Source organism: Petromyzon marinus, chromosome 57, assembly GCF_048934315.1.
Source record: "Petromyzon marinus isolate PM22_M1 ecotype Great Lakes invasive population chromosome 57, UKy_Petmar_22M1.pri1.0, whole genome shotgun sequence".
Lineage (NCBI taxonomy): Eukaryota > Metazoa > Chordata > Hyperoartia > Petromyzontiformes > Petromyzontidae > Petromyzon > Petromyzon marinus.
Genome location: NC_133723.1, coordinates 7,354,887 through 7,643,244, shown reverse-complemented (window position 1 = coordinate 7,643,244; position 288,358 = coordinate 7,354,887). Strand labels below are relative to the sequence as shown.

Genomic DNA, 288,358 nt, shown 5'->3' with positions numbered 1-288,358 from the left:
TGAGTTCTCTACCCCCCCCCCGTTATGAATGAGTTCTCTACCCCCCCCCCCGTTATGAATGAGTTCTCTACCCCCCCCCCGTTATGAATGAGTTCTCTACCCCCCCCCCGTTATGAATGAGTTCTCTACCCCCCCCCGTTATGAATGAGTTCTCTACCCCCCCCCCGTTATGAATGAGTTCTCTACCCCCCCCCCCCGTTATGAATGAGTTCTCTACCCCCCCCCCGTTATGAATGAGTTCTCTACCCCCCCCCCCCCGTTATGAATGAGTTCTCTACCCCCCCGTTATGAATGAGTTCTCTACCCCCCCCCGTTATGAATGAGTTCTCTACCCCCCCCCCCCCGTTATGAATGAGTTCTCTACCCCCCCCCCCGTTATGAATGAGTTCTCTACCCCCCCCCCCCGTTATGAATGAGTTCTCTACCCCCCCCCGTTATGAATGAGTTCTCTACCCCCCCCCCCGTTATGAATGAGTTCTCTACCCCCCCCCCGTTATGAATGAGTTCTCTACCCCCCGTTATGAATGAGTTCTCTACCCCCCCCCGTTATGAATGAGTTCTCTACCCCCCCCCCCGTTATGAATGAGTTCTCTACCCCCCCCCCGTTATGAATGAGTTCTCTACCCCCCCCCCCGTTATGAATGAGTTCTCTACCCCCCCCCGGTATGAATGAGTTCTCTACCCCCCCCGTTATGAATGAGTTCTCTACCCCCCCCCCCGTTATGAATGAGTTCTCTACCCCCCCCCCCGTTATGAATGAGTTCTCTACCCCCCCCCGTTATGAATGAGTTCTCTACCCCCCCCCCCGTTATGAATGAGTTCTCTACCCCCCCCCCCGTTATGAATGAGTTCTCTACCCCCCCCCCGTTATGAATGAGTTCTCTACCCCCCCCCCGTTATGAATGAGTTCTCTACCCCCCCCCGTTATGAATGAGTTCTCTACCCCCCCCCCCGTTATGAATGAGTTCTCTACCCCCCCCCCGTTATGAATGAGTTCTCTACCCCCCCCCCCGTTATGAATGAGTTCTCTACCCCCCCCCCGTTATGAATGAGTTCTCTACCCCCCCCCCCGTTATGAATGAGTTCTCTACCCCCCCCCCCCGTTATGAATGAGTTCTCTACCCCCCCCCCCCGTTATGAATGAGTTCTCTACCCCCCCCCGTTATGAATGAGTTCTCTACCCCCCCCCCGTTATGAATGAGTTCTCTACCCCCCCCCCGTTATGAATGAGTTCTCTACCCCCCCCCCCCCCGTTATGAATGAGTTCTCTACCCCCCCCCGTTATGAATGAGTTCTCTACCCCCCCCCCGTTATGAATGAGTTCTCTACCCCCCCCCCCCGTTATGAATGAGTTCTCTACCCCCCCCCGTTATGAATGAGTTCTCTACCCCCCCCCCGTTATGAATGAGTTCTCTACCCCCCCCCCGTTATGAATGAGTTCTCTACCCCCCCCCCCCGTTATGAATGAGTTCTCTACCCCCCCCCCGTTATGAATGAGTTCTCTACCCCCCCCCCGTTATGAATGAGTTCTCTACCCCCCCCCCCCGTTATGAATGAGTTCTCTACCCCCCCCCCGTTATGAATGAGTTCTCTACCCCCCCCCCCCCCGTTATGAATGAGTTCTCTACCCCCCCCGTTATGAATGAGTTCTCTACCCCCCCCGTTATGAATGAGTTCTCTACCCCCCCCCCCGTTATGAATGAGTTCTCTACCCCCCCCCCGTTATGAATGAGTTCTCTACCCCCCCCCCCGTTATGAATGAGTTCTCTACCCCCCCCCCGTTATGAATGAGTTCTCTACCCCCCCCCCCCGTTATGAATGAGTTCTCTACCCCCCCCCGTTATGAATGAGTTCTCTACCCCCCCCCCCCGTTATGAATGAGTTCTCTACCCCCCCCGTTATGAATGAGTTCTCTACCCCCCCCCGTTATGAATGAGTTCTCTACCCCCCCCCGTTATGAATGAGTTCTCTACCCCCCCCCCCGTTATGAATGAGTTCTCTACCCCCCCCGTTATGAATGAGTTCTCTACCCCCCCCGTTATGAATGAGTTCTCTACCCCCCCCCCCCGTTATGAATGAGTTCTCTACCCCCCCCGTTATGAATGAGTTCTCTACCCCCCCCCCCCCCGTTATGAATGAGTTCTCTACCCCCCCGTTATGAATGAGTTCTCTACCCCCCCCCCCGTTATGAATGAGTTCTCTACCCCCCCCGTTATGAATGAGTTCTCTACCCCCCCCCCCCGTTATGAATGAGTTCTCTACCCCCCCGTTATGAATGAGTTCTCTACCCCCCCCCCCGTTATGAATGAGTTCTCTACCCCCCCCCCCCGTTATGAATGAGTTCTCTACCCCCCCCCCCGTTATGAATGAGTTCTCTACCCCCCCCCCGTTATGAATGAGTTCTCTACCCCCCCCCGTTATGAATGAGTTCTCTACCCCCCCCCGTTATGAATGAGTTCTCTACCCCCCCCCCCCCCGTTATGAATGAGTTCTCTACCCCCCCCGTTATGAATGAGTTCTCTACCCCCCCCCCCGTTATGAATGAGTTCTCTACCCCCCCCGTTATGAATGAGTTCTCTACCCCCCCCCCGTTATGAATGAGTTCTCTACCCCCCCCGTTATGAATGAGTTCTCTACCCCCCCCCGTTATGAATGAGTTCTCTACCCCCCCCCGTTATGAATGAGTTCTCTACCCCCCCCGTTATGAATGAGTTCTCTACCCCCCCCCCCCCCGTTATGAATGAGTTCTCTACCCCCCCCCGTTATGAATGAGTTCTCTACCCCCCCCCCCCGTTATGAATGAGTTCTCTACCCCCCCGTTATGAATGAGTTCTCTACCCCCCCCCCGTTATGAATGAGTTCTCTACCCCCCCGTTATGAATGAGTTCTCTACCCCCCCCCCGTTATGAATGAGTTCTCTACCCCCCCCCCGTTATGAATGAGTTCTCTACCCCCCCCCGTTATGAATGAGTTCTCTACCCCCCCCCGTTATGAATGAGTTCTCTACCCCCCCCCGTTATGAATGAGTTCTCTACCCCCCCCCCCCGTTATGAATGAGTTCTCTACCCCCCCGTTATGAATGAGTTCTCTACCCCCCCCCCCGTTATGAATGAGTTCTCTACCCCCCCCCGTTATGAATGAGTTCTCTACCCCCCCCCCGTTATGAATGAGTTCTCTACCCCCCCCGTTATGAATGAGTTCTCTACCCCCCCCCCGTTATGAATGAGTTCTCTACCCCCCCCCGTTATGAATGAGTTCTCTACCCCCCCCCGTTATGAATGAGTTCTCTACCGTATGAATGAGTCCCCCCCCGTTATGAATGAGTTCTCTACCCCCCCCGTTATGAATGAGTTCTCTACCCCCCCCCCGTTATGAATGAGTTCTCTACCCCCCCCCGTTATGAATGAGTTCTCTACCCCCCCCCCCCCCCGTTATGAATGAGTTCTCTTACACCCCCCCCCCGCTTATGAATGAGTTCTCTACCCCCCCCGTTATGAATGAGTTCTCTACCCCCCCCCGTTATGAATGAGTTCTCTACCCCCCCCGTTATGAATGAGTTCTCTACCCCCCCCCGTTATGAATGAGTTCTCTACCCCCCCCCCCGTTATGAATGAGTTCTCTACCCCCCCCGTTATGAATGAGTTCTCTACCCCCCCCCCCGTTATGAATGAGTTCTCTACCCCCCCCGTTATGAATGAGTTCTCTACCCCCCCCCCCCCCCGTTATGAATGAGTTCTCTACCCCCCCCCGTTATGAATGAGTTCTCTACCCCCCCCGTTATGAATGAGTTCTCTACCCCCCCCGTTATGAATGAGTTCTCTACCCCCCCCCCCCCCGTTATGAATGAGTTCTCTACCCCCCCCCGTTATGAATGAGTTCTCTACCCCCCCCCCGTTATGAATGAGTTCTCTACCCCCCCCGTTATGAATGAGTTCTCTACCCCCCCCGTTATGAATGAGTTCTCTACCCCCCCGTTATGAATGAGTTCTCTACCCCCCCCCCCGTTATGAATGAGTTCTCTACCCCCCCCCGTTATGAATGAGTTCTCTACCCCCCCCCCGTTATGAATGAGTTCTCTACCCCCCCCCAATCCCCCGTTATGAATGAGTTCTCTACCCCCCCCCCCCGTTATGAATGAGTTCTCTACCCCCCCCGTTATGAATGAGTTCTCTACCCCCCCCCCGTTATGAATGAGTTCTCTACCCCCCCCGTTATGAATGAGTTCTCTACCCCCCCCCGTTATGAATGAGTTCTCTACCCCCCCCCCCCCCGTTATGAATGAGTTCTCTACCCCCCCCCGTTATGAATGAGTTCTCTACCCCCCCCCCGTTATGAATGAGTTCTCTACCCCCCCCGTTATGAATGAGTTCTCTACCCCCCCCCCCCGTTATGAATGAGTTCTCTACCCCCCCCCCGTTATGAATGAGTTCTCTACCCCCCCCGTTATGAATGAGTTCTCTACCCCCCCCCCCGTTATGAATGAGTTCTCTACCCCCCCCCGTTATGAATGAGTTCTCTACCCCCCCCCCCGTTATGAATGAGTTCTCTACCCCCCCCCCCGTTATGAATGAGTTCTCTACCCCCCCCCGTTATGAATGAGTTCTCTACCCCCCCCCCCGTTATGAATGAGTTCTCTACCCCCCCCCCCCGTTATGAATGAGTTCTCTACCCCCCCCCGTTATGAATGAGTTCTCTACCCCCCCCCCGTTATGAATGAGTTCTCTACCCCCCCCGTTATGAATGAGTTCTCTACCCCCCCCCCCCGTTATGAATGAGTTCTCTACCCCCCCCCCGTTATGAATGAGTTCTCTACCCCCCCCCCCGTTATGAATGAGTTCTCTACCCCCCCCCCCGTTATGAATGAGTTCTCTACCCCCCCCCCGTTATGAATGAGTTCTCTACCCCCCTGTTCCCCCCGTTATGAATGAGTTCTCTACCCCCCCCCCGTTATGAATGAGTTCTCTACCCCCCCCCCCGTTATGAATGAGTTCTCTACCCCCCCCCCCGTTATGAATGAGTTCTCTACCCCCCCCCCCGTTATGAATGAGTTCTCTACCCCCCCCCGTTATGAATGAGTTCTCTACCCCCCCCCCCCCGTTATGAATGAGTTCTCTACCCCCCCCCCGTTATGAATGAGTTCTCTACCCCCCCCCCCCGTTATGAATGAGTTCTCTACCCCCCCCCCCGTTATGAATGAGTTCTCTACCCCCCCCCCCGTTATGAATGAGTTCTCTACCCCCCCCCCGTTATGAATGAGTTCTCTACCCCCCCCCCCCCGTTATGAATGAGTTCTCTACCACCCCCCCCCCGTTATGAATGAGTTCTCTACCCCCCCCCCGTTATGAATGAGTTCTCTACCCCCCCCCCGTTATGAATGAGTTCTCTACCCCCCCCCCCCGTTATGAATGAGTTCTCTACCCCCCCCCCCGTTATGAATGAGTTCTCTACCCCCCCCCGTTATGAATGAGTTCTCTACCCCCCCCCCCCGTTATGAATGAGTTCTCTACCCCCCCCCCCCGTTATGAATGAGTTCTCTACCCCCCCCCCGTTATGAATGAGTTCTCTACCCCCCCCCCCCCGTTATGAATGAGTTCTCTACCCCCCCCCGTTATGAATGAGTTCTCTACCCCCCCCCCCCGTTATGAATGAGTTCTCTACCCCCCCCGTTATGAATGAGTTCTCTACCCCCCCCCCGTTATGAATGAGTTCTCTACCCCCCCCCCCCCGTTATGAATGAGTTCTCTACCCCCCCCCCCGTTATGAATGAGTTCTCTACCCCCCCCCGTTATGAATGAGTTCTCTACCCCCCCCCGTTATGAATGAGTTCTCTACCCCCCCCCCGTTATGAATGAGTTCTCTACCCCCCCCCCCGTTATGAATGAGTTCTCTACCCCCCCGTTATGAATGAGTTCTCTACCCCCCCCCCGTTATGAATGAGTTCTCTACCCCCCCCCCGGTATGAATGAGTTCTCTACCCCCCCCCCCGTTATGAATGAGTTCTCTACCCCCCCCCGTTATGAATGAGTTCTCTACCCCCCCCCCCGTTATGAATGAGTTCTCTACCCCCCCCCGTTATGAATGAGTTCTCTACCCCCCCCCCCGTTATGAATGAGTTCTCTACCCCCGTAGAATGACCCCCGTTATGAATGAGTTCTCTACCCCCCCCCCGTTATGAATGAGTTCTCTACCCCCCCCCCCGTTATGAATGAGTTCTCTACCCCCCCCCCCGTTATGAATGAGTTCTCTACCCCCCCCCCCCGTTATGAATGAGTTCTCTACCCCCCCCCCGTTATGAATGAGTTCTCTACCCCCCCCCGTTATGAATGAGTTCTCTACCCCCCCCCCGTTATGAATGAGTTCTCTACCCCCCCCCCGTTATGAATGAGTTCTCTACCCCCCCCCGTTATGAATGAGTTCTCTACCCCCCCCCCCCGTTATGAATGAGTTCTCTACCCCCCCCCCCGTTATGAATGAGTTCTCTACCCCCCCCCCCCCGTTATGAATGAGTTCTCTACCCCCCCCCGTTATGAATGAGTTCTCTACCCCCCCCGTTATGAATGAGTTCTCTACCCCCCCCCCCGTTATGAATGAGTTCTCTACCCCCCCCCCCGTTATGAATGAGTTCTCTACCCCCCCCCCCGTTATGAATGAGTTCTCTACCCCCCCCCCGTTATGAATGAGTTCTCTACCCCCCCCCCCGTTATGAATGAGTTCTCTACCCCCCCCCCCGTTATGAATGAGTTCTCTACCCCCCCGTTATGAATGAGTTCTCTACCCCCCCCCGTTATGAATGAGTTCTCTACCCCCCCCCGTTATGAATGAGTTCTCTACCCCCCCCCCCCGTTATGAATGAGTTCTCTACCCCCCCCCCGTTATGAATGAGTTCTCTACCCCCCCCCCGTTATGAATGAGTTCTCTACCCCCCCCCCCGTTATGAATGAGTTCTCTACCCCCCCCCGTTATGAATGAGTTCTCTACCCCCCCCCCCCGTTATGAATGAGTTCTCTACCCCCCCCCCGTTATGATGAGTTCTCTACCCCCCCCCCGTTATGAATGAGTTCTCTACCCCCCCCCTCCGTTATGAATGAGTTCTCTACCCCCCCCCGTTATGAATGAGTTCTCTACCCCCCCCCCCGTTATGAATGAGTTCTCTACCCCCCCCCCGTTATGAATGAGTTCTCTACCCCCCCCCGTTATGAATGAGTTCTCTACCCCCCCCGTTATGAATGAGTTCTCTACCCCCCCCCGTTATGAATGAGTTCTCTACCCCCCCCCGTTATGAATGAGTTCTCTACCCCCCCCCCCGTTATGAATGAGTTCTCTACCCCCCCCGTTATGAATGAGTTCTCTACCCCCCCCCGTTATGAATGAGTTCTCTACCCCCCCGTTATGAATGAGTTCTCTACCCCCCCCCGTTATGAATGAGTTCTCTACCCCCCCCCGTTATGAATGAGTTCTCTACCCCCCCCCGTTATGAATGAGTTCTCTACCCCCCCCGTTATGAATGAGTTCTCTACCCCCCCGTTATGAATGAGTTCTCTACCCCCCCCGTTATGAATGAGTTCTCTACCCCCCGTTATGAATGAGTTCTCTACCCCCCCCGTTATGAATGAGTTCTCTACCCCCCCGTTATGAATGAGTTCTCTACCCCCCCGTTATGAATGAGTTCTCTACCCCCCCCCCGTTATGAATGAGTTCTCTACTCCCCCCCGTTATGAATGAGTTCTCTACCCCCCCGTTATGAATGAGTTCTCTACCCCCCCGTTATGAATGAGTTCTCTACCCCCCCCGTTATGAATGAGTTCTCTACCCCCCCCCCGTTATGAATGAGTTCTCTACCCCCCCCGTTATGAATGAGTTCTCTACCCCCCCGTTATGAATGAGTTCTCTACCCCCCCCCGTTATGAATGAGTTCTCTACCCCCCCCGTTATGAATGAGTTCTCTACCCCCCCGTTATGAATGAGTTCTCTACCCCCCCGTTATGAATGAGTTCTCTACCCCCCCCCCGTTATGAATGAGTTCTCTACCCCCCCGTTATGAATGAGTTCTCTACCCCCCCGTTATGAATGAGTTCTCTACCCCCCCCGTTATGAATGAGTTCTCTACCCCCCCCGTTATGAATGAGTTCTCTACCCCCCCCCCGTTATGAATGAGTTCTCTACCCCCCCCCCCGTTATGAATGAGTTCTCTACCCCCCTAATGGCCCCCGTTATGAATGAGTTCTCTACCCCCCCCCGTTATGAATGAGTTCTCTACCCCCTCCCCGTTATGAATGAGTTCTCTACCCCCCCGTTATGAATGAGTTCTCTACCCCCCCCCCGTTATGAATGAGTTCTCTACCCCCCCCCCCGGTTATGAATGAGTTCTCTACCCCCCCCCCGTTATGAATGAGTTCTCTACCCCCCCCCCGTTATGAATGAGTTCTCTACCCCCCCCCCGTTATGAATGAGTTCTCTACCCCCCCGTTATGAATGAGTTCTCTACCCCCCCCCCGTTATGAATGAGTTCTCTACCCCCCCCCCCCGTTATGAATGAGTTCTCTACCCCCCCCCGTTATGAATGAGTTCTCTACCCCCCCGTTATGAATGAGTTCTCTACCCCCCCGTTATGAATGAGTTCTCTACCCCCCCCGTTATGAATGAGTTCTCTACCCCCCCCCGTTATGAATGAGTTCTCTACCCCCCCCGTTATGAATGAGTTCTTCTAACCCCCCCCGTTATGAATGAGTTCTCTACCCCCCCCCGTTATGAATGAGTTCTCTACCCCCCCGTTATGAATGAGTTCTCTACCCCCCCCGTTATGAATGAGTTCTCTACCCCCCCCGTTATGAATGAGTTCTCTACCCCCCCGTTATGAATGAGTTCTCTACCCCCCGTTATGAATGAGTTCTCTACCCCCCCGTTATGAATGAGTTCTCTACCCCCCGTTATCCCCCGTTATGAATGAGTTCTCTACCCCCCCCCGTTATGAATGAGTTCTCTACCCCCCCGTATGAATGAGTTCTCTACCCCCCCGTTATGAATGAGTTCTCTACCCCCCCCCCGTTATGAATGAGTTCTCTACCCCCCCCCCCGTTATGAATGAGTTCTCTACCCCCCCCCCGTTATGAATGAGTTCTCTACCCCCCCGTTATGAATGAGTTCTCTACCCCCCCCCGTTATGAATGAGTTCTCTACCCCCCCCGTTATGAATGAGTTCTCTACCCCCCCCCCGTTATGAATGAGTTCTCTACCCCCCCCCCCCGGTATGAATGAGTTCTCTACCCCCCCCGTTATGAATGAGTTCTCTACCCCCCCCCCCGTTATGAATGAGTTCTCTACCCCCCCCCCCCGTTATGAATGAGTTCTCTACCCCCCCCCCGCTATGAATGAGTTCTCTACCCCCCCCCCCCCCGTTATGAATGAGTTCTCTACCCCCCCCCCCGTTATGAATGAGTTCTCTATCCCCCCCCCCCGTTATGAATGAGTTCTCTACCCCCCCCCCGTTATGAATGAGTTCTCTATCCCCCCCCCCCGTTATGAATGAGTTCTCTACCCCCCCCCGTTATGAATGAGTTCTCTACCCCCCCCCCCCCCGTTATGAATGAGTTCTCTACCCCCCCCCGTTATGAATGAGTTCTCTACCCCCCCCCCCGTTATGAATGAGTTCTCTATCCCCCCCCCCCGTTATGAATGAGTTCTCTACCCCCCCCCCCCCGTTATGAATGAGTTCTCTACCCCCCCCCGTTATGAATGAGTTCTCTACCCCCCCCCCCCCCCCGTTATGAATGAGTTCTCTACCCCCCCCCCCCCCGTTATGAATGAGTTCTCTACCCCCCCCCCGTTATGAATGAGTTCTCTACCCCCCCCGTTATGAATGAGTTCTCTACCCCCCCCCCCCCCCGTTATGAATGAGTTCTCTACCCCCCCCCCCCGTTATGAATGAGTTCTCTACCCCCCCCCGTTATGAATGAGTTCTCTACCCCCCCCCCCGTTATGAATGAGTTCTCTACCCCCCCCCCCGTTATGAATGAGTTCTCTACCCCCCCCCGTTATGAATGAGTTCTCTACCCCCCCCCCCGTTATGAATGAGTTCTCTACCCCCCCCCGTTATGAATGAGTTCTCTACCCCCCCCCCCCCCGTTATGAATGAGTTCTCTACCCCCCCCGTTATGAATGAGTTCTCTACCCCCCCCCGTTATGAATGAGTTCTCTACCCCCCCCCCCGTTATGAATGAGTTCTCTACCCCCCCCCCCCGTTATGAATGAGTTCTCTACCCCCCCCCCCGTTATGAATGAGTTCTCTACCCCCCCCGTTATGAATGAGTTCTCTACCCCCCCCCCGTTATGAATGAGTTCTCTACCCCCCCCCCGGTATGAATGAGTTCTCTACCCCCCCGTTATGAATGAGTTCTCTACCCCCCCCCCGTTATGAATGAGTTCTCTACCCCCCCCCCCGGTATGAATGAGTTCTCTACCCCCCCCCCCCGTTATGAATGAGTTCTCTACCCCCCCCCGGTATGAATGAGTTCTCTACCCCCCCCCCGGTATGAATGAGTTCTCTACCCCCCCGTTATGAATGAGTTCTCTACCCCCCCCCCCCGTTATGAATGAGTTCTCTACCCCCCCCCCCCCCCCGTTATGAATGAGTTCTCTACCCCCCCCCGTTATGAATGAGTTCTCTACCCCCCCCCGCTATGAATGAGTTCTCTACCCCCCCCCCCCGTTATGAATGAGTTCTCTACCCCCCCCCGTTATGAATGAGTTCTCTATCCCCCCCCCCAGTTATGAATGAGTTCTCTACCCCCCCCCGTTATGAATGAGTTCTCTATCCCCCCCCCCCGTTATGAATGAGTTCTCTACCCCCCCCCCGTTATGAATGAGTTCTCTACCCCCCCCCGTTATGAATGAGTTCTCTACCCCCCCCCCCGTTATGAATGAGTTCTCTATCCCCCCCCCCCCGTTATGAATGAGTTCTCTACCCCCCCCCCCCGTTATGAATGAGTTCTCTACCCCCCCCCGTTATGAATGAGTTCTCTACCCCCCCCCGTTATGAATGAGTTCTCTACCCCCCCCCCCGTTATGAATGAGTTCTCTACCCCCCCCCCCGTTATGAATGAGTTCTCTACCCCCCCCCCCCCGTTATGAATGAGTTCTCTACCCCCCCCCGTTATGAATGAGTTCTCTACCCCCCCCCCCCGTTATGAATGAGTTCTCTACCCCCCCCCCCCGTTATGAATGAGTTCTCTACCCCCCCCGTTATGAATGAGTTCTCTACCCCCCCCGTTATGAATGAGTTCTCTACCCCCCCCGTTATGAATGAGTTCTCTACCCCCCCCCCCCGTTATGAATGAGTTCTCTACCCCCCCCCCCGTTATGAATGAGTTCTCTACCCCCCCCGTTATGAATGAGTTCTCTACCCCCCCCCCCCGTTATGAATGAGTTCTCTACCCCCCCCGTTATGAATGAGTTCTCTACCCCCCCCCCCCCGTTATGAATGAGTTCTCTACCCCCCCGTTATGAATGAGTTCTCTACCCCCCCCCGTTATGAATGAGTTCTCTACCCCCCCCCCCGTTATGAATGAGTTCTCTACCCCCCCCCCCGTTATGAATGAGTTCTCTACCCCCCCCCCCGTTATGAATGAGTTCTCTACCCCCCCCGTTATGAATGAGTTCTCTACCCCTCCCCGTTATGAATGAGTTCTCTACCCCCCCCGTTATGAATGAGTTCTCTACCCCCCCCCCGTTATGAATGAGTTCTCTACCCCCCCCCGGTATGAATGAGTTCTCTACCCCCCCCCCCCGTTATGAATGAGTTCTCTACCCCCCCCCGGTATGAATGAGTTCTCTACCCCCCCCCCGGTATGAATGAGTTCTCTACCCCCCCGTTATGAATGAGTTCTCTACCCCCCCCCCCGTTATGAATGAGTTCTCTACCCCCCCCCCCGTTATGAATGAGTTCTCTACCCCCCCCCGTTATGAATGAGTTCTCTACCCCCCCCGTTATGAATGAGTTCTCTACCCCCCCGTTATGAATGAGTTCTCTACCCCCCCCGTTATGAATGAGTTCTCTACCCCCCCCGTTATGAATGAGTTCTCTACCCCCCCGTTATGAATGAGTTCTCTACCCCCCCGTTATGAATGAGTTCTCTACCCCCCCGTTATGAATGAGTTCTCTACCCCCCCCGTTATGAATGAGTTCTCTACTCCCCCCGTTATGAATGAGTTCTCTACCCCCCCGTTATGAATGAGTTCTCTACCCCCCCGTTATGAATGAGTTCTCTACCCCCCCGTTATGAATGAGTTCTCTACCCCCCCCCGTTATGAATGAGTTCTCTACCCCCCCGTTATGAATGAGTTCTCTACCCCCCCGTTATGAATGAGTTCTCTACCCCCCCCGTTATGAATGAGTTCTCTACTCCCCCCCGTTATGAATGAGTTCTCTACCCCCCCGTTATGAATGAGTTCTCTACCCCCCCGTTATGAATGAGTTCTCTACCCCCCCGTTATGAATGAGTTCTCTACCCCTCCCCGTTATGAATGAGTTCTCTACCCCCCCGTTATGAATGAGTTCTCTACCCCCCCCCCGTTATGAATGAGTTCTCTACCCCCCCCCGGTATGAATGAGTTCTCTAGCCCCCCGTTATGAATGAGTTCTCTACTCCCCCCGTTATGAATGAGTTCTCTACCCCCCCCCGTTATGAATGAGTTCTCTACCCCCCCCCCCCGTTATGAATGAGTTCTCTACCCCCCCCCCGTTATGAATGAGTTCTCTACCCCCCCGTTATGAATGAGTTCTCTACCCCTCCCCGTTATGAATGAGTTCTCTACCCCCCCGTTATGAATGAGTTCTCTACCCCCCCCCGTTATGAATGAGTTCTCTACCCCCCCCCCCCGGTATGAATGAGTTCTCTACCCCCCCCCCGTTATGAATGAGTTCTCTACCCCCCCCGGTATGAATGAGTTCTCTACCCCCCCCCCGGTATGAATGAGTTCTCTACCCCCCCGTTATGAATGAGTTCTCTACCCCCCCCCGTTATGAATGAGTTCTCTACCCCCCCCCCCCCGTTATGAATGAGTTCTCTACCCCCCCCCGTTATGAATGAGTTCTCTACCCCCCCGTTATGAATGAGTTCTCTACCCCCCCGTTATGAATGAGTTCTCTACCCCCCCCGTTATGAATGAGTTCTCTACCCCCCCCCGTTATGAATGAGTTCTCTACCCCCCCGTTATGAATGAGTTCTCTACCCCCCCGTTATGAATGAGTTCTCTACCCCCCCCCGTTATGAATGAGTTCTCTACTCCCCCCGTTATGAATGAGTTCTCTACCCCCCCGTTATGAATGAGTTCTCTACCCCCCCGTTATGAATGAGTTCTCTACCCCCCCGTTATGAATGAGTTCTCTACCCCTCCCCGTTATGAATGAGTTCTCTACCCCCCCGTTATGAATGAGTTCTCTACCCCCCCCCCGTTATGAATGAGTTCTCTACCCCCCCCCGTTATGAATGAGTTCTCTACCCCCCCGTTATGAATGAGTTCTCTACCCCCCCGTTATGAATGAGTTCTCTACCCCCCCCCCGTTATGAATGAGTTCTCTACCCCCCCCCCCGTTATGAATGAGTTCTCTACCCCCCCCCCCCGTTATGAATGAGTTCTCTACCCCCCCCGTTATGAATGAGTTCTCTACCCCTCCCGTTATGAATGAGTTCTCTACCCCCCGTTATGAATGAGTTCTCTACCCCCCCCCGTTATGAATGAGTTCTCTACCCCCCCCCCCGGTATGAATGAGTTCTCTACCCCCCCGTTATGAATGAGTTCTCTACCCCCCCCCCCCCCGTTATGAATGAGTTCTCTACCCCCCCCCCCCCCCCGTTATGAATGAGTTCTCTACCCCCCCCGTTATGAATGAGTTCTCTACCCCTCCCCGTTATGAATGAGTTCTCTACCCCCCCGTTATGAATGAGTTCTCTACCCCCCCCCGTTATGAATGAGTTCTCTACCCCCCCCCCCCCCCGGTATGAATGAGTTCTCTACCCCCCCCCCCGTTATGAATGAGTTCTCTACCCCCCCCCGGTATGAATGAGTTCTCTACCCCCCCCCCGGTATGAATGAGTTCTCTACCCCCCCGTTATGAATGAGTTCTCTACCCCCCCCCCGTTATGAATGAGTTCTCTACCCCCCCCCCCCGTTATGAATGAGTTCTCTACCCCCCCCCCCGTTATGAATGAGTTCTCTACCCCCCCGTTATGAATGAGTTCTCTACCCCCCCGTTATGAATGAGTTCTCTACCCCCCCCGTTATGAATGAGTTCTCTACCCCCCCCCGTTATGAATGAGTTCTCTACCCCCCCGTTATGAATGAGTTCTCTACCCCCCCGTTATGAATGAGTTCTCTACCCCTCCCCGTTATGAATGAGTTCTCTACCCCCCCGTTATGAATGAGTTCTCTACCCCCCCCCCGTTATGAATGAGTTCTCTACCCCCCCCCCGGTATGAATGAGTTCTCTACCCCCCGTTATGAATGAGTTCTCTACCCCCCCGTTATGAATGAGTTCTCTACCCCCCCCCCGTTATGAATGAGTTCTCTACCCCCCCCCGGTATGAATGAGTTCTCTACCCCCCCCCGCTCCACCCCCCACTGTCGCCCCCCTTCCTCAGCTGTACCGCGCGTCGACGTCGCCGTCACCGTCACCGCCGTCGCCGTCGCCGCACGGAACGCGTCCCCCACGCCGCTCGCCGCCTCGCGAAGCCGCTCCGCCTCCTCGGGGTCATCATCCTCCTCGTCCTCCTCTTCCACCTCGTCCACCTCGTCCTCCACCTCGTCCACCACCTCGTCCCGTACCCTCCCGCAAACTGACGACCATGAAGTCGCCATGTGCGCCCCACTGTAGTGGTAGCGGATGACGTCACCCCCTAGGTAACATGGCCACCACCACTGCTGTGCTAGAGAATGACGTCTCCCCCTAGGTAACATGGCCACCACCACTGCTGTGCTAGAGAATGACGTCTCCCCTAGGTAACATGGCCACCACCACTGCTCTGCTAGAGAATGACGTCTCCCCCTAGGTAACATGGCCACCACCTTTGCTGTGCTAGAGAATGACGTCTCCCCCTAGGTAACATGGCCACCACTACTGCTGTGCTAGAGAATGACGTCACCCCCTAGTTAACATGGCCACCACCACTGCAGTATGATAGAATGACGTCCCCCTAGGTAACATGGCCACCACTACTTCAGTTCTTAGAGTATGACGTCACCCCCTAGTTAACATGGCCGCCACCACCACTGAATGACGTCTCCCCTTAGGTAACATGGCCACCACCAATGCAGTGCCAGAGAATAACGTCATCCCCTTGGTAACATTGTTAGATGATGACGTCACCCACTAGTTAACATGGCCACCACCACTAAATGACGTCCCCCCTAGGTAACATGGCCACCACCAGTCTCGCCCCTTCACCTGATGAAGGCCGCTTGTGTTGTGGCCGAAACGTCGTGAGAATATTATTGTGTTATTTTATTTTATCAATTTATTATTTTATTCTCATTCTACGTGACTTTACCGAAAGAACCAAAGAAGATGGCCACCACCACTTCAGTGCCAGTGAATGACGTCACCAGTATTTGCTGTGCCTTTTTTTACACCTGATGAAGAAAGCTTGTCTTGCCTCCGAAACGTCGTGATTTAATTCAGTTGTCTTCATTTATTTTTATTTTATTTCGTACCTACGTGACTTTACCGAAAAAAACACAAAGAGTATGAATCCTTGCAATCACGAAAGCTTCTAGAACTATTTGTAATTACTGGCGAAACGTCGTATTCAGATTGTAAATGTCGCTTGGCTCTCCAACACAACCGTTGTGGCTGTACTAAGTAACGAATTGGCCACGTTCTGTTTACGTGACAAACCTTTTCTAATTGGCTGTGTCGGGTGGTGGCGGGTTTAACGACACATTTTTATATCTACGTGATCCAACCCCCCCCCGCCCCTAAAAAAAAACCCCTGTATTATAGATATTGGTTGCAAAAGCCTACCAGGTGTTAAATTGGGTCTTACCTTTAGTGAAATAAAACATAAATAGTTTGGTATCAAGCAACGCTCTTCGTTGTGCATTTAGTGGCATGGTTGGATGAAGGCCGCTTGTGTTGTGGCCGAAACGTCGTGGTTTTTGTTGTTTTATTTTTTACCTACGTGACTTTACCGAATAGAACCAAAGAGTTATGGATCCTTGCAGTCACGAAAGCTTTAAATCTAGAATGGTTGGACGTGATCGCCACTACTCATAGCCGGCAGTACTAGCCTGTGGCAATAGGGGGCGGATGCGTGACTGAGCCTCGTCTTCAAGGACCTTCGTCACCCCGATGGCAGCTGTCCACGACCTTTTTGGCACCAGGGACCGGTTTCGTGGAAGACAATTTTTTTCACGGACCAGGGGGGGTTCATCATTGGGTCTTTCCCCCTTTTCAGAGAAGCTCTCCAGCTACGCTTTGTTTGTTACTCATTGTGGCTACTAGGGGTTAGAGCTTGTGGGCTTACTCATTGTGGCTAATAGGGGTTAGAGCTTGTGGGCTTACTCATTGTGGCTACTAGGGGTTAGAGCTTGTGGGCTTACTCCTTGTGGCTACTAGGGGTTAGAGCTTGTGGGCTTACTCATTGTGGCTACTAGGGGTTAGAGCTTGTGGGCTAACTCATGTAGGCTACTAGGGGTTATAGCTTGTGGGCTTTCTCCTTGTGGCTACTAGGGGTTATAGCTTGTGGGCTTTCTCCTTGTGGCTACTAGGGGTTAGAGCTTGTGGGTTTTCTCCTTGTGGCTACTAGGGGTTAGAGCTTGTGGGCTTACTCATTGTGGCTACTAGGAGTTAGAGCTTGTGGGCTTACTCATTGTGGCTACTAGGGGTTAGAGCTTGTGGGCTTACTCATTGTGGCTACTAGGGGTTAGAGCTTGTGGGCTAACTCATGTAGGCTACTAGGGGTTATAGCTTGTGGGCTTTCTCCTTGTGGCTACTAGGGGTTAGAGCTTGTGGGCTTTCTCCTTGTGGCTACTAGGGGTTAGAGCTTGTGGGCTTACTCATTGTGGCTACTAGGAGTTAGAGCTTGTGGGCTTACTCATTGTGGCTACTCGGGGTTAGAGCTTGTGGGCTTACTCCTTGTGGCTACTAGGGGTCAGCTTGTGGGCTTACTCATTGTGGCTACTAGGGTCAGCTTGTGGGCTTACTCATTGTGGCTACTAGGGGGTTAGAGCTTGTGGGCTTACTCATTGTGGCTACTAGGGGTTAGAGCTTGTTGGCTTACTCATTGTGGCTACTAGGGGTTAGAGCTTGTGGGCTTACTCATTGTGGCTACTAGGGGTTAGAGCTTGTGGGCTTACTCATAGTGGCTACTAGGGGTTAGAGCTTGTGGGCTTACTCATTGTGGCTACTAGGGGTTCGAGCTTGTGGGCTTACTCATTGTGGCTACTAGGGGTTAGAGCTTGTGGGCTTACTCATTGTGGCTACTAGGGGGTTAGAGCTTGTGGGCTTACTCATTGTGGCTACTAGGGGTTAGAGCTTGTGGGCTTACTCATTTTGGCTACTAGGGGTTAGAGCTTGTGGGCTTACTCATTGTGGCTACTAGGGGTCAGCTTGTGGGCTTACTCATTGTGGCTACTAGGGGGTTAGAGCTTGTGGGCTTACTCATTGTGGCTACTAGGGGTTAGAGCTTGTGGGCTTACTCATTGTGGCTACTAGGGGGTTAGAGCTTGTGGGCTTACTCCTTGTGGCTACTAGGGGTTAGAGCTTGTGGGCTTACTCATTGTGGCTACTAGGGGGTTAGAGCTTGTGGGCTTACTCATTGTGGCTACTAGGGGTTAGAGCTTGTGGGCTTACTCATTGTGGCTACAAGGGGTTAGAGCTTGTGGGCTTACCAACACTGTGACTGAGACGAGTGTGCAGTGCGGGAAAGAGGCGCGGACGGAAGTGATAAATAATAAAATAATGGAGGGCGGGCCACGTGCGGACTCACCGCTCTCACCTCCTGCTGCTGTGCGGCCCGGTTCCTGACGGGCCACGGGACCGGTACCGGTCCGCGGCCCGGGGGTTGGGGACCCCTGCACTATGGGATAGCGGACCCAGGAACCCAGACCCCAGGAGAGGGCTGGGGGATGACGTCACCCTCCCAGGACCTGGTGGAAGGTTCTGGAAAGAAGGCGTGGCTGGGGCGGAGCGAGACACGGACTCTGTATAAAAGCCGGACCTCAGAACGGTCCGGGCAGTCATCGTCCGGCCGAAGAGCATCCTGGAGCCCTGAAGAGAAGATCCCAATGGGCAGAGCCGACCACCTGGCTAGGGTCGGCTCGAGCTTGTACCAGCGAAAGCTCCAGCTTATAGCCAGTGAAGATTCACGGGAAGGCTCAAGCCCCAGCAGTGTCGGCGTAGTGATAGCTCGTGAGAGACGAGCTGGCCCGGAGGGACTACCTCCAGAGAGTATCGGGTGGAAGGGGCCCCTTTTTATGTTGCAGCTTGTAGATGTTCTAATAAACGTGTTGTCTCAGAGCAAGCTTTCTCCAGTTTATTACCCCACTACAATTGCAAGGCCTTGGGTGTGGCCCCTGGCGTACCCACCCCGTGCTGTAAAACCCCCAATGGTTGGCAAATAACGCGTGGCGGCCCTCGCACGGCTGACGGTAATGTCTCATCGGCAAAAGCGGGGCCTCCCCCACCGCCGCCGCCGCTCTGAAGTTGAGCGAAGAACGCGTGGCCTAAGGGGGGATGGAGAGGGCCATGCACACACACTGGTGGTCTCACACACACACACTGGTGGTCTCACACACACACACTGGTGGTCTCACACACACACACTGGTGGTCTCACACACACACACTGGTGGTCTCACACACACACACTGGTGGTCTCACACACACACACACTGGTGGTCACACACACACACACACACTGGTGGTCTCACACACACACACTGGTGGTCTCACACACACACACACTGGTGGTCACACACACACACACACTGGTGGTCTCACACACACACACACACTGGTGGTCTCACACACACACACACTGGTGGTCTCACACACACACACACTGGTGGTCTCACACACACACACACTGGTGGTCTCACACACACACACTGGTGGTCTCACACACACACACACACTGGTGGTCTCACACACACACACTGGTGGTCTCACACACACACACTGGTGGTCACACACACACACACTGGTGGTCTCACACACACACACTGGTGGTCTCACACACACACACACTGGTGGTCTCACACACACACACACTGGTGGTCACACACACACACACACTGGTGGTCACACACACACACACTGGTGGTCTCACACACACACACACTGGTGGTCTCACACACACACACACACTGGTGGTCTCACACACACACACTGGTGGTCTCACACACACACACTGGTGGTCTCACACACACACACACTGGTGGTCTCACACACACACACACACTGGTGGTCTCACACACACACACACTGGTGGTCTCACACACACACTGGTGGTCTCACACACACACTGGTGGTCACACACACACACACTGGTGGTCTCACACACACACACACACTGGTGGTCTCACACACACACACTGGTGGTCTCACACACACACACTGGTGGTCTCACACACACACACACTGGTGGTCTCACACACACACACACACTGGTGGTCTCACACACACACACACTGGTGGTCTCACACACACACACACACTGGTGGTCTCACACACACTAGTGGTCTCACACACACACTGGTGGTCTCACACACACACACACTGGTGGTCTCACACACACACACACACTGGTGGTCTCACACACACACACACTGGCGGTCACACACACACACTGGTGGTCTCACACACACACACTGGTGGTCTCACACACACACACTGGTGGTCTCACACACACACTGGTGGTCTCACACACACACACTGGTGGTCTCACACACACACACACTGATGGTCTCACACACACACTGGCGGTCACACACACACACTGGTGGTCTCACACACACACACACTGGTGGTCACACACACACACTGGTGGTCTCACACACACACACACTGGTGGTCTCACACACACACTGGCGGTCACACACACACTGGCGGTCACACACACACTGATGGTCTCACACACACACACACTGGTGGTTCCACACACACACTGGTGGTCTCACACACACACTAGTGGTCTCACACACACACACTGGCGGTCACACACACACTGATGGTCTCACACACACACACACACTGGTGGTCTCACACACACACACTGGTGGTCTCACACACACACTAGTGGTCTCACACACACACACTGGTGGTCTCATGCCTGGGGTTGCCTTCTTTCAACACGCCACTCGGAATGATTCAACTGACGCGTTCGTTTACTTGAATGTGTTTGCTCAAACTGGAAGCCGTAAAAGTGAACGGGCCGCGGCCCAGCTCATGGCAGGCGACATCGGCACATGCACTGCGAGAAGCTCCAGAACGGCCAGGTTCATATTGTCCAATAGGTCACAGTAGTGGGCACTGTGATTAGGGCCCACTCACGCACCCACTCACCCAGCCACTCACTCATCCACCCACTCACTCACCCAGCCACCCACTCCCTCACCCAGCCATTTACTCAGCCACCCACTCACCCAGCCACCTACTCATTCACCCATACACCCACTCATTCACCCACCAGGGCCGGATTATCCAATACTGCACAGTAGGGGACACTGTGCCCAGGGCCCACTCACGCACCCACTCACCCAGCCACCTACTCACCCAGCCACCAACTCACCCAGCCACTCAATCACCCAGCCACCCACTCAGCCACCTACTCACCCAGCCACCCACTCACCCAGCAACTCAATCACCCATCCACCCACTCACCCATCTACCAGGACCGGATTATCCAATAGGCCACAGTAGTAGGCACTGTACCCAGGGCCTACGAAAAACATGTTGAGCATGTTGTCTGTATGATTAAAAAAATGTTACTAAGATGTCTTATTCAATAAATATATTTATATACCAAGTATAAGCAAAGTGTTATACACAAAGAGGCAGAGTCATGGCAATGTCAATCTTTTTTTTCATAAGGTGAGAGAAATTGACACCGGAGATGACCTTTTCGAGATTTTTTTTCATTGAAATAATCAGCAAATAACATCTTCAAATTGCGTTTTTTTCCACACAATCTCATTCTCAATTGAGAGTAGCGCAGCACAAGGATAAGACGTGAACCACTGAAGTTGTCACTGCAGGCCTAAGAAACAGAAGTGCCTCGGGCCTAACAAGAACCTTAGTGCGGCCCTGCCAGAAGCAGCGCTACTCAGATACACACCGCTAACCCTCAACCAGAATAGAAAAGAAGTAGGAAGAAGAAAAACGTGCACACGCATGGCTTCTCCGACGCAAGGTCGAACACTTTTAACGCCGGTTTTGCCTCCAAATATGTTTTGATCAAATTTGGCCGGTTTTATATCTCGACATCTGTGAAGAAAGAGCATTTATTTGCTCATCGGATTCCTCCAGCATACATGTTCTGATTGTGATATGGGAGGGCAAAAGACGCTCACAAGCCATGCAACTTTTATTACTTGAAAAGCATCTACATGGAATCGTCACGATGATAGTTATCATTGGGTTTGCTGGACCATACTTCACCACGCTGGTCAGTGCAGGATGGCGATGGGACGTAGGGTGTCCGGGAACGGCCAACAGCAATATCACTCGCCACTCACTGTGGCCGTGACCAAGGGGGCAATCGAAATTGGGTTGCTGGGTTCGTGTCGCGTTTCGCTAATCACCCGCTGCGCGACCGGCTGAACCATCGTGAGCATGCATGACTCTGAACTCATGTTGGGTGTGGCCACGGTGACTGAGATGTTAACTACCTCGCCTGCTGTACAGGAGTTCGTGGGTTCGATCCCGACCTTGACAATGCCTACTCTATATTTGGAGTTTGCGTGTCTCTCTCTCTCTCTCGATCATCATCACGGTGGCTAGGAGATGTTAACTACCTCGCCTGGTATACAGGAGATCGTGGGTTCGAACCCGACCCTAACGCCCGCTGTATATTTGAAGTTTGAGTGTCTCTCTCCCCGTGAGCACGTGGTTATTCCCTCCACATTTTATAAACGTGCGTTTAGACTATTTGGCTGCTATATTATTTTACGTGATAAGCGAGCTACCATTTGAGGCCAGGTCGCTTCTGAATAAATAGCTACGTAGCTCAGTGGGTTTCACCCGGCAAAATAAAAAAATAATTTAGTTCATGATGATGATCAATTTCTACCGATCCAGAATCGGTGTCAAATTTATGACGTTTAATCGCATGAAAATTCAAGAGACCGGCTTTTAATCGCATTTGCAAGCGTGACCTGGGTAAAAGCGAAATGTCATTGTCGATGGACACAAAATGTAACTCGTGAGCATGCTTCGCACTGACAAAATCTCCACTCTGTAAGACGTTTTCCTACTTGCTACGTTGCAGCAAACGATTCGGGGAATCGCGGGGGTTGGGATTCGCGATTCCATTCAAGATTCTACCGCACATCCCTGACGCGTGGTGAATTTATCGGCCACTCGTGCGTGTGCTGCAGGCGTCGTGGCTGACCGTCCGCGTGCGACGTACACAACAAATCAATTCGACAGAGGAAGAACAAAAAGAAATCGCTCGCGGCAGGCTTGGGTTGGACGAAAAGCAGTTGCATAACTTTTAAGTTATATTCGTTTCCGAATAGATGCAGAGCAACGCTTCAGAACAATGAAGGATCCATAATACCCTGGCTTGCCACGAGGGGACGCGGTACAGCAAGTGTGGAGCCATCTCCATCTGTCCCATCTGCGTAAGGGATAGAGCGTAGGTACCACCCTCGCATCCGCGTGAGTTTTCACCAGGTGCGCTGGTTTGCTGCCATACTAATAAACACTCAGAACGGTAATAATAAAGGTTTTTGAGTACGGCGTAATTACATCCAGCACCATCCGGCGATTTGCCAGAATATTTTGCCAAATTGTAAATGTTGTGGATTTACTCTCCAACACACCGGTGGGCTGAAGCAGTAAACTAATTGGCACGCGTTGTTCACGTGACAAACCTTACTGGCTGTGTCGGGCGGTGGAGGGTTGCGACACATTTAGACTTACGCGATCTCACCCAAGAACATTTATTCGGAATGATATTGGTCACGAAAGACTGCTGCGTGTTAAACCGACTCAAAATATTTGGCTCAAAATACCTCAATCTATACGCACCTCCGTGTCTTTGCGGATTGCGCAGCGATCAGTGAGACCGCGGTTTGCAAGAATAACTTGACTATAAAAAAAAACAAAATTCTCATTATCACTATTGCAAATAATATAAACGTTTAAAACACCATGACAAAAGTAATGGAAACTTACATCGTGGTAATCATCACTTGATTGTGCCCTCCGTACCGCCGATTAGCATGGTTGGCTACGTACGGTGTGAAAGAAGTCCCAACGTACGTACACACACATACAATGTGACATCTTATCGCGGCAGCATTGTCGAGAAGGTGACGTTCGACATATTCGGGTGGGCTGTGGGGTGGCTACTACAAAACAACAGTTCCTTTGGCTTAGACCGCGTGAATAGAATTGTCAAGCCCCACCACCACCCGACTCAGCCAATTAGCAAGGCTTTTGTCACGTAAACAAAACGTGCCCACTCCTTGCGTTGTATCCGGGATTGTGCTGCTGGTGTTTGTGTGTTGGGGAGAGAGGAACCCACGACATTTAAAATGTGAGTCTTAGTGACGTTTCGCCAGGGCGACTGCAACCGGCTTCATCAGGTGACTTTGCCAGAATTGTGAAGATGTCCTCCTGTTTCCCGTCTTAAAAATAGAGTGAAGGTAATGTCATCACTCGTGAGCCTATCAGGTGCGAAGATCAGAAAAGGGGGCGGGGTCACGTAGTCACATACATTACAGTGGGTCACGTTACTCCGGTTGGATTCGTCAGAGTTAATCAACATACAAATGGAATATGTTAATCGGAGACTATGCAGTACGGTACATGTTACCAGGTTGGATCAGTCACGGTGAATCAATGTTTGGTTCCCTGCCTAGGCATGCGATTAAAAACGGTGTTTGCATACGATAGCCTGACTTGGCATGCGATTAACGGGGGGGGGTGGCTAGTAGTAAACATCCGAGGAGGAGGACTTGTCATTCTTGAACACGGGGTTGGTGAAGGTTACCGGTTCAATGTCCCCGTACGGATTATTTCCCTTCGCCAGCGATTTCTCCTGCAAGCAAAAAGAACAAAGGAACAAACGAAGCCTTTTTTTTTTCCCGTGAACGCTTTTGCGTTTTAACGGTGATCGTTTACATCGTCGTCGTCGTCGTCACGAAACAAACCGACGATTTTCCCCAGGTGCTCCCAGCGAGACAGGCGAGACAGGGGAGACAGGTGAGTCAAGCGAGACAGGTGAGTCAGGTGAGTCAAGCGAGACAGGTGAGTCAGGCGAGTCAGGCGAGACAGGAGAGACAGGGGAGACAGGTGAGACAGGAGAGACAGGGGAGACAGGAGAGACAGGGGAGACAGGAGAGACAGGGGAGACAGGTGAGTCAGGCGAGCCAGGCGAGACAGGTGAGACAGGGGAGACAGGTGAGTCAGGGGAGACAGGTGAGTCAGGGGAGACAGGTGAGTCAGGCGAGACAGGTGAGACAGGAGAGACAGGGGAGACAGGAGAGACAGGGGAGACAGGTGAGTCAGGGGAGACAGGTGAGTCAGGCGAGACAGGCGAGACAGGTGAGACAGGAGAGACAGGTGAGACAGGTGAGACAGGAGAGACAGGGGAGACAGGAGAGACAGGGGAGACAGGAGAGACAGGGGAGACAGGAGAGACAGGGGAGACAGGTGAGTCAGGCGAGACAGGCGAGACAGGTGAGACAGGAGAGACAGGTGAGACAGGAGAGACAGGGGAGACAGGAGAGACAGGGGAGACAGGAGAGACAGGAGAGACAGGGGAGACAGGTGAGACAGGAGAGACAGGAGAGACAGGGGAGACAGGAGAGACAGGGGAGACAGGAGAGACAGGTGAGACAGGAGAGACAGGGGAGACAGGTGAGACAGGAGAGACAGGAGAGACAGGGGAGACAGGAGAGACAGGGGAGACAGGAGAGACAGGGGAGACAGGAGAGACAGGGGAGACAGGTGAGACAGGCGAGACAGGTGAGGCAGGAGAGACAGGTGAGACAGGAGAGACAGGGGAGACAGGTGAGACAGGAGAGACAGGAGAGACAGGTGAGACAGGTGAGGCAGGAGAGACAGGAGAGACAGGAGAGACAGGGGAGACAGGTGAGACAGGAGAGACAGGGGAGACAGGAGAGACAGGGGAGACAGGTGAGACAGGAGAGACAGGGGAGACAGGAGAGACAGGGGAGACAGGAGAGACAGGGGAGACAGGGGAGACAGGAGAGACAGGGGAGACAGGTGAGACAGGAGAGACAGGAGAGACAGGAGAGACAGGTGAGTCAGGAGAGACAGGGGAGACAGGAGAGACAGGCGAGACAGGTGAGACAGGAGAGACAGGTGAGACAGGAGAGACAGGTGAGTCAGGCGAGTCAGGTGAGTCAGGTGAGTCAGGCGAGTCAGGTGAGTCAAGCGAGACAGGTGAGTCAGGCGAGTCAGGCGAGTCAGGCGAGACAGGAGAGACAGGTGAGTCAGGTGAGTCAGGTGAGTCAGGCGAGTCAGGTGAGTCAGGTGAGTCAGGCGAGTCAGGTGAGTCAAGCGAGACAGGTGAGTCAGGCGAGTCAGGCGAGTCAGGCGAGACAGGAGAGACAGGTGAGTCAGGTGAGTCAGGTGAGTCAAGCGAGACAGGTGAGTCAGGCGAGACAGGTGAGTCAGGTGAGTCAGGTGAGACAGGGGAGACAGGTGAGTCAGGTGAGTCAGGCGAGTCAGGTGAGACAGGTGAGTCAGGAGAGACAGGGGAGACAGGTGAGTCAGGCGAGACAGGCGAGGCAGTCGAGGCAGTCGAGGCGCCGCCACCAACCGCCCAACAGAGACGGTGGTGGCACCGCATTGGGGCCGTGCTTTCGGGGATGCGCTTCTGCGGCCGTCTGGAACGCCGCTCTTACTCCCGATATTAGCAGGCCGCTGGAGCGATGCACTTTTCAATCGTCTAGATTTGACAAACTCATTTCGCTAGGTCTGCTTTCTTAGTTTGTTCTCCTTCCCGCGGCCCCTCCGACAGGCACGGTTGGTTTTGCTACGTACGGTGCGAAAGAAGTCCGTCAGACATACGTACGAAAAGCGTCGCTCGCTGTACGGAACGGCCGCCCGTGTGTGTGGAGCGGTGGTGCAGCGGTTAGTGCTACGCTGCACTCCGAACCTGGCGACCCGGGTTCGATTCCCGCTCACGGTCAACACCGGTGACGATTGTCTGAACCGGTCCTGGGCCTTCCCTTAGGTGGACTCAGCCTCAAATGAGTACCCGGTGTGTCGGGTAAGCACCACCACTAGGGAGACAAAGGTGGTCGGGCGTGGTGCTGGCCACCCACTCGCTTTGTGTGCCGTGCCGGCCTTCATAGCTGCTGCTCGCTAGCAGCACTTGCCCCAAGAGTCTGTTAAGGCTACACGGGAGATCTTTGTCTTTCTGAATGCTCATTTGAGAGATAAACAAGTAACTGACTTCTGATCTCTATTGGCATTAAACGGTATAAAAAAAGAATAATAATAACGATGTTAATTTGATGTCGTCCTTCATGCAAAGTGCATCTTTCACAATCGCCGGGGAACTATCAACGGCTTGCCCGAGCTCTGCCGTCCTCCACACATCCGTCTGTCGAACGTGTTGCTCGCCAACAGCACTTGCCCCGACGGTGCGTTAAGGCCACAACACGTGGGGGGGAGGATCCTTGTCTTTGTTTTGCGTGCACGCGCGCGTGCGTGAGATGCGGCGAGTATCGTGGTGCATCACCGTACGTCGCTGACGTGCGAGCGGAGCGACTTGGAGTGCGCTCGGTACGAGATGCGGAAATTCGAAGAGCTCGTTAAGTCACCCCCTTTCGTGGCATGCTTCCTGAGAGGAAAGAAAAAAATAAACGCAAACAAAAATCCATTTAAAACTCGTGCCTGAGTTTCGGTGTTTTTTTGGAACTGTATTTAAAAAAAACAACAACAACAACAACAAATATTCACACGGGGAGACGCAGTCTCGATTGTCTTTTTCCTTCACCCAAGGTGCTCCACAGCAAGGCGATGTCCACACTTTAAGAGTTGTAAGGAACCCAACGGAGTCAATTTAATCGGTTCGTTTATTTTTTTTTTTAAAAACGGCTGCAGCGGACAAAGAGGCGCGAGTTCGGGAAGCCTCAAAAGAGCCGCGGGCCACGCGGCTCCGGACCCGCAGGCCGCCGACCTCCTGCCGAGAAACGCGCGGCGCCGATTCCTAAACGTGGAGGGGGTCAAAACCTGGAGGACGCGGAGGCAAAAAAAAAACCAATCCACGCGAGCACGGAGAAAGAGAGAGAGAGAGAAACAGACACGCAAACTCGACACATACAGGGGTCAGGACTCAGGGTAGGCATTGAACCCCACGACCTCCGAACAGTGGTGTAGTAACGACATTATAATCTGCTCGGGGTGGGGGGGGGGTACGGCAATCAGTCTGGTGGGGCCTCCAGCATTGTGATTTGTCTCTTCGCACGGTAGCACCTAGAGGCTGTTGTGTGTATCGCAGCGGCCCCGATCGCCCTAATCCACATCGTCGTCGTTACGCTCACGGTCTCGAACATTTAACGCTGTAAGGGGGCGCTCCGTCTTCGGGTAAAAGTCACGTTAGATAGGTTCAAATGAATACAAATTAGAATTAACCAAAAACTACCTCGCCTGGTATTAATATCTCCTAGCCACCGTGATGATGATGATGATGACGAGAGATTTTATTTTTTATTAATTTGAACGTATCTACGTGACTTTACCAAAAGACCCAAAGAATATGAATTCCTGCAGTCACGAAAGCTTTAAGTCAAGTTGTTGTTGTTGTTTGACACTTGTTGTTGAGGGGAGAGGGGAGCCAAGGCACTCTCTGAATGCCTCCCCCACCAACCACGCCCGGTACGCCACCGCCTCCTGCCTGCACCACGGAGAGAGAGAGAGGGTGGGAGGAGGAGGGGGCGCCTCGACTCACCGGACGCTCAGGACGATGACGGCGGTGATGAGCGCGATGAGGGCCGCTCCTCCGATGGTCGACACCACCACCACCACGAGCAGGAAGGCTGCACGCACCGACGGACAGATGCCGTAGTGTCACGTCTCACGGTGCGATACGGCGCGATGGTAGGTACCGATTGTAACGCGGTTCTTGACGGGGGTGGGGAGGGGCGTGATATTTCACGGTCAAGGTGTCGTGTGGTGGGGTAAAGTGTGGGTAACTCCCCACACACTTCCAAGACGTCTGGCTAGTTGTGAAAGAGTAACTTAAATACTCAATGAAACTATATATTTTTTAATTTTACTAGGTAAGGCCCACTGAGCTACGTAGCTCTGTTTTTTCCCAGAAACGACCTGGCAATTACGGATGATAGCTCAACGAAGTGGGCTTATCAGCATCATCATCATCGTGTAGACATTTACAGCAGCCACAAATACTCTAAACGCGTGGTGATGTTGATTCTAAATGCGGAGGGGAAAACCGGAGGACCCGGAGAAAAATCCACGCGACCACGGGGAGAGAGAGAGAGAGAGACACGCAAACTCCAAATATGCAGTAGGCGTCAGGGTTGGGATCGAACCCACGACCTCCTGTATACCAGGCGAGCGAGTCAACATCTCCTAGCCATCGCGGCGAGCATCAAGACTGTTTGGGGGAAGTAAGCGGGAGGTTGGGCAGGATTTGTCACGGCTCGAAGGGATGATGGCCAATGGTCGAGGGAAATGACGGAGTGGCAGCCGAGGAACGGAGCGGCGTTCCGCGGAGATCAGCGAGCGAGGCAGTTGGCTCGACACGCAGGTGCCGGAGAATCCGTGAAAAAAAGAGCTTCATAGCCCGTCGGATTTCTCCAGGATGAATACAATTTTACATTCTGAATTATTACATCCGCAGCGTCGTGAGAAATGGTGGCGGCAGTTTGGGGAGACCTTCATCCAGCAGTCGATTGAGCATGGCCCGATGGTGATTGATCGAGCAGGCGGATGATGGTGATGATGGTGATGATGATGGTGATGATGGTAGTGATGGTGATAATGGTGATGATGATGGTGATAATGGTGATGATGATGGTGATAATGGTGATGATGATGGTGATGATGGTAGTGATGGTGATAATGGTGATGATGATGGTGATGACGGTGATGATGATGATGGTGGTGATGATGCATCTGTTGTTTTCATTGTGTGATCTACTCACGTTCTTGGCATTTCTTCCCACTGTATCCAAAGGAACATCTGTGGCGGATGAAACATTACTGCGTTAGCACTCACGGCGGACAAGGCAAATGGGTGGCGAGGGAATAGTTGTGGGGGAGGGGGGGGGGGTTAAAGGCGCAGCCGTGCAATTCTTCTCCGAAAAGCGAGAGAGTGAGACGAGTGGCCGTGAGACGCGTTGCAACTCCACACGGCCGGTTTACTCTGTCCGGTGTTTAAGACAGCGACGTGGCTACCCCCCACCCAACAAAGGTGCGATGGGACTCACTCTTTGCACACTCCGTTCTCATTTGTGTAGCCGTCTGGGCAGTCCAAGCAGTTGATTCCAGTGGCCTGGCCTTCGCATCTGCACTCCGCAGGTAAGCCACACACACACAGCGACAGGGCTATCATCGGTCGCGACCTGTCCACCGATGGATGGACGCATCCCAATCCCCCCCCCCCACCAAAAAGCCGTGACCGTTTCTCCACCCGCAGCATTAACCAGGGCGGCCGCGAGGGTCTCGAACCACGCACGCCACCCCCACACCACCCTCCCCACCCCCACCACTAGCATGAGCGATCGATGTTCACGCCGAGAGGAGAGAAGGTGACTCTCACACAGACACAAATATTGTGTCCACAGACAGGGGGGTCACCAAGCCCGCGCGTGTCTCAAGAGCCGCGCGTTGTGTGGCTCTTTAAGGGACCGCAGTGGCCCGCCTCTTGGGCGTTCGTTAACAACAACAAAGTGGCTCTTCTTGTTGTTTTGGTTTGCCGACCCCTGACCATGGGAGTCCAGTTTACCATGGGAGTCCAATTCACCATGGGAGTCCAGTTTACCATGGGAGTCCAGTTTACCATGGGAGTCCAGTTCACCATGGGAGTCCAATTCACCATGGGAGTCCAGTTCACTATGGGAGTCCAGTTCACCATGGAAGTCCAATTTACCATGGGAGTCCAGTTCACCATGGGAGTCCAATTCACCATGGGAGTCCAGTTCACTATGGGAGTCCAGTTCACCATGGAAGTCCAATTTACCATGGGAGTCCAGTTCACCATGGGAGTCCAATTCACCATGGGAGTCCAGTTCACCATGGGAGTCCAGTTCACTATGGGAGTTCAGTTCACCATGGAAGTCCAATTTACCATGGGAGTCCAGTTCACCATGGGAGTCCAATTCACCATGGGAGTCCAGTTTACCATGGGAGTCCAGTTCACCATGGGAGTCCAGTTCACCATGGGAGTCCAGTTCACCATGGAAGTCCAGTTCACCATGGGAGTCCAGTTTACCATGGGAGTCCAGTTCACCATGGGAGTCCAGTTTACCATGGAAGTCCAGTTCACCATGGGCAGGGGTCGGCAACCTGCGGCTCCCATGCCACGTGGGGCTCTTTAAAGACCGCCGCTGCGTGACTGCTATTTACAGCGGGTGCGAGATACACCCCCAGGTTAAGAGCCACTGAGTTTGGACGACGTTCAATAGAAATGCGCTCTGGAGCGCCCTGCCCATTGAGCACGCCCCTGGCCCTACGCGTGTCCATGTAGCGGTGTGCGGAATGCAAACTTACTTGACGCATACTCCTTCTTCCGCCCTGAAGCCAATGGAACAAACTTAAAAAGAGAGAGAGAGAAAATAGAACGATCAGTGTTTTTCATTTGACAGACGGTGAAACAGATCTTCGCATCACGACCGTTAATTTGCTGAGTTGTTCGATTGGATTGAACTCACAGGACCAAGAGCGGTCCACGGATGAACCCATTCGCCAAATCACAGCAGAATAAAATAAACTTCCCTTTACCAAATGTCTCACTCCACCCCTGTCCTTTTTTGCACTATCTAAATCTCTTTCATTTCCTTTCATAACCAAACTCCACGTACCAGCGCAATGTTTACCGCACGACAGCCAAACCCGACGTGTTAAATTCCCAGCGTTGGAATTTGGCCACGTTAAGAGAATGGTCCCGCAGAAGTTGATATCATGGAACTGCGTTTTGTGATATCCCTTCCAGTGTACTTTCCCACGTGCGGCGTGGCGGTCGATGCGGTGTTCCGTTTGTTGTCCTTCCCCCGCACCGCCGATAGGCTGGTTTGAGCGCGCACGGCGCGAAAGGAGCTCATTCAACACGCGTACATATTTATACGCATTTTTTGTATGTATATATTTTTTTTAAAAATTCGAATTGAACATTGCGGGTTTTGAGTGCGGGCGTAGGGCGACCAACCCGAGACCGTCAACTTGCTGCACGTCAACAAAAAAAAATACCTCACCTGCGATGAGCGCGGTTGACCACGATGACAAATAAGTTCAACATACAGACCCGGGTTCAATCGCAGGCGGCTGTGACCTCGATTTGAACCCGGGGCTCTCATAGGCGCAGTGACCGATGAAACCGCCCAGCCGCCTCCGTTCATCCCGATGGTAAACTCGGCAACGCAACGTGCCAAAATGCATCCCGACGAGTAACGTTCCTACCCGCCCCTGCGTAGCGTCCTTACCCGCGCCCATTGGACGCCCGTGAAAAAGAGCTTTATAGCTCATCGGATTCCTCCAGCAAAATTTTTTTAAAAAAAATTCTCATTCCGTGTAGTACGCTAACCCCTAACCCTGATTCTTCTGTGTTGTGTTTACGGAACGCACGTAGGAATCCGATGAGCTATAAAGCTCTTTTCAACAGATGTCCAGTAGGGGCACTGGGTAAGAACGTTACAACGACGACAAACAATACAAATACACAATAGGAGTGCAAAGTACACGAAAGTTAAAGAAGTCACCCCAAACACATACAAGTGAAACTAAACCATCCTCATCCTACCAGGCAAAGCCCACTGAGGTATTAACACATTTTTTTATAAAGTGACCTGGCCACAAATACAAACGATAGCTCAACAAAGTGGCCCGTCATTTGGACATTTACAGCAGCCAAAATCATCTAAACAATCTCAATGCATGTGCTCTAATGTGGAGGGAAAACCCGGAGCACCCGGAGGGGAAAAAAAAATCCACGCAACCATTGGGGAGAGAGAGAGAGAGACACACACGCAAACTCCAAATATACAGCAGCAGGCATCGTCAGGGTCGGGATCGAACCCACGACCCTCCTGCATACCAGGCGAGGAAGATGACATCAAACAAAGAGAAACACAAGAGGGGACGATACGCAAAGCACGGTGGGTCGTGCTCGAGTCGCGCTTACCCGTGCAGATGTCCCCGAACTCCGACTTCACGTATCCGGGCAGGCAGGTGCACGTCGCGAAGCCCTGCCCGACTTCCGTGCACGTGGAAAACGTGTCGAGGCACGGGTTGACGTCGCACAGATTGGTGTCTGGAAGGAAATTCCAGAGGAGGCGTGGACAGTCAGTCGCGACAGAGCAGGACTCACTGCGCCACGGTGGCTAGGAGATGTTAACTACATCGCCTGGTACGCAGGACGTCGTGGGTTCGATCCTGACCCCGACGCCTGCTGCTGTATATTTGGAGTTTGCGTGTCTCTGTCTCTCTCACATCATCATCAACATCACGGTGGCTAGGAGATGCTAACTACCTCGCCTGGTACGCAGGAGGATTTGCCTCCTGCTATACATTTTCACGGGAGGATGATGATGATGATAAGCCCACTTCGTTGAGCTATAATTTGTGATGACCAAGGTGGCTTCTGATAAAAGAGCTACACAGCAGCTCCTTGCGAGCCGTCGCGCCAGCCTTCATTAGGCTCCGGTGGTGTCAAAGGTCAGCAGCGCGTCAGGGGTTGCGATCCAGAGGTCGCCGCCGGCCTGGGTCGATCTCCCGGCGCGGGAGTTAAATCCACACGCAGCCGCCCCCCCCCCCCCCCCTGCTCCTCCTCCGCCCCCACTTGGCTCTGTCCACCCAGAAGTGTAAATGAGTTACGGCCCAGCTAGCGAGTTAATCGGCAAGGTCGCGTGTGGTGGGGTGAAATGTGGGTAACTCTCACCCCCCCCCCCCTTCCAAGGCGTCTGGGCAGTTGTGAAAGTGTAAATTTTAAATTAAATGTAATTATTTTTTATTTTACCAGGCAAGGTCCACTGAGCTATGTAGCTCTTTTCCAGAAGCAACCTGGCCATCACAAATGACAGCTAAAGGAAGCGGCTTATCGCGTGGAAATTAATAGCAGCCAAATACTCTAAACGCGCGACGTTGATTCTAAACGTGAAGGGATAACCCCGGAGGACCCGGAGACAAATCCACGCGACCTCGTGGATAGAGAGAGACACGCAAACTTCAAATACACAGCAGCAGGTGTCAGGGTCGGGATCGAACCCACGACCTCCTGTATACCAGGCGAGGTAGTTAACATCTCCTATCCAACGTGGGATCCCTCTTAGCGGAGGCCCCGTCCGCCGGCGGTGGCGTGAGCGGGCACTTGCGTGGGGAGGCACTGCGCCTTTACCTTGAGTGAGAGTCAAACTGGATTCCTCCAGTGTGGTGATGGTGGTGTGTGGGGTTGTGTCACAAAGACAAAGATACCCCGCTGGGTTCAGGTGCAGGACGCTAACCACTACAACTACCGGTCCGCACAAAGATAAATGCAAAAAATTTCCAAACCAAACCGAGCCTTGATCGACTTTTTGGGGCAAGTGCTGTTAGCGAGCAGCACCAAATGAAGACCGGCACGGCACACGAGGGGGTGAGCGGCCAACACCGCGCCCGGCCGCCTTTGTCTCCCCTTGTGGCGATGTTTTCACACACCGCACCGGGTACTCATTCGAGGCTGAGTCGACCTAGGGGTGAGGAGGCCCAGGACCGGTTCAGACAATGGTCACTGGGTGTTGGTGGCCGTGAGCTGGAATCGAGCCCGGGTAGCCAGGTTCGTAGCGCAGCGCGCTCCCCGCTGAGCTATCGAGTCACGGTAGAGGGCACAGGTCCACCCACCCACTGCGCTTGTTTTGTCGCGCGGCACACACCCATGCAACACACGCACACCCACTCGCACGCATGCACCCCACTCAATGCTTTTACGGCGAAAAGTTTTTTTTGGTTTGTCCATGTAATTTTTTGTTGTAGTACGGAGTTAGAATGATGGCTTTAGTCTAAGTTGTCTTGTGGTTGTTGTTGTTGTTGGTTTGACTTGCATCCCAGTGGGATTTTTTTGCACAGAGCGTTGGTGTACACGGTGCTTTTTGTGGAAGATTTTTGCTGTTTTCTTTTTCCTGGATTTTTCTGTTTGCGCATAGTCACTTTAAGATGTTTTTCTTGTTGTTCGTGTTTTTTGTTTGTTGCGGTTGCACCCGATTCAAGAGCCGAATGGCTCACAGGGCTATACCAAATAAATGGAACTAAATAAATGAAATGAAACCGAGTGAAGTGGAAGTTGGCGGCTCAAGGGTCTCACCGCTTCGTGATACTCGGCTACTTACTTTCTGAAGTCCAACCTAGACATCCTCCTGAGAGTTGGTTGCAGCTTTCAAGAGCATTTTCCACTTCATTATCAACTTGTTCTTTCGTAATTGGAGAGGTTGTCTGGTACATGTTCGAAACGTCCGCAATCACGCTTCCCGGTCTAAAAGCGCAAACACATCACACAGCACACATCACACGCATCACACACCACGCATCACACACATCACACGCATCACACACCACGCATCACACACATCCAACGCATCACACATCCAACGCATCACACGCATCACACGCATCACAAACATCACACATCCAACGCATCACACGCATCACACGCATCACAGACATCACACACATCACACGCATCACAGGAAGGTGTTACAGAAATGACATGGCTCAAGTTTCAGTCGCTTTCCCGGCACACCACATCAAGCGAGCCTCCCGCTACGGCTGAATCAGCGCATGTTCCACCTACTCCGGTCCACCAGCGACCCAGAATTATATTCAGTGACAAATCAATCACCAGCGAGCAACTTGGATCAAATATTTGCAGTAACACCAATCAAATGGATAGATATGACCGTGAATAGAATATTTTTTTTCAGCTTTACATAAATTTTTATGTTTGTCAATCGGCTTACGTACCGTCTACACTGAGAATAGATTTTTCCCCTTTTTTTTCTGGCAACAAAACAGCTGCGTTAAGATGTTCGAACACCTAAACTGAAATCTTTTACAAGGAATCATGTCTGCGTTGACCACAATACTTGTGGTCAGAATGCAAACAAAAAAAACACACTCTGAAACTGATTGGTCCCACACCAGAGACAGCTTTCTTTTGAGCCTCGTCTCAAAACGGTGTTAGACCAGAGGACACACCCTCTGGCTGTTAAACACCTGGCAACATCTGTTTAAGGAAACACATTCGGGGGCCTAGATTCGAAAATCTGGAAGGCCTTCATCCGGCAGTGGATTGTACCCAAGTGTGGAATCAACAGTAACGGCTGGAGCCTCACAGCAACAATGCCCCCAGTTCGATTGCCGACTCGGCCGCCTTCCTGTTCTCCGTGGGTTTCCACCGGGTTTACTCCCATCACTAAACATTTACAACATGACCGGTATTGGCCAAACAATCCCGTAAGCCGAAAGAAATTGCCTGCAAGTTACTCGATTTTTTTTAAAATTCAGAATCTTTGGGTGACAGCGTTTGTATTTATCCTGGAGAAATCCGATAAGCTGTGAAGCTCAATTTTTTTTTTTTTACTGATGTCCAGTCGGGGGCGGCTCAAAAAAGTTACAACAGCAATCACAAAAAGAACGATAGGAGCGCAAAATATAGGAGAGGGAAGCAAATAATGACAAATAAATAAACTAAACATTTTTAGTTTACCACGTAAAGCCTACTGAGCTATTAGTTATGTTTCAAAAACGACCTTCCTATCACAAATGAGAGCTCAACGAAGCGGCTTATCATCACGTAGAAATGAAAAGCAGCCAGATGCTCTAAACGCGCGTGGATTCTAACCTTGGAGGGGAATAGCCGGTGAACCCGGAGGAAAATCCACGCTACCACGGGTAAACGCGCAAATACCGAATATACAGCAGGTGTCAGGGTTGGGGATCGAACCCACGACCTCCTGCACACCGGGCGAGGGATTTAACATCTCATAGCCACCGTGGCGCCCATTCATTATAGCAGCCACATACTCTAAAACGCACGTGTCTACAGTACGCAGAGCAACAGTGTCGCCCCCGACTCTGGAAATTTAACATGACCTCATGGGAAAATACTCCGGAATGCGTAATAATAAAGGAATAGTCCGATCAACTAAGAAGACATCAGGACTGGGCAATTTATTGAGAAACCACCTGTCTCACTCACCTCAGCCTAATGACTTCAGAGCCAAGGTAGCCTGAAGTGTTTGTCAACGCATTTGAAATCTGGAAGAGAAAAAATATATATACATAGATTGTGCATAATCGAGGTTTTTTTGGGTTACATCGCGTCAATATAAATGTGTCGTTAAAACCCGCCACCACCCAACACAGCCAGTTAGTAAGGGGTTTGTCACGTAAACAAAACGTAGCCAATTCGTTCCGTTGTATCCCAAATGTGCTGCTGGTGCTACGTGACGAGACAATGTGTCCACTCTCGCACAGCAGTGCATCGGTAGTGGTGAGGATGCTGATAGCAATGGGGAATTTAAATATTTTAACCATTTTTTTATACTCTTTGGTTCTATTCGGTAAAGTCACGTAGGTTAAAAAATAAAACAAAAATCACGAGGTTTCGGCCACAATACAAGCGGCCTTCATCAGGTGAAGGGACCAGACTATCTCAAGGACAGCGCTGGAGTGAAACACAGCCAAGCTCAGACCGCGACCTTTAAGCTGTGTGAGAGTAATCAAGGTGCCTTGACAAAGGAATTAGCATAAAAAAATTGCATTTTAATAGGCGGACTTAGCATGATGAAAGGTAGGGAGGGGGTCGACCTGTGCAGGCTGGCGAGGTGGCACGGCAGCGTGCAGATGCTGGTAGTGTAAAAAGGGGATTTTAAGCTGCGAAAGTTTGGGGTACCACTACTTGAAAAATATACTGAACCATTGAAAAAATAGTTTTTTTTATTTTAACCGCGTAAAAGCCCCCTGATGCTGCTATGTACAGTAGCTATTGTTCTAGAAACGACCTGGCTATCACGAATGATAACTCGAGGAAGTGTGGCAGCTTGTTATCATCATTACGTGGAAATATACAGCAGCAGCAACCAAACACTCTAAACGCGTGACGTTCATTCTAAATGTGGAGGGGGGAAAAAATCGGAGGACCCGTGAGAAAAATCCACGCCACCAACTATACAGCAGCATGCGTCAGGGTCGGGATCGATTCACACGACCTCCTGTATATCAGGCGAGGTAGTTAACATCTCCTAGCCACCGTCGGATTTACAGAACGTAAAAATTGTTCCGTGCCTTCTCTTAATGGGTTTCTTTATTTTTATAAAACGGATTATACATTTTCTATCTTTGCTCCTTACCACATTCAAAATAAGAAGGGAAACCCTTTTAAATTCGCTTGAGCTTTTGTCTTCCATTTGAGAAGTAAAATTTTCCTCCGTTATGTGCAGGAGAGATGGAAAAGTCTTGGCTGTGAAGAAGATCAGGGACAATGCAAACAGAATACACGTCTGAGATTAACATGTTGACAGGTTGCACTTAATTGTATTATGCTATTTTCCGGATTATCAGATGCCTATTTTTTTAACCCAGTAATTAAATCCGAAGTGACGGGGTACATATTGTAATTTGTTATTAACATTTTTTTTATTCGGTGATTTGGTGATGCTACCACTGCTAATGCTCGCAGTGGTGCACAAGCACAGCCAACATCATCAACAATTCAACACGTGTGTCTATAATTCTAGATTTGAAGCTTTCGTGACTGCAAGGATCCATACTCTTTGGTTCTTTCGGTAAAGTCACGTAGGTAAAAAAATAAATCTAAAAATAAATTAAGTAAAACAAAAATGAAAACAACTCAATTAAATCATTTTCATTTTTTGTTTCATTTGATTTATTTATTACCTACTGCCGCAGTAACCCAACCCTCATTGACTCTGGCCTCTCTATTCATGTACTCTGAAGAAGGCCCATTGCCTGAAACGTCACCCATTATACATTTTTTTATTTCATGGCCGCGGTGTTATTGATAAATGTCTTGAGCTTTTTTTTTGTGCGTGTGTCCGTGCGTGGCCAGATTTGGGGAGCGGTGGTGTAGCGGTTAGCGCTAAATTGCGCTACGAACCCGGAGACACGGGTTCGAGTCCCGATCACGGCCAACACCCAGTGACGATTACCTGAACCGGTCCTGGGCCTCCCCTAGGTCGACTCAAATGAGTACCTGGTGCGGTGTGTAGTAAACATCGCCACTGGGGAGACAAAGGCGGCCGAGCGTGGTGCTGGCCACCCACCCCCTCGTGTGCCGTGCCGGCCCTTCATAAGTGCACGTTAACAGCACCTGCCCCAACAATCTGTTAAGGCTACACGGGGGATATTTGTCTTTGGTCAGATTTATCTTATTACTGTATTTGACACTGGGTATACGTTTGGGGCGCGACTTACTTTCCAAAGGATCTTATAACCTGGAGAGTACGGTAATATATAAGCGTTCTTCACATCATCATGTTTAGTTTTTGCTCAATTATAAACGTAAATAGAAACTAACTGAAAGTTTGTGGAGCGGGAGTGATAACATCTGGCAATTCCCGTGTGAACTGTCATCACAGTTGAACAAAGCATTGTGAAGTATTTACAAGATGTATTCTTGTATGTTGAACTTATTTCGTACCGTGCTAATCGGAGGTGCGGGGGAAAGGCAACAAACTAAAACACAAAAAGCAGTTCTAAAGAAATGAGTTTGTCAATCTAGATGATGCTTTAAAGGTGCACAGTTCCAGTGGCTTCCTAATATCGGAAGGGAAGAGCGTTCCAGACGGCCGCAGAAGCGCATCTGAAAGCGCCGCGCGATGCTGTGACCGCCGTCTGTCTTCGACGGCAAGCAGCCAAAAGCCGCCGCTGCTGGTGCAAGGATGACCGGAGTTTCGTGCGATGATGGAACGCGTTTCCGGATAGGACAATGATCCGCCTCGTGAGCTGGAGCGGTGAAATCAGCTCGTGCGCAGGAGCAATAATAATAATACAATCGACCACGTTATCTAGGGACCCGTGAGAAATGACCGATGACCTGGGAAGGCCCTGGGTGGATTGAATTGCCAAGAAGTGGCCAGCGACCACGGCTACCGATGCTGACGACGGCGATGGCGATGATGATGATGATGACGGCGATGGCGTTGCATGCCGGAGCCGATAGACCGAGGTGGGTGGGAATTGCAGTGCAATGAGTGACGACACGGATGGGGGGGCAAAGCTCTTACCCAGATTGCAGCTGCTTCCATCTTCTTTCAAGAAGTAGCCGATTGGACACTCGCAGCGGTACGAGCCCATGCTGTTGATGCACTTTGCCAGCGCTGGACAAGCCGTTGGCAGGGCGCATTCGTCGAAATCTGAACGTGTGGGAAACAAGGAGCAACATCGTGACGCGTCTGCGGATTATTGTGCGTACGTGCGTTGAATTTCTTTTGCATCGTACGTAGCCGTCCGTGCTAATCGGAGGTGCGGGAGAAGGACAACAAACTAAACACAATACATTTTTAAACAACCCTACAAGGGTGCGTTCCGTGGGTGGGTGGGTTAGTGAATTAGTGGGTTAGTGAATGAGTGGGTTAGTGAATGAGTGGATAGGTGGGTGGGTGGGTTAGTGAATGAGCGGGTGAGTGGATAGGTGGGTGGGTTAGTGAATAAGTGGATTGGTGGGTGGGTTAGTGAATGAGTGGATAGGTGGGTGGGTTAGTGAATGAGTGGGTTAGTGAATGAGTGGATAGGTGGGTGGGTTAGTGAATAAGTGAATACGTGGGTTAGTGAATGAGTGGGTGAGTGGATAGATGGGTGAGTTAGTGAATGAGTGGATGAGTGAATAGGTGGGTGAGTTAGTGAATGAGTGGATAGGTGGGTGGGTTCGTGAATGAGTCGGTGAGTGGATAGGTGGGTGGGTTAGTGAATAAGTGGATAAGTGGGTTAGTGAATGAGTGGGTGAGTGGATAGATGGGTGAGTTAGTGAATGAGTGGGTGAGTGAATAGGTGGGTGAGTTAGTGAATGAGTGGGTGAGTGTATAGATGTGTGAGTTAGTGAATGAGTGGGTGAGTGGATAGGTGGGTGGGTTAGTGAATAAGTGGATAAGTGGGTTAGTGAATGAGTGGGTGAGTGGATAGATGGGTGAGTTAGTGAATGAGTGGGTGAGTGGATAGATGGGTGAGTTAGTGAGTGGGTGAGTGGATAGGTGGATGGGTTAGTGAGTGGGTGAGTGAATAGGTGGGTGAGTTAGTGAGTGGGTGAGTGAATAGGTGGGTGGGTGAGTCAGAACAGTCATGGCCACTCCATTGCAGTCTTTTCTGTCGCGCGCACAAACATCATTCAACATCCAGGGTACCCGTGGTCTTTAATGGGACCTAGGTACGTCAAAAAACATCGGCTGGAACTTGGATGCTTTTGGATTTGTTACCATTGTTTTACACAGAAACTAAGTGTCAGCAAAACGAACTTTGGATTTTTTTTGTGCCATTATTTTACACGCAAATCTAGAACTAAAATTATAATTAAATACAATTAAATAGATAACTAAATAGTACATTTGCCGGTCTACTGTGTGATGTAAATAAGAATAAAATTATATTTATTGTTTTATATATATTTTATTATTTTGTTGTTTCTCTTCAACGTGACTTTACTGAAAAAACTAAGATTATGAATTACTGCAGTCACGGAAGCTTTAAATCAAAAAGAATAAAATTGTTTGGATTTTTGAGCATTGCGAATCTATGTTGCGTTTAGTTATGTTTGAGATGTGAATACCGTACATGATAACATGTAATATTATAGGCAATAAAACTTGTCTTTGTTTACAATATGAATGGTAAGTTACGAAGTGTTTGCAGTCTGCAATTGCAAATTACAAGGCTGGGAACGCATCCTCACAGGACTAATGTTATTTGTTACTCACTATACGACGTTTCAATATATGAATCATTTGGCAAAAATCAGTTCAATAATTCTAATTTTTCTTCAGTCCGCCCCACTCGTGACCCCGCCAGCAACGCGCCGCCCGCCCAGACTCGCGCCAACAAGCGTCACCAGCAGGCGACGATCGACACGATGGGCGCCACCCCCACCGGCCAAACGAAAGCCCCGGGGGGCGTCCGCCGCCCTCCGGTCAGCCGTCGATCCTCAGCTCCTTTGCCAGGGCGAGCCCCACCACCGCCCCCCCCCCCCCCCCAGGCGGTGAATTTAACGTGTTTGTGTAATTTTTCAACTTTTTACGAAACTTAGTGCCCCGAGTAGCTCTCGACGAGGCCAATCGATTGACCACCACTAGTTTTGTTGTCGGTAAGGCCTTAACAAGACTCGTGTCGCTACGCGGTTTTTCCCCACCCCGGAGCAGTGATGGTAACCCCGGGGTCCCGCCAATTGCTTCATTTGAACCAAGCTCGAGGAACGCATCTACTGCGCAATAGATCGAGGTATGTTACCGTACAACGCTAACATAAATGCTAATTGTAATGACTCTGTAAGTGTAATTGTTTCACATTTGCCGAGAGAGGCTCGCGGTCTCGCCGCCCGTGTTTGCAACTTTCAAAAAGAAAAAAAACTCGAATTCCGCGGTAGTTTTTTTTATTTTTAAACCGTTGAAAACACGTGAGAACGTGCGACCGCATCTCGTCGCGACGTACAGACACAGAGGTCGCCGGTGGAACAGAGTCTGTAACACGCACGCAACGTCAAATCGATGGCAACGGTACCGCGAAAATCTTGACTTTAAGCTTTCGTGACTGCAGGAATTCATATCCACCGTCCGCAATTCTTTACCGAAAGAACCAAGAATATGAGTACCGCGAAGGACTGCGAGGAGATTAGGCGGTTGTACTGCGTATAGCGGTTGTTTGTGACGTCTTCTTCGCATTGTCTGCGGCCGTGAGAACAAAGTTCGTATCGTCAACACGAACATGACGTGTGGTAAAAATCAAAACGACACTATGGCCCAACTACTTTTATTGCTCGATGTTATTTGCCGTGGGTAATCAATAACGCGTGCGTGTGTGTGTGTAGGGGGCACAGGGGGTGCATCGGCCAGTCATCTCAGTCAGTCAACCCATGGTATCTGCTGGGTCTGTCCCGTGACCTCCTGCCAGCGGGCGTTCGACACTTTCACGTGGCTTTAAAGTGCACTTAGCCTGGCACAAGCGCCGTGGAGACGTCACCGCCACTTAGTGGCGAATGGCGGTTGTTGTTGTTGTTGTGTGTGTTGTTTAGGTGCGAGCTAACAACACTTGCCCCAACAGTCTGTTAGGGCTATACGGGGGATCTTTGTCTTTGTTGTTGACAATGGTGTTTTGTCATTTACACGATCCGCTTTCTTAATGCTAATTAAAAATCGAACGGGATATGCAACAATGTGATTTACGCGCGCTAAGGCGTTGCAATGATGCACCACAAGTTCATTTAAAATTTCACTTTTGACATTTAAGTACAACTGAAGCACCCGTTTCCCGATTGGTCCACGGGCCAGAGAAAGACATTGGTACCGCCTACGTTAGCCAAACTTGAGTAGCACCAGGAGTGTAACGAGCGTGGGGCAGGCAGGGGATACCTTGCCCACAATCCTCCTATCCCCTGGTGGCTAAAGCTACGAGTTGAGCCCCACCCACTCCAACAGCGTTAAATGATCGAGACCGTGAGCGTAACCATCTGCCCAATTATTTACGTGGCCATCAGAAACGATTGACTTCACATCCCCACTGGTTGTAAACGGCCATGACATAATTGACTTTTTTTTAGCACACAGACAAACTGGAACGGCTAATAAGTTATGCCACCCCGTCATGCAGGTGGTAACTTACAAGTGGAACATCTGGCACCGACTGATGCCATCCGGCCTTTTCCACTACTGTTTCCACCGATGGTTGATATCCACCAGTGGCGTGAAGCGTTGTTGTGAATCACAGCCACATGCAGTCGCACTCGGAGCTGCACTGTGATGTCACAAAGACAAAGATCCCCCGTATAGCCTGAACAGACAGCTGGGGCAAGAGCTGTTAGCGGAGCACCTATGAAGGCCGGCTTGGAACACAAAGGGTGTGGGTGGCCAGCACAACACCTGGCCTTTTTGCCTCCCTAGTAGTGACGTTAACACACCACACCAGGTACTCATTTTAGGCTGAGTCGACCTAGGGGAGGCACAGGACCAGTTAAGATAATCGCCACTGGTGTCCGTCGCGAGCGGGAATCGAACGCGGGCCACTGGATCCATAGCGCAGCTACACTACCGTTTCCCATGTGACATCACAGTCAAATAGCAACACGCAGTATGGTTCAATACACTCACCAGTCACAGTTGGAGGGGCTGTACTTGTGGTTGGTTTTGTAGTCGGTGTTGTTCCGTTAGATGGGACAGTAGGCGTTGTTGTTACGTTGGATTGAGCGGGCGGCGTTATTGTTACGTTAGATTGAGCGGGAGGCGTTGTTGTTACGTTGGATTGAGCGGGAGGCGTTATTGTTACGTTAGATTGAGCGGGAGGCGTTATTGTTACGTTAGATTGAGCGGGAGGCGTTATTGTTACGTTGGATTGAGCGGGAGGCGTTATTGTTACGTTAGATTGAGCGGGAGGCGTTATTGTTACGTTAGATTGAGCGGGAGGCGTTATTGTTACGTTGGATTGAGCGGGAGGCGTTGTTGTTACGTTAGATTGAGCGGGAGGCGTTATTGTTACGTTGGATTGAGCGGGAGGCGTTATTGTTACGTTAGATTGAGCGGGAGGCGTTGTTGTTACGTTAGATTGAGCGGGAGGCGTTGTTGTTACGTTGGATTGAGCGGGAGGCGTTATTGTTACGTTAGATTGAGCGGGAGGCGTTGTTGTTACGTTGGATTGAGCTGGAGGCGTTGTTGTTACGTTAGATTGAGCGGGAGGCGTTATTGTTACGTTAGATTGAGCGGGAGGCGTTGTTGTTACGTTGGATTGAGCGGGAGGCGTTGTTGTTACGTTAGATTGAGCGGGAGGCGTTGTTGTTACGTTAGATTGAGCGGGAGGCGTTGTTGTTACGTTAGATTGAGCGGGAGGCGTTATTGTTACGTTAGATTGAGCGGGAGGCGTTATTGTTACGTTAGATTGAGCGGGAGGCGTTGTTGTTACGTTAGATTGAGCGGGAGGCGCTATTGTTACGTTAGATTGAGCGGGAGGCGTTATTGTTACGTTGGATTGAGCGGGAGGCGTTGTTGTTACGTTAGATTGAGCGGGAGGCGTTATTGTTACGTTAGATTGAGCGGGAGGCGCTATTGTTACGTTAGATAAAACGGTAGCAGGCGTTGTTGTATTTGGATTAGATGTGCCATTTCTTGAATTTGAGTATGTAAGAGATTCACCGTTCGTTGCTGTGGAAAGAATTGCAAAGATTACGAAATGTATTACAACAACGATATTATAAATATAAAGTCACACGATCATTCCATCAATCAGAACATTATTTCATTCAAGGCAACTTTTTGATCCAAGGCGCCTATACATAAATTGTTATAACGTTTAAAAAAAACATGCCATTTAGAGTAATAACCAGGTTAACCTAAACTGGTACATTTGGCGACACATGATATGAAGCCGTCAGAAAACATTAGCTACTACATGCCTATAGTAATATCATTGACTAGAAAATGTTGTACCCGTGGCCACACCATGGGAAGGAGAGTAGATGAAGTCGAGGATGTAACAACGCATGGTAATTGAAACAGAAACGGGAGAGAGGGAAGAGAGAAAAAGAGAGAGTGGGGAACGAGCGGGAAAAGGATGGAAAAGGCACGGGCGACCAATAAGATCTGAACTGGTTTGTAATGCGGTAGGCACTCATAAGGGGTTGACAGGTTCAGTGAGGGAAAAAAAGTATTTGATCCCCTGCTGATTTTGTACGTTTGCCCACTGACAAAGAAATGATCAGTTTTTAATTTTAATGGTAGGTTTATTTGAACAGTAAGATACAGATTAACAACAAATATCCAGAAAAACGCATGTCAAAAATGTTATAAATTGATTTACATTTTAATGAGGGAAATAAGTATTTGACCCCACTGCAAAACATGACTTAGTGCTTGGTGGCAAAACCCTTGTTGGAAATCACAGACGTCAGACGTTTCTTGTAGTTGGCCACCAGGTTTGCACACATCTCAGAAGGGATTTTGTCCCACTCCTCTTTGCAGATCTTCTCCAAGTCATTAAGGTTTCGAGGCTGACGTTTGGCAACTCGAACCTTCAGCTCCCTCCACAGATTTTCTATGGGATTAAGGTCTGGAGACTGGCTAGGCCACTCCAGGACCTTAATGTGCTTCTTCTTGAGCCACTCCTTTGTTGCCTTGGCCGTGTGTTTTGGGTCATTGTCATGCTGGAATACCCGACGACCCATTTTCAATGCCCTGGCTGAGGGAAGGAGGTTCTCACCCAAGATTTGACGGTACATGGCCCCGTCCATCGTCCCTTTGATGCAGTGAAGTTGTCCTGTCCCCTTAGCAGAAAAACACCCCCAAAGCATAATGTTTCCACCTCCATGTTTGACGGTGGGGATGGTGTTCTTGGGGTCATAGGCAGCATTCCTCCTCCTCCAAACACGGCGAGTTGAGTTGATGCCAAAGAGCTCCATTTTGGTCTCATCTGACCACAACACTTTCACCCAGTTGTCCTCTGAATCATTCAGATGTTCATTGACAAACTTTAGACAGGCATGTATTGGTGCTTTCTTGAGCATGGGGGCCTTGCGGGTGCTGCAAGATTTCAGTCCTTCACGGCGTAGTGTGTTACCAATTGTTTTCTTGGTGACTATGGTCCCAGCTGCCTTGAGATCATTGACACGATCCTCCCGTGTAGTTCTGGGCTGATTCCTCACCGTTCTCATGATCATTGCAACTCCACGAGATGAGATCTTGTATGGAGCCCCAGGCCGAGGGAGATTGACAGTTCTTTTGTGTTTCTTCCATTTGCGAATAATCGCACGAACTGTTGTCACCTTCTCACCGAGCTGCTTGGCAATGGTCTTGTAGCCCATTCCAGCCTTGTGTAGGTCTACAATCTTGTCCCTGACATCCTTGGAGAGCTCTTTGGTCTTGGCCATGGTGGAGAGTATGGAATCTGATTGATTGCTTCCGTGGACAAGTGTCTTTTATACAGGTAACAAGCTGAGATTAGGAGCACTCCCTTTAAGAGTGTGCTCCTAATCTCAGCTCGTTACCTGTATAAAAGACACCTGGGAGCCAGAAATCTTTCAGATTGAGAGGGGGTCAAATACTTATTTCCCTCATTAAAATGCAAATCAATTTATAACATTTTTGACATTCGTTTTTCTGGATATTTTTGTTGTTATCCTGTCTCTCACTGTTCAAATAAACCTACCATTAAAATTATAGACTGATCATTTCTTTGTCAGTGGGCAAACGTACAAAATCAGCAGGGGATCAAATACTTTTTTCCCTCACTGTATGCGGAAGGGTGTGAACAAGAGAGAATAATACGTGGCTTTTAAGAGCAGAGCGGACAGTAGTGAGAGAGGGTAAGATTATTTGTAGCTCCATTCGCACAAATGATAGCTACAATACAATGCGGTTGGAACGAACGCACACCTGTCAACCCACATGGTTTACGCCGCATTTTTGTACAGAGAAATTTAGTTTTTGGGCCCATACTGCGCACAGCCGTTTCAATACGGGCAACAAATGCGTCTGTGTTGAGATTGATAAGAGGCACGTGGGTGACCAATAAGGTCTGAATTGGTCTGTAATAAGGTAGAGGGCACTGATAAGGGGTTGACAGCTATGTGAACGTTGGTGCAACGGTTCCAACTAGATCCAAACGTTGTCCCCCCGCTCTTGATTGGAAGCTTTCGTGACTGCAGGAATCCATACTCCTTGGTTTTTTCGGTGAAGTCACGCGGGTAGAAGTAAAATCAAGCAAATCACGACGTTTCGATCGCAACACAACGAGCGGTCGTCATCGGGCAAAAGGACGACCGCTTTGTTGTGTAGCGATCGCAACGTCGTGATTTGTTTGATTTGATTTACCGAAAATAACCAAAGAGTACGTTGTCCCCACGTTGAGATGTTTACTTGAGTGAGGGGGGGGAGGGGGGCACCAGACATGATGCGAAGGGTAAACAAAGAAGGTCATTCAAGACCACGTATTTTTTTGCTAACGGTGTGTCTATTGTGCCCTTGGGTCACTATTGAGTCTTGAAACAATCGGTCACGGATTTGAGATTGAGGAGCGCTCACAATAGAACACGTAGTAATCATTTACCACGTAAAAATATATAAAACTAAACTATTACCTTTTTTTTATTTGATCAGGTGACGATCACTTAGCCGTTATAGCTCTTTCTCATAAACGACCTGGCCACGGATGCGAGCTCAAGGAAGTGTATTGTCTTCGTCATCGTCGCGGGGAAATTTACAGCAGCAGTCAAAATTCTCTAAACGCGTGGCGATGTTGGTTCTAGATGTGGAGGAGGATGGGGGTGGGGAAATCGGATAACCCGGAGAAAAACCCACGCGAACCACGGGGAGAGAGACACGCAAACTCCAAATATACAGCAGCAGCAGGCGTCAGGGTCGGGATCGAACCCACGACCTCCTGTACACAAGGCGAGGTAGTTAACATCTCATAGCCACTGTGATGATGAGAGAGAGAGACACACAAACTCCAAATATACAGCAGCAGCAGCAGGCGTCAGGGTCGGGATCGAACCTACGTCCTCCTGTACACCAGGCGAGGTAGTTAACATCGCATAGCTACCATGATGATGAGAGAGACACACAAACTCCAAATATACAGCAGCAGGCGTCAGGGTCGGGATCAAACCTACGACATCCTGTACACCAGGCGAGGTAGTTAACATCTCCTAGCCACTGTGATGATGATGAGAGAGACATGAAAACTCCAAATATACAGCAGGCGTCAGGGTCGGGATCAAACCCACGACCTCCTGTATACCAGGCGAGGTAGTTAACATCTCATAGCCACCGCGGCGCCGAAATATATTTTATATATTTTTTTTTATACAACCAACGGCAACCATTAGGACGATGCCTTTCGGGGAGTGCTTCGTTTTAACTTAAAGCAGCAATTGTGGTTCGGGCAGAAGCGAATCTCTCGGCGTGAGCGGTTTCGAGCACACAGTTTCTCATCAGCAGCAGCCAGGCTTACGTGAATCGATGTGCTGGCATTCCCTTGTATGCATTTCTCGTGAGGGAAACGACCGACCATCGTACGTGTTTATAGTTAGCGAAGATCGACGATTGTACGAATTCCTCGCGAGGAAAGAGCGACTATTGTGCGCATTTCTTCGAGTGGAGAGACAGACGGACGATTCACTGAAGGGAGACGCGGCGTTTGCCTGAAGTATCTCAGGAGACCGGCCGCACGCGCTGAGTAAAAAAGGCGGGAAAAACGAACGTTGACTCAGAGGTGGGCGGGGTGCGGGGGCGATGGGGGATATTAACCCCCCACCCCCCCAGCCCCCACAATCTCTTCACCCCCTTGAGAATCCATAGCTGTAAGGACGTAATTATAAAATATATTGGGGGGGGGGGGGACATATCCCCCCCCCCCCCAATATTCAAATATGCTCAAAATGTCCCCCCCCTCCCCCAATATATTGCTATTAAAAAAAATAATTGCTATGCTATGTAAATAAAAATAAACAATCTGCCAAACCTTGGCCACGATATCTGGATTTCTGATTTATGTTTATACGATTGTGGTTATGGTTGTACTTTATTAATCCCTAATCTCTGCCATTACATACAATGAAACAAGAAATGGTAAGAAAGAAGAAAAAACGGAGCAATGTAATGCAATATACACTATTAGACATTATTGTAAGAAATAAATCAAAAGTCCATCCCACGTGTTAGTGAATTTTTTTTTTATATATTTTAGGCAGGAAATTAGTTTTCAAATTTAGATATTTTTTTCTGGGTTGGGACCCCCAGACACCCTGGAAGATTCGGTCCCTCCCAATGTTGACTGCATGGCAACGGTCTTGCACAGCTGTCAGCCCATCACAAGTTTATTAAATTGAGTTTTCAGGACCATACGGCGTACAGCCGTTTCAATACGGGCACACAAAAAAAATGTGTCTATTTGTTTGTGTGTCTCCCTTGTGACGGTGACTTTGTAGGATGAACTTTGAGATTTATAAGGGGCGCCTTGCGACTAATAAAGTCTGAATTGGTTTGTTATAAGGTAGGGCACTGATAAGAGGCATTGAAACTGGCTGTGCGCCGTATGGACCTGAAAACTCAATGTCCTTGCTCAAGAATACAAAGTAAACCGCATAAGTTAACAGGTATGCTGATGCCTGCTGTATATTTGGAGTTTGCATGTCTCTCTCTCTCTACCCATGGTCGCGTTAATTTTTTTTATTTAACTCCGTGTTTAGAATCAACAAGCGTTTCGAGTATTTGGCTGCAATACTTTTCCACACGATAAAAAAATCCACTTCGTTGGGCCATAATTCGTGATGGCCAGGTCGCTTCTGATGAAGAGCCACATAGCTCAGTGGGCCTTACACCTGGTAACATTCAAAAGAGCATGAGCGTTTAGATTATTATGAACGCGCTATAGCGGAAACGCGTTGTGTGAACACGCGTTACGCGACGACTTTACCCCGTACGGGGCAAATGGAACTCCTAGACTTCCGAGACCGACATTTGTGATTTACAATTGGTCTACTTTGGCCTCCATCATCGTGTCGCGGTATATTATATCAATTAGTTAACTATAGCCCTCCACTCCACCACCCAAAACAGCCAATCAAATCGAGATGTCACGTCGTGGGGTGGTAAATGTGCCGACTGATTTGAACGTTTACAATCCGCTATGCTTTTGGGATGCATAATTCGTTTCTCTTGGGTTAGGTCATCGTGTAGTTATGATGCAAATGTTTTACTAAAACCCTGCACAGGCCCGACAGAGCCAATTCAATCAAGTTGTCAAAGTGGGCAAACGTGCAACTTAATTTTGTTCACCGGCAAAGAACCTGGAGGAGAGCTGAAAAGCGAGCAAAGCTAATGATGCTGGTTGTAAACTCATTTCTTAGATCGAAAACTCATTTCTTACGAACTGCTTGTTGTGTTTAATTTGTTGTCCTTCCCCCGCACCGCCGATTAGCACGGTTGGCTACGTACGGTGCGAAAGAAGTTCAACGCACATCAGTACATGCGTGCGTGCGTGCAGGTCGCCGTGTTGGGAGGTTGCAAGTATTGAGACTCACCGGACACTGCGAGATATGACGAGCAGATCAGCCCGAGCAGAAGGAAGGCCAGCCAGCTGGGACCCATTCTGCCAATCAAAATGTTCAGGACGAAGCGCACACGCACGCACACACTAAGACACGCTCGCTCGCTCTCGTTCAAGACGAATATTATTTTCTTGCACAGCCCGACCAGCGGACTGCAGAAAGTTCTCACCACGGGGGTCTGATTATGTGAATGTGCTCGCTGGTTGGGTCTTATAGCGACTGGTCTGGCCAATCCCCGACGGCTGTGCGGACGTTTCGCAACGTTGGGCAAACGCAATTCATTTTACGGCTTAATGGCCCAGGCGGATGGAGGGGGGGGGGGGGATTTAGGACTAGGTGGTCAAAACCGTTGAGCCACTATCTTCTGAGGTCAAGGGTTTAAATTCCAGGCCGGGCTGATTAAAACCGTGTTCCTCGGGTGTGACTGAGTTAATCACCTCACCGGAAACGGCACACGCCATGAAACCATCGCGCGCATATATCAAATGTATAGATATATGCGGTTCTGCGCTTAATTTGACGCTAAATTCCAGCTCTGATAAATAAAATGTCGGTTCGACCGTCACGTGACGAGCATTCATCTCGTGCGGCAGAGCGGGATTGGGGGGGGGGGGGAGGGGGTAAAGTGATGGCCTCCTGCTTTGTAGGATCAGAGGTCCCTTGTAGGGATCTCAGAACGTGCAGTTCTGTTCTCCTATAACGCGAGTTGGATATAACGCGATGATTGTATTGGGGCACATGAGATGTCCTGAACTATTCCCCCATGCTGTTAAGGGTCTTGATTCAAAGCGGATTCGATTTTGCTGAAAACGGCCGCTTGCGTTGCCAGGGCAAGGTCGATCGTGTAGGAATTGAGGAGCGTCTGTGCGAGTGCTCAACCTTTCGACAATCCACTGTGGAGGATCCAAGGTGAGCTGGCTTTTGTCGCCCCACATAGGGAACACATTTCTTTATAACGCGGATGCTCATTGGATATAACGTGATTTGGTGAGCGGAACTACGTCGCTGCGAGTAGGAATTCGCCGGTGTGTACGGCTGCCTCGGCGTAGCATCGTCGCACAAGGCGGGATGCTGCTGGATGTTTCTAGATGCTACCCCATGCTCCTCAGGTCTTTGTTCAGCCTGCGTACGCATAAATAATATTACGTATAATATTATTATATGTTATTTATTATAACGCGCTTTTTCCATCGCGCAGTGTTCTTTATGAAGGCAACTACCGCCGTGTTATAATCAAACAGACTGTAGCTCTGTCACATCAGCGTCCGCTGATGTTAACTACCTCGCCTGGTATGCAGGAGGTCGTGGGTTCGATCCTCGACCCTGACGATGCATGTTGTATATTTAGAGTCTGCGTCTTTCTCCCTCTATCTCCCCGTGGTCGTGTTTTTTCTCTCCACATTGAGCATCGAGGTCATGCGTTTCAAGTATTTGGCTGATATAAATGTCCACGTCACGATGGTGATAAGCCCTCTTCGTTGAGCTCTCATTTGTTGGCAGATCGCTTCTAAAAACACAGAGCTATACAGCTTCGCGGGCCTTACCTGCTAATAAAAAACAACAACATTTAGTTTAAAAGTTCATCGTTTAGTTATTCAAGAAGTGGAACTCTTTGAGAACTGAATTTCTAAAGAAGCTCCCAGCACGTGGATCGAAATCGTCGGATATTGCGCCGATCCAGCACCGCGGTATGACGCGAAAGCACAACGGAGACATGTAACCAGGCGCAGGTTTATTGGACACTTTATGGCACCTGTATTTGAATTTATCACACTTTATGCAGTTTCCTGGAACACGCATTGTGTCATTTACGATTCCAGCATTCAAAGTATGTGTGTGTGTATGTGTAATACCCCATACGTACGATTAAGACCTTTACAACAGAGCCAGTCCAAAATACAGATCGCGTAAATATAAACGTGTCGTTAAACACGCCACCACCCGACACATGCCAATTAGTAAGGGTTGTCACGTGCACAAAACGTGCCAATTCGTTACTAGTGTAATGGGTTCAACTGAGTCGCACACGTAGACTTTGTAGGCATCGCGTTTATTCACTTCCAACACACAGGGGTTACTTCCGCCTTAACAGAATAACAACCTAAGGTGGTGACCACCCGGCTAACTGCACTCGTCACCACGTGACTGGCGTAGTTAGAGCGCGGCAGCAGCGCCACCGGCGCCACCCAGCGAGGGTGCCAGCTGCCAGCGGACGAGCGTTGTGCCGGCTCGGCTCATCCAGCAGGGGAAAGAGCCCGACCGGCCGCCCGCCCGCGAGCGAGCGAGAGCGTCGGCGCCAGCGAGCGCGCCGTGGGTTCGACCCACGCGCACGCGCGCCGACCGGCGCCGGCTGGGAACCGGGACGAGACACAAGAGGAACTGCAGCCAGCGGTGGACCGAAACTGTGGCCGCCCCCGAGCAAGAGAGAGAACCAAGCCGTTTAGCACGACCCTCCCCCCACGCTCGCACCCTCACGACGCATCGCTCGGCGTCTGCTTAACGCGAATAATTGCACGAGTGTGCAAAGAAGACACACGACACACATATCGGGACGAATGAGATTTTGATTGAAAGCTTTCGTGACTGCAGTAATTCATATTCTTAGCTCTTTCGGTAAAGTCACGTTGAAGGGAAACAATTAAATAATATATATATTGCTTTTATATATTCATTATTATTTTATTGTTTCCCTTTCAACGTGACTTTACCGAAAGAGCTAAGAATACAAATAAGATTGTTCCAAAAAGTTATCTTTGTGTTTCAAGAAGGGTTGCCATTCCAAGGTGGTGCAATTAAATCAACTGATCGTGAAGAACATTGCTGCCCATTGAGTTACGGGGAAACGGTCGTTTAGAAGTATTTTAGTAGTTATGTTTCTTTTTGACTTTGCATAAATATTATCCACGAATTCATCGATGAAAACTAAACGTTTAAAAACCTGAGTTACGAATCCACACACTCACAGGGAGAATATTGTGTTGAAATCCTTCTTTTGATCACAGAATCTGCCCGTGAATTTATTGAAACCTCAGCCAATTGATGAGTATTTACTGAAGCAGGCGTACTGCCACACACCCTTATTCCAAGACATTTCGCAATTACGTAATCTTGCTCGTGAATTAATTACCGTATACTTTTGCCTTTGGAGTATAATAATTGCTTTTATTGCCTTTCGTATGAATATCGTTGCATGAATTTTTAAGGACTTTTGGTTCCTATCGCCGTGTATGCTCGCGTACTCTGAGGAAGTAATCAATTGTTCTGTTACCCAGTTCACAAACGTGATCATTGAGGGTTAGATGTATGGATCAATGAGGGGAACATCTCCTGGAGTACTGTGTTGACAATTTCAAGGATTAGAATTCGCATATTAGTGTGTTAAGGTTTTGTTTAGAATTAAAATTGCTTAACACAGAAGTGTTTGAGTGTTTCTTTCCTAAGTTCATGCTTAATAATATTAATTTTAAGAACTGTATCTTGCGGTGAGATTTGAATTTGGAGACCTGACATAAACACACTAATACATAATCAGTAAATGTTAAAGCGAGAATAATTGTATTATCCCGATCGATAATACGAACCTAGACAATGAAGCCGAGCTTAACCTAGCATACTTACATCACACCTGCATAACTTCATACAATTAATTGTCTTATCCTGATTGATGATACGACCCTGGGCAACGAAGCTAAGCCTAATTATAACAATGGCTCGCATTAGCATAGTCGCATACATTCGCATAATTGAATACGATTATTTCTCGAATTAGCATAATTTACGCGCATAATTGCATCAATTAACATAATTTCGGATAATTACGCATTTGTTCAAACTTCAATTATTTTTTTTTATTATTTACATCAATATTTAAATACCCGGTATATACAACACACTGCACTTACAGCCTGGTGCCATCCAGCGCTATTATCCAGCGCACACCGTGGCCCTCTAGTGCCGGTACTACACCCGCAGCATGGTGACATCCAGCGACGTCGCTACACTAGCACAGCACACCGGTGTGTTGGAGAGTGAACCCACAACATTTGCAATTCGAGTACGACGTTTCGCCAGTAATTACAACCAGCATCATCAGGCGACAGCCAAAGTTGACACAATCCTCTTAGAGGTATTATCATATTCGGAATGATCATACATCATTATTTTATGAATCAATTAAAATCAAACTTATTATTTGGTGATAGTGCTGCTGCTGCTGCTACTACGATGGCAGCAGTGCACAATGAACAATTGCACTCAACATATTCGTTAATAACAACACTGTGACCTTCAGATTTTAAAATATATAACAGGTGACGTTTCGGGCAATGGCCCTTCTTCACAACAATGGCCTCTCTTTGCGCTGGGGACAAAGGGCCACTGCGTGAAACGTCACCTATCATACACTCTGTTTTTTTTTATTCAGCGCCACGGTGTCCTCCGTTAATGTGTTGGGTGTTGGGGTAGAAGTGGCCGGGTGGGCTCCAGAGGTCATTCCGCTGAGCCTGTACGACCTTACAACCTGGGTTAGACTCCGGGTCACAGCCCTGCCCATGATTAAACCGGGTTTCTCAAGTTGTGGTGAGTCGATGGTCTAATCCCGGTCACCCATATCTGCACACACACACACACACGCGAACATTACGTGACATTTGATTTTGCACTTAATGTGAATAACGATATCGAGTTGAGTGCGACACGATGCTCTCAGTGGCAAGGCGACCGGGACAGTACTGCCCCATACTGCGTGAAGGGATCTCAGAGGCAGCTCTGTGATATCCGCTTCTGTGGCTGCGTTTTCTAGCACGAAAGGGCGATGCATCGCTTTGTGGGACATCCGAAATGGATTCCCCGTCTTGTTGAATAAAATAAAAGGGGGGGGAAAAAATCGTTTTTGAATCTACATTGACTCCTCTACTTACGAACGAGTTAAGGTCCAGAGGTCTGTTCGTAAGTCGGTTTGTTCGTAAGTCCAACTTTACTCCTGTCGATTTCAAACGTGTTGCGTGGCATGTACACTACACAGGGGGAATGGCTTCAAAAGGTGTATAATCTCCTGTAGATACAGATGCCACTGGTTCTTCACGTTATGCAGATGTAGATGGCACTACCGCCATCTGTTGAACTTAGGACTCGATTCGAACAGGCATCTGGACATACGGACAGGTTTGTTCGTATCTTTGAAAGTTCCCAAGTAGAATGTTGGTTTGTAGAGGTGTTACACTCTTTGGTATTATTCGGTAAAAGTCACGTAGATAAAATAAAACAAAATAAATTAATATTTTTTTCCTCTACTTACCAACATTCGACTTGGGAACTTTCAGAGATACGAACAAACCTGTCCGTACGTCTTTTATTTTGCTTTATTTTATCCACGTGACTTTACCGAATAACACCAAAAGAGCGTGAATCCTTGCAGTCACGAAAGCTTCAAATCTAGACGTGGTGGAGTCCCCTGTAGGCGCATCGAATCTTGCATGTCCGATTCGGCGTTTTTTGTTGACGTCCTTTGTTATTTGTTTGCGTGCAGAGAGGATCGCGATGCGTCGTGTGCGTAGAGAAGCGTGGGGACCGGTGGGTGCACACGTGGATTTACACTTGAGAGACAGAATGAGATGCACGTGGGTTTGAATAACGCAACTCGGGTGCTCCGTGAAGAAAAGGCGAGCTGGCTGGGGGTGGCGGCGGTGGTGGTGGTGGTGGTCAGGACGCGTCACGGGCATGTGCGTTGTGTTGAAGTCAGTGGCGTGGTGACTCCTTCATCAGCTTGGAAGGGCTGCAGCGGCCAAAGATCCGCGAGGACGGGAAGCCTCAAAAGAGCCGCGGGACACGCGGCTCCGGACCCGCAGGACGCCGACCTCCTGCCGAGAAACGCGCGGCGCCGATTCCTAAACGTGGAGGGGGTCAAAACCTGGAGGTCGGCTCGGAGACAACAACAACAAGAAGAAGAAACATTCCTTGCGAGCACGGGGAAAAAAAGAGAGAGAGAGATATATACGCAAATTTCAGATATACAGGGGTCATGATTAGGCATTGAACCCACGACCTCAATGTCCCTGGCGTAGTCACGACATTATTATCAGCTCGAGGTGGGGGTGGTAAGGCGATCAGTCTGGTGGGGCCTCCAGTACTGTGATTTGTCTCTTCGCACCTCGAGGCTGTTGTGTATCGCGGTGGTTCCACGTCGTCGTTACGCTCACGGTATCGAACATTTAACGCTGTTACGGGGTGGGGAGCGGGGGCGGAGGGGCACGACCGCGACCGGCTACGCAGCGCCTCTTGCCTCTTCGCACCAATGCGGCGTCGCTGCTCTACTGAAATGAGAATTAAACCTGGAACGTAATTTGACAACAATTTCATGAAAAAGTAAAAAAAAAAAATTTAAACCGCAGTTTTAAATACATATTTGTTGCTCTTGTACACAGTGGTGTTCGTAAAATAAATCTCATGGTGGATGTCAAAGGGGTCCCCCCCCCCCCCCTCCAACTCGTAGCTTTGACCACGGGGGACATGGTCATCCAACAGTGGATAGATCACGGTTGGCGGTGATGGTCAGCCGCAGGACCGTGGACTTTCCCACCACATGACAGACGCTTGGTGCTGCGCCCGAAACGTCGTGATTTATTTTATTTTATACCCACGTGACTTAACCGAAAGAACCCAAGAGTGTTTGTTTTGTCACGTTACAGACAGCGTAGTAGTACAATCCGTTCTGTTTTATATCAGCGTTAAATTACACATATATATATTTTTTTAACGATCCCCTGCACAGCGCGCGGTAATACCTCCGTCGGCCCCCCCCCCTCCCCCTGCCTTGCCACCAGCGAGGCTCCGCTATCGCAGCCCGAAATCATCGTCGACGTCAATGCTAAAGTTCGATGACTGCTCTCATTGCTAAACGTTTCTTGTTTGAGCAGGGGGGGGGGGTGGGGTGGGTGGGGAGGGGCAAATGAGCGAGACGCGACCGCGTACGGATTCTCGTCGGCTCCGTCACTCGAGGGCAACTTTTAAAAAAAAAAAAATTGGCAGTATCAAAGAAGGAAAAAGGAGCTTACCCTTTGTGGCGATTTTAAAAAAAGCTGTTAACATCAGTTTCCCACGCAAGGCCTTCGCGACTAATATTATTAATGAAATAAAGGATTTTGTTGGGGCTAGATCGCGTAAGTGGTAAATGTTGTGTCGTAACACCCGCCACCACCCGACACAGCCAGTAAGGTTTGTCACGTAAAGAAAAGGCGCCAATTGTTTGCTGCTTCAGCCCACCGGTGTGTTGGAGAGTAAATACAATTGTAAATGTTGTGTGTTTACTCTGCAACACAGCGGTGGGATGAAGTGATAACTTATTGGCACGTTCTGTTTACGTGGCAAACCTTACGAATTGCCTGTGTGGGCGGTGGCGGGTTTAGCGACACATTTAAATTTACGCAATTTAAACCAAAAGAAACCTTTATTATTAAGGTGTTAATATTTTTATTTAAAGCTTTCGTAACTGCGGGGATTCATATTCTTGGTTCTTTCGGTAAAGTCACCACGTAGAAAGGAAACAATAAAAATAATAAATAATTTCTTGCTGTGGTTTTCACACCTGATGATGATTGCTTGTGTTGCTGTCGAAACGTCGTGAGAATTGTATTGTTTTATGTTTTTATTATGTTATTGTTTCCCTTCTACGTGACTTTACCGAAAGAACCAAGAATATGAATAAGGTGTTAATATGTTCAAACATTAAATAGATACCTTTTGCAAGGAATCAAGTCTGCATTGAGCTCACAGAGGACTTGTGGTGAACATGCTCTGGTAATGTATGGCATTGTCTTTAATAATAACACTGTGTAACCAAAATAATACATTTGTCCCTGGCTAGTAAGTGTTATTTCCTTATTGCTTTTGCCTCAAAAGTACAGAAAATGTTTTTTATTACCCACAAACTTTGCCTTTGTGACCAGAACATTGATATTTTGAAATGTACCTATTGTCAATGAGAAAACGTGGTGTGCATTTGTGTCTCTCCTTCACGTAGAGTCCTGGTCACAAAAGCAAAGTTTGTGGAGAATAATACTAGCCATTGTCTAGACTTTGTAGGCATGAGCAATTAAAAAATAACACTTACTACCCAGGGACAAAAATGGTGTTACATAGTGTAAGGTAATTCATAAAAGCGGTTTTTGTTGGGTGAGATCGCGTAGATATATGAATGTGTCGTTAAACCCGCCACCACCCGACACAGCCAACTCGTAAGGGTTGTCACGTAAACAGAACGTGAACACTTCTGCGGCCGTCTGGAACGATCTTCCCTTCCGATATTTGGAAGCCACTGGAGCGACGCACTTTGAAGTCATCCCGATGGACAAACTCATTTCTTTAGAGCTGCTTTTGGTTGTGTTTAGTTTGCTGTCCTTCACACACCTCCGTGTAGCACGGTTGGCTACGTGTGGTGCGAAATAAGTTCAACATACATACCATCACCACCTCATCATCACCACCTCATCATCGCCATCACCGCCTCATCATGACCACCTCATCATCACCACCTCATCATCACCACCTCATCATCACCATCACGACCTCATCATCACCATCACCACCTCATCATCACCACCTCATCATCACCACCTCATCATCACCACCTCATCATCACCATCTCATCATCACCATCACCACCTCATCATCACCATCTCATCATCACGATCACAAACTCATCATCACCACCTCATCATCAACACCTCATCACTACCACCACCTCATCATGACCATCACACCTCATCATCACCATCACCACCTCATCATCACCACCTCATCATCACCATCACCATATCATCATCATCACCATCACCAACTCATCATCACCATCACCACCTCATCATCACCACCTCATCACCACCACCAGCTCATCATCACTACCACCACCTCATCATCACCATCACAACCTCATCATCACCATCACCACCTCATCATCACTGTCATCATCACCTCATCATCACCATCACCACCTCATCATCACTGTCATCATCACTTCATCACCACCATCACCGCCTCGTCATCACTGTCATCACCACCTCATCATCACCATCACCACCTCATAATCACCACCTCATCATCACCATCACCACCTCATCATCACTGTCATCATCACCACCTCATCATCACCATCAGCATCTCATCATCCCCATCACCACTTCATCATCACCATCGCCACCTCATCATCACCATCAGCACCTCATCACCACTGTCATCATCACCTCATCATCGCCACCACGACCTCATCTTCGCCACCTTATCACCATCACCACCTCCTCATTACCATCACTACCTCCTCCTCATCATCACCACCATCACCACCTCATCATCATCACGACCACCTCATCATCACTGTCGTCATCACCACCTCATCATCGCCATCACCACCTCATAGTCGCTACCTCATCACCATCACCACCTCCTCATTACCTTCACTACCTGCTCATCATCACCACCATCACCACCTCATCATCGTCACCACCACCTCATCATCACTGTCATTATCACCACCTATTCATCACCATCACCACCTCATCATCGTCACCACCTCATCATCACTGTCATCATCACTACCTCTTCATCACCATCACCACCTCATCATCGCCATCACTACCGCATCATCATTTTCATTATCACCATCTTATCATCACCATCACCACCTCATCATCACCAGCTCATCATCGCCATCACCACCTCATCATCACTGTCATCATCACCACCTCTTCATCACTGTCATCACCACCTCTTCATCACCATCACCACCTCATCATCGCCATCACCACCTCATCATCACCACCACCACCTCATCATCACCATCACCACCTCATCATCACCACCTCATCATCACCACCTCATCATCACAATCACCATCTCATCATCAGCACCATCACCATCTCATCATCACCATCAACATCTCATCATCACCATCACCACCTCATCATCGCCATCACCACCGCATCATCACTGTCATTATCATGACTATCACAACCTCATCATCACCATCATCACCTCATCATCACCGTCACCATCTCAGCGTCACCACCACCACTTCATCATCACTATCACCACCTCATCATCACCATCACCACCTCATCATCACCATCACCATCTCATCATCACGATCACCACCTCATCATCTCCATCACCATCTCATCATCACCATCACCATCTCATCATCCCCATCACCACCTCATAATCACCATCACCACCTCATCATCTCCATCACCATCTCTTCATCACCATCACCACCTCATCATCACCATCACCACCGCATCATCACCATCACCACCTCATCATCGCCATCACCACCTCATCATCACCACCTCATCATCACTGTCATCACCACCTCATCATCACCATCACCACCTCATCATCACCTCATCATCGCAACCTCATCATCACCATCACCACCTCATCATTGCCATCACTACCTCATCGTCACCATCACCACCTCATCATCACCATCACCACCTCATCATCACCATCACCACCTCACCATCACCATCTCATCATCACGATCACCACCTCATCATCTCCATCACCATCTCATCATCACCATCACGATCTCATCATCCCCATCACCACCTCATAATCACCATCACCACCTCATCATCTCCATCACCATCTCTTCATCACCATCACCACCTGATCATCACCATCACCACCGAATCATCACCATCACCACCTCATCATCGCCATCACCACCTCATCATCACCATCACCACCTGATCATCACTGTCATCACCACCTCATCATCACCATCACCACCTCATCATCACCTCATCATCGCAACCTCATCATCACCATCACCACCTCATCATTGCCATCACTACCTCATCGTCACCATCACCACCTCATCATCACCATCACCACCTCATCATCACCATCACCACCTCATCATTACCATCACCACCTCATCATCACTGTCATCATCACCTCATCATCACCATAACCACCTCATCATCACTGTCATCATCACCTCATCATCACCATCACCACCTCATCATCACTGTCATCACCACCTCATCATCACCATCACCACAACATCGTCACCATCACCACCTCAACATCACCATCACCAACTCATCATTACCATCACCACCTCATCATCACTGTCATCATCACCTCATCGTTACCATCACCACCTCATCATCACCTCATCAGCGCAACCTCATCACCATCACCACCTCATCATGAACACCGTCACCACCTCATCATCACCATCACAACCTCATTATCACCACCTCATCATCATCATCACCACCTCATCATCACCATCACCTCCTCATCATCACCATCACCATCTCATCATCACCATCACCATCTCATCATCACCATCACCACCTCATCATCACCATGACCACCTCATCATCACCATCATCACCTCATCATCACCATCACCATCTCATCATCACCACCACCACCTCATCATCACTATAACCACCTCATCATCACCATCACGATCTCATCATCACCATCACAATCTCATCATCACCATCTCATCATCCCCATCACCACCTCATCATCACCATCACCACCTGATCATCACCATCACCACCTCTTCATCACCATCACCACCTCATCATCGCCATCACCAACTCATCATCACCATCACCACCTCATCATTAATGTCATCATCACCTCATCATCACCATCACCACCTCATCATCACCTCATCATCGCAACCTCATCTTCACCATCACCACCTCATCATTGCCATCACGACCTCATCATCACCATCTCCACCTCATCATTACCATCACCACCTCATCATCACTGTCATCATCACCTCATCATCACCATCACCACCTCGTCATCACTGTCATCTTCACCTCATCATCACCATCACCACCTCATAATCACCATCACCACCTCATCATCACCACCTCATCATCACCATCACCACCTCATCATCACCATCACCACCTCATCATCACCATCACCACCTCATCATCACTGTCATCATCACCACCTCATCGTCACCATCACCACCTCATCATCACCATCACCACCTCATGATCACCATCACGACCTCATCATCACCATCTCCACCTCATCATTACCATCACCACCTCATCATCACTGTCATCATCACCTCATCATCACCATCACCACCTCATCATCACTGTCATCATCACCTCATCATCACCATCACCACCTCATCATCACTGTCATCATCACCACCTCATCATCACCATCACCACCTCATCATCACCATCACCACCTCATCATCACTGTCATCATCACCACCTCATCATCACCATCTCATCATCACTGTCATCATCACCTCATCATCACCATCTCGTCATCCCCATCACCACCTCATCATTACTGTCATCATCACCACCTCATCATCGCCACCTCATCATCGCCACCACCTCATCTTCGCCACCTTATCACCATCACCACCTCCTCATTACCATCACTACCTCCTCCTCATCATCACCACCATCACCACCTCATCATCGTCACCACCACCTCATCATCACTGTCATCATAACCTCATCATCATCACCACCTCATCATCACCATCACCACCTCATCATCACTTTCATCATCGCCACCTCTTCATCACCATCACCACCTCATCATGGCCATCACTACCTCCTCATCATTTTCATCATCACCATCTCCTCATCAACATCACCACCTCATCACCGCCATCACCACCTCATCATCACCACCTCATCATTGTCATCACCACCTCATCATCACTATCATCATCAACACCTCATCATCACTGTCATCATCACCTCATCATCAACATCACCACCTCATCATCACTGTCATCATCACCTCAGCATAACCATCACCACCTCATCATCACCTCATCATCGCCACCTCATCACCATCACCACCTCATAATCACCATCACCACCTCATCATCACCACCATCACCACCTCATCATCACCATCACCACCTCATTATCACCACCTCATCATCATCACCACCTCATTATCACCACCTCATCATCATCACCACCTCATCATCACCACCACCTCATCATCACCACCATCACCACCTCATCATCACCACGTCATCATCACCATCACCACCTCATCATCACCATCTCATCATCACCATCACCACCTTATCATCATCACCACCTCATCCTCACCGTCACCACCTCATCATCACCATCACCACCTCATCATCACCATCACCACCTCATCATCACTTTCATCATCGCCACCTCTTCATCACCATCACCAACTCATCATGGCCATCACTACCTCCTCTTCATTTTCATCATCACCATCTCCTCATCAACATCACCACCTCATCACCGCCATCACCACCTCATCATCACCACCTCATCATTGTCATCACCACCTCATCATCACTATCATCATCACCACCTCATCATCACTGTCATCATCACCTCATCATTAACATCACCACCTCATCATCACTGTCATCATCACCTCAGCATCACCATCACCACCTCATCATCACCTCATCATCGCCACCTCACCACCATCACCACCTCATCATCACCATCACCACCTCATTATCACCACCTCATCATCATCACTACCTCATTATCACCACCTCATCATCATCACCACCTCATCATCACCACCACCTCATCATCACCACCATCACGACCTCATCATCACCACGCTATCATCACCATCACCACCTCATCATCACCATCTCATCATCACCATCACCACCTTATCATCATCACCACCTCTTCCTCACCGTCACCACCTCATCATCACCATCACCACCTCATCATCACCATCACCACCTCATCATCACCTCATCATCGCCACCTCATCACCATCACCACCTCATCATCACCATCACCCCCTCATCATCACCACCATCACCACCTCATCATCACCATCACCACCTCGTTATCACCACCTCATCATCACCATCACCACCTCATCATCACCATCACCACCTCATCGTCACCATCACCACCTCAACATCACCATCACCACATCATCATTACCATCACCACCTCATCATCACTATCACCACCTCATCATCACCATCACCACCTCATCATCACCACCTCATCATCACCATCACGATCTCATCATCACCATCACAATCTCATCATCACCATCTCATCATCCCCATCACCACCTCATCATCACCATCACCACCTGATCATCACCATCACCACCTCTTCATCACCATCACCACCTCATCATCGCCATCACCAACTCATCATCACCATCACCACCTCATCATTAATGTCATCATCACCTCATCATCACCATCACCACCTCATCATCACCTCATCATCGCAACCTCATCTTCACCATCACCACCTCATCATTGCCATCACGACCTCATCATCACCATCTCCACCTCATCATTACCATCACCACCTCATCATCACTGTCATCATCACCTCATCATCACCATCACCACCTCGTCATCACTGTCATCTTCACCTCATCATCACCATCACCACCTCATAATCACCATCACCACCTCATCATCACTGTCATCATCACCACCTCATCGTCACCATCACCACCTCATCATCACCATCACCACCTCATGATCACCATCACGACCTCATCATCACCATCTCCACCTCATCATTACCATCACCACCTCATCATCACCATCACCACCTCATCATCACTGTCATCATCACCACCTCATCGTCACCATCACCACCTCATCATCACCATCACCACCTCATGATCACCATCACGACCTCATCATCACCATCTCCACCTCATCATTACCATCACCACCTCATCATCACTGTCATCATCACCTCATCATCACCATCACCACCTCATCATCACTGTCATCATCACCTCATCATCACCATCACCACCTCATCATCACTGTCATCATCACCACCTCATCATCACCATCACCACCTCATCATCACCATCACCACCTCATCATCACTGTCATCATCACCACCTCATCATCACCATCACCATCTCATCATCACTGTCATCATCACCTCATCATCACCATCTCGTCATCCCCATCACCACCTCATCATTACTGTCATCATCACCACCTCATCATCGCCACCTCATCATCGCCACCACCTCATCTTCGCCACCTTATCACCATCACCACCTCCTCATTACCATCACTACCTCCTCCTCATCATCACCACCATCACCACCTCATCATCGTCACCACCACCTCATCATCACTGTCATCATAACCTCATCATCATCACCACCTCATCATCACCATCACCACCTCATCATCACTTTCATCATCGCCACCTCTTCATCACCATCACCACCTCATCATGGCCATCACTACCTCCTCATCATTTTCATCATCACCATCTCCTCATCAACATCACCACCTCATCACCGCCATCACCACCTCATCATCACCACCTCATCATTGTCATCACCACCTCATCATCACTATCATCATCAACACCTCATCATCACTGTCATCATCACCTCATCATCAACATCACCACCTCATCATCACTGTCATCATCACCTCAGCATAACCATCACCACCTCATCATCACCTCATCATCGCCACCTCATCACCATCACCACCTCATAATCACCATCACCACCTCATCATCACCACCATCACCACCTCATCATCACCATCACCACCTCATTATCACCACCTCATCATCATCACCACCTCATTATCACCACCTCATCATCATCACCACCTCATCATCACCACCACCTCATCATCACCACCATCACCACCTCATCATCACCACGTCATCATCACCATCACCACCTCATCATCACCATCTCATCATCACCATCACCACCTTATCATCATCATCACCACCTCATCCTCACCGTCACCACCTCATCATCACCATCACCACCTCATCATCACCATCACCACCTCATCATCACTTTCATCATCGCCACCTCTTCATCACCATCACCAACTCATCATGGCCATCACTACCTCCTCATCATTTTCATCATCACCATCTCCTCATCAACATCACCACCTCATCACCGCCATCACCACCTCATCATCACCACCTCATCATTGTCATCACCACCTCATCATCACTATCATCATCACCACCTCATCATCACTGTCATCATCACCTCATCATTAACATCACCACGTCATCATCACTGTCATCATCACCTCAGCATCACCATCACCACCTCATCATCACCTCATCATCGCCACCTCACCACCATCACCACCTCATCATCACCATCACCACCTCATTATCACCACCTCATCATCACTACCTCATTATCACCACCTCATCATCATCACCACCTCATCATCACCACCACCTCATCATCACCACCATCACGACCTCATCATCACCACGCTATCATCACCATCACCACCTCATCATCACCATCTCATCATCACCATCACCACCTTATCATCATCACCACCTCTTCCTCACCGTCACCACCTCATCATCACCATCACCACCTCATCATCACCATCACCACCTCATCATCACCTCATCATCGCCACCTCATCACCATCACCACCTCATCATCACCATCACCCCCTCATCATCACCACCATCACCACCTCATCATCACCATCACCACCTCGTTATCACCACCTCATCATCACCATCACCACCTCATCATCACCATCACCACCTCATCGTCACCATCACCACCTCAACATCACCATCACCACATCATCATTACCATCACCACCTCATCATCACTGTCTTCACCACCTCATCGTTACCATCACCACCTCATCATCACCTCATCATCGCAGCTCATCACCATCAACACCTCATCATCACCATCACCATCTCATCATCAGCACCATCACCACCTCATCATCACCACCAACACCTCATCATCACCGCCTCATTATCACCATCACCACCTCATCATCACCATCACCACCTCATCATCACCATCACCAGCTCACCATCACCACCTCATCATCACCACCTCAGCATCACCATCACCATCTTATCATCACCATCACCACCTCATCATCACCTCATCATCACCACCTCATCATCACCATCACCACCTCATAATCACCATCACCACCTCATCACTGTCATCATCACCACCACCTCATCACCACCATCACCACCTCATCATCACCATCACCACATCGTTATCACCACCTCATCATCACAATCACCACCTCATCGTCACCATCACCACCTCAACATCACCATCACCACCTCATCATTACCATCACCACCTCATCATCACTGTCTTCATCACCTCATCATTACCATCACCACCTCGTCATCACCTCATCATCGCCACCTCATCACCATCACCACTTCATCATCACCATCACCATCTCATCATCAGCACTCTCACCACCTCATCGTCACCATCACCACCTCAACATCACCATCACCACATCATCATTACCATCACCACCTCATCATCACTGTCTTCACCACCTCATCGTTACCATCACCACCTCATCATCACCTCATCATCGCCACCTCATCACCATCACCACCTCATCATCACCATCACCATCTCATCATCAGCACCATCACCACCTCATCATCACCACCACCACCTCATCATCACCGCCTCATTATCACCATCACCACCTCATCTTCACCATCACCACCTCATCATCACCATCACCAGCTCATCATCACCATCACCACCTCATCATCACCACCTCAGCATCACCATCACCATCTTATCATCACCATCACCACCTCATCATCACCTCATCATCACCACCTCACCATCACCACCTCATAATCACCATCACCACCTCATCACTGTCATCATCACCACCACCTCATCACCACCATCACCACCTCATCATCACCATCACACCTCGTTATCACCACCTCATCATCACCACCTCAACATCACCATCACCACCTCAACATCACCATCACCACCTCATCATTACCATCACCACCTCATCATCACTGTCTTCATCACCTCATCATTACCATCACCGCCTCGTCATCTCCTCATCATCGCCACCTCATCACCATCACCACTTCATCATCACCATCACCATCTCATCATCAGCACCATCACCACCTCATCATCACCACCACCACCTCATTATCACCACCTCATCATCACCATCACCACCTCATCATCACCATCACCACCTCATCATCACCGTCACCACCTCATCATCACCATCAACAGATCATCATCACCATCACCACCTCATCATCACCACCTCAGCATCACCATCACCATCTATCATCACCATCACCACCTCATCATCACCTCATCATCACCACCTCATCATCACCACCTCATAATCACCACCTCATCACTGTCATCATCACCACCACCTCATCACCACCATCACCACCTCATCATCACCATCACCACATCGTTATCACCACCTCATCATCACAATCACCACCTCATCGTCACCATCACCACCTCAACATCACCATCACCACCTCATCATTACCATCACCACCTCATCATCACTGTCTTCATCACCTCATCATTACCATCACCACCTCGTCATCACCTCATCATCGCCACCTCATCACCATCACCACTTCATCATCACCATCACCATCTCATCATCAGCACTCTCACCACCTCATCGTCACCATCACCACCTCAACATCACCATCACCACATCATCATTACCATCACCACCTCATCATCACTGTCTTCACCACCTCATCGTTACCATCACCACCTCATCATCACCTCATCATCGCCACCTCATCACCATCACCACCTCATCATCACCATCACCATCTCATCATCAGCACCATCACCACCTCATCATCACCACCACCTCATCATCACCGCCTCATTATCACCATCACCACCTCATCTTCACCATCACCACCTCATCATCACCATCACCAGCTCATCATCACCATCACCACCTCATCATCACCACCTCAGCATCACCATCACCATCTAATCATCACCATCACCACCTCATCATCACCTCATCATCACCACCTCACCATCACCACCTCATAATCACCATCACCACCTCATCACTGTCATCATCACCACCACCTCATCACCACCATCACCACCTCATCATCACCATCACACCTCGTTATCACCACCTCATCATCACCACCTCAACATCACCATCACCACCTCAACATCACCATCACCACCTCATCATTACCATCACCACCTCATCATCACTGTCTTCATCACCTCATCATTACCATCACCACCTCGTCATCTCCTCATCATCGCCACCTCATCACCATCACCACTTCATCATCACCATCACCATCTCATCATCAGCACCATCACCACCTCATCACCACCACCACCTCATTATCACCACCTCATCATCACCATCACCACCTCATCATCACCATCACCACCTCATCATCACCGTCACCACCTCATCATCACCATCACCAGATCATCATCACCATCACCACCTCATCATCACCACCTCAGCATCACCATCACCATCTTATCATCACCATCACCACCTCATCATCACCTCATCATCACCACCTCATCATCATGACCTCATAATAACCATCACCACCTCATCACTGTCATCATCACCACCTCATCATCACCATCACCACCTCATCATCACCATCACCACCTCATCATCATCACCATCACCTCATCATCACCATCACCACCTCATCATCACCATCACCACCTCATCATCATTGTCATCATCACCACCTCATCATCGCCATCACCACCTCATCATCACCATCGCCACTTCATCATCACCATCACCATCTCATCATCACCATCACCACCTCCTCATCACCATCATCACCTCATCATCACCACCTCAGCATGACCATCACCACATTATAATCACCATCACCACCTCATCATCAATGTCATCATCACCACCTCATCATCACCATCACCACCTCATCATCACCATCATCATCACCTCACCATCACCACCTCATCATCACCATCACCACTTCATCATCATCATTATCATCACCTCACCATCACCATCACCACCTCATCATCACCATCACCACCTCATCATCACTGTCATCATCACCTTATCATCATCACCACCACCTCGTCATCACCATCACCACCTCATCATCACTTTCATCATCACCACCTCATCATCACCACCACCACCTCATCATCAACATCACCACCTTATCATCACCATCACCACCTCATCATTACTGTCATCAGGACCACCTCATCATCGCCACCTCATCACTATCACCACCACCACCTCATCATCACTGTCATCATCACCACCTCATCATCGCCATCACCACCTCATCGTCGCCACCTCATCACCACCTCCTAATTACCATCACTACCTCCTCATCATCACCACCATCACCACCTCATCATCGTCACCACCACCTCTTCATCACTGTCATCATCACCACCTCTTCATCACCATCACCACCTCTTCATCACCATCACAACCTCATCATCACTTTCATCATCACCACCTCCTCATCACCATCACCACCTCATCATAATTTTCATCATCACCACCTGATCATCACCATCACCACCTCATCATCACCATCACCACCTCATCATCACCATCCCCACATCATCATAATTGTCATCATCACCACCACCTCTTCATCACCATCACCACCTCATCATCACTATCACCACCTCATCATCACTTTCATCATTACCACCTCTTCATCACCATCACCACCTCATAATCACCATAACGACATCATCATGATTGTAATCGTCACCACCACCTCATCATCACCATCACCACCTCATCATCACCTCATCATCAACACCTCATCATCACCATCAACACCTCATCATCACCATCACCACCTCATCATCACTGTCATCATCATCACCTCACCATCACCATCACCACCTCATCATCACCATCACCACCTCATCATCACTTTCATCATCACCACCTCATCATCACCACCACCTCATCATCATCACCACCTCATCATCAACATCACCACCTCATCATCACCATCACCACCTCATCATTACTGTCATCATGACCACCTCATCATCGCCACCTCATCACTATCACCACCACCTTATCATCACTGACATGATCACCACCTCATCATCGCCATCACCACCTCATCGTCGCCACCTCATCACCATCACCAACTCCTCATTACCATCACTACCTCCTCATCATCACCACCATCACCACGTCATCATCGTCACCACCACCTCATCATCACTGTCATCATCACCACCTCTTCATCACTGTCATCATCACCACCTCTGCATCACCATCACCACCTCTTCATCACCATCACCACCTCATCATCGCCATCACCACCTCATCATCACTATCATCATCATCACCACCTCATCATCACTTTCATCATCACAACCTCATCATCGCCATGACCACCTCTTCATCACTGTCATCATCACCACCTCTTCATCACCATCACCACCTCATCATCACTTGCATCATCACCACCTCCTCATCACCATCACCACCTCATCATAATTTTCATCATCACCACCTGATCATCACCATCACCACCTCATCATCACCATCACCACCTCATCATCACCATCACCACATCATCCTAATTGTCATCATCACCACCTCTTCATCACCATCACCACCTCATCATCACCATCACCACCTCATCATCACTTTCATCATCACCACCTCATCATCACCATCACAACCTCATCATCACTTTCATCATCACCACCTCCTCATCACCATCACAACCTCCTCATCATCACCACCATCACCACCTCATCATCGTCATCACCACCTCATCATCGCCACATCATCACCATCACTACCTCATCATCACCATCACCACCTCATCATCACCATCACCACCTCATCATCACCATCACCACCTCATCATCACCACCTCATCATCATCACCTCATCATCGCCACCTCATCACTATCACCACCACCTCATCATCACTTTCATCACCACCTCTTCATCACTGTCATCATCACCACCTCTTCATCACCATCACCACCTCATCATCGCCATCACCACCTCATCATCACCACCACCACCTCATCATCACCATCACCACCTCATCATCACCACCTCATCATCACCACCTCATCATCACCATCACCATCTCATCATCAGCACCATCACCATCTCATCATCACCATCTCATCATCACCATCACCACCTCATCATCTCCATCACCACCTCATCATCACTGTCATCATCGTGACCATCACAACCTCATCATCACCATCATCACCTCATCATCACCGTCACCATCTCAGCGTCACCACCACCACTTCATCATCACTATCACCACCTCATCATCACCATCTCATCATCACCATAACCACCTCATCATCACCTTCATCATCACCACCTCATCATCGCCATCACCACATCATCATCACTGTCACCATCACCACCTCTGCATCACCATCACCACCTCTTCATCACCACCTCATCATCGCCATCACCACCTCATCATCACTTTCATCATCACCACCTCATCATCGCCATGATCACCTCTTCATCACTGTCATCATCACCACCTCATCATCACTTTCATCATCACCACCTCATCATCACCATCACCACCTCATCATCACCATCACCACATCATCATGATTGTCATCATCACCACCACCTCTTCATCACCATCACCACCTCATCATCACCATCACAACCTCATCATCACTTTCATCATCACCACCTCCTCATCACCATCACTACCTCCTCATCATCGCCACCATCACCACCTCATCATCGTCACCACCACCTCATCGTCGCCACCTCATCACCATCACCACCTCCTCATTACCATCACTACCTCCTCATCATCACCACCATCACCACCTCATCATCGTCACCACCACCTCATCATCATTGTCATCATCACCACCTCTTCATCACTGTCATCATCACCACCTCTGCATCACCATCACCACCTCTTCATCACCATCACCACCTCATCATCGCCATCACCACCTCATCATCACTGTCACCATCACCACCTCTGCATCACCATCACCACCTCTTCATCACCATCACCACCTCATCATCGCCATCACCACCTCATCATCACTATCATCATCACCACCTCATCATCACTTTCATCATCACCACCTCATCATCGGCATGACCACCTCTTCATCACTGTCATCACCACCTCTTCATCACCATCACCACCTCATCATCACTTTCATCATCACCACCTCATCATCACCATCACCACCTCATCATAATTTTCATCATCAGCACCTGATCATCACCTTCACCACCTCATCATCACCATCACCACCTCATCATCACTTTCATCATCACCACCTCTTCATCACCATCACCACCTCATCATCACTTTCATCATCAGCACCTCCTCATCTCCATCACCACCTCTTCATCATCACCACCATCACCACCTCATCATCGTCACCACCACCTCATCATCGTCACCTCATCACTATCACCACCTCATCATCACTTTAATCATAGCCACCGCTTCATCACCATCACTACCTCCTCATCATTTCCATCATCACCATCTCCTCATCACCATCACCACCTCATCACCGCCATCACCACCTCATCATCACCACCTCCTCCTCATCATCACCACCACATCCTCATCATCATCATCACCTCATCGTCACGACCACCACCTCTTCATTGCCATCACCACCTCATCATCACCACCTCCTCATCTCCATCACCACCTCATCACCAAGCCACCGGAGCTATGCACTCCTTCCCCCCGCACGTAGCCAGTCGCAACGACTGGCTACGTACATCCGGCTACGTACATCCGGATATATGGAGGACGGCAGAGCTCGGGCAAGTCGTTGCTAGTCGCCTGCTCTTCAACATGCGTAAAACGCCGTCGTTATTATTATTATTTTATAACGTGTAGTGCTCATAGAGATCGGAAGTCAGTTATTTATTTACGTCTCAAACGAGCATTCACAAAGACAAACATCCCCCCCCCCGTATAGCCTCAACAGACTTTTGGGGCAAGTGCTGTTAGCGAGCAGCACCTACGAAGGCCGACACGGCAACACGAGGGGGTGGGTGGCCAGCACCACGCCCGACCGCCTTTGTCTCCCCAGTGGCGATGTTTACACACCGCAGCAGGTACTCATTTGAGGCTGAGTCGACCTAGAGGAGACCCAGGACCGGTTCAGATAAATCGTCACTCGTGTTTGCCGTGAGCGGGAATCGAACCCGGGTCGCCAGGTTCGTAGCGCTAACCGCTCCACCACCGCTCCAACAACAACAACCGCCATTCGCCACTAAGTGGCGGTGACGTCACCACGACGCTTGTGCCAGGCTAGGTGCACCTTGAGGCTACCACGTGAAGTGTCGAACGCCCGCTGGCAGGAGGTCACGGGGCAGACCCAGCAGGTGCCACGGGTCGGCTGACTGAGACGACTGGCTGATGCACCACCTGTGCCCCCGACTGTGACACCGCTCCCCACAGCTCCACACACACACACGCACACATTCACTCACTCTGCAGTGCAGGGGGAGAACGCGCACACACACTCCACACCCACACACTCCACACCCACAAATGTGCCCGAGTCAGGAGTCGAACCCAGGGGCTACTCGCTACGAGGCACGACTGTTACCACTGCGTGACCCTCCACGAACTCTCCTGTCTCTCCCCTCTCATCTCACTCCACTCCACACACACTCCTGTCTCTCCCTCTCATCTCACTCCACTCCACTCACTCTGCGGCTTCTCCCTCTCATCTCACTCCACTCCCCTCCACTCACTCTCTTACCTCTCCCCTCTCATCTCACTCCACTCCACACACACTCCTGTCTCTCCCCTCTCATCTCACTCCACTCCACACACTCTGCTGCCTCTCCCTCTCATCTCACTCCACTCCCCTCCACTCACTCTCTTACCTCTCCCCTCTCATCTCACTCCACTCCACACACTCTTCTGCCTCTCCCTCTCATCTCACTCCACTCCACTCACTCTCCTGTCTCTCCCTCTCATCTCACTCCACTCCACTCACTCTGCTGCCTCTCATCTCACTCCACTCCACTCACTCTCCTGTCTCTCCCTCTCATCTCACTCCACTCCCCTCCACACACACTCCTGCCTCTCCCCTCTCATCTCACTCCACTCCACGAACTCTCCTACCTCTCTCCCTCTCATCTCACTCCACTCCACTCACTCTCCTACCTCTCCCCTCCGTGACTCGGGTCATAAAATAAAATAAAACCACCCGACCATGGCTTGATTTGCATACACCTTTATGAGCTGACCTTCGGCTATTACAGAGTTGACTCACGGTCCATGAAAGTTATTTTCGTCTTTTTCATGATGCGTACTTTCTTAACGTGGCACGCGCATATGAAGAGCAATCTGTAACCAAAACATCAGCCCTACACTGCGGGCCTCATCTGAACTACCAATACAGGTAATTGTGTCTCACTCCACTCCCCTCCACGCTCTCTCCCACCTCTCCCCTCTCATCTCACTCTACTCCAGCAGCCAAGACTTTCTGTTTAAGGCACCGGTCAACCTCCACTCAGAGGGAGGTCGCTCCTTCTCCTCTGCTGCCCGCGTTGGCTAGATCGCCCTTCCCGCAGCTACCCATGCTGTTATTTACTCCCTGTACATTCTCAACTCCAGGCTCAAAAAACATTGTCTTCCCTCTACGACTGTCTCTCTCTCGCTATGAAATAAATGTGCCCTCCATATTTCAGGATAACATCGTCAACGTCTTCTTTAACGTCCACTCGCGAAGTCAGCGGCGGGGCGATGGGGGGGGGAGGGCGCAAACTCTCGTACGGTTCATACGCCCGCAGTGTTAACCAGGGCTGCTGTTGGGTCTGAACCGCGAACCAGCTACCAACAAACAGCGAAGGCGCTACCCCCATCACCGCGGTAGCTACCACACACCCGGCTACTCCTGCGTGAACAATCACCTCGGTCACGATATCAGCTTTTTTTTTCCAATCCACGTTGAAGAATGGACATCAGGCGTTTAAGAGCACGACGTGGCTGTTGTAAATGTCCGCTCGATGCTGCTATCAGGTCGCTTCTAGAAAACAGCTGTGCAGGCACTCCTCTACTTACGAACGGGTTCGGTTCCAGTGGTATGTCCGTAAGTCGATTTATTCATAAGTCCAACTTTACACCTGTCAATTCCAAACAAGTTGTACGGCGTGTACACTAAACACGGGGGAATGGCTTTAAAAGCCGTGTCATCTCCTGTTAGACAAAACTGGTTTCTCACGTTCTGCAGATGTAGGTTGCCACTGGCTCTTCATGTGTTACAGATGTAGATGCCACCGCCGCCTCCCTATATATTGTGCGGCGGATGAACAAACGACTATCGGTCCGAACAGGCACAGCTGGACATACGGACGGGGCTCGTTCGTATCTCTGAAAGTTCGTTGAGTCGAATGTTCCCAAGAGGAGGAGTCCGTTGGTGCCTTACCCGGTAAAACACACAAATTGTAGTTTTGAGAGGAGGTTTTTTTTTGTATGTGTTTAATCGGCAAAATTGGCTGCGAGTCCGATTGTGTTTTTATTCTACACCGCACCATGGTGTGAAAAGGGGGGATGCGGTTACGCCGATGGGTTTCACCTAACACCGTGATTCTGTTTGTTGTTGTTGGTGTCTTTCATCACCGTCTGCGTTCTTGACTGCATCTGCGTTGCAAGTTGTAGTTGCCGGCGTAGGTAAGCACGGTTGGCTACGTACGGTGCGAAAGAAATTAAACATGGAAACTGGACAGAGACTAACACTACCCCTAGACTCAACACTACCCATAGACTCAACACTACCTATAGACTCAACACTGCACATAGACTCAACACCACCCATAGACTCAACACTACCCATAGACTCAACACGACCCATAGACTCAACACTACCCATAGACTCAACACTGCCCATAGACTCAACACTACTCATAGACTCAACACTACCCATAGACTCAACACTACCCATAGACTCAACACTACCCATAGACTCAACACTACCCATAGACTGAACACTGCCCATAGACTCAACATGACCCATAGACTCAACACTACCCATAGACTCAACACAGCCCATAACTCAACACTACCATAGACTCAACACTGCCCATAGACTCAACACTACCCATAGACTCAACACTACCCATAGACTCAACACTGCCCATAGACTCAACACTGCCCATAGACTCAACACTACCCATAGACTCAACACTGCCCATAGACTCAACACTACCCATAGACTCAACACTACCCAATAGACTCAACACTGCCCATAGACTCAACACTACTCATAGACTCAACACTCCCCATAGACTCAACACTGCACCATAGACTGAACACTGCCCATAGACTCAACATGACCCATAGACTCAACACTACCCATAGACTCAACACAGCCCATAGACTCAACACTACCCATAGACTCAACACTACCCATAGACTCAACACTACCCATAGACTCAACACTGCCCATAGACTCAACACTACCCATAGACTCAACACTACCCATAGACTCAACACTGCCCATAGACTCAACACTGCTCATAGACTCAACACTACCCATAGACTCAACACTACCCATAGACTGAACACTGCCCATAGACTCAACATGACCCATAGACTCAACACTACCCATAGACTCAACACAGCCCATAACTCAACACTACCATAGACTCAACACTGCCCATAGACTCAACACTACCCATAGACTCAACACTACCCATAGACTCAACACTGCCCATAGACTCAACACTGCCCATAGACTCAACACTACCCATAGACTCAACACTGCCCATAGACTCAACACTACCCATAGACTCAACACTACCCAATAGACTCAACACTGCCCATAGACTCAACACTACTCATAGACTCAACACTCCCCATAGACTCAACACTGCACCATAGACTGAACACTGCCCATAGACTCAACATGACCCATAGACTCAACACAGCCCATAGACTCAACACTACCCATAGACTCAACACTACCCATAGACTCAACACTACCCATAGACTCAACACTGCCCATAGACTCAACACTACCCATAGACTCAACACTACCCATAGACTCAACACTGCCCATAGACTCAACACTGCTCATAGACTCAACACTACTCATAGACTCAACACTACCCATAGACTCAACACTGCACCATAGACTAAACACTGCCCATAGACTCAACATGACCCATAGACTCAACACTGCCCATAGACTCAACACTACCATAGACTCAACACTGCCCATAGACTCAACACTACCCATAGACTCAACACTACTCATAGACTCAACACTACCCATAGACTCAACACTGCCCATAGACTCAACACTGCCCATAGACTCAACACTACCATAGACTCAACACTACCCATAGACTCAACACTGCACCTCCGATTAGGACGGTTAGCTACGTACAGTGCGATAGAAGTTCAACACACATACATAGTTGTCATCATTGTTATCATTATGGGGTTATGGCATTTATCTATTCTACACGATCTACACTTGTCACCTGCAGTTTTTACAATGATGTTTTTGTCAATGTACAGCGCTTTGAGATTTCGATATGAAAGGCCCTTTATGAACGCAAGATGATTGTTATTCGTATTACGACTACTACGACTGTGACCAGATTCCATCTTCATGGCAGGGGCAGTTGAATCCACGGAGGCCAAAAGAAGAAGCAATGTGATGGCAAGGAGCACTGCCTGAAACGTCGGCCTATTTCATATGGTGATCAATCTTCAGGCACACCTCTCAAACAAAGAGGGCCACGTTCACACGTGGAGATTTAAAAATATTAGCGTTTTTTTAATTTAAACTAAACTATCAAAAAAACTAAACGATGTTTTATTTCACCAGATAAGGCCCCCACTGAGCTACGTAGCTCTTTGTCAGAAGCGTCCTGACAATCACAAATGATAGCTCCACGAAGTGGGCTTATCATCATCATCATCGCGCGGAAATTTGGAGCAGCCAGATATAACTCTAAACGCGTGGCATTCCTTATAAATGTGGGGGGGGGGGTGGGGGGTGGAAACCGGGGGACCCGGAGAACAATCCACACGACCACGGGGAGAGAGAGAGAGACACGCAGACTCCAAATATACAGCAGCAGGCGTCGGGATCGAACCCACGTCCTCCTGTATACCAGGCGAGGTAGCTAACGTCTCTAAGCCCCCGTGATGATGATGATGAGAGAGAGATTTCAACTCAAAATATACAGCAGGCGTCACGGTCGGGATCGAACCAACGACCTCCTGCATACCAGGCGAGGTAGTTAACATCTCCAAGACCCAGTGATGATGATGATGATGAGAGAGAGAGAGACATTTCAACTCAAAATTTACAGCAGGCGTCAGGGTCGGGATGGAACCCATGACCTCCTGTATACCAGGCGAGGTAGCTAACATCTCCAAGACCCAATTATGATGATGAGAGAAAGAGAGACATTTCAACTCAAAATATACAGCAGGCGTCAGGGTCGGGACGAAACCCACGAACTCCTGCATACCAAGCGAGGTAGCTAACATCTCCTAGCCACCAACGCCTCTCAAACAAGTCATCCCCAACCAATCGCACTAACGTACAGTAACACGGCATGGAACTACTCTTGACATCGCTTCTTCTTCTTCTGTCGGACAAAGGAGCCACTCGCGTTCACAACACTCAAATCTGTCTGGAAGAAAGCGAGAGAGCGACACAGAGAGGCGGGGGGAGGGGTGGGGGGAGTGATTAGACATCGGTAAGGCTGTCGGGAAATGCAATAATTGCCAAGGGGCTTCCTTGGACGGCGGCAGCCACCCCTGTGCACACACAGCGCAATGTGATCGTTAGCATCCCTGGGGAGAATTACACGCAACATAATCGGTAAAAAAAAGAAAAGTCGCTCGGTAAAATGGGTTTTTTATATAGAGAGAGAGAGAGAGTGGGTGTCCGACTAGGAATATACCAAGATGAAAGTTGAATAGCTGTTCTAGATTTAAAGCTTTCGTGACTGCAAGGATCCATACTCTTTGGTTCTATTCGGTAAAGTCACGTAAAAAACAACAAGAAATGAAAATAAAAATAACAGTCTGGTCCCCTTCACTCACTCCACTCACTCCACTCACTCACTCCACTCACTCACTCCACTCACTCGCTCCACTCACTCCACTCACTCACTCCACTCGCTGACTCCATCACTCACTCCACTCACTCACTCCACTCACTCCACTCACTCCACTCACTCCACTCACTGACTCCATCACTCACTCCACTCACTCCACTCACTCACTCCACTCACTCACTCCACTCACTCACTCCACTCACTCCACTCACTCGCTCCACTCACTCCACTCACTCACTCCACTCACTGACTCCATCACTCACTCCACTCACTCCACTCACTCACTCACTCCACTCACTCCACTCACTCCACTCACTCACTCCACTCACTCCACTCACTCGCTCCACTCACTCCACTCACTCACTCCACTCACTGACTCCATCGCTCCACTCACTCACTCCACTCACTCACTCCACTCACTCACTCCACTCACTCACTCACTCCACTCACTCACTCCACTCACTCACTCCACTCACTCCACTCACTCACTCCACTCACTCCACTCACTCACTCCACTCACTCCACTCACTCCACTCACTCACTCCACTCACTCACTCCACTCACTCACTCCACTCACTCCACTCACTCACTCCACTCACTCCACTCACTCCACTCACTCTACTCACTCACTCACTCCCCTCCCCCCCGCTGCTGGTCCGTCATGGTCCCCACCCGCTCCTGGCCCATCATGGCCCATGCACCTCCTACGTACATCATGCTCATTTTATGCTAATTCCGTTGTCAAGCGTTTTGCTTCCTCCCACACAGCTTAAAGGACGCGACCTGGGCTTGGCTGTTTTCACTCCAACGCTGTCCTCATGACAGCACGGTCCCTTCACCTGATGAAGGCCACTTGTGTTGTGGCCGAAACGTCGTGAATTTTTTTTGTTTTTACGTGACTTTACCGAATAGAACCAAAGAGTTTGAATAGCTCTATTGTTATTCGTTGATGCCGACTTCAATTTGATATGAATGTGTGCATTAGAGCAGCGGTTCTTAACCGATGCTGCAGCCTTGCACCCCGTTGGTTCTCAATCGTAAAAAAAAAAACTACAATGTGAATAAATACGTAGGGTTTGATTTACCTTCTAAACAAAATCTACAATGTGAATAATTACATAGGGTTCGATTTACCTTCTAAACAAAATCTGGCCATGTCTCACACACCCCCCAAAAAGGGCATCTCTCACCCCCAGGTTAAGAAGAAGAAGCGCTGATCTAGAAGCATCCAGCAGCATCCCAATACCTTGCGCGATGACGACGCTACAGCGAGGCGGCCGTACAAACCGCTTGTTCCTACTCGCGCGCGACGTAGATCCGTTCGCTCGATCGTGTTACATCCAATTCGTGTTACAACAACACGTGTGTTCCTATAGCTAACTCGTGTTATAACAACACGTGTGTTCCTATAGCTAACTGGCGTTACAACAACACGTGTGTTCCTATAGCTAACTGGCGTTACAACAACACGTGTGTTCCTATAGCTAACTGGCGTTACAACAACACGTGTGTTCCTATAGCTAACTGGCGTTACAACAACACATGTGTTCCTATAGCTAACTGGAGTTACAACAACACGTGTGTTCCTATAGCTAACTCGCGTTATAACAACACGTGTGTTCCTATAGCTAACTGGCGTTACAACAACACATGTGTTCCTATAGCTAACTGGCGTTACAACAACACGTGTTCCTATAGCTAACTCGCGTTATAACAACACGTGTGTTCCTATAGCTAACTGGCGTTATAACGACACGTGTGTTCCTATAGCTAACTGGCGTTATAACGACACGTGTGTTCCTATAGCTAACTGGCGTTACAACAACACGTGTGTTCCTATAGCTAACTGGCGTTATAACAACACGTGTGTTTCTATAGCTAACTCGCGTTATAACAACACGTGTGTTCCTATAGCTAACTGGCGTTATAACAACACGTGTGTTCCTATAGCTAACTGGCGTTATAACAACACGTGTGTTCCTATAGCTAACTGGCGTTACAACAACACATGTGTTCCTATAGCTAACTGGCGTTACAACAACACGTGTGTTTCTATAGCTAACTCGCGTTATAACAACACGTGTGTTCCTATAGCTAACTGGCGTTACAACAACACATGTGTTCCTATAGCTAACTGGCGTTATAACAACACGTGTGTTCCTATAGCTAACTGGCATTACAACAACACGTGTGTTCCTATAGCTAACTGGCGTTATAACAACACGTGTGTTCCTATAGCTAACTCGTGTTATAACAACACGTGTGTTTCTATAGCTAACTGGCGTTACAACAACACGTGTGTTCCTATAGCTATCTCGCGTTATAACAACACGTGTGTTCCTATAGCTAACTGGCGTTATAACAACACGTGTGTTCCTATAGCTAACTGGCGTGATAACACCACGTGTGTTCCTATAGCTAACTGGCGTTATATCGATACGTGTGTTCCTATAGCTAACTGGCGTTATAACAACACGTGTGTTCCTATAGCTAACTGGCGTTATAACAACACGTGTGTTGCTATAGCTAACTCGCGTTATAACAACACGTGTGTTCCTATAGCTAACTCGCGTTATAACAACACGTGTGTTCCTATAGCTAACTGGCGTTATAACAACACGTGTGTTCCTATAGCTAACTGGCGTTACAACAACACGTGTGTTCCTATAGCTAACTCGCATTATAACAACACGTGTGTTCCTATAGCTAACTCGCGTTATAACAACACGTGTGTTCCTATAGCTAACTCGCGTTATAACGACACGTGTGTTCCTATAGCTAACTGGCGTTATAACGACACGTGTGTTCCCCGTTACATTAATCGCTGCACTTTCCGTTGCAGGAGAAACTCGCTCGTTCACCCGACTTAACACCGTTTAATGCTTCTTCTTTTAATCTCTGCGGTTTATTGTTTCTTTAAAAGAGTAAAAGTCTTACGCTTGTAGAAACGTTGTTGTTGTTGATGATGATGATGAGTTTGAACACCGAGATCGATCGACGCCCGTGAATGATGGTCGACATGGGGAAGCGTATTAATCATTCGAGAACAATTAATCGATACCATGAATAAAATGCAGCGACTAAAGCTCAAAAGTATTGACGTCCCATCTACGTCAGTATCTCGAATGACAATATCACCATTCAACGTTATTTTTCACAAACACCATTCATTTTCGGACACACCGTATATATATTAGTGGCGAAACGTCGTACTCAGATTGTAAATGTTGTGGCTTGGCTCTCCAACACACAAGCGGTTAGTGCTGTACTAGTATACTACACTATACACTACTATACACTACACTATACACTACACCATACACTACTATGCACTACACTATACACTACACTATATACTACTATACACTACACTATACACTAGTGCTGTACTAGTGACGAATTGTCCACGTTATCTTCTTTGGTTCTTTCGGTAAAGTCACGTAGAATGATAATAAAATAATAAATTTATAAAATAAAATAACACAATAATATTCTCACGACGTTTCGGCCACAACACAAGCGGCCTTCATTGGCCGAAACGTCGTGAGAATATTATTGTGTTATTTTATTTTATCAATTTATTATTTTATTATCATTCTACGTGACTTTACCGAAAGAACCAAAGAAGATGAATCATTGCAGTCACGAAAGCTTTAAATCGAAATGTCCACGTTATGTTTACGTGACAACCCTTACTAGTTGGCTGTGTCGGGTGGTGGCGGGTTTTAACGACACAACATTTATATATTTACGTGATCTAACCCAACAAAAACCTGCATTATGGACACACACGCACGCGTACCAAGCATTACATATCCACCGTACCCTTGATGGTCGAGGTTCGAGTCCCGTTCATGACGAGGGGAGGTTCAGCACTTCGATGGGGTTTTCTCTGTGGGGTCTGTGCCCTTCCCGAGGTCTGATGCACACACACACAGGAACACAAAGACAAAGATCCCCCGTGTAGCCTTAGCGGACTGTTGGGGCAAGTGCTGTTAGCGAGCAGCACCTGTGAAGGCCGGCACCGTGGCACACGAGAGCGGTGGGTGGCCAACACCACGCCCCCGGCCGCCTTTGTCTCCCCAGTGGCGTATATAAACACATCGCACCGGGTACTCATTTGAGGCTGAGTCGACCTAGGGGAGGCCCAGGCCCGATTCAGATAATCGTCACCGGTGTTGGCCGTGAGCGAGAATCGAACCCCGGTGGCCGGGTTCGGAGTGCAGCGTAGCGCTAACCGCTGCACCACCGCTCCTACACACATACACGCAGTGCCGGATTAAGCAGGTGGGGCCTGTAGCGTGGTGTTATAAAGGGGCGCTAAATAAAATAAACAACAAATATTAAAACACGAATATTTTACTTTAATAATAAAGTAATTGTATTTCTTCATTTGCTATACAGCCAGATAATACGACAAACCGCTAAACTTAAACACCAAATCTTTCGTAAAATCTGAAGGCAGTATATTACTATAGTTAGAGAGCAAGTGCAGAATCACTGAACCGGAATTGACAGCTTGAAAGTGCGGGGCCCGGAGCAGATGCAGCTACGTTTGCGACTACGATCATCCGGCCATGCACACGGGCACACGGATGACACCTAACATCGGCGTCCGTCAGGAAGAGTCTAAGGACTCTAAGCAAAACCAAAAGAAGGAGCCGACGTTTCGTCTCCTTCCCATGGCCTCTCGCTCCGCATGCAGAAAACTCGCGATGACCCGAACGACGATCCGCTGACCGCCCCACCCGACGCGGTCCCAGAAGCAAGGCCGAGAGGCTGACGGAATGTGTAAAGAAAGATAAAAGAAAACCCGTAAGAACGTTTCCGTGTGCAGGGACGGATTACGCGCCTGGTTGCTCGATGATCCAGAAACGGATTCACTCTCCGGCCACCCGCTCACCTGCAGGCAGTCACCGTCTCGTCACTCCGCTCTCGCTACTGTCGTGGTCACCGTCCCCGTTAAGGTCACTCGTTGATTCTCAATTCCGATGTGGAGGACTCCGATCAAGCAGATTGATCGCACGCAACTCACTCGCCCACCCGCTCAGCCGCCCGCCCGCCCGCTCAACCACACACCCATCCACTCGGCCACTCACCCACCCACCCACCCGCCCACCCACTCACTCACTCACCCACCCACCCACCCGCCCACCCACTCACTCACTCACCCACCCACCCACCCGCCCACCCACTCACTCACTCACCCACTCACTCACTCACCCACCCGCCCACCCATCCACTCGCCCACTCAACCACCCACCCACCCATCCACTCGCCCACTCACCCACCCACTCACCCACCTACTCAACCACCCACCCACTCACCCACCCACTCACTCACCCACTCACTCACCTACTCAACCACCCACCCACTCACTCACCCACTCACTCACCCACTCACTCACCCACTCACTCACCCACTCACTCACCCACTCACTCACCCACCTACTCACCCACTCACTCACCCACCCACTCACCCACTCACTCACCCACCTACTCACCCACTCACTCACCCACCCACTCACCCACTCACCCACCCACTCACCCACTCACTCACCCACTCACCCACCCACTCACCCACCCACTCACCCACCCACTCACCCACCCACCCACTCACCCACTCACTCACCCACTCACCCACTCACTCACCCACTCACTCACCCACTCACTCACCCACCCACCCACTCACTCACTCACCCACTCACTCACCCACTCACTCACTCATTCACCCACTCACTCACCCACTCACCCACTCACTCACTCACCCACTCACTCACCCACTCACCCACTCACTCACTCACCCACTCACTCACTCACCCACTCACTCACCCACTCACTCACCCACTCACTCACTCACCCACTCACTCACCCACTCACTCACCCACTCACTCACCCACTCACTCACTCACCCACTCACTCACCCACTCACTCACCCAATCACCCACTCACCCACCCACCCACTCACCCACTCACCCACCCACTCACTCACCCACTCACCCACTCACTCACCCACCCACTCACCCACTCACTCACCCACTCACCCACTCACCCACTCACTCACCCACCCACTCACTCACCCACTCACTCACCCACCCACCCACCCACTCACCCATTCACCCACCCACCCACTCACCCACTCACCCACCCACTCACTCACCCACTCACCCACTCACCCACTCACCCACTCACTCACCCACCCACTCACCCACTCACTCACCCACTCACTCACCCACTCACCCACTCACTCACCCACTCACTCACCCACTCACTCACCCACTCACCCACCCACTCACTCACCCACCCACCCACTCACCCACCCACCCACCCACTCACTCACTCACCCACTCACCCACTCACCCACCCACCCACTCACCCACCCACCCACCCACTCACCCACCCACCCACCCACTCACCCACCCACCCACTCACTCACCCACTCACTCACCCACTCACCCACTCACTCACTCACCCACCCACCCACTCACTCACTCACCCACTCACTCACCCACTCACTCACCCACTCACCCACTCACCCACCCACCCACTCACCCACTCACCCACCCACCCACCCACTCACCCACTCACTCACCCACTCAACCACCCACCCACCCACTCACCCACCCACTCACTCACCCACCCACTCACCCACCCACCCTCTCACCACACTGCAGGTCAACTCACTTCTATTTCTGCTTCTTCACCTCGCACGGCTCCACTTTGGAATCCCCTCCCACCACCACCACCATCACCGTCATCGCCTCATTCCCCCAAAGCTCTTGCAATCACAACGTCGCTCAACGAGAGACTAACCCACTATTGCTATCCTGCAGTCACGAAAGCTTCAAATCAAGACGATTGCTATACTCTGTATAGCAAGATGAAACCAACTATTATCACGGATGACAACTTTTATCGGCGCGTACGTGGCGCGTTTCCGCGACCTTGATCACGACGAATGTTTAACGGTGGCCCTTTGTCTTTCCGGGTCTCTGGCCTTGCGCTCGACAAACAGCGTGATGAATAAAATGCAAAAAATAAAACCAAAAAGCCACCGCCTTACGGCACGCTCTGCACTACCCCCATCGGCAACACCCTGCGCACCGCACGAAGGTGACCGCCGTTGAAGCCGAACACTTCAATGTGTTCGGCGTCCTTCCCCCGCACCTCCGATCATGACGGTGGGCGACGCACGGTGGCTAGGAGATGTTAACTACCTCGCCCGGTGTGCAGGAAGTCGTGGGTTCGATCCCGACCCTGACGCCTGCTGCTGCTGTTATATTTTAAGTTTGCAGTGTCTCTCTCTCTCTCTCATCATCATCACGGTGGCTAGGAGATCTTAACTACCTCCCCATGGTATACAGGAGGTCGTGGGTTCCATCCCGACCCTGATGCCTGCTGCTGTATATTTGGAGTCTGCGTGTCTCTCTCTCTCATCATTATCACGGTGGCTATGAGATGTTAACTACCTCGCCTGGTGTACAGGAGGTCGTGGGTTCCATCACGACGCTGCTGCTGCTGTATATTTGGAGTCTGCGTGTCTCTCTCTCTCGCCGTGGTTGCGTGGACTTGTCTCAGGGTCCTCCGGTTTTCCCCTCCACGTTTATAATCAACAGCACGCGTTGAAGAGTATTTGGCTGCTATAAATATCCACGCGATGATGATGAGCAACACTTAGCTTGGTTATCATTCGTGGTGGCCAGGTCGCTTCTGAAAAAGAGCGACATCGCTCAGTGGACCTTACCTGGTAAAAAAAAAATGTACGCTATGTAAGTTTACGTTTTTGTAAGTAAAATAACGTACATACACAATCTCTAGTAGGCTGCAGCTTAGGACCTTAGATTTCGATAGATATTTACAGCTTTCATAGTTAGTTTAACACGTAGGCTTTCGCGACCGATATTATTCATAATAAAGGTTTTTGGGTTAGATCGCGTTTATTTATAAATGTGTCGTAACCCTCCACCACCCGACACGGCCAATCAGCAAAAAAAAGTGTCACGTTGACAAAAGACAAATAATTCACTACTTTAGCCCACCGGTGTGTTGAAGAGTGAATCCACAACATTTACAGTTTGAGTACGACGTTTCGCTGGTAAATACATCCAGCATCATCGGGCAATTCGCCAGAATGGTAAAGCCCTCGCTTGCTCCCGGTTCTATAAGCTTTCATAGTTGTTGAAAGTAATGAAATTCAACAATGTGGAAGAGTGGTTCTTCACAAATTTTCAGAGGGGGTTCGCTTTCGCCGATGTGACTTCGCCAGTAGCGTGTGACAGGGCCGCCGCCACGCATCATTTGAAACCATTGGTGGTGAGTTTTTCGAGCAGCACGGTGATGATGGTGATGGGGTGGCGTTGTCACCATTTGTGTAACCTCGTGGGCCTTGCAGTTTGAGAACACGTGGCCTTGACGCGCACGCTCACACACACAGAGGAGACGGCCTCCGATGTGTAAACCATTCGGGGGGGGTTGACAGCAGCATGATGATGATGTAATGATGATGGGGGGGAGGAAGTTCCTCGCACTACTTTGGGTGTTGATCGGGGATTGTCCGCGCGTCAGGGGCTGCACTAAAGGCCACCAGGGGCCGAGGGGGGGGGGCAGTGGCCCCCCACGGAAGCCTTGCAATGATGATGAAGAACACCTGGGGTAGGATGATGATGAAGATGATGATGAAGAAGATTTGCTCACTGAAGGCAAAGTCGGGCATGGGCTCGCCACGCGAGACCAAAGTCCGCGTAACTTGGGCGCGTAGACCGGCGGAGGCGAGACAGAGGGAGAGGGGGAGGGAGAGGAGGGAGGGGAGGTATGGATGGAGGGAGGGGAGCGAGGGATGGAGGAGAGCGAGGGAGGGAGAGAAGGGAGGGGGGATGGAGGGAGGGGAGGGGAGGGAAGCGAGGGAGAGAGGGGGGGGAGGGAAGGGAGGGGGAGGGAGGGGAGGGAGCGATCGTTGTCCAACGTTCTGCGGCGACCGAGCTAAGGACGGCGGCGTGGGTCACGTGACGCCTCTCGACAAGAGGGGAGAGAGAGAGAGAGACGCGCTAGAGTGAAGGGGGTTGCTCGCTGCCCGCCATCTCCCAAGCCGCTTTGCGTGAGTCGGAAGCTCACGGAATTTCGCCCGTTCCCACTTTCATTCATTCAGCTGTCACGATTCACGAGTCGTCGCATTCACGACAGAGACGGAGTCGCTCACAAGTAGCCAAGGCGAGCGACGACAGCGCGACCTATGCGCTCTCTACCGGACGACGTCTGTGGAAAAAAAAGAGCTTCATAGCTCATCGGATTCCTCCACTCGGTATAAATAAATATTCAGATTTTTTTACATTCACATTTCGTGAGGTGGCCAGGCAGTGGATGCGTCATGGACGCAGCCACTGCCTGGCCGAGTTCTCAAGTGGAGCGAGTCGATGGGCTCAGCCCGGTCACCAATGACTCACACACAGAAACCCATAGACTCACACAGAAACCCATAGACTCACACAGAGACCCATAGACTCACACAAAGACCCATATATTCACACAGAGACCCATAGACTCACACAGAAACCCATAGACTCACACAGAGACCCATAGACTCACACAGAGACCCATATATTCACACAGAGACCCATAGACTCACACAGAGACCCATATATTCACACAGACACCCATAGACTCACACAGAGACCCATAGACTCACACAAAGACCCATATATTCACACAGAGACCCATATATTCACACAGAGACTCATATATTCACACAGAGACCCATAGACTCACACAGAGACCCATATATTCACACAGAGACCCATAGACTCACACAGAGACCCATAGACTCACACAGAGACCCATAGACTCACACAAAGACCCATATATTCACACAGAGTCCCATAGACTCACACAGAGACCCATAGACTCACACAGAGACCCATAGACTCACACAGAGACCCATAGACTCACACAGAGACCCATATATTCACACAGAGACCCGTAGACTCACACAGAGACCCGTAGACTCACACAGAGACCCATAGACTCACACAGAGACCCATAGACTCACACAGAGACCCATAGACTCACACAGAGACCCATATATTCACACAGAGACCCATCGACTCACACAGAGACCCATATATTCACACAGAGACCCATAGACTCACACAGAGACCCATATATTCACACAGAGATCCATAGACTCACACAGAGACCCATATATTCACACAGAGACCCATCGACTCATACAGATACCCATATATTCACACAGACTGCGCTGTGATTAGACCGGACTCTCAAGTGTTGCGACTTGACGGGCCAAGTCCCCGTGACCTCCGTGTAAATCTGACCCCTGAGCCTCCCCGGTCTCCCCGTGTTCCACGCTTCGACAATGCGCTGGGATTTCCATCGCTCGGCCGACCCACACAGAGATGTTGAAGAACACGAAGAACAAGAAACAATGCGGCTGGGAATGGAGCGAAGGCAGAAGGCGGACAGCGGGAGATGTCCTGCTGCTGCTGCTGTTGTTGTTGTTAAGCAAACCGAGTTACACTCCAAGTCGCGCAACAGTCACAACGACGGCAGCGGAGGCGGCGAGAGACAGAGACCAGCGAGGAATCGTCATGCAGACAGAATGCCCCCCACATCCCCACCTCCCTCCCGGTTGTCAGTGGTGGTGCCGGCCGATTGAGGGGGGCGATCTCTCTGCGTTCATTACTTTTGCAGGGCCCCCCCCCCAAACCCCTTCCACCCCCTCCAAACCACCGCCCGCCCCCCCCCCCCAACCAGCCCCGCTTGTTAAATGCATAAACTCCTCCGAGTGAGCTGCTCGAAGCGGTATCGGACAAAGGAGATGTGGGACGAGTGGTAAGGAGAGAGAGAGAGAGAGACGGATGTGGCGAGATGCAGATGACGGAAAGAGGCGTAGCGGGATGAGAGAGAGAGAGAAAAACCAGGGGGAACATAGACATAGAGTAGAGAGAGAGGGGGTAGAGAGAGGGGGGGGAGAGGGAATGAGCAAATAAAGCAAAGCATTGGAAAACAACAACAAGATGAAATGATGAACGAAGCAAAGTGCCGACTACACCGAGCATCTCCTTGTTTCCTTTGATGAGACACGAGACACACTGAGACTTAGACAGAGAGAGAGAGACTTAGGCACGAGATACACTGAGACTTAGAGAGAGCGAGAGACTTAGACACGAGACACACTGAGACTTAGAGAGAGACTTAGACACGAGACACACTGAGACTTAGAGAGAGAGACTTGGACACGAGACACACTGAGACAGAGAGAGAGACTTAGACACGAGACACACTGAAACTTAGAGAGAGAGACTTAGACACGAGACACACTGAGACTTAGAGAGACTTAGACACGAGACACACTGAAACCTAGAGAGAGAGAGACTTAGACACGAGACACGCTGAGACTTAGAGAGACTTAGACACGAGACACACTGAGACTTAGAGAGAGAGAGACTTAGACACGAGACACACTGAGACTTAGAGAGAGAGACTTAGACACGAGACACACTGAGACTTAGAGAGAGAGAGACTTAGACACGAGACACACTGAGACTTAGAGAGACTTAGACACGAGACACACTGAGACTTAGAGAGAGAGAGACTTAGACACGAGACACACTGAGACTTAGAGAGAGAGACTTGGACACGAGACACACTGAGACTTAGAGAGAGACTTAGACACGAGACACACTGAGACTTAGAGAGAGAGAGACTTAGACACGAGACACACTGAGACTTAGAGAGACTTAGACACGAGACACACTGAGACTTAGAGAGAGAGAGACTTAGACACGAGACACACTGAGGCTTAGAGAGAGAGAGACTTAGACACGAGACACACTGAGACTTAGAGAGAGAGACTTAGACACGAGACACACTGAGACTTAGAGAGAGAGAGAGACTTAGACACGAGACACACTGAGACTTAGAGAGACTTAGACACGAGACACACTGAGACTTAGAGAGAGAGACTTAGACACGAGACACACTGAGACTTAGAGAGAGAGAGAGACTTAGACACGAGACACACTGAGACTTAGAGAGAGAGACTTAGACACGAGACACACTGAGACTTAGAGAGAGAGAGACTTAGACACGAGACACACTGAGACTTAGAGAGAGAGACTTAGACACGAGACACACTGAGACTTAGAGAGAGAGAGACTTGGACAAGAGACACACTGAGACTTAGAGAGAGAGAGACTTAGACACGAGACACACTGAGACTTAGAGAGAGAGACTTAGACACGAGACACACTGAGACTTAGAGAGAGAGAGACTTGGACAAGAGACACACTGAGACTTAGAGAGAGAGAGAGACTTAGACACGAGACACACTGAGACTTAGAGAGAGAGAGACTTAGACACGAGACACACTGAGACTTAGAGAGAGAGACTTAGACACGAGACACACTGAGACTTAGAGAGACTTAGACACGAGACAAACTGAGACTTAGAGAGAGAGAGAGACTTAGACACGAGACACACTGAGACTTAGATAGAGAGAGACTTAGACACGAGACACACTGAGACTTAGAGAGAGAGACTTAGACACGAGACACACTGAGACTTAGAGAGACTTAGACACGAGACACACTGAGACTTAGAGAGAGAGGCTTAGACACGAGACACACTGAGACTTAGAGAGAGAGAGAGACTTCGACACGAGACACACTGAGACTTAGAGAGAGAGAGACTTATACACGAGACGCACTGAGACTTAGAGAGAGAGAGACTTAGACACGAGACACACTGAGACTTAGAAAGAGAGAGACTTGGACACGAGACACACTGAGACTTAGAGAGAGAGACTTAGACACGAGACACACTGAGACTTAGAGAGAGACTTAGACACGAGACACACTGAGACTTAGAGAGAGAGACATGGACACGAGACACACTGAGACAGAGAGAGAGACTTAGACACGAGACACACTGAGACTTAGAGAGAGAGACTTAGACACGAGACACACTGAGACTTAGAGAGACTTAGACACGAGACACACTGAGACTTAGAGAGAGAGAGACTTAGACACGAGACACACTGAGACTTATAGAGACTTAGACACGAGACACACTGAGACTTAGAGAGAGAGAGACTTAGACACGAGACACACTGAGACTTAGAGAGAGAGACTTAGACACGAGACACACTGAGACTTAGAGAGAGAGACTTAGACACGAGACACACTGAGACTTAGAGAGACTTAGACACGAGACACACTGAGACTTAGAGAGAGAGAGACTTAGACACGAGACACACTGAGACTTAGAGAGAGAGACTTGGACACGAGACACACTGAGACTTAGAGAGAGACTTAGACACGAGACACACTGAGACTTAGAGAGAGAGAGACTTAGACACGAGACACACTGAGACTTAGAGAGACTTAGACACGAGACACACTGAGACTTAGAGAGACTTAGACATGAGACACACTGAGACTTAGAGAGAGAGAGAGACTTAGACACGAGACACACTGAGACTTAGAGAGAGAGACTTAGACACGAGACACACTGAGACTTAGAGAGAGAGAGAGACTTAGACACGAGACACACTGAGACTTAGAGAGACTTAGACACGAGACACACTGAGACTTAGAGAGAGAGAGAGAGACTTAGACACGAGACACACTGAGACTTAGAGAGACTTAGACACGAGACACACTGAGACTTAGAGAGAGAGAGACTTAGACACGAGACACACTGAGACTTAGAGAGAGAGAGACTTAGACACGAGACACACTGAGACTTAGAGAGACTTAGACACGAGACACACTGAGACTTAGAGAGACTTAGACACGAGACACACTGAGACTTAGAGAGAGAGAGAGACTTAGACACGAGACACACTGAGACTTAGAGAGAGAGACTTAGACACGAGACACACTGAGACTTAGAGAGAGAGAGAGACTTAGACACGAGACACACTGAGACTTAGAGAGACTTAGACACGAGACACACTGAGACTTAGAGAGAGAGAGAGAGACTTAGACACGAGACACACTGAGACTTAGAGAGACTTAGACACGAGACACACTGAGACTAGGAGAGAGAGAGAGACTTAGACACGAGACACACTGAGACTTAGAGAGAGAGAGACTTAGACACGAGACACACTGAGACTTAGAGAGAGAGAGACTTAGACACGAGACACACTGAGACTTAGAGAGAGAGACTTAGACACGAGACACACTGAGACTTAGAGAGAGAGAGAGACTTGGACAAGAGACACACTGAGACTTAGAGAGAGAGAGACTTAGACACGAGACACACTGAGACTTAGAGAGAGAGACTTAGACACGAGACACACTGAGACTTAGAGAGAGAGACTTGGACAAGAGACACACTGAGACTTAGAGAGAGAGAGAGACTTAGACACGAGACACACTGAGACTTAGAGAGAGAGACTTAGACACGAGACACACTGAGACTTAGAGAGAGAGACTTGGACAAGAGACACACTGAGACTTAGAGAGAGAGAGAGACTTAGACACGAGACACACTGAGACTTATAGAGAGAGAGACTCGGACAAGAGCGGTGCAGTAAGACGATTGCGGATGAGACGAGAGATGGACGGAGACTTCAAGTGTGTGGCTGCGGTAGATTTCCACCGCGATGAATAAGACTACTTCGTGGGCTTAACCTCGTAAACTAAAACATTGTTTAGTTTATAGTTCAGTTGAGCTTTGGCCACCAATATCATCCATAACACAGTTGTTTTCTTGGGGGATTAGATCACGTGAATAAAAATGTGTCGTGAAACGTCGCGGTACTCCGGTTGTAAATGTTGCTCTCCAACACACCGGTTAGCGCTGTACTAGTGTGGTGATCACACTGGAACACGTACACGCCAAATAATACTTACCTGTGCGGCGTCGGTGTCACCCATCAGGACCAAGACCCCGCCTGAGGGGAAGAAGCTGTGTGGTGTGTGTCATTCCGCACAAACGGGATAGACAGGTGCAGACCGGTTGGGTTACTTATCGACAGGACCCCTCTTGAGGGGAGGGGGCTCTGGGGGATCTGTGATCCCACAGAACCCCCCCGCCCCTCGGTGGGGAATCCCATAAAAAGCGGAGATCTCGAGAGGAGGAGGAGGAGGCAGTTTGCCCCAAGCCGAAGTCGGGGAGCCATCTGGAGAGAAGTCCCTGGACCCCCAAGCCCCGACGCGTTTCCGCAGTTCTACGCGCCGACATCTCGCCTGCGTCAAAGCCAGTTCCTAGGTCTGCCAGGGCCCCTGGCCGGGGGGCCGTGGGTTGGCCTCGCTGCCGAGGGTCATGGACACTGCCCACGGTGCGGGGGGAGGCTGTGACGACCGGGGCGTCCGGATGGAGGTCGCAGCGGATGTAGACGGGGGCATGGTTGCGTACCGAGGGCCACGGACGCCGCCTGCGTTTGCCGAGGGAGGCTGGACCGACCGGGTCGGCCAGGCGGCTGTTGCGGGGGACGGGACGGAGACGTGGCGAGTGGCGAGGGCCGAGGACCGAGGGCGCCGCCCGAATTGCCGAGGGAGATCGGAGCGACTGGTTTGGCCTGCCAGAGGCGGGGGAGGAGGAGAGGGGGGATGCGGAGAGGGGTGGACATGGGGGTGGCAGTGGCAGGGTGGGGGGGGTGAGGGCTGCTGGGGTGGGCGAGGGGGACCGAGGAGGAAGAGGTATGGTGCCGGGGGGCGGGGGGGGGCGAGCACCCCCGACCAGAGCGTGGGGGACGAGGCCGGGGAGATGTCGGCGGACCGGGGGCTGGGGGAGGCCCAGTGGGGGGGGGGGGGGGGGGGAGACGGCAGTGGACGCTGGACCGGTGGGGCGAGGGAGCCCCGGGGAACGTGCAGGGAGGTGGCGCAGTGGGGCAGGGTCGGGCCTTAACGCCACCTCGCGCCAGACGGCATGACTGTGTCAGGGTGGAGGTGAGGGATGATGTGGCGAAGGAGGTGACAATCGACCGGGCGACCTTCGAACGGTCGGTGGTGCTTGGGCTGCTACAAGTGGAGCCAACGGACCTGTGCTGCTTGATAGCTCTGCCGGGAGGGCCTTTGATGTTAACTTCAATTCAAGCCTCTCCTGCTGCAGAACTTCTTGACCCGCTTTGAGGAGAAGCCGTTGGCGTCGATGAAGTTGCAGCTGCTGTCGGAGCTGGATACAAAGGTGGTAACCGTCTTCCTATATGATGAGGCTTTACATGGCCATGATGTGGAGGAGGTCTGGTTGAGACACACACTGTTTGCTATTGTCGAGCTGTAAGAAGGTCCAGGACTCGGTGGGGTATGGACGGGGGCTAGGCAATGGAGGGTGCGGCTGAAGGCAGAGGGGGGGGGGGGGGGCTTTGAGACGCATCCCGAGCGCCCTGAATATAGGGGCTAGCCGAGGATACGTGATGTATGCGGGACAACCCAAGCTGTGTAGGAGGTGCGGGGGACGCGGACATCCGGCGGCAGCATGCGCGGCAGGGGTCTGCTTTAGGTGTAAGGCACTGGACCACGTGGTGGAGGAGTGCAGAGTTCCGGCCCAATGTGACCTCTGCGGTAGCAGAGATCATTTGTACAGAAGTTGTCCGGAATCGTATGCCAACAGGGTTAGGGTTTATAGGGGTAGGGGGGGGGGGAAGGGGATGCGGTGGGGGGCGTGACCACACAGGGGTTGGACAGGGAATCTGCAGGGGAGGAGCGAGGGGAGGTGACTGAGTAGGGGTCCCCGGAGATAGGTGTGCGGAAAGGGTGGACCTGTGGGATAACTTGGCGACCCTGCTGGTGACGAGGCGGCAGGTCATCATGGGGGGTGATTTTTAACTGCCCGTTGTGCCTGGCAGACCTGCTATCGGTGACCGGGAGGAGGAAGCTTGACCCATCCTCTAGGAAACTGAAAGAGCTGGTGGAAGACTTTGGAATGACCGATGCCTTTCGGAAGGTACACGCGATGAGACCAGGATATACGTGGTTGGATAAGGGCGGTGGAACGCAATCGCGGGTAGATTTCCTCTTTGTATCTGCCAATGTAAAGGTGGAAAGGGCGGATTTGGAGCCTTTCCCCTTCTCAGACCACAACTTGATTGTGGCAGGGCTCGGGATTCCGGGTGTGTTGAAAAGAGGGAAGGGAACCTAGAAAATGATTATGAGCCTGTTGGCGTATGAAAAGGTGGTGGAGGACTTCGTGGGGAGGTACGAAGACTGGACGACCCTGCAGGAATGCTTCGCCACGAGGGTGGAGTGGTGGAGTATGGTGAAGGGCCGGATAAAGGCTCTCTTCCAGACCTATAGCGGGAGGAGGAGCGTGAAGAGGGGGCTGCGGCTGTGGAATGCCAGGCTTGAGAAGGCATACAGGTTACTCGAGCTGGGATTCCCCGTGGGCGAAGAAATAGAGAGGCTGAAGGGGAGGATATCCTCGGTATTGGAGAGCAGAGCCAGGTAGCTGGTGTACAGAGCGAGGGTCAGGGCAACAGAAGAGGGGGAGAAGTGTACGATATTCTTTTTTAATAAATGCAGCGCAGTGGATAATACAGTTATGGAATTGGTGAGTCAGACTAGGGGCAGACAGGCGACGACGGAGGGTATGATGGAGATACCGGGGGATTACTATTGGGAGTTGTATGGGAGGAAGGGGACGGACAGGGGGACACGCGAGGCGCTGCTGGGGGGGCAGAGGCAAACGATTAGGAACCCAGAGGTACTGGGAGAGAGGATCCAGTTGGGGGAAGTGGAGGAGGCGGTGAGGGGACAAAACAGGGATAGGACGCCGGGACTGGATGGAATCCCAGCGGAATTCTACATTACGTTCTGGGAGTTGTTGAAGGGGGATATGTTGCAGATGTGCAGGGAGACACTGGAGGACGGCCTGGTACCAGAAGTCACGTGTGAGGGGCTCGTCACACTGATATATAAGGCGAAGGGAGACCGGAGAGATCTGGGAAACTGGCGTCCAATTATGCTCCTGAACTCGGATTGCAAGATCCTGACGAAGATAGTCGCGACGCGCTTGGGGAAAGTGATGGAGGGGGTGGTTGAGCCCGACCAGACGTGTGCGGTTCCAGGGAGAAGGATTTTGGACTCCCTGGTTTTATTAAGGGAGGCGATAGAAGGGGAAGGAGAGAGGGGGTGCCCCCTGGGACTCCTTAGCCTGGACCTTGAGAAGGCCTTTGACCGCCTCTCGCATGAGTATACGTATACGAGAGTGAGGGGGCCCCTGGTCGACTGGGTGGGGCGTCTTTACCACGGGCTCAAGACCAGGCTGTTGATGAATGGGGAACTCTCGGAGACAATCTCAGTGGAGTCGGGGGGTGAGGCAGGGGTGCCCGATGTCCCCGGTTCTATTTATCGTGTGTATGGAACCCCTTGCACAGGCAATAAGGAACAGCCAGGGGATTAGGGGAGTGACCATCCCGGGTAATAAGGAACAGGGGAAGGTGACATTGTAAATGGACGTTGCATCAGTGTGGGGGGCCATGGAGGAGACAAACCGCTTCTGCTTGGCCTCCGGCTTGAAGGTGAACGCGAGGAAGGGCGAGCTGATGGTCTTCGGGGACCCAAGGCTGTTTGAGGGCCGGCCGCCGGAGTTGGGGATACAGACGGAGGAGGTCACGGTCTTCGGGGTTGCCTTTTGCCGAGAGAGGTCGGCAGAACGAAACTGGGAAGGGAGGATAAGGCAGGTGAGGAGACGGTTAGGTAGGTGGGTCGGGAGACGGCTTACGATGGAAGGGAGGATTCTGGTGGTGAGTGTGGAGGTTTTACCAACACTTAACCACCTTGCATGCGTGTATTCGCCAGGTAGGAGGGAGGTTAGGATTTTGAAATCGGTGTTGTTCAGGTTCATTTGGGGGGGAGGGATGGAGAGAGTGAGGAGGGAGGTGATGTGTAAACGCGTCAAGAACGGGGGGAGGGGCGCCCCGATTGTTGCGCGTGCGCTGTTCTCAATGTTCGTGTGCAATGCTACGAGGTTATTTTTTTTTCTGAAGAGCCCCGGGGGAAGGCTGCTTGTTATATGAGGTATCGCCTGACGTGGCTCCTGAGGGGTCTTGGGATGACCCAATTGTAGAGGGGCACACCCTTGGCCCCGGCCGCAGGGTTGGCTGAACGCGGTCGTGGGAGACTACATAACGGAGTACGGTTTGAGTCCGAGAGGGGGACCGTGGAACCCCAGAGAGGTGTTGGCCGAAGTGGACGAAGGGGAGGCCTGCGAGGAGGTGCTGGGCGCGAAGAGGGCTGTGCACCATCAAGTGTGGAGGAACACTTCATCGACTGCGATCACAAAGGAGCAGAGGGACCTGTCCTGGTTGGCGGTCCGGGATAGATTGGGGACGAGGTGCTTCATGCTTGCCCGCCAAATGGCGCGTTCCCCCAAACGCCCGAGGGGCTGCAACGCATGATGAGGACGCGGTGCAAGTCATGGTGAAGTGTCCCTTAGCGCAGGAGGTGTGGCGACGGAGTGGACCGCTGTTGTCCCGTTTTTTCCCGGCGCAGGTGTCAATGCGGGAGATCGTGTGGGGGAGTCTTACGGGGGGCGGGGGGGGGGGTGACAGGGATCGGGCGTGGGCCATAATAGGCTCGGCGAAGGAGGCCTTGTGGAAGGCGCGCAGAAAGGAGTTGGCTGGGTCCCCTATGTCGCCTTTGGAGGTGTTTTACATGGCGAGGAGGGTTGTGGAGATGGACCGGGTTAGGCCACGGGTGTGAAGTGGAAGTGGCCGCTACCCTGGGTGTTGGTAGGGCGGGGTCAGGAGCCATGGGGAAGGGGCGGTGAGGGGTGGACATACGGGCTTTCGCCGGCCGGTTGCGTTGTCCGGGCGTGAGTTGTCAGTGTTCGGTCTGGGAAAGGGGAAGAGGTGGAATGGTGCGCGGATTTGACGGTGTTGGTGACGGTGGTTACGGGGGTGTGGGGTGGTGTGTGGTTTTTTTCGGTATCTGGCTTTTATTGCATGCGGGTTGTGTGGCAGGTGGTGCGCGGGTGTATGGGCGGGTTGGGGTGCTCCTTGGGGGGGGGGGGGGGTCTGGGGGTTTAATGTCCGGGTGCGCTCGTGTTGGGGCATGTGCCGCGGTCCTCTGGTGGGAGGGCGCGATTTCGGTGGTTCCTTGCTCGCGGTCCGAAGCACCACGGCTCTTCGCTATGCACAGCCGTGTCCTATTCCTGTACCGGGCCGGGGTGTTCGTGTCCTGCAGATGTGCTGGCGACCGGAAGGGGCCTGTCGTGGCGCTCGGGATGGAGTGTTTTGTTTGCCTTGTGTTTCTTTGTTGTTTTATTCTTTGGTTTTTCTGCTGAGAAATTTATAAATAAATAATAATAAAAAGACCCTGGACCCCAAGCCCCGACGTCCTTCTGAGGGCCGGGGCTCAGTGCGGTTATAGTGGTCGGTAGGCTTGGACCCTGAGGTTCTCTCAGCCCGACGTCCTTCTCAGGACCGGGTCTTGACGGACCAGTGGTCAGGGACCCACCGGTGCCAACGGTGGGTCAGCCTCCCCCAGGTCCAGCTAGCCGGAGGGCTATAGTAGTAATCAGTCCAGTGGCTAGGGTAAGATAGCCCGGAGGCTGTACCTCCACAGGCTGTGGGTAGAAGGGGCCATTACCCCTTCGTGTTAAGGACGTAGTGAGTTGTTGTTAAAGATATAAAATAAACGTCTTGCTTCCTACAACGGAAAAGAAGACCCTGGACCCCAAACCCCGACGTCCTTGTCAGGGCCGAGGCTCAGTGCGGTGCCAGTGGTCGGTAGGCTAGGACCCTGAGGTTCCCTCAACCCGACGTCCTTTCCAGCGCCGTGTCTGGATGGGCCAGTGGGCAGGGACCCACCGGTGCCAGCGGTGGGTCAGCCTCCTTTAGGTCCAGCTAGCCGGAGGGCAATAGGGGTAGTCAGCCTAGCAGTTAAGGGTACGATAGCCCAGAGGCTGTACCTCCACAGGTTGTGGGTAGAAGGGGCCATTACCCCTTCGTGTTAAGGACCAAGTGTGCACTGTTATAAATTCAATAAAGAAACGTGTTGCCTTCTACAACGACTCCGTCTCCATACAAGAATACTACACTAGTAACGAATTGGCACGTTCTGTTTACGTGACAAACCTTACTAATCGGCTGTGTCGGGTAGTGCTGGAGGCTTTAACGACGCATTTATATTCACGTGATCTAACCCAAAAACACCTCTATCATAGAGTTTATAGCTTAGTTTAAATATAAATCCTGCACCACCATGAGCTACTCCCTTTGATTTACGCCACGGCACCACCGCTGACTTTCCACAACCTCGTCACAATCGCAGGGGGAGAAAGAGAGAAAGAGGGAGACCCAGAACACGGTAAACGTCGGACCAGAGTCGGGCCAACGTCGGGCCAACGTCGGACCAACGTCAGACCAACACTGGCCCAACGTCAACCAGACGTCGGGCCAATGTCGGGCCAACGTCGGACCAACGTCGGACCAAGGTCGGACCAACACTGGCCCAACGTCAACAAAACGTCAGGCCAACGTTGTACCAACATCGGACCAACGCTGGCCCAACGTCAACTAAACGTCAACAAAACGTCGGGCCAACGTAGGACCAACGACGGACCAACACTGACGCAACGTCAACCAAACGTGGAGCCAACGTCGCATGCATTTTTTGTTTGTTCCGGGCAGACGCTCCGTGCAACTTCAGGAGGGAAAAAACGCCGCACTAAGGAAAGGCCATGTACACCGGTTCGATCCCGTCACGGGGCTTCCGTGTGTTCGTGTGCGCTCCTCCTCAAGGAGAGTCCACCAAAGTTCACAAGAGTTGACCAGAGTCCACCAGAGAAGTTCACCAGAGTCTGAAACGCGCGAGGAAAAAATAGTCTTGAGAAGTCCTCGCAGCAGCAGCAGCAGCAGCGTCAGCGTCAGCGGTGAGCGGAGAAGAGAAGAGACCCTCCCCCCCCCCCCCCCAACCATGGTTGCACGGTAGAGGCAGTCGCTGGGGAGGAACCCAAAGCGGCGTGCGGGACCGCGGGGCGGTGACGTACCGGGGTGGGTCCGTCCCACGGCCTCCCCGCCGGCGAGTCTTCGACCGTTCTTTGCGGTGGCAGAGCGAACCGAGCCTGGCGCAAGTGCTGCGCGCCGTTCGCGAGCGCCGGGCTCCTTTGGCGCGGCACGTCGCCGTCCGCGATAATCGGAGGCGCGGGGGAGAAGGGCGACGGGCTGGCGACGTCGCCGACACTTTAGCGGCGAATGGCGGCCGTTGTTTTTGGTGTTTGTCACGGGGAGCCTACGCAGCATGTTGGGGCTGGTGCTGTTAGCGAGCAAGCGGGGCATCTTTGTCTTTGTGTTAGCTTTAATTAGGTGTTTTCTTTTTTTGCAAACGCTTCGGATCAATATTACTTTTAAAAGTTTTGCTGGCTGGTGGGAGGTAAGGACGGACGGGCGCTCGCTCACATCCAGCAGAACGTGTGGGCTGATATTTACTACAAAACCTGGATCTGGGTGTCTACGCTCCCCGCCTTCAACAACCCAAGCTTTTTTTTTCTCTCTCGCTTGTCATTTTGAGGACCCAAGTCGGTCCTGAAAATGAGACTCCTCCATCCTGCTCCCTAGAGTTCCCGCCTGGTAGCTGGCCGGCCGGCACCATGCCGGCCGGCCACCCCCCCCCCCCCTTCGTGTGCCGTGCCGACCGTCGTAAGTGCTGCACGCTACGAACAGCACTTGCCCCGACAGTCCGTCACAGGCTACACGGGGAGGAAGGGGGACCTTTGCCTTTGCGTGTTGAACACATTGCAGCAGGCGAGCGCACCGCGCTACGTAGCCCGAGTTCGATTCCCGCTCACGGCCAATCGGTTATCCGAAACCTGGTCACTGGTGCCTAACCCCAAAGGTATCGGAATGAAAGTAAAAACACCAGCAGCAGGAGGAATACAAAGGCGGCCGATTGCGTTTCGTGGACGCTGACCCACGCCTCCGCCGGCTCGCAGGCTCCCCGACCTTCACCAGGGGGCTACGGCTGCCTAACGGCACTCGTCCCAACGGGGCTACCCGGGAGGAGGAAGTGGAGGAGGTGGAAGAGGTGGAGAAGGTGGAGAGGAGGTGGGGATCTTTGCCGTCGTCGCTCTGCGTACTGCGGCTGCGTAGGGCAGGCGAGCGGCGGCTCCAGAGCGAGCGGGCGGGAGAGGCACGGCACGGAGCGTCGCGCGGAGGGTCGCACGGAGCGTCGCGCGGACCCCGGCCGGCCCGCGCCCGGGACGTGTGCGGGCGGCGCGGCTAGCAGGCGCATTTACTCCTCTTGGCGTCGCCGGCGCCGTCCACGAAGCCCCCGCCGGGGCCGCCGCCGCTTCCCCTGTGGGCGCCGGGCAGCGAGGAGCGTCCGAGCGTCGACTCCATCCTCTTCATGATGAGGTCGAGCAGCGCGGTGACGGCCGCGGCGACGTTGGCGCCCGACGCGGCGCTCGACTCGAAGTAAGGCATCCTGCACAACACGCGGCAGCAGCGCCGGGCCGTCGGTCGCACGAGGGGAGGGAGAGGGAGGGAGGGGGGGGTGGATGGCGTCCCGGTGAATGTTCCGCTCCTCGTGCGGTGTCGCGGGATGCGCCCGCCGGTGACGCCGTGCGTGCGTGTCAAATGAAACCTCGCGGATCGCCGGCGGAGTTGATCAATCGGCACCGCCAAATTCCCCGTGGATTCCGGATGGCGGACCGTGGCCCGTATTGTGTATCTGCGTAGGTCGTTGGGTGCCGTGTCGTGTGCATGTGGCAATGCGGATGTCCCGACTGGACGTACTGTGAAAAAGAGCTTCATAGCTCATCGGATTCTGCCAGTATAAATACATAGCCAACCGCGCTAGTCAGAGGTGCAGTGCTGCGCCTATGGGCACAAGATCCAGGTCCGGTTCAATACAGTACACAAAATTCGTGATCTGATCCCATCCGTGAAGGATGTCATTCCTGACTTACAGTACCCCGGGGTTTACAAATTGAGTTGTACCTGCGGTGATTGCTATATCGGGGAGACAAAGCGACATGTCTCTGACTGAATTCGCGAGCACAAATCAGATTTGAAACACGGCAAAACGAATTATTCTGCCGTAGCTGATCACTGTTACAACGCTGTGGGTGATCACGATATAATTTTCTCCGATACCAAGGTTCTTTGCAAACCCACGGGTTTTTATCAGAGATTTGTTCACGAGGCAATTCAGATCTACAAACACAGACACAATTTCAACCGAGAAGATGGTTTCAAATTAAGCAACCATTGGAAAGATGTTCTAAATCGAACTAAACATTAAACTAATTTCAATGGTACAGTATATTTTTAAAGTAGTGGTACCCCAAACTTTCGCAGCTCTTATAAATTCCCTTTTCACACCATCAATAGGTAAACTCCCCCCCCCCCCGCGCCAAACGGCAAGTCCACTGGCACGTAAACCACCTCTTTTCTAAAATCAGCCAATCAAATGCTAATTTTTATGCTAATTCCTTTGTCAGGACACCTTGTTTCCTTGCACACAGCTTAAAGGTCGCGGTCTGAGCTTGGCTTTGTTTCACTCCAGCGCTGTCCTCGAGACAGCCTGATCCCTTCACCTGATGAAGGCCGCTTGTGTTGTGGTCGAAACGTCGTGATTTTTGTTGTTTTATTTTTTACCTACGTGACTTTACCGAATAGAACCAAAGAGTATGGAATCCTTGCAGTCACGAAAGCTTTAAATCTAGAATATATGGTGCAGTGCTGAGTTTATGGTGCAGTGTTGAGTCTGTGGTGCAGTGCTGCGCCTATGGTGCCTGTCCGCGGTGCGCGAGCGCTACCCGTAAGAGTCTGCGAGTTCGCGCGCCTGCTTGGCCGAGACCACGCGCAGGTCCTCCAGGTCCGACTTGTGTCCGCACAGAACCACGTCCGGGCTCTCGCAGTACGCGTGCATCTGCAGTTGCTCTGCGCGCGGAACACACGCGGAAACGGGTGGACGACGTCGTGAACCGCGATCCCCGGCGCGCTTCTGCGCGCGTGTCTGTTCTTGTCGGAAGCGACGCGGCTATCGCAGGCGAGCGCCCGTCGATGGCGGCGGGCAGGCACTCGGGACGCGTGACGTCGAGCGGTAAATGTTGTGGGGTGGGGACCACTACGGAAGGACCCGGAAGGATGAAAATCCACGCGACCACGGGGGAGAGAGACGCGCAAACTCCCAACATACGGCAGGCGTCAGGGGCTCGGGATTGAACCCACAGCTTCCTGCATGCCAGACAAGGTAGTTGACATCTCGCCACCGTGGCGTCCCCGTTACATAGAGACCCATAGCATTGCATACAGACTCATGGAGTTGCATAGAGACCCATAGAGTTACATAGAGACCCATAGAGTTGCATACAGACCCATAGAGTTGCATACAGACCCATGGAGTTACATAGAGACCCATAGAGTTACATAGAGACCCATAGAGTTACATAGAGACCCCTAGAGTTACAGAGAGACCCATAGAGTTACATAGAGACCCATAGAGTTGCATACAGACTCATGGAGTTACATAGAGACCCATAGAGTTACATAGAGACCCATAGAGTTACATAGAGACACATAGTGTTGCATGGGGAACAATAGTGTTACATAGAGACACACAGCGATACATAGAGCTCCATAGAATTGCATACAGACCCATAGAGTTACATAGAGACCCATAGACTCACATAGAGATACATAGCGTTACAGATACCTATAGAGTTACATAAACAATAGAGACCCATAGAGTTGCATAGAGACCCAGAGTTTAAAGGAGACCCATAGTATTGCACAGAGACCCATACATTTACAGAGACTCATATAGTTACACAGGGACCCATAGAGTTACATAGAGACCCATAGAGCTACATGGAGACCCATAGAGTTACGTGGAGACCCATAGAGTTACATGAAGACCCATAGAGTGACATGGAGACCCATAGAATGATATGGAGACACAGTAAATCATAGAGACCCATAGAGCTACATGGAGACCCATAAAGGTATGGGATTGTCATTCTGCGTATAACTCTAAAACCACAAAGATGAGCCATCACCCTTCACTAGTCTCTCCAAAACATCTCAAGTTTGGTTTCTGAGAGGGACTGACCTGAGCTGGAGAGTGGGTCAACCACAAACCCTGTGAGTGAGTGATTGTGATGATGACAATTAGTAATAATTACATTGAAAGAGCAGCTTTTCATCAAGGATCTTAAAGCGCCGTACAGGACACAGCAGCAGCAGACATTCAGCATGAAAGCAAATATATTATAAACACATTTTACAAATCCCTTTACTAATTGAAGTAAAATGTTAATAAGCGGAAGCATATATACATAGGGAAACACCTCAAGACGCCCGTTTATAATACAGGGACTCCTCTACTTAGGAACGAGTTATGTTGCAGGTTCGTAAGTCGATTTGTTCGTAAGTGCAACTTTACCCCTGTTGATTCCTAACATGTTGTACGGTGTGTACACTAAACACGGGGGAATGGCTTTAAGAGTTGTATAATCTCCTACAGATGTAGATGCCACTGGTCCTTCACGTTTTGCAGATGTAGATGCCACTAGTTCTTCATGTTCTGCAGATGTAGATGCCACTGGTTCTTCACGTTCTGTAGATGTAGATGCCACTGGCTCTTCACGTTCTGCAGATGTAGATGCCACTGCCGCCATTTATTGTGCGGCGTTTGAACTTATGAACAGGCAACTGGACATACGGACGGGTTTGTTCGTATCTCTGAAAGTTCGTAAGTCGATTGTTCATGAATAGAGAAGTGCCCGTAATAATATTTCCACTAATATAGCGGCTTTTCGTTAAAAAAAAAATCTCAAAGCGCCGTACAGGACACAGCAGCAGACACTCACCATGAAAGTAATAATATAATAAACACTTTTTAAGAATCCATTTACTCAATTAACTAAAAGCTTCATAAGCGGAAGGGTATATAAATAGGGTTTTAAGACGCTTTTTTTTAATGTCCACAGACTCGGAGATCCCTGATATCTCGCGGAAGAGCGTTCCATAGCCTGGGGACTACGCGACGGGGAAACATCACCGGTCACTCAAAGACCGAAGCCTCGACCTGGGACTAGAGAGAGAAGATCCGCACGCCCAGATCTTAGCGACCTTGAAGGGGACATGTGGGTGCAGCATGTCAATGATGTAGGCTGGTGGCAAGAAGGTTCCACCATTTTGTAAGTTAACGATAGGATCGTAAAACGGTATTCTATGCAAAACTGGAAGCCAGTGCAGGGGGTGGGGGGGGGTCCAACACGGGCGTAATACGGTGTGAAGAAGGTTGTTCCGGTTAACATCACAAGCAGCCGGATTCTGAACGTGCTGCATGATGACGGCGGTGGTGGTGGTGGCGTTCTTATGGTTACTCAACAGCGACGCCTAGCGACGAGCCGCCGAATTACGTCAACAAATCGTCACTCCTGCAAAGGACCCCCACCCCGAACCGTCGACCCTCCCCGATTTACAACCTTCCACGCAGCCAACGGGGTCGACCATCGACCGAGTAAATGGGACCGGGGGGGGGGGGTGGGGGGACCGCGTGGCCGGTGCGGCCACGCCGAAGCACCGCGTGGACACCGTCGAAGAATCCACGGAGCCCGTGCTTGAGCCAGAGAGTACGGAGTCTGCGGGTGAGCCCGAGGGTTTGGGGGGGGGGGAGGTGCACGTGGTGGGGGGAGGGAGTGGGGGTGCTCCCACGGACTCACCCATCCAGTTGCGCACGTTCAGGAAGCTCTGCTCGCTCGTCAGGTCGAACATGAGCAGGAAGCCCATGGCGTCGCGGAAGAACGCCGTGGTGAGGCTGCGGAACCTGCACGGGGGGGCAGGAACGTCGCGGTCGCTAGTCGCTGGCGGCGGCGGCGGCGATGTCGGTAGAGGTGACGGTGGCCACGTCGGTGACGGTGGTGATTGCGATGGTGACAGTGGAGGTGGTTGGTGATGGTGGTGGCGGTGATAACAGTGACAGTGGTGACGGTGGTGGTGACGGTGATGGTGGCGGTGATAACAGTGACAGTGGTGACGGTGGTGGTGACGGTGGAGGGAGTTGGTAGTGGTGATGGTGGTGGAGGCAGTTGGAAGTGGTGATGGTGGTGGTGATGTTGGACGCAGTTGGTAGTGGTGATGGTGGTGGAGGCAGTTGGTAGTAGTGATGGTGGTGGTGACGGAGGCAGTTGGTAGTGGTGATGGTGGTGGTGACAGAGGCAGTTGGTAGTGGTGATGGTGGTGGTGACGGAGGGAGTGGGTAGTGGTGATGGTGGTGGTGACAGAAGCAGTTGGTAGTGGTGATGGTGGTGGAGGCAGTTGGTAGTGGTGATGGTGGTGGTGACGGAAGCAGTTGGTAGTGGTGATGGTGGTGGTGAGGTCACCTCTCCTGGCCGGCAGTGTCCCACAGCTGGAGATGAATCTTCTGCTTGCGTCCACCCAGAAGGCCCTCCTCGCCCGAGGCCTGGTAAACCTGGTGGAAGCCATTGGGGTTGACTGTTCGAGACTCAACTTGGTGGAAACCATCGGGGTTGACGGTTCGAGACTCAACTTGGTGGAAACCATTGGGGTTGACTGTTCGAGACTCAACTTGGTGGAAACCATTGGGGTTGACGGTTCGAGACTCAACTTGGTGGAAACCATTGGGGTTGACTGTTCGAGACTCAACTTGGTGGAAACCATTGGGGTTGACTGTTCGAGACTCAACTTGGTGGAAACCATTGGGGTTGACTGTTCGAGACTCAACTTGGTGGAAACCATCGGGGTTCACGGCTAGACGGCAAATCCCCGTCTTTAAAATCGCAAAGGGCGACCGCATTCTCCGCTTTATTTCCCGGACCTCGGATTTAGCGTGGGTTGGCTACGTACGGTGCGCAAAAAAAAATTGTTCTTTGTACACACAGACATATCCATTAAGACACGTGTACATACATGTATGTTGACCCTCTTTCGCGCACGGTACGTAGCCAACCGTGCTAATTGGAGGTGCGTTGGAAGGACAACAAGTTAAACATAAAAGGCAGTAAAAAAATGAGTTATCAACCTAGATGATTTAAAAGTAGCATAGCTCCAGTGGCGTACACACGTACGATGGGTAATTGCGTTATTTAAAATGTGCATCATCCTAACAGTTTTGTGTACCGGCTCCCGGGGGCCAGGCTGGAGTGCAACGTTGCGAGCCAAAAGCACAAAAACGCGAGACGATAACAACAGCAACAACAAATGTGAATCGCAATTACAAAGTCGTGGAATACTGACATCGCGATGACTGCAGAACAACCGGCCGCATCTACATCTGCGGAACGTGAAGAACCAGTGGCATCTACATCTGCGGAACGTGAAGAACCAGTGGCATCTACATTTGCAGAACGTGAAGAACGAGTGGCATCTACATCTGCAGAACGGGAAGAACCAGTGGCATCTACGTCTACAGAACGTGAAGAACCAGTGGCATCTACATCTGCAGAACGGGAAGAACCAGTGGCATCTAGGTCTACAGAACGTGAAGAACCAGTGGCATCTACATCTGTAGAACGTGAAGAACCAGTGGCATCTACATCTGCAAAGCGTGAAGAACCAGTGGCATCTACATCTGCAGAAAGTGAAGAACCAGTGGCATCTACATCTGCAGAACGTGAAGAACCAGTGAGCATCTACGTCTGCAGAACGTGAAGAACCAGTGGCATCTACAGAACATGACGAACCAGTGCCATCTACATCTACAACTGTTAAAGACATTCCCCCGTGTTTAGTCTGCACGCCGTACAACCCGTTTGGAATCGACAGGGGCAAAGTCGGACTCACGGACAAATCGACTAACGACAACGGACCTCTGGAACCTAGCTCGTTCGTGAGTAGAGGAGAGTCCCCGTACGCGCAACGACCTCGACGCTCGGTCGAGCGAGGAAGTCGATTTGACCTTTTGAGAGGAAGCCGGGGGGCCCTGCGCTCAACCCACCACTCGCTTCTCCTTGAAGTCGATGCCGACCGTGGCGATGAACTTGGCGCGGAAGATCCCGTCGGTGTACTGGTGCAGGAAGCTCGTCTTGCCGACGCCCGAGTCGCCCAGCGCCAGCAGCTTGATGAGGTAGTCATAGTCCCCATCCGACATGGCCAGCTCGTGACCTGCCAACACGCGGCGCACACCGCCGCTACAGGACACAGCCCCTGCCACCACCACTACAACACACAGCGCCTGCCACCACCACGACAACACACAGCGCCTGCCATCACCACTACCAACACACAGCGCCTGCCATCACCACTACCAACACACAGCGCCTGCCATCATCACTACCAACACACAGCGCCTGCCACCACCACTACCAACACACAGCGCCTGCCATCACCACTACAACACACAGCGCCTGCCATCACCACTACCAACACACAGCGCCTGCCATCACCACTACCAACACAAAGCGCCTGCCATCATCACTACCAACACAGCGCCTGCCACCACCACTACAACACAAAGCGCCTGCCATCATCACTACCAACACAGCGCCTGCCACCACCACGACAACACACAACCCCTGCCACCACCACTACAACACAAAGCGCCTGCCATCATCACTACCAACACAGCGCCTGCCACCACCACGACAACACACAACCCCTGCCACCACCACTACAACACACAACGTCTGCCACCACCACTACCAACACACAGCGCCTGCCACCACCACGACAACACACAACCCCTGCCACCACCACTACAACACACAGCGTCTGCCACCACCACTACCAACACAGCACCTGCCACCACCACTACAGCACACAACCCCTGCCACCACCACCACTACAGCACATAGCATCTGCCACCACCACCACCACTACAACACACAGCGCCTGCCACCACCACTACCAACACACAGCACGCATCACCACCACCACTACCAACACACAACGCCTGCCACCACCACTACAACACAGCGCCTGCCACCACCACTACAACACAGCGCCTGCCACCACCACTACAACACACAGCACCTGCCACCACCACCACTACAGCACACAGCACGCAACACCACCACCACGACCAACACACAGCACGCACCGCTACCACAAATATCGACGTTCATTCTTCATACAGTTATTTCTCAGAACGATGTTGGGGTCAGGCGAGGTGGTGGTGGTGGTGGTGGGGTAGCTCGGGTTGACGCGGACATTCAAATGTTTACAACCGCTGTGCCTGGCGCGGTACGCTTCGCGAGCCGACAAATCCTCGTTGCTTGTTGCAATTGCGGGCAACTTGAGAGTAACCGATACCGCCTATCACAATTATCCGCCCCGTCCAAATCGCCCGGTCGAATCGCCTTTATTCAATTTGCGAGAGAGAGAGAGAGAGCGAGCGAGGGAGAAACCCACGACCACCCCAAATAAAACCCCAAATCTGTCCCATCGCTTCCCTCATCACCATTCCCAATTACCGCGTCCCAAACGTCTCAGACTCCACGCCGACCCCACCGCCGCCTCCTCCTCCTGCTCCTCCTGCTGCTCATCCCGAACGAAGCCGTTCCCTGTCGACCCTCCCGCGGTTTTGTCGCAGAATAAATAAACGGGGTTGAGTGTACATTGGTGTCGAGCGCCGGTGTCGTTCGTCCGAGGACAGAGAGAGAGGCGGGGAGAGAGACAGACAGAGAGACAGAGAGGCAGAGAGACGGGGAGAGAGACGGGGAGAGAGACAGAGTGGCGGGCAGAGAGACAGGTAGACAGAATGGCGGAGATACAGAGAGGCGGAGGGAGAGGCGGGGAGAGACAGAGAGGCGGAGAGACACAGTGGTGGAGAGAGAGAGAGACAGACAGAGACAGACAGAGAGAGAGACATACAGAGAGAGACAGACAGAGAGACAGACAGAGAAGCGGAGACAGAGAGACAGAGAGAGAGACAGACAGATAGACACAGAGAGAGAGGCAGAGAGACAGAGAGAGAGACAGACAGATAGACACAGAGAAAGAGGCAGAGAGACACAGACAGAGAAGCGGAGAGAGAGACAGAGAGACAGACAGAGAGAAACAGACAGATAGACAGAGAGAGAGAGAGGCAGAGAGAGAGACAGAGAAGCGGAGAGAGAGAGACAGACAGAGACAGACAGACAGAGAGAGACAGACAGAGAGAGACAGACATAGAGAGACAGACAGATAGACAGAGAGACAGACAGAGAGAGAAAGACAGAGAGACACAGACAGATAGACAGAGAGAGAGGCAGAGAGACAGACAGAGAGACACAGACAGAAAAGCGGAGAGAGAGACAGAGAGACAGACAGAGAGGTGGAGAGAGACAGACAGAGAGAGACAAAGACACACACACAGAGAGAGACAGAGACAGACTGAGAGACACGCGGGGGAAATACTCAGACAACGCGGCACGGTGGCCAGAACCGACGCCAACAATTTGCCCCGAGCTCTGCGTGCCTGTGTTTGGATGTTCCTTTGGCCAAGTACGAGACCGAGTCGTTTGTAAGTGCGGGAAGGTAAACAGGAGTCGGCCAGGAGGACACAAAGACAAAGATACCCCATATAGCCTTAATAGACTATTGGGGCAAGTGCTGTCAGCGAGTGGCACCAGTTAAGTGCGGCACGGCACACGACGGGGTGGGTGGCCAGCACCACGCCCGGCCGCCTTTGTCTCCCCAGCGGTGATCTTTTACACATCGCACCGGGTACTCATTTGAGGCCGAGTCGACCTAGGGGAGGCCCGGGACCGGTTCAGATAATCGTCACACTGGGTGTTGGCCGTGAGCGGGAATCGAACTCGGGTGGCCGGGTTCGTAGCGCAGCGCGCGGAGAAAACACAAACACACACGAGAGTGGTGACACTCAACCCCCGAACAGATGGAATACAGATGGAAATGAACCCACTTGCTGTACTGCCATTGCATACACCCTATGTCCCTTCCCCAACAACCTCCGATTGCGAAGGAAGTTCAACGTAACATACACACTGCACATAGACTAACACTGCACATAGACTCAACACTGCACATAGACTCAACACTGCACATAGACTCAACACTGCACAAAGACTCAACACTACCCATAGACTCAACACTGCACAAAGACTCAACACTGCACATAGACTCAACACTGCACATAGACTCAACACTGCACAAAGACTCAACACTACCCATAGACTCAACACTACCCATAGACTCAACACTGCACATAGACTCAACACTGCACATAGACTCAACACTGCACAAAGACTCAACACTGCACATAGACTCAACACTGCACAAAGACTCAACACTGCACATAGACTCAACACTGCACATAGACTCAACACTGCACAAAGACTCAACACTACCCATAGACTCAACACTGCACATAGACTCAACACTGCACATAAACTCAACACTGCACATAGACTCAACACTGCACATAGACTAACACTGCACATAGACTCAACACTGCACATAGACTCAACACTGCACAAAGACTCAACACTGCACATAGACTCAACACTGTACATAGACTCAGCACTACCCATAGACTCAACACTGCACCATAGACTCAACACTGCCCATAGACTCAACACTGCACCATAGACTCAGCACTGTACCATAGACTCAACACTGCACCATAGACGCAACACTACCCATAGACTCAACACTGCACATAGACTCAACACTACCCATAGACTCAACACTGCCCATAGACTCAACACTGCCCATAGACTCAACACTGCCCATAGACTCAACACTGCCCATAGACTCAACACTGCACATAGACTCAACACTGCCCATAGACTTAACACTGCCCATCGACTTAACACTGCACCATAGACTCAACACTGCCCATAGATTCAACACTGCCCATAGACTCAACACTGCCCATAGACTCAACACTGCACCATAGATTAACACTACCCATAGACTCAACACTGCACATCGACTTAGCACTGCACCATGGACTCAACACTGCCCATAGACTCAACACTGCCCATAGACTCAACACTGCACCTCGGATTAACACGGTTGGCTACGTACGGTGCGAAAGAAGTTCACCCATGCATGCCATACCTGCACGCATACAGGACGTCACACTGATGAGGAGGTGGTGATAATGAGGAGGTGGTGATAATGAGGAGGTGGTGATGGTGATGAGGAGGTGGTGATGGTGATGAGGAAAGTGATGATGAGGTGATGATGGCGATGAGGATATGGTGGTCATGATAATGAGGTGGTGATAATGAAAGTGATAATGAGGTGGTGATGGTATGTTTGTTGAACTTCTTTTGCACCGTACTGAGCCAACCGTGCTAAGCGGAGGTTCCTTGGGAAGGACAGCAAACTAAACAACAACAAAAAGCTGTTCCCAAGAAATGAGTTTGTCAATCGGGGTAACTTAAAAGTGCATCAAAGCTCCCAGCGACTTCCTCATATCGGAAGGGAGAGCGTTCCAGGCGGCCACAGAAGCGCTTCCTAAAGCGATGCATCCGAGCCGGACCACCCCCAGACCAACAAGAAACTCCCCGCTCCCTGCTCCTGCGAACCGTTTGCCACCAAATTCCCGCAGAGGCATCTGCGCGAACTGCAACGGGAGTTCGCGAACTTTCTTAACAAACGGCACCCATATCAGTCATCAAAGCACGGCCTCAACAATTATCCCTCGACGCAAATTCAAGTTCCGATCCTCCCCCCTCCCCCCCCACCACCACCACTTCTGATGATCGCGCTGCTGCTGCTGCTGCTGTCACCATCCTGGAATCTCAGCCCGATCCGGTAGGAACCGCTTGCGAAACAGAGTTGAGCAACGCAGACGTCCAGAATAATAATCATAATCATAAACACCTCGCTCGAGACCCAAACATCAACATCATCATCATCGTCGTCGCACCTGCTGGCTTTGGCATTCCTCTGAGAAGACACCGGCGGGTGTGTCGCGAGTTAAGCGCAGGAAGAACGTCGGGCACCAGGCCATGGATGGGAACTTTAAGTCACGAGATGCATCACAGTCGTGCGATATTCAGGTGGGGGGGGGGGGGCGGGGGGCAACCCCTCCAGCAATTAGAAATGTTAGGAGTTATTAGTAAGGACTTGCTAGTAAGCAAGGAGTTGTTAGTATATAAGGACTTGTTAGTAAGTAAGGAGTTGTTATTAAGGAGTTGTTAGTGAGTAAGGAGTTGTTAGTAAGTAGTTGTTAGTAAGGAGTTGTTAGTGAGTAGGGAGTTGTTAGTAAGGAGTTGTTGGTGGGTAAGGAGTTGTTAGTAAGCAAGGAGTTGTTAGTAAGTAAGGAGTTGCTAGTGAGGAGTTGTTAGTAAGGAGTTGTTAGTGAGTAAGGAGTTGTTAGTAAGGAGTTGTTAGTGGGTAAGGAGTTGTTAGTAAGCAAGGAGTTGTTAGTAAGGAGTTGTTAGTGAGGAGTTGTTAGTAAGGAGTTAGTGAGTAAGGAGTTGTTAGTAAGGAGTTGTTAGTGAGTAAGGAGCTGTTGGTGAGTAAGGAGTTGTTAGTAAGGCGTTGTTAGTGAGTGATGAGTTGTTAGTAAGTACGGAGTTGTTAGTAAGGAGTTGTTGGTGAGTAAGGAGTTGTTAGTAAGTAAGGACTTGTTAGTGAGTAAAGAGTTGTCAGTAAGGAGTTGTTAGTAAGTAAGGAGTTGTTAGTAAGTAAGGAGTTGTTAGTGAGTAAGGAGTTGTTAGTGAGGACTTGCTATTAAGTAAGGAGTTGTTAGTGAGTAAGGGTTGTTAGTGAGTAAAGAGTTGTTAGTAAGGAGTTGTTAGTAAGGAGTTGTTAGTAAGTGAGGAGTTGTTAGTAAGTAATGAGTTGTTAGTAAGTAAGGAGTTGTTAGTGAGGAGTTGTTAGTAAGTAAGGAGTTGTTAGTAAGGAGTTGTTAGTAAGTAAGGAGTTGTTAGTAAGGAGTTGTTAGTGAGTAAGGAGTTGTTAGTAAGGAGTTGTTAGTGAGTAAGGGGTTGTTAGTAAGGAGTTGTTAGTGGGTAAGGAGTTGTTAGTAAGCAAGGAGTTGTTAGTAAGGAGTTGTTAGTGAGGAGTTGTTGGTAAGGAATTAGTGAGTAAGTTGTTAGTAAGGAGTTGTTAGTGGGTAAGGAGTTGTTGGTGAGTAAGGAGTTGTTAGTAAGGAGTTGTTAGTGAGTAAGGAGTTGTTAGTAAGTACGGAGTTGTTAGTAAGGAGTTGTTGGTGAGTAAGGAGTTGTTAGTAAGTAAGGACTTGTTAGTGAGTAAAGAGTTGTCAGTAAGGAGTTGTTAGTAAGTAAGGAGTTGTTAGTAAGTAAGGAGTTGTTAGTGAGTAAGGAGTTGTTAGTGAGGACTTGTTATTAAGTAAGGAGTTGTTAGTGAGTAAGGGTTGTTAGTGAGTAAAGAGTTGTTAGTAAGGAGTTGTTAGTAAGGAGTTGTAAGTAAGTGAGGAGTTGTTAGTAAGGACTTGTTAGTAAGCAAGGAGTTAGTGAGTAAGGAGTTAGTGAGTAAGGAGTTAGTAAGTAAGGAGTTGTTAGTAAGTGAGGAGTTGTTAGTAAGTAAGGAGTTGTTAGTAATTAAGGAGTTGTTAGCAAGGAGTTGTTAGTAAGGCATTTTTAGTAAGGAGTTAGTGAGTAAGAAGTTAGTAAGTAAGGAGTTGTTAGTAAGTAAGGAGTTGTTAGTGAGTAAAGAGTTCTTAGTAAGGAGTTGTTAGTGAGTAAGGAGTTGTTAGTAAGTAAGGAGTTGTTAGTGAGTAAAGAGTTGTTAGTAAGGAGTTGTTAGTGAGTAAGGAGTTGTCAGTAAGTAAGGCGTTGTTAGTAAGTAAGGAGTTGTTAGTGAGTAAAGAGTTGTTAGTAAGGAGTTGTTAGTGAGTAAAGAGTTGTTAGTAAGGAGTTGTTAGTAAGGAGTTATTAGCAAGTAAGGAGTTGTTAGTGAATAAAGAGTTGTTAGTAAGGAGTTGTTAGTGATTAAGGAATTGTCAGTGAGTAAGGAGTTGTTAGTAAGGAGTTGTTGGTAAGTAAGGAGTTGTTAGTGAGTAAGGAGTTGTTAGTAAGGAGTTGTTAGTAAGGAGTTGTTAGTGAGTAAAGAGTTGTTAGTAAGGAGTTGTTAGTAAGGAGTTGTTAGTAAGTGAGGAGTTGTTAGTAAGTAAGGAGTTAGTGAGTAAGGAGTTAGTAAGTAAGGAGTTGTTAGTAAGTAAGGAGTTGTTAGTAAGTGAGGAGTTGTTAGTAAGTAAGGAGTTGTTAGTAATTAAGGAATTGTTAGTAAGGAGTTGTTAGTAAGTAAGGCGTTTTTAGTAAGGAGTTGTCAGTGAGTAAGAGGTTAGTAAGTAAGGAGTTGTTAGTAAGTAAGGAGTTGTTAGTGAGTAAAGAGTTGTTAGTAAGGAGTTGTTAGTGAGTAAGTTGTTAGCAAGTAAGGAGTTGTTAGTGAGTAAAGAGTTGTTAGTAAGGAGTTGTTGGTGAGTAAAGAGTTGTTAGTAAGGAGTTGTAAGGAGTTATTAGTAAGTAAGGAGTTGTTAGTGAGTAAAGAGTTGTTAGTGAGGAGTTGTTAGTGAGTAAGGAGTTGTTAGTGAGTAAGGAGTTGTTAGTAAGGAGTTGTTAGTAAGTAAGGCGTTGTTAGTGAGTAAAGAGTTGTTAGTAAGGAGTTGTTAGTAAGTAAGGAGTTGTTAATAAGTAAAGAGTTGTTAGTGAGTAAAGAGTTGTTAGTAAGGAGTTGTTAGTGAGTAAGGAGTTGTTAGTAAGGAGTTGTTAGTAAGGAGTTGTTAGTAAGGAGTTGTTAGTGAGTAAGGAGTTGTTAGTGAGTAAAAAGTTGTTAGTAAGGAGTTGTTAGTGAGTAAGGAGTTGTTAGTAAGGAGTTGTTAGTAAGTAAGGAGTTGTTTGTGAGTAAGGAGTTGTTAGTGAGTAAGGAGTTGTTAGTGAGTAAAGAGTTGTTAGTAAGTAAGGAGTTGTTAGTGAGTAAGGAGTTGTTAGTGAGTAAGGAGTTGTTAGTAAGGAGTTGTTTGTGAGTAAAGAGTTGTTAGTGAGTAAGGAGTTGTTAGTAAGGAGTTGTTAGTGAGTAAGGAGTTGTTAGTGAGTAAGGAGTTGTTAGTGAGTAAGGAGTTGTTAGTGAGTAAGGAGTTGTTAGTAAGGAGTTGTTAGTGAGTAGGGAGTTGTTAGTGAGTAAGGAGTTGTTAGTGAGTTGTTAGTAAGTACAGAGTTGTTAGTGAGTAAGGAGTTGTTAGTGAGGAGTTGTTAGTAAGTACAGAGTTGTTAGTGAGTAAGGAGTTGTTAGTGAGTAAGGAGTTGTTAGTAAGGAGTTGTTAGTGAGTAAGGAGTTGTTAGTGAGTAAGGAGTTGTTAGTGAGTAAGGAGTTGTTAGTGAGTAAGGAGTTGTTAGTAAGGAGTTGTTAGTGAGTAGGGAGTTGTTAGTGAGTAAGGAGTTGTTAGTGAGGAGTTGTTAGTAAGTACAGAGTTGTTAGTGAGTAAGGAGTTGTTAGTGAGGAGTTGTTAGTAAGTACAGAGTTGTTAGTGAGTAAGGAGTTGTCTCTTGCTCTTTATCCGCCGCGTGTGCGGCGATGGTGCAGCCATCGATCGAGGGTGGGGGAAGGATGGAGAGAAGGATGGAGGGATGGATGGAGGGAAGGATGGAGGGATGGATGGAGGGAAGGATGGAGGGAAGGATGGAGGGAAGGATGGAGGGAATGATGGAGGGAAGGATGGAGGGATGGATGGAGGGAAGGATGGAGGGATGGATGGAGGGAAGGATGGAGGGAAGGATGGAGGGAAGGATGGAGGGATGGATGGAGGGAAGGATGGAGGGAAGGATGGAGGGAAGGATGGAGGGAAGGATGGAGGGATGGATGGAGGGAAGGATGGAGGGATGGATGGAGGGAATGATGGAGGGAAGGATGGAGGGATGGATGGAGGGAAGGATGGAGGGAAGGATGGAGGGAAGGATGGAGGGATGAATGGGGGGAAGGATGAAGGGAAGGATGGAGGGAAGGATGGAGGGAAGGATGGAGGGAAGGATGGAGGGATGGATGGAGGGATGGATGGAGGGATGGATGGAGGGAAGGATGGAGGGATGGATGGAGGGAAGGATGGAGGGAAGGATGGAGGGAAGGATGGAGGGATGGATGGAGGGATGGATGTAGGGAAGGATGGAGGGAAGGATGGAGGGAAGGATGGAGGGAAGGATGGAGGGAAGGATGGAGGGATGGATGGAGGGAAGGATGGAGGGATGGATGGAGGGAAGGATGGAGGGAAGGATGGAGGGAAGGATGGAGGGAAGGATGGAGGGATGAATGGGGGGAAGGATGGAGGGAAGGATGGAGGGAAGGATGGAGGGAAGGATGGAGGGATGGATGGAGGGAAGGATGGAGGGAAGGATGGAGGGAAGGATGGAGGGATGGATGGAGGGAAGGATGGAGGGAAGGATGGAGGGAAGGATGGAGGGAAGGATGGAGGGATGGATGGAGGGAAGGATGGAGGGATGGATGGAGGGAAGGATGGAGGGAAGGATGGAGGGAAGGATGGAGGGATGAATGGGGGGAAGGATGGAGGGAAGGATGGAGGGAAGGATGGAGGGAAGGATGGAGGGATGGATGGAGGGAAGGATGGAGGGAAGGATGGAGGGAAGGATGTAGGGAAGGATGGAGGGATGGATGGAGGGATGGATGGAGGGAAGGATGGAGGGATGGATGGAGGGAAGGATGGAGGGAAGGATGGAGGGATGAATGGGGGGAAGGATGGAGGGAAGGATGGAGGGAAAGATGTAGGGATGGATGGAGGGAAGGATGGAGGGAAGGATGGAGGGAAGGATGGAGGGATGAATGGGGGGAAGGATGGAGGGAAGGATGGAGGGATGGATGGAGGGAAGGATGGAGGGAAGGATGGAGAGAAGGATGGAAGGAAGGATGGAGGGAAGGATGGAGGGAAGGATGGAGGGATGGATGGGGGGAAGGGGTCAAGTGACATGGGGAGAGGGCGGTGGAAGAGGATCAGCTGGTGCCGTTTGCACAAAGCGGAGTCTGCTTTCAGAGTGGGCGGTGTGCTGGAGAGCAAATCAACAAGATTTACAAACCCACAGGGATTTACAAATCCATAACATTTACACCGATGTGCTGTACTAGTAACGAATTGGCATGTGCTGTTTACGTGACAAACCTTACTAATCTGGCTGTGTCGGGTGGTGGCGGGTTTAAACGACACATTTATATTTACACGATCTAACCCAAACAAAAAACACCTATATTGTGGATGACATCGGTCGTGAAAGCCTACGTGTTAAACTGATCGCAAACTCTGACACGCGGTTTAGAAAATGACGAAGTCATCAAAATCGACATCCCGTCAATTTCACCTCCGGTGTAATGTCTGACGAAGCGCTCCGTATAAACGGGGGTCGTCATGGGGCATTCCATTTTGTGACTTCAATTCTAATAATTATTGCGACCTTTTTTTAATCCCTTGACATGTTCGTAAACGTTCCGCTGTACGGCCTGTTAAATGCTCACGAGCCATTAAGCAGAGGCACCGTAATCGCACGCTCTTACTAGATGCATGTTGCGACGCGATTTATGGAATCCCATACACAATCCGTCATGTGGAGTAGCTGTAATAAACGAACGGGTAATGTGATCGATCCATTTTTGTCATTCATATGCATACATTAACCCCCCACCGCCCAGCCCTATGATCTTCGTAGCCTTACAGACTCACAAGTTACGACATCACATTTATCCCCTCCTCGGTTTAAGTCGGAAACAGGAGGAGGATTTATCCGCAACTGTGTGGCTGTTACCTGATGATGCTGCTCCTTGCCGTTGTTGTTGTTATATTCTTGGTTCTTTCGGTAAAGTCACGTAGAAGGGAAACAATAAAAAAATATATTGTTTATTGTTTTATATTTTTTAAAATTATTTTATTGAAAGAACCAAGAATATGAATCCCTGCAGTCACGAAAGCTTTAAACCAAAGTTGTTGTTGTAATTACCGACGAAATGTCGCCAGGTTACTCGAATTGTAAAATGTTGTAGTGGATTTACTCTCCAACACACAACCGGTTAGTGCTGTACTAGTATTCTACACTATACACTACACTATACACTACACTATAATTGTAAATGTTGTAGTGGGTTTACTCTCCAACACACAACCGGTTAGTGCTGTACTAGTATACTACACTATACACTACACTATACACTACACTATACACTACACTATAATTGTAAATGTTGTAGTGAGTTTACTCTCCAGCACACAACCGGTTAGTGCTGTACTAGTATACTACACTATACACTACACTATATATACTACACTATACACTACACTATAATTGTAAATGTTGTAGTGGGTTTACTCTCCAACACACAAGCGGTTAGTGCTGTACTAGTATTCTACACTATACACTACACTATACACTACACTATACACTACACTATACACTACACTATACACTACACTATACACTACACTATAATTGTAAATGTTGTAGTGAGTTTACTCTCCAACACACAACCGGTTAGTTCTTTACTAGTATACTACGCTATACACTACACTATATACTACACTATATACTACACTATACACTATACAATACTATACACTACACTATACACTACACTATAATTGTAAATGTTGTGAGTTTACTCTCCAACACACAACCGGTTAGTTCTGTACTAGTATACTACACTATACACTACACTATATACTACACTATACAATACTATACACTACACTATACACTACACTATAATTGTACATGTTGTAGTGGGTTTACTCTCCAACAGAAACCCGGTCAGTCCTGAACTAGTAACGAATTGACAGGTTTTCTGTTGCGTGTGACACCCTCGCTGATTGGCTGCGTCGGGGGTGGTGGCGGGCTTCACGACACATTGATGTCTACCCCACACCCCTCCCCCCCCAAAAAAAAACCTCTAATGTGGATAATATTGCTCGCGAAAGCCCTACGACTTTTACTCCGTGGTGTTAAACAATCGATGTACTTGGGCCAAACAAACCCTGGACATCCCCCTCCGACGCTCCTACTCTCCCGTGTCGGCAAATCCCTTCGAGCATAAAGCAACATCGCGATACGTCTTGTGGTCAATTCACTTCAATCCCCCCCCCGTGTGTCCCCCAAACACCACGCCGCGCGTCGTCATCGTCGTCATCGTCATCATCGTCGTCATCATCATCGTCGTCATCATCATCGTCATCATCATCATCGTCGTCGTCGTCGTCGTCATCGTCGTCATCGTCGTCGTCGTCATCGTCGTCGTCGTCATCGTCGTCGTCATCGTCATCATCCTCCTTCCCTCCCCTCTCTCGCGTGCTCCATCACGTTGGGTCCTTGATGAGCGCGATGGCGTGATGAGTCAGCACACACCGTGTGGGGTGTGTGTGTGTGGGTGTACACACACACACACACCCACACACACACCCACACACACACCGTGTGGGTGTGTGTGTGTGGGTGTACACACACACCCACACACACACACCCACACACACCCACACACACCCCCACCCAACCCCCCCACACACACACACACACACCCCACCACCCCCACCCAACCCCCCCACACACACCCCCCCACACCCCACCCACACACACCCACACTCCCCCCCACCCCCCCCCCACACTCCCCCCACACTCCCCCCCACCCCAGCACCTCTCTGCCACCTTGGACGCGACAGGGATGAACAATGATGGAGCGGTGGCGCAACGGTTAGTGCACTGTGCCACTGGCGAGCCAGCGGCCTTCAACATGTTTCCGATTCACTCTTCAACACACCGCTGGGCTAAAGTAGTGAACTATTTGTCTTTTATATTCTTTGCGTTTTTCGGTAAAGCCACGTAGATGGAAAAAAAGAACAAAAATCTAAATGATTGTTGTGCCTTTTAACAAAAAATCTAAATAAAAAATTATAATTATAAATATTTTTGTTATTTTTTCTATCTACGTGGCTTTATCGAAAGGCACAAGGCATTTGAATTCCTGCAGTCACGAGAGCTTTAAGCCAAGATTTATTTGTCTTGTGTCAACGTGACACATTTTTTTTACTTATTGGCCGTGTCGGGTGGTGGAGGCTCGTCTACACATTTATAAATAGCGCGATCTAACCCAGAAACCTTTATTATGAACGTTTCCGTTTGTTACCCTCGCAATCACAGTTACCCCACCAATCATGCTATGACCGGCGTGGTGAAGTATGGTCAAGCAACCCCCACACACACACACGACACGACACACTCGTCTTGATTCTGGTGTGTTGTTGTTTGTGTGCTTCGTGGGAATAAACAACACGGGGAGCGGTGGTGCAGCGGTTAGCGCCACGCCGCGCTACGAACCGACCCCAGTTCGACTGCCAGCGACCCGTCCTGGGCCTCCCCTAGGTCGACTCGGCCTCAAATCAGTGCCCGGTGCGGTGTGCAAAAAAAGAAAGTCGCCTCTGGGGGAGACAAAGGCGGTTGTTGCGTGGTGCCGGCCACAACCAACCCCACCCGACCTTCGCAGGCGATACTTAGCGAACAGCGCTTGCCCCAACCCCACCCCAACCCCCAGTCTCGAGCAGGCCACACCGCGAGACCGTCTTTGTTTGAGGCCACGTGAAGCGTCGACGGCTCGCTGCGGGCAGGAGGACATCACGGGACAGAGCCGGGGTTGAATAACTCGAGACGATTGCCCCCAACCACACAAACGCAACAACAACAACAACCGCCATTCACCACTAAGTGGCGGTGACGTCACCACGACGCTTGTGCCAGGCTATGTGCACCTTAAAGGCCACGTGAAGCGTCGAACGCCCGCTGGCAGGAGGTCACGGGGCAGACCCAGCAGGTGCCACGGGTCGACTGACTGAGACGACTGGCTGATGCACACACACACAGACGCACAGCGCCCAACACCCCCCCCCCCACGACCCCCTCTCTCTCCCACCTCTTGCTACGATCCCCTTCCCCGTGACTCACTGTGAGAAGAGCGGTGGGCACGGACGTAGCGGTGACGACTCCCCCCCCTCCTCCTACCCCGATGATGTCGGTACTCCGCGTGTGGTGTCTTCCCTGGATGCGCGTGCGTGCGTGCGTGAAGTTGAGCGTGCGTTGCTGTGTGCGACTGAAATGTGGCATCGGTGTCGGCGCGGCTGTCTGTGTCAGTGCGTCAGCGCGCGCGTGTCGGTTACGCGAGTGTGTGTCAGTGTGTGTGTGTCAGTACCTGGGTATCAGCACGTGTCAGTACCTTAGTGTCAGGATGTAACCAGCACCTGAGCGTCAGCACCTGAGCGCTGAGTGCTGGAGCTACCTCACCGATCCCCCCTCCCTCCCCCCACCGTTGACCGGCTGCTAGCGAATCCTCTGGGCACGGTGGGCGGGTTCGCTCTTGAACAGCCTCATCAGCAACGGGTTGGCCGGCATTCCATTGGCACCGCATGCAGAATTTGAAGGTCGATGTCACCCGTGATGTCACTCACGTAAGTAGGTAGCAGTGGGAAGGATCGATATTATAATGATTGTAGCAATCATCATTACGGCCACGTCAGATGTATTTGGAGATGAACCTGCCCTGGTGTGATATGGGTGGGGAAAATAGGCGTTTGGAATAAATCGCAGTCAATAAATGTATTATCCTTGTCGCTTGCTCACTGATTGACAACAACAAAACGACGGGTGTGGCTTCAATATGTGTTTGACACTCACCAAAGACCACCAGGGGCCGCACTAAAGACCGCCAGAGGCCACGCTGAAGACCACCAGGGGCCACACTAACGACCACCAGGGGCCACACTAACGACCACCAGGGGCCACACTAACGACCACCTGGGGCCACACTAAAGGCCATCAGGGGCCACACTAAAGACCACCAGGGGCCACACTAAAACCCACCAGGGGCCACGCTAATGACCACCAGGGGCCACACTAAATGCCATCAGGGGCCACACTAAAGACCACCAGGGGCTTCACTAAAGATCACCAGGGGCCACACTGAAGACCACCAGGGGTCACACTGAAGAACACCAGGGGCCACATTAAAGATCACCAGGGGCCACACTAAAGATCACCAGGGGTCACACTGAAGACCACCAGGGGCCACACTAAAGATCACCAGGGGCCACACTAAAGACCACGAGGGGCCACGCTAAAGACCACCAGGGGCCACGCTAAAGACCACCAGGGGCCACACTAAAGACCACCAGGGGCCACACTAAAGATCACCAGGGGCCACGCTGAAGACCACCAGGGCCCACACTAAAGACCACCAGGGGCCGTACTAAAGACCACCATGGACCACGCTAAAGACCACCAGGGGCCTCAATAAAAACCACCAGGGGCCACGCTAAAGACCACCAGGGGCCTCAATAAAAACCACCAGGGGCCACACTAAAGACCACCAGGGGCCACACCAAAGATCACCAGGGGCCACGCTAAAGACCACCAGGGGCCTCGCTAAAGACCACCAGGGGCCACACAAAAGACCACCAGTGGCCTCAATAAAGACCACCACGGGCCTCACTAAAGACCACCAGGGGCTACGCTAAAGACCACCAAGGGCCACGCTAAAGACCACGAAGGGCCGCGCTAAAGACCACCAGGGGCCACGCTATAGACCACCAGGGGCCACACTAAAGACCATCAGGGGCCACAGTAAAGGCCATCAGAGGCCACACTAAACACCACCAGGGGCTACACTAAAGGCCATCAGGGGCCACACTAAAGACCACCAGGGCCCACACTAAAGACCACCAGGGGCCTCACTAAAGACCACCAGGGGCCACACTAAAGACCACCAGGGGCCGCACTAAAGACCACCAGGGGCCACACTAAAGACCACCAGGCGCCATGCTAAAGACCACCAGGGGCCACACTAAAGGCCACCAGGGGCCTCACTAAAGACCACCAGGGGCCACACTAAAGACCACCAGGCGCCATGCTAAAGACCACCAGGGGCCACGCTAAAGAACACCAAGGGCCACACTAAAGACCACCAGGGGCCTCACTAAAGACCACCAGTGGCCTCAATAAAGACCACCAGGGGCCACACTAAAGACCACCAGGGGCCTCACTAAAGACCACCAGGGGCCACACTAAAGACCACCAGGCGCCATGCTAAAGACCACCAGGGGCCACGCTAAAGAACACCAAGGGCCACGCTAAAGACCACCAGGGGCCTCACTAAAGACCACCAGTGGCCTCAATAAAGACCACCAGGGGCCTAACTAAAGACCACCAGGGGCCACGCTAAAGACCACCAGGGGTCACGCTAAAGACCACGAGGGGCCGCACTAAAGGCCACCAGGGGCCACGCTAAAGACCACCAGGGGCCACACTAAAGGCCATCAGGGGCCACACTAAAGACCACAAGTGGCCACGCTAAAGACTACCAGGGGCCACACTAAAGACCACCAGGGGCCTCACTAAAGACCACCAGAGGCCACGCTAAAGACCACCAGGGGCCGCACTAAAGACCACCAGGCGCAACGCTAAAGACCACCAGGGGCCACACTAAAGACCACCAGGCGCCACACTAAAGACCACCAGGGGCCACGCTAAAGACCAACAGGGGCCGCACTAAAGACCACCAGGGGCCACACTGAAGATCACCAGGGGCCACGCTAAAGACCACCAGGGGCCACGCTAAAGACGACCAGGGGCCACACTAAAGACCACCAGGGGCCACACTGAAGACCACCAAGGGCCACACTAAAGACCACCAGGGGCCACACTAAAGACCACCAGGCGCCATGCTAAAGACCACCAGGGGCCACGCTAAAGAGCACCAAGGGCCACGCTAAAGACCACCAGGGGCCTCACTAAAGACCACCAGTGGCCTCAATAAAGACCACCAGGGGCCTAACTAAAGACCACCAGGGGCCACGCTAAAGACCACCAGGGGTCACGCTAAAGACCACGAGGGGCCGCAATAAAGGCCACCAGGGGCCACGCTAAAGACCACCAGGGGCCACACTAAAGGCCATCAGGGGCCACACTAAAGACCACAAGTGGCCACGCTAAAGACTACCAGGGGCCACACTAAAGACCACCAGGGGCCTCACTAAAGACCACCAGAGGCCACGCTAAAGACCACCAGGGGCCGCACTAAAGACCACCAGGCGCCACACTAAAGACCACCAGGGGCCGCACTAAAGACCACCAGGGGCCACACTGAAGATCACCAGGGGCCACGCTAAAGACCAACAGGGGCCTCACTAAAGATCACCAGGGGCCACGCTAAAGACCATCAGGGGCCACAATAAAGACCACGAGGGGCCGCGCTAAAGACCACCAGGGGCCACGCTAAAGACGACCAGGGGCCACACTAAAGACCACCAGGGGCCACACTGAAGACCACCAAGGGCCACACTAAAGACCACCAGGGCCCACACTAAAGACCACCAGGGGCCACGCTAAAGACCACCAGGGGCCACACTAAAGACCACCACGGGTCACACTAAAGACCACCAAGGGCCACACTAAAGATCAACAGGGGCCACGCTATAGACCACCAGGGGCCACACTAAAGACCACCAGGGGCCACACTAAAGACCACCAGGGGCCACACTAAAGATCACCAGGGGCCACGCTGAAGCCCACCAGGGGCCACACTAAAGATCACCAGGGGCCACACTAAAGATCAACAGGGGCCACGCTAAAGACCACCAGGGGCCACGCTAAAGACCACCAGGGGCCACACTAAAGATCACCAGGGGCCACACTAAAGACCACCAGGGGCCACACTAAAGATCACCAGGGGCCACACTAAAGATCAACAGGGGCCACGCTATAGACCACCAGGGGCCACACTAAAGACCACCAGGGGCCACACTAAAGACCACCAGGGGCCACGCTGAAGCCCACCAGGGGCCACACTAAAGACCACCAGGGGCCACACTAATAACCACCAGGGGCCACACTAAAGATCACCACGGGCCACACTAAAGACCACCAGGGGCCACACTAATAACCACCAGGGGCCACACTAAAGATCACCACGGGCCACACTAAAGACCACCAGGGGCCACACTAAAGATCACCACGGGCCACACTAAAGACCACCAGGGGCCACACTAAAGATCACCAGGGGCCACGCTAAAGACCACCAGGGGCCACGCAAAAGACCACCAGGGGCCACACTAAAGATCACCAGGGGCTTCACTAAAAACCACCAGGGGCCACGATAAAGACCACCAAGGGCCACACTGAAGACCACGAGGGGCCACGCTAAAGACCATCAGGGGCCACGCTAAAGACCACTAGGGCCCTCACTAAAGATCACCAGGGGCTTCACTAAAGGCCATCAGGGGCCGTACTAAAGTCCACCAGGGTCCGTACTAAAGGCCACCAGGGACCGCATGAAAGACCACCAGGGGCCTCACTAAAGACCACCAGGGGCCACACTAAAGATCACCAGGGGCCTCACTAAAGACCACAAGGGGCCACACTAATGACCACCAGGAGCCACACTAAAGACCACCAGGAGCCACACTAAAGATCACCAGGGGCCGCACTAAAGATCACCAGGGCCCGCACTAATGACCACCAGGAGCCACACTAAAGACCACCAGGGGCCACACTAAAGACCACCAGGGGCCACATTAAAGATCACCAGGGGCCACGCTAAAGACCACCAGGGGCACACTAAAGGCCATCAGGGGCCACACTAAAGACCACCAGGGGCCTCACTAAAGACTATCAGGGGCCTCACTAAAGACCACCAAAGAGCACACTAAAGATCACCAGGGGCCGCACTAAAGATCACCAGGGCCCGCACTAATGACCACCAGGAGCCACACTAAAGACCACCAGGGGCCACACTAAAGACCACCAGGGGCCACACTAAAGACTATCAGGGGCCACGCTAAAGACCACCAGGGGCCACGCTAAAGACCACCAGGGGCCACACTAAAGGCCATCAGGGGCCACACTAAAGACCACCAGGGGCCTCACTAAAGACCACCAAAGACCACACTAAAAACCACCAGGGGCCACACTAAACACCATCAGGGGCCACCCTAAAGACCACCAGGGGCCTCACTAAAGATCACCAGGGGCTTCACTAAAGGCCATCAGGGGCCTCACTAAAAACCACCAGGGGCCACACTAAAGTCCAGCAGGGGCCACGCTAAAGACCACCAGGGGCCACACTAAAGATCAAAGGGGCCGCACTAAAGGTCACCAGGGGCCGCACTAAAGACCACCAGGGGTCACACTAAAGGCCATCAGGGGCCTCACTAAAGACCACCAGGGGCCACACTAAAGACGACCAGGGGTCACACTAAAGGCCATCAGGGGCCACACTAAAGACCACCAGGGGCCACGCTAAAGACCACCAGGGGCCGCACTAAAGACCACCAGGGGCCACACTAAAGACCACCAGGGGCCAAACTAAAGACCATCACGGGCCGCACTAAAGACCACCAGGGGCCACGCTAAAGACCACCAGGGGTCACACTAAAGACCACCAGGGGCCTCACTAAAGACCACCAGGAGCCACACTAAAGACCACCAGGCGCCATGCTAAAGACCACCAGGGGCCACGCTAAAGAACACCAAGGGCCACACTAAAGACCACCAGGGGCCTCACTAAAGACCACCAGTGGCCTCAATAAAGACCACCAGGGGCCACACTAAAGACCACCAGGGGCCTCACTAAAGACCACCAGGGGCCACACTAAAGACCACCAGGCGCCATGCTAAAGACCACCAGGGGCCACGCTAAAGAACACCAAGGGCCACGCTAAAGACCACCAGGGGCCTCACTAAAGACCACCAGTGGCCTCAATAAAGACCACCAGGGGCCTAACTAAAGACCACCAGGGGCCACGCTAAAGACCACCAGGGGTCACGCTAAAGACCACGAGGGGCCGCACTAAAGGCCACCAGGGGCCACGCTAAAGACCACCAGGGGCCACACTAAAGGCCATCAGGGGCCACACTAAAGACCACAAGTGGCCACGCTAAAGACTACCAGGGGCCACACTAAAGACCACCAGGGGCCTCACTAAAGACCACCAGAGGCCACGCTAAAGACCACCAGGGGCCGCACTAAAGACCACCAGGCGCAACGCTAAAGACCACCAGGGGCCACACTAAAGACCACCAGGCGCCACACTAAAGACCACCAGGGGCCACGCTAAAGACCAACAGGGGCCGCACTAAAGACCACCAGGGGCCACACTGAAGATCACCAGGGGCCACGCTAAAGACCACCAGGGGCCACGCTAAAGACGACCAGGGGCCACACTAAAGACCACCAGGGGCCACACTGAAGACCACCAAGGGCCACACTAAAGACCACCAGGGGCCACACTAAAGACCACCAGGCGCCATGCTAAAGACCACCAGGGGCCACGCTAAAGAGCACCAAGGGCCACGCTAAAGACCACCAGGGGCCTCACTAAAGACCACCAGTGGCCTCAATAAAGACCACCAGGGGCCTAACTAAAGACCACCAGGGGCCACGCTAAAGACCACCAGGGGTCACGCTAAAGACCACGAGGGGCCGCAATAAAGGCCACCAGGGGCCACGCTAAAGACCACCAGGGGCCACACTAAAGGCCATCAGGGGCCACACTAAAGACCACAAGTGGCCACGCTAAAGACTACCAGGGGCCACACTAAAGACCACCAGGGGCCTCACTAAAGACCACCAGAGGCCACGCTAAAGACCACCAGGGGCCGCACTAAAGACCACCAGGCGCCACACTAAAGACCACCAGGGGCCGCACTAAAGACCACCAGGGGCCACACTGAAGATCACCAGGGGCCACGCTAAAGACCAACAGGGGCCTCACTAAAGATCACCAGGGGCCACGCTAAAGACCATCAGGGGCCACAATAAAGACCACGAGGGGCCGCGCTAAAGACCACCAGGGGCCACGCTAAAGACGACCAGGGGCCACACTAAAGACCACCAGGGGCCACACTGAAGACCACCAAGGGCCACACTAAAGACCACCAGGGCCCACACTAAAGACCACCAGGGGCCACGCTAAAGACCACCAGGGGCCACACTAAAGACCACCACGGGTCACACTAAAGACCACCAAGGGCCGCACTAAAGATCACCAGGGGCCACGCTGAAGCCCACCAGGGGCCACACTAAAGATCACCAGGGGCCACACTAAAGACCACCAGGGGCCACACTAAAGATCAACAGGGGCCACGCTAAAGACCACCAGGGGCCACGCTAAAGACCACCAGGGGCCACACTAAAGATCACCAGGGGCCACACTAAAGACCACCAGGGGCCACACTAAAGATCACCAGGGGCCACACTAAAGATCAACAGGGGCCACGCTATAGACCACCAGGGGCCACACTAAAGACCACCAGGGGCCACACTAAAGACCACCAGGGGCCACGCTGAAGCCCACCAGGGGCCACACTAAAGATCACCAGGGGCCACACTAATAACCACCAGGGGCCACACTAAAGATCACCACGGGCCACACTAAAGACCACCAGGGGCCACACTAAAGATCACCACGGGCCACACTAAAGACCACCAGGGGCCACACTAAAGATCACCAGGGGCCACGCTAAAGACCACCAGGGGCCACGCAAAAGACCACCAGGGGCCACACTAAAGATCACCAGGGGCTTCACTAAAAACCACCAGGGGCCACGATAAAGACCACCAAGGGCCACACTGAAGACCACGAGGGGCCACGCTAAAGACCATCAGGGGCCACGCTAAAGACCACTAGGGCCCTCACTAAAGATCACCAGGGGCTTCACTAAAGGCCATCAGGGGCCGTACTAAAGTCCACCAGGGTCCGTACTAAAGGCCACCAGGGACCGCATGAAAGACCACCAGGGGCCTCACTAAAGACCACCAGGGGCCACACTAAAGATCACCAGGGGCCTCACTAAAGACCACAAGGGGCCACACTAATGACCACCAGGAGCCACACTAAAGACCACCAGGAGCCACACTAAAGATCACCAGGGGCCGCACTAAAGATCACCAGGGCCCGCACTAATGACCACCAGGAGCCACACTAAAGACCACCAGGGGCCACACTAAAGACCACCAGGGGCCACATTAAAGATCACCAGGGGCCACGCTAAAGACCACCAGGGGCACACTAAAGGCCATCAGGGGCCACACTAAAGACCACCAGGGGCCTCACTAAAGACTATCAGGGGCCTCACTAAAGACCACCAAAGAGCACACTAAAGATCACCAGGGGCCGCACTAAAGATCACCAGGGCCCGCACTAATGACCACCAGGAGCCACACTAAAGACCACCAGGGGCCACACTAAAGACCACCAGGGGCCACACTAAAGACTATCAGGGGCCACGCTAAAGACCACCAGGGGCCACGCTAAAGACCACCAGGGGCCACACTAAAGGCCATCAGGGGCCACACTAAAGACCACCAGGGGCCTCACTAAAGACCACCAAAGACCACACTAAAAACCACCAGGGGCCACACTAAACACCATCAGGGGCCACCCTAAAGACCACCAGGGGCCTCACTAAAGATCACCAGGGGCTTCACTAAAGGCCATCAGGGGCCTCACTAAAAACCACCAGGGGCCACACTAAAGTCCAGCAGGGGCCACGCTAAAGACCACCAGGGGCCACACTAAAGATCAAAGGGGCCGCACTAAAGGTCACCAGGGGCCGCACTAAAGACCACCAGGGGTCACACTAAAGGCCATCAGGGGCCTCACTAAAGACCACCAGGGGCCACACTAAAGACGACCAGGGGTCACACTAAAGGCCATCAGGGGCCACACTAAAGACCACCAGGGGCCACGCTAAAGACCACCAGGGGCCGCACTAAAGACCACCAGGGGCCACACTAAAGACCACCAGGGGCCAAACTAAAGACCATCACGGGCCGCACTAAAGACCACCAGGGGCCACGCTAAAGACCACCAGGGGTCACACTAAAGACCACCAGGGGCCTCACTAAAGACCACCAGGAGCCACACTAAAGACCACAAGGGGCCACACTAAAGACCACCAGGGGCCGCGCTAAAGACCACCAGGGGCCACACTAAAGACCAACAGGGGCCACACTAAAGACCACCAGGGGCCACACTAAAGACCATCACGGGCCGCACTAAAGACCACAAGGGGCCACACTAAAGACCACCAGGGGCCACGCTAAAGACCACCAGGGGCCACACTAAAGACGACCAGGGGTCACACTAAAGGCCATCAGGGGCCACACTAAAGACCACCAGGGGCCACGCTAAAGACCACCAGGGGCCGCACTAAAGACCACCAGGGGCCACACTAAAGACCACCAGGGGCCAAACTAAAGACCATCACGGGCCGCACTAAAGACCACCAGGGGCCACGCTAAAGACCACCAGGGGTCACACTAAAGACCACCAGGGGCCTCACTAAAGACCACCAGGAGCCACACTAAAGACCACAAGGGGCCACACTAAAGACCACCAGGGGCCGCGCTAAAGACCACCAGGGGCCACACTAAAGACCAACAGGGGCCACACTAAAGACCACCAGGGGCCACACTAAAGACCATCACGGGCCGCACTAAAGACCACAAGGGGCCACACTAAAGACCACCAGGGGCCACGCTAAAGACCACCAGGGGCCACACTAAAGACCACCAGGAGCCACACTAAAGACCACAAGGGGCCACACTAAAGATCACCAGGGGCCTCACTAAAGGCCATCAGGGGCCACACTAAAGACCACAAGTGGCCACGCTAAAGACTACCAGGGGCCACACTAAAGACCACCAGGGGCCTCACTAAAGACCACCAGAGGCCACGCTAAAGACCACCAGGGGCCGCACTAAAGACCACCAGGCGCAACGCTAAAGACCACCAGGGGCCACACTAAAGACCACCAGGCGCCACACTAAAGACCACCAGGGGCCACGCTAAAGACCAACAGGGGCCGCACTAAAGACCACCAGGGGCCACACTGAAGATCACCAGGGGCCGCAATAAAGGCCACCAGGGGCCACGCTAAAGACCACCAGGGGCCACACTAAAGGCCATCAGGGGCCACACTAAAGACCACAAGTGGCCACGCTAAAGACTACCAGGGGCCACACTAAAGACCACCAGGGGCCTCACTAAAGACCACCAGAGGCCACGCTAAAGACCACCAGGGGCCGCACTAAAGACCACCAGGCGCCACACTAAAGACCACCAGGGGCCGCACTAAAGACCACCAGGGGCCACACTGAAGATCACCAGGGGCCACGCTAAAGACCAACAGGGGCCTCACTAAAGATCACCAGGGGCCACGCTAAAGACCATCAGGGGCCACAATAAAGACCACGAGGGGCCGCGCTAAAGACCACCAGGGGCCACGCTAAAGACGACCAGGGGCCACACTAAAGACCACCAGGGGCCACACTGAAGACCACCAAGGGCCACACTAAAGACCACCAGGGCCCACACTAAAGACCACCAGGGGCCACGCTAAAGACCACCAGGGGCCACACTAAAGACCACCACGGGTCACACTAAAGACCACCAAGGGCCACACTAAAGATCAACAGGGGCCACGCTATAGACCACCAGGGGCCACACTAAAGACCACCAGGGGCCACACTAAAGACCACCAGGGGCCACACTAAAGATCACCAGGGGCCACGCTGAAGCCCACCAGGGGCCACGCTAAAGACCACCAGGGGCCACACTAAAGATCACCAGGGGCCACACTAAAGACCACCAGGGGCCACACTAAAGATCACCAGGGGCCACACTAAAGATCAACAGGGGCCACGCTATAGACCACCAGGGGCCACACTAAAGACCACCAGGGGCCACACTAAAGACCACCAGGGGCCACACTAATAACCACCAGGGGCCACACTAAAGATCACCACGGGCCACACTAAAGACCACCAGGGGCCACACTAAAGATCACCAGGGGCCACGCTAAAGACCACCAGGGGCCACGCAAAAGACCACCAGGGGCCACACTAAAGATCACCAGGGGCTTCACTAAAAACCACCAGGGGCCACGATAAAGACCACCAAGGGCCACACTGAAGACCACGAGGGGCCACGCTAAAGACCATCAGGGGCCACGCTAAAGACCACTAGGGCCCTCACTAAAGATCACCAGGGGCTTCACTAAAGGCCATCAGGGGCCGTACTAAAGTCCACCAGGGTCCGTACTAAAGGCCACCAGGGACCGCATGAAAGACCACCAGGGGCCTCACTAAAGACCACCAGGGGCCACACTAAAGATCACCAGGGGCCTCACTAAAGACCACAAGGGGCCACACTAATGACCACCAGGAGCCACACTAAAGACCACCAGGAGCCACACTAAAGATCACCAGGGGCCGCACTAAAGATCACCAGGGCCCGCACTAATGACCACCAGGAGCCACACTAAAGACCACCAGGGGCCACACTAAAGACCACCAGGGGCCACATTAAAGATCACCAGGGGCCACGCTAAAGACCACCAGGGGCACACTAAAGGCCATCAGGGGCCACACTAAAGACCACCAGGGGCCTCACTAAAGACTATCAGGGGCCTCACTAAAGACCACCAAAGAGCACACTAAAGATCACCAGGGGCCGCACTAAAGATCACCAGGGCCCGCACTAATGACCACCAGGAGCCACACTAAAGACCACCAGGGGCCACACTAAAGACCACCAGGGGCCACACTAAAGACTATCAGGGGCCACGCTAAAGACCACCAGGGGCCACGCTAAAGACCACCAGGGGCCACACTAAAGGCCATCAGGGGCCACACTAAAGACCACCAGGGGCCTCACTAAAGACCACCAAAGACCACACTAAAAACCACCAGGGGCCACACTAAACACCATCAGGGGCCACCCTAAAGACCACCAGGGGCCTCACTAAAGATCACCAGGGGCTTCACTAAAGGCCATCAGGGGCCTCACTAAAAACCACCAGGGGCCACACTAAAGTCCAGCAGGGGCCACGCTAAAGACCACCAGGGGCCACACTAAAGATCAAAGGGGCCGCACTAAAGGTCACCAGGGGCCGCACTAAAGACCACCAGGGGTCACACTAAAGGCCATCAGGGGCCTCACTAAAGACCACCAGGGGCCACACTAAAGACGACCAGGGGTCACACTAAAGGCCATCAGGGGCCACACTAAAGACCACCAGGGGCCACGCTAAAGACCACCAGGGGCCGCACTAAAGACCACCAGGGGCCACACTAAAGACCACCAGGGGCCAAACTAAAGACCATCACGGGCCGCACTAAAGACCACCAGGGGCCACGCTAAAGACCACCAGGGGTCACACTAAAGACCACCAGGGGCCTCACTAAAGACCACCAGGAGCCACACTAAAGACCACAAGGGGCCACACTAAAGACCACCAGGGGCCGCGCTAAAGACCACCAGGGGCCACACTAAAGACCAACAGGGGCCACACTAAAGACCACCAGGGGCCACACTAAAGACCATCACGGGCCGCACTAAAGACCACAAGGGGCCACACTAAAGACCACCAGGGGCCACGCTAAAGACCACCAGGGGCCACACTAAAGACGACCAGGGGTCACACTAAAGGCCATCAGGGGCCACACTAAAGACCACCAGGGGCCACGCTAAAGACCACCAGGGGCCGCACTAAAGACCACCAGGGGCCACACTAAAGACCACCAGGGGCCAAACTAAAGACCATCACGGGCCGCACTAAAGACCACCAGGGGCCACGCTAAAGACCACCAGGGGTCACACTAAAGACCACCAGGGGCCTCACTAAAGACCACCAGGAGCCACACTAAAGACCACAAGGGGCCACACTAAAGACCACCAGGGGCCGCGCTAAAGACCACCAGGGGCCACACTAAAGACCAACAGGGGCCACACTAAAGACCACCAGGGGCCACACTAAAGACCATCACGGGCCGCACTAAAGACCACAAGGGGCCACACTAAAGACCACCAGGGGCCACGCTAAAGACCACCAGGGGCCACACTAAAGACCACCAGGAGCCACACTAAAGACCACAAGGGGCCACACTAAAGATCACCAGGGGCCTCACTAAAGACCACCAGGGGCCACACTAAAGATCACCAGGGGCCTCACTAAAGACCACCAGGGGCCACACTAAAGACCACCAGGGGTCTCACTAAAGACCACCAGGGGTCTCACTAAATACCACCAGGGGCCACGCTAAAGACCACCAGGGGCCGCACTAAAGGCCACCAGATGGGTCGCTATTGGCCCCCGCGATGGCCTTGCAATAAAGGAGAACACGTGGCCTCGACAGACGCACACACAAGACGGCCTCAGATGTGTAAACAATTCGTAATTAATTCTAACGACGACAACACCAACAATAATTATCAACCATCGGCATCATATTAATCACAAATTAGCATCAGCGTCGATGCCAAACATGAAGTCGCACCCCGGTTGCAGGGAGGCTCAAAGAGTCAGCGCAAATTCGGGGTCCGGCTTGTGCAGACGAACAGGAAGATCTGGTCTGGCGGTGAGATGCGGAGCAGGGGCGCGTAGCACGTGGCTCCAACCACACCCCACACTGCAACGCCGCGGTGGCGAGGAAGATGTTAACTACCTCGCCTGGTGTACAGGAGGTTCGTGGATTCGATCCCGACCCATGCCGATGTCTGCTGCTGTTGTATATTTGTAGTTTGCGTCTCTCTCATCATCATCATCACGTTGGCTAGGAGATGTTAACTACCTCGCCTGGTGTACAGGAGGTTCGTGGGTATCGATCCCGACCCTGACGATGCCTGCTTTTGTTTTTTCGGAGTTTGTGGCTCTCTCTTATCATCATCACGGTGGTTAGGAGATGTTAACTACCTTTCCTGATATACAGGAGGTCGTGGGTTCGATGCCAACCGTGACGCCTGCTGCTGCTGTATATTTAGAGTTTGCGTGTCTCTCTCTCTCGGTGGTAGTGTGGATTTCTCTCTCCGGGTCCTCCGCTTTTTCCCTCCACATAGAGAATCAAAGTCACGCGTTTCAAGCAGTTGGCTGCCGTGATTCATTTCCGCGTGATGATGACTTTAAGCCGCTCTTCGTTCGGCGATCATTAGTGATGGCCACGTCGTCGCTTTTGAACACAAGAGCTACACACCTCAGTCTGGCCTTACCCGGCAAAATGGTCTAGACGAGGGGTACCCCCAGCGGCAGCTGTACCCCCAGCGGCAGCTGTACCCCCAGCGGCAGCTGTACCCCCAGCGGCAGCTGTACCCCCAGCGGCAGCTGTACCCCCAGCGGCAGCTGTACCCCCAGCGGCAGCTGTACCCCCAGCGGCAGCTGTACCCCCAGCGGCAGCTGTACCCCCAGCGGCAGCTGTACCCCCAGCGGCAGCTGTACCCCCAGCGGCAGCTGTACCCCCAGCGGCAGCTGTACCCCCAGCGGCAGCTGTACCCCCAGCGGCAGCTGTACCCCCAGCGGCAGCTGTACCCCCAGCGGCAGCTGTACTCCCAGTGCTCGCTGTCAGGCAGCGCCGGCCTGAGAGCGAGCATCGGAATGCCAGGAGTGGGAGGGCGATGATTTGTGATTTTCCGTCTTAATTTTTCTAATTTGCCATCATGGATTCCCATGGTAATCTAAAACTTCTATGCTAGGGTTGGGTGTAGGCTGTAGGGTAGGGGTAGCTTTAGGGTTCAGAGTTTGGGATTAGGGTTTAGAGTTTGGGATTAGGGTTTAAAGTTTGGGATTAGGGTTAGACTCGTCCCCGCCATGAGAACGTGGATTTTCCAGCACTGGCTCAGGGATGTTAAGAAGAGATGGGAAGTGCCCCCGCCCCATCCCCCCACCCCCACCCCATCCCCCCACACCCCACCCCATCCCCCCACCCCCACCCCATCCCCCCACCCCCACCCCATCCCCCCACCCCCACACCTCTTGTTCAATGGTGCAGGAAGCGCTTTGATGATTCGCTCTGATAATATAATTACCCGTCCGCACTCACGTTAGAGTACTGCTGCTTATGTGTGTGTGTGTACACAAAGACAAATACTCCCCGTATAGCGTGTAACAGACTGTTGGGGCAAGTGCGGTTAGCGAGTAGCAACCTATGAACATCGCCACGAGGGAGACAAAGGCGGCCGGGCGTGGTGTTGCCCACCACCCCCCCCCCACCCCCACCACCGTCGTGAGCCACGGTGGCGGCCTTCATAGGTGCTGCTGCACGCTCACAACACTTGCCCCTCCCGTCTGCGGAGGCTATACGGGGGACCTTTGCCTCTGTGCGCGTGCGTGACCGGTGCATTATTGATACTCGGCTGCTATACGATCGGAACAAAGAGGCCACCGTGCTTCGTGAGTCTACGCTTCCTCCTAATCATCATCAGCATAATAAAAAACGTCGTAACCTATGATTCATAATTGTAATTTTTTTATTTCGTGTAAATAAAACGAATTTTTTTATTTCATTATTTTTCTTGGTTCTTTCGGTAAAGGCCGCTTGTGTTGTGGCCGAAACGTCGTGAGAATATTATTGTGCTATTTTATTTTATCAATTTATTATTTTATTCTCATTCTACGTGACTTTACCGAAAGAATCAAAGAAGATGAATCATTGCAGTCACGAAAGCTTTAAATCGAAATCTTTCGGTAAAGTCACGTAGATGTGAAATTGAAGAGCGCTTGTGTTGCGATCGAAACGTCGTTGGGGGGTTTTGCTTTGATTATGTTCAATTTATTATTTTTAATTTTATTTCATTATAACAAAAATATATATTTTCTATCGGCGTGACTTTACCGAAATAACCCAGAATATGAATTCATGCAGTCCCCAAAGTTAAGTCAAATTTTAAAAAAAATATTTTTTTAATTTTTTTTATCATGCTCCCGCTTGTGGGTTGGGTTGGAGCCGTGAGGTGGTGGGCACAGCGGCCAGAGAGGCCCCAGTTCGACTCCCAGCCGCGGCTCACGCCGACCTACCCCGACCAGCGTGGTGAAGTATGGTCAAATATCTACCCAGCCCTCCCCCACCTCCCTTAGCCGAGGGCTTCATCTTGCAGCCGAGAGATCATGGCAGCTGCTGATAATAATAACACGTTGTAACGGAAAAAAAACATATTTTGATCCTGGGTAGTAAGCGTTATTTCCTAATTGCTTATGCCTCAAAAGTACAGAAAATGGCTATTGTTATTCCCCACAAACTTTGCTTTTGTGACCAGGACAATGATATTTTGTACCTATTGTCGATGAGAAAACGTGGTGTGCGTTCGTGTCTCTCCTTCACGTAAAGTCCTGGTCACAAAAGCAAAGTTTGTGGGGAATAATACTAGCCATTTTTTGTGCCAGTTAAAAGGGTAAAACCTATTCCTATATCTTGTTACTGGCAAAGGAGGTCTCAAAATGTAAATGCTCACCCCGAGCCCTCAATACTCTGATAGTGCGCTGTTTTTGAGTTGTACGCCTTTTGGCGTCTTCTGGTCCAACACCAGTGGAGACTAGGCTCTAAGAAAAGCCGTCTCGGGTGTGGACCAATCAAATTCAAGGACAGTGCATTTTATTATCAGAGTTGTCTTTTTTGTTTGCATTTTGACTGCTTGTATTGTGGTTATTGCAAACATGATGCCTTGAATAAAGGTGTCAGTTTTTGTGCCAGTTAAAAGGGTAAAACCTATTACTAATACTAGCCATTGCCTAGACTTTTTAGGCATGAGCAATACAATAAAAGCTAACACTTAGTACCCAGGGAGAAAATTTGTGTTACATCACGTGATCATCGTGACAACAACGACGTCACCACGGCGCTCGTGTCAGGATAGGTGTACCTTGACGATGACGACGAATGATGACGTATGATGACGGATGATGGTGACGATGCTAACGGATGATGGTGACGATGCTAACGGATGATGGTGACGATGACGACGGATGATGGTGACGATGACGACGAATGATGGTGACGATGATGACGGATGACGATGATGGATGATGATGATGACATCTCCTAGGTCGACTCAGCCTCAATTGAGGTACTACCTCATTCAGGCGTGTCACGGTGGCTAGGGGATGTTAACTACCTCGCCTGGTACGCAGAAAGTCGTGAGTTCGATCCCAACCCTGACGCCTGCTGCTGTATATTTGGAGTTTGCGTGTGTGTGTTTACACTGTGTGTGTGTGTGTTTACGGTGTGTGTGTTTACGGTGTGTGTGTTTACGGTGTGTGTGTGTTTACACTGTGTGTGTGTTTACACTGTGTGTGTGTTTACGGTGTGTGTGTGTTTACGCTGTGTGTGTTTACGGTGTGTGTGTGTTTACACTGTGTGTGTGTTTACGGTGTGTGTGTGTTTACACTGTGTGTGTGTTTACACTGTGTGTGTGTTTACGGTGTGTGTGTGTGTGTTTACGGTGTGTGTGTGTGTGTTTACGGTGTGTGTGTTTACGGTGTGTGTGTGTTTACACTGTGTGTTTACACTGTGTGTGTGTTTACACTGTGTGTGTGTGTTTACGGTGTGTGTGTGTGTGTGTTTACGGTGTGTGTGTGTTTACACTGTGTGTGTGTTTACACTGTGTGTGTTTACGGTGTGTGTGTTTACACTGTGTGTGTGTGTTTACGGTGTGTGTGTGTGTGTTTACACTGTGTGTGTGTTTACACTGTGTGTGTTTACACTGTGTGTGTGTTTACACTGTGTGTGTTTCCACTGTGTGTGTGTTTACACTGTGTGTGTGTTTACACGGTGTGTGTTTACACGGTGTGTGTGTTTACACTGTGTGTTTGTTTACGGTGTGTGTGTTTACACTGTATGTGTGTGTGTTTACGGTGTGTGTGTGTGTTTACGGTGTGTGTGTTTACGGTGTGTGTGTGTGTTTACACTGTGTGTGTTTCCACTGTGTGTGTGTTTACACTGTGTGTGTGTTTACGGTGTGTGTGTGTGTTTACACTGTGTGTGTGTTTACACTGTGTGTGTTTACACTGTGTGTGTGTTTACACTGTGTGTTTACACTGTGTGTGTGTTTACACTGTGTGTGTGTTTACACTGTGTGTGTGTGTTTACACTGTGTGTGTGTTTACACTGTGTTTACACTGTGTGTGTGTTTACACTGTGTGTTTACACTGTGTGTTTACACTGTGTGTGTTTACACTGTGTGTGTGTTTACACTGTCTGTGTGTTTGTGTGTTTACGCTGTGTGTGTGTTTACACTGTGTGTGTTTACACTGTGTGTGTTTACGGTGTGTGTGTGTTTACACTGTGTGTGTGTGTTTACGGTGTGTGTGTGTGTGTTTACACTGTGTGTGTGTTTACACTGTGTGTGTTTACACTGTGTGTGTGTTTACACTGTGTGTGTTTCCACTGTGTGTGTGTTTACACTGTGTGTGTGTTTACACTGTGTGTGTTTACACTGTGTGTGTGTTTACACTGTGTGTGTTTCCACTGTGTGTGTGTTTACACTGTGTGTGTGTTTACACGGTGTGTGTTTACACGGTGTGTGTGTTTACACTGTGTGTTTGTTTACGGTGTGTGTGTTTACACTGTATGTGTGTGTGTTTACGGTGTGTGTGTGTGTTTACGGTGTGTGTGTTTACGGTGTGTGTGTGTGTTTACACTGTGTGTGTGTTTACACGGTGTGTGTGTTTACACGGTGTGTGTGTTTACACGGTGTGTGTGTTTACACTGTGTGTGTGTTTACGGTGTGTGTGTGTGTTTACACTGTGTGTGTGTTTACACTGTGTGTGTTTACACTGTGTGTGTGTTTACACTGTGTGTTTACACTGTGTGTGTGTTTACACTGTGTGTGTGTTTACACTGTGTGTTTACACTGTGTGTGTGTTTACACTGTGTGTGTGTGTTTACACTGTGTGTGTGTTTACACTGTGTGTTTACACTGTGTGTGTTTACACTGTGTGTGTTTACACTGTCTGTGTGTTTGTGTGTTTACGCTGTGTGTGTGTTTACACTGTGTGTGTGTTTACACTGTGTGTGTTTACACTGTGTGTGTGTGTTTACACTGTGTGTGTGTGTTTACACTGTGTGTGTGTGTTTACACTGTGTGTGTGTGTGTTTACACTGTGTGTGTTTACGGTGTGTGTGTGTTTACACTGTGTGTGTTTACACTGTGTGTGTGTGTTTACACTGTGTGTGTGTGTGTTTACACTGTGTGTGTTTACGGTGTGTGTGTGTTTACACTGTGTGTGTTTACACTGTGTGTGTGTGTTTACACTGTGTGTGTGTGTTTACACTGTGTGTGTTTACACTGTGTGTGTTTACGGTGTGTGTGTGTTTACACTGTGTGTGTTTACACTGTGTGTGTGTGTTTACACTGTGTGTGTGTGTTTACACTGTGTGTGTTTACACTGTGTGTGTGTGTTTACACTGTGTGTGTGTGTTTACACTGTGTGTGTGTTTACACTGTGTGTGTGTGTTTACACTGTGTGTGTGTTTACACTGTGTGTGTGTTTACACTGTGTGTGTGTTTACACTGTGTGTGTTTACCTTGCATCTGGGGCAAGTCAGCCATGGTGAGGTCTCCGACGCGTCATCAGCAACCTGCAGTCAAGGCCGGGCCCCTACCAGAGACGGTAAACGCGGGATGGTGGGGGGTGGTGGGGGGGTGGTGGGGGGTGGTGGGGGGGTAGTGGGGGGTAGTGGGGGGGTGGTGGGGGGTAGTGGGGGGTGGTGGGGGGTGGTGGGGGGGTAGTGGGGGGTGGGGGGTGGTGGGGGGGTGGTAGGGGGTGGTGGGGGGGTCGCGTGAATAAAAACAAACCAACTCAGTCGGGACCACACGCACCGATCATCACCCCCACCCCCCCCCCCCAGTACACTATGGACTTCCATGGTAAACTGGACTCCCATGGTAAACTGGACTCCCATGGTGAATTGGACTTCCATGGTAAACTGGACTCTCATGGTAAACTGGACTCCCATGGTGAACTGGACTCCCATGGTAAACTGGACTCCCAAGGGAAACTGGACTCCCATGGTAAACTGGACTCCCATGGTGAATTGGACTTCCATGGTAAACTGGACTCTCATGGTAAACTGGACTCCCATGGTGAACTGGACTCCCATGGTAAACTGGACTCCCATGGTGAACTGGACTTCCATGGTAAACTGGACTCCCATGGTAAACTGGACTCCCATGGTGAACTGGACTCCCAAGGGAAACTGGACTCCCATGGTAAACTGGACTCCCATGGTGAATTGGACTTCCATGGTAAACTGGACTCTCATGGTAAACTGGACTCCCATGGTGAACTGGACTCCCATGGTAAACTGGACTCCCATGGTGAACTGGACTTCCATGGTAAACTGGACTCCCATGGTAAACTGGACTCCCATGGTAAACTGGACTCCCATGGTGATCTGAACTCCCATGGTGAACTGGACTTCCATAGTGAACTGGACTCCCATGGTGAACTGGACTGCCATGGTAAACTGAACTTCCATGGTGAACTGAACTCCCATGGTGAACTGGACTTCCATGGTGAACTGGACTCCCATGGTGAACTAGACTCCCATGGTGAACTGACCTTCCATGGTGAACTGGACTTCCATGGTGAACTGACCTTCCATGGTGAACTGACCTTCCATGGTGAACTGGACTCCCATGGTGAACTGGACTCCCATGGTGAACTGACCTTCCATGGTGAACTGACCTTCCATGGTGAACTGGACTTCCATGGTGAACTGACCTTCCATGGTGAACTGACCTTCCATGGTGAACTGGACTCCCATGGTGAACTGGACTCCCATGGTGAACTGACCTTCCATGGTGAACTGGACTCCCATGGTGAACTAGACTCCCATGGTAAACTGGACTCCCATGGTAAACTGAACTTCCATGGTAAACTGGACTCCCATGGTGAACTGGACTTCCATGGTAAACTGGACTCCCATGGTAAACTGGACTCCCATGGTGAAATGAACTCCCATGGTGAACTGGACTTCCATGGTGAACTGAACTTCCATGGTGAACTGGACTCCCATGGTGAACTGGACTGCCATGGTAAACTGAACTTCCATGGTGAACTGAACTCCCATGGTAAACTGGACTCCCATGGTAAACTGGACTTCCATGGTAAACTGGACTCCCATGGTGAACTAGACTCCCATGGTAAACTGGACTCCCATGGTAAACTGAACTTCCATGGTAAACTGGACTCCCATGGTGAACTGGACTCCCATGGTAAACTGGACTCCCATGGTGAACTGGACTTCCATGGTAAACTGGACTCCCATGGTAAACTGGACTCCCATGGTAAACTGGACTCCCATGGTGAACTGGACTCCCAAGGGAAACTGGACTCCCATGGTAAACTGGACTCCCATGGTGAATTGGACTTCCATGGTAAACTGGACTCTCATGGTAAACTGGACTCCCATGGTGAACTGGACTCCCATGGTAAACTGGACTCCCATGGTGAACTGGACTTCCATGGTAAACTGGACTCCCATGGTAAACTGGACTCCCATGGTAAACTGGACTCCCAAGGGAAACTGGACTCCCATGGTAAACTGGACTCCCATGGTGAATTGGACTTCCATGGTAAACTGGACTCTCATGGTAAACTGGACTCCCATGGTGAACTGGACTCCCATGGTAAACTGGACTCCCATGGTGAACTGGACTTCCATGGTAAACTGGACTCCCATGGTAAACTGGACTCCCATGGTAAACTGGACTCCCATGGTGATCTGAACTCCCATGGTGAACTGGACTTCCATGGTGAACTGGACTCCCATGGTGAACTGGACTGCCATGGTGAACTGGACTCCCATGGTAAACTGGACTCCCATGGTGAACTGGACTTCCATGGTAAACTGGACTCCCATGGTAAACTGGACTCCCATGGTAAACTGGACTCCCATGGTGATCTGAACTCCCATGGTGAACTGGACTTCCATAGTGAACTGGACTCCCATGGTGAACTGGACTGCCATGGTAAACTGAACTTCCATGGTGAACTGAACTCCCATGGTGAACTGGACTTCCATGGTGAACTGGACTCCCATGGTGAACTAGACTCCCATGGTGAACTGACCTTCCATGGTGAACTGGACTTCCATGGTGAACTGACCTTCCATGGTGAACTGACCTTCCATGGTGAACTGGACTCCCATGGTGAACTGGACTCCCATGGTGAACTGACCTTCCATGGTGAACTGACCTTCCATGGTGAACTGGACTTCCATGGTGAACTGACCTTCCATGGTGAACTGACCTTCCATGGTGAACTGGACTCCCATGGTGAACTGGACTCCCATGGTGAACTGACCTTCCATGGTGAACTGGACTCCCATGGTAAACTGGACTCCCATGGTAAACTGAACTTCCATGGTAAACTGGACTCCCATGGTGAACTGGACTTCCATGGTAAACTGGACTCCCATGGTAAACTGGACTCCCATGGTGAAATGAACTCCCATGGTGAACTGGACTTCCATGGTGAACTGAACTTCCATGGTGAACTGGACTCCCATGGTGAACTGGACTGCCATGGTAAACTGAACTTCCATGGTGAACTGAACTCCCATGGTAAACTGGACTCCCATGGTAAACTGGACTTCCATGGTAAACTGGACTCCCATGGTGAACTAGACTCCCATGGTAAACTGGACTCCCATGGTAAACTGAACTTCCATGGTAAACTGGACTCCCATGGTGAACTGGACTCCCATGGTAAACTGGACTCCCATGGTGAACTGGACTTCCATGGTAAACTGGACTCCCATGGTAAACTGGACTCCCATGGTAAACTGGACTCCCATGGTGAACTGGACTCCCAAGGGAAACTGGACTCCCATGGTAAACTGGACTCCCATGGTGAATTGGACTTCCATGGTAAACTGGACTCTCATGGTAAACTGGACTCCCATGGTGAACTGGACTCCCATGGTAAACTGGACTCCCATGGTGAACTGGACTTCCATGGTAAACTGGACTCCCATGGTAAACTGGACTCGCATGGTAAACTGGACTCCTATGGTGAACTGGACTCCCAAGGGAAACTGGACTCCCATGGTAAACTGGACTCCCATGGTGAATTGGACTTCCATGGTAAACTGGACTCTCATGGTAAACTGGACTCCCATGGTGAACTGGACTCCCATGGTAAACTGGACTCCCATGGTGAACTGGACTTCCATGGTAAACTGGACTCCCATGGTAAACTGGACTCCCATGGTAAACTGGACTCCCATGGTGATCTGAACTCCCATGGTGAACTGGACTTCCATGGTGAACTGGACTCCCATGGTGAACTGGACTGCCATGGTAAACTGAACTTCCATGGTGAACTGAACTCCCATGGTGAACTGGACTTCCATGGTGAACTGGACTCCCATGGTGAACTAGACTCCCATGGTGAACTGACCTTCCATGGTGAACTGGACTTCCATGGTGAACTGACCTTCCATGGTGAACTGACCTTCCATGGTGAACTGGACTCCCATGGTGAACTGGACTCCCATGGTGAACTGACCTTCCATGGTGAACTGACCTTCCATGGTGAACTGGACTTCCATGGTGAACTGACCTTCCATGGTGAACTGACCTTCCATGGTGAACTGGACTCCCATGGTGAAAAGGACTCCCATGGTGAACTGACCTTCCATGGTGAACTGGACTCCCATGGTGAACTAGACTCCCATGGTAAACTGGACTCCCATGGTAAACTGAACTTCCATGGTAAACTGGACTCCCATGGTGAACTGGACTTCCATGGTAAACTGGACTCCCATGGTAAACTGGACTCCCATGGTGAAATGAACTCCCATGGTGAACTGGACTTCCATGGTGAACTGAACTTCCATGGTGAACTGGACTCCCATGGTGAACTGGACTGCCATGGTAAACTGAACTTCCATGGTGAACTGAACTCCCATGGTAAACTGGACTCCCATGGTAAACTGGACTTCCATGGTAAACTGGACTCCCATGGTGAACTAGACTCCCATGGTAAACTGGACTCCCATGGTAAACTGAACTTCCATGGTAAACTGGACTCCCATGGTGAACTGGACTCCCATGGTAAACTGGACTCCCATGGTGAACTGGACTTCCATGGTAAACTGGACTCCCATGGTAAACTGGACTCCCATGGTGAACTGAACTCCCATGGTGAACTGGACTTCCATGGTGAACTGAACTTCCATGGTGAACTGGACTCCCATGGTGAACTAGACTGCCATGGTAAACTGAACTTCCATGGTGAACTGAACTCCCATGGTGAACTGGACTTCCATGGTGAACTGAACTTCCATGGTGAACTGGACTCCCATGGTGAACTAGACTCCCATGGTAAACTGGACTCCCATGGTAAACTGGACTTCCATGGTAAACTGGACTTCCATGGTGAACTGGACTCCCATGGTGAACTGGACTCCCATGGTGAACTGGACTTCCATGGTGAACTGGACTCCCATGGTGAACTGGACTTCCATGGTGAACTGGACTCCCATGGTAAACTGGACTCCCATGGTAAACTGGACTCCCATGGTGAACTGGACTCCCGTGGTGAACTGAACTTCCATGGTGAACTGAACTTCCATGGTAAACTGGACTCCCATGGTAAACTGAACTTCCATGGTGAACTGGACTCCCATGGTAAACTGGACTCCCATGGTAAACTGGACTCCCATGGTAAGCTGGACTTCCATGGTGAACTGGACTCCCATGGTAAACTGAACTTCCATGGTAAGCTGGACTTCCATGGTAAACTGGACTCCCATGGTAAGCTGGACTTCCATGGTAAACTGGACTCCCATGGTAAACTGGACTCCCATGGTAAGCTGGACTTCCATGGTAAACTGGACTCCCATGGTGAACTGGACTCCCATGGTAAACTGGACTCCCATGGTAAGCTGGACTTCCATGGTAAACTGGACTCCCATGGTGAACTGGACTCCCATGGTAAACTGGACTCCCATGGTAAGCTGGACTTCCATGGTAAACTGGACTCCCATGGTAAACTGGACTCCCATGGTAAGCTGGACTTCCATGGTAAACTGGACTCCCATGGTGAACTGGACTCCCATGGTAAACTGGACTCCCATGGTAAGCTGGACTTCCATGGTAAACTGGACTCCCATGGTGAACTGGACTCCCATGGTAAACTGGACTCCCATGGTAAACTGGACTTCCATGGTAAACTGGACTTCCATGGTGAACTGGACTCCCATGGTGAACTGGACTTCCATGGTGAACTGAACTTCCATGGTGAACTGGACTCCCATGGTAAACTGGACTTCCATGGTAAACTGGACTCCCATGGTGAACTAGACTCCCATGGTAAACTGGACTCCCATGGTAAACTGAACTTCCATGGTAAACTGGACTCCCATGGTGAACTGGACTCCCATGGTAAACTGGACTCCCATGGTGAACTGGACTTCCATGGTAAACTGGACTCCCATGGTAAACTGGACTCCCATGGTGAACTGAACTCCCATGGTGAACTGGACTTCCATGGTGAACTGAACTTCCATGGTGAACTGGACTCCCATGGTGAACTAGACTGCCATGGTAAACTGAACTTCCATGGTGAACTGAACTCCCATGGTGAACTGGACTTCCATGGTGAACTGAACTTCCATGGTGAACTGGACTCCCATGGTGAACTAGACTCCCATGGTAAACTGGACTCCCATGGTAAACTGGACTTCCATGGTAAACTGGACTTCCATGGTGAACTGGACTCCCATGGTGAACTGGACTCCCATGGTGAACTGGACTTCCATGGTGAACTGGACTCCCATGGTGAACTGGACTTCCATGGTGAACTGGACTCCCATGGTAAACTGGACTCCCATGGTAAACTGGACTCCCATGGTGAACTGGACTCCCGTGGTGAACTGAACTTCCATGGTGAACTGAACTTCCATGGTAAACTGGACTCCCATGGTAAACTGAACTTCCATGGTGAACTGGACTCCCATGGTAAACTGGACTCCCATGGTAAACTGGACTCCCATGGTAAGCTGGACTTCCATGGTGAACTGGACTCCCATGGTAAACTGAACTTCCATGGTAAGCTGGACTTCCATGGTAAACTGGACTCCCATGGTAAGCTGGACTTCCATGGTAAACTGGACTCCCATGGTAAACTGGACTCCCATGGTAAGCTGGACTTCCATGGTAAACTGGACTCCCATGGTGAACTGGACTCCCATGGTAAACTGGACTCCCATGGTAAGCTGGACTTCCATGGTAAACTGGACTCCCATGGTGAACTGGACTCCCATGGTAAACTGGACTCCCATGGTAAGCTGGACTTCCATGGTAAACTGGACTCCCATGGTAAACTGGACTCCCATGGTAAGCTGGACTTCCATGGTAAACTGGACTCCCATGGTGAACTGGACTCCCATGGTAAACTGGACTCCCATGGTAAGCTGGACTTCCATGGTAAACTGGACTCCCATGGTGAACTGGACTCCCATGGTAAACTGGACTCCCATGGTGAACTGGACTCCCATGGTGAACTGGACTCCCATGGTGAACTGGACTCCCATGGTGAACTGGACTCCCATGGTGAACTGGACTCCCATGGTAAACTGAACTTCCATGGTGAACTGGACTCCCATGGTGAACTGGACTCCCATGGTAAGCTGGACTTCCATGGTAAACTGGACTCCCATGGTAAACTGGACTCCCATGGTAAACTGGACTTCCATGGTAAACTGGACCACCCCCCACGCATCACCAGCCCCACGGTGATCCACACTTCCCGATCCCCGTCAACACAAAATCAACTCCCCGCCGCGAGACTCTCCACTTCCGATAACTGATTGCAAGGTTTTTTGTGGGGTTTTATAAAACCAGGGGGCCGTCCATAAATGACGTCACGCGATTTTGGACGATTTTTGACCCCCCCCCCCACCTTCGTCACACGGCGTCACAAAAAGTCAGACCCCCCCCCTCAAATATGACGTCACAAAGCTCTGCCCCCCTTCCTCTCCCCCCAAATAAAACATGCTTCAAATCGCTTTAAACTATTGTCATTGTAGTAGTGCGTATTTAATGTGGCGCTGCACTCTGATGCTGTAAGAAGAAAACATTTATTAAAAAGTCTATTTAATTAAGTAGAACGTGTTGTCTATATTTATTTAAAGTTGCTCATTTTGATGTGACGTCATATTTCTCAAACCCCCCCCCCTAGGTGCGTGACGTCATTTATGGACGGCCCCCAGCCGAGGCAACCCCCCCCCCCCTCGGTAGCACACTTGGGGCTCTAATCGTATACGGGTTGTCATGGCGAACGCTGCTGCAGCAGTAGCTGTAGCTGCAGTAGCTGCTACTGCTGCAGCTGCTGCTGCTGCAGCAGTAGCTGCTGTAGCTGCAGTAGCTGCAGTAGCTGTAGCTGCAGTAGCTGCTACTGCTGCTGCTACTGCTGCTGCAGCTGCTGCTGCTGATGCAGCTACTGCTGCTGCTACTGCTGCTGCTACTGCTGCTGCTGCAGCTGCTGCTACTGCTGCTGCTGCAGCTGCTGCTGCTGCTGCAGCTGCTACTGCTGCTGCTGCTACTGCTGCTGCTACTGCTGCTGCAGCTGCTGCTGCTGCTGCAGCTGCTGCTGCTGCTGCTGCAGCTGCTGCTACTGCTGCTGCTGCTGCAGCTGCTGCTGCTGCTGCTACTGCTGCTGCTACTGCTGCTGCTACTGCTGCTGCTGCTACTGCTGCTGCTGCAGCTGCTGCAGCTGCTGCTACTGCTGCTGCAGCTGCTACTGCTGCTGCTGCTACTGCTGCTGCTGCAGCTGCTACTGCTGCTGCTACTGCTGCTACTACTGCTGCTGCTACTGCTGCTGCTGCAGCTGCTGCTACTGCTGCTGCTGCAGCTGCTGCAGCTGCTGCTACTCCTGCTGCTGCAGCTGCTGCTACTGCTGCTGCTGCAGCTGCTGCTACTGCTGCTGCAGCTGCTACTGCTGCTGTTGCTACTGCTGCTGCAGCTGCTGCTGCTACTGCTGCTACTGCTGATGCTACTGCTGCTGCTACTACTGCTGCTGCTGCAGCTGCTGCTACTGCTGCTGCAGCTGCTACTGCTGCTGCTGCTACTGCTGCTGCTGCTGCAGCTGCTGCTGCTGCTGCTACTGCTGCAGCTGCTGCTGCTGCAGCTGCTGCTACTGCTGCTGCTGCTACTGCTGCTGCTGATGCTACTGAGACAAAAATTGTAGAGGCCAGAGAGGTAAAGCGTGCTCACGTAAGCTGAATGATAAACTTGTCGTCTCTGACGGGCTCCCCCCGTCTGAGGATACATCAACAAACAGACTCGGCCCCCCTTCACGACAACTGATGAACACTCCGTGCATCGTGCTGCCGATCCACCGCTGCGTGGACACCTCGCCGGCACGCTCCTCCTGCCCGTAACGACGCCGGACAGGAGCGGTGGCGCAGCGGTTAAGCCCAGGACGACCCCGCGTCACGTCGGCCACGTGCCATCGTTTGGACCGTTGCCATCCCCCAGCGGGGCCCGGTTGCGATATCGCTCGCCGCTGGTGCCGCTTAGCCACGTCGCGGAATTGAACTCGGGTCGACCCCGGGGGGGGGGGGGGGGGGGGGTGGGGGTGGGAGTGGGGGTTCACTGCGCCGTAGCTTCACCGCCGTGCCGTTCTTTCAAGCCGCGTGCCAAATCCGTCCCTTGCTCCGTGCCGGCTTCCGCTGTTTCGCGATCCGCGGGTGTCTGGCCACGGACCGAAGGCAATCGCGGGGGGGAGTGGAGGAGCGGAGCGTTTGGATCGTGATGAAAATTCACGCCGAGGAGAGTCATCATTCTGATTATTATGATTATTATGTTAGAATCGGTTTTACCCTTTCTGGCAATCAAACAGCTGGCGAATTGCCCGATGGTGCCGGATGTAATTACCAGCGAAGCGTCATTACTCAAAAACTGTGAATGTTGTGGATTCACTCTTCAACACACCGGTGGGGCTAAAGTAGTGAGCTTTTTTGTCTTTCGTCAACGTGACACACACTTTTTTTTTGCCGATTGGCCCGTGTCGGGTGGTGGAGGGTTACGACACATTTATAAATAACGCGATCTAAGCCAACAACGTTTATCATGAATAATATTGGTCGCGAAAGCCTTCTACGTGTTAAGCTGTGTTTAGATGTTAAAACACCAAACTGAAACCTCTTTGCAAGGAATCGTGTTTGCATCGACCACAATATACTTGTGGCGAACATGCAAACAATAACATGCTCTGGTAGTGTATTATTACGGCAATGCCAACTTGTGACGCTCCTCGTTCTCATAGCTCAACGAAGTGCATCGCCATCATCGTCATCATCGTCACGTGGAAATGCACAGCAGTTAGCAAAATACTCTAAAAGGCGTGCGTGACGTTGGTTCTAAAATGTGTGGGGAGGAGGGGGGGGGGGAACGGAGGAGGGCCCGGATAAAAATCCACGCGACCACGGGGAGAGAGGGAGAGAGAGAGAGACACGCAAACTCCAAATATACAGCAGCAGCAGGCGTCAGGGTCTGGATCGACCCCACGACCCCCTGCACGCCAGGCGAGGTAGTTAACATCTCCTAGCCACCGTGATGATGATGAGAGAGAGAGACACGCAAACTCCAAATATACAGCAGCAGGCGTCAGGGTCTGGATCGACCCCACTACCCCCTGCACGCCAGGCGAGGTAGTTAACATCTCCTAGCCACCGTGATAATGATGAGAGAGAGAGACGCAAACTCCAAATATACAGCAGCAGGCGTCAGGGTCTGGATCGAACCCACGACCCCCTGCACACCTGGCGAGGTAGTTAACATCTCATAGCCACCGTGATGATGATGATGATGAGAGAGACACGCAAACTCCAAATATACAGCAGCAGGCGTCAGGGTGGGGATCGAACCCACGACCTCCTGTACAACAGGCGAGGTAGTTAACATCTAGCCAACGTGATGATGATGAGAGAGAGAGTCACGCAAACACCAAATATACAGCAGCAGGCATCGTCAGTAGATAAGAGTCCGCGAAATGGCATCTCTGTGTGTCGGGTGGATGCGGGAATTATTTTTTTCACCGACATCTGGGACCGCTATGCACGTATGTTGAACTTCTTTCGCACCGTACGTAGCCAACTTGGTGGGGGAAGGATAACTTAACTCTCCTAAACTCTCCCTCCCCCCACTCAATGCATTCTATGTGGACCCCCCCCCCCCTCCTCCCCACCCACCCACCCACTTTAAACCTTCACCTCTCCACAGCTGACCCTCCCGACCCTTTCCCGTCTTACCCAGCCGGCCAGCGACGGACACTCAAGGCACAAAGTGCATCCTTTCAATAATGCATTCGGCGGCATCACCACGGCGCTTATTACTAATGCTACAGAGTAAAGACAAAGATCCCCCGTGTAGCCTGTAACAGACTGTTGGGGCAAGTGCTGTTAGCGAGCAGCGCCTACGAAGGCCGGCATGGCACACGAGGGGGTGGGTGGACAGCACCACGCCCGGCCGCCTTTGTCTCGCCAGTGGCGATGTTTACACACCTCACCAGGTGCCTATTTGAGGCCGAGTCGACCTAGGGGAGGCCCAGGACCGGTTCAGATAATCGTCACTGGGTGTTGGCCGTGAGCGGGAATCGAACTCTGGTCGCCAGGTTCGTAGCGCACCGCGCTAACCGCTACACCACGCACAGACAGACACACACAGACACACACGCATGCGAACTCACAATCCAAACTAATGAATATTGCATTACCGATGCGAGCAAAAACAACAACAACTTTAAAAACCTCTCGAATCGTTAAACTTAGAACGCTCCTCTCCCTGCCGCATCAATGCCCCAGCACCCGATGATGATGCATCTGTTGCTGCTGCCTCTGCTGCCTCTGCTGCCTCTGCTGCTGCTGCCCAAGGCTGGATTATGGACCGGGCCAGTGGGTACAGTGCCCAGGGGCCTCGGACTGCCAGGGGGCCTCCAAGCCTGGGGCCGCGCGAGGTGCGTGGCCCAAGACTTCCGAAGGAAGTTGAACGCCAGAGCCCTCAGTGCGCACAGGGCAAGCTGACCACGAGGCCCCTGGGTGCTTAAAGCGTGAGCTGACCACTAGGGTCCACCAGACCCCTCAGCGCTTACAATGTGAGGCCCCTCAGTGCTTAAAGCGTGAGCTGACCACTAGGGCCCCCAGGCCCCTCAGCGCTTACAATGTGAGGCCCCTCAGTGCTTAAAGCGTGAGCTGACCACTAGGGCCCCCAGGCCCCTCAGCGCTTACAATGTGAGGCCCCTCAGTGCTTAAAGCGTGAGCTGACCATTAGGGCCCCCAGGCCCCTCAGCGCTTACAATGTGAGGCCCCTCGGTGCTTACAGCGTGAGCTGACCACTAGGGCCCCCAGGCCCCTCAGCGCTTACAATGTGAGGCCCCTCAGTGCTTAAAGCGTGAGCTGACCATTAGGGCCCCCAGGCCCCTCAGTGCTTACAATGTAAGGCCCCTCAGTGTTTAAAGCGTGAGCTGACCACTAGGGCCCACCAGACCCCTCAGCGCTTACAATGTGAGGCCCCTCGGTGTTTAAAGCGTGAGCTTACCACTAGGGCCCCCAGGCCCCTCAGCGCTTACAATGTGAGGCCCCTCGGTGCTTACAGCGTGAGCTGACCACTAGGGCCCCCTGGCCTCTGAGCGCTTACAATGTGAGGCCCCTCGGTGCTTAAAGCGTGAGCTGACCACTAGGGTCCCCGGGGCCCTGGGTGCTTACAATGTGAGGCCCCTCGGTGCTTACAGCGTGAGCTGACTACTTGGGCCCCCGGGGCCTGCAGCGCTTACAATGTGAGGCCCCTCGGTGCTTACAGCGTGAGCTGACCACTAGGGCCCCCGGTGCCCTGGGTGCTTACGGTGTGAGTTGGCCACTAGGGCTCCCAGGCCCCTGGGTGCTTACGGTGCGAGTTGGCCACTAGGGCTCCCAGGCCCCTCGGTGCAGACATCGAGCGTAACGCCTGGGCCCCTTGGCCCATGCAGTGCATGCATAGCACGAGAGCCTGGCACAGAGTACAGTGCGTCTGTGCAACTGAGCCACTGGCTGGCACGCTACAATACGCTGTGACACGATATAATATTCACCAACGAATCGGTTCATTCTGCATAACAGGACAGTTTGAAGGGCGTCATATTGTGCCAAGCCGTTCGTTATTTGACTTGCCGTAACTCGCTATCATTTTATTTGAGCTAGCTGCCCATTTTCCCTAGCTACCTTGCCCGCATGATTCAGCTTGTTAACAGAAATTAGTTAGCTAGCTGCCATTATTGCCAGCTGGCTGCCCTCACAACCAAATAAGCTGCACTAAAAAAGCCAGCTAGTGAGACCGAGGGCTCGTCGTTTGTTCAAAGCTTAGCCGTTGACAAATAAATTACTAGAAATACACCGCTTGTCAAACATCAAAAAAACATGCCAAAAGCTATATGTTTTCATACACTAACGCATATATAAGAGGTCCCAATCCGTACTTAAAGATTAAGGTAAACCCCATTCACTTTTTCCATAGACCGTCTGTCTTTAGAGTCACGGAAATGGATAATGCTCACGTTGACATGCAAATTGTCGACAGTGCTTACGAGATATTTTTCCCCTCTACATCGATGGGGTGTGGCCTATGGGGTGTGGCCCCTCCCCCCATTGATGGGGTGTGGCCCCTCCCCCCATTGATGGGGTGTGGCCTATGGGGTGTGGCCCTTCCCCCCATCGATGGGGTGTGGCCTATGGGGTGTGGCCCCTCCCCCCATTGATGGGGTGTGGCCTATGGGGTGTGGCCCTTCCCCCCATCGATGGGGTGTGGCCCCTCCCCCCATTGATGGGGTGTGGCCTATGGGATGTGGCCCCTCCCCATCGATGGGGTGTGGCCTATGGCGTGTGGCCCCTCCCCCCCATCGATGGGGTGTGGCCTATGCGCACAGTCTCCACCAAGTCACTTGACTGACTTATCAGAAACCTTCGTTGGTTGTTCAGCCAATGAAAAAAACAATGTAGCTTTTGAATTTCAAGCAACATAATTCTCTCTGTGTCAGGCAGGTATATGTAACACATGTGGAGCAATTGACGTTCACATTCCGGTTTGTTAGCGGCGGCGAGAATGTGGTGGAGCGATTCCTGGGCTTGGAGCCAAATTGACAGCCAGACCGCTAAAAGTTGAGCAGACTGCGTGACTCTGTGATGGTGGGGGGCCTTTTGGTTGGACCTCTCAAACTGTAGAGGCCAGTCATATAACAATACAAGCAACATGCCAGGAACATACAATGGGCTACAGGTCCCACCTGAAACAAGAAAACCCTCTCTGATGGAGTATGCGCCTTTGTGCAGCGCGTTAACTTTACTTAGTTGGCGTTGACGCCTTTAGACGGGAGTAGCCCGGGGGCTGACGAGTCTTTTTTTTTTTTTAAAACACGTTGCAGTCACTTGTGCACATTTCGCTCTTGATCCAGACGTCAGACTGACAATTAAAATCGCTGTCCGGTGTACTCGGTGGAGTGCTCGGGCAGAGACGAGAACACTGCACCACCACCACCCCCCCATGAGAGAGGCCTTTGGGCGGTGTGTGCCACGATGAGAATGAGAAGAGAGGAGGGCTCGAATTGAGGCCGCTGGACTGCGTGCCGAGCTGGACGCCTTGGGGAGACGGTGCTCATGGCACGCTTTCGGGAGGTCATACTTGACCCGGTTGCACGCCGCGAGAATGCGCCCACAGAAAAGTGACGTTGGCGTCCCTGTATCGGCGCAGCGTTTGTCTTTACTCTTTGGTTCTATTTCGGTAAAGTCAAAGTAGGTGAAAAAAAAAAATGAAACACGACAAAAATTCTCACGACGTTTCGGCCACAACACAAGCGGCCTTCATCGGGTGAAGGGACCGGACTGTCTGGTAGGACAGCGCTGGAGTGTCCTCGAGACAGGCTGGTCCCTTCACCCGATGAAGGCCGCTTGTGTTGTGGCCGAAACGTCGTGATTTTTGTTGTTTTATTGTTTTTTACCTACGTGACTTTACCGAACAGAACCAAAGAGTATGGATACTTGCAGTCACGAAAGCTTCAAATCCAGCTTTTGTCTTCGTTGAGGGATTTTGTGGGGGGGACAGCGAGACCAGTTTGAGGCTTTTGAAAGGGCAGCCTTAAATTGGCCGGTGTCTCTTAAGTCATGTAAGCACGATCTTCAGCGAGAGAGGAAACGCAAAAAAACATTTGCAGATGAGAGCTCACAGCCAGGTGTGACACTTTGATGGGAGGGAGAAGTTTAAAATAGAAACATTTTACGTGTTCGTTGATAAGGTCGTGGCATGCCTTGAACATCGCCTGGACGCTTACAGGCGTTTGACCAGTCTCTCTTTGGAGTTCTGGTTATGTCAGATCAGGTGTCTAACAGTGATGTCATACCGGAAAAGGTAAACGCACTCTCCGCTGCGTATCCATCGGATCCGGACGTGAACTTTGCCAATTAACGCATCCAATTAAAGTCTTTCATGTCTTGACCCTGTGGGTGAGAAGTGCCCAAACTAAATCGCTTCAAAAGCGTTGCAGGGCAAACTTAATCTGCAGTCACTGTTCCCCAATGTGCTTCGTGGCTCGTCGGGATGTTTCTAACTTTGCCGTATCCATCGGATCCGGACGTGAACTTTGCCAATTAACTCATCCAATTAAAGTCTTTCATGTCTTGACCCTGTGGGTGAGAAGTGCCCCCCAACTAAATCGCTTCAAAAGCGTTGCAGGGCAAAACTTAATCTGCAGTCACTGTTCCCCAATGTGCTTCGTGGCTCGTCGGAATGTTTCTAACTTTGCCGATCACAAACGGCCAGGGTGAGCGGACATTTTTTTCCTCTTAGGCAGAATTTTTTTTTTTTAAACCGCGAGCTGCCGAGTAGCGAGTTGCCAAAAGACGTCTCGGCTAATATTGCCACTCGTGTCCAAAGAGTCGGACCTTGTCAGACAGCGAGAGTTTGACGATCTAGTGGATGATTTTGGGGTGTGGGGGGCTCTAAATGACACGTGCCGGGGGGCCTGATGGGAACAGGATGCAGCTGTGCCCCTTGCTGCTGCTGCTGGCGTTAAGTCAAGGCGGATTCCCCACGTTGTGGTAAATAAACTGTGGCTTGCAATCCCGTTGTGTAATCCACTGCTGGATGATGATGATGATGACCCCCCCCCCTGTATACACACCATGGTGGGGGGGGGGGCAGCTGAGGGATGGGATAGAGGGGGGCTGGGGGAAGCCATGTTGGTTGTTTGACCATACTTCACCACGCTCGCCACGGCGAAGGCTGCGGTGGTGGTGGGTGCGGTGCGGGGGTATAGAAGTGGAGTACGACAACAGTGGTGGGGGGGGTATAGAAGTGGAGTACAACAACAGTGGGTGGGGGGTATAGAAGTGGAGTACAACAACAGTGGGTGGGGGGTATAGAAGTGGAGTACAACAACAGTGGGGGTATAGAAGTGGAGTACAACAACAGTAGGTGGGGGGGGGGGGTATAGAAGTGGAGTACAACAACAGTGGGGGTATAGAAGTGGAGTACAACAACAGTGGGGGGTATAGAAGTGGAGTACAACAACAGTGGGGGGTATAGAAGTGAAGTACAACAACAGTAGGGGGTATAGAAGTGGAGTACAACAACAGTGGGGGTATAGAAGTGGAGTACAACAACAGTAGGGGGTATAGAAGTGGAGTACAACAACAGTGGGGGTATAGAAGTGGAGTACAACAACAGTAGGTGGGGGGGGGGGGTATAGAAGTGGAGTACAACAACAGTGGGAGGGGGGGTATAGAAGTGGAGTACAACAACAGTGGGGGGTATAGAAGTGGAGTACAACAACAGTGGGGGGGTATAGAAGTGGAGTACAACAACAGTGGGGGTATAGAAGTGGAGTACAACAACAGTGGGTGGGGGGGGTATAGAAGTGGAGTACAACAACAGTGGGAGGGGGGGGGCACGTGGGGAGCCGGCGAGGGAGCTCGATGTTGATGATGCTGATGATGATGCTGATGATGATGACGATGCTAATGATGCTGATGTTGATGATGCTGATGATGATGATGCTGCTGCTGGTGATGATGATGCTGATGATGCCGCTGCTGATGAAGATTATGCTGATGATGCTGCTGCTGATGCTGATGATGGTGCTGATTATTCTGATGATGCTGTTACTGTTTCAGAAGATGATAATGATGCTGCTGATGATGCTGGTGATGATTCTGCTGATTATACTGGTGATGATTCTGCTGATTATACTGATGATGATGCTGATGTTGATGCTGCTGCTGATGATGATGCTAATGATGCTTCTGTTGATGATGATGCTAATGATGCTGCTGCTGCTGATGATGATTATGCTGCTGCTACTGCTGCTGATGATGATGGTACTAATTATGCTGCTGCTGATGATGATGCTGATGATGCTGCTGATGATGCTGCTGATGATGCTAATGATACTGCTGCTGATGATGATGCTGCTGCTGCTGATGCTAATGATGCTGCTGATGATGATTATGCTAATGATACTGCTGCTGATGCTGCTGATGATGATGATGATTATTATGCTGATGATGATTATTATGCTGATGATGCTGCTGATGATGATTATGCGCTGATGATGCTGCTGCTGATGCTGCTGCTGATGATGGTGCTGATTATTCTGATGATGCTGTTACTGTTTCTGAAGATGATAATGATGCTACTGATGATGCTGATGATGATTCTGCTGATTATACTGGTGATGATTCTGCTGATTATACTGATGGTGATGATGATTCTGCTGATTATACTGATGATCACAATGATGATTATACTGCTGCTGGTGATGATGATGCCAATTATAGTGATGATAACGATGCTACTGCTCATGCTGAATATGATGATGCTGCTGATGATGCTGGTGATGATGATTATGCTGAGTACACTGCTACTGGTGATGATGCCGATTATACTGAAAATGACGATGCTACTGCTTATGCTGAATATTATGATGATGATGCTGCTGCTGCTTGTGATGTTGGTGATGGTGATGATGCTGATTATGCTGATGCTGATGACGACGATGTTGATTAGGACGATAACCGGGCAAGAGGATGAACCACTGCTGTCAACGCGGGCCGATTCTAAACGTGGAGGGAAAACAACTGGAGGGGCCTGGGAACTAATCCACGCGGGCACGAGGAGAGACACGCAAACTCCAAATATACAGCAGCAGCAGGCGTCAGGGTCGGGGTTGAACCCACGACCTCCTGTACATCAGGCGAGGTAGTTAACATCTCATAGCCACCGTGATGATGATGATGATGAGAGAGAGACACGCAAACTCCAAATATACAGCAGCAACAGCAGGCGACAGGGTCGGGGTTGAACCCACGACCTCCTGTACACCAGGCGAGGTTGTTAACATATCCTAGCCACCGTGATGATGATGAGAGAGAGAGACACGCAAACTCCAAACATGCAACAGGCGTCGGGGTCGGGATTGAACCCACGACCTCCTGTACACCAGGCGAGGTAGTCAACATCTCCTAGCCACCGTGATGATGATGAGAGAAACACGCAAACTACAAATATACAGCAGCAGCAACAGGCGTCAGGGTCGGGGTTGAACCCACGACCTCCTGTACACCAGGCGAGGTAGTTAACATCTCATAGCCACCGTGATGATGATGATGATGAGAGAGAGAGACACGCAAACTGCAAATATACAGCAGCAGCAGGCGTCAGGGTTGTGGTTGAACCCACGAGCTCCTGTACACCAGGCGAGGTAGTTAACATCTCATAGCCACCGTGATGATGATGATGATGAGAGAGAGAGAGACACGCAAACTCCAAATATACAGCAGCAGCAGCAGGCGTCAGGGTCGGGGTTGAACCCACGACCTCCTGTACACCAGGCGAGGTAGTTAACATCTCCTAGCCACCGTGATGATGATGATGAGAGAGACACGCAAACTCCAAATATACAGCAGCAGCAGGCGTCAGGGTCGGAATCGAACCCGCGACCTCCTGCATACAAGGCGAGGTAGTTAACATCTCATAGCCACCACGGTTCCCAAAGACAAAGGTCCCCCGTACAGCCTCTTTTGTTAACAGACCGTTGTTGCAAGTGCTGTTCGTGAGTAGCCCCTATTACGACCGGCATGACGCTACGTGGGGGGGGGTGGGTTGCCAACGCCATGCGCGGCCGCCTTTGTCTCCCCAAGTAGCTGACGTGTACGCAACCCTGCCAGCCACTGCGCTAATCGTTGCGCCACCGCTCCCGACGAACGCACGCGACCTTTTGTTTGAGGGGGAGGGGGGGAGGGGTCTAATTGCATCAACAACAATAACAGCAGCAACTGTTCAACAAGCTGGAAAGACAGCACGTTATAGAGCAACTTACACATTTGTATGGCAAGGAAAATAAACCCGCATCTTCCCCCTGGGGCCAAACATAAAACGACGGGAGCTGACGATTCGCCTCTCCCCCCCCTCCTCCTCCCCCACTGTGTACGTCTCTACCTCGACGGTGTAAAATAAAAAAACTAAATACGCAAGTAGCGCTCTCTTTACATCTTACCCATCCCATCAGTAACGTGCAAACGCACGAAAAATGTCTACAGAATTTAGTTCAACACCGCGAGCAAATGTTACGTCGTGCCTGCGCGCGCGCGCGCACGTGTGATTTGTTATTCACCCTGTCATCACCATTGCCCTGTGAGCGTTGCCACACACACACACAGAAGCAGTGGATAGAGAATGTTAGCAGCATTACCACGTGATAGTAGACACACACAGAAGCAGTGGATAGAGAATGTTAGCAGCATTACCCCGTGATAGTAGACACACACAACAGCAGTGGATAGAGAATGTTAGCAGCATTACCCCGTGATAGTAGACACACACACAGCAGTGGATAGAGAATGTTAGCAGCATTACCCCGTGATAGTAGACACACATACAGCAGTGGATAGAGAATGTACGCAGCATTACCCCGTGATAGTAGACACACACAACAGCAGTGGATAGAGAATGTTAGCAGCATTACCCCGTGATAGTAGACACACACACAGCAGTGGATAGAGAATGTTAGCAGCATTACCACGTGATAGTAGACACACACACAGCAGTGGATAGAGAATGTTAGCAACATTACCACGGGATAGTAGACACACACAGCAGTGGATAGAGAATGTCAGCAGCATTACCCCGTGATAGTAGACACACACACAGCAGTGGATAGAGAATGTTAGCAGCATTACCCCGTGATAGTAGACACACACACAGCAGTGGATAGAGAATGTAAGCAGGATTACCCCGTGATAGTAGACACACACAGCAGTGGATAGAGAATGTAAGCAACATTACCCAGTGATAGTAGACACACACAACAGCAGTGGATAGAGACTGTACGCAGCATTACCCCGTGATAGTCGACACACACACAGCAGTGGATAGAGAATGTAAGCAACATTACCACGTGATAGTCGACACACACACAGCAGTGGATAGAGAATGTTAGCAGCATTACCCCGTGATAGTAGACACACACACACAGCAGTGGATAGAGAATGTAAGCAACATTACCCCGTGATAGTAGACACACACACAACAGCAGTGGATAGAGAATGTTAGCAGCATTACCCCGTGATAGTAGACACACACACACAGCAGTGGATAGAGAATGTAAGCAACATTACCCCGTGATAGTAGACACACACAACAGCAGTGGATAGAGAATGTAAGCAACATTACCCCGTGATAGTAGACACACACACAGCAGTGGATAGAGAATGTTAGCAGCATTACCCCGTGATAGTAGACACACACACAGAGCAGTGGATAGAGAATGTTAGCAGCATTACCCCGTGATAGTAGACAAACAGCAGTGGATAGAGAATGTTAGCAGCATTACCCCGTGATAGTAGACACACACACACAGCAGTGGATAGAGAATGTAAGAAGCATTACCCCGTGATAGTAGACACACACAACAGCAGTGGATAGAGAATGTTAGCAGCATTACCCCGTGATAGTACACACACACACAGCAGTGGATAGAGAATGTTAGCAGCATTACCCCGTGATAGTAGACACACACACAGCAGTGGATAGAGAATGTTAGCAGCATTACCCCGTGATAGTAGACACACACACAGCAGTGGATAGAGAATGTAAGCAGCATTACCCCGTGATAGTAGACACACAACAGCAGTGGATAGAGAATGTTAGCAGCATTACCCCGTGATAGTACACACACACACACACAGCAGTGGATAGAGAATGTTAGCAGCATTACCCCGTGATAGTAGACACACACACAGCAGTGGATAGAGAATGTTAGCAGCATTACCCCGTGATAGTAGACACACACACAGCAGTGGATAGAGAATGTTAGCAGCATTACCCCGTGATAGTAGACACACACAGCAGTGGATAGAGAATGTTAGCAGCATTACCCCGTGATAGTAGACACACACAGCAGTGGATAGAGAATGTTAGCAGCATTACCCCGTGATAGTAGACACACACAGCAGTGGATAGAGAATGTTAGCAGCATTACCCCGTGATAGTAGACACACACACAGCAGTGGATAGAGAATGTTAGCAGCATTACCACGTGATAGTAGACACACACACAGCAGTGGATAGAGAATGTTAGCAGCATTACCCCGTGATAGTAGACAGCAGCAGTGGATAGAGAATGTTAGCAGCATTACCCCGTGATAGTAGACACACACAGCAGTGGATAGAGAATGTTAGCAGCATTACCCGTGATAGTAGACACACACAACAGCAGTGGATAGAGAATGTAAGCAGCATTACCCCGTGATAGTAGACACACACACAGCAGTGGATAGAGAATGTTAGCAGCATTACCCCGTGATAGTAGACACACACAGCCGTGGATAGAGAATGTTAGCAGCATTACCCCGTGATAGTAGACAGCAGCAGTGGATAGAGAATGTTAGCAGCATTACCCCGTGATAGTAGACACACACACAGCAGTGGATAGAGAATGTTAGCAGCATTACCCTGTGATATTAGACACACACAGAGCAGTGGATAGAAAATGTAAGCAGCATTACCCCGTGATAGTAGACACACACACAGCAGTGGATAGAGAATGTAAGCAGCATTACCCCGTGATAGTAGACAGCAGCAGTGGATAGAGAATGTAGGCAGCATTACCCCGTGATAGTATACACACACAACAGCAGTGGATAGAGAATGTAAGCAGCATTACCCCGTGATAGTAGACACACGCACAGCAGTGGATAGAGAATGTAAGCAGCATTACCCGTGATAGTAGACACACACACAGAGCAGTGGATAGAGAATGTAAGCAGCATTACCCCGTGATAGTAGACACACACAACAGCAGTGGATAGAGAATGTAAGCAGCATTACCCCGTGATAGTAGACACACGCACAGCAGTGGATAGAGAATGTAAGCAGCATTACCCGTGATAGTAGACACACACACAGAGCAGTGGATAGAGAATGTAAGCAGCATTACCCCGTGATAGTAGACACACACAACAGCAGTGGATAGAGAATGTTAGCAGCATTACCCCGTGATAGTAGACACACACAACAGCAGTGGATAGAGAATGTAAGCAGCATTACCCCGTGATAGTAGACACACACACAGAGCAGTGGATAGAGAATGTTAGCAGCATTACCCCGTGATAGTAGACACACACACAGCAGTGGATAGAGAATGTTAGCAGCATTACCCCGTGATAGTAGACACACACAGAGCAGTGGATAGAGAATGTTAGCAGCATTACCCCGTGATAGTAGACACACACAGAGCAGTGGATAGAGAATGTTAGCAGCATTACCCCGTGATAGTAGACACACACACAGCAGTGGATAGATAATGTTAGCAGCATTACCCCGTGATAGTAGACACACACACAGAGCAGTGGATAGAGAATGTTAGCAGCATTACCCCGTGATAGTAGACACACACACAGCAGTGGATAGAGAATGTTAGCAGCATTACCCCGTGATAGTAGACACACACACAGCAGTGGATAGAGAATGTTAGCAGCATTACCCCGTGATAGTAGACACACACACAGAGCAGTGGATAGAGAATGTTAGCAGCATTACCCCGTGATAGTAGACACACACACAGCAGTGGATAGAGAATGTTAGCAGCATTACCCCGTGATAGTAGACACACACACACAGCAGTGGATAGAGAATGTTAGCAGCATTACCACGTGATAGTAGACACACACACAGCAGTGGATAGAGAATGTTAGCAGCATTACCCCGTGATAGTAGACACACACAGCAGTGGATAGAGAATGTTAGCAGCATTACCACGTGATAGTAGACACACACACAGCAGTGGATAGAGAATGTTAGCAGCATTACCCCGTGATAGTAGACACACACAGCAGTGGATAGAGAATGTTAGCAGCATTACCCCGTGATAGTAGACACACACACACACAGCAGTGGATAGAGAATGTTAGCAGCATTACCACGTGATAGTAGACACACACACAGCAGTGGATAGAGAATGTTAGCAGCATTACCCCGTGATAGTAGACACACACACAGCAGTGGATAGAGAATGTAAGCAGCATTACCCCGTGATAGTAGACACACACATACAGCAGTGGATAGAGAATGTTAGCAGCATTACCCCGTGATAGTAGACACACACACACACAGCAGTGGATAGAGAATGTTAGCAGCATTACCCCGTGATAGTAGACACACACATACAGCAGTGGATAGAGAATGTTAGCAGCATTACCCCGTGATAGTAGACACACACACACAGCAGTGGATAGAGAATGTTAGCAGCATTACCCCGTGATAGTAGACACACACAGCAGCAGTGGATAGAGAATGTTAGCAGCATTACCCCGTGATAGTAGACACACACAGAGCAGTGGATAGAGAATGTAAGCAGCATTACCCCGTGATAGTAGACACACACACACAGCAGTGGATAGAGAATGTTAGCAGCATTACCCCGTGATAGTAGACACACACACAGCAGTGGATAGAGAATGTTAGCAGCATTACCCCGTGATAGTAGACACACACACAGCAGTGGATAGAGAATGTTAGCAGCATTACCCCGTGATAGTAGACACACACACAGCAGTGGATAGAGAATGTTAGCAGCATTACCCCGTGATAGTAGACACACACACAGCAGTGGATAGAGAATGTTAGCAGCATTACCCCGTGATAGTAGACACACACACAGCAGTGGATAGAGAATGTAAGCAGCATTACCCCGTGATAGTAGACACACACACAGCAGTGGATAGAGAATGTTAGCAGCATTACCCCGTGATAGTAGACACACACACAGCAGTGGATAGAGAATGTTAGCAGCATTACCCCGTGATAGTAGACACACACACACAGCAGTGGATAGAGAATGTTAGCAGCATTACCCCGTGATAGTAGACACACACACAGCAGTGGATAGAGAATGTTAGCAGCATTACCCCGTGATAGTAGACACACACACAGAGCAGTGGATAGAGAATGTTAGCAGCATTACCCCGTGATAGTAGACACACACACAGCAGTGGATAGAGAATGTTAGCAGCATTACCCCGTGATAGTAGACACACACACAGCAGTGGATAGAGAATGTAAGCAGCATTACCCCGTGATAGTAGACACACACACAGCAGTGGATAGAGAATGTTAGCAGCATTACCCCGTGATAGTAGACACACACACAGCAGTGGATAGAGAATGTTAGCAGCATTACCCCGTGATAGTAGACACACACACACAGCAGTGGATAGAGAATGTTAGCAGCATTACCCCGTGATAGTAGACACACACACAGCAGTGGATAGAGAATGTTAGCAGCATTACCCCGTGATAGTAGACACACACACAGAGCAGTGGATAGAGAATGTTAGCAGCATTACCCCGTGATAGTAGACACACACACACAGCAGTGGATAGAGAATGTAAGCAGCATTACCCCGTGATAGTAGACACACACACAGAGCAGTGGATAGAGAATGTTAGCAGCATTACCCCGTGATAGTAGACACACACACAGCAGTGGATAGAGAATGTTAGCAGCATTACCCCGTGATAGTAGACACACAACAGCAGTGGATAGAGAATGTTAGCAGCATTACCCCGTGATAGTAGACACACACACAGCAGTGGATAGAGAATGTTAGCAGCATTACCCCGTGATAGTAGACACACACACAGCAGTGGATAGAGAATGTTAGCAGCATTACCCCGTGATAGTACACACACACACAGAGCAGTGGATAGAGAATGTTAGCAGCATTACCCCGTGATAGTAGACACACACACAGCAGTGGATAGAGAATGTTAGCAGCATTACCCCGTGATAGTAGACACACACACAGCAGTGGATAGAGAATGTTAGCAGCATTACCCCGTGATAGTAGACGCGCTATCGAGGAGGATACAAGTCGCCTGCTCTCATCAGCGTCTCGCTGCCGATGTCACCGCCCCACGCCGCCATCCTTGCCTCCTGCTCATCATCATCATCATCCCTCCCCTCCCTCCTTCCTCCCCTCTCGAGCCACAACGCCTCCCTCCCTCCCTCCTATTCCCGACCACCTCTCACGGATCCTGTCCCTGGTCACCTTCGGAGCGACGGGACAGCCTCGCAGCCGGGCTGGGAGAGGGACAGAGAAAGGGACAGAGAGAGAGCTGGGAGAGGGAGAGCTGGGAGAGAGAGCTGGGAGAGGGACAGAGAGAGAGAGAGAGCTGGGAGAGAGAGAGCTGGGAGAGAGAGCTGGGAGAGGGACAGGGAGCTGGGAGAGGGACAGAGAGAGCGCTGGGAGAGGGACAGGGAGGGAGCTGAGAGAGGGACAGAGAGAGAGTTGGGAGAGGGACAGAAAGAGAGCTGGGAGAGAGAGCTGGGAGAGAGACAGGGAGAGAGTTGGGAGAGGGACAGAGAGAGAGCTGGGAGAGAGAGCTAGGAGAGGGACAGGGAGAGAGTTGGGAGAGGGACAGAGAGAGAGCTGGGAGAGGGACAGAGAGAGAGTTGGGAGAGGGACAGAGAGAGAGCTGAGAGAGGGACAGAGAGAGAGCTGAGAGAGGGACAGAGAGAGAGCTGGGAGAGGGACAGGGACGGAGCTGAGAGAGGGACAGGGAGCTGGGAGAGGGACAGAGAGAGAGCTGGGAGAGGGACAGGGAGAGAGCTGGGAGAGGGACAGAGAGAGAGCTGGGAGAGGGACAGGGAGCTGGGAGAGGGACAGAGAGAGAGCTGGGAGAGGGACAGGGATAAAGCTGGGAGAGGGACAGAGAGAGAGTTGGGAGAGCGACAGAGAGAGAGTTGGGAGAGAGAGCTGGGAGAGAGAGTTGGGAGAGGGACAGGGAGAGAGCTGGGAGAGAGAGCTGGGAGAGGGACAGAGAGAGAGCTGGGAGAGGGACAGGGAACTGGGAGAGGGACAGAGAGAGAGTTGGGAGAGGGACAGAGAGAGAGAGTTGGAAGAGGGACAGGGAGCTGAGAGAGGGACAGAGAGAGAGCTGGGAGAGGGACAGGGAGAGAGCTGGGAGAGGGACAGGGAGAAAGCTGGGAGAGGGACAGGGAGCTGGGAGAGGGACAGAGAGAGAGCTGGGAGAGGGACAGGGAGCTGGGAGAGGGACAGAGAGAGAGCTGGGAGAGGGACAGGGAGAGAGCTGGGAGAGGGACAGAGAGAGGGACAGAGAGAGGGACAGAGAGAGAGCTGGGAGAGGGACAGGGAGCTGGGAGAGGGACAGAGAGAGAGCTGGGACAGGGACAGGGAGAAAGCTGGGAGAGGGACAGATAGAGAGTTGGGAGAGGGACAGGGAGAGAGCTGGGAGAGAGAGCTGGGAGAGGGACAGGGAGAGAGCTGGGAGAGGGACAGAGAGAGGGACAGGGAGAGAGCTGGGAGAGGGACAGGGAGCTGGGAGAGGGACAGGGAGAGAGCTGGGAGAGAGAGCTGGGAGAGGGACAGGGAGAGAGAGAGAGCTGGGAGAGGGACAGGGAGCTGGGAGAGGGACAGAGAGAGAGAGCTGGGAGAGGGACAGAGAGAGAGCTGGGAGAGGGACAGAGAGTTGGGAGAGAGAGCTGGGAGAGAGAGTTGGGAGAGGGACAGGGAGAGAGCTGGGAGAGAGAGCTGGGAGAGGGACAGGGAGAGAGAGAGAGCTGGGAGAGGGACAGGGAGCTGGGAGAGGGACAGAGAGAGCTGGGAGAGGGACAGAGGGAGCTGGCCGGGAGCACAATCTGACTGCTCTCTCGCTCTCTGCCCCCTCTCACTCCCTCGTGTCAATCTCCAACCCTCTCTCTCCCTTGTTTCCCCGTCCTCCCCCGTATCTCCCCCTCCTACCCACCGCATCTCCCCTCCCCCAGCTCCCCCCCCCTGCCCGCGGGAGCCTCCATCATCCTCCTCACCGCTGCCCTCCCTCGCTGACCAAACAGCACGAACACAACACGATCATCATCCTCGTCATCCTCGTCATCAGCCATGATCGATCCACCGCTGGATGAATGCCGTGACCCCAACAGCATCGCCATCTCACGGTCAGGCGAACACGACCATTCCGTCTCGTTCCCGCACGCGAGGTCATTGTATCGCTCCATCTCCGCGACGTACGTGATCCCTTGACAGGCAGAATCACAATCAGAATGTGTATTCACACGGAGCTATTCAGATTTTGCGTGTCACTCCGTTATTATTTTCGAATATCGCCCATCACCTCCATCACCACCATCACCTCCATCACCACCATCACCTCCATCACCACCATCACCACCATCACCTCCATCACCTCCATCACCACCATCACCTCCATCACCTCCATCACCACCATCACCACCATCACCACCATCACCACCATCACCTCCAATCACCACCATCACCTCCATCACCACCATCACCTCCATCACCTCCATCACCTCCATCACCACCATCACCTCCATCACCTCCATCACCTCCATCACCACCACCATCACCTCCATCACCACCACCATCACCTCCATCACCACCATCACCACCATCACCTCCATCACCACCATCACCTCCATCACCACCATCACCTCCATCACCTCCATCACCACCATCACCTCCATCACCACCATCACCTCCATCACCTCCACCACCATCACCCCCATCACCACCATCACCACCATCACCTCCACCACCATCACCCCCATCACCACCATCACCTCCATCACCACCATCACCTCCATCACCACCATCACCTTCATCACCTCCATCACCACCATCACCTCCATCACCTCCATCACCACCATCACCTCCATCACCACCATCACCTCCATCACCACCATCACCTGCATCACCACCATCACCACCATCACCCCCATCACCTCCATCACCTCCATCACCACCATCACCTCCATCATCACCATCACCACCATCACCTCCATCACCACCATCACCACCATCACCACCATCACCTCCATCACCTCCATCACCACCATCACCTCCATCACCACCATCACCACCATCACCTCCACCACCATCACCCCCATCACCTCCATCACCTCCATCACCACCATCACCTCCATCACCACCATCACCTCCATCACCTCAGTCACCACCATCACCTCCATCACCTCCATCACCACCATCACCACCATCACCTCCATCACCACCATCACCTCCATCACCACCATCACCTGCATCACCACCATCACCACCATCACCACCATCACCTCCATCACCTCCATCACCACCATCACCTCCATCATCACCATCACCACCATCACCTCCATCACCACCATCACCACCATCACCTCCATCACCTCCATCACCTCCATCACCACCATCACCACCATCACCTCCATCACCACCATCACGTCCCAGCCACGACGCGTCCTAAACACGCCTTGGGATTATTTTTTGGCTGCTACAAATGTCCACGTTGAGCTGTCATTTGTGGCCAGGTCGCTTCTGAAGCAAGAAGCGAATGGCTCAGCGAGCTTTACCAGGCAAAATTAAAATAAAAAGTGTAGTGATGTGTTTACCTTTCCTATACGTGGCACTCCTGTCGTGATTTATGTCATCGTTCGTTTATTTATCAGCCCTCTTGTCCTGGTGAGGGTCGCGGCGGCAGCGTGTTGAGTGGTGGCGGTCCCAGACCTCCCTTTCCCTGGCCACAGACTCCAGCACTACTACACTACGATACACTACTCTACACTATACACTACACTATACACTACTATACATTATACACTACACTATACACTACTCTACACTATACACTACACTATACACTACTCTACATTATACACTACACTAGACACTACTCTACACTATACACTACACTATACACTACTCTACATTATACACTACACTATACATTACTCTACACTATACACTACACTATACACTACTATACACTACTCTACACTATACACTACTATACACTACGCTATACACTACACTATACACTACTATACACTACTCTACACTATACACTACACTATACACTACACTATCCACTATACGCTACTCTACACTATACACTACACTATACACTACTCTACACTATAGACTACTGTACTACACTATACACTACACTATACACTACTCTACACTATAGACTACTGTACTACACTATACACTACACTATACACTACTCTACACTATACACTGCACTATACACTACTCTACACTATACACTATACACTACACTATACACTACACTATACACTACTATACACTACTATACACTACACTATTCACTACTCTACACTATACACTACTATCCACTACACTATACACTACTACACTATACACTACACTATACACTACACTATACACTACACTACTACACTATACACTACACTATACACTACACTACTACACTATACACTACACTATACACTACTACACTATACACTACACTATACACTACACTATACACTACACTACTACACTATACACTACACTATACACTACACTACTACACTATACACTACACTATACACTACACTACTACACTATACACTACACTATACACTACACTACTACACTATACACTACACTATACACTACATTATACACTACTACACTATACACTACTACACTACTCTACATTACTGCACTATACACTACTATACACCACTACATTAAACACTACTACACTATACACTACACTGTACACTATACACTACTACACTATACACCACTACATTAAACACTACTACACTATACACTACACTGTACACTACTATACACTGCTACACAACTGGGCCTGATGAAGCTAGTTGTAATTAATCTTGATTTGAAGCTGTTTATACCTACGTGACTAGTTGTAATTACTGGCGAAACGTCGTACTCACAATTGTAAATGTTATGGCTTGGCTCTCCAACACACAAGCGGTTAGTGCTGTACTAGTATACTACACTATACACTACACTATATACTACACTATACACTAGTGCTGTACTCGTGACGAATTGCCCACGTTCTGTTTACGTGACAACCCCTTACGAGTTGGCTGTGTCGGGTGGTGGCGGCGTGTAACGACACACATTTATATATCCACGCGATCTAACCCCAACGAACAAACAAACAAAACCGATATCACGGATGATGTTTGTCGCGAAAGTCTACTTACGCGTTCAGCTCCATGGCTCTCCAGATTCCTGCGGTCTGTAACAAATCTTCCGATCTGTAACAAATATTCCGATAGTGAACCCGCTTGCGTTCTGTAATCCACGCGTGCTCCTCTGTCGATCGATCGGCGTTATTTCAAATCGTACTGTGTCGTTCAACTCGCCAACAACCGATACAGCCTCTACCTGAGTCGTCGCTTTGACTCTCCAATGCACAACCAGTTCGTGCTGCGCCAGTGACGAATTGGCCACGTGCTGTGCTTACGTGACAAACTTTTTTAGCGATATTCTTTGGGGATTTTTCGGTAAAGTCACGTAGATCGGTTCAAAGAAAATAACAACGAAAATTACTCTTGCTAATTCGGGCTCTGTCGGGTGGTGGCGGGTTTTGACGACACATTTATATTTTACGCGATCTAACCCCTCCCAAAAAACACCCCCCCCCCCCTCTATCATGCATTAAACAGGTAATCCCCGACTTACGATGCTCCGACTTACGATAATTCGATCTTACGATGGCGATAGCGATATGACAAAATAGTAAAATATTTTTAATTTCGCGCGGCAGGCAAACGCAGCAGCGTACGAGGTACGGTCCTGTAACTTTATCATCGCCATCCGCCTCTTCCGACAGCTAAGTTAATGTAGCCATCAACAACCTAACATCGTTCAAGCATGCAGACGACGGACAGGATCTTGGCGAGTACAATGAGTGTATGATACGTAGCTTTAGCGATTTCATTTTAGGGTTACCACGATACGGTACATACGTTCAATGCATGTGAAAAGTTTTTTTTTTATAGCAGATAGGATTGTTTTCTGAAAAAAAAAACTTTCCATGATATTGCAGTTCACATAGGTAGGCTAAGAATTTTCCTTGCTTTTTACTTTAAATGTTACTGTGCAATACAGTATTGTAATTAATAAATACATACGGTATATAGTGTATAGTTCGCGAAAGCCCCACGTGTTTAATATCGTGAAGTGACAGTTCCTGCTTCAAGTTTAAATGCCCAATGATGATCCGTCGGTTGTTCATCGCCTATTTACAGCCCCTGCAGAGCCCGTGACGGGGATGTCCACGTTCCTATGGCGGAGTGCGAACCGAAGTCGAGCCATAGGACAACCACTGCTGACTTCCCCGCACAAAGTGGTACTTATTTTTTATCCACCCCGGCGGTGTGATATGTGCGCTCATTGATTAAAAAAAGAGTCATTCTGTATAGGCGCTTTGGCTTTTCCTGATCAAATTAAATTTATTTTGCGAAAAGCCCTCTGTTTTAAAACATTTTTTTTTATAAAGTCTGTAGTTTTATTATTATTATTTCATATCTACAAACATGTGAACCCCATTGGCGGTACCCTAGGGTTTATTTTATTTTAAAATGTTGCCGACTCCGTCCCACCGCGCACACAAACGCCGCGACGCGCCTTTGCGCGGATCGTCCTGTTGCCGTGTCGTTGCCAAAAGTTGCCGTGGTCACCGACAAAAACTTTGAAACTTTGATGAGCGCATCGTGCAGAGTTCGTCGAGAGGAACAGATCGCCGTCTCGTTCGCCTTCAACGGACGTAGAATGAGGTCACAACGCAGTTCATGCGAGAGCCGGGGGGGGCGTATGGGACCCCCCGGGGTTTCCCGCAATGAGGTTCAATTATAAAACAACAAACTAGCAGTCGTCGAAACCGTTGAAACCGTTTTCAAGATCAATAATCGGGTTTCAAAGTCAGGAACAGGTGCAACCGATTCCCACGTGGAATATTTGAGCCATGGTCGACAATTATCGCCACTGCGCGCGACCGTACAGACCGCACGGCGTGGTTAGTACTGGTAGGAAACGTAGTGGACTGGCAGCCCAACCGGGATTAATTCTCACAGGAGGCAGGGGATTAATTGTGTATGTCTGTGGATGTCTGTCCACGTGTATCCGGACACCCGGATATATAACAAATGCGCTCCTAGTAGGCATTACTGGTAGGAAACGTAGTGGACTGGAAGCCCAACCGGGATTAATTCTCACAGGAGGCAGGGGATTCAATGTGTATGTCTGTGGATGTCTGTCCACGTCGGAGGGGTGGGGCTGGGTGGAGAGGGGAGGGTAGGGAGGGGCTGGGTGGGGAGGGGCTGGGTGGGGAGGGTGGGGAGGGGCTGGGTGGGGAGGGGAGGGTGGGGAGGGGCTGGGTGGGGCTGGGTGGGGAGGGGAGAGGAGGGGCTGGGTGGGGTGGGGCTGGGTGGGGAGGGGCTGGTCACCCCGTGGTGCCCTTATATGGACTGGAAGCCCAACCGGAATTAATTCTTCACAGGAGGCAGGGGATGATACACTGCACTTTCTGGTGCGACCTCTTTTACACTGCACTTTCTGGCGTCGTTTTATAATTCCGCTCACTTTTCATTTTGCTTTCTTCTGCGCACGACCCCAACAAGTTTGTGCTTAAATATCCGTACATAATTACTTCATAATTACTTCAAAATTTCCTACCAGCCCCCTCCGCAGGAATGTGTTTGTAAAGTGACCGATACATCTTCAAAATCAGAATCTTTATTTACACACCGGAGGAATACGATGAGCTATGAAGCTCTTGTTCACACTCCAGCCAGAGCCGTAGGATGAGAATTAAATAATAAAATAAAATAAGCCAATATAATTCTCACGACGTTTCGGCCACAACACAAGTAGCCTTCTTCAGGTGAAGGAACAACAAACTGTATGGGACGACAGAGCTTCAATGAACGCTGCTAAGAATCTTAGCAGCGTTCATTGAAGCTGTTATTCTCATCCTACGTGACTTTACCGAAAAGAACCAAAGAAGATGAATCCTTGCAGTCACGAAAGCTTTAAATCGAAATTTGTCGCCCCGTTATTACTCTTGACCCATCGGCCACCATCATGATCACCACCATCATCATCGCCACGATCATCACCACCACCATCATCATTACCACCATCATCATGATCACCACCATCATCATCGCCACGATCATCACCACCATCATCATCATTACCACCATCATCATGATCACCACCATCATCATCACCACCATCATCATCATTACCACCATCATCATGATCATCACCATCATCATCACCACCATCATCATCATTACCACCATCATCATGATCATCACCATCATCATCACCACCATCATCACCATTACCACCATCATCATGATCATCACCATTATCACCACCATCATCACCATTACCACCATCATCATGATCATCACCATTATCACCACCATCATCACCATTACCACCATCATCATGATCATCACCATTATCACCACCATCATCACCATTACCACCATCATCATGATCATCACCAGCGTCATCATCATCATCACCACCATCATGATCATCACCATTATCACCACCATCATCACCATTACCACCATCATCATGATCATCACCATCATCATCACCACCATCATCACCAACATCATCACCAGCATCATCACCACCATCATCATCATGATCATCGCCATCACCATTACCACCATCATCATGATCATCACCATCATCATCATCACCACCACCTTCATCATCATCAATAGTGTAGTAATGCACGCGCAGCTGATGAGAGGCACTGTGCTAATTGAGTGACGCACGCGCAGCTGATGAGAGGCGTCTGTGTGTGGGCTGCGGATTGGCTGTCGGGCAGGTCCTGGAAGGTGGGCGGAGTCTAGCTGGGAGTATAAAAGCCGGCGTGCGGGAACGTACAGGGAGGGGGAGGTTTTCCATAAATGACGTCACGCACCTAGAGGAGGAGGGGGCTCATACATTTGTGACGATGTGTGACGAGACGGGAGGGGAGGGGAGGGAGGGGGGTTGAGAAATGTGACGTCACATCAAAATTGCGCAACTTTAAATAAATATAGACAGCACGTTCTGCTTAATTAAATAAACTTTTTTTAACTAAATGTTTTCTCCTACAACATCAGAGTGCAGCGCCACATTAACTACGCACTACAATGACAATAGTTTAAAGCGATTTGAAGCATGTTTTTTTTGGGGGGGGGGGGGGCGAGCTTTGTGACGTCATATGTGACGTCATTTATGGACGGCCCCTTACCTTGCCTCCCGTGTGAGTTCCACACTACATTAGTAACGAATTGCCATGTTTTGTGTGACGTAACAACCCCTGACGAATTTAGGCTGTGTCGGGTGGTGGCGGGTTTAACAACACATTTTAAATTTTGATTTAAAGCTTTCGTGACTGCAGTAATTCATATTCTTAGTTTTTTCGGTAAAGTCACGTTGAAGAGAAACAACAAAATAACAAAATATATATAAAACAATAAAAAATTCTCACGACGTTTCGACCATAACTCAAACGGTCATCATCAGGTGTGTCGGTTTGCATAAATTTATTTTGAAAACGGCATATTTATTTATATATATAAAAATAACGTTTGCGTCACGCGCAACGATGGCAGTTTGCCAGGACTAGTCCATCTATTTTTTGAAAAGAGGAGGGGGGAGACGAAATTTGTTTTTATGTAAGCTGTCTGAAAGGCACTGTAAGCGTGAACAATCAATCAAGAACTGAAATGATTTATCAAATCTTTCCAATGATTGCTAAGATAGAATCCATCTTCTCGGTTGAAATTGTCTCTGTGTTTGTATATGTGGATAGCCTCATGAACGAATCTCTCATGGAAGCCAGATGGCTTACAAAGAACCTCCGTCTTGGAAAAGTCAATGGCATGTGAGCCTACTGAATTAGAACAATGATCTGCTACGGCCGAGGTGTTGGTCCTACCGTGTTTAAGGTCTGCTTTATGTTCACGAATGCGGTCCGAGATATGGCGTTTGGTTTCTCCAATGTAACTACTACCACAGAGGCAACTTAGTTTGTAGACACCAGGGTATTGTATGTCCGGAATCACATCTTTTACAGACGGAACCAGATCACGGATTTTATGTAATGTGTTGAAACGGACCTGGATCTTGTGTTTATTCAAGATTTTGGAGATCTTTTTTGTGATCCCAGCAATGTAGGGTAAAGTGATGGTTTTGAAAGGCTCCTCAAGAGGGTTCTTCTTCATGGTTTGAGTGATAGCTTTGCGGATTGTATAGTCGGAGTAACCATTAGCCCTAAGAGCTTGGTGTACGTGCTTGAGTTCACTGCTTATGTGTTCCTGGTCGGATATGCATTGGGCTCTATGATACAGAGTCTTGATGAGAGAATTCTTCTGTGATGGATGGTGGTGGGAATCCGGTTTCAGATAAGCATCCGTATGGGTAGCTTTCCTGTAGACAGAGTGGCTCATTGAACCATCAGGTCTCTTTTTAATTAGGACATCCAAAAAAGGTATCTTGCCATCTATTTCGACTTCCATGGTAAATCTGATGGCTGGGTGTATGGAATTGATGTGGTCGAAGAATTTGTCTAGAGCAGGCCGGCCATGTGGCCAGATGACAAAAGTGTCATCCACGTACCTCTTCCATAAGGTTGGGCGCAGAGTGGCAGTCTGGATGGCGTCAGTCTCAAATTTCTCCATGAAAATGTTAGCTATAACTGGAGAAAGGGGGGAGCCCATTGGGGTGCCCTCAGTTTGTTTGTAGAAAGTTCCATTCCAAGTGAAGTATGTATTGGTTAAACAGTGTCTCACCAGGGGGGGTACCTCAGTGTTTAGTCCTTGATGAACCAAGTCTTCAATGATTGCAATGGTGTCAGGTACAGGAACCTGTACCTGTACCTGACACCATTACCTGTACCTGACACCATTGCAATCATTGAAGACTTGGTTCATCAAGGACTAAACACTGAGGTACCCCCCCTGGTGAGACACTGTTTAACCAATACATACTTCACTTGGAATGGAACTTTCTACAAACAAACTGAGGGCACCCCAATGGGCTCCCCCCTTTCTCCAGTTATAGCTAACATTTTCATGGAGAAATTTGAGACTGACGCCATCCAGACTGCCACTCTGCGCCCAACCTTATGGAAGAGGTACGTGGATGACACTTTTGTCATCTGGCCACATGGCCGGCCTGCTCTAGACAAATTCTTCGACCACATCAATTCCATACACCCAGCCATCAGATTTACCATGGAAGTCGAAATAGATGGCAAGATACCTTTTTTGGATGTCCTAATTAAAAAGAGACCTGATGGTTCAATGAGCCACTCTGTCTACAGGAAAGCTACCCATACGGATGCTTATCTGAAACCGGATTCCCACCACCATCCATCACAGAAGAATTATCTCATCAAGACTCTGTATCATAGAGCCCAATGCATATCCGACCAGGAACACATAAGCAGTGAACTCAAGCACGTACACCAAGCTCTTAGGGCTAATGGTTACTCCGACTATACAATCCGCAAAGCTATCACTCAAACCATGAAGAAGAACCCTCTTGAGGAGCCTTTCAAAACCATCACTTTACCCTACATTGCTGGGATCACAAAAAAGATCTCCAAAATCTTGAATAAACACAAGATCCAGGTCCGTTTCAACACATTACATAAAATCCGTGATCTGGTTCCGTCTGTAAAAGATGTGATTCCGGACATACAATACCCTGGTGTCTACAAACTAAGTTGCCTCTGTGGTAGTAGTTACATTGGAGAAACCAAACGCCATATCTCGGACCGCATTCGTGAACATAAAGCAGACCTTAAACACGGTAGGACCAACACCTCGGCCGTAGCAGATCATTGTTCTAATTCAGTAGGCTCACATGCCATTGACTTTTCCAAGACGGAGGTTCTTTGTAAGCCATCTGGCTTCCATGAGAGATTCGTTCATGAGGCTATCCACATATACAAACACAGAGACAATTTCAACCGAGAAGATGGATTCTATCTTAGCAATCATTGGAAAGATTTGATAAATCATTTCAGTTCTTGATTGATTGTTCACGCTTACAGTGCCTTTCAGACAGCTTACATAAAAACAAATTTCGTCTCCCCCCTCCTCTTTTCAAAAAATAGATGGACTAGTCCTGGCAAACTGCCATCGTTGCGCGTGACGCAAACGTTATTTTTATATATATAAATAAATATGCCGTTTTCAAAATAAATTTATGCAAACCGACACACCTGATGATGACCGTTTGAGTTATGGTCGAAACGTCGTGAGAATTTTTTATTGTTTTATATATATTTTGTTATTTTGTTGTTTCTCTTCAACGTGACTTTACCGAAAAAACTAAGAATATGAACACATTTTAATTTACGCGATCTAACTCCCCCCCAAAAAAACCCCCATCGAGTATGGAAAGCCCGACTACGTTTTAAACTGCCCATGAAATTTGTCTTAAACAGCAGGTGTCAAAGAACCACACCAATTATTTGAAACGCGGATTTGATTTTTTTTTACCTTTTAATGTTATTCGAACGGTAAGGTTGGGAGATTGTTCAATAAGACGAATCGGATATCCCCCCCCCCCCACCACGTGACCGATTGCCGCTGATAATAATGTAGCTACTACGTCACTGACAATAGTTACTACGTCACTGATAATGTAGTTACTACGTCACTGACAATAGTTACTACGTCACTGATAATGGTAGTTACTACGTCATTGATAATGTAGTTACTACGTCACTGATAATGTAGTTACAACGCCACTGATAATGTATTTACAACGTCACTGACAATGTAGTTACAACACCACTGATAATGTAGTTACTACGTCACTGATAATGTAGTCACTACACCACTGATAATGTAGTTACTACGTCACTGACAATAGTTACTACGTCACTGACAATAGTTACTACGTCACTGATAATGTAGTTACAACGCCACTGATAATGTAGTTACAACGTCACTGACAATGTAGTTACAACGCCACTGATAATGTAGTTACTACGTCATTGATAATTTAGTTACTACGTCACTGATAATGTAGTTACAACGTCACTGATAATGTAGTTACTACGTTACATATAATGTAGTTACAACGCCACTGATAATGTAGTTACTAAGTCACTGATAATGTAGTCACTACACCACTGATAATGTAGTTACTACGTCACTGACAATGTAGTTACTAGGTTACTGATAATGTAGTTACAACGCCACTGATAATGTAGTTACTACGTCACTGATAATGTTGATTACTACATTACTGAAAATTTAGTTTCTACGTCACTGATAATGTAGTTACTACGTCACTGATAATGTAGTTACAACGTCACTGACAATGTAGTTACTACGTCACTGATAATGTAGTTACTACGTCACTGATAGTGTAGTTACTACGCCACTGATAATGTAGTTACTACGCCACTGATAATGTAGTTACTACGCCACTGATAATGCAGTCACTACACCACTGATAATGTAATTACTACGCCACTGATAATGTTGTTACTACGCCACTGATAATGTAGTCACTACACCACTGATAATGTAGTCACTACACCGCTGATAATGTAGTTACTACGTCACTGACAATGTAGTTACTACACCACTGATAATGTAGTTTCTACGTCACTGACAATGTAATTACTACACCACTGATAATGTAGTCACTACACCACTGATAATGTAGTTACTACGTCACTGATAATGTAGTTACTACGTCACTGATAATGTAGTTACTACGCCACTGATAAAGTAGTCACTACACCACTGATAATGTAGTTTGTACGTCACTGACAACGTAATTACTACACCACTGATAATGTAGTTACTACGCCACTGATAATGTAGTTACTACACCACTGATAATGTAGTTACTACACCACTGATAATGTAGTCACTACACCACTGATAATGTAGTTTCTACGTCACTGACAACGTAATTACTACACCACTGATAATGTAGTCACTACACCACTGATAATGTAGTTACTACGTCACTGATAATGTAGTTACTACGTCACTGATAATGTAGTCAGTACATCACTGATAACGTAGTTACTACACCACTGATAATGTAGTTACTACGCCACTGATAATGTAGTCACTACACCACTGATAATGTAGTTACTACACCACTGATAATGTAGTCACTACGCCACTGCTACTGTACTCTACTTTTCTTTCACACTTTGAGAAATCCCACTCGCCTGCATGCACGTCTTCTCTGCTCCACGTGGAGTTGAGAATTTAGATGATGTTGCTGCTACAAATGCCCAAATGATAAGCCACTTTGTTGAGCTATCAGTTGTGGGCCAGGTCCCTTTTGAAAAACAAGCTAATATCTCAGTGGGATTTGTCTGGTAGGATGTGGGATGGTTCCGTTTAATTTGTTTGTGTTTTGGCGATGTGTTTACCTTTCTTGCACTTTGCACTACTGCCATGTTTTTGGAACTTGTTTATTGTTGTTGTCGTAACGTGCCCCGACTGGACATCTGTGAAAAGAGCTTTATAGCTCATCGGATTCGTCCGGGATAAACACTGATTCTGGTTCAACAGTATAGTACCGTACAAGCAAACTCCGGACTTCTTTCCACACGCAGTGTCTCATCAGCAGTAGCAGCAGTCAGGCTTGAATGATTCAATGCTGGCTTTTTAATTGTCAGACGTTATAGGTCAGATAACCCTTTGTAGACTGGCTCCTCCCCTCTAACTGACTCCTCCCCCAACGGATAACCCCGCCCCCTTGTGTTGAATGACCACGCCTACTCCCGCCTGGCTCCGCCTTTTCCACTCACTCCCCCGCGGGCAAAAAAATCCCCCGTGTAGCCTTAACAGAGTGTAGGGGCAAGTGCTGTTAACCAGTAGCACCTATCAAGGCCGGCACGGCACACGAATGGATGGGTGGCCAGCACCACGCCCGACCGCCTTTGTCTCCCTAAGTGGCACACAGCACCGGGTACTAATTTTAGGCTGAGTCGACCTATAGGGGAGACCCATGACCGGTTTGGATAAATCGTCCCTCGTGGTGTTGGTGGTGGCTGTGAGTGGGAATCGAACTCGTGTCGCCGGGTTCTTATTATGTAAATTGTTTCTCGTTATGTATGTGTTCATATTTTTTTCACAATAATAGGTTATACCCTCTCTGGGCAATACAACAGTTGTGTTAAGGGGCCGTCATTAAATGACGTCACGCACCTAGGTGGGGGGGGCGGGGTCAGACATTTGTGACGATGTGTGACAGGGGGGGGGGGGGGTTTGAGAAATGTGACGTCACATCAAAATGCGCAACTTTAAATAAATATAGACGACACGTTCTACTTAATTAAATATACTTTTTAATAAATGTTTTCTCCTATAACATCAGAGTGCAGAGCCACATTAAATACGCGCTACAATGACAATAGTTTAAAGCGATTTGAAATCATGTTTTATTTTCAAAATGGAAATATTGTTTTGTGGAGGGGGGGGGGGCAGAGCTTTGTGACGTCATATTTGAGGGGGGGGGTCTGACTTTTTGTGACGCCGTGTGACGAGGGGGAGGGGGGGTAAAAAAAATCGTCCAAAATCGCGTGACGTCATTTATGGACGGCCCCTAACCACACACACTTAGTGGTGACCATGCAAACAAAAACCACACTCTCTGGTAGTACACGATGGTCCATTGTCTATTGAAGCTGATTTGGTCCACACCACAGACAGCATTCTTTAGAGCCTCGTCTCAAGCGTTGTTAGACCACAGGACGCCAAGAGGCGGGACAGCACAAAGACCGATGCCGCTGTCAGGACATTGAGATCTGGGGGTGTGACCAGCTTCATCATGCTACATTCAATTATTTTTAGTTTTTTTTTATTTGCGAAGCAGTGTAGATTTGTCTCTGTATCATCCGTGTAAGGGAATCGTTCATTCATTTTGGGGTTTTTTTTTCGATTTAAAGCTTTCGCGACTGCAAGGATTCATCTTCTTTGGTTCTTTCGGTAAAGTCACCACCACGTAGAATGAGAATAAGATAATAAAATAAGACGATAAAATTCTCACGACGTTTCGGCCACAACACAATCGCCTCTACGGGGAGGGATTCCACACAACCGAAGAAGGCTACTTGTGTTGTGGCCGAAACGTCGTGAGAATGTTATTGTCTTATTTTATTATTTTATTCGTTAATTTATGTTGCAGCGTTGCCGGATGCAATTACATGAATGACGCTCTATAAAATGACATCATTATTATTGTTGTGAGTCCGTCGTGCAGCGCACTAACCACTGCGCCACCGCTCCCTACACGACCCTAGCCCCACCCCCCAACAAGCAATGACTCCGCCCCCTTTATTATTTGACTCCACCCCCCTCCTCGTCTAGCCCCGCCCCTTCGAGTCACTACCCATTTTCCCCCTCCCCTCCCACACACAACCGATGACTCTTCCCATTTATTTTTGACTCCGCCTCCCTTCTCGTCTGGCCCCGCCCCCTTCTACTCCTCCCCTGTCCCTCCCATCCTCCCCTCCAATACCAATGCCCGCCATTCGCCACCAAGGGGCCGTCCATAAATGACGTCACGCGATTGTGGACGATTTTTGACCCCTCCCCCTTCGTCACACGGCGTCCCAAAAAGTCAGACCCCCCCCTCAAATATGACGTCACAAAGCTCTGCCCCCCCCCCCTCCCAAAAATAAATCATGCTTCAAATCGCTTTAAACTATTGTCATTGTAGTAGTGCGTATTTAATGTGGCGCTGCACTCTGATGTTGTAGGAGAAAACATTTATTAAAAAGTCTATTTAATTAAGTAGAACGTTTTGATTTAAAGCTTTCGTGACTGCAGTAATTAATATTCTTAGCTCTTTCGGTAAAGTCACGTTGAAGGGAAACAATAAAATAATAAAATATATAAAACAATATGTTTTATGTGAAACAATATATTTTATTATTTTATTGTTTCCCTTCAACGTGACTTTAATTGTTTCCCTGCAACGTGACTTTACCGAAAGAGCTAAGAATATAAGTAGAACGTGTTGTCTATATTTATTTAAAGTTGCGCATTTTTATGTGACGTCACATTTCTCAACCCCCCCCCCCCTCGTCACACATCGTCACAAATGTCTGACCCCCCCCTCCCCCCCCATAGGTGCGTGACGTCATTTATGGACGGCCCCCAAGTGACGGTGACGTCACCACGACGCCTGTGCCAGGCTAGGTGCACATCGAGGCCACGTGAAGTGTCCGAAGGCTTGCTTAGAGGAGGAGGAGGTCACGGGACAGACCCAGCAGGTGCCATCGACCGATGGGTGACCGGTAGATGCACCACCACTTGTGCGCCCCCTACTGTGCAAACGTGCTGCACTTTAGCCGCCCGGCGCTCCGCTCGTTGTTGTGAGCGTCGCTCCTCTGCCCTCCGTTGTTGCTGGAGGGCGACTGCCTCCAACTGCCCAGCAGCAGCAGCGGCGTCCTTTACGAGCCTCCTCCACAGAGGTCGATCTTGACACCGCTGGTACCGGTCATCGGCAAGTCCGCTCAGCTCCACATCCTCCCGTAACCGCATCAGCTCCATCTCTTCTCTAGCCCGTGTCGTGCCCGTTTAGCACTCTCTATGCGGTTAAACAGAAGCTCCTTTGGGCACACGGTGGCTGGGCATGCGGGCTACGTGACCCAGCCAACCCAGCCTCGCCTGCCGGAGGTGCTCACCGATGGGAATGTGTCCAGATCTGTCAAGGATATGTGAGCTCCTCACACACGCACAACCGATGACTCCGCCCCATTTCGTTAACTGTGACTCCGCCCCCTCTTTGCCCCGCCCCCCCCAACTTCTCCCGGCCCCGCCTGCTCCTGGCCCCGCCCCTCTCCTGGCCCCGCCCCCTCCTCGCCCCGCCCTCCTCCTCGCCCCGCCCCCACCCATCCATCTATAAAAGGGTGGCTATCGCCCCGGGACCCATTTGGCTCTGCGCGACACCAAATCACAACGGCGCTACCTTGAGCGCGAAATTCACCGGTAGGTCTAGGGGGTTCACCAACACGTCTGTTCTCTTGTAAAACATTTCTTTATGAAACTATATATATTTAATCTTATATTTAAAGCTGTTTCATTAATGAGAGCAAAAAAAAATCAATAAAAAAATAAACATTTTTTTTCCTTCTATTTATGTAATCAGCCTGTGTGTGTGTGAGAGAGAGAGAGAATAAACATCGTTATTTAAAGATATACAATGGTTTAACGAAGTTTATTTTCGCTATGACAGAATGTCTCTCTCGCGCGTGTAGGGCAGAGGAGGTTAAGGGTGCAGCCCTGCAAGTGCCTGCCTCATGGCACCGCTGGCCGGTCGGCCCCCTCCGCTCTCGAGAGAACGGCCCCGCTAGACGCGTGTCGACCACAATGGAAATAGCAAATTAAGCCCAAGCCGTTCTGGGTTTTTTTTGTTCATGGATGGAACGATGGATGGACTTGGCCCCGTCGTAAGAACGTGGAATTACACGCTGGGTGCGGAGGGGGTGCGGTCAAGTGGGTCGGCCACATTCACGTATTTGTGTACGGAGCGGTTTGGAGTAACGCGTTACAAACGATGCATTCATGTAATAGGATTACATGCCGGCAAGCGGGCACCTGTATTACCATGCAAGTTACATTATAGTTGCTTGGCATGGGGGTTGTGTTGATATAAGATGGTTTAAGGACTATAATTGTTTTAACTATGATACACGAATTAAAATAATGTAACACAGACGCGCATACGTACAGACGCGCATACGGACACACCCAACACACATTCGCATCACATCGATACACAAAGACGCAACAAAGACAAAGATCCCCCGTATAGCGTGAGCAGACTGTCGGGGCAAGTGCTGTTGGCGAGTAGCACCTACGAAGGCCGGCACTGTGGCACACGAGGGGGGTGGGTGGCCAGCAGCAGCAGCAGCACGCGCGACCGCCTTTGTCTCCCCCGAGTGGCGATGTTCACACACCGTACCGGGGGGTTTACTCATTTGAGGCCGAGTCGACCTAGGGTATAGGGCTCAGGTTACCGGTTCAGATAATCGTCGCGCCGGTGTTAGCCGCGAGCGAGTAAAATCGAACTCGGGTCGCCAGGTTCGTAGCGCTCACCGCTACACGATCACATCGGCACACGGACTCGTATACACACGCACACACACGGCCGCACAAAGACACTCAACAGCACACGCATCAAACAGGCATACAACACTCCCTGCCAACACACACTCACTGACTCACACACTCACTGACTCACACACACACACGGCCGCACAAAGACACTCAACAGCACACGCATCAAACAGGCATACAACACTCACTGACTCACACACACTCACTGACACACACACACGCTAATCAAAACACAGTGCGGCAAGACAAATGACATGCGTACAGACGCGCATGTACACACCTGCGCAAGCGTATACACACACACGGACACGGACAATTGTGCACATTTTATTACACCCCTTGAACACACAGTCTTAAACGCATCATACGGGTCCACACACTCATCAACGTATAAAGACAAAGATCACCCGTATAGCCTCGACAGACTTTGTAGGAGCGCGTGCTGTTAGCGAGCGCCACGCCCGGCCGCCTTTGTCTCCCTCGTGCCGATAGTCGCACACCGCACCAAGCTACTACTTATTTGAGGCTGAATTGACACACTTCCAAATACGCACGCGCACAGCAACACAGATACACACCCACACACTCTATCACACACACACAACAACAACAACGGCCATTCGCCACTAAGTGGCGGTGACGTCACCACGACGCTTGTGCCAGGCTATGTGCACCCTGAGGCCACGTGAAGTGTCACACACACACACATATACAAAACACGCATATATGAATTACAAACACGTACCATCAATACACTAAACACGTACCAGCAAACACACACACACTTTAAGTACGCTTACACGGAGCCTGTAAAGCGCCCTTTAGCACGCTCATAAATAATTTAATTAGTCAAACGTCGTATTTTTAACCTGTCCAGGAATAGGCGGCGGTCAGGCGCCCGCTCCGTCCTTGCCTGGGTCAAACCCATGGGTTGGACCCTTAAAGGATCGTGTCCTAATAGGGTCTTCGTGCAGGGGCTAACCGCTAACAGTCACCGCAGGAGGGCACGTGTCCGACCTACTACATCCGATGGCCGCTGTTTCATGTCATTGCCTGTGGTATTGTTGTTGTAATTGCCACGGCAATTCGCTGTCCGTATGTTGAACTTAATTGGCTCGGTACGTAGCCAATCGTGCTGGTCGAAGGTGCACGGGGTGGGGGTCGGGGAAGGCCAGCAAACTAAAAACACAGAGAACGCATTCTTGAGTCTTTCGGTAAAGTCGCGTAGATAGGTTAAAAGAAGATACTTGTAACAAAATAATATTTTTTGTTATTTTCTTTTTTCGTTACCGAAAGACCCAAAGAATGTGAATTCCTGCAGTCACGAAAGCTTTTAAGTCAAGATTTACACAGAACAGCAGTTTCTAAAGACGCTAGCGTTTTCCCACCCCCCACTCCCTCCCATCTAGATGATGGTTTAAAAGCGAACGGATGATCCCAGTGGCTTGCTAATATCGTCGGAAAGGAAGAGCGTTCCGGACGGCCGCCGCAGAAGCGCATCCCAAAGATCCGCTGCGATGCAGCGTTGTGACCTCTTCACTGGAATTCCAATCCCGAACTCGCCAGTCCTGTTCGACCTCCCGGCGCGCCAGTTTGAAACAAGCCGGCGGTCTAAAATTTGCTTCGCACCGCAGGTCGCGTGCGTGGTGGGGGAACGCGTGGGTCCTCCACAACGCCCTCACCAGACCTCCTGCCCAGCGATGTTATTATTTTTGAGAATTTTGGCCCAAAAAAGTGGACCGTGACCCGACGGGCGAACGATGTGTCACGGGACCGCGAACTTCCCGCTTGTATAGCATTCTATTTTTTTTTAAATGCGCCTTAAAACCCTATTTATATCATCTTGATTGGAAACTTTCGTGACTGCAGGAATCCATACTCTTTGGTTCTTTCGGTAAAGTCACGTGGGTATAAAATAAAACAAATCACGACGTTTCGATCGCAACACAAAGCGGGTCGTCCTCAGGCGGAAGAAATAATCATAATAATAATCCAACAAGTGGAACTGAACTATCTACATACGCTTACGCTTATTCAACTTGTAGTTCATTTCGTAAATTATTCTTTAAAATGTATTTATGATGTAATTCTTAATTTAAAGCTTTCGTGACTGCAAGGATTCATCTTCTTTGGTTCTTTCGGTAAAGTCACGTAGAATGAGAATAAAATAATAAATTGATCAAATAAAATAACAATGTCACTCCAGCGCTGTCCTACCAGACAGTCTCGTCCCTTCACCTGATGAAGGCCGCTTGTGTTCTGGCCGAAACGTCGTGAGAATATTATTGTGTTATTTTATTTTATCAATTTATTATTTTATTCTCATTCTACGTGACTTTAACCGAAAGAACCAAAGAAGATGATGTAATTCGTTTCGTGCTGAGTGTCTGCTGATCCTTGATAAAGATCCGCTATATACATTAAATTATTATTGTTATTATTATTATTCGGGGCAGCCCGATGTGGTTCGAACTGCGAACCCCCCTATCTGCAACAAGCGGGTGAACTCACTGCTGCCCGTACCCCCCCCTACGGTTCTCCCAATCGTTGTTTGTCGTGTGAGTTGTCTCGCCGTTGTACGGACTTGAGAGTACGATGAGAGTTCCCGTGAGTGACGGGGCAGCACAGGGCCTGTCGTGCACCTGAGTAGTCGCAGCAGCAGCACCCCCCCGCCCCCTGTTCATTAACCGCCCCCCCCCCAACCCTGAAAAAATTTGTGGCTACATTTTTATTTAAAAAAATTGGGACTTAGCGAGGAGCGTAGAGCTGTGGTTTTCACTCGTTTTCAGAGGTGGCGGCGGCGGCGGCGATGTGGGGGAGGGAGAGACACTTTGGCCGATGAGGCACGGCACGCCACGTCAAGCCACCCAACGTTGGGGGGGTGTTTGTAACAGCAGCACGATGATGAGGATGATGATGGGGAGGTAGGGGTGGTGTGTTTGTCACATTTGTGTATCGTTATGTGCGGGGGGGGGGGGGGGGCACGTCAGGGGTCACCAGCGGCTCGTGGGGCGTAACATTGAAGAAGGACCACATTCATCTGGCTACCATGAGAGATTCGTTCATGAGGCTATCCACATATACAAACACAGAGACAATTTCAACCGAGAAGATGGATTCTGGCTTAGCAATCATTGGAAGGATTTGATAAACCATTTCGGGTCTTAATTGATTGATCACGCTTAAGGTGGCTTTCAGACCGCATCCATTATTTTTCGTCTTCCCCCTCCTCTTTTCCGAACATAGATGGACTCGTCCATCTGAATAAACTGTCAAATCGCTATCCGTGGTGCTAACGTTAAAAAAAACGCCACTTTTTTAAAATTTGGTTGTTGTGGTTTTCACACCTGATGATGATTGCTTGTGTTGCAGTCGAAACGTCGTGAGAATTTTATTGTTTTATATTTCTATTATTTTATTGTTTCCCTCCTACGTGACTTTACCGAAAGAACCAAGAATATGAATCCCTGCAGTCACGAAAGCTTTAATCAAAAAAGGACCACTGGGTAAGGCCAGCAATGAGACAAAGGGCTTGAGAGAACAACAGTTAATCATGATTTGTTAGCGAGCAATGGGAGCACGAATTCAGTCGAAATAAAGTTGACGATTGGGAGGAGACAGGTGATAAGATATGAAAAACTTTGAAATATTCGTGGAAGGAGCTTATAGGTTTTATGTTTGACCATGTAAGACCCAATGAGCTATAGAGCGCTCTGTCGGAAGTGACCAAGCCACAAATCGTAGTGCAATGGAGTCTGCTTATCACGTGGAAATGAACAGCAGTCAAATACTCTAAACGTCTTCTTTGGTTCTTTCGGTAAAGTCACCACGTAGAATGAGAATAAAATAATACATTGATAAAATAAAATAACAATAATGTTCTCACGACGTTTCGGCCACAACACAAGCGGCCTCCATCAGGTGATGCGCTGTCCTCCAGACAGTCTCGTCCCTTCACCTGATGAAGGCCGCTTGTGTTGTGGCCGAAACGTCGTGAGAATATTATTGCGTTATTTTGTTTTATCAATTTATTATTTTATTCTCATTGTACGTGACTTTACCGAAAGAACGAAAGAAGATGAATCCTTGCAGTCACGAAAGCTTTAAATCGAAATACTCTAAACGTGTGGATAAAGAAACCGGAGGGCCTGGAGAAAAATCCACGCGACCACGTGGAGAAAAGAGAGAGACACTCAAACTCCAAATATACAGCAGCAGCAGGCGTCAGGATCGGGATCGAACCCACGACCTCCTGTATATCAGGCGAGGCAGTTTACATCTCCTAGCCACAGTGATGATGATGATGAGATAGAGACACTCAAACTACAAATATACAGCAGCAGCAGGCGTCAGGATCGGGATCGAACCTACGACCTCCTGTATACCAGGCGAGGCAATTAACATCTCCTAGTCACGCGATGATGATTATGATGAGAGAGACACGCAAACTCCAAATATACAGCAGGCGTCAGGGTCGGGATCGAACCTACGACCTCCTGTATACCAGGCGAGGAAGTTAACATATCCTAGTCACGTGATGATGATGATGAGAGAGAGACACGCAAACTACAAATATACAGCAGGCGTCAGGGTTGGGATCGAACCTATGACCTCCTGTATAACAGGCGAGGCAGTTAACATCTCCTAGCCACCGTGATGATGATGATGAGAGAGAGACACACAAACTCCAAATATACAGCAGGCGTCAGGGTCGGGATCGAACCTACGACCTCCTGTATACCAGGCGAGGCAGTTAAAATCTCCTAGTCACCGTTATGATGATGATGTGAGAGAAAGAGAGACACGCAAACTCCAAATATACAGCAGCAGGCGTCAGGGTCGGGATCGAACCTACGACTACCTGTATACCAGGCGAGGCAGTTAACATCTCGCCACCGTCATATCTCTATGGCAAGCAATCGTATATATCCGAATAATGCTGAGAGAATAGCATACCTGTGAACTCATTACGGTTTACCCCGTATGCACGTACAGGGAAATTGAGTTTTCAGGTCCATACGGCGTACAGCCGTTTCAATACGGGTACGAAAAATTGTCTTGTATATTTGTTTGTGTTTCTCCCTTGTGATGGTGACTTTGTGGGATGAACGTTGAGATTGATAAGGGGCACGGGGTGACCAATGAGGTCGTAATTGGTCTGTAATAAGGTAGAGAGCACTGGTAAGGGGTTGACAGGTTTGTAGTGGTGAGTGTACTGGTGGTGAGTGTAGTAGTGGTGATTGTCTGTTTGTGTTTCTCACTTGTGATGGTGACTTTGTGGGATGAACGTTGAGATTGATAAGGGGCACGGGGTGACCAATAAGGTCCCAATTGGTCTGGGGGCGTCTCCGAGAAAAAACCCACGTCTCATCAACACATCTGAAAGTGGACACCCCCCCCACCCTCCCCAGTAGCGTGTCTGGTTTGCTTCTGCGTTTGGAATGACAGTGTTCCCTTTCGAATGATCTTCACGGACACTTCACTTAAATATGTAACGCGTGAAGAAAACGCAACGGAGGGTAAAAACGATGGGTCTGCGAGTCTCCCAAGTCTCTCTGGTTTTAGAAGTTAGTATGATTGAGTTTTTTTTTTATTTCTACCTACGTGACTTTACCGAAAGAACCAAAGAGAATGGAAGTATGATTGGTTGGTTGGTTGGTTGATTGACGCAACATCGTTCCACGAATGAATTATTTGAACGTCTAAATATTCTTGGTTCTTTCGGTAAAGTCACGTAGAAGGGAAATAATGAAATAATAAAAATCAAACGTGATAAAATTAAATTCTCACGACGTTTCAGCCACAACGCAAGCAGCCGTCCTCAGGTGAAGGAACAGAGCTGTCGGACGGCTGATTGCGTTGTGGCCGAAACGTCGTGAGAATTTTATTTTGTTACGTTTGATTTTTATTATTTTATTATTTCCCTTCTACGTGGTGACTTTACCGAAAGAACCAACAATATGAATCCCTGCAGTCACGAAAGCTTTAAATCGAACGTCTAAATGTTGACTCAAAAACTTTTGAGACTGCAGGAATTCGTATTCTTTTGTTCTTTCGGTATCTACGTGACTTTACCGAAACAACCAAAGAATATTGAACGTCTGTTTACGTCGCCAGAACGTTAGAGATTGCCATGGGCTTAAGGAGAGCGAGGCCTGTACCTAGCAGTGGATAGATCATGGCTGATGGTCATGAATAAGGGGCAATCTATTTCCGTTTCAATAGAAGGGTTTTTACTGGTAGGAAACGTCGTGGACTGGCAGCCCAACCGGGATTAATTCTCACAGGAGGCAAGGGATTAGTTGTGTATGTCTGTGGATGTCTGTCCACGTGGGAAAGGTGGGGCTGGGTGGAGAGGGGAGGGTGGGGAGGGGCTGGGTGGGGAGGGGCTGGGTGGGGAGGGTGGGGCTGGGTGGGGGGTGGGGCTGGGTGGGGAGGGGCTGGTCACCCCGTGGTGCCCTTATAAAACTCAACGTTTAACCTACTCACGCCGGCTTGTGCCCGCCCTCACAGTCGGGCATATTGTGCGGAATACACCACGTGGTGGTGCCGCCATTGACCCTGGCCATTGACCGAGCAACCCAACGTTCCTACCAGCTCCCTCCGCAGGAGAATGTGTTGTAAATGTTTTTCGGCCCACAGCCTCTGGTCACCGAACACAGACGGTGATCACCGCATCGCGTGGCGCTTTCAGAAGCGCTTCTGCGGCCGTCTGGAACCGCTCCTTCCTTCCGATATTATATTTACAAACTCATTTCTTCAGAACTGTTTTTTTGTTGTTAATTTCGTTGTCCCCCCCCCCCATACACCTCCGATTAACACGGTTGGCTACGTACGGTGCGAAAGAAGTTCAACGTACATACTTACAGGAGTTGCAGATAATAACGTTGCGGATAGGAAGTGGTCAACACAGTCAACTGCGGTATCACGATAACGCAACCGGCAACATGAATACAACTTCACGCACGTGTGCCTGCGTGATGGTGAGGAGATGTCAAACCCCGTGGACGGTTTCATGAGTGTGTCTAACAGCCAATACCGTAATTATAATATATATTGGGGGGGGGGGGACACACATCCCCCCCCCCAAAATGCAAATATGCTCAAAATGTCCCCCCCCCCCATATTGCTATAAATTAGATTTCTGTTTATATGATTGTGGTTATGGTTGTACTTTCTTAATCCCTAATCTCTGCCATTACATACAATGAAACATGCAAATGTAAACAAAAAGTAAAAACAGAGCAATGTAATACAATATACACAATTAGATATTATTGTCAAAAATAAAGAAAAAGTCCATCCCATGTGTTAGTGATTTTTTTAAATATTTTCGGCAGGAAATTCGTTTTCAAATTTAGAATTTTTTCTGGGGGGGGGGGGGGGACCCCCAGACCCCCTGGAAGATTTGGTCCCCCCCAATGTTGACTCCATGGCTACAGCCTTGCTAACAGCGGTATTATTTTACAGGGTCGCCCCAAGGGATGGATCGATTGACGGGGGTCGAGACTAATGGTGGAGTGGCAGCCAAGGCATGGAACGCATCGCAAAGGACGTCCGCCGAGGAGATGAGGCTTACGAAGTTAGCACGGGTGTAAGGCGCTCGCTCTATGGATTGTCACATCGCAAGATCTTGCTTAGGGTGGGGAGGTGAAGGGGTAGATTTAATCTTAGCAGTGGATTGACCATGGCCGATGACAATGATGATCTCTGGTAACGATGCACTTCAAACACGTGTTTCAGAAACATTCGACCAGAAGGCAAGGATGCGTTCGATAAATAAACACGAAACAAGTGTCACGACGACGTGCAAGCCTTCAAATTGGCGCACTATTTTTAGGCGGGGGGGGGGGGGCGCTGTGCCCTGACAGGAATGCACTCGTGGAGGGATTCCTGAGTGATGCGTCCCCTGATTGGGGAGCGCTGCTGATTGGCCGAGCCGACCGGGAACAGCGTGCACACACGCACGTGCTTTTTTTTTTACGGCGCCCTCAATATCCACTGCTGGATGATGAGCGCCACCACATGTTGCGTCAGTCACGTGGGTTGGCTGGCCATACTTCACCACGCCGACCAGTGCGAGTGGTGCGGGGAGACAGGGCAAGACCGGTTAGGATATCACCTTGCCACTGATGGTAACCATTGCCAGGAATATAACCACATGTTGTGTCAGTCACGTGGGTTGGCTGGCCATACTTCACCACGCCGACCAGTGCGAGTGGTGCGGGGAGACAGGGCAAGGCTGATTAGGATATCACCTTGCCACTGATGGTAACCATTGCCAGGAATATAACTCGAAAAGAGTCACTGGGTATATAGGGCACTGGGCTAACCACTGCGCCATCATTCCACCCCCCACCACGTACATATTGACTGGTCTAATTTTTCGATACGTACATTAGATGTTCTCATTTAATATCATACCCGTCAATCCATACAGGTTTACCCGTATTTTTGTACAGGGTATTTGAATATTCAGGTGCATACGGCATACAGTCGTTTCAATCCGAACAAAAAATGTTTTTCAGCTATTTGTTTCTCGTTTGTGATGGAACTCTGTCGGATGAACGTTGAGATTTATAAGGGCACGGGTTGACCAATAAGGTCCAACCAATAATGTAAAGATTGTCATTGTGCCTTGGCTCTCCAACACACCGGTGTGCTGTACTAGTGACGAATTGGCATGTTCGAAGATGAAATGCCCTTTCTTTAAGCAGCTGAGCGCATATTTATTTTTAAAGCGCCAATAGATACTACTATAGATTCAGCAGGTACTACCATAATCATTATATACTGCTGCAGCCAGTAGTTACTACTATAGAGTCGGTAGATACTACTGTAGTCGGTAGATACTACTATGGAGTGTAGAGTTAGTAGTTACTACTAGTCAGTGGATACTACTATCATTAGTAATTACTACTAGAGTCGGTAGATACTGCTAGAGTCTGCAGATACTACTAGTCAGCAGATACTACTATAGAGTCGGTAGATACTACTATAGATTCAGTAGGGACTACTAGTCAGTAGATACTACTGTAGTCAGTAGTTACTGCTAGTCGGTAGATACTACCATAGTCGGTAGATACTATAGTCAATAGATACTAGCCAGATTCCACTAGTCAGTATATACTGCTGCAGTCAGTAGTAACAACTAGTCAGTAGATACTACTGTAGAGCCACACTACTATAGTCAGTAGATACTACTGTAGGGTCAGTAGATACTATTATAGTCAGTAGTTACTTCAGTCAGTAGATACTAGTCAGTAGCTACTACTGGGCTCAGTAGATACTACTGTAATCATTAGCTACAACTACAGTAAGCAGATACTAGTCAGTAGATACTATAGTCAATAGATACTACTATAGAGTCGATACTACTAGTCAGTAGATACTACTATAGTCACTAGATACTACTAACTCTATTGTATGTAGGATATGTAGAAATATATCCCTACGGGGGGGGGGGTAAAATATTTTTTAGGGGGGGGGGGGTCGACAATTTTTGGAAGCCTTTAAGATCAACTATTTACCCCCCACTTATAATATTAGTTTGACTTCTGTAAGTCTCTTATAATTTAATGGATAGACAAACGGCCCGCCAGGCTTTGACACTAGCTTCGTATTTGTGTATGTTGCGTTTGAGAAGTTTTGAAATATACTTTTTCATTTGAAATAATTTATTCTCAAAAGTAATTATACAAATTAAATATTTGAATTATACTAAAAGCTCAATAAAAACGTTATTTATTGGTTTTACAATTTTGCAAAAGCAACGGCGATGATCAAAACAGATGTCACGCAACTTTTGGTAAGAAGTGACGCCATAGAAGCGACTTCACTTCCCGTGATGCCACATTTTCCACGTCACTCTAAATATATATTTTTTAATTCATCTGAACAGGGAAATCATCCCTCGTGGTCACACAATGCAAACACGCGTCTCGTCTCCCTGCCCAAGCGAGTGCGGGGCGTTGCATCTTGGTTGGGGATCCTGTGCCAGTGGTGACAATTCCACATTCCTATGGCAGAATTAAACTAGACTTAAGTGAGGTGGTTTCAGTGCCAAGTATAGTATACAGACCTAACTCGGGATCAGCAAAAACAAGAGTCAATGGCATTGATTGGATGACTTTCACTTTAAAACATAACTTCATCAACATTTATATATACAAACATTTTCCACTTGTACAAAGCATGATGCGACTCATCTCTCTGTTGGCAGACCAGAGTGTCGTGGTAATTCCACATTCATATGGCAGGGAAAAGTTTTATCCACAGGACACACTCAAGTGGTGTTTTCATTTTATCTCCCCTACTGGCATGATGGGGTTGAGTTGTGACCCTCGAAAGATTTCACCTCACAACCTTCCTACTGTGAGAGTGGGGAATTATGAACACAGCAACGCAACATGGGCTGATGAAAACGAAGCATTTACAACGTACATTTCAGCGACAAATGTAAAATATATCAAGTGTGTACTAACATAACTTAAAACAATAACTTTATCGTAAAGCCGGCGTTGATGTAAAAACACAAAACTAAAAACGCGGAAACAATGACAATGGCCGTATCGTGTTAAAATCAATATAATCTTCGGCAAGCTTGTTTTTGCGGGGTTTTTGGGCCATCACTTCTTCGTACGAATCCACCTGTGAACAGAGAAGACGCACGTTTGCCGCACCGAACAAGGATAATACACCAATAACACTCCGTTTTGTCTGTGTGCAGATTCATGATCGATCATTGGAGCCATTGGCCTGAAAAAGTCTCATCGGGTATCACCCAGGGTAGAGAAATTGCCAACGATGATTTTCCCGACACATTTTATCTCCAAATGTAAGTAATGCTATGGTGAACGTCTTCCGCAGCGCACGTAGCCGCCCGTACTAACTCGAGGTGGTGATGTACGTTACGTTGCATTCATTTCGCACCGCACACAGCCGACTGTGCCAATCGGAGGTGATGGTGATGTACGTAGAACTTCTTTCGCACCGTACGTAGCCAACCATGCTAAATCGAGCGGCGTCAGCCCGGCACGGCTCAGGAGTAACACGCACTGAACAAGTCCCCGATGCGCGTCGGTGTTACGTATGTTAACGTTGAAACTTCTTTCACACCGTACGTAGCAAACCCTGCTAAAAAACGGAGGTGCAGAGATGACGTGGCGATGTTGTGTCCTCGGGAGTGAGCGAGCGAGCGAGCTAGCGAGCATCACGCGCGGTGAACTTGTCATTAACCCCCGGTTCTACTTGGGGGCCCCCCACACCCCTCGAGTCAAGACTCACTGGTCAATGAGGCCAGCAACGGCATCACGGTTGGTCGGGGGCTCAGCGCCGCAAAACAGCCAATGAAAAACCACTAGGCGTACGGCTCGAATGTTGACGTCGGAAGGGAGGTAATCAAAACCCTACTCGCCTGGCCAGGCGACAGTCAAGCGTCGTGTGTGCAGTCAGTCTTTTTTTTTTGGTGCGTGCGCTGCACGATTTACCCCACGGTGCCTCAAAGCAACGTGTTGAGTCTCTCTTGCACGGCGTTGAACACCTCCGTGAAGAGCGACTCGCGGGAGCTTCTGCCGTCCAAGTGAACTGCAAAATACATTTTTTTTAAAAATCACAACGATGCAAGCAAATAATAATAAATAAATAAAGATCGCGCTGCTGACGGGGGCCTACTCGGGAAGTGACCGATCGATTTCAAATGATATTTCAAGGCCCGTGATGCACGGAAAAAATCGTGCGTGTGACAATTATTTTTGGTTCGTGCAAATGTCACCTCTAAGCAAATGGGAACAGGACAGAACAGACGTACAACGCAGTTGGACAAAATAAACAGTGCAAATGTGACGAACATTAATTAGCGCGGTTAACGTGGGATGCCAAGGTGATTTTTTTTTTTATGTGGTTGCCTGCCATTTGGTATTTGGATGTCCTATCAACCCCTCTGCAAGGGAGAGGTTGCTCACCCCTACTCTAGATGCACGCACCTAGATCCCTTTATAGATGTACAGTCTGTTGGGACGAGAGCTGTTAAGCAAGCGCCAAATGAAGGTCAGCACCACGCCGGCCACCTTAGTCTTCCCCATGCCGATGTTCACACCGCACCGGGTACTTATTCAAGCCCGAGTCGACTAACTTGGACTCGTACATCACATGTGTATGCATGTTAAACTTGTTTCGCACCGTGTGTAGCCAAACCGTGCAAATCGGCACTGGTTCGAGCCAGCCTGAATGCCGACGAGAAACGTCAAAACCAGTGCAGAATGCCCAGGACAGATTCAAATACTCGCCACCAGTGACGGGCCGTGAGCGGGAATCGAACGAGAGTTGCCGGGGTTTTTTTTAACTTTATAACGTAGCGGCGCTAGCCCAGTGCACTCCAAGTGTACACACGCGCGTGCACTCAAACACGCGAGCCCGCGTACCAATATTGGCGTCCAGTACATTCATCTGAGCGCGGTTTTTCAGGTACATGGGCCACACGTGAGCGTCAAAAAGTCCCGGGGGGTCCGGAACAGTGTAGTTGCGAGTGCTGCACACACGCACGCACGCACACACGCACCGCACAATTGGGATTATACACAGCAATCAGCCCCACGTTCTTACCAAGCTGAATTAAATTGACACCTGAAACGTAAATTTCGATTTAAAGCTTTCGTGACTGCAAGGATTCATCTTCTTTGGTTCTTTCGGTAAAGTCACGTAGAATGAGAATAAAATAACAAATTGATAAAATAACATAAATATAATTCTCACGACGTTTCGGCCACAACACAAGCGGCCGAAACGTCGTGAGAATATTATTGTGTTATTTTATTTTATCAATTTATTCTTTTATTCTCATTCTACGTGACTTCACCGAAAGAACCAAAGAACCTGAAACGTATTTTTACCTTCTGTAAATGGGCATATTAAGCATTCGAATCAGATTGAAGGGTGTTTTCGTCCATTTTTGGGATCTTTCCCATTTTGCACCGATGTCAAATATATTCGTGCCAGCAACAGTGCGGCGCGTCACTCGACGCTACGCGACGCCACTTTTTGGCGAGAAGAGCTCAGAAGTGACGTCGTTAGCGCGACGTCCCATCCGGTGCTTGTGCCACGCCACGCCACACCGAAACGAAACTCCGGACCACCGCTCCCCTCGCCGCTCTCGCCTTGCACTGAGGCTCACGGCGGAACCCCACGCGGCGGCGGCAGCGTCACTCAAAATCTGCTTCGGACACCGAGCTCTGAAAACTGTCGCAGCCTCACGTCGGCTCTCTGCTGTCGCCCCCTCGGTGTGCAGCCCTCTAACCCCTTTGCACATCGGCGACGTTAAATGCACTGCTACTTTCAAGAGCGATCCAAAGGCCTCTCTGTGTTGGGTCAGGCTTTCGAGCAGCCCTGAGCTCGCCTCCGCACCTCTGAGTTGTTGACTTGTCTCAGAACTCGGGCGCGTTATGAACGTCATTTATTATCATTTGAAATGTAAAATCGAGGCACATTTTTTTTTTATTGGGGGGCGACAGGGAGGGGGGGGTAGGAAACTGGGGCACATTCCTAATGCATATCTGAAATGGATCCAAACCAAGGTTGTATGACACAATGTCTGTGAGCCTCTCAGGGGGACCTTCAGAAAAAAATATATCTCACTAGAACTGAGACTGTTACAACAAAATGATCAGACAATTCGCCTCATTCCCATCTGTACCTTCATATAAAAAAAATATTTTACACATCGCCATCAGCCACTCAGCCTTCTGGGAGTGCATAATCACAGCAGAATTGAAAGTTTGGGGGGCAGGTGTGAAAATATAAACATAGTTCAATACAGTTTTCCCTCGCTTTATGCTCGTTCTGTTAGTGCCATTTCGCGCCTCATGTGGGACTAACCTATTTCTACCCAAAATGCACGGAACAGCAAGCGATTTGAATTCGCTTGTACGCACCGCTCGGCAGACAATTGTCCCTTGCCGTTCGCTTGGTGCGCCACATTTCTTTGGAACTCGTCCACCACACAAAGCGAGGGAAACCTGTGCAACTCTGCCGAGCACAGCCCCCCGCTGAAGCCTCTAACGCCTATTGTTGGCGTGGCGGTCACGAATCCAAGCCCCTAATGCAGGCTCGAGCCTGCTTCGTTTCCGAGATCTGACGAGATCCCACGTGCATTCCGGGCGATGCGGTCAACAGGCGGATCACGTAAAGTCAACGTGGCGTGCATTCGGAGGCCATGCTCATTTCCACATTCACGTGGTTGGGGGCGAGTCTGCCCGTGGGACTGTTGACTCCCGAGAGGAGATGATTCACCCCCGCCCCCCCCCCCCCCCCGACACGCCAATCAGGATTTTGACCTCTCAACCTTCTGTTTGCACTCCGCTCACCGAGCCACTTGGCGAGATAAGTCAGCGAAGCAGTCTGCAATTCAATTGGTACAACAGATTTAGCCGTCCACATTATAGAATTAATAAAGCAGGCTGTGTTTGACCATAGAATTTCTAAAGCAAATGAGCTGTCCAAGACGACATTGAATTCATAAACTAGATAAGGAGGCCGTGTGCGCGGTGATTGTAGAATCGGTAGACTGGACAATCACCTGCGACGTAATTTACACTCTTGGTAAGGAATGCTGATGAAGAACTTCTGGTCAAGGAGATCCATAAGGGGCCTGTGAACGACACGAAGAGGGAGACACTGAAGCACGTTCCTTACAGAGTTGCACCATCACCAGTCTGGCTCCCTCCCATTTCCCCGACTACAACCACAGCACGCTCTCTCCTGCCACGTTCCATTCCAAACCTGCGAATTCACGACCCCAATTCGTTTCCATCCAGTACACACGTCCCACTCATCGCAACCCTTTTTTTCTACTCAAGAGATTCGAAGTTCCTAACCAAAAGGCGCCTTTGGTAGCCCAGAGCTGATGCTTAGACGAAGTTGTTGCGCACAGCGTTGGGTGTACGGTGCTATTTCAGGAATATTTTGATGTTTTTTTCCTGTATTTTCTGTTTGCACAGTCACACAAAGTCACTTTAAGATGTTTTCTTGTTCATGTTTTTTGTTTGTTGCGGTTGCACCCGATTCAAGAGCCGAATGGCTCACAGGGCAATACCAAATAAATGAACTATGAACTTGTTATTTAATGCCGAGTCGGACCTACTGTGACCCGTATCAAACAGAGAGCCCTATAAGCAACTGGGAGCTCACAGGTCCAGGATCGGTTCAGGTTTTTGTCGCAGAGATTGGCCACGAGCGGGATTCATAGCGCAGTGCACGCACCAAAAACAAGCACACGACACTCGTGCATACAAAGACAAAGAGCCCCCATATAGCCCGAACAGACTGTTGGAGCAAGTGCCGTTAGCAAGCACATGAGAGGGTGTGGGTGGCCAGCAACCACACCCCAACAACCTTTGTGTCCCCAAGTGGCGATTCTTACACACTGCACCGGTTACTCATTTGAGGCCGAGTTGACCTAGGGGAGGCCCAAGGACAGATTCAGATATCCGTCACTGGTGTTGACCGTGAGTGGGGAATCGAACTCGGGTGGCCGGATTCGTAGCCCAGCGCGCTGACCGCTGCACGACCGCTCCCCTCCAATACACACACGCGTACAGATTCCACGAGCCCTCCACTCACGGGTAGGTGTAGAGGAGGAAGCCCTCGACGATGAGGATGTGCAGGCGGGAGTCTGTGTCCTTGTCCTCAATCTCAGTCCCCGTGGCCTCCACGCCGTGCGACAGCGCAAACTTGCGTGGGTTTTCCACCCAGGCACGCACTGTCGCCACCATCGCCTCCATGTCCAGGGCCTCCAGGGCTGTGTACGCCCAGTGAAAAGGTGGCGGGTGGGTGTGGGTGAGGAGGATGAGGGAAAGGATGGATTAAGGAAGTCAAGGTGGGCGGGGGGGGGGAGGGGTTGATGAGAGGAAAGGAAGAGGAGGGAGATGTCAGGGGAAGGAGATGAAAGGACGGCCGATGAGTGGGAGATGGTTGTGAAGGGGGGCACGTGAGGGAGGAGAGGGGAGAGGAGGGAGAAATTAGGGGGAGGACCAACAGGGCATATTAGAGGTCTTAAAGGCTCTTCAATTGTCATTGGCAAATTGATACACGCCTTTTGAGCTGTGCATACATGCAAGCACTTACTATCGTACTGCTTGAATCCATCCGCACCTATGGCAATCTGGTCCTGGGGCTGCAGAGAGACACACCCAGAGGGAGATTAACACATCAGATGCATACAACACGAGGTGGGGATAGATAGAGATATATATAGCGTCTACAAGCGGCCGCATCTCCAGACACTGTTGCGAAACAGTGAGGAATATATATTTTCGTCATAGACAAAGAATAAAAAAAACAATGGTCTTGGGCATGGGACTTTAAAAAAAGAGGGAAGGGTGAGTCGACAACATGGATGGCTGGGCAAAAAAAAAGGGGCTTCACAGATGATGGGAGTAGCAGAGCAGACCCACAGAGACAGACAATAATACGTACAGACGGCTGCCAAAGAAAGGCGACAGATAAACAGATACAAAAAAAAAGGCTTCGTCATATCGAGGAAAGAGTGATGTTACTCCACAAGACAGACACGGTATAGAGATGTCAAACAATGATGTTTAAATTTCACAAATCGGAGTGATCCAACAAAGGGCCTTCTCAGAGGACTGGAGATCAGCACAGCTGGCTGATACGGATGGGGTCATCCCCATGTCTCACATCCCTGTTTCAGTTCCAAATTTCTTACAACCCCATGGCTCATATTCATCTCTGTCGTCTCTTGTCCCCCGTGTGTCTCTCTCGTGTCCCCCGTGCGTCTCTCTCTTGTCCCCCGTGTGTCTCTCTCATCCCCCGTGGTGTCTCTCTCTCGTCCCCAGTGGTGTCTCTCTCTTGTCCCCCGTGTCTCTCTCTCGTCCCCCGTGTCTCTCTCTTGTCCCCCGTGTCTCTCTCTTGTCCCCCGTGGTGTCTCTCTCGTGTCCCCCTTGGTGTCTCTCTCTCGTCCCCCGTGTGTCTCTCTCTCGTCCCCCGTGTGTCTCTCTCTCGTCCCCCGTGGTGTCTCTCTCTTGTCCCCCGTGGTGTCTCTCTCGTGTCCCCCGTGGTGTCTCTCTCGTGTCCCCCGTGGTGTCTCTCTCTCGTCCCCCGTGGTGTCTCTCTCGTGTCCCCCGTGGTGTCTCTCTCTCGTCCCCCGTGGTGTCTCTCTCGTGTCCCCCGTGGTGTCTCTCTCTTGTCCCCCGTGGTGTCTCTCTCTTGTCCCCCGTGGTGTCTCTCTCGTGTCCCCCGTGGTGTCTCTCTCTCGTCCCCCGTGGTGTTTCTCTTGTCCCCCGTGGTGTCTCTCTCTTGTCCCACGTGGTGTCTCTCTCTCGTCCCACGTGTGTCTCTCTCTCGTCCCCCGTGTGTCTCTATCGTGTCCCCCGTGCGTCTCTCTCGTCCCACGTGTGTCTCTCTCTTGTCCCACGTGGTGTCTCTCTCTCATCCCCCGTGTCTCTCTCTCTCGTCCCCCGTGGTGTCTCTCTCTCATCCACCATGTGTCTCTCTCTCGTCCCCCGTGGTGTCTCTCTCTCATCCCCCATGTGTCTCTCTCTCGTCCCCCGTGTGTCTCTCTCGTCCCCCGTGTGTCTCTCTCTCGTCCCCATATGTCTCTCTCTCGTCCCCCGTGGTGTCTCTCTCTCGTCCCCCGTGGTGTCTCTCTCTCGTCCCCCGTGGTGTCTCTCTCTCGTCCCCCGTGGTGTCTCTCTCTCGTCCCCCGTGGTGTCTCTCTCTCGTCCCCCGTGTGTCTCTCTCTCGTCCCCCGTGGTGTCTCTCTCTTGTCCCCCGTGGTGTCTCTCTCTTGTCCCCCGTGGTGTCTCTCTCTCGTCCCCCGTGTGTCTCTCTCTCGTCCCACGTGGTGTCTCTCTATTGTCCCCCGTGGTGTCTCTCTATTGTCCCCCGTGGTGTCTCTCTTGTCCCCCGTGGTGTGTCTCTCTCTCTCTCTCGTCCCACGTGGTGTCTCTCTCTCGTCCCCCGTGGTGTCTCTCTCTTGTCCCCCGTGGTGTCTCTCTCTTGTCCCCCGTGGTGTCTCTCTCTCGTCCCCCGTGTGTCTCTCTCTCGTCCCCCGTGTGTCTCTCTCTCGTCCCCCGTGGTGTCTCTCTCGTGTCCCCCGTGGTGTCTCTCTCTTGTCCCCCGTGGTGTCTCTCTCGTGTCCCCCGTGGTGTCTCTCTCTCGTCCCCCGTGGTGTCTCTCTCGTGTCCCCCGTGGTGTCTCTCTCGTGTCCCCCGTGGTGTCTCTCTCTCGTCCCCCGTGGTGTCTCTCTCTCGTCCCCCGTGGTGTTTCTCTTGTCCCCCGTGGTGTCTCTCTCTTGTCCCACGTGTGTCTCTCTCTCGTCCCACGTGTGTCTCTCTCTCGTCCCCCATGTGTCTCTATCGTGTCCCCCGTGCGTCTCTCTCGTCCCACGTGTTGTCTCTCTCTTGTCCCACGTGGTGTCTCTCTCTCATCCCCCGTGTCTCTCTCTCTCGTCCCCCGTGGTGTCTCTCTCTCATCCACCATGTGTCTCTCTCTCGTCCCCCGTGGTGTCTCTCTCTCATCCCCCATGTGTCTCTCTCTCGTCCCCCGTGGTGTCTCTCTCGTCCCCCGTGTCTCTCTCTCGTCCCCCGTGTGTCTCTCTCGTCCCCCGTGTGTCTCTCTCTCGTCCCCCGTGGTGTCTCTCTCGTTCCCCGTGGTGTCTCTCTCTCGTCCCCCGTGGTGTCTCTCTCTTGTCCCCCGTAGTGTCTCTCTCGTCCCCCGTGGTGTCTCTCTCTTGTCCCCCGTGGTGTCTCTCTCTCGTCCCCCGTGTCTCTCTCTCGTCCCCCGTGTCTCTCTCTCGTCCCACGTGGTGTCTCTCTCTTGTCCCCCGTGTGTCTCTCTCGTCCCCCGTGGTGTCTCTCTCTCGTCCCCCGTGGTGTCTCTCTCTCGTCCCCCGTGGTGTCTCTCTCTCGTCCCCCGTGGTGTCTCTCTCTCGTCCCACGTGGTGTCTCTCTCTTGTCCCCCGTGTGTCTCTCTCTCGTCCCCCGTGGTGTGTCTCTCTCTCTCTCTTGTCCCCCGTGTGTCTCTCTCGTGTCCCCCGTGTGTCTCTCTCGTGTCCCCCGTGGTGTCTCTCTCTTGTCCCCCGTGGTGTCTCTCTCTCGTCCCCCGTGGTGTCTCTCTCTCGTCCCCCGTGTGTCTCTCTCTCGTCCCACGTGGTGTCTCTCTCTTGTCCCCCGTGGTGTCTCTCTCTCGTCCCCCGTGGTGTCTCTCTCTCGTCCCCCGTGGTGTCTCTCTCTTGTCCCCCGTGTGTCTCTCTTGTCCCCCGTGTGTCTCTCTCTCGTCCCCCGTGGTGTCTCTCTCTTGTCCCCCGTGTCTCTCTCTTGTCCCCCGTGTGTCTCTCTCGTCCCCCGTGGTGTCTCTCTCTTGTCCCCCGTGTGTCTCTCTCTTGTCCCCCGTGTGTCTCTCTCTTGTCCCCCGTGGTGTCTCTCTCTTGTCCCCCGTGTGTCTCTCTCTTGTCCCCCGTGTGTCTCTCTCGTGTCCCCCGTGTCTCTCTCTCGTCCCCCGTGGTGTCTCTCTCTCGTCCCCCGTGTGTCTCTCTCTCGTCCCCCGTGGTGTCTCTCTCTCGTCCCCCGTGTCTCTCTCTCGTCCCACGTGGTGTCTCTCTCTCGTGTCCCCCGTGTGTCTCTCTCTTGTCCCCCGTGTGTCTCTCTCGTCCCCCGTGGTGTGTCTCTCTCTCTCTCTTGTCCCCCGTGTGTCTCTCTCTTGTCCCCCGTGTGTCTCTCTCTTGTCCCCCGTGTGTCTCTCTCTTGTCCCCCGTGTGTCTCTCTCTCGTCCCCCGTGGTGTCTCTCTTGTCCCCCGTGTGTCTCTCTCGTCCCCCGTGGTGTCTCTCTCTTGTCCCCCGTGTGTCTCTCTCTTGTCCCCCGTGTGTCTCTCTCTTGTCCCCCGTGTGTCTCTCTCTTGTCCCCCGTGGTGTCTCTCTCTTGTCCCCCGTGTGTCTCTCTCTTGTCCCCCGTGTGTCTCTCTCGTGTCCCCCGTGTCTCTCTCTTGTCCCCCGTGGTGTCTCTCTCTCGTCCCCCGTGGTGTCTCTCTCTCGTCCCCCGTGTGTCTCTCTCTCGTCCCCCGTGGTGTCTCTCTCGTGTCCCCCGTGTCTCTCTCTCGTCCCCCGTGTGTCTCTCTCTTGTCCCCCGTGGTGTCTCTCTCTCGTCCCCCGTGTTGTCTCTCTCTTGTCCCCCGTGGTGTCTCTCTCTCGCCCCCCGTGTGTCTCTCTCTCGTCCCCGTGTGTCTCTCTCTTGTCCCCCGTGTGTCTCTCTCTCGTCCCCGTGTGTCTCTCTCTCGTCCCCCGTGGTGTCTCTCTCTCGTCCCCTGTGGTGTCTCTCTTTTCCCCCGTGTGTCTCTCTCTTGTCCCCCGTGGTGTCTCTCTCTCTCGTCCCCCGTGTGTCTCTCTCTCGTCCCCCGTGGTGTCTCTCTCTTGTCCCCCGTGGTGTCTCTCTCTTGTCCCCCGTGGTGTCTCTCTCTCTCGTCCCCCGTGTGTCTCTCTCTCGTCCCCCGTGGTGTCTCTCTTTTCCCCCGTGTCTCTCTCTCTTTTCCCCCGTGTGACTCTCTTGTCCCCCGTGGTGTCTCTCTCTCTCGTCCCCCGTGGTGTCTCTCCCGTGTCCCCCGTGTCTCTCTTGTCCCCCGTGGTGTCTCTCTCTCTTGTCCCCCGTGGTGTCTCTCTCGTGTCCCCCCGTGGTGTCTCTCTCTCGTCCCCCGTGGTGTCTCTCTCTCTCGTCCCCCGTGGTGTCTCTCTCTTGTCCCCGTAGTGTCTCTCGTCCCCGTATGCCTCTCTCTCGTCCCCCGTGTGTCTCTCTCTCGTCCCCCGTGTGTGTCTCTCTCTCGTCCCCCGTGGTGTCTCTCTCTCGTCCCCCGTGTGTCTCTCTCTCGTCCCCCGTGGTGTCTCTCTCTTGTCCCCCGTGGTGTCTCTCTCTTGTCCCCCGTGGTGTCTCTCTCTCGTCCCCCGTGTGTCTCTCTCTCGTCCCACGTGGTGTCTCTCTCTCGTCCCCCGTGGTGTCTCTCTATTGTCCCCCGTGGTGTCTCTCTTGTCCCCCGTGGTGTGTCTCTCTCTCTCTCTCGTCCCACGTGGTGTCTCTCTCTCGTCCCCCGTGGTGTCTCTCTCTCGTCCCCCGTGGTGTCTCTCTCTTGTCCCCCGTGGTGTCTCTCTCTCGTCCCCCGTGTGTCTCTCTCTCGTCCCCCTTGGTGTCTCTCTCTCGTCCCCCGTGTGTCTCTCTCTCGTCCCCCGTGGTGTCTCTCTCTCGTCCCCCGTGTGTCTCTCTCTCGTCCCCCTTGGTGTCTCTCTCTCGTCCCCCGTGTGTCTCTCTCTTGTCCCCCGTGGTGTCTCTCTCGTGTCCCCCGTGGTGTCTCTCTCTCGTCCCCCGTGGTGTCTCTCTCGTGTCCCCCGTGGTGTCTCTCTCTTGTCCCCCGTGGTGTCTCTCTCGTGTCCCCCGTGGTGTCTCTCTCGTGTCCCCCGTGGTGTCTCTCTCTCGTCCCCCGTGGTGTTTCTCTTGTCCCCCGTGGTGTCTCTCTCTTGTCCCACGTGGTGTCTCTCTCTCGTCCCACGTGTGTCTCTCTCTCGTCCCCCGTGTGTCTCTATCGTGTCCCCCGTGCGTCTCTCTCGTCCCACGTGTGTCTCTCTCTTGTCCCACGTGGTGTCTCTCTCTCATCCCCCGTGTCTCTCTCTCTCGTCCCCCGTGGTGTCTCTCTCTCATCCACCATGTGTCTCTCTCTCGTCCCCCGTGGTGTCTCTCTCTCGTCCCCCGTGTGTCTCTCTCGTCCCCCGTGTGTCTCTCTCTCGTCCCCCGTGGTGTCTCTCTCTCGTCCCCCGTAGTGTCTCTCTCGTTCCCCGTGGTGTCTCTCTCTCGTCCCCCGTGGTGTCTCTCTCTTGTCCCCCGTGGTGTCTCTCTCTCGTCCCCCGTGGTGTCTCTCTCTCGTCCCCCGTGTGTCTCTCTCTCGTCCCCCGTGGTGTCTCTCTCTTGTCCCCCGTGGTGTCTCTCTCTTGTCCCCCGTGGTGTCTCTCTCTCGTCCCCCGTGTGTCTCTCTCTCTCTCTCGTCCCACGTGGTGTCTCTCTCTCGTCCCCCGTGGTGTCTCTCTTGTCCCACGTGGTGTCTCTCTCTTGTCCCCCGTGTCTCTCTCTCTCGTCCCCCGTGTGTCTCTCTCTTGTCCCCCGTGTGTCTCTCTCTTGTCCCCCGTGTGTCTCTCTCTCGTCCCCCGTGTCTCTCTCTTGTCCCACGTGGTGTCTCTCTTGTCCCCCGTGTCTCTCTCTTGTCCCCCGTGTCTCTCTCTCTTGTCCCACGTGGTGTCTCTCTCTCGTCCCCCGTGGTGTCTCTCTCTTGTCCCACGTGGTGTCTCTCTTGTCCCCCGTGGTGTCTCTCTCTTGTCCCCCGTGGTGTCTCTCTCGTGTCCCCCGTGGTGTCTCTCTCTTGTTCCCCGTGGTGTCTCTCTCTTGTCCCCCGTAGTGTCTCTCTCTCGTCCCACGTGGTGTCTCTCTCTCGTCCCCCGTGGTGTCTCTCTTGTCCCCCGTGGTGTCTCTCTCTCGTGTCCCCCGTGTGTCTCTCTCTCGTGTCCCCCGTGTGTCTCTCTCTTGTCCCCCGTAGTGTCTCTCTCTCGTCCCCCGTGTCTCTCTCTCGTCCCCCGTGTCTCTCTCTCGTCCCACGTGGTGTCTCTCTCTTGTCCCCCGTGTGTCTCTCTCGTCCCCCGTGGTGTCTCTCTCTCGTCCCCCGTGGTGTCTCTCTCTCGTCCCCCGTGGTGTCTCTCTCTCGTCCCCCGTGGTGTCTCTCTCTCGTCCCACGTGGTGTCTCTCTCTTGTCCCCCGTGGTGTCTCTCTCTCGTCCCCCGTGGTGTCTCTCTCTCGTCCCCCGTGGTGTCTCTCTCTCGTCCCCCGTGGTGTGTCTCTCTCGTCCCCCGTGGTGTCTCTCTCTTGTCCCCCGTGTGTCTCTCTCTCGTCCCCCGTGGTGTCTCTCTCGTGTCCCCCGTGTCTCTCTCTCGTCCCCCGTGTGTCTCTCTCTTGTCCCCCGTGTGTCTCTCTCTCATCCCCCGTGGTGTCTCTCTCGTGTCCCCCGTGTCTCTCTCTCGTCCCCCGTGTGTCTCTCTCTCGTCCCCCGTAGTGTCTCTCTCTCGTGTCCCCCGTGTGTCTCTCTCTTGTCCCCCGTGTGTCTCTCTCGTCCCCCGTGGTGTGTCTCTCTCTCTCTCTTGTCCCCCGTGTGTCTCTCTCTTGTCCCCCGTGTGTCTCTCTCTTGTCCCCCGTGTGTCTCTCTCTCGTCCCCCGTGGTGTCTCTCTTGTCCCCCGTGTGTCTCTCTCGTCCCCCGTGGTGTCTCTCTCTTGTCCCCCGTGTGTCTCTCTCTTGTCCCCCGTGTGTCTCTCTCTTGTCCCCCGTGGTGTCTCTCTCTTGTCCCCCGTGTGTCTCTCTCTTGTCCCCCGTGTGTCTCTCTCGTGTCCCCCGTGTCTCTCTCTCGTCCCCCGTGGTGTCTCTCTCTCGTCCCCCATGGTGTCTCTCTCTCGTCCCCCGTGTGTCTCTCTCTCGTCCCCCGTGGTGTCTCTCTCGTGTCCCCCGTGTCTCTCTCTCGTCCCCCGTGTGTCTCTCTCTTGTCCCCCGTGTGTCTCTCTCTCGTCCCCCGTGGTGTCTCTCTTGTCCCCCGTGGTGTCTCTCTCTCGTCCCCCGTGTTGTCTCTCTCTTGTCCCCCGTGGTGTCTCTCTCTCGCCCCCCGTGTGTCTCTCTCTCGTCCCCGTGTGTCTCTCTCTTGTCCCCCGTGTGTCTCTCTCTCGTCCCCCGTGGTGTGTCTCTCTTGTCCTCCATGTGTCTCTCTCGTCCCCGTATGTCTCTCTCTTGTCCCCCGTGGTGTCTCTCTCTCGTCCCCCGTGGTGTCTCTCTTTTGTCCCCCGTGGTGTCTCTCTCTCGTCCCCTGTGGTGTCTCTCTTTTCCCCCGTGTCTCTCTCTTGTCCCCCGTGGTGTCTCTCTCTCTCGTCCCCCGTGTGTCTCTCTCTCGTCCCCCGTGGTGTCTCTCTTTTCCCCCGTGTCTCTCTCTCTTTTCCCCCGTGTCTCTCTCTCTTGTCCCCCGTGGTGTCTCTCTCTCTCGTCCCCCGTGGTGTCTCTCCCGTGTCCCCCGTGTGTCTCTCTTGTCCCCCGTGGTGTCTCTCTCTCTTGTCCCCCGTGGTGTCTCTCTCGTGTCCCCCCGTGGTGTCTCTCTCTCGTCCCCCGTGGTGTCTCTCTCTCGTCCCCCGTGGTGTCTCTCTCTTGCCCCCCGTGTGTCTCTCTCTCGTCCCCGTGGTGTCTCTCTCTTGTCCCCGTAGTGTCTCTCGTCCCCGTATGCCTCTCTCTCGTCCCCCGTGTGTCTCTCTCTCGTCCCCCGTGTGTCTCTCTCTCGTCCCCCGTGTGTGTCTCTCTCTCGTCCCCCGTGCGTCTCTCTCTCTCGTCCCCCGTGTCTCTCTCTCTCGTCCCCGTGTCTCTCTCTCTCGTCCCCGTGTCTCTCTCTCTCGTCCCCCGTGTCTCTCTCTCGTCCCCGTAGTGTCTCTCGTCCCCGTATGCCTCTCTCTCGTCCCCCGTGTGTCTCTCTCTCTCGTCCCCCGTGTGTCTCTCTCTCTTGTCCCCCGTGTGTCTCTCTCTCGTCCCCGTAGTGTCTCTCTCTCGTCCCCGTAGTGTCTCTCGTCCCCGTGTGTCTCTCTCTCGTTCCCCGTGTCTCTCTCTTCCCCGTATGTCTCTCTCTCGTCCCCCGTGTGTCTCTCTCTTGTCCCCCGTGTCTCTCTCTCTCTCTCGTCCCTGTGGTGGCTCTCTCTTCCCCGTATGTCTCTCTCTTCCCCGTATGTCTCTCTCTTCCCCGTATGTCTCTCTCTCTCGTCCCCCGTGTGTCTCTCTCTTGTCCCCCGTGTCTCTCTCTCTCTCGTCCCCGTGGTGTCTCTCTCCCGTCCGTATCGCCCTCTCGTCCGCGTGTCCCCATCTCGCCCCTCTCGTAACCCACCTTAAAGAAGTCATCCTGGTGGACAACGCAACAGTTTGACAACACCTTCATCAGGCGATTCGTGAGCGTCGTCTTACCCCCGTTAGTCACTCTGCCGACAAGGGGGAACAAAGTCGCACAATACAAACATAAATTTTGATTTAAAGCTTTCGTGACTGCAGTAATTCATATTCTTAGCTCTCTCGGTAAAGTCACGTTGAAGGGAAACAATAAAATAATAGATGCATTTCACTCGGAGAGATATTTAATCAAAAGTTGAAATATATTTTTTATATATTTTATATTATTGTTTCCCTTCAACGTGACTTTACCGAAAGAGCTAAGAAAATGAAATACAAACATAGTTTACATAGCACCTGGAAGCATTTGAAGACATTGCACAGATTAAACGATAACAGCCAAACCGGCAATGCATCTTTGCAGTATTAAAACTGATAAGACGTATATATATTTAAAAAAAAACTCTCTCCATTTCCCCCTCTCCTTCGTTTTTATCATTATTCGATCAAAACGTATTCGATCGAATCTAGAACGCTTACATCTTCCTCAAGAAACACTTCGTTTGGTCAAAATAAACACACACAAAAAAAACAAGATGCATTTCACTCGGGAGAGATATTTAATCAAAAGTTTAAACGCTTTAATCAAACTTGTCTCATCAAAAGCACTTGGGGATATATTGACAGATTTGAGCAAAAAAATAACCACACGCTATATTCGTACGATATACAAAAAAATATATCAAACTTATTTGATAAATAAACCAAACTACTGTGTCAAGCGAAAGAAAAATTACAACACCCCATTAAAGCGATATAATCACAACGTACGCATTCGGCCTTTTAACGCAATTTTAACATTGACACACACAAACTACCCAGGTGTAAACTTCGTATGAGAGTCTCGCTTTAAACAAAGTATTTTGTCGGCTTTTCCCTCAGCACTTGTCGGCATCAAGTGTCAAAACTTGTACAGTTGGGACAAACGCTTTGCTTGGCGCCAATTTCAAAAGCACTTTCAAATTTGGCGGCAAAATGTCCCAACAACGACAACATTGGCGGCGCGTTAAAGTTTATGGACTCGCCAACGTTCAATAACATGCCTGGACCCAATGTTGCTGTTAAAATTACTCCGCGCTTACGCCTATATTTGTATAAAACTTTTGAGGTAAAAACGGTAAAAACATCGCCTCCATCGCTCAATTACAATCACTTACGCCTTTTCGTATCGATTCGATTAATCTCGGCATTGATTACTTCCAGCGCGATAATGCAGGCAACCGTACAGGAATCGATTCTAATCTCAATTAAACCACCAACCGATTCCTCACGCGGAAAGTCAACTGTAACGCAGGAACGCGCCTCGTGTTAACTTTAATTTTACAAGTTATTACAATTTAACAGGCGTACTTTAAATTAAAAAAAAAACCTGCTAACATTTCACAAGACGTCGCAAGGTTAACCTGAGATAACGAATTTGGAGGCCGCGCTCACTTACCCGCCAATAGCAATGATGAACTTCATGATGAGAATGTATGAACTCGAGCTAATAACCTCAAAAATTGAAGCTAATAATTTACAAAACACTTAACACAACAATACACAAAAACGCAAACAGTCACTGCTTACGTTTAAAGCAAAGGCTACCTACTACTTTCACTCATAATTGAAAGTTTTAAGTATACACTTTATATACTTGGCTATAATTAAGGACTTCCAGGAGCCTCAAACCGCCTTAAACCTGACGCAACTGCTCAATGTGAGGCGGGTGGGGGGTCTCCTATTTATATAGGCGGCGTGACGTCACCATAATGGGCGTGGCTGTGACGTACAGCCCCCGCCCACTTCCTCAGGCACGTGCGTCGGATATGAATAGACCGCGTAGCAGAATCATTAATGTACCGCTGGGACCCTATGGGGGTATCCACACGTGGTACGATGCCCTTTTGAGAGCCACCTCAGGTGTCTGGGTTATGGGTTGCGCGTGGTGGGCGTGTAAGGAATGGGGGGGGGGGGGTGTTAGGGGTTAGGCGGAGAGGATAGATAGGTTCTCATCGGAAATAGATGTGCCGTGTCTAGTTTGGCTGGTGTGGTTAGTATTAGGGCTAGTGTCTGGGTGGCTGGTGTGGTTAGAGTTAGGGCCAGTATCTGGGTGGCTGGTGTGGTTAGAGTTAGGGCCAGTATCTGGGTGGCTGGTGTGGTTAGAGTTAGGGCTAGTGTCTGGGTGGCTGGTGTGGTTAGTATTAGGGCCAGTGTCTGGGTGGCTGGTGTGGTTAGAGTTAGGGCTAGTGTCTGGGTGGCTGGTGTGGTTAGGGTTAGGGTCAGTGTCTGGGTGGCTGGTGTGGTTAGGGTTAAGGGCCAGTGTCTGGGTGGCTGGTGTGGTTAGGGTTAGGGCTAGTATCTGGGTGACTGGTGTGGTTAGCGTTAGGGCCAGTGTCTGGGTGGCTGGTGTGGTTAGGGTTAAGGGCCAGTGTCTGGGTGGCTGGTGTGGTTAGTGTTAGGGCTAGTGTCTGGGTGGCTGGTGTGGTTAGGGTTAGGGCCAGTGTCTGGGTGGCTGGTGTGGTTAGTGTTAGGGCTAGTGTCTGGGTGGCTGGTGTGGTTAGTGTTAGGGGCAGTATCTGGTTTGGCTGGTGTGGTAGGGTTAGGAGCAGTGTCTGGGTGGCTAGTGTGGTTAGAGTTAGGGCTAGTGTCTGGGTGGCTGGTGTGGTTAGGGTTAGGGGCAGTGTCTGGGTGGCTGGTGTGGTTAGAGTTAGGGCCAGTTTCTGGGTGGCTGGTGTGGTTAGTGTTAGGGCCAGTGTCTGCGTGGCTGGTGTGGTTAGTGTTAGGGCTAGTGTCTGGGTGGCTGGTGTGGTTAGTGTTAGGGCTAGTGTCTGGGTGGCTGGTGTGGTTAGTGTTAGGGCTAGTGTCTGGGTGGTTGGTGTGGTTAGTGTTAGGGTCAGTGTCTGGGTGGCTTGTGTGGTTAGGGTTAGGGGCAGTATCTGGGTGGCTGGTGTGGTTAGGGTTAGGGCTAGTGTCTGGGTGGCTGGTGTGGTTAGGATTAGGGGCAGTGTCTGGGTGACTGGTGTGGTTAGCGTTAGGGCCGTGTCTGGGTGGCTGGTGTGGTTAGGGTTAGGGGCAGCGTCTGGGTGGTTGGTGTGGTTAGGGTTAGGGTCAGTGTCTGGGTGGCTAGTGTGGTTAGGGTTAGGGCTAGTGTCTTGGTGGCTGGTGTGGTTAGGGTTAGGGCCAGTGTCTGGGTGGTTGGTGTGGTTAGAGTTAGGGCCAGTATCTGGCTGGCTGGTGTGGTTAGGATTAGGGGCAGTGTCTGGGTGGCTGGTGTGGTTAGTGTTAGGGCTAGTGTCTGGGTGGCTAGTGTGGTTAGGGTTAGGGCTAGTGTCTGGGCGGCTGGTGTGGTTAGAGTTAGGGCCAGTGTCTGGGTGGCTGGTGTGGTTAGGGTTAAGGCCAGTGTCTGGGTGGCTGGTGTGGTTAGTGATAGGGCCAGTGTCTGGTTTGTCTGGTGTGGTTAGTGTTAGGGCCAGTGTCTGGGTGGCTGGTGTGGTTAGTGTTAGGGCCAGTGTCTGGGTGGCTGGTGTGGTTAGTGTTAGGGCCAGTGTCTGGGTGGCTGGTGTGGTTAGTGTTAGGGCCAGTGTCTGGTTTGTCTGGTGTGGTTAGTGTTAGGGCCAGTGTCTGGGTGGCTGGTGTGGTTAGTGTTAGGGCCAGTGTCTGGTTTGTCTGGTGTGGTTAGTGTTAGGGCCAGTGTCTGGGTGGCTGGTGTGGTTAGTGTTAGGGCCAGTGTTTGGTTTGGCTGGTCTGGTTAGGGTTAGGGCCAGTGTCTGGTTTGGCCGGTGTCTGATTTCTGACGCGCCCTGCCTGGACATCTGTGACAAAGAACTTCAAAGGTCATCAAATTCCTCCAAGATAAATAAAGATTCTGATTCTGCTTGGCTGGTAATGGTGAGGACATGGGCTTGAAGCAAGTGGTTGGTTGGTGTGGTGAGTGGCAGAGAACAAGGTTAGTTGATCGTACGTACACGCACGTTAAACTTCTTTCGCGCCGTACGTAGCCTACCGTGCGATGATCGGAGGGTCTCGATGGGACTTGAGCATGGCATTTAACATCAGCACCGACCAAAAGCGGCACGCAAAGTCCCTCGCTGCCAATGAACAATCCACCCTCTTCCCTCCTGCTCCCCGGCTGTGTGATGATGGGTTGTCGGGGGAGGGTGGAAAAGTTCCCGAATCGGTGGCCAACTCTGGCTTGAGGGCGGAGGTCAAAACGACAAATCGGTTGCACGAAAAAAAAGACAGCCGCTTTATGATTTCATCGGCCGCGTAAATACCTCGCGGAAACTTCAACGCGTAGTCGTAGGGCGATCGCGACCATCATTATCCATAATAGGTTTTCTCTTTGGGGGGTTAAATCGCGTAAATATAAAAGCGTCGTTAAACCTGCCAACACCCGACACAGCTAAATCAGCAAGGCTTCGTCGCGTAACACCAAACATGGCAAATCCGTTACTGGTACAGCGCGAACCGGTTGTGTGTTGGAGAGTAAATCCACAACAACAGAGACAAGTAGAGTACTACGGAGGCATCGCCCGACAGAACCCGTGGCCGTCGCTTCATAGCCACGGTCCCGTCTTCACATGACAACGAAGAAGTCACTCGACAATGAAGAAGTCACTAGACAATGAAGAAGTCACTCGACAATGAAGAAGTCACTTGACAATGAAGAAGTCACTCGACAATGAAGAGGTCATTCGACAATGAAGAAGTCACTAGACAATGAAGAAGTCACTAGACAATGAAGAAGTCACTCTACAATGAAGAAGTCACTAGACAATGAAGAAGCCACTAGACAATGAAGAAGCCACTAGACAATGAAGAAGTCACTGGACAATGAAGAAGTCACTCGACAATGAAGAAGTCACTAGACAATGAAGTCACTAGACAATGAAGAAGCTACTAGACAATGAAGAAGTCACTAGACAATGAAGAAGTCACTCGACAATGAAGCCACTCTACAATGAAGAAGCCCATCGACAATGAAGAAGACACTCGACAATGAAGAAGTCACTCGACAATGAAGAAGTCACTAGACAATGAAGAAGTCACTAGACAATGAAGAAGTCACTCGACAATGAAGAAGTCACTAGACAATGAAGTCACTAGACAATGAAGAAGTCACTAGGCAATGAAGAAGTCATTCGACAATGAAGAAGCCACTAGACAATGAAGAAGTCACTCGACAATGAAGAAGTCACTAGACAATGAAGAAGTCACTAGACAATGAAGAAGTCACTCTACAATGAAGAAGTCACTAGACAATCAAGAAGCCACTAGACAATGAAGAAGCCACTAGACAATGAAGAAGTCACTGGACAATGAAGAAGTCACTCGACAATGAAGAAGTCACTAGACAATGAAGTCAATAGACAATGAAGAAGCTACTAGACAATGAAGAAGTGACTAGACAATGAAGAAGTCACTCGACAATGAAGCCACTCTACAATGAAGAAGCCACTCGATAATGAAGAAGACACTCGACAATGAAGAAGTCACTCGACAATGAAGAAGTCACTAGACAATGAAGAAGTCACTAGACATTGAAGAAGTCACTCGACAATGAAGAAGTCACTAGACAATGAAGTCACTAGACAATGAAGAAGTCACTAGGCAATGAAGAAGTGACTCGACAATGAAGAAGTCACTCGATAATGAAGTCACTAGACAATGAATAAGCTACTAGACAATGAAGAAGTCACTAGACAATGAAGAAGCCACTCTACAATGAAGAAGCCACTCGACAATGAAGAAGTCACTCGACAATGAAGAAGTCACTAGACAATGAAGAAGCCACTAGACAATGAAGAAGTCACTAGACAATGAAGAAGCCACTAGACAATGAAGTCACTAGACAATGAAGAAGCCACTCTACAATGAAGAAGTCACTGGACAATGAAGAAGTCACTCGACAATGAAGTCACTAGACAATGAATAAGCTACTAGACAATGAAGAAGTCACTAGACAATGAAGAAGCCACTCTACAATGAAGAAGCCACTCGACAATGAAGAAGTCACTCGACAATGAAGAAGCCACTAGACAATGAAGAAGCCACTCGACAATGAAGAAGTCACTAGACAATGAAGAAGCCACTCTACAATGAAGAAGCCACTCGACAATGAAGAAGTCACTAGACAATGAAGAAGTCACTCGACAATGAAGAAGTCACTCGACAATGAAGAAGTCACTAGACAATGAAGAAGTCACTAGACAATGAAGAAGCCACTAGACAATGAAGAAGTCACTCAACAATGAAGAAGCCACTAGACAATGAAGAAGCCACTAGACAATGAAGAAGCCACTAGACAATGAAGAAGTCACTAGACAATGAAGTCACTAGACAATGAAGAAGCCACTCTACAATGAAGAACCTACTGGATAATGAAGAAGCCACTCTACAATGAAGAAGCCTCTGGATAATGAAGAAGCGACTCACTTCCAACAACATCCACGGCAGCTTGAAACATTCAGCTTAACGCGTAGCCTTTCACGAACATTTTGTATCCATAATATTATGTATTTACGCGATGTAATGTAAATATTATTCAGTCTGCCCCCCCCCACCCTCCCAGACGCAACCATCGCGGGGCTCGCGAGCAGCTCACACAAATCCCACTTTGGCCCCGCACCCCCCGGTAGGCAACTGCGTGTACATGTGAGGCGCAGTAGGAAGAGGCTGCTTCAACGTGCGCCCAGTCGTCGTACGAGATACGTGCAGCTCGCAGATTTCCAGGGGAGTGAGTGGTGGTGTGGTGGTGCCGTGTTGACTTGGCTGTGTGTCCACTGGGTAACGTTGAGTGCCGTGTTGACTTGGCTGTGTCCACTGGGTAACGTTGAGTGTCGTGTTGATTTGGCTGTGTCCACTGGGTAACGTTGAGTGCCGTGTTGACTTGGCTGTGTCCACTGGGTAACGTTGAGTGCCGTGTTGACTTGCTGAGTACCGTGTTGACTTGGCTGTGTGTCCACTGGGTAACGTTGAGTACCGTGTTGACTTGGCCGTGTGTCCACTGGGTAACGTTGAGTGCCGTGTTGACTTGGCCGTGTGTCCACTGGGTAACGTTGAGTACTGTGTTGATTTGGCTGTGTCCACTGGGTAACGTTGAGTACCGTGTTGACTTGGCCGTGTGTCCACTGGGTAACGTTGAGTGCCGTGTTGACTTGGCCGTGTGTCCACTGGGTAACGTTGAGTGCCGTGTTGACTTGGCTGTGTCCACTGGGTAACGTTGAGTGCCGTGTTGACTTGGCCGTGTGTCCACTGGGTAACGTTGAGTGCCGTGTTGACTTGGCCCTGTGTCCACTGGGTAACGTTGAGTGCCGTGTTGACTTGCTGTGTGTCCACTGGGTAACGTTTAGTACCGTGTTGACTTGGCTGTGTCCACTGGGTAACGTTGAGTGCCGTGTTGACTTGGCTGTGTCCACTGGGTAACGTTGAGTGCCGTGTTGACTTGGCTGTGTCCACTGGGTAACGTTGAGTGCCGTGTTGACTTGGCTGTGTGTCCACTGGGTAACGCTGAGTGCCGTGTTGACTTGCTGTGTGTCCACTGGGTAACGTTGAGTGCCGTGTTGACTTGGCCGTGTGTCCACTGGGTAACGTTGAGTGCCGTGTTGACTTGGCTGTGTGTCCACTGGGTAACGTTGAGTGCCGTGTTGACTTGGCCGTGTGTCCACTGGGTAACGTTGAGTGCCGTGTTGACTTGGCCGTGTGTCCACTGGGTAACGTTGAGTGCCGTGTTGACTTGCTGTGTGTCCACTGGGTAACGAGCGTCTCCTCATTAGGGCCGCTGCGGTGTGGCCAGCAACCCACGCACGGCCGCCCGGTCGCCTTTGTCTCCCCCTGGTGTTTACATCCATCGCACCAGGGACTCGTTTAAGGGGCCGTCCATAAATGACGTCACGCGATTTTGGACGATTTTTGACCCTGCCCCCTCTCCCTTCATCACACGACGTCACAAAAAGTCAGCCCCCCCCCTCAAATATGACGTCACAAAGCTCTGCCCCCCCCCCCCAATAAATAAAACATGCTTCAAATCGCTTTAAACTATTGTCATTGTAGTGCGTATTTAATGCGGTGCTGCACTCTGATGTTCTAGGAGAAAAACATGTATTAAAAAAAGTCTATTTAATTAAGTAGAACGTGTTGTCTATATTTATTTATAGTTGCGCATTTTGATGTGACGTCACATTTCTCAAACACCCCCCCCCTCGTCACACATCGTCACAAATGTCTCACCCCCCCCCCCACCTAGGTGCGTGACGTCATCTATGGACGGCCCCTAAGGTCAAGTCGACCTCGGCGAGGCCCAAGTTCAGATTTCACTTCACAACGCAAAGTTCTCCAGATTATAACGACGACGTCAATGCCGACCGACGACGCCATTCGTCGGTAAGTGGCGGTGACGTCACCACGGCGCTTGTGCCAGGCTAGGTGCACGTTAAGGCCACGTGAAAGTGTCGAACGCCTGCTGGTAGGTCTCGGGACAGACCCAGTTGCCAGATGGGTCGACTGACTGAGATGACTGAGATGACTTGTAATCAAGACAAAGACCCCCCCCCACCTCCGTGTAGCCTTCACAGACTGTTGGGGCAAGTGCTGTTAGCGAGCACCTATGGAGCTCCGGCACGGCACACGAGGGGGTAGGTGGCCAGCACCACGCCCGACCGCCTTTGTCTCCCCAGTGGCGATGCTCATAGCAGGGTACTCATTTGAGGCTGAGTCGACCAGCGGGAGGCCCAGGACCGGTTCAGATAATCATCGCCGTTAGTTGGCCGTGAGCGGCAATCGAACTCGGATCGCCGGGTTCGTAGCGCCCCCCACACTCTTACAATACGACAACCGCCATTCGCCACAAAGTGGCGGTGACGTCACCACGGCGCTTGTGCCAGGCTATGTGCACCTTGAGGCCACGTGAAGTGTCGAACGCCCGCTGGCAGGAGGTCACGGGGCAGCCCCAGGTTTCCATGGGTCGACGGACTGAGATGTAAATTGTAAATGTTGTGGATTTCCTCTCCAACACACCGGTGTGCTGCACTCGTTGACGAATTGGCACGTTCTGTTTACGTGACAACCCTTACGAATTGGCTGTCGGGTGGTTGGCAGGTATAACGACACATTTATAAAAATCTAACCCCCCCCCAAAAAAACCTGTATTATGGATGACTGAAATGACTGGCAGATGCATTTTAAATCAAAGTTATTGATGCGCGACCTTGTGAGATCCAGCAGGTGCGTGCGTCCAGATTTGTACAAATTACTTAGGCATGCATTTGGGGAGCGCTATTATTTTCCGTACCATCTTATGTTCCGCACGATATGCGAACGCAGGAACCCTACAACTGACGAAAGCTGCTGCAAATATTAATTGCGAGGAATCGCCGAGTTGCGAGCACTCACTGATCGACCCGAAACACCTTGATACACCGAGGACCGCGGGAGCTTGGGCAACGGTTGACAGCACTGGCTCGCCGCCGCACGTAGCTCGTCTGAGGTTGCCAGCCCACTGTGTGAGACGAAACTTGCATGACCAACGACGGCGCTGCGTATATACAACTTTTAACGACAGGGGAGTCAACCTGCGGTGGGAGTGGACTGGTGGCCACGGGAGGTAGTGACAGGGGAGTCGGCCTGCAGTGGGAGTGGACTGGTGGCCACGGGAGGTAGTGACAGGGGAGTCGGCCTGCAGTGGGAGTAGACGACTGGCCATGGGAGGTAGTGACAGGGGAGTCGGCCTGCAGTGGGAGTGGACTAGTGGCCACGGGAGGTAGTGACAGGGGATTCGGCCTGCAGTGTGAGTGGAATAGTGGCCACGGGAGGTAATGACAGGGGAGTCAGCCTGCAGTGCGAATGGACTAGTGGCCACGGGAGGTAATGACAGGGGAGGCAGCCTGCAGTGCGAATGGACTAGTGGTCACGGGAGGTAATGGCAGGGGAGTCAGCTTGCAGTACGAATGGACTGGTGGCTACGGGAATGATCGAGAATAGCAGCGTGGCCAGGTGACGGAAGAGGACGGTAGAGTCTGCTGGTGGAGCGAGCGGTCTAGAGCCAGCGTGAAGGTTCGGGAAGGGGAGATGGGCGGGAGACTCGGGACTGTTGCAGTGGGGTCTCCGCCTGTTTGAGTGAACGTGTCTCTTCAATAAAGAAACCATCTCAAGACAAGTGTGTCAAGTCATCATTACACAACTACACATCACGTTCGTTCGTTTGTCTTGGTGAGGGTCGCGGCCGCGGCAGCGTGTTGAGTAGACTCTAGCACTACATTACTATACACTACTCTACTATACATTAGTACACAATACTACACTATACACAATACACTACTCTACACTACTACACAATACACTACTATACACTACTACACAATACACTACTACACTATACACTACTACACAATACTATACACTACACTACGATACACTGGGACAATTCCCAAGCGTTCCCAGGTCAGCAAAAACAACGTCCTCCCGCCAGCATGTCCTGGGCCGGCCCCGGGGTCTTCGCCCAGGGGGTCGTGAACATTACGACTCAACATTTTCACCAAGCATTATTAGACGTCACGACACGTTCCGGAAACGTTCCCCAACGCTTACGAAGCACACCCATAGCGCCTTCGCGATGCGCTCATAAGCCTTTGTGCTGTAAAGATGCACACGTGCTTACACCAAATGTATAATTGTTATATTATTCAAATGTGTCCCGAGTCAATTTACGTCGCAGGAATTATTCTGCGGACGAGGATTTTCTCGTGCGGTATTTTCACTTGCCCTATGCAGTGGTTGCAACATTTGGTCACATTGTCTTCTTCACTGCTGTGCCTGCATTCAATGTTATTGATGTCGTCACTACAGCTCCCCACGTGCCCTCTTGCTAATGGGTCCCATCCTGGTCTCTCGAATTCCCAACTTGCAAACCCCTACCCGAACCACCGTGGCCAGGAATCGAACCCGTGACCCCGCCCACCCCCCCCTCCCGGTGGCGCTTGTGCCGGGCTAGGTGCACTTTGAGGCCTTCACGTCAAGACTTGCAGGCAGCGCGTCCGGTGGTTACAAGTTGACCGGCGAAGGTGACTTTCAAACGCACCAACCTGCGGCTCCCCGCTTTTAACGACCCCACCGTGCATTGCGCGGCAAAGATCCACCCGCGTGCAGCCTGAACAGACTGTTGGGGCGAGTGCTGTTAGCGAGCGGCACCTGTGAAGGCCGGCCCTGTGGCACACGATTGGGAGAGTAGCCAGCGCTACGAGTGGCGATGTTTTTACACAACGCACGAGGTACAGTGTCCATTTGAGGCCGAGTAGACCTAGGGGAGGCCCAGGACCAGTTCAAATAATTGTCACTTGCGTTGGTGGCCGTGAGCGGGAAGGGCGCCAAGATAGCGAGATGTTAACTACCTCGCCTGGTATACAGGAGGCCGTGGGTTCGATCCCGACCCTGACCACTGCTGTATATTTGGAGTTTAAATGTCTCTCTGTCTGATCATCACGGTGGCTGAGATGTTAACTACCTCGCCTGGTATACAGGAGGCCGTGGGTTCGATCCTGACCTTGACCACTGCTGTATATTTGGAGTTTAAATGTCTCTGTTTCATCATCACGGTGGCTATGAGATGTTAACTACCTCGCCTGGTATACAGGAGGCCGTGGGTTCGATCCCGATCCTGACAACTGCTGTATATTGGGAGTTTAAATGTCTGTCTCATCATCACGGTGACTATGAGATGTTAACTACCTCGCCTGGTGTACAGGAGGCCGTGGGTTCGATCCCGACCCTGACAACTGCTGTATATTGGGAGTTTAAATGTCTCTGTCTCATCATCACGGTGGCTGAGATGTTAACTACCTCGCCTGGTGTACAAGCGACACCCGCCGTTTATTCGGAGTTTGCGTGTTCTCCCCGTGGTCGCGTGGATTATTCTCCGGGTGCTCGGGTTTTTAGAATCGCCGTGCGTTTAGAGTATTTGGCTGCTACAAAGTTCCACGTAAGCTATCACGGCTTCGTTGAGCTATCATTTGTGATAGCCAGGTCGCTTCTGAAAAAAAAATTAGCTACGCAGCTCACCTTACCTGGCAAAATAAAAAAATGATTCATAGAATCGAAGTTGAGTCGCTCCCCGGTTCGTAGCGCAGCAGCGCGCTAACCGCTACTGCCTCGTGGTTCTTCTTAACACGGGGGTGCATGCAACCCCCTGGGGGGTACGGCATGCCCTTTCTGGGAGTCATAGATCCCTTTTCTGGGGGTGTGCGAGACGTGGCCAGATTTGTTTTCGAAGGTAAATCATGGAGAGGCAAATAAAGCGCGGGGCGCGTCAAGTAACGACCGACTCCGTTTCATCAAACCCCTGCCGTTTATGAACATTGAATGTTTTTCTTAACGATTCGGAACGAGACGGGCGGCAAGGCCCGCGTCAAAAAAATAGTTTAAGAGCCAGGGCCGCTGCACCAACCCGCTGCCCACACGACGCTCGCGGTCACGGCAGCACCCTCAGCGGGGGCGTCCGCTCTCGCGCAGGCGCTCGCGGGCGGCATCCCAATGCAAACTCCGGCAGGCGCCCGGCCGGCGTCACGTTGCGCACCAGGCGACTGCGTTCACAGCCGTCACGGGAGTCACGGGGGGTGGGAAGAGACTGCATGACACGACACGATCCACCACCACCACCCTCCCCCCAACCACCACGCCACCGCCACCCACGGGTTAATAGCCCACGTGGTTAAGATTTTTACACTCCCGTTCACTTTGGGCTCTCGAGGTTTGCATGAAACGAGTGTCAAAAGTGAGAAAATGCTGAATGCGTTCTTGCCTCTTTCGTATCAACACGCGCGCACGCATCGAGCCAACGCAGTGAACACGCTCGGAGCGTTGATAAACACGAGCGCGGACCCACGGTGGCGAGATGCTCCTGGTACACAGGAAGTCGTGGGTTCAATCGCGACGCCTGCTGTATATTTGTCGTCTCTATAATTATCATCACGGTGGCTAGGAGATGTTAACTGCCTCGCCTAGTATGCAGGAGGTCGTGGGTTCGATCCAGACCTTGACGCCTGCTGTATATTTGTCGTCTCTATAATTATCATCACGGTGGCTAGGAGATGTTAACTGCCTCGCCTGGTATACCGGTTTCAATCCCGACCCCGACACGCCTGTTGATTTGGAGTTTGCGTGTCTCTCTCCTCATGGTTGCGGCGCAGAGGACCTGGGTTCAAGCCCTGGGCCAGGGCTAGGAGATGTTAACTACTTCGCCTAGTATGCAGGTCGTGGGTTCGATCCAGACCTTGACGCCTGCTGCTGTATATTTGGAGTTTAAATGTCTGTCTCATCATCATGGTGGCTATGAGATGTTAACTACCTCGCCTGGTGTACAGGAGGCCGTGGGTTCGATCCTGACCTTGACCACTGCTGTGTATTTGGAGTTTGCGCGTTCTCCCTGGTTTTCCCTCCACATTTGCCAAAAAGGCCTTTCGAGCATTCGGCCGAAATAAACTTGCACGTGATCAGCCACTTTGTTGAGCGATCGTTTGTGGCCAGGTCGCTTCTGAAAACGAGCTAAATACATCAGTTGACCTTACCTGGTAAAAAAAATAATTATAGTTTAGTAAAAATACCGCGGGTTTAACGACTCGTAGAATGCTACACGCGGTCTGCTTTCCCCGTAAGGACTTGAGAAATCGCGTCGACACAAGTTGAAAAATGGTGGGCCACCTCCGATTAGCGCGGTTGGCCACGTACGGTGCGAAAGACGTTCGAACGTGCAGTACGTACAAGCAAACGCGCCGTTTGTCTCTGGTCGCGATGAGATTTCGGGGGTTTTAAACGTTGGTATTTTCACAATTATTTGTTCGTTTGGTTCACGACCGTTTTCAATAAAAAACCAAAATGTTTCTCAAGATTCTCGCGTTATCCACCGACAATGCCTTCATATATAAGAGGACCGTGGAGCCCGGACAATAGTTCACACGTACACAGGCATGCCTGTCAGACAACACACCTGTGATACGCGGGACACGCATACGGCCTTGCGCTACGAGAACGGCGCGAACAACACGTGTCCCTGCTTCACAGCGGACGTTAAACGGTCGCTCCACAAACTCAACACCGCACCGTCGGCTAACGCTACCCATAGACTCAACACCGCAACCCCCGATTGGCACGCCCGGCTACGTACGGTGCGAAATAAGTTCAACGTACTTGCATGCGTACATTCGCCAAGGGTAAGGGCCATCGTGTGCCGGCGCCAGCGTCCACAACTTGCCAAATTCTAAAATTACACCGCAGGCGAATCCATTGCGATTACAAAGCAGCAGCAGCAGCCATCGCCCCCTACTGGCAGATTGATGCATCGGCCGATCATCTCGGTAAATCAAACCACGGCACCTCAAGTCTGTCCCGTGACCTGCCAACAGCGAGCCATCGACACTTCACGTGTCCTCAAAGTGCACCTAGCCTGGCACAAGAGCCACATTGACGTCACGGCCACTTGGTGGCGAACGGCGGTCGTTGATGGGTGGGTGCCTTTGTCTGAACACATTCCACTATTTTACACAACCGTTCACCAACACATCATTCACAAAGACTGCGGAGTGCAAAACAAATACAATAACAATAACACTGCCGGCATATATTTTAGTTTATTTAAAAAAAAAATTCCCTCTCACAATTTTATTTACCAAATCACAACGTCGCCGCATCCACGCAAACTGTTAAACCAGCCCGTGCCGAGTTCGCGAGGCCCCGTCTGCATCGACGATGGAAATGTCGAAATATTGGTCACGCCGAAGTTGGTTTGATGCCCCAACAGCGTGGCCAATACGAACTCCCAAGATTATCCCCCGACTTCAGAAATTCCAGGAGCAAAGTCTTCACAAAGACTCTTGATCTAAAAACCTGTCCTCTCAAAAAGCTGAGTCTCTCAAGACACCGACTCCGAAGCCGGGTCTCAACTCAAGACACTGATCTCATGCCTCCTAAGTAAACCTCAAGTAACTGGATATTGAAACCCAGTCTCGAGACGCTGGTTCCTGAAACACAATATCGAACCCACCGGTTCATAAAACCCAGTCTCTCTCAAGACAACGATCTTGACAAACAAGTTCCAAGACAAAGTTGCTCGGACCTGGTCTCTCTCTCAAAATAAACATATACAGTAACAACAAAACCTGGATCAGAGTCTTTTGAGACGAAACCAATCCTAAAAAAAAAAAGAACGCATCTGAAATTCCCCCTCCCCGTGACCAGCCCAGTCTGCTCCCCCCCTCCCCCCCCCGCTCACCCCCCTACCTTCACCCCTCGCTCATCTCCACGTCCTGCACTTTCTCCGTACTCCCATTCTGCTTCTTCTCCGTTTCCGTGGCAGCCTCCCCGTTCCTGGCGCTGCCATCTCCCTCTTTCCGCGTCCCCGCGTCTACCCCGGCGTCTTTCTCCGCGTCCCCCTCCTCCTCCTTCGCCTCTCCCCCCTCCTTCTTGGCGTCCACCCCCTCCTCCTTCTTGGCGTCCACTCCCTCCTCCTCCTCCTCCTCCGCGTCCACCCCCTCCTCCGCGTCCACCCCGCCTCCGTTCCCACTCTCCGCGGGGGCCGCCGTATCCATGTCGTCTTGGGTGCTGGCGGCGGCCGCGGGGGTGGCGGCGCTAGCGGCGGCAGCCGCTGAACGGGCGGACGGACACGACAGCGAGCGTGCACGTTAAGAGACGCGGAGGCGGCGGCGGCGCAGAGGACCTGGGTTCGAGCCCTGGGCCAGGGCTAGGAGATGTTAACTACTTCGCCTAGTGTGCAGGAGGTCGTGGGTTCGATCCAGACCCTGACGCCTGCTGTGTTATTTGGAGGTTGCGCGTTCTCCCCGGTTTTCCCGCCACATTTATAAACATGCGTTTAAAAGTATTTGGCTGCTTTGAAAGTTCACATGACGATAAGCTACTTTGTTGAGCGATCATTTGTGGCCAGGTCGCGTCTGAAAAAGAGCTATATAGATAGCTCAGTGGGACTTACCTGGTAAAATAAATAGTTTAAATAAGTTGACTCTAAATCTTTAACTCAGCAGATTCATAATGGCCGTGTTAAAAACACTGAGCCAGCAACACTAAAAAATCCTGGGTTCAAGGCCTGGGTGTCTAAATCTGTATCCAAGTGGGTTAACAATGGCTGTGTCAGAGATACTGAGATTCCAGATTTGAATCTGGATGTTGGCCCTCCAGTGCTTAAACCAGTCTGCCGTCTCATCTCAGTCACCCATCCCAAACGAGACGGCACAGAAGAGGCAAGATATTACGAGACAGGACTGATGGAACGTACAAGACTAACAGAACAACACGGCAAGACACACACTATGTGAGAAGGCGCTTAATGATGAGAATGAGATGCCTTGACAGTGAAAATGCGACAGACACAGCAAGTGTTGCGGTACGAAAGAGACAGACAAAACGAACCGGACAGTACAAAGGAGACACACGGAGGGGGGAGGGGACAAGACAGACAGAACACAAGTGCAGAATAAAACTTAAGACATTCTGGGCAAAAATAGACGTGGCAAGAAAGACAGAACGAGACAGTATAGAACAAGCCAGGCAGAACCAAAAATAAGGGGACATTCTCAAATCCAACGGAGGCAGCTCATTGAATGACAGAAGGGGAGTGAATGTTTACGAGGCTATTTGCGTGTGTGCGTGCGTGCATACATGTGCGCACGTGTGTGCACGTTTGTGGGTGTACGTGTGTGTGGGCGTACGTGTGTGGGCGTACGTGTGTGGGGGCACGTGTGTGTGCACGTGTGTGTGTGTGCACGTGTTTGTGGGCGTACGTGTGTGTGTGCACGTGTGTGTATGCAAGTGTGTGTGTGTGTGCACGTGTGTGTGGGCGCACGTGTGTGTGGGCACGTGTGTGTGTGTGCACGTGTGTGTGCACGTGTGTGTGTGCACGTGTGTGTGTGCACGTGTGTGTGCACGTGTGTGTGTGCGCACGTGTGTGTGCACGTGTGTGTGTGCGCACGTGTGTGTGGGCGCACGTGTGTGTGTGTGCACGTGTGTGTGGGGACACGTGTGTGTGTGCACGTGTGTGTGTGCACGTGTGTGTGGGGACACGTGTGTGTGTGCACGTGTGTGTGTGCACGTGTGTGTGGGGACACGTGTGTGTGTGCACGTGTGTGTGTGCACGTGTGTGTGTGCACGTGTGTGTGTGTGCATGTGTGTGTGTGCACGTGTGTGCAGGCGCACGTGTGTGTGTGTGTGCACGTGTGTGTGGGCGCACGTGTGTGGGATAGGGGCAGCACCTGTTGGTTTCTCCTGGCCTGGAATGTGTCCGGCTTGCAGGAGGCTCTTCAGCCTCGTCACCTCCTCGAGAGACGACGCGTTTATTATCGCAGTCTAAGAAGAGACACGCGCGCACGATGACACACACACACACACACGCGCGCGCTCGATATCTGCCAACGTTCCAGTCACTCTCAATACGTGGGTAACCGTGAAGAGGGCCGTCAACATCAGGTTCGAGGTTCGGGCCTCGATCCACACACGGCCGTCCTGGCGAGTACTGCACGTGCAGTAACCGTACAAAAAAATTATACTCCTACGCACCATCTGCGTCCAACGCTGGAAGTTTAAAAGATCCCGTGAGCTTAGCTAAGAAAAAAAATGGGTAGGCCCATCGTGTGCCGGCGTCACGGTCCCACGTTTCGCTACCGTGTCCGTACGTACAACGTCTTTGGCACCCACCATACGCAGTCAACCGTGCTACACCGCAATTTGCTCAATCGCAACACACGGCGATCGTGAGTAATCAAGCCCCCCCCCCCCATCCCGTCCCCCGTGTCCCCGGCTGCTGTGACAAAATTGGCACGATCCCTCCTGGGAAAGGATCTGAAAGAGTCGGCGAAGGCTTCCATGGGTCAACACGTGTAGCAATAATAGCAAAACTACAGCAGCTCCTTGTAATCTGGCGTAGGATGTAAGTGCCGTGTTTGGTGACACGAGGCCACCGGGTGGTGTGTGTCGCCAAGGAGCATAAACCGTGGCGGTGTGGCAGTGTAGCGGCGGTGTGGTGGTAGTGTGGCGTGGTGGCATGGTAGTGTGGTGACGGTGTGGTGGTGGTGGCGTGGTGGCATGGTAGTGTGGCGGGGTGGTAGCGTGGTGGTATAGCGTTGTGGTGGCATGGCGGCTGTGGCAGTGTGGTAGTGTGGTGGTGTGGCGTGCAGTGTGGTGGCGGTGTGGCAGTGTGGTGGTGGGGTAGTGTGGTGGTGGTGTGGCGTGCAGTGTGGTGTGGTGGCAGTGTGGTGTGGTGGCAGTGTGGTGGTGGTGTGGTGGCATGGCGGCGTGGCAGTGTGGTGGTGTGGCAGTGACGAAGTGTGGCCATGTGGATGTGTGGCAGTAAGGCGGTGTAGTTGTGGTGTGGTGGTGCAACAGGGTGGCAGTGTGGTGGTGTGGCTTAGCGGCGGTCGTGTGGCTGTGGTATGGTTGCACGACAGGGTGTCGGTGCGGTAGTTTGTGCCGGTGATCCAGCACTGCAGGGGCGAGGGTAGGTGGACCACACAACTTTGTGAACACTCCCAAAACCACCGGGACTGCGCGGTGCCCGGGAGGTGGCAGGACAGCAAGCGCGCGTGTGAACACGCATGTGCGTGTGAACACGCATGTGCGTGTGAACACGCATGTGCGTGCGAACACGCATGTGCGTGCGAACACGCATGTGCGGGACCGCCGAATGTTATCCTTCTCATTTTTCACGGTGGGTTGTCTCCGGATACTCTGGTCATCAGCGGCGCGAAGCGCGACTCCACCGCTGACAACTTGCCAAAAACATTCCCAGCGCGGGACCCTCCCGCACTTGGCGACCCTTGCCTGGACAAGCGAGAGACGTCACAACAACTGCACAACACGGCCGCCCACCTTGATCGCCTCAATCTCGGCCGGCGTGGGTCCCGCCTTCTTCTTTTCAATCACCAACCCGGCACCCGGAGTGAAGCTGTGCGGGGGGGGGAGACACAAGGGGGAGACACGAGGGGGAGACACGAGGGGGAGACACGAGGGGGAGACACGAGGGGGAGACACGAGGGGGAGACACGAGGGGGAGACACGAGGGGACATGAGGGGAGACACATTGACACACGGGGAGACATGTGGACACACGGGGAGACATGGAGAGATATGGGGAGACACGGGGACACACCGGAAAACATGGTAGGACACGGGGACACAGAGAGATGTGTGGACACATTTTGGAGATGTGTAGACACACGGGGAGACACGTAGCCAAACGCGGAGACAGGGAGAGAAATGGGGAGACACACATGGACACATGGGCATAGAGACAAAGGGAGGCACAGGGACACACAAAGACACACACACAGACATTCAAGGGAGCATGGAGAGGCATGCGCACGTACAACAACAAAAAACGAATTAGTCAACACTTTAGTGTCAGCAGCTTTCCAGCCCGAGGCAATAACCATGTGTAGCATCTGTTCATAGAAGTTTAATATCCGAGCGAAACTTTATTATTAAAATCCGCTGTGGTTAATTTGTGCTTCAGAAAGGGTGGGTGGGGGGTTCCCAGCTTTGTAACATGTGACAACTTTTTCAGGACCAGTCTCAAGACGAAGCCAACACTGCAACTGTCCTCGTAAATGTTTTAACGACGCCAAATTCATAAGCCTCGTCCCTTGGAGCCCAGCCTTTAGCCTATGATACTGAGCTCCGGGTCTCATGCAATCAATTTTCTATCAAGAATCCGATCCTGAACCCCTGGTCGTATGCAATAAATTCTGACTCAAAACTCGGGATTCTCAAACCCGATCTCCTTGAATCAAATATCAATTGAGAATCCGATCATTAAACTGGGTTTCAAGACATTGATCCTGACACCCCGTTTTCTGAAGCTACATTTCAAGACATCGATCCTCAAAGCTGGCCTTCTGGAGCCGAGAGACTTAATCGAGACTCTGATCCTGAAAACCAGGTCTTCTGGAGCCACGTCTCCAAGAACACTGATCTTGAAAAAGCAGACAAAGTTTTAAGGCGCAAGCAAGCCCAACCGTCACGGAGCGGACGTACGAAATCACATTCACCGCAACGTGATGCAGTATCGTGCCAAACCTTGGTGGCTAAATAAAGTTTCGCTTCCGCATCGCACTGTGGTATTGTGTAGTGTCTGTTTTTATGTTTAATGTCCGATCGTGGCGGGCTGTGGCAAGGCGCGGAAGGGCAAGCGAAACTAAACCAGAAAACTTAAAAAAAGTGAACACACGCAAGCCCAATTTACAATTCTCCCCAGCCGCTCTGTGCCTCTCTGATCATTTTATCTGACGATTCGACGGCCAACCGGATTGCTTCGAAATGACGTCGCACCCCCTTGTTTGGATCAATCGAGCGCAACCGTGAGGCCGCCCGCTCCTGCGTGCTCGGTAACGAGAGGTTCCGCCGCGTGCCAAACGTCCGACGTAGATTCGTAGGTCGAGATCGGAGAATTCGGCCTCGTTCATGCGCAACTGACTCGCGCCTGCAACCGACTGCAGGAGCTTAAGCGGCGGTGATTTCGGTGGCTCCGTCAAAGCCCATCTCTGTGTGTCATCTATCACTTGTGTTCCACTTTGCCCCTCCTCTCACCAGCCACAGCCCAACCACGGCCATCGCAAGCTTCCCATTACCAGCGCCACCTTTCCCAAAAACAACTTGAACTTTTGATGGATTTTGCGTCAATCACGTTCCGGTCGTGCTGCTGTTGTGGGGCCAAAAATTGTCACGACGCAGAGGTAATTTCTGCGCGGAACCCTCGCAGGAGAATCGGAGCCGCCACCGTGCGTCAGGGGAGCTTTCGTAGACGATGACGTCGCAGAACTGCTACCGAGAGCCCTTCAGCTCCGTCTCTCCGATCCACACTGGGCGCCCGTTACCGTCTCTGATGCCCCGCTACGCAAGAATCGAAACCCCGGTTTATAGTCGGACTTTGCCGAAACCCGGCTCGTCGCGTCTGACACGGCCGTCAGCCGCGTCAAGAGGACACCGGGCAACCTCCGACAAACGATCCGCGGCACGGTGGACAAAAGGTGGCACGGATTTTGGGGGGCGGCCTGACGATGGTCGACAGTCAATGCATCTTACGTCTTTGCCGTGTTCACTCCTTCCTTAGTGGAGAGAAGAACGGATTTCTTTCCCTTAAACAACCTCTCAGCCTCCTGTCTCTCCTGTGGCTCAGGGCCACAGCGCACACAACACACGCGCACGCACATGAACACAAACGCGCATGAAAACACACACACACACACACACGTGCACCATCACAGTCGTTTCAAAGTCGAGTGGTTTCCTGCTCGAATCGAGCAAAAGACAGAGCTCTCATCGCCCATTAAACACAGGAACAAGAACAATCGCGCGTGCGCGCACGGATTCTGTAAACGCTTTCGCAACGAGCGTTTGGTTTGTCACCAGAAACATGTGATCAACGTGCGATACGATACATTTTAAGCTGCACGAAACATCATTTTTACGTGACAGCGCAACCATATCGTTGAGCGTAATCAGGTCATCATCTTGACCGGCCACATATACAAATAAATATTCTGATCCGGATTCCTTCTTGGCGCTGGTCGCGATCGGCAAAGTTTTGGGCAACCCTTTTTCCCCAGTTGCCTCTTAGAGGCAACTTTCACGTTCAAGTTGAATTCGTATCGTATCTTCACGAGCGTTACCACATTCATCTTCTTTGGTTCTTTCGGTAAAGTCACGTAGAATGAGAATAAAATAATAAATTGATAAAATAAAATAACACAATAATATTATTTTATTTTTATCAATTTATTATTTTATTCTCATTCTACGTGACTTTACCGAAAGAACCAAAGAAGATGAATCATTGCAGTCACGAAAGCTTTAAATCGAAAGTTACCACATTCCATCGTTTTCTTCACCTTTTTAAAATTGCTTTAAACGTTTAGCTAAGTTTGATGTGTTTTTAGTGTTTTTACCATTTGATGTTGTTTTTGCTGCTTTTATGATTTTATGTCAAGTGTCTTTGAGTATTCAGAAAAGCGCTCACAAATAAAATGTATTATTATTATTCTCTGCACCGTCTCGTACGTGTCGTCTGTCTTGATTGTACCGTCCCGTTTCATTCTGAACCTCGTCTCGTCTTGCGTGTCCGTCGCGACTGCATTAATCATAATCGCGTCAACTTGATGTGCCGTCAACGCGCAGTGTCCGCTCGCTCTCCGACAGAGAGAGAGAGGACGACTCAAGGAGGCATGAGAGTTGACCACAGTGGAGCGGGAAGGGCAGCAGCAGCAGCAGTAGCCACAGCAGCCAGTAGTGAGTCGGTGCCACCCAAGCTCTGCGGCCCTCTATATATTAAGACGTTATCGGCCAATTAGTGAACGTTTAACATTGTCGCTCACATTTGTATTGTCGTTCCGAGTCGATGCTTTTAACAGCATTGTCACCTGTGTCTGTACAGACACAGGTGACAATGCATCATCCATCCCGTCTGAATCGCAACGTCCTATTGTCTCGCGTGTGCCGTCGTATTTATTCCGTTTCATACGCTCCACGAATCTAAAATGCGACATGGGGCATGTCATCCTCGTCATCAACATAATCTTCATCAGCCATGATCAATCCACTGCTGGACGGAAGGCCTCCCCCCCCCCCCGGGCCCAATGCAATCTTTCGCGGCCCTGTGACGGCAACAATCCACCCTAGCACCTTGCGGGCGACTAAGCAAAGGCGAGACGCAGGCAACGGCAGAGGCTGGCAGCGGCGGCGGCGGCGATGGCAACGTCGGACCGCTCCGACTCACCTTGAGTTTCACCTTCTGGAAGTCGAGGACCCTGATCTGCGGGAGTTTGTAGACGGCGTAGAGGCGGTAGTTTTTCTTGGTCGTCACGGGATTCCTGAGCAGACTGAATGAACAAAGCCAACGTGACTCCCGCACGCACGCACGCGGGCTTACAATGGCACTGCACGGCGTGTGTACGCGCGTGCGTTGAAGCTTCTTTCGCACCGCACACAGCCCACCGTGCCAATCGCAGGTGCACGTTTACGCGTCGCATCTACAATCGGCCACGTCTCGCGACGCCGTCTGACAGCACGTGGGGCACCCTGGGTAAAGGCGGCACACCAGTTTTATTTTAACTTTGCTAGAACTACGGCTGCCTGTGGCCGCCTTATTCTAGCTGCCGCGGAGGGCTTCTCGGCACTTTGCGCCTCGCTCGTCGCCCCCACCGATGTCCTCTTCTGTATGCCGACAAAATACTTTTTTTTTGGGGGGGGGGGGGGGGGAGTGAGATTATTTTGGGTGGGGGGGTCAACAACTGTTGCAAACCTGTTGGGTCAGGTTTTTACCCACCTCATCTTGTGGGGGGGGTCCACTTTCTATAACTTACTGTTCGATTCAGGCCTTCTGAAAGGCTCTTATCGTTCAGTTGACGGACAAACGGACCGCCGGGCTTTTATAATGGAAATGCTCAATAAATGGAAAATTGCGCATTTCAGGATAATGCATAAAACAACCATTGACAAAACAATATTAGATTGATCATACTGGTTCAGAAGGCTCTCGTAATTTAGTTGACGGACAAGTCGAAACGCCGGGCTTTTGACAATAGATACAAAGAGGCAGTCGGTCATAGGCCGAGGGAAAGAGGAAGATACTGAGCCTGGACTTTAAAAAGGCAGAATCTTTATTTAGGCTGGAGGAATCCAATGAGCGACGAAGCTCTTTTCCACAGATGTCCAGTAGGGGCAGGTCAGCAAGTTACCATAAACAAACGATATAAGAGCAGGAGAAAGAAAAGGGAAACCAGTCACCAAAAATAAAATAATATTAATTAAAGCACAGAAGTACAAATTGAACAGGTACAAACATAATGCTGACGATTTGTCAACACCAAATGCAAGCTTGGGGACAGGGTAAAACAACGACGACTTGAATAGGCAGGGGAGTTGGCAGCACGGATGGCGGGGGAGGGTCGAAGGCTCGCAGCTAACACGAGGCCACGGAGCAGAGCACGCACCTGAGGAAGCGTAACGACTTGAGGGAGGACAGGGGGTCCAGTTCCGTCTGAAAAGATTCGAGAGGAAAAATTATGACATTATTAACTTGTAGTTCCTCCACCCCCCCCCCCACCCTGTACATTAAAGGAAACGTTAGGGGGTGTTCGTCTTAAAATCCTAAAAAAAGAGTTTCTCCCAGAGGAACACAGAAGATTATAGAGACAGAAGACACCACCAGCCACTCAGAATCATCAGAATATCTTACAGAATGCATCTCTCCACATTATAAGCGAGCACGTCCATGCTCATATTCCGGAAGACGGCTTTACATCGCAATACGGGATTTTCCAGGAGACACGGTTTAACTTGGCTATTCCCAATAATCTTCGAGAAGACATCTTTCCCCATTTTCAGGTACCATGTTCATCATCATCTTTTGGAAGACAGCTCTACTTGGTTCTGCATTTACACCATTTTCTCAGTTGTTCACTCGATATTTCACGAATCTCTATTTTACACCCGTGTGTTCCCGCCTTGCCGAGACGTCGTACTATTTGAAGAATCCTACGTATTGTTAGTTTAATCAAACCAACATGTGGTGCGCGTCTTCTTTCTCGGAACATCTTACAATCTGGAGGATACGGCAAGAGGTAAAAAGGTACTCTCATTTAAAACGGAGTTCCACGCGAAGTCTCGGAGTTGGGTCAGATATCGTTCGCCACTAAGGCTGAAGTCATGGCCGGGAATCAATCTCCGGTTGCATCAACAAGACTGCAGCGTGCCAACCACTGTGCAACCTCACCGACCCCCGCGGTGAAAATATGTCGAGCAACTCCCACAATTATCACTCCGTGGTGGGGTCAGGGGTTGGGGTAAAAACCGACATGGATAGCGTGGGTTTAATGGATGGCATCTCACCAGCTCCTGTAGGTTGTTGTTTGTAAGGATGAGCTCGTTGAGGCTTGGCAGACTTTGATCCAGGCTCTCAGAAAAACGGCTACACGCGCAGACAGAGAAGAAACAGACCAACACACAGGGGAAAAAAACAGATTCACCATTAAGCCCTATAAGACTGTTAAGGCAAGTGCTATTGCCATGCAGCTACAATAACAACAATCAGGAATTTCAGAAAGCGTAATTGAATCAAACAACAACGCTGCACAATCGGAAAACATGGAGGTGCAGGTATATTTAGATGTTTTAAAGCCAATTAATGAGTGTTCATACATGTGCGAGGAATCCGGAACACAAGGGGAAAACCCCACACATGTGAGGATCAATACTCTTATCTCACACAAACGGAACAGACGGAGAATAATAATCCACACTCTGCTGTACCGCCATCTCTTGGCGAGCCAGGGCGTTTCACCTCGACACCCACGGGAAGGGAAGTTTCTCAATATTTGTGTGACCCACCAACCATCATCTCGTCATTGCTGGATTTACAGGTACGCATCGTGGTGACGTAGTCAGCACCACGCGCAGCCTTCCCTGTTTCCCCGAGTGCTGATACTGCATGCATCTGGTACTTGTTTGAGAATGATTCGGTTTCGGGAAGGCCCAGGAAATAATTGTCTACGCGCCACTTGCCACTGACGTTGGTCATGGCATGGAATCAAACGTCTTTATTTTCATATCAGAATGTGTGTATATCTAAGAATCTGTGCGCGCGTAGTTAGTTGTAGTTGTGTGTATCTGTGTGTGTGTGTATGTATCTGTGTGTGTATTTATCTATATCTGTGTGTATTTATCTGTATCTGTGTGTGTGTATTTATCTGTATCTGTGTGTATTTATCTGTATCTCTGTGTGTGTATTTATCTGTAGCTGTGTATTTATCTGTATCTGTGTGTATTTATCTGTATCTGTGTGTGTATTTATCTGTATCTATGTGTGTATTTATCTGTATGCCTCGGTGACTGTATATGCTCTGACTTTAACATAGCTATTTCTGTGACCAGTTACAAGCTAATCACTCAGCCATTTCAATGCTAAATTATATGCTAATTCCTTTGTCAAGGGGTGCCTTTGCAGATGTGTATGCTTTAACTTTAACATAGCCATTTCTGTGACCAGTCACAAGCTAATCACTCAGCCATTTCAATGCTAAATTATATGCTAATTCCTTTGTCAAGGCGCTTTGTTTCTTCTCACACAGCTTAAAGGTCGTGATCTGAGCGTGGCTTTTTCACTCCAGCGCTGTCCTCCAGACAGTCTCGTCCCTTCACCTTATGAAGGCCGCTTGTGTTGTGGCCGAAACGTCGTGAGAATATTATTGTTATTTTATTTATCAATTTATTATTTTATTCTCATTTTACGTGACTTTACCGAAAGTACCAAAGAAGATGAATCCTTGCAGTCACGAAAGCTTTAAAGCGGTGTGTGTATTTATCTGTAGCGGTGTGTATTTATCTGTAGTGGTGTGTATCTGTGTGTGTATTTATCTGTAACGGTGTGTATCTGTGTGTATTTATCTGTAGTGGTGTGTATCTGTGTGTGTATTTATCTGTAGCGGTGTGTATCTGTGTGTGTATTTATCTGTAGCTGTGTGTATTTATCTGTAGTGGTGTGCATCTGTGTGTGTATTTATCTGTAGCGGTGTGTATCTGTGTGTGTATTTATCTGTAGCGGTGTGTATCTGTGTGTGTATTTATCTGTAGCGGTGTGTATCTGTGTGTGTATTTATCTGCAGCGGTGTGTATCTGTGTGTGTATTTATCTATAGTGGTGTGTATCTGTGTGTATTTATCTATAGCTGTGTGTATTTGTGTGTATTTATCTGTAGCTGTGTGTATCTGTGTGTGTATTTATCTGTAGCTGTGTGTATTTGTGTGTATTTATCTGTAGCTGTGTGTATCTGTGTGTGTATTTATCTGTAGCTGTGTGTATCAGTGTAAGTGTGTGGGTCCCTACCACACACGGTTGTTGTTAATGATAAGTGACTTGAGCCTCCTGAGCAGAGGGAATCCGTCGATCTTGCGGATCTCATTGTCTGAGAGGTCGATGGTGTCGAACTGATCCAGAGTCGCTCCAAGGTTCTCAATCACCGGGATCTTATAGCCTAGGGGGTCGAGGGTGAGCACCTTCAGCATCAATATTTTCAGAACCCTCCTCACCACAACACCACCACCACCGTCATCACTGCAATAATTATTAGGCATCATTGCTATCAACAGAGTTACCGAATTCACTTTGATCACCCTACTCACCACAACCACTTTCATCACCATCATAATTACATTCATCAGCATCACAATCACCACAATCCTCACGACCAACTTTTCACTATTACCGCCATCAGTACTGTATAAAAAAGCACCTTAAAAATAACCGCCTACGTAAATAACATGGTGTTATTTTTACCGCCAACACAACCAATGTCACACCACGTTAACGTCGCCACTACCATCTCATTATTACCGGCATTGCCTCAACTTAATCACTCCCCTTTTTTCAGTAACGCCAAATTGCGGCCAAACTACACACCTGGGGCCAACGTGACCGTGCCACACTGTGGATGCGGCAAGCGACATTGTGGGACACTGCCTACGAGTGCCCCCCCCTCCCCCCCGACTGGACAGAAGACGGTGGTATTTGGCCTACTCTTCCACGCTGGTCAAGTCTTGGAAGCGGCGGCTTCCGTATTGCGAGTCCAGTGATCCAAGCAATATTGCCATGGCAGCATGCCATAACCATCGCATCGAGACCATAATCGTCAACACCACTTTTATTATAACAATAAAAGACAAAGATCCCCCACCACATGGCCTTAACAGACTGTAGGGGCAAGTGCTGTTAGTGAGCAGCACCCTATGAAGACCGGCACGGCACACGAGTGGGTGGCCAGCACCACGCCCGGCCGCCTTTGTCTCCGCAGTGTCGATGTATACACACCGCACCAGGTACTCATTGGAGGCCGAGTCGACCTAAAGGAGGCCCAGGACCGGTTCAGATAATGGTCACTGGTGTTGGCCGTGAGCGGGAATCGAACTTGGGTGGCCAGGTTCATAGCGCAGCGCGCTAACCGCTACACCACCGCTCCCACATAACAATAACCCACTATCGCACCAACACTTTCATCTTCAGCACGCATATCAACACCACAAACACCCCCATCAACAAGCAAATCCCCACCAACGCCATCAGCATCGCCAAGAGCAGGGGTCGACTTCTCATCACACGGCCGTATCAACAGGGCCATAATAATACAAACATAGTATAAGAATTGGGTTTTGACCTTTCTGGAAATAAAAACAGGTGTTAAGATATTCAAACACGGAATAGAAACCTTTAGCAAGGAATCATGTCTGCATTAAGCAGAGACAGCATTACTCTTTGGTTATTTCAGTAACGTCACGTAGGCATAAAATAAAATATATACCTACGTGACTTTACCGATTCCTGCAGTCACGAAACCTTCAAATCAAGATAGAGGCAGCCTTATTAGGGCCTAGTCTCACCAGTGTCAGACCAGAGAACGCCAAAAGGCGAACATGACCAAAATAACGTAGCCTGCCTTTAGCACTATAACAATTGGCAAATAAAGTGTTCCAATGAAGCCAACATGAGTGACGTCAATACACATGCAATAACTCGTACATGTGGTTTAGAAGTGGTGCAGGGATTTTCGCACTTCGTTATTATTTTCTATTTTAACAGGTAAGGCCCCACTGAGCTATATAGCGCTTTTTATTTTTTAAGAGCGACCCGGCCATAAATGTAGCTCAACTAAGTGGCTTATCATCATGTGGATATGTTTAGAATCCAAATACTCTAAACGCGTGTTAATTCTAAATGTGGACGGGAGGATCCGGAGAAACATCCACGCGAAGGGATCGAACCCACGGCCTCCTGTATACCAGGCGAGGTAGTTAACATCTCCTAGCCACCGTGATGACGATGAGAGAGACACGCAAACTCCAAATATACAGGATTCGTCAGGGTTGGGATCGAACCCACGACCTCCTGTACACCAGGCGAGGGAGTTAACATCTCCTAGCCACCGTGATGATGATGAGAGAGACACGCAAACTCCAAATATACAGGCTTCGTCAGGGTTGGGATCGAACCCACGACCTCCTGTACACCAAGCGAGGTAGTTAACATCTCATAGCCACCGTGATGATGACGATGAGAGAGACACGCAAACTCCAAATATACAGCAGGCCATCACAGGGTTGGGATCGAACCCACGACCTCCTGTACACCAGGCGAGGGAGTTAACATCTCCTAGCCACCGTGATGATGACGATGAGAGAGACACGCAAACTCCAAATATACAGCAGGCCATCATCAGGGTTGGGATCGAACCCAGGGCCCTGCTGCGTACCAGGCGAGGTAGTTAACGTCTCCTAGCCACCGTGGCGCTCTGGCCTACCCCGTTTGAAACTCGCTCACGGCTCAACATCAGTGGCCATCAATGAACTCGGGCAAGTTCGATTCCCGGATACGGCTAACATCGGTGGCGAGAGATATCTCATAAAGAGGAGTCCTGGGCGCCGCCTCTACCAAACCCTAGTGACCAGCGCGGTGAAGTATGTTAACCCTTCCCCCCCACACCACCCCCACCATCACCACGATCGATACGGCGTGGGGGAGACGGGGTCGGCTTTTTATCCAGCAGTGTATTAACACCATCACAGCCGTTTACCATTGCCAAACGAAACTCCACGTGGCTGAGATAGCGTGAACGCACGGCTATTCTCAAGTCATTGCAAGCGGCCACTTTAAACAAAACGCCCGAAACAATCGCACGCTTTAAAAAATAAAACAGCAACACATCATTCACAACGTTATTCTATCGAAAAACATTTCAAAGCCGCACTTTCTTTTACAAGTTACAAACAAAACTAAAAATGTTTTTAAAAACTCCGTCTGAGGAAAACCGCGGGCCCTGGCGTTCGCGAGAAGCCTGCCGTCGCCTAGCCGCTCCCGCCGTCACCTCTGAGGTCCAATTCCCGGTCGCGCACGGGGTTCGTGAACTGGGCCGCCTGCTCGATCAGCTCCGCCGTCAGCTTCACCATCGCGAGGCCGTTTATTTTACAGCGACCCTGAACGCCTCCACGAATCGGGGGATTTCGTTTCGGGAAAAGTTGCCCACCCCGTGCGAGGCGCCCGCAATTCAATTGCGCGCAGCGTTTTTTGCCAAATCTCGCGAGACTCTCGTCAGATCTTCCGGTCGTTTTTTTTTAAATTTGTACCGGAAGACTGCGCTTCCTCGTCTTCCGGAAGAAGAGGAAGTCATCTTCCAGTAGTCACGTTGAAGAGAAACAACAAAATAATATAATATATAAAACAATAAAAATTCTCACGACGTTTCGACCATAACTCAAACGGTCATCTTGAGTTATGGTCGAAACGTCATGATAATTTTTTATTGTTTTATATACATTATATTATTTTGTTGTTTCTCTTCAACGTGACTTTACCGAAAAAACTAAGAATATGAATTACTGCAGTCACGAAAGCTTTAAATCAAAATTTAGATAAGACGTGTTTGGGAGACGTCTTCCAGAAGAACGGAAGACGTGTTTCGAACTTCTGGAAGACGTCTTTCAAACTTCTGGAAGACGTCTTATACGGGAACCGATTTTTCTACGGGAACCGATTCCCTATCTCTTAACATTGCCCCATAGACTTTCTACGGGAACCGATTCCTTATCTCTTAACATTGCCCCATAGACTTTCTATGGGAACCGATTCCCTATCTCTTCACATTGCCCATAGACTTTCTATGGGAACCGATTCCTTATCTCTTAACATTGCCCCGTAGACTTTCTATGGGAACCGATTCCTTATCTCTTCACATTGCCTCATAGACTTTCTATGGGAACCGATTCCCTATATCTTAACATTGCCCCGTAGACTTTCTATGGGAACTGATTCCTTATATCTTCACATTGCCCATAGACTTTCTATGGGAACCGATTCCCTATCTCTTAACATTGCTCTATAGACTTCCTATGGGAACCGATTCCCTATCTCTTAACATTGCCCCATAGACTTTCTATGGGAACCGATTCCCTATCTCTTAACATTGCCCCATAGACTTCCTATGGGAACCGATTCCCTATATCTTAACATTGCCCCATAGACTTCCTATGGGAACCGATCCCCTATCTCTTAACATTGCTCTATAGACTTTCTATGGGAACTGATTCCCTATCTCTTAACATTGCCCCATAGACTTTCTACGGGAACCGATTCCCTATCTCTTAACATTCCCCCATAGACTTCCTATGGGAACCGATTCCTTATCTCTTAACATTGCCCCATAGACTTTCTATGGGAACCGGTTCCCTATCTCTTAACATTGCCCCATAGACTTTCTATGGGAACCGGTTCCCTATCTCTTAACATTCCCCCATAGACTTCCTATGGGAACCGATTCCTTATCTCTTAACATTGCCCCATAGACTTTCTATGGGAACCGATTCCCTATCTCTTAACATTGCCCCATAGACTTTCTATGGGAACCGATTCCCTATCTCTTAACATTGCCCCATAGACTTTCTATGGTAACCGATTCCCTATCTTTTAACATTGCCCCATAGACTTTCTATGGGATACCGATTCCCTATCTCTTAACATTGCCCCATAGACTTTCTATGGGATACCGATTCCCTATCTCTTAACATTGCCCCATAGACTTCCTATGGGAACCGATTCCCTATCTCTTAACATTGCCCCATGGACTTTCTATGGGAACCGATTCCCTATCTCTTAACATTGCCCCATAGACTTTCTATGGGAACCGATTCCCTATCTTTTAACATTGCCCCATAGACTTTCTATGGGAACCGATTCCCTATCTCTTAACATTGCCCCATAGACTTTCTACGGGAACCGATTCCCTATCTCTTAACATTGCCCCATAGACTTTCTATGGGAACCGATTCCCTATATCTTAACATTGCCCCATAGACTTTCTATGGGAACCGATTCCCTATCTCTTAACATTGCCCCATAGACTTTCTATGGGAACCGGTTCCCTATCTCTTAACATTGCCCCATAGACTTCCTATGGGAACCGATTCCTTATCTCTTAACATTGCCCCATAGACTTTCTATGGGAACCGATTCCCTATCTCTTAACATTGCCCCATAGACTTTCTATGGGAACCGGTTCCCTATCTCTTAACATTTCCCCATAGACTTTCTATGGGAACCGGTTCCCTATCTCTTAACATTGCCCCATAGACTTTCTATGGGAACCGGTTCCCTATCTCTTAACATTGCCCCATAGACTTCCTATGGGAACCGGTTCCCCATCTCTTAACATTGCCCCATAGACTTTCTACGGGAACCGATTCCCTATCTCTTAACATTGCCCCATAGACTTTCTATGGGAACCGATTCCCTATCTCTTAACATTGCCCCATAGACTTTCTACGGGAACCGATTCCCTATCTCTTAACATTGCCCCATAGACTTTCTATGGGAACCGGTTCCCTATCTCTTAACATTGCCCCATAGACTTCCTATGGGAACCGATTCCTTATCTCTTAACATTGCCCCATAGACTTTCTATGGGAACCGATTCCCTATCTCTTAACATTGCCCCATAGACTTTCTATGGGAACCGGTTCCCTATCTCTTAACATTTCCCCATAGACTTTCTATGGGAACCGGTTCCCTATCTCTTAACATTGCCCCATAGACTTTCTATGGGAACCGGTTCCCTATCTCTTAACATTGCCCCATAGACTTCCTATGGGAACCGGTTCCCCATCTCTTAACATTGCCCCATAGACTTTCTACGGGAACCGATTCCCTATCTCTTAACATTGCCCCATAGACTTTCTATGGGAACCGGTTCCCTATCTCTTAACATTGCCCCATAGACTTTCTATGGGAACCGATTCCCTATCTCTTAACATTGCCCCATAGACTTTCTACGGGAACCGATTCCCTATCTCTTAACATTGCCCCATAGACTTTCTATGGGAACCGATTCCCTATCTCTTAACATTGCCCCATAGACTTTCTACGGGAACCGATTCCCTATCTCTTAACATTGCCCCATAGACTTTCTATGGGAACCGATTCCCTATCTCTTAACATTGCCCCATAGACTTTCTATGGGAACCAATTCCCTATCTCTTAACATTGCCCCATAGACTTTCTATGGGAACCGATTCCCTATCTCTTAACATTGCCCCATAGACTTTCTATGGGAACCGATTCCCTATCTCTTAACATTGCCCCATAGACTTTCTATGGGAACCGGTTTCCTATCTCTTAACATTGCCCCATAGACTTTATATAGGAACCGGTTCCCTATCTCTTCACACTGCCCCATAGACTCTCTACGGGAACCGATTCCCTATCTCTTAACATTGCCCCATAGACTCTCTATGGGAACCGGTTTCCTATCTCTTAACATTGCCCCATAGACTTTATATAGGAACCGATTCCCTATCTCTTAACATTGCCCCATAGACTTTCTACGGGAACCGATTCTCTATCTCTTAACATTGCCCCATAGACTTTCTACGGGAACCGATTCCCTATCTCTTAACATTGCCCCATAGACTTTCTATGGGAACCGGTTTCCTATCTCTTAACATTGCCCCATAGACTTTCTATGGGAACCGGTTCCCTATCTCTTAACATTGCCCCATAGACTTTCTACGGGAACCGATTCCCTATCTCTTAACATTGCCCCATAGACTTTCTACGGGAACCGATTCCCTATCTCTTAACATTGCCCCATAGACTTTCTATGGGAACCGATTCCCTATCTCTTAACATTGCCCCATAGACTTTCTATCGGAACCGATTCCCTATCTCTTAACATTGCCCTATAGACTTTCTATGGGAACCGATTCCCTATCGCTTAACATTGCCCCGTAGACTTTCTATGGGAACCGATTCCCTATCTTTTAACATTGCCCCGTAGACTTTCTATGGGAACCGATTTCCTATATCTTAACATTGCCCCATAGACTTTCTATGGGAACCGATTCCCTATCTTTTAACATTGCCCCATAGACTTTATACGGGAACCGATTCCCTATCTCTTAACATTGCCCCATAGACTTCCTATGGGAACCGGTTCCCTATCTCTTAACATTGCCCCCCCCCCCCCCCCCAAAACAATATTTCCATTTTGAAAATAAAACATGCTTCAAATCGCTTTAAACTATTGTCATTGTAGCGCGTATTTAATGTGGCGCTGCACTCTGATGTTGTAGGAGAAAACATTTATTAAAAAGTCTATTTAATTAAATAGAACGTGTCGTCTATATTTATTTAAAGTTGCGCATTTTGATGTGACGTCACATTTCTCAAACCCCACGCCCCCCCCCCTCGTCACACGTCGTCACAAATGTCTGACCCTCCCCCCCCCCCCCCCGTAGGTGCGTGACGTCATTTACGGACGGCCCCGTACGGCGAACCAGTCCCTCCGATTAACCCGCGCACTCTGCCACGGTTGGCGATGTACGGTGCGAAAGAAGTTCAACGCACGGCGCGTGCATACAGTCGCCCTCCCTCCCCACCCCCCACCACGTGTTGTTCGCTCTCGTTCAGTGTCGCCGCAGCGAACCTCTTTCCACTTCTCTGGAATCCGCAGCGGAACAGAGCGGCGACGTCACAATGGGCTCATTTCTAGATTTGAAGCTTTCGTGACTGCAAAGGAACCAGTCTCTTTGGTTCTATTCGGTAAAGTCACCACGTAGGTAAAAAAATAAAACAACAAAAATCACGACGTTTCGGCCACAGCACAAGTAGCCTTCTTCAGGTGAAGGAACAGAACAAAGATGCTGCGAATCTTAGCAGCGTTCATTGAAGCTCTGTCGTCCCGACAGTTCTGTTCCTTCACCTGAAGAAGGCTACTTGTGTTGTGGCCGAAGCATCGTGATTTTTGTTGTTTTATTTTTTTTACCTACGTGACTTTACCGAATAGAACCAAAGAGAATGGGTTCATTAGCAACCGTCAGACTCTTTGGTTTCACTGGCGAAGAGGCTGTGGGTATTAAAGCCACGCGGGTTGACATTTATTCTTTCTTACACGTTTGTCGCCGATTCCCAAATAAAAAAAGAACGCTTCTGGAAAAGAAAAAAAACGAATAGCTCAGTGGGCCTTTAGCTAACTGAAACAGCAAGAGTTTAAACTTGATTTGAAGCTTTCGTGACTGCAGGAATTACTCTTTGTTTTTTTCGGTAAAGTCACGTAGGAATAAAAATAAATTAAATCATAGCATACGACGTTTTGATTGCAACACAAGCAATCATCACCCGATGATGATTGCTTGTGTTGCACCTGATGATGATTGCTTGTGTTGCAGTCGAAACGTCGTGATAATTTTATATTTTTATTATTTTATTGTTTTCCTTCTACGTGACTTTACCGAAAGAACCAAGAATATTAATCCCTGCAGTCACGAAAGTTTTAAATAAAAATTTAAACCTAGTAAACTTAGAAATATAATGTAATAAAACACAGAGAGTCGGCCAACACAACAGTCAACACCCCACCTGGTTGAATACGTTCTTCCAAAGATTACTAAATTTGAGAGAGAGACAAACACAGACACGGAGACACAAAGACAAACATACAAGCAGAGAGAGACACACACACAGAGACACAGAGAGAGACACACACATAGACACACAGAGACAATACAGAGACACACAGAGACACACAACATAGGCACACAGAGAAACAGCGCCTCTGTGTCGAGGCCTTAAATTGAGAGAGAAGGGGGCAGAGAGAGAGGGGTGGGGGTAGAGAAATTAGCATGTCAATGAGAGATTTGGAGCTTTCGTGACTGCAGGAAAAATGTGAGAGCAACAACACGAGGACAGAGAGAGAGAAAAAACAATCAAGCTTAGTAAAATTTGGAAATGTAATGCAATGCAACACAGAGAGTCGATCAACACACAATTAACGCATAGCCCGGTTGATTACGTTCTTCCAAAGTTTGCTAAATTAGAAGTGTGAAATTTGAGAGAGAGATAAGACACAGACACAGAGACACAAAAACAGACACACAAGCAGAGATAGATAACACAGAGACACACAGAGAGAGACGCACACAGAGACACACAGAGAGACGCACACACACACATAGGCACACAGAGAAACAACGCCTCTGTGTCGCTATTATTGAAGTATTTTTTTCTTTCTACGTGACTTTACCGAAATAACCAAAGAGGTCCGGCTCTTTTATACTGGTTCGTGGCTTGCTCCGCCCTAGCCACGCCTCCCTTACAGAACTTTCTGGAAGGTGATATCATCCCCCGGTCCCCTCTCCCAGGATCCGTTTCCCAGGGTTTGTCGTTGGCCCCTTTGGGCCATGGTCATTCGCACTGGTGTGATAGCGCTTCCGCCCCCTATTGACGAGAATGGGGAACTACCAGCCAACAAGGAGGTGAGTGCCGATTAACCCCCTACAGGAGTATCAGTTGTGAGTGTGAAGGGACTGGTGGCTATGGGAGGTAATGACAGGGGCATCAGTTGTGAGTGCGAAGGGACTGGTGGCTACGGGAGGTAATGACAGGGGGAGTCAGTTGTGAGTGCGAAGGGACTGGTGGCCACGGGAGGTAATGACAGCTGTGAGTGTGAAGGGACTGGTGGCCACGGGAGGTAATGACAGGGGCATCAGTTGTGAGTGTGAAGGGACTGGTGGCCACGGGAGGTAATGACAGGGGCATCAGTTGTGAGTGCGAAGGGACTGGTGGCTACGGGAGGTAATGACAGGGGCATCAGTTGTGAGTGTGAAGGGACTGGTGGCCACGGGAGGTAATGACAGCTGTGAGTGTGAAGGGACTGGTTGCCACGGGAGGTAATGACAGGGGCATCAGTTGTGAGTGCGAAGTGACTGGTGGTTACGGGAGGTAATGACAGGGGCATCAGTTGTGAGTGTGAAGGGACTGGTGGCCACGGGAGGTAATGACAGGGGCATCAGTTGTGAGTGTGAAGGGACTGGTGGCTACGGGAGGTAAAGACAGGGGCATCAGTTGTGAGTGTGAAGGGACTGGTGGCCACGGGAGGTAATGACAGGGGAGTCAGCTGTGAGTGTGAAGGGACTGGTGGCCACGGGAGGTAATGACAGGGGCATCAGTTGTGAGTGTGAAGGGACTGGTGGCTACGGGAGGTAATGACAGGGGCATCAGTTGTGAGTGCGAAGGGACTGGTGGCTACGGGAGGTAATGACAAGGGTATCAGTTGTGAGTGCGAAGGGACTGGTGGCTACGGGAGGTAATGACAGGGGTATCAGTTGTGAGTGCGAAGGGACTGGTGGCTACGGGAGGTAATGACAGGGGTATCAGTTGTGAGTGTGAAGGGACTGGTGGCCACGGGAGGTAATGACAGCTGTGAGTGTGAAGGGACTGGTGGCTACAGGAGGTAATGACAGGGGAATCAGTTGTGAGTGTGAAGGGACTGGTGGCTACGGGAGGTAATGACAGGGGCATCAGTTGTGAGTGTGAAGGGACTGGTGGCTACGGGAGGTAATGACAGGTGTATCAGTTGAGAGTGCGAAGGGACTGGTGGCTACGGGAGGTAATGGCAGCTGTGAGTGTGAAGGGACTGGTGGCTACGGGAGGTAATGACAGGAGTATCAGTTGTGAGTGTGAAGGGACTGGTGGCCACCGGAGGTAATGACAGGGGGAGTCAGCTGTGAGTGTGAAGGGACTGGTGGCCACGGGAGGTAATGACAGGGGTATCAGTTGTGAGTGTGAATGGACTGGTGGCCACGGGAGGTAATGACAGGGGAGTCAGTTGTGAATGTGAAGGGACTGGTGGCCACGGAGGTAATGACAGGGGCATCAGTTGTGAGTGTGAAGGGACTGGTGGCCACGGGAGGTAATGACAGGGGAGTCAGTTGTGAGTGAAGGGACTGGTGGCCACGGGAGGTAATGACAGGGGAGTCAGTTGTGAGTGTGAAGGGACTGGTGGCTACGGGAGGTAATGGCAGGGGAGTCAGTTGTGAGTGTGAAGGGACTGGTGGCCACGGGAGGTAATGACAGAGCAGTCAGTTGTGAGTGTGAAGGGACTGGTGGCCACGGGAGGTAATGACAGGGGAGTCAGTTGTGAGTGTGAAGGGACTGGTGGCCATGGGAGGTAATGACAGGGGGAGTCAGTTGTGAGTGTAAAGGGACTGGTGGCCACTGGAGGTAATGGCAGGGGAGTCAGTTGTGAGTGTCAAGGGACTGGTGGCCACGGGAGGTAATGCCAGGGGAGTCAGTTGTGAGTGTGAAGGGACTGGTGGCCACTGGAGGTAATGGCAGGGGAGTCAGTTGTGAGTGTGAAGGGACTGGTGGCCACGGGAGGTAATGACAGGGGAGTCAGTTGTGAGTGTGAAGGGACTGGTGGCCACGGGAATGATCGAGAAGGGAGCGTGGTCAGGTGACTGTAGGATTCGGTCGAGTCTGCGGGCGGAGTGAGCATCCAGAGTCAGCGAGATTGTTCGGGAAGGGCGGTGTGGCCTCGGTCCGTCTGTAAGGGGGAGATGCGCGCGAGACTCGGGGCTGTTGCAGTGTGGGTCTCCGCCTGATGCCAAGTGAACGCGTCTTCAATAAAGTGCCATCTCAAGAGAAGTGTGTCAAGTCGTCATTACACATGTTTATAATCTCAATGCGTGTCCTTTCATTGTACCTCCACGTATGCATTGAAAGCAACAATTTGGCTCACGACCTATACGTGCACTTTTTAAAATTCAAATACAGTACACAGAAACGTTCCATTGGCGTTTAGCCAATTGGTGAATTACGTCACCGATTGAGCTATCCTAACAACGTCATTATCCATGTTTTAATTACGTCATTGATCGCATCACGAACGTTGCATTGGCGTGCAGCTAATTTCTAAATGGCGTCATCTATTGTACTTCCCCTATACGTCATTATCCATGTTTTATTACGTCATTGATCGCAGCTTGGAGCGTTGCATTGGCATTTAGCATATTGCTAAATGACGTCATGGATTGTACTTCCCTTAAATACGTCATTATTCATGTTTTATTATGTCATTGATCGCATCGTGGGGCGTGGCATTGCCATGTAGCTCATTGCTAAATGGCGTCATCCATTGAGCTATTTTGTATACGTTGTTATCAATGTTGAATTACGGATTTGATCGCATCGCGTGACGTTCATTCGCGTGTTACCATTTGCTAAATTACGTCATCAACGGAACTACCCTAAGTACGTCATTATCCATGTCTCATTACGTCATTGATCGCATCGCGTGACGCTCCGGGTCAAAGGTGCTTCCGTTCTCCTGCCGTAGTGAGTCTCGGTCTCCTCGTGTCGTCCTTGTGTCTCCCTATGGTTTTTACGGGAGTCCCATGGCCTCAGGGGATGCATTGGAGCCAAAATTTGCGGCTGTGGGACAAAAAGAAAAGAACCCCATCCCCCTCTCCCGCTAAACGATAAAAAAACGAGCGGCCTAGTGTGAAGCCTGCCTCTCCTGCCAACGCTGCCGGGATTTAGTGGCCTCGCCCGGCACGGCCCGAGGAAATACCGAGGGTCAGGGTCTTTAGACTTTACTTTGTTATTGTTGCTGCATGTTGTTTCGTGTTTAAAACAAGTGTCCGTAATGTATCCCCTTGCTCGGAATCTGTGCTGGACGTTCCACATTACTGTGGCCCGAGGTGGGAGGAAAGTCGTTCCATTGCAATCCGATGTGTTGTTATTCTTCGCTCTTTCGTTAAAGTCACGTTGTTTTATAAATATGTTATTATTTTATTGTTTCCCTTCAACGTGACTTCACCGAAAGAGCTAAGAATATGAATTTACTGCAGTCACGAAAGCTTTAAATCAGATATGTTGTTGTTCGTGGTGATTGATACTCCATTTAGCGGGCCCAGAACACACATGCCGATGATGATGGATGCATTGATGGTTGTTGATAGTGGCGTTGATAACTAATGATGGTTATGACTGGTGTTCATAATTACAGACCGGTTCGCGAACCAGCTTGCTACACTGCCAGGTTCGTGGGTGTCACAAAATAAAAAGTTAATTGCACTTAACTATACTGTATATGCGAAAGACGTTGCAAATGTATGGACGCTGCCTCGGTGGGACAGATCGCCTCTTCAATTCAACATTTCGGCGCAAACATTTGAAACGGTGGGTGCGAGTTCCTCCTAAAAACCGTCCACCGCCTCTGTCCACCCGAAACGTCGTGGCCAGTGTGGAAGAGTAGGCCAAGTACCCCCCTCCAGGGAAGAAGAACATTCTGGTAGGATGATGGCATAAGTATTTGTAGAGATGCACCTGAGGCTAATTGGCTGACCCAAAACTGTACGTACAAAAAAAACCAAGACGAGAGCACATACACACACAAAAAGCTATCTTGAATTGCGATAAAAAATGAATTCACTTGGCAACTGAATCGATTCCATGCCCGTTGGGCACCCACCAGACCAGTTCTGCTGGGAAGCTGCTTGGGCTGGGTGCGCCCATCTGCAGGAGAAAACTGCTGATGCTGGAACCGACTGCCAGTGCATTCCATTTCTCAGTGGCTCTCTGTGTGAGTGTGGTCCTCTGTTAAGTATGCGATTTCGTGCGAGTATGTTGGTCTCGTATGTGCCAGTGGTTCCTCTCGTAAGTCTTTGTGTCTATAGGGGCTCTACAAATCTATGGGTCACTGTGGCTGTTGGTCGCTATGCGTCTGTGGTCCCCAGTGTAAGTCTGTGGGTGTGCGTGTGTGTGTCTTTAGGTTTCGGTGTAGGTCTGTTAGTTCCTCATTGCCATGGAACATTTCACCACTGCCCATCCTGCCCCAGAAATGAGATCTTACTATTCAGGGTCGCAATTATATTCAACATGTTTTGTTTGGCTTGTTTTGTTCATATTATTCCTGTCTGTTATGTCCCCATTTTCCCCATTAGTCTAAATGTACATTGGCACGTAATTAATATAGATTGTATTGATCAATCTTTAGATTCATGTATCCTAATTGATTAATCTGTGCGTTTTTACATCCTGAGATTGTCAACACATTTACTTGCTCAGATGACTCAAGTGCAGTGAGTTAAATGATTCTCAACCCAGTCACCAATGACTTCACCAAAATACATCTCATTAAATGTGGTGCTACATTGAATTTGTTTAAATTCCAGCGCCGAGGTTTAAAATTTGTTTTTTTGTTTTTTCATGGGACGAACATTACTCTCATGGCAGAGCCGGCCAGAAAACTCTCTACTGTGCAGACCAGAGATCCCTTGATGGGATCTCAGGAGGCAGGAGGTAACTCTACGGGACCCGGTTTGGAATGGATAAATCATCTCGTGACGCGATGCTGAGAGGACAATATGGGTGACGTGGGGTAGGGGGGGGGGGGGGGCGGAAAATTTCAAAAACTATTTTGTGATGCTGACCTCTTCCACTTCAGGAGGTGAATGTCAAACTCGCCAAGCACAAACGTGGCAGAGCAGCGGAGCTCGGCGAGCAAGACAGAAATGGAGGCGGCGAAAGAGGTGATTCAAGGTGAGGAGGAGGAGGAGGAGCAGGTGGAGAGGAGCGAGGAGGCGGAGAAGGAAAATAAAGAGGAGGAGGAGGAGGGAGACGCTGGTTGCGACGACGATTACAACCGTCTGTTCGCCCGTCGCTTCACCGCGGAGGACAAGGACTTCCAAGAATTTTTCAGCCGCCCGGCGGAGTTGCCACCCGTCGTGTGGAACTGGAGGCCGCGTGGCGGTCGCAATGATCGCCGGTTTGACCGGTCAGACCCTCGCACGTCATCGTTATCGTCTCCTCGTTTAGCCATCGCCGCAGCGTCACCGCCACCGCCGCCATGTCATTACCGTCATCATTCCATCGTATATCCACAATCACCAACATCGCCGTTCTATCATCTTTGTCTCACCATCTCATTATTGGTTCATCATTGGCTCAGCACCACCACCTTATCATTTCTTGGTTGTAATCCCATGAACCGTGATCATTCCGTCATCAACATTAAAAATGTAAAATGCCGATGATGGAATGATCAGCACTTTGAAATCTAGATTGAAAATGCATTTCTTTTTTAACTGCTTTCTGTGTTGGTTTTTTTTTATGTCTTTACCCTGCACCTCCCATTAGCACGATTGGCTACGTACGGTACACACACACACAACAACATCATCTCCTCGTTATCTCGCCCCCTCCGACCTTCCCCAGACGTGATCGCGATGGCCGGCGCGGTGAGGGCTCCGACGGGGGCTGGGGGAGGCACGGAGAGGGGGGACGCGGCTCCTATCACCGTGACGACCGATTCAACCCGTACAGACGCAGCAACCCCCACCCGTACAGATGAGGGAGTGCCATGGCAACGGCCTGGTCGCCTCCCCCGCCCATCCCCCGATCCTCAGCGCCACCCCCGCGTTTTTCCTAGCCTCCTCCCAGCAGCATCCTCTGCCCCATTCCCAGCTCCTTTCACTTCTCCCACTGAACTCTTGGGCTTCACCGACCTCATCCCCTTGGCATTGTGGGGGGGGTGGGGGCGCGTACGCTGCTTGCCGTACGCGCGTTGTGTTGGAGCTTCTTTTGCGCCGTACGTGGCCAACCACGCTAATCCGGTGGCGTTTCGGAGGAAATTCCCAACGGCGGTTTGGAATCCCCACCGGTCGCCCTGGTTATTACCGCGGCGCGTACCGACTGTTTAAAACGCCGGCGCCGCCCTCCTCACAGCGGACGCTGAAAAATCCCGTGGCGGCTTTTGTGCGAGGAGGCGATTTGGCGGCGGCGGCGGCGGCGTTGGCGTTGGCGTTCCACCCTTTTGGCAAAAAGATTGGCCGCGAATCACTCGCGCGGGGATTATCCGTGGCGATCATTGGTAGAGGACCGAGCTCGCGCGGTCATTGGTCGCGTCGGTCCTGGCTGCTTTCCCGCCTGCCCGCGGTTTCCCCGCGGGCCTCCGGGCGCTGCAAGCGTTCCAAATTGCACGCCGGAGGATTTTCAGCCTCGCGTGAACGGCGCCGTACAAACTGAACGCGTCGCGTGACCGTTGGCCCCGACCCGCCACCCGCTCGTTGAGCTCCGGCGCCTCCCTTCGTGTCGCCGATCTCGTCAACAGTCGCCGGGGGGAATCCCTTGCCTGGGCGAGGGCGAGTTGAGGTTGTGGCCGTGTTCCACGATGGTGAAGTCACGGAACGCGCAATGGGGGGGGAGCGGGGTCCGTGTCAACACTGCTCAGATCTTGAATACACGGGCCTTGGGCGGTCCTGCCCAAGGCCACTTTTGTTCCGTAACGGCTCGAACTGCGTCTTTAACCTGCACACGGATCTCTAATCCACGCGGCGTTTCTCCTCCGCCCTCTCAGAACGTCCACTTCCAAACACGCAGCTCTCTCTCTCTCTCTCGATGCCGGTCTCTTTGCGCCCTCGTCAGCTTTTTTTCCGTTAATTTTTTTTATCTTTCCGGTTTGTTCGGTGACAACGTCTTTCTGGACCCATGTGTTGTCAGGGCAGGTAGTGCGCACTGACCTTGTTTCTTCCTCTCCGATTGTTGTTTTCTTGCAACGAAAACGCCGTCCTTCGTTACGCGTTTACGGTCCGTCGCTTGATCCAGCCCGGGCACGGCCTAAAGGCCCGAACTGCTGACGCGACCTCAAGTTTCGGCCAACTCGCAAAAGCGCGTGTAGAGAGCGCCCGGCCTTTGATGATTCATGCAAAACAAAAAAACAAAACAAAACCTTCGGCAGCTCCTAAAGGGGAACTGTATTGTGGTCGTGCACAGTCAAAATAAATGTTGATGCCAGACAGCAGCGGCGATGCAGAGATAGACGACCATGGACCAGTTCCATCCCCGCTGGGACTCGTGACCACAGCCTAGTCGCATATTGGTACGGTTGGCTACGTACGGCGCGAAAGAAGTTCAACGTGCGTGTCGCGTCAGTCGGGCCAATCTGCTGAAATGTATTTTGATGGTAAGCTCGGTGGAATGAGAGGACCGCAATGCAGTCCGTCAGGAAATGCTGATGGATGTTTGCATATTGCACGAAGTCTGCATGGGTGCTGTTTACTCAAAAAACTTGCATCTTGCCGTTTCGAGGTGCCGTTTGTACTTTAGCCAAGAAATCGCCGCATCTTTCAGTCTGCCGGTTATTTTGTAATGCAACGAGAATTGGTGGAAGCTGTCCTCTGCTAGGATGAGGACCTTGTGATGTCTTCGTAAATATTGATAGCACGCTGTTGTGTGTGTGGTTTTTTTTTATCTACAAATGTTTATATTTTGTCCCGTGGTTCTTTTTCATTTACAAAAAAAGCATCTTGACCGTTGTTGGTTTATAAATTAGAAGCATTGAATAAAATAAAACTTTAAGTTAAAAGTGCTCGGCAAGCGTTGAGTTATTTTTTTTTTATCGGAGCTGTTAAGCCACTTATACTGTGTAGGAACCTCCTGGTTACTACACCACCAGCCCACAGGGGATTATTGTGTCCGTCCGTCGTGCATCCAAAAATGGGAGGGGTGGGGCTGGGTGGGGAGGGAGGGGAGGGGAGGGTGTTGGGTGGGGAGGGTGGGGAGGGGCTGAGTGGGGAGGGTGGAGAGGGTGGGGCTGGGTGGGGAGGGGAAGGTGGGGAGGGGCTGGGTGGGGTGGGGAGGGTGGGGCTGGGTGGGGAGGGGAAGGTGGGGAGGGAGGGGCTTGGTGGGGGGTGGGAGGGGTGGGGCTGGGTGGGGAGGGGCTGGTCACCCCGTGGTGCCCTTATAAAACTCAACGTTTAACCTACTCACGCCGGCTTGTGCCCGCCCTCACAGTCGGGCATATTTGCGGAATGCACCACGTGGTGCCGCCGTGTGACCCTGGCCATTGAGCGAGCAACCCAACGTTCCTACCAGCTCCCTCCGCAGGAGAATGTGTTTGCTGTGCCAAGGAAATCCATCTGTCCATGCGTCCGTCCCGTGTATCTCTCCGTCCGTGTGTCTCAGGCTATGCATGTGGCCTCTAATCCAGCAGTAGAGGCAGCGAGAGTTGGTGGACTACCACAAAACAGATTCCAAGCTCCCCGTGGGCGTCGAGGACGAGCCGCATCATGCCTCGCCAGGAGATGGCAGCACTGCACAGCCGGTGGACTAATCGCCATCTGTCTCCCGTCTGTAAGGGGATAGAGCGTTGCCCCTTTGCGCGTGGCCCGGGGGTTTTCATGGGGGTGCTCCGGTTTCCTCCCACGTGATTAATAAATACGACTAATTAATTGCCTGAACATTTTAGTTTTTCTTAAAATAAAAAAAACAATGCACCGGCGGCAGCTTGGGCCCTCTTGGAAAAGAGCTGTACCGTGCCCCGTTCTGCTGTAACGTGCACTGGTGCATACTTGATTATGGAGGGCGGTATTGGCACGTGCATTTAAAGACTGATTGATTCCTACCACTCGGTGCGGATTTCCCGGAAAAGCGAATGAATAAGCATGCGTCCATTTATCTGTCTGTGCACATCTGTCTGTTCTTGTGTCTGTGTTTTCATGTGTCCGTGTGTCCCACAGTCGCTCCGTGTATCTGTTCGTGTGTCTGTCGCTTCGTGTGTCCGTCCATCCCGTGCGTCTTGGCGAAACTTCGCGATCGATCCGATCGCTCGAAACATTTGACCACATTTTCCCGAATTCCAGTGGCCTAACACCCAGATCAGGTTTTTTGGGCAAAAAATAAAAAGTTAAATTCCAACCCTCCACATCGACGGGGAAGAACATCCACGCATGCGCGTGGATTCTTATAAACGCTTCCCAACATACGTTTGTTCTCAAACGTATTTAATTTCGGTTAACCGGGAGGGATGGGCGGTGAACGCGCGTTCTTCCCTTCGTATGTTTGTCGACGATCCATTTTAGCTCCCGTTTGTGTCCTCAATTTTTTTTTTTGGGCAATAACCCATTGATATAGTGTGGCGACTTTATACACTAGCGTCGGTTCTCGTTGCGATGATCACCACTGACGGGAGTTCCCGTGGCCCCAAGTTGCGGACAGAGCGACTTCATTCACACGTTCAATCTTAGAATGCGTTGAAACGTCGTGGCTTATAATCGCGTGGCAGTGTACAGCAGCAGCCAAATACTCCTTAAACGCGCATCGATTCTCAATGTGGAGGGGAAAACCGGAGGCCCCGGAGAAAAATCCACTCGACCGAATGTAGAGCGGCAGCAGCAGGCGTCAGGGTCGGGATCGAACCCATGACTTCCGGTATACCAGGCGAGGTAGTTAACATCTCATAGCCACCGTGATGATGATGATGATGAGAGAGAGACACGCAAACACCAAATATACAGCAGCAGGCGTCAGGGTCGGGATTGAACCCACGACCTCCTGTACACCAGGCGAGGTAGTTAACATCTCATAGCCACCGTGATGATGATGATGAGAGAAAGACACGCACACACCAAATATACAGCAGCAGGTGTCAGGGTCGGGATTGAACCCACGACCTCCTGTACACCAGGCGAGGTAGTTAACATCTCCTAGCCACCGTGATGATGATGAGAGAGAGACACGCAAACACCAAATATACAGCAGCAGGGGTCAGGGTCGGGATCGAACCCACGATCCTCCTGTACACCACGCGAGGTAGTTAACATCTCAGGCGAGGTAGTTAACGTCTCAGGCGAGGTAGTTAACATCTCAGGCAAGGTAGTTAACATCTCAGGCGAGGTAGTTAACATCTCAGGCGAGGTAGTTAACATCTCAGGCGAGGTAGTTAACATCTCAGGCGAGGTAGTTAACATCTCAGGCGAGGTGGTTAACATCTCAGGCGAGGTAGTTAACATCTCAGGCGAGGTAGTTAACATCTCAGGCAAGGTAGTTAACATCTCAGGCGAGGTAGTTAACATCTCAGGCGATCTCCTCGTCCTCACCGCTCCGTCTCCCCGGCCTACGTTCTCTCGGCCACGCTCCGTTTCCCGTGGCTGCCGCTCCGTCGTTACTCCGCGAACCGCCACCCCCCCACCTCCCTCCCGGTCTTCCTTTCGAGCCACGAGACGCGTCCTGCCCAAGGCCAAACTTTTTCTCTCCCCCCCCCCCCCCCGTAAAGGCTCGAATTCCGCCTTTAGCCTGCACCCGGGTCTCTACTCCACGCGTCCGTTCCTCCGTCGCTCTCTCAGAACGTCAACTTCCAAACGCCGCGGCTCTCGCAGATTCTCGTCCTCACCCACCGCTCCGACTCCACCACCAAATCCCGTCGCGCGCTCCATCGCCTTTGGCTGCCGCTCCGCAGTTAGCAAAAACAACAACAACAACAAAAACACAAACAACAACTACAACAACAAAGCCCCGCCGCACATGGAGCGCGAACTCTGCTCAATGCGGTGTCACCGGAGGCTCAGCCACGACGATCGTCCAGCCCTGTCGAACGTCTCACACACAGCAGCACGCGAACAAAGCATTCGATTTGTGGAGGACGTCGAGTGGGGCGATTCGCTTCCATCCCGTATCTGTCCCTCCAAACCGGTGTCGACATTTGGTGTACCCCACGGGACGAGGTTTTTGTTTGTTGTTGTTGTTGTTCTTGAATCAACGCCGAAAAACACCGTCTGGTGTTGTTTGGCTGCGCGCAAGCTACGGGTTCCAGTTTGACGAAACCAATTCAAGCAATCCAAGACCTCAAATGAATCACCACCACCACCACCGTCATCATGTCGATGCACGTGAGTCAGGCTTGCTTTTAAAACCAATGCTGGTGACCTGCCAGATGTTTTAGAGGCAAGGGATACCCCCTGTCCCCGCCCCCACCCCTCTCTCTGTTCCATGAAGTCAGCTTGAAAAAAAATGTTCGGCCCGTATTTGGGCCACTGGTGCGTTGCACGTGGAGTTTCAGCCAAAAGCGTGAACGATTAGATATGTGGGGACTTTTCTTGGCAGTGTCAAAATAAAACAGTTGTGTTCAGATGTAAAAAAAAAAAACATCATATAAAATCCCTCTTCAAGGAATCCTGTCTGCATTAACCACACATATTTTGTGGTGAACATGCAAATACAAAAAAAACACGCTCTGGTCGGAACATGATGATGCATTCTGCTCGAAACTGATTGGTCCACACCAGAGACAGCTTTCTTTAGAGCCTCGTCTCAAGCAGGATCAGACCAGAGAACGCCAAAAAGGCGAACAGTACAAAGGCGATGCCACTATCATGGTCATTTATACCTCGGGGTGAGCAGCTACGCTATGTGACCCTTATTGTTTGCATGTTCACCACACAAAAGTACCGTGTGCGGTTAATGCAGCAACAGGATTCCTTGAAAAAGGATTCCGTTTGGTGTATTAACATCTTAACACAACTGTTTTGTTGCCAGAAAGGGTAAAACCTCATTCTTATATTTTTTTATATACTGGCACCCCGAGCACTCAATGCCCTGATAGTGGCATCGTCTTTTGTACTGTTCGCGTCTTAGCGTCCTGTGGGTCTAACACCGTTCGAGACGAAAGCTGTCTCTGGTGCGGGCCAATCAGTTTCAAAGACAGTGCACCATCGTGTACTACCAGAACGTGTGTGTGTGTTTTTATTTGCATGTTCACCACAAAGTTCAGCGTGTGGTTAATGCAAACGGGATTCCGTTTGGTGTTTAAAAATCTTAACACAATTGTTGCCAGAGAGTGCAAAGTCTTTTCTTGTATCGAGAACACACGCAGAACACACGCAGAACACACAGAGAACACACGGAGAACATACAGAGAACATACAGAGAACACACGCAGAACACACGCAGAGCACACGGAGAACACGCGGAGAACACACAGAGAACACACAGAGAACACACAGAGAACAAAGAGAGAACACACGCAGAACACACAGAGAACACACAGAGAACACACAGAGAACACACAGAGAACACACAGAGAACACACAGAGAACACACAGGAGAACACACAGAGAACACACAGAGAACACACGAGAACACACAGAGAACACACAGAGAACACACAGAGAACACACAGAGAACACACGCAGAACACACAGAGAACACACAGAGAACACACAGAGAACACACGGAGAACACACGAGAACACACAGAGAACACACAGAGAACACACAGAGAACACACGCAGAACACACAGAGAACACACAGAGAACACACAGAGAACACACGGAGAACACACGGAGATCACACGCAGAACACACAGAGAACACACGCAGAACACACAGAGAACACACAGAGAACACACAGAGAACACACAGAGATCACACAGAGAACACACAGAGAACACACAGAGAACACACAGAGAGCACACGCAGAACACACGGGGAACACACAGAGAACACACAGAGAACACACAGAGAACACAGGAGAACACAGAGAACACACAGAGAACACAGGAGAACACACAGAGAACACACAGAGAACACACGCAGAACACAGGAGAACACACAGAGAACACACAGAGATCACAGAGAACACACGGAGAACACACAGAGAACACACAGAGAACACACAGAGATCACAGAGAACACACGGAGAACACACAGAGAACACACGCAGAACACACGGAGAACACACAGAGAACACACAGAGAACACACAGAACACACACAGAGAACACACCCAGAACACACAGATAACACACAGAGAACACAGGAGAACACACAGAGAACACACAGAGAACACATGCAGAACACAGAGAACACACAGAGAACACAGGAGAACACACAGAGAACACACAGAGAACACACAGAGAACACATGCAGAACACAGAGAACACACAGAGAACACAGAGAACACACAGAGAACACACAGAGAACACACGGAGAACACACGGAGAACACACGGAGATCACACAGAGAACACACAGAGAACACACAGAGAACACACAGAGAACACACGCAGAACACACAGAGAACACACAGAGAACACAGGAGAACACACAGAGAACACACAGAGAACCCAGGAGAACACACAGAGAACACACAGAGAACACAGGAGATCACACAGAGAACACACGGAGAACACACGGAGAACACACGGAGAACACACAGAGAACACACGCAGAACACACAGAGAACACACAGAGAACACACGCAGAACACACAGAGAACACACAGAGAACACACGGAGAACACACAGAGAACACACAGAGAACACACGCAGAACACACAGAGAACACACAGAGAACACAGGAGAACACACAGAGAACACACAGAGAACACAGGAGATCACACAGAGAACACACAGAGAACACACGCAGAACACACAGAGAACACACAGAGAACACAGAGAACACACGGAGAACACACAGAGAACACAGGAGATCACACAGAGAACACACAGAGAACACACGCAGAACACACAGAGAACACACAGAGAACACACGGAGAACACGCAGAGAACACACGGAGAACACACGGAGAACACGCAGAGAACACACAGAGAACACACGGAGAACACAGAGAGAACACACGGAGAACACGCAGAGAACACACAGAGAACACACAGAGAACACACGGAGAACACGCAGAGAACACACGGAGAACACACGCAGAACACACGGAGAACACGCAGAGAACACACGGAGAACACACAGAGAACACACAGAGAACACAGGAGAACACACGGAGAACACACGGAGAACACACAGAGAACACACAGAGAACACAGGAGAACACACAGAGAACACACAGAGAACACACGGAGAACACACAGAGATCACACGCAGAACACACAGAGAACACACAGAGATCACACAGAGAACACACAGAGAACACACGGAGAACACAGAGAGAACACACGGAGAACACGCAGAGAACACACAGAGAACACACGGAGAACACACAGAGAACACACAGAGAACACACGCAGAACATACGGAGAACACACAGAGAACACACAGAGATCACACAGAGAACACACGCAGAACACACGCAGAACATACGGAGAACACACGGAGAACACACAGACAACACACGCATTTTGAGCAGTGCCGGATTATCGTAGCTACAACTACATATGTAGTTGTAGCTACATATACGGACGCATATTTTTGTATCTCTCTCTCTCGTTATTTAGAATGTTCTCTTGCTACGTGTTGAGTATGAACGTGATGTGTGTGTGTACGTTGAACTTCTTTCGCACCGTACGTATCCCTAACCGTTGCTAATCGACGGCTGGGGGTAAGAACAACAAACTGAATACAAAAACAAAGAGCAGCTCTAAATAAATGAGTTTGTCAATCTAGACGATTACTCTTTGGGGTTTTTTTTGGTAAAGTCACGTAGAAAGAAAATAAATTAAATAACAGAGTACGACGTTTCGATTGGAACACAAGCAGCCGTCATCAGGTCGAACTAAATTTGAGAGAGAGAGACAAAACACAGACACGGAGACACACAGACAGACACACAAGCAGAGAGAGACAACACAGAGACACACAGAGACAGACACACAAGCAGAGAGAGAAAACACAGAGACACAGAGACAGACATACAAACAGAGAGAGACAACACAGACACACAGAGACAGACACACAAGCAGAGAGAGACAACACAGAGACACACAGAGACAGACACACAAGCAGAGAGAGACAACACAGAGACACAGAGAGAGACACACAAGCAGAGAGAGAGAACACAGAGACACAGAGACAGACACACAAGCAGAGAGAGAGAACACAGAGACACACAGAGACAGACACACAAGCAGAGAGAGGCAACACAGACACACAGAGACAGACACACAAGCAGAGAGAGACAACACAGAGACACACAGAGACAGACACACAAGCAGAGAGAGACAACACAGACACACAGAGACAGACACACAAGCAGAGAGAGACAACACAGAGACATACACACAAGCAGAGAGAGACAACACAGAGACACAGAGAGAGACACACAAGCAGAGAGAGAGAACACAGAGACACAGAGACAGACACACAAGCAGAGAGAGACAACACAGAGACACAGAGAGAGAGAGACACACAACTTACACACACAGACAGACACACAAGCAGAGAGAGACTCACACAGACACAGAGACACACACAACATAGACACACAGACAGAGACACAAGCAGAGACAGACAACACAGAGACACACAGAGACACACAACATAGACACACAGAGACACACAACATGGACACAGAGAGAGAGACACACAACATAGACACACAGACACAAGCAGAGAGAGACAACACAGACACACAGAGAGAGCGGCACACAACTTAGACACAACAGAGACCCAATGCCTCTGTGTCGAGGCCTTAAATAGAGAGAGAGGGGGGGGGGCAGAGATAGAGGTGGGTCTGTTGGGACAGCTGCTGGAACAGAGAAATTAGCATGTCAATGAATCCACCCCGAAGCGACCGAGGGAAAGAATAAGATCGAATGGCCCTATGAGATCCTGGTAAATTTTAGAGAGAGAAATAGTTTGAGAAAACAACATTTAGCAAATCTTTTGGAAATGTAATGCAATGCAACACAGAGTCGGCTAACACTCAGTTAACGCATGGCCTGGTTGATTACGATCTCCAAAGATTGCTAAAATTAGAAGTAAAGCGTGACATTTTTACAGAGACACACGGAGAGATCTTCTTCTTGATTCTTTCAGTAAAGTCACGTAGAAGGGAAATAATAAAATAATGAAAATAAAACTCAATAAAATAAAATTCTCACGATGTTTCGGCCACAATACAAGTAGCCTTCCTCAGGTGAAGAAACAGAACTGTCGGCACGACAGCGCTCCAATGAACACCGCTAAGCTTGGCAGCGTATTTTAAGCTGGGTGGGAGGAGCAGAGCGCCTTGACAAAGGAGTTTACATATCAACAGAAGACTTTAGCATTGAAGTAGCTGTGTTCATGTGTTGGATTAGCAGGGTGTTAAAGTCAGAAATTAGCATGTAACTGGGAGATTAGCATGATGCTAGTGTGAGGGATTATCATGTAACTGGTCACGGAAGTAGCTATGCTAAAGTCAGAGTTTACATATCAACAGAGGCATTTAGCATATTGGCGCTAAATAACTGCAACTACCCAACTATCATACAATAAGCCGATGTGAAAGAACTAAACATAAACTACATCAATATAATCAATGTACTCAATATATTCTCCAATAAGCTGAGCTATTAACATAAAGTAACTGGGTATACACTACACGGAGAGATGCGTGGAAATTCACCCCAAAGGGGCCGGGGGAGAGAAAGATTATTTAAAAGTGCATTAACCACACATACATGTGGCAAAAGAAGCAGACAAACACGCTCTGTTCATAATGAAGGTTTTTGGGTTAGATCGCGTTATTTATAAATGTGTCGTAACCCTCCACCACCCGACACGGCCAAACAGTCAAAAATTAGTCACGTTTACAAAGGACAAATAGTTCACTACTTTAGCCCACCGGTGTGTTGAAGAGTGAATCAACATCATTTAAAATTTGAGTACGACGTTTCGCTGGTAATTACATCCAGCGTCATCGGGCAATTCGCCAGAATGGTAAAGCCCTCGCTTGCTCCCGGTCTTAAATAGAGCAGCAGGGTGACGTCATCATTTAACTTATTCAGGTGCAGTGATTTGAGGCGGAGGGGATATTGTAATTATATAATCGATTGGGAATCAGTCAAGGGTTATGATTAGTAATGAGTTGTAGATTAGTAATTGGTTGTAATGTGTGTTAGTGTGATTATATGCTACGTTAGTAATCCGTTAATTAGTATGTGTTTCCCCTATAAGGAATTGTAGTATGTATTATTTAAAAATTTGAAAAAAGTGGCGGTTTTTTTCAAATTTGTCTTGCTGTGGTTTTCACACCTGATGATTGCTTGTGTTGCAGTCGAAACGTCGTGAGAATTGTATTGTTTTATATTTTTATTATTTTATTGTTTCCCTTCTACGTGGTGACTTTACCGAAAGAACCAAGATTATGAATCCCTGCAGTCACGAAAGCTTTAAATCTAAATCTAAACGCATTGTCTTTAAAACTCGTTTCTATTTGCTGTTTGAACATCTTAACACCTGCTGTTTTATTGCCAGAAAGGGTACAAACATTTTGTAGTCGCTCACCCCGAGCTATGAATACCCTAATAGGCGTGGTATATTGTCTTTGTACCGTTCGCCTTTTGGCGTTGTTCTCTTGTCTGAACACCGGTGGTGAGACAACGCCACAGAGAAGGGCTGCTGCTGCTGTTGTAGGCCAATCAGTTTCAAAGACAATGCGAAGATTAATGATATTATCAGAACGCGTTTTAAATTTCGATTTAAAGCTTTCGTGACTGCAAGGATTCATCTTCTTTGGTTCTTTCGGTAAAGTCACCACGTAGAATGAGGATAAAATAATAAATTGATAAAATAAAATAACACAAGAAAATTCTCACGACGTTTCGGCCACAACACAAGCGGCCTTCATCAGGTGAAGGGACGAGACTGTCTGGAGGACAGCGAACCGTTCGCTCCAGCGCTGTCTCGTCCCTTCACCTGATGAAGGCCGCTTGTGTTGTGGCCGAAACGTCGTGAGAATTTTATTGTGTTATTTTTTTTATCAATTTATTATTTTATTCTCATTCTACGTGGCGGTGACTTTACCGAAAGAACCAAAGAAAAAGAACGCGTTTTGTTTGCATGTTCACTGCAAGCACTGTGCGTGGTTAATCCAGACATGATTTCTTGCAAATGAATAATTTGGCGTTCGAACATCTTAACGCAACTCCTCGGTTATTGCTGGAGAGGGCAAGGCCTCTTGTTATATTTTAATAATTTTGATAACTGGCACAAAAAAAGTTCCCATGAGATACAATTATAACATTTTGCCGGCACAGTGCATTGTGGGAATTCTGATACTCCACTTGACCTTGGCCAAAAGGCCGAGAAGCGGTGTCAAGATCGGCCTCTGTTGAGGAGGTTCGCGAAGGACGCTGCTGCTGCTACTGGGCAGTTGGAGGCAGTCGCCCACCAACAACAACGGACGGCAGACGAGCGACGCTCACAACAACGAGCGGAGCGCCGGGTGGCTAAAGCACAGCGGGTTGGCACAGTAGGGGGCACAGGTGGTGCATCGGCCACTCATCTCGGTCAGTCGACGCGTGGCACCTGCTGGGTCTGCCCCGTGACCTCCTGCCAGCGGGCGTTCGACACTTCACGTGGCCTCAACGTGCACCTAGCGTGGGAATTATCACAAACGAAAACCGGTAACCGATGTCTGAACCGTGAATCGGTTTTCATGAAGACAGTCACCCCTGACCGTTTCCGAACGAAGGAACGCGCCGATGGCAAACCGCACGGCGGGCCCGAGTCACCGCGTGGCGACAAAATCTCCCTCCCCAACCCCCTCCCAAGGTCGCTCTCAGCTCAAAGGCTTTTGAAGAGGCGGTGGCTGCGCTTGCGGGGGTGGTGGGTGGTGGGGGGCTCCCCGACGGGAACGTTCTCGCGGGGAGGCACGGACGCACTGGGTTGAGGTGTGAGTCCCGCACGATACTTCACACTCTGTGACTCCGCTGGCTGGCTGGCTGGGTGAGTGGAGAGAGCGGCTCTCTGTGTGTGTATGGGGGGGTGGGGGGGGGGGCTGGATTTAAACTTAAATATCATGGGCGGAGTTTGTGGGGGGGGGGGGGCACTGGGAGGTGGGCTAGCACCCCCCCCCCAAAAAAAAAAACTTGACACATTTATTCAAATAATTTTCAGTAGTTTACAATTCACATTAAAAAAACACGTTAATTCTATGCACCCGCGAGTCATAATGCGGGGGCAAAGGGAACCTCCACCCCAAGCATAGGAGTCATGTGCATGGTGATGGTAATAGCTGTGATGATACCATAGTGGGTGTGATGTGCATGGTGATGGTAATAGCTGTGATGATACCATAGTGGGTGTGATGTGCATGGTGATGGTAATAGCTGTGATGATACCATAGTGCGTGTGATGTGCATGGTGATGGTGATGGTAATAGCTGTGATGGTACCATAGTGGGTGTGATGTTCGCGATGATGATGATGATGGCTCTGATGATGACGATGTTTGGACTCGTCTAACCCTGGAACAGAAGTCGAACTCAATCCCGAGACGTGGCTAACTTACTGACGTGACCCACAACAACAAACTCCAAAGGCCTGCGGGTGTGAGTACCCCAAACTTTACCACGCCGCTTTGCGACCCTGCTGATGGACTTCACCGGAGTAGAAAGTCAATCGTTGATTTGAAGCTTTCGTGGCTGCATGCATCCATACTCTTTGGTTCTTTCGGTTAAAGTCACGTGGGTAGAAATATGAAATCAAACAAACGACGACGTTTCGATCACAGCACAAGCACTCATCATCAGCAACAAAAAAGAAAGAAAAATTGCTGTGGTTGTGCCCACCTGATAAAGGTTGCTTGTGTTGCAATCGAAACGTCGTCATTTGTTTTATTTTATATTTTTATTTTATATTTCTAACCACGTGACATTACCCCTGTCCTCCAGAACCTCCATTGGCTCCCGGTCCCACAACGAATTCAATTTCAAAATCCTCCTCCTCCTCACACACAAAGCCCTTCGTAACCGGGCCCCTTCTTACCTCACTGATCTGCTCCACCGCCACAACTCATCCCCCGCAGCCTTCGCTCATCTGACGCCAACCTCCCGACTCCACCTCTCAGGACCAAGCGTCAGAAAATGGGGCGACAGAGACTTTCTCTACGGCTGTCCCCCTCACTTTGGAACTCTCTCCCAAAACAAAATCCGTGACTGCACCGACCTTCCAGCGTTCAAATCATTGACTAAAACTCACCTGTTTTTTTTTTAATTGCTTTTAATGTTTAGCCAAGTTTGATGTTGTTTTTAGTGTTTTTTTTACCGCTTGATGTTGTTTTTGCTGCTTTTATGATTTTATGTCAAGTGTCTTTGAGTATTCAGAAAAGCGCTCACGAATTAAATGTATTATTATTCTTAGTTTTATATTTTTTATTTTTTGTTTTTTATTATTATTTTATTATTTTTTAATGTTTTATTTATATTTTGTTATTTTGTTGTTTCTCTTCAACGTGACTTTACCGAAAAAACTAAGAATATGAATTACTGCAGTCACGAAAGCTTTAAATCAAAATGTATTATTATTATTAAGATTACGGAGTGGAATAATTTTTCTCCGCTTGGTGGCTGGCTCGAGAAGAGAGGCTGCCCGTCTGCGTGTGGCGATGATTTGATTGCATTCACCACACGTACCTGTGGCATTGGAAGCAAAAACAAACACACGCTGATCATTATTAATGATCAGCGCCACCTGCCAACCCGATAATCGATGGTGGCAGAGCCCTTCGTTTACCAGTTGAAACAGAAGCAATTTGTTTTCGTTACGCGTGTACACATTGACGACCGGATATTTATGTGTGTGTGTGTGTGTGCGGGAAACCGGTAACCGTTTGATTTCCTTTGAAAGTGGATAGCGGTAACGCGGCCTCTAGCTGAGTGTTTCCACGAGCCATGCGGGGTCACTTCAGTGAACCGGCGACGTCTCGGGATTGAGTTCGACTTCTGTTCCATGCTTAGACGAGTCCAAACATCGTCATCATCAGAGCCGTCATAGTAAACCATCGTCACCATCATCATCGTCGTGAACATCAATACCACTATGGTACCATCACAGCTATTACCATCATCATGCACATCGCACGCACTATGGTACCATCACAGCTATTACCACCTCCATCACCATGCACATCACACTCACTATGGTACCATCACAGCTTTTACCATCACCATGCACATCACACTCACTATGGTACCATCACAGCTATTACATTCACCATGCACATCACACTCACTATGGTACCATCACAGCTATTACCATCACCATCACTATGCACATCATACGCACTATGGTACTATCACAGCTATTACCATCACCATCACTATTCACATCACACTCACTATGGTACCATCACAGCTATTACCATCACCATCACCATGCACATCACACTCACTATGGTACCATTTCAGCTATTACCATCACCATCACCATGCACATCACACGCACTATGGTACCATCACAGCTATTACCATCACCATCACCATGCACATCACACGCACTATGGTACCATTTCAGCTATTACCATCACCATCACCATGCACATCACACGCACTATGGTACCATCACAGCTATTACCATCACCATCACCATGCACATCACACGCACTATGGTACCATCACAGCTATTACCATCACCATCACCATGCACATCTTACTCACTATGGTACCATCACAGCTATTACCATCACCATCACCATGCACATCACACTCACTATGGTACCATCACAGCTATCACCATCACCATGCACATCACACTCACTATGGTACCATCACAGCTATTACTATCACCATGCACATCACACGCACTATGGTACCATCACAGCTATTACCATCACCATCACCATGCACATCACTCTCACTATGGTACCATTACAGCTATTACCATCACCATCACCATGCACATCACACGCACTATGGTACCATCACAGCTATTACCATCACCATCACCATGCACATCACACTCACTATGGTACCATTACAGCTATTACCATCACCATCACCATGCACATCTTACTCACTATGGTACCATCACAGCTATTACCATGACCATCACCATGCACATCACACGCACTATGGTACCATCACAGCGATCACCATCACCATGCACATCACACTCACTATGGTACCATCACAGCTATTACCATCACCATGCACATCACACGCACTATGGTACCATTACAGCTATTACCATCACCATGCACATCACACGCACTATGGTACCATCACAGCTATTACCATCACCATCACCATGCACATCGCACACACTATGGTACCATCACAGCTATTACCATCACCATGCACATCACACGCACTATGGTACCATTACAGCTATTACCATCACCATCACCATGCATATCACACGCACTATGGTACCATTACAGCTATTACCATCACCATCATCATGCACATCACACTCACTATGGTCCCATCACAGCTATTACCATCACCATGCACATCACACTCACTATTGTACCATCACAGCTATTACCATCACCATCACCATGCACATCACACTCACTATGGTACCATTACAGCTCTTACCATCACCATGCACATCACACGCACTATGGTGCCATTACAGCTATTACCATCACCATCACCATGCACATCACACGCACTATGGTACCATCACAGCTATTACCATCACCATGCAAATCACACGTACTATGGTACCATCACAGCTATTACCATCACCATGCACATCACACGCACCATGGCACCATCACAGCTATTACCATCACCATGCACATCACACTCACTATGGTATCATTACAGATATTACCATCACCATCACCATGCACATCACACTCACTATGGTACCATCACAGCTATTACCATCACCATGCACATCGCACGCACTATGGTACCATCACAGCTATTACCATCACCATGCACATCACACTCACTATGGTACCATCACAGCTATTTCCATCACCATGCACATCACACTCACTATGGTACCATCACAGCTATTACCATGACCATCACCATGCACATCACACGCACTATGGTACCATCACAGCTATTACCATCACCATGCACATCACACTCACTATGGTGCCATCACAGCTATTACTATCACCATGCACATCACACGCACTATGGTACCATCACAGCTATTACCATGACCATCACCATGCACATCACACGCACTATGGTACCATCACAGCTATTACCATCACCATCACCATGCACATCACACTCACTATAGTACCATTACAGCTATTACCATCATCACCATCACCATGCACATCACACGCACTATGGTACCATCACAGCTATTACCATCACCATCACCATGCACATCGCACACACTATGGTACCATCACAGCTATTACCATCACCATGCACATCACACGCACTATGGTACCATTACAGCTATTACCATCACCATCACCATGCATATCACACGCACTATGGTACCATTACAGCTATTACCATCACCATCATTATGCACATCACACTCACTATGGTCCCATCACAGCTATTACCATCACCATGCACATCACACTCACTATGGTACCATCACAGCTATTACCATCACCATCACCATGCACATCACACGCACTATGGAACCATCACAGCTATTACCATCACCATGCACATCACACGCACCATGGCACCATCACAGCTATTACCATCACCATCACCATGCACATCACACTCACTATGGTACCATTACAGCTATTACCATCACCATCACCATGCACATCACACGCACTATGGTACCATCACAGCTATTACCATCACCATCACCGTGCACATCACACTCACTATGGTACCATCACAGCTATTACCATCACCATGCACATCACACTCACTATGGTACCATCACAGCTATTACCATCACCATCACCATGCACATCACACGCACTATGGTACCATCACAGCTATTACCATCACCATCACCATGCACATCACACGCACTATGGTACCATCACAGCTATTACCATCACCATGCACATCACACTCACTATGATACCATCACAGCTATTACCATCACCATGCACATCACACTCACTATGGTACCATCACACCTATTACCATCACCATCACCATGCACATCACACGCACCATGGCACCATCACAGCTATTACCATCACCATCACCATGCACATCACACTCACTATGGTACCATTACAGCTATTACCATCACCATCACCATGCACATCACACGCACTATGGTACCATCACAGCTATTACCATCACCATCACCGTGCACATCACACTCACTATGGTACCATCACAGCTATTACCATCACCATGCACATCACACTCACTATGGTACCATCACAGCTATTACCATCACCATCACCATGCACATCACACGCACTATGGTACCATCACAGCTATTACCATCACCATCACCATGCACATCACACGCACTATGGTACCATCACAGCTATTACCATCACCATGCACATCACACTCACTATGATACCATCACAGCTATTACCATCACCATGCACATCACACTCACTATGGTACCATCACAGCTATTACCATCACCATGCACATCACACGCACTATGGTACCATCACAGCTATTACCATCACCATCACCATGCACATCACACTCACTATGGTACCATCACAGCTATTACCATCACCATCACCATGCACATCACACTCACTATGGTACCATCACAGCTATTACCATCACCATGCACATCACACGCACTATGGTCCCATCACAGCTATTACCATCATCATCACCATGCACATCACACGCACTATGGTACCATCACAGCTATTACCATCACCATCACCATGCACATCACACGCACTATGGTACCATCACAGCTATTACCATCACCATCATCATGCACATCACACGCACTATGGTACCATCACAGCTATTACCATCACCATCACCATGCACATCACACTCACTATGGTACCATCACAGCTATTACCATCACTATCATCACTGTGTGCACGTGAATGTGAGCTGTGGAGAGTTCTGTTGATGATTCAGGGCGGCTGGTTCGCAGCATGAGCAATGCGGTTAACTGAACTCTTTTTTTCCGTGCTGGTTTCCGGAGTGGCTCGGTCAATTCCCCTCCCCCCTCCCCAGTCTATACACACACACACCTCTACATACACACCTCTACATACACACATCTACACACACACACATCTACACACACACATATCTACACACACACATCTACATACACACCTCTACATACACACCTCTACATACACACCTCTACATACACACATCTACACACACACACATCTACACACACACATATCTACACACACACATCTACATACACACCTCTACATACACACCTCTACATACACACCTCTACATACACACATCTACACACACACACACATCTACACACACACACATCTACACACACATCTACATACACACCTCTACATACACACATCTACATACACACCTCTACATACACACATCTACACACATACACACATCTACACACACACATCTACATACACACATCTACATACACACACACACACACACACCTCTACACACACACACCTACATACACACCTCTACATACACACATCTACATACATCTACACACACACACCTACACACACACCTCTACATACACACACCTACACACACCTCTACATATACACCTCTACATACACACATCTACATACACACACACCTCTACATACACACCTCTACATACACACATCTACACACATACACACATCTACACACACACACATCTACATACACACATCTACATACACACACCTCTACATACATACACCTACACACACACCTCTACATACACACCTCTACATACATACATCTACACACACACACATCTACATACACACATCTACATACACACACCTCTACACACACACCTACATACACACCTCTACATACACACATCTACACACACATCTACATACACGCACCTCTACATACACACATCTACACACACACACCTCTACACACACACACATCTACATACACACCTCTACACACACACACACCTCTACATACACACACATCTACATACACACACACCACTACACACACCTCTACATTCACACACATCTACATATACACACCTCTATATACACACACCTCTACACACACACACATCTACATACACACACCTCTATATACACGCACAAAGATAAATATCCCCCGTATAGCCTTAATAGACTGTTGGGGCAAGTGCTGTTAGCGAGCGCATGTCAAGGCTGACACGGCACACGAGGGGGTGGGTGGCCAGCACCACGCCGGGCCGCCTTTGTCTCCCTCGTGGCGATGTTTACGCACCGCACGAGGTACTCATTTGAGGCTGAGTCGACCTAGGTGAAGGCCCAGGAACCGGCTCAGATAATCCTCACCGGCGTTGGCCGTGAGAGGGCATCGAACCCGGGCCGCCGGGTTGGTAGCGCTAACCGCTAACGCATCGCAGGCACCGTGAAGATGTTAGGGGTCCATATTCTTAGTTTTTTCGGTAAAGTCACGTTGAAGAGAAACAACAAAATAACAAAATATATTTATAAAACAATTAAAAAAAATTCTCACGACGTTTCGACCATAACTCAAACGGTCATCATCAGGTGTGTCGGTTTGATGATGACCGTTTGAGTTATGGTCGAAACGTCGTGAGAATTTTTTATTGTTTTATATATATTTTGTTATTTTGTTGTTTCTCTTCAACGTGACTTTACCGAAAAAACTAAGAATATGAATTACTGCAGTCACGAAAGCTTTAAATCAAAATGTTAGGGGTCATCAAGATCACCACCGTCGGCCACGGTCAATCCACTGCTGGTTGAAGGCCCTACCTACGCCGTGACGGTCCACTGGGGTTGGGCGTGTTTGACCATACTTCACCACGCCGGTCAGCGCAGGATTGGGTGACATTGTCGCTCCTGTGAAACCGATTCGCTGATCACCCGTCACCGATGTCAGCCGCGTTTCGGGAAATCCAACTCGGACGAATTGGGGGGGGGGGGGTTCATAGCGCGGTGCTCTAACCACTGCGCCACCGCTCCCCCCCCTTCTCGCACAATGACACGTGGAGACTTCTCGACAAGATCCCCCGCACGGGAACTCTGCGAGTGAATCTCCTTCCCACTGTGGCGGGGTGTGGGGGTGGGGGTCTCCAAAGTCGTCTCCAAATTCCCCACGCGAGAAGTTCATTTGTTGAACTCGAGCCAAACCTCCCAGTGTGGCAGGAACCTCCTGACAGGGCGTCCTCAGACTCGGAAAGACTTGGAAGGGTAAAATGCACTTTTTTTTAGTCTGTGAGTCTCTGTGTGCGTCTGTGTCTCTGTGTGAGTCTCTGTGTGAGTCTATGTGTCTCTGTGTGTCTATGTGTCTCTGTGTGAGTCTCTGTGTGAGTCTATGTGTCTCTGTGTGAGTCTATGTGTCTCTGTGTGAGTATGTGTCTCTGTGTGAGTATGTGTCTCTGTGTGATTATCTGTGTGAGTCTATGTGTCTCTGTTGGAGTATGTGTCTCTGTTTGAGTATGTCTCTGTGTGAGTATATGTGTCTCTGTGTGGGTCTCTGTGTGAGTCTATGTGTCTCTGTGTGTCTATGGGTCTCTGTGTGAGTCTCTGTGTGAGTCTATGTGTCTCTGTGTGAGTCTATGTGCCTCTGTGTGAGTCTATGTGTCTCTGTGTGAGTATGTGTCTCTGTGTGAGTATATGTGTCTCTGTGTGAGTATGTGTCTCTGTGTGAGTCTCTGTGTGAGTCTATGTGTCTCTGTGTGAGTATGCGTCTCTGTTTGAGTATGACTCTGTGTGAGTATATGTGTCTCTGTGTGAGTCTATGTGTCTCTGTGGGAGTCTCTGTGTGAGTCTATGTGTCTCTGTGTGAGTCGATGTGTCTCTGAGTGAGTCTATGGTTCTCTGTGTGAGTCTCTGTGTGAGTCTATGTTTCTCTGTGTGAGTCTATGTGTCTTTGTGTGAGTCTCTGTGTGAGTCTATGTGTCTCTGTGTGAGTCTATGTGTCTCTGTGTGAGTCTATGGGTCTCTGTGTGAGTCTCTTTGTGAGTCTATGTGTCTCTGTGTGAGTATCTCCGTCCCTGTGTGATTATATGTCTCTGTGTGAGTCAATGGGTCTCTGTGTGAGTCAATGGGTCTCTGAGTCTGTCAAACTAAACTATTAAACTATGAAACGATTTTTATTTTTACCAGGTAAGGTCCAATGAGCTATGTAGCTCATCTTTTTTTCAGAAGCGACCTAGCCATCGCAAATACTCGCTCAACAAAGCGCGGCGGCTTTTCATCATCGTCATCATCACGTGAGACATTTATAGCAGCAGCTAAACACTTTAAACGCGTGGTGATGTTGATTCTAAAATGGGGAATGGAAAAAACAGCAGCAGCAGGCGTCAGGGTCGGGATCGGACCCACGACCTCCTGCACACCAGGCGAGGTAGTTAATATCTTCTAGCCACCGTGATGATGATGATGATGAGAGAGAGATACGCGCAAATTCCAAATATACAGCAGCAGCAGCAGGCGTCAGGGTCGGGATCGAACCCACGACTTCCTGCGTACAAAGGCGAGGACGTTTGTTTTTTTACGATTAACGTGATATAAAAGTGGAAATATCACCACTGCCTTGTGTCCCTTTCTTACGTAGTATTCATTCAGTGTTATGTCAATGTATTATCCGGGTGCTCTTCTTAAGGGCAATTGCATGAAACCTTGTCTATTTATTTATTTTTATTTTGAAAGCAGCACTGCGAGTCATGGGGGTTGTTTGAACATACTTCACCACGCTGGTCAATGTTGATCACATCGCGTCCTACACATACAACTATAAAGATCCCCCGTATAGTCTTGACAGACTGCTGGGGCAAGTGCTGTTAACGAGCACCTATTAAGGCCGACACGGTACACGAGGGGGTGTGGGGTGTCCAGCACCACGCCCGACCGCCTTTGTCTCCTCATTGGCGATGTTGACGCATCGCAGCCGGTACCGAGATAGGGGAAATCCAGGACCGGGCTCAGGTCAGTATCGTCACCGGTGTTGGCCACGAGGGAGAGCGCTAACCGCTGCACTGCCGTTCCCCACACGACCATCATCATCATCACCATCATCACCACGATCATCATCATCATCACCACCATCATCATCATCACCACCACCACCATCATCATCACCACCACCACTACCATCACCACGACCATCATCATCATCACCACCACCACCACCATCATCACCACCACCATCACCAATACCACCATCACCACAACCATCATTATCACCACCACCACCATCACCATCATCACCACGATCATCATCATCACCACCATCATCATCATCACCACCACCACCATCATCATCATCACCACCATCACCACGACCATCATCACCACCACCACCACCACCATCATCACCAACACCATCACCAATACCACCATCACCACAACCATCATTATCACCACCACCACCATCATCACCACCACCACCACCATCACCACGACCATCATCATCACCACCACCACCATCACCACGACCATCATCACCACCACCATCACCACGACCATCATCATCACCACCACCACCATCACCACGACCATCATCATCACCACCACCACCATCATCACGACCATCATCATCACCACCACCATCACCACGACCATCATCATCACCACGGCCATCATCATCACCACCATGACCACGACCATCATCATCACCACCACCACCATCACCACGACCATCATCATCACCACCACCACCATCACCACGACCATCATCATCACCACCACCATCACCACCATCATCACGACCATCATCATCACCACCACCACCATCACCACGACCATCATCATCACCACCATCACCACGACCATCATCATCACCACCACCATCACCACCATCACCACGACCATCATCATCACCACCACCATCACCACGACCATCATCATCATCACCACCACCATCACCATCAGCCACAACAGGCGCCTCCGACTAGCACGGTTGGCTACGTACGGGTGCGAAAGAGGTTCAGCTTCAGTTTAACTCGTAGAAGGCTTTCGCGACCAATATTATTCATAATAAAGGTTTTTGGGTTAGGTCGCGTTCAGCTTACGTACACAAATAGAGGCAAAGGCAAAGATTCCCCGAAGTGTAGCGCTAAGGGCTGCCCGGGGTAAGTGCACTCACACGTGGACAAAGATCCCCCGTATAGCCTTGATAGAGTGTAGGGGCAGGCACCACGCCCGACCGCCTTTGTCTCCCCATGTTTACACACCACACCAGGTATTCATTTGAGGCTGAGTCGACCTAAGTGAGGCCCAGGATCGGGTTCAGATAATCGTCACGTGCTGTTGACCGTGAACGGGAATCAAGAGCCGAATGGCTCACAGGGCTATGCCAAATCAATGGAACTACAAACTCGGGTCTCCGGGTTCGTAGCGCAACGTAGCGCTAACCGCTACACTACCCTGTGTGTGTGTGTGTACACACGTGTACACACACACACACACGCACGTGTACACACACACACGTGTCACCCCGTGACACACCCAGCACCCCCCCCCCGCTACTCCTCCCAACTCCACTACCCCCTCGCTCCAGGCCGCCTCTTCCTCTCCACTCAGAGAGCGAGCGGGTCGAGCACAGCGCGAGTCAGAGACACCCAGGGGGTGGTGGTGGACACGGGGGGAGACAGACACACGGAGACAGACACACGGAGACACACACACGGAGACAGACACACGGAGACACACACACGGAGACACACACGGAGACAGACACACGGAGACGGTCTAGAGACAGACACACACACACAGACTCACACATAAGCGGAGACACACAGACTTACACATAAGCGGAGTCACACAGACTCACACACAAGGCTGAGTCACACAGACTCACACAGGCGGAGACACAGACTCACACACAGGCTGAGACACAGACTCACACACAAGCGGAGACACACAGACTCACACACAGGCGGAGACACAGACTCGCACACAGGCGGAGACACACAGACTCACACACAGGCGGAGACACAGACTCGCACACAGGCGGAGACACACAGACTCACACACAAGCTGAGACACAGACTCACACACAGGCTGAGACACAGACTCACACACAGGCGGAGACACAGACTCACACAAGCGGAGACACACAGACTCACACACAGGCGGAGACACAGACTTACACACAGGCGGAGACACAGACTCACACACAGGCGGAGACACAGACTCACACACAGGCGGAGTCACACAGACTCACACACAAGCGGAGACACACAGACTCACACACAGGCGGAGTCATACAGACTCACACACAGGCTGAGACAGACTCACACACAAGCGGAGACAGACTCACACACAGGCTGAGACACACAGACTCACACACAGGCTGAGACAGAGACTCACACACAGGCGGAGTCACACAGACTCGCACACAGGCGGAATCACACAGACTCACACAGACGGAGTCACTGACTTGATACACAGTCTGCGGAGACAGACACGCGCACACAGAGACGTAATTCAACTCGGAGACACGCAGACCAAGAGACAGGCGGGGGGACAGACACAGACACGCAGTCTTCGTCTGAGACACAGACAACAACAGAGACGCAGTAGACAAACAACGATAAGACGGAGAGAGACACGGAGACACGGAGACATCGATGCAGTGAAGAGGCGGCGAGACGTCGGCAGACAACGCGGACAAAGCAGCGGGGAGACAGCGAGGCCGAGAGACAGCGGCGGAGACGCGCGGAGACACCGCGAGAGAGACGAGGAGACGGGGTCTGGGACAGTCTCCCTAAAGACTGAACTGCAAGCGACTTAGACTCTGCTGGACCGGTAAGGGGGAGACGCGGGGAGCGGTGGGGGAGACACGGGGAGGAGGAAGGAGACACGGGGAGACACGGGGAGGAGGAGGGAGACACGGGGAGACACGGGGAGGAAGAGGGGGACACGGGGAGACACGGGGAGGAAGAGGGAGACACGGGGAGACACGGGGAGGAGGAGGGAGACACGGGGAGACACGGGGAGGAGACGCGGGGTGAAGGGAGACATGGGGAGACACGGGGAGGAGGAGGGAGACACAGGGAGACACGGGGAGACACGGGGAGCGGTGGGGAGACACGGGGAGGAGGGAGACACGGGGTGAAAGGAGATTCGGGGAGGGAGACACGGGGAATTCGGACCTCCGCATTGCTCGTGAAGTGTGTATGTGTGTGTATGTGTGTGTTTGTGTGTGTGTATGTGTGTATTTGTGTGTATGTGTGTATTTGTGTGTATATGTGTGTATGTGTGTTTGTGTGTGTGTATGTGTGTGTATTTGTGTGTATTTGTGTGTGTATGTGTGTGTATTTGTGTGTATGTGTGTTTGTGTGTGTGTGTTGCGTGTGTATGCATTGGTTGTGTTGAGTGGCGTAGGTATTGTGCAAGTGTGTTGTGTGTTGGTGTGTAATGGTGGTTTATGTGTCAGTGATGTGTATGTGTGTGTTACTTGGGGTGTGTCTCGTGTGTAATGTGTGTAATGTGTGTGTGTAATGTGTGTGTGTAATGTGTGTAATGTGTGTGTGTGTGTAATGTGTGTGTGTGTAATGTGTGTGTGTGTAATGTGTGTAATATATGTGTGTAATGTGTGTGTGTGTAATGTGTGTGTGTGTAATGTGTGTGTAATGTGTGTAATGTATGTGTGTGTAATGTGTGTGTGTAATGTGTGTGTAATGTGTGTGTGTGTGTTATGTGTGTGTAATGTGTGTGTGTGTAATGTGTGTAATGTGTGTGTGTGTAATGTGTGTGTGTAATGTGTGTAATGTGTGTGTGTGTAATGTGTGTGTGTGTAATGTGTGTGTGTAATGTGTGTAATGTGTGTGTGTAATGTGTGTGTGTAATGTGTGTGTGTAATGTGTGTGTAATGTGTGTAATGTATGTGTGTGTAATGTGTGTGTGTGTGTGTAATGTGTGTGTGTAATGTGTGTGTGTAATGTGTGTAATGTGTGTGTGTAATGTGTGTGTGTGTAATGTGTGTGTGTAATGTGTGTGTGTAATGTGTGTGTAATGTGTGTAATGTGTGTCTGTAATGTGTGTGTGTAATGTGTGTAATGTATGTGTGTGTAATGTGTGAATGTGTGTGTTGGGGCTGTGTGAGATTTCTCACATGATAAGCCACTTCGTTGAGCTGTGGCACACGTGGGCAGGTCGCTTCTTCACAAATCACACAATGGCTCAGTGGGCCTTACCTGGTTAGTTATAAACTATAGCTTAGTTTTAATTGTATATATTTGTTTTAGTGATTTGTTTTACTTTCCTACACGTTGCACTCCTATTGTGTGTGTTTGTATTGTTGTTGTCGTCACGTTCTTACCCCTTGCAACCGACTGGAAATCTGTGAACAAGAACTTTACAGCTCATCGGGTTCCTGCAGTATGAATACAATATTCTGATTCTGTATATCTCCATATATATGTGAGTATGCGTGTCTGTTCAAAATGTTTAGCGTACTTCCTGACATGCAACAAACTGGAAATTTGCCATGTGGGTACTTTCCAGACTGTACACCATGCAAACATTATAAAAATACACTTTTAGTTTTTTTTTGGGGGGGAGCTTAATAATGTATATATTTTTTGCACGGCAAGTTATCTGTGACGTAACATCTGTCACGTGACCCTCGCACGTGGAAGCGTAACGCAATGTAGTGTAGTGGTTAGCGCGCTGCGCTACGAACCCGGCGACCCGAGTTCGATTCCCGCTCACGGCCACCACCGGTGACGATTATTTCAACCGCTTCTGGGCCTCCCCTAGGTCGACTCAGCCTCAAAACGAGTAGCTGTTGTGGTGTGTGAACATCGCCACTGGGGAGACAAAGGCGGCCGGGCGTGGTGAATCCAAGTCCCGGGCGAAGCCGGGTAGTAAAGCTAGTGTGTTATAAGTGTGCTAGTTGCTGTGTGTGTGTGCTGTTAAGTGTGATGTGAGTTGTGTGTTGGTGTGCTTAATGGTGGTGAATGTGTCAGTGATGTTTATACGGAGTGGGTGAGTTAGTGTTGTGTATAAGTGTATCTTGGGGGTGTATGTGTGTGTATGTGTGTGTGCGTGCGGTTAGCTGGGTTACGCCACTGGGGAGACAAAGGCGGTCGGGCGTGGTGCTGGCCACCCACCCCCTCGTGTGCCGTGCCGGCTTTCATAGGTGCTCGCTAACAGCACTTGCTCCAACAGTCTGTTAAGGCTATACAGGGGATCTTTGTCTCTGCCTTTGTGTGTACATGTGGTGTGTGTGTGTACATGTGGTGTGTACAGTGTACACGTGGTGTGTGTGTACACGTGGTGTGTGTACATGTGGTGTGTGTATACATGTGGTGTGTACATGTGGTGTGTGTACAGTGTACACGTGGTGTGTGTACACGTGGTGTGTGTACACGTGGTGTGTGTACACGTGGTGTGTGTACATGTGGTGTGTGTGTATACATGTGGTGTGTGTGCACATGCACAAAGTCACTTTAAGATGTTTTTCTTGTTCATGTTTTTGTTTTTTTTATTGTTGCGGTTGCACCCGATTCAAGAGCCGAATGGCTCACAGGGCTATACCAAAATAAATGAAACTTTGAAAAATAAAAACTGTGGTGTGTGTGTATACATGTGGTGTGTACATGTGGTGTGTGTGTATACACGTGGTGTGTGTGTGTACATGTGGTGTGTGTGTGTACATGTGATGTATGTGTGTACATGTGATGTGTGTGTACATGTGGTGTGTATATACACGTGGTGTGTGTGTATACATGTGGTGTGTGTATACACGTGGTGTGTGTGTGTACATGTGGTGTGTGTGTGTACACGTGGTGTGTGTGTACATGTGGTGTGTGTGTGTACATGTGGTGTGTGTGTACATGTGGTGTGTGTGTACACGTGGTGTGTGTGTGTGTACATGTGGTGTGTGTGTGTGTACTCAGGTGAAAGAGAGATGGGAAGGTGTCAAAAGGCAAAGCGATGGGTGGTCTAGTTGTGTGTGAATGTTGATTCAGTGGCGGTGGTGGTGGTGGTAGTTGGGGTGGTACTTCAGGGCTATAGTCTCACGATGATTCATGATACAGATATTATGAGAATGTTCATTGGTTGATAGATTCATGATGATGATGGTGACAATGATGAATCGGACTTGACGATGATGATTTGATGATGGGCTTCGGTTAAAGTTGTTTTTGTTGTTGTTGCTGCTGCTATGGAGTGGTGGTGATGGTATAGTTCGTGGTGGAGTGCGGAGAAGCGACGCTCACAACAACGAGCAGAGCCGCCGGGCGGCTAAAACGCAGCAAATCGACGCAGTCGGTTGATAAATTAGTCGGTGGCATCCGCTGGGGTCAGTTGCGTGACCTCCAGCCAACAGCGGAGAGCCTTCGACGCTTCACGTGGCTCTCGATGTGCACCAAGCTTGGTACAAAGCCCCGCGTGGTGAAGTCACCACCGCCACTTCGTGACGAACGGCGACTGTTGTTGTTGTTGTGTTGTTGTTGTGTTGTTGTTTTTGGTAGTGGGCCGTGGTGGTGATTTTGAGGATGGCGTTAAGGCGAGTGGGGGCTTGGAGACGTGGGGTGGGGGTGGGGGTGACGGCTGGACGGGGTAGGCTAACAGTGGAGCGGCAGCCAGAATCATCAGAACCTTGACTCAGACGATATGAGGAATCCGATGAGCTCTAAAGCTCTTTTTCCACAGACGTCCAGTAGGGGCACTGGTCCATAATGGAGTTGTTTTTTTTTTTGCGGGAGGTGGGGGTTAGACCGCGTAAATGTATAAATGTTGTGTCGTTAAACCCCCCCACCACCCGACACAGCCAACTGGTAAGGGTTTGTCACGTAAACAGAACTTGACAATTCGTTGCTGGTACAGCACTAACCGGAGTAAACCCGCTACATTTACACATTGCAGACGTTGGCGGTTAACACATTTATATTTACGCGATCTTAGGGGCCGTCCATAAATGACGTCACACACCTAGGGGAGGGGGGGGGGCAGACATTTGTGACGATGGGGGGGGGTTGAGAAATGTGACGTCACGTCAAAATGCGCAACTGTAAATACATATAGACAACACGTTCTACCTAATTAAATATACTTTTTAATAAATGTTTTCTCCTACAACATCAGAGTGCAGCGCCACCTTAAATACGCACTACAATGACAATAGTTTGAAGCGATTTGAAGCACGTTTAATATTTTTTTAGGGGGGGGGGAGGGGGCAGAGCTTTGTGACGTCATATTTGAGGGGGGGGGGTCTGACTTTTTGTGACCCCGTGTGACGACGGGGGGGGGGGGGGGGTCAAGAGTCGTTCAAAATCGCGTGACGTCATTTATGGCCTGCCCCTATATTGGTCGCGAAAGCTCTCCGACTACTAGGACGCGTTAAACTAAGGGCCACTGATGTTAGCCGTGGCTGGCTTACATCAAAAGGATAGAACCCAGTTTGCCGGGTTTGTGTCACAGTGCGATAACCAGCGCACCACTACAAACACAAACACAATAACAGTGCATGAAGGCAAATACGAAGATCAAAGATCCCCCCGTGTAGCCTTAGCAGACTGTAGGGGCAAGTGCTGTTAGCGAGCAGCTACGAAGAAGGCCGGCACGGCACACGAGGGGGTGGGTGGCCAGCACAACGCCCGGCCGCCTTTGTCTCCCCCAGTGGCGATGTTTACACACCGCACCGGGTACTCATTTGAGGCTGAGTCGACCTAGGGGAGGCCCCAGGACCGGTTCAGATAAATCGTCACCTGTGTTGGCCGTGAGCGGGAATCGAACCCGGGTCGCCAGGTTCGTAGCGCTAACCGCTGCACCACCGCTCGCCAGCCAACACACAAACACGCACTAACTCACCCACTTTGTGTAAACATCACTGACACATTCACCACCATTAAGCACACCAACACACAACTCACATCACACTTAACACCACACACACACACAGCAACTAGCGCACTCATTCAGCAGCACTTATAACGCATACAGAATTAAAATATTTATTTGAGATTGGAGGAATCCGAGGAGCTATGAAGCTCTTTTTGTTCACAGACGTCCAGACGGGGCACGGGGGCAGAACGTTACAACAACACACAATACAAACACGCACAGTAGGAGTGCAAAGTATAGAGAAGGGGTGAGCAAATCACTTGAAAATACATCAACTTTGATTTTATTTTACCAGGTAAAGCCCACTGAAGCTATTGGTTTATTTTTATTCATCGGATCCTCAAATCTTGTAACTCTATTTTAACCCACTTCCCAATGTGGTATCGACTGAAAACTTGGTATACTTATGTCATACTCATGACAATACTATATTATATCGTTAAAATAAAGTAATATTTATTTTTAAACATTATTTTTTATATATTATGTTTCGGCCTGGGTCTAATTGTCCACGCTCAACTGACGTTGGCTGTAATTGACCACGGGTCCCCTTACGTTGTGGCAAGCTTCGGGGCCACTTCCTGGAGTCGTGGAGTTCTTACATTACGATTACGGTACATTTCATTAAAGCGTGTTTAAAAAAAAAGTTACTTATTCAGAGAGCCGATTTGCCCACAAACAAACGATAGGTCGACCAACAGTGGCTGCTATTACCACGTGGAACATTTTTTTACAGCGGCAAAATCATTTAAATCGCGACTAGACCCCCATGGCAGTGACGTATCCCCCCACAGCAGTGACGTATAACCCCACAGCAGTGACGTGTCCCCCCACAGCAGTGACGTATCCCCCCACAGCAGTGACGTGTCCCCCCACAGCAGTGACGTGTCTCCCCACAGCAGTCACGTGTCCCCCCACAACAGTGACGTATCACCCCACAGCAGTGACGTGTCTCCCCACAGCAGTGACGTGTCTCCCCACAGCAGTGACGTGTCACCCCACAGCAGTGACGTGTCCCCACAGCAGTGACGTATCCCCCCACAGCAGTGACGTATCCCCCCACAGCAGTCACGTGTCCCCCCACAGCAGTGACGTATCACCCCACAGCAGTGACGTATCCCCCCACAGCAGTGACGTATCCCCCCACAGCAGTGACGTATCCCCCCACAGCAGTGACGTATCCCCCCACAGCAGTGACGTATCCCCCCACAGCAGTGACGTATCCCCCCACAGCAGTGACGTATCCCCCCACAGCAGTGACGTGTCCCCCCACAGCAGTGACGTGTCTCCCCACAGCAGTCACGTGTCCCCCCACAACAGTGACGTATCACCCCACAGCAGTGACGTGTCTCCCCACAGCAGTGACGTGTCTCCCCACAGCAGTGACGTGTCACCCCACAGCAGTGACGTGTCCCCACAGCAGTGACGTATCCCCCCACAGCAGTGACGTATCCCCCCACAGCAGTCACGTGTCCCCCCACAGCAGTGACGTATCACCCCACAGCAGTGACGTATCCCCCCACAGCAGTGACGTATCCCCCCACAGCAGTGACGTATCCCCCCACAGCAGTGACGTATCCCCCCACAGCAGTGACGTGTCCCCCCACAGCAGTGACGTATCCCCCACAGCAGTGACGTATCCCCCCACAGCAGTGACGTATCCCCCACAGCAGTGACGTATCCCCCCACAGCAGTGACGTATCCCCCACAGCAATGACGTATCCCCCCACAGCAGTGACGTATCCCCCCACAGCAGTGACGTGTCCCCCCACAGCAGTGACGTATCCCCCACAGCAGTGACGTATCCCCCCACAGCAGTGACGTATCCCCCACAGCAGTGACGTATCCCCCCACAGCAGTGACGTATCCCCCCACAGCAGTGACGTATCCCCCCACAGCAGTGACGTATCCCCCACAGCAGTGACGTATCCCCCCACAGCAGTGACGTATCCCCCACAGCAGTCACGTGTCCCCCCACAGCAGTGACGTATCCCCCCACAACAGTGACGTATCCCCCCACAGCAGTGACGTATCCCCCCACAGCAGTGACGTATCCCCCCACAGCAGTGACGTGTCACCCCACAGCAGTGACGTATCCCCCACAGCAGTGACGTATCCCCCACAGCAGTGACGTATCCCCCCACAGCAGTCACGTGTCCCCCCACAGCAGTGACGTATCCCCCCACAACAGTGACGTATCCCCCCACAGCAGTGACGTATCCCCCCACAGCAGTGACGTGTCCCCCCACAACAGTGACGTGTCACCCCACAGCAGTGACGTATCCCCCCACAGCAGTGACGTGTCCCCCCACAACAGTGACGTGTCACCCCACAGCAGTGACGTATCACCCCACAGCAATGACGTATTCCCCACAGCAGTGACGTATCCCATTGCTAGC

At 50.4% G+C, this 288,358-nt stretch overlaps 7 protein-coding genes and 3 long non-coding RNA genes across 25 annotated transcripts in view; 4 read left to right on the top strand and 6 right to left on the bottom strand.

The window, feature by feature from the left end:
* C57H12orf43 (chromosome 57 C12orf43 homolog) overlaps nt 1-14,933 on the bottom strand; it is a 39,380-nt gene extending 24,447 nt beyond the window's left edge. Inside the window, exon 1 of the mRNA XM_076052599.1 lies at nt 14,643-14,933. Within this exon, the coding sequence (XP_075908714.1) occupies nt 14,643-14,853 (211 nt within the window). The 5' untranslated portion in view covers nt 14,854-14,933. The remainder of the gene's footprint in view (nt 1-14,642) is intronic.
* Nucleotides 14,934-21,112: 6,179 nt separating this feature from the next.
* Nucleotides 21,113-50,771, bottom strand: LOC116954953 (uncharacterized). 2 transcript variants are annotated; one of them, XM_032975827.2, is made up of 13 exons: nt 50,639-50,771; nt 43,719-44,762; nt 39,657-39,785; nt 37,761-37,870; nt 36,608-36,666; nt 34,740-34,882; nt 32,561-32,689; nt 30,934-30,976; nt 29,652-29,729; nt 29,367-29,404; nt 28,148-28,235; nt 26,941-27,037; nt 21,113-24,259 (listed from the first exon to the last, which is right to left on the bottom strand). In XM_032975827.2, exons 1-13 carry the CDS (start codon nt 50,703-50,705, stop codon nt 24,149-24,151), a joined length of 2,136 nt encoding a protein of 711 aa, XP_032831718.1. In that variant the 5' UTR covers nt 50,706-50,771; the 3' UTR covers nt 21,113-24,148. The 2 variants fall into 2 exon arrangements, with proteins under 2 accessions (XP_032831718.1, XP_075908846.1); XM_076052731.1 differs by lacking the exon at nt 50,639-50,771 and adding an exon at nt 48,568-48,794.
* LOC142905704 (uncharacterized) lies at nt 28,190-50,703 on the top strand. The gene is made up of 3 exons (XR_012929723.1): nt 28,190-28,296; nt 29,682-29,742; nt 50,602-50,703. It is a non-coding gene; the product is annotated as an uncharacterized LOC142905704 (long non-coding RNA).
* Nucleotides 50,772-75,766: 24,995 nt separating the features above from the next.
* Nucleotides 75,767-170,646, bottom strand: LOC116955004 (ras-related protein Rab-27A-like). 7 transcript variants are annotated; one of them, XM_032975925.2, is made up of 9 exons: nt 168,647-168,760; nt 143,805-143,878; nt 110,503-110,669; nt 108,929-109,017; nt 108,269-108,372; nt 105,356-105,479; nt 103,832-104,019; nt 84,459-84,552; nt 75,767-80,204 (listed from the first exon to the last, which is right to left on the bottom strand). In XM_032975925.2, exons 2-8 carry the CDS (start codon nt 143,827-143,829, stop codon nt 84,503-84,505), a joined length of 747 nt encoding a protein of 248 aa, XP_032831816.1. In that variant the 5' UTR covers nt 143,830-143,878; nt 168,647-168,760; the 3' UTR covers nt 75,767-80,204; nt 84,459-84,502. The 7 variants fall into 7 exon arrangements, 6 of the variants coding, with proteins under 6 accessions (XP_032831816.1, XP_032831815.1, XP_075908844.1 ...); XM_032975924.2 differs by having other exon boundaries at nt 75,767-80,200; XM_076052729.1 differs by having other exon boundaries at nt 75,767-80,200; nt 143,805-143,858.
* LOC116955033 (uncharacterized) lies at nt 170,585-223,719 on the top strand. The gene is made up of 6 exons (XR_004404794.2): nt 170,585-170,767; nt 174,884-174,984; nt 185,777-186,637; nt 195,239-195,362; nt 198,498-198,605; nt 220,993-223,719. It is a non-coding gene; the product is annotated as an uncharacterized LOC116955033 (long non-coding RNA).
* LOC142905703 (uncharacterized) lies at nt 191,237-193,150 on the bottom strand. The gene is made up of 2 exons (XR_012929722.1): nt 192,499-193,150; nt 191,237-192,142 (listed from the first exon to the last, which is right to left on the bottom strand). It is a non-coding gene; the product is annotated as an uncharacterized LOC142905703 (long non-coding RNA).
* On the bottom strand, nt 197,886-214,461 carry LOC116955010 (nicotinamide riboside kinase 2-like). The gene is made up of 8 exons (XM_032975934.2): nt 214,204-214,461; nt 212,707-212,797; nt 203,888-203,936; nt 203,384-203,561; nt 202,341-202,412; nt 200,191-200,297; nt 199,258-199,354; nt 197,886-198,418 (listed from the first exon to the last, which is right to left on the bottom strand). Exons 1-7 carry the CDS (start codon nt 214,227-214,229, stop codon nt 199,269-199,271), a joined length of 609 nt encoding a protein of 202 aa, XP_032831825.1. The 5' UTR covers nt 214,230-214,461; the 3' UTR covers nt 197,886-198,418; nt 199,258-199,268.
* Nucleotides 223,720-227,343: 3,624 nt separating the features above from the next.
* SNRPA1 (small nuclear ribonucleoprotein polypeptide A') lies at nt 227,344-242,869 on the bottom strand. Its single transcript, XM_032975891.2, has 9 exons — nt 242,641-242,869; nt 239,613-239,760; nt 237,621-237,699; nt 236,723-236,769; nt 235,507-235,609; nt 233,817-233,899; nt 231,606-231,681; nt 229,994-230,087; nt 227,344-228,375 (listed from the first exon to the last, which is right to left on the bottom strand). The coding sequence occupies exons 1-9, from the start codon at nt 242,720-242,722 to the stop codon at nt 228,014-228,016; spliced, it is 1,074 nt and encodes a 357-aa protein (XP_032831782.1). The 5' UTR covers nt 242,723-242,869; the 3' UTR covers nt 227,344-228,013.
* Nucleotides 242,870-251,829: 8,960 nt separating this feature from the next.
* Nucleotides 251,830-256,971, top strand: LOC116955016 (RNA guanine-N7 methyltransferase activating subunit). 8 transcript variants are annotated; one of them, XM_032975948.2, is made up of 4 exons: nt 251,890-251,936; nt 252,610-252,642; nt 254,050-254,379; nt 254,820-256,971. In XM_032975948.2, the coding sequence occupies exons 3-4, from the start codon at nt 254,057-254,059 to the stop codon at nt 254,953-254,955; spliced, it is 459 nt and encodes a 152-aa protein (XP_032831839.1). In that variant the 5' UTR covers nt 251,890-251,936; nt 252,610-252,642; nt 254,050-254,056; the 3' UTR covers nt 254,956-256,971. The 8 variants fall into 8 exon arrangements, with proteins under 8 accessions (XP_032831836.1, XP_032831839.1, XP_032831843.1 ...); XM_032975950.2 differs by lacking the exon at nt 251,890-251,936 and adding an exon at nt 251,943-252,176; XM_032975949.2 differs by lacking the exon at nt 251,890-251,936 and adding an exon at nt 253,839-253,904.
* A 22,654-nt stretch (nt 256,972-279,625) lies between these two features.
* Nucleotides 279,626-288,358, top strand: part of LHFPL2 (LHFPL tetraspan subfamily member 2) — a 59,646-nt gene continuing 50,913 nt past the window's right edge. For both annotated transcript variants that reach the window (XR_012929721.1, XM_032975916.2), the window contains exon 1: nt 279,626-280,910. The gene's annotated coding sequence lies outside the window, so the exon portion shown is untranslated. The remainder of the gene's footprint in view (nt 280,911-288,358) is intronic.

Coding starts and splice junctions, on each gene's coding strand:
- LOC116954953 (XM_032975827.2), bottom strand. CDS start 50,705: ATGGGTCCCAGCTGGCTGGCCTTCCTTCTGCTCGGGCTGATCTGCTCG. Junction 37,871..39,656: donor TGGAAGCAGCTGCAATCTGG/GTAAGAGCTTTG, acceptor TCTTCTTCACAG/CCAAGACTTTTCCATCTCTC. Junction 28,236..29,366: donor TGGGAAGAAATGCCAAGAAC/GTGAGTAGATCA, acceptor CGGTGCGTGCAG/CCTTCCTGCTCGTGGTGGTG.
- LOC116955004 (XM_032975925.2), bottom strand. CDS start 143,829: ATGGCTGACTTGCCCCAGATGCAAG. Junction 108,373..108,928: donor GACACTGCCGGCCAGGAGAG/GTGACCTCACCA, acceptor CCCCCCGTGCAG/GTTCCGCAGCCTCACCACGG. Junction 105,480..108,268: donor GAACGTGCGCAACTGGATGG/GTGAGTCCGTGG, acceptor TTCCGCGCGCAG/AGCAACTGCAGATGCACGCG.
- LOC116955010 (XM_032975934.2), bottom strand. CDS start 214,229: ATGAAGTTCATCATTGCTATTGGCGG. Junction 202,413..203,383: donor TTCCTCCTCTACACCTACCC/GTGAGTGGAGGG, acceptor TGTCGTTCACAG/GCCCCTTATGGATCTCCTTG. Junction 199,355..200,190: donor TGTACTGGACGCCAATATTG/GTACGCGGGCTC, acceptor TGTATTTTGCAG/TTCACTTGGACGGCAGAAGC.
- SNRPA1 (XM_032975891.2), bottom strand. CDS start 242,722: ATGGTGAAGCTGACGGCGGAGCTGATCGAGCAGGCGGCCCAGTTCACG. Junction 237,700..239,612: donor ATTAACAACAACCGTGTGTG/GTAGGGACCCAC, acceptor CTGCGCGTGTAG/CCGTTTTTCTGAGAGCCTGG. Junction 231,682..233,816: donor GGAGTGAACACGGCAAAGAC/GTAAGATGCATT, acceptor CCCCCCGCACAG/CTTCACTCCGGGTGCCGGGT.
- LOC116955016 (XM_032975945.2), top strand. CDS start 254,057: ATGTCAAACTCGCCAAGCACAAACGTGGCAGAGCAGCGGAGCTCGGCG. Junction 254,380..254,819: donor AATGATCGCCGGTTTGACCG/GTCAGACCCTCG, acceptor GACCTTCCCCAG/ACGTGATCGCGATGGCCGGC.